Source organism: Colossoma macropomum, unplaced genomic scaffold, assembly GCF_904425465.1.
Source record: "Colossoma macropomum unplaced genomic scaffold, Colossoma_macropomum, whole genome shotgun sequence".
Taxonomy (NCBI): Eukaryota; Metazoa; Chordata; class Actinopteri; order Characiformes; family Serrasalmidae; genus Colossoma; species Colossoma macropomum.
This window is the reverse complement of record NW_023494786.1, coordinates 12545689-12810720: the sequence shown is the minus strand read 5'-3', so window position 1 is coordinate 12810720 and position 265032 is coordinate 12545689. Positions and strand designations below refer to the sequence as shown.

The window sequence follows — 265032 nt, the reverse complement described above, 5'->3', positions numbered from 1 at the left end:
TGTCCACTTCAAAAACAATGGCAAGACATAAAAGAAAACTGAAATTTTATTCACCGCAAGAGCTTTCCTCCTTCATTCCGGTGGGTGTTTTCATCCCACCCCAAGCCAGCATGAATGATGCACTGCAAACCCTAGCCAAAAAAAAAACTGGCCTGGAACAAAAATGTACAGACTGACTCTTTAAGATCCTTAGGGATTTTAACAGAGCAAAATTAAACCACAAACTACCAAAATATAGACATCATATAAATTGTCCCACCAGGGAAAATAATGGACCACTGATAGACTATTCTTAAAGACATGTATCACTCTGTCCCCCAGGCAGCTTTGGGGCACTGCTTGGTTCATCTTATTCCAACCTACAGGCAGAAACTAAAATTTGCAAGTTTTACTGCAAGTAAAAAGAGTGAAGAAATGTTCCTTTTAAATCATGGCAGAGCAGCAACATTGATTTGAATTGTAGCAGAATTCAAAAACCGATGGGAAAAAACAAATATAGGTCAACACATGAGAAGAATAAACAATGAAAACCACTCAGTATGCTCAAAGAACTGTGGCAATACTTCTCATAGAAGAACAGCAAACAAACAGCTTATGAGGGAAACAGACAGGTGACACAAATCAGTAAAAAGTTGAGTCTGAACAGAGAGGTAGTCTGCGATTTGTTGATGGTGTGTTGGTCAGAGTCACATGCTCCCCAGAAGGACTCTGGGACTCTGTCTGGGTTGTGGCCAGTAAGTGGAAAGTTGTGGACTACAGGACTGGAGGTCAGTGTGACAGAGCCATGTTTGAAGTCACTGTAAAATATATGACTATGCTCATCAAGTGAATTCTGCTTAGTGCACCATCATTAAAATTATTTGTGTTGTTCATAAAATAATAACTGACATTTACGTTGTTTGGTGATCATTGCCTACTATTATTAAACTGCATTTTTTTGGTGGAAGAATTATGTTTATTCTGACTATTATTCATAATAAAGTGAATCATTTATTGAGAACTGGTGTATGTTTTCATATTGTATTTTGTTCTTGTTATCTTAATTAACGTGGTGAAACATCACCCCTTACCCAAGGTAGAAATATTGTAATCCAAATCTAAATCCAAACTGCTTTTTGAGTATACTAACTGAATCAGTGTAAATGCATAATATATGTGACCAAATATGTTTGAAAACAAAATGTCATCCAGAGAAATTAGGATCTGACTAGTTCAGTTGTTATTTTTTCCATATCAGTGTTCTGTTATGAATGGTACATGGTACATGTAAATCATGTAAAACAGTGGTTAACAAAAACAGTAAAACACATTGGTAATCCTTCTGTATGAATGAGAAAAAGTGTTTCAGTGATGTTAAGCTAAATCTGGCAGTGCATTTTATGAATCTGGTCCCATGCTTCCCTGCACAATTATATGTTAGATGGTGCAGTTCAATTCTGGAGTCAGCTAGCTAATTAGGCACTATTTTATGCAGCATTTACATGCTCAGTGCACTTTGGGATTGCTCTTTGTTGAAAGGGCTCAAATGCCTAAAAGCGTCTTATGAGGTAAAGACAGGTCACTGTGGATAAATTTGTTATACTTACTGAAAAAAAAAAAATGCATGTCTGGCTGACTCATTTGAAAAGATCAAACAAATCTATGTGACTGCAATACCAACCAGCCTGGTCTCAAGATGAATTAGAACATATTCGACTAAAAGACCATTTCCAGGATTGGTAAAACATGAACGAAACATAATTGGCCGTTCGTGGATATACACATTATTTTCTGACGCCTAGCCCAGCCTCATGGAGGGAAGCAATCATTTCAGTTATACCCAAAGAGGGAAAGGATTTTTTAGATTGCGGGAACTCTAGGCCAGTCAGTGTTCTTAATTTAGATTATAAATTATTCATTTCAATTTTTGCATGAAGAATTGAGCAGGTTTTGCCAAGCCTACAACAAAAGGAGAACCCAACATATGATGAGATACATTAACCAAAACAAACCTGACGCAATGTTAATGAGTTTAGATGCCAAGAATGTGTTTGATTCGGTTAGGTGGTCTTTTTATATAAAGTTCTAAAAAAGGCTTCCACCATACATTCATTAAAATAATTCAAACAATATACAATAAGCCTAGTGCAAGAATTAAAATAAATGGAGACCTCTCAAGCTCATTTGTGTTAGAATGCAGAACTAGACAAGGGAGCCCACTTTCTTCTTTGTTATTCTCTTTATTTATTGAAACTTTAAGTCAAACAATCAGACAGAACAGAGATTGAGGTATTTGGTATTGAACAAAACTTGTATTATTTGCCTAAGATATTTTAGTGTACCTAGGGCAGCCCACTCAGTCTGGGACTGATTAATACATTGGAAGAGTATTAGTCTCTTTCACAATATAAATGCAATATACAAAAGACTCAGATGATTACATTAAATTATGTCCTCTCTAAAAGTCTCAGGGATGCATATAAGCTCAATTGGCAGACAAATAAAATAAAGTATCTGTTTTACCAAAAGAATTGTCAGATTTGTTTCAAGTAAACTATGTTCCCTTAAATGTTAAAATAAAGGCAGATACGCAATGATGGAACCGTATTCCATGCCTCACCTTAATCAAGAGGGTAAAAACAATCAAAATAAATGTACTACCTCAATTACTTTACTTTTTTCCCCCAAACTCTACCAGTAGAGATATGAGATCAGCAATTTAGAGCATGGGGCAAATGGTTTTCCTGGTGTATTTGGCGCAGAACATAGAATTAAGAGGAACCACACAACAGCAGGAAAAAGAAGGAGGAGGAATCACCCTCTGTGTCTGCATGATTACTTTTATGCTTCTCAATTAAGGCCTTTAATATGTTGGAGAAGTGAGCACTATACAGTAAGATGGAAGGAAATTGAAAATGCATTGGCAGTACACAGTAAAATTCATAGTGTTAAAATCACAGTGTAAACATTTTTTGACTCCCTGGGAGTTACCTTAACAATCATGAGTGTTAAAATGTCCATAGAGTTGGAATTATTTCCCAGAGTTAACAAACCAAGAGCAGTTTCAACTCCTCGCAGGGTAATCTGTCTCACAAGCTCCGCCTCCAACTCGTTAGGCGCTAGCTATATTTTTCGCAATTCATCGATTTCAACAGGTATGCGTATTTTGCTCCTACTCTTGAATTTGAAAGGTACTAACATAAAATGTGTATTAAAACGTGTTTCTTTTGTTTATTTCTAAACATATTTCAACTACATTGTAATTTATCCTGTGGTAGCTAACTAGCTATCTTTCATGGCCCCAATTTTTCCACAGCCCGTTCTCCTGCACCCGCCATTTTCATTTTATGCCGTTCTCAAACGAAGGTAAGTTAACTTTAATGTCAAGTTCGGGACCGTTACGAGTAAATGTTAAATGGTGTTGGTGTAATTTTATTTAATGTATTAGTTAATAAAAGGTAGCAGCAGCTAGCTAGCTAAATGTCGTTTCTTAAGGGTGGTGGTAAATGGCTAGCTAGCCAACCTGCTAGCTGAAGAAATTGGTTTTTGGGCGCCATTTGTCGTGGTACGAATTCGCAGATTGCAGTTTGGTTCGGGCTTAGCACAAGGTGAGTTCGCTTATTTATTTGTTTCACATATTTCGTCGCGTTTTAGTGCCTAAAAGTTTTATTAATCTTTTCCCAAACATAGTAAAGCTGTTTGGTCGCTAAGTACGTGCAGCTGAGGGACTGTATTTTTTCTGTATTCCATTGTAAAAGGAGCATTACTATGACTCGGAGAGCGGATCTGGTTACCTGGCTTGGCGTTTCAAGACAATCCAAAGAAAAGCATCTACTGAGAGCCCAATACCAGCAAGCAGTTCATGTGTGGGAGGTCCAGCTTCACAACGATCACCTTCATCCAGCTGTGAGCCTGCTTTGAGTGAAGATCAGATCAGAGAGGCAATATCTCTGATGAAGCATTCCTCTGATGAAGCTGTAGTCAAACAGAAGATGAAACTTACGTTCAGCCATGGAAATCCTCTGATGTGCTCTCTGTTTTCTCTCGCTTTACAGATGTAAAGGGCCTGGTAGGAATTCTTCGCATATTTGGTTGGTAGCATAGCTTTCATAAGAGTACAATGTCTGGCCTTTTAAGTAATGGTTCTTTTTGCTGATTGAGCAAGACTTTGTGTTGCTGTTTGGAGAGAGTACTTCTGCAAAGTTTCTGGAAAAATGGCCAACTTCATTCAAAGATAAAGTCATCCTGAGTCTCTCTCAGTTGAGTGAAGTACAAGAGTTGATTAAAGCTGCAGAGATGCCACTGGGGAAAAAAATGGATGAAATGGATCTGTTCGGTATGCTTCACATTTATATATCTTCATAAAACTAGTGTAGTCAGAGGTGAGAAGCGTGTCCCCGGCCATGCAAAATGTTTCGCTAGTGATTAGTATTATTTGTTATTTACTGGTATCTTCCTCAGTTCTGCCATAATTTCTCATTGCTTAATTGTGTATGTTGCTTAAGGATGGGACAGTGACCTTGCTTCGCTCATACTGCTGCTTCATTTACTTTCACCTTCTGCGCGAGGCCGAAAAAAGCCAGGCAAGATGTCAGCTATCCAAGCCACAGGGTATCTCGTTGTGTTCAGAAAGGTTTGTATTTCTTTTTTGGTTTGTTTGTTTTTTTCTTTCAGTAATTTTATCTTGTGGGGCACTTGCAGCATTGATGAAGTTTATTTATTTACATATTTATCTATTGCTTTAACCAATTTGTTTCAAGGAGAGGTACCTTGCGCAGTTACTGAGGTCCTGGGTGTTGGTATTTATGTATTTATTTATTTGTTTTATTTTTTTTTTTTAGACAGGAACCAGCAACCAAGAACATCTTGACTCCATCAGTGAAAGCTGCCAGCCCTACCTTCTTGCAGTTGGTACAACAAAAAGTCACATTCATGCGTTCTACATCATAGTGGACAAGATTGCAATTCCATGTAAGGCAGCTGGTTCTCTTTGTGCTTTTGATGAATTGTTTAAAGCACATTTGTTTTTGGTACTGCCTACTGTGAGAGCCTGAGTAACAAGTACACATTTATTCAGGCGACAGTTTATAACATAGACATTGGGAAAGTCAAGGAAAGCCCAAGAGTGGCTGAGTTGAGGGCTAGATTTGTACAGTAAATGCAGATTTTGTAAAGGGCATGCTGACATGATTTGTTATATATGTCAGTCAAATCACTCGAATGCCAATTTGCTTGTTAGACACTTCAAGGTAATTCATGGGCTATGCCCTGGTAAAACACTTAGATTGAAATGTGGGGAAGTAGGGTGTTTCCATGTGTCAGGCACATTTTCTGGTTTTAGAAAACATGTAAAAAGAGCACATGAAGATGAAAATGCAAGTGCGTTTAATGAGGAAATGGCTACTGAAGGGGGACACGGTGGTACTGATATTGTGCAGGAGGATTTTGATGACTTGACTCCAAACACTCTTTCTGTTCCAGAAGTGTCTAACATGAATATTCTGGATATGTGTGCCTCAGCTGTTGCGCAGGTTCAGGCTGCAGGAGTTGGACAGGGCATAGTGAACAGTTTGGTTTGTTCTCTGGAAGAAGTTGTGCATGAAATACAAAATCAAGTTAAAGAGACAGCTCTCAAACACTTGCCTTCAGAAGATACAGAATGTATCAGTCAAATCAAGAAGTCTAAGTGAAATTGAAAATCCTTTCACACAATTAAATTCTGAGGCAAAGCGAAGCAATTATTTTTCTCAGAATTGGAGCATTGTTAGTCCTGTGGAGAAAGTACTTGGTGTCAGATTTGATAAAGGAGAAACAAAACCACAGGAACGTATGAACAGGTTATTGTAAGTGACAAGTTTGCCTATATACTTATCTTGGAAACAGTACAGTCTATATTTAAACATCCAAACGTTAGTGATATGTTAAGGCCAACATATTTACCTAGTGATTCCGTATATAGTGATTTTAAAGCATGCATCATACTGGAAGAGCCATCCTCTTTTTTGTAAAGAAAGAAATGCTTTGCAGATTCAGTTGTTTTATGATGATTTTGAAACTGCAAATCCGTTAGGATCTAAAAAAGGCATACATTAATTGGGGGTTATTTATTTTACTTTAAGAAACTTTTCACCAAAGTTTGGTGAACCTGGAGAGAATTCTGCTGGAACAAGGTCCATCGATTCTTTATTACACCTGTGCAGAAATGACACCAAGGTTCAGGATCCAGCTTCTGGAGAATGTGTAACTCAGTCAATGCAAATCATTTCCATATCTTTTGGGAATGTACTGTTCTGTCTGGGTATTGGAAGGCTATCCATCAGGCTCTCTTTCTCTTTCTCTCTCTCTCTCTCTCTCTCTCTCTCTATATATATATATATATATATATATATATATATATTAAAATATGTTTGTTGTCATAAGAAAAGCAAAGATTAGAAAAGGAGGATATATATATATATATATATATATATATATATATATGTGTGTGTGTGTGTGTGTGTGTGTGTGTGTGTATTTATATGCATAAAAGCATTTAAAGTGATGCAGCTGAATATGATCATAATGTAACTGTTTAGATATTAGACACTCATGATTGTGCTGATAATTGAACTACTAATACAATTGTTTGATACAATGTGAAAAGTCTTCCCCCAATAAAAAGAAAATTTTAAAAGATAGTCCATGTTCGAGTCATTGGTGCTAAAAAGTTGAGCCAAAAGTCTTTTATGATTTTGTCAAGTCATCAAATTCGTGACTTGAAATTTAACTTACCTTGGACAATATCTAGACTTTAGAATATTTGCATTGTTTTCTGGGCAGAATTTTTTGGCATAAAATTTGTATTAAACTGTTTTTTTTGATCTTACTTTTGTCATTTTACTTCACTGGTTACAACAACAAAGCAGCACATGAGTTGCTTGAAGTTGACATTTATTTGATCAAATATAGTCTTATTCTGTTCTCTCTTGTGAACAGAAAATGAAACCAGCATACAGAAAATATCAGACTTTTCTGTGTCTCATACTGTGAGGCTGCAGATCTGAGTGCTCACACACAGGGGGAGGAGTACTCTGTCTCAGACTGGTCACCTGAATGAAACAGGTATTTAAATTCAGTAAAAAAAAAGCAATACAATCACAGTAATAGTGTAGGAATCATAAAGCCCAGAAAAATCTTACTTGTTTGGTAGTAATCATAAACTTTGATCACAGCTGGTTTGAGGTTCTTGACTGGAAGCACCTGTTTAAGATGTAGCTGATAATTCATAGGAGTGTCCTTTGGCACCTTTGGAACAAACCAGACACTGTACTGTAAAAATGCTCCATTGTTCCTGTTCAATTTGCTGTGGAAATTAGACTCTTTTTGTTTCTTAAAATGTTTAAACAAGAACTTTCTCTCTCTCTCTCTCTCTCTCTCTATATATATATATATATATATATATATATATTATAATATAATATAATATATAATCAATATATATATAATATATATATATATATATATATATATATATATATATGTGTGTGTGTGTATATATATATATGTGTGTGTGTATATATATATATATATATATATATATATATATATATATATATAATGTATTAAGATGCTGAAACTGACTGCTCAACTGGCTAGTGTTTCAAAATGAACAGTGACTTTTAGATCTATGGAACAACATAAGTCAAAGTTGGAAATTGTGGTGCTGTGGAGCAAAAACCACAAGCTCTGCTCTAAGTGTGAAAAAATCCAGTCAGATTAATAACCCATGACCATCTTCTTATGGTGTACACCAAGAAAATGGTGCAGGCCTGAATGCGTGACCCCAACACTGAGGAGGTCTGGTGGCTCTGTTATGCTCTGGGAGACATTAAGCTGTCATGGTCTTGACCCATTAGAGCAGGGGTGTCCAATCATACCCATAAAGGGCTGGTGTGTCTGCATGTTTTTTAAGTTTCGAATAAGGCAGGGCAAGTTTATTTATATAGCACCTTTCATACACTGCTGTAATTCAAAGTGCTTTACATGAGAGAGCACTAGCACTACTACTACTACTACTACAAAGTAATTTAAGAAGTAATGTAAAGGAGAATTAAAATTAAAAATATGATTAAAACATGATTAAAACAGATTTCAAAAGAAAAGAATCATTAAATTAAAAATCAAATTAAACAAATTAAGATAATCAAAAATGTAATTAAAAAATTAAATTAGGAGAATAAGGTGCCATTACAGGAGAGAAGTGCTGTATAACTAAGTGTTTTAAACTGAGCTGAAAGCACGCTGTAACAGTAAAGTTTTGAGCCTGGGTTTAAAAGTGTGTAGTGTCAGGAGTCTTCTAATGCTCTCTGTCAACTGGTTCCATTTAAGAGCAGCATAGCAGCTAAACGCTGCTGCTCCATGTTTAGTCTTTACCTTCAGCAGGACTAACTGACTAGTTCCTAATGATCTGAGAGTTCTGCTTGGCTCATATCGATGCAACATATCAGATAAATATGCTGGTCCAACACTATTAAGCAATTTATAGACCAGTAATAGCATATTTTAGTCTATTCTGTAATTTATAGACCAGTAATAGCACCTTTTTGTCTATTATGTAACATACTGGCAGCCAGTATAAGGATTTAAGAATCGGGGTGATGTGTTCCCCTTCTTTTACTCCTAGTGAGAACCCTGGTAGCTGCATTTTCAATTAACTGAAGCTGTTTGTTTGCCTTTTTAGGAGTCCAGTTAGGAGATCATTCCAGTAATCAATTCTACTAGAAAAAAAGGCATAGACTGAGTTTCTCTGAATTAGAAAATCTCTAATCTTGTTGATGTTTTTGAGGTAATAAATGGCTGATTTAGTGACTACCATGACATGACTGCAAAAAAGTAAGATCAGAGCCCATTAGTATACCAAGGTTACATGCTAGTTCTTTAGATTTTAGGGCTCTCAAATCCAGATAGGTAACTAGTCTGTGCCTCTCGTTGCTATTCCTGAATAATATAATCTGTTTTATCTTTATTCAACTGCAGAATGTTTTGTCCCATCCAGTTAATGATGTGCTCAAGGCACTTACAAAGTGAGGCAAGGGGACCATGATTGTTTGGGGAGAGGGCCAAGTAAATCTGAGTATCATATGCATAGTTGTGATAAGATATCCTATAGTTTTGTAGTATATGGCTGTCACGCATCCCTCTGGATCGAACTGTCTGGAGAACTCCAATTCTCAGAACTCCCTTGGTGATCTTGTGACTGTCACACAACCAACCACAGCCAATTGTTGTTCCCCTTTGCCTGAATACTAATCTGACACATCTGTTTTGTTTGTCATATGACTTGAGGTATTGCTTCTTTCTCTTGAGCTACTGAGCATTCTTTCATGTATTGCCTTTTTCTGTATTGGACTGTGTTTTTGGGTTTTTGACTCTACTTTTTGCCTTTGCCCTGTTTTGATCGTGTTTGCCTACTTTTGTTATGTTTGTCCTTTTGTATTTTTGGCTTATTTTGGATTTGACCTGTGCTTGTCTTCTGACCATGAGTTTGGATCACATTCTAACCAGTAAAGCCTCCTTTTCTAATTTTATCCGCGGATGTCTGGTCAGTTGTGTCACCAAGCGGCCAATAGGAAGCATGTATAAATTAAGAGCAGCCCAAGAATTTAACCCTGGGGAACCCCACAAGTCACTTGCACTTGCTTTTAGAAATATTATTTTCTATTTTTACAAAGTTGCTCCTTCCTTACAGGTATGAACTAAACCATTTTAGGACAGATCCTGAGAGTCCAACCCAGTTCTCAAGTCCGTCTATAAGAATTTTATGGTTAATGGTAACAAAGGCAGCACTGAGATTGAGTAGTAGTAGAACAGATGTCCTATTTAAGGAAAGAAAGACAGTAAGTTGCTTGAAGATAATTTTCTCAATTATTTTTCCAATGAAAGGTACATTTAAAATTGGTTTGTAATTGCTCAATAGAGTTGCTTCTAGAGAGGCTTCCCAACTGTAGTTTTTAATTTGTTAGAAAAAATGCCTGACAGGAGTGAGGTGTTTACTATATGAAGTATGTCAGATGCTACTGAAACACATTCTGTAAAACGTGGTTGGTAAGGTGTCAAGACTACAAGTGGATGATTTGAGATGACACTATATTAAATAAATTTCATTATTGATAGCACTAAATTGGAGCATTTTAACCATGATATTTATATGTGGTGATGGAGAGAACACAGACTCTTTGGTGGATACAAAAATATTGATGGTTTGTCTGTAGATGACTTATGTTAGTTTTTCAACCATGGTGAAGAGTATTTTACTATTATTATTACTGTTACTATTATTATTCATAATGTTGTAGAAGAAGGATTGTCTAGTTTTGCATATATTGTATTGTACTCATGCAGCCTATCTTTGAAGATTTTTTTGTAAATCTGAAGCTTTATGCCATCTGCGGTCAGCCTTCCTACATTCTCTCTTTCGGAGTTCAATAGCATTCCTCCATGGCGCTTCCTGTTGGCATGACATGGTTTTAACTCAACAGAGTCAGAGCTAATTTGGCTCATGAAAAGTGTAGCTGTGCTGTCAATTATAAACCATTTCTTAAAGCAAACCTGTCTAGTCTTGATGTCTAGTGAGGTCCATATTTAAAAAAAAACACAGTAATGATATGACAAAGCAACATCCTTAACAGTGGCTCATATGTTGAGACCTTTTGAGATAACTACATTCAGAGATCCATAACTACATAAAGAGATCCTGGGCATAATTGTCATTGGAATTGTCAATATATGTTAATCACCAGCAATGACAAAATGATCAAAATCACCAGAAATAAAGCATAACATCTGTAAATTCACCAATAAAATTAGCATTATAACTGCTTGCATTGGAAAGAATCCTCAAATATAGCAGCTACACCTCCACTTTTCTAGCCAGCATGTGAGAGATTTATAAAATTGAAGTTGGAAGTGGTAGAGCCAACTCCATTAATATGGTTTCAGCACTACATTCATGTAACCATGTTTCTGTTAAAAGTGTGAAATCAACCCCATGGGCTGTAATTAAATCATTAATCAAATGATTAACCAAATGATAATCAAATTAATCAAAAAGACTTGTTTGTGAGAGATCTAACATAGACCTAACTTGGTATTCTAACTTGGTCAGGGCATTCTCAGTGGGGAGAGGATATTGTGGCTCTGGAGTGATGACAGTCATTAAATATTAAGGCTAACCACCAATGGGGGTGCACATGAAGAAAATTAGGTTCTCGATCAGATTTGTCTCCCCTCTTGTTGGTGTGCAGTCCATCTTGCCTAAGAAAATTCTCTCTTCCCAAAAAAAACAGGTTACAGTTGTCAATAAAGGTGTTTATTTGTCTTGCAGGTTTTATGTAGCCAGTTCTTTAATCGAAGTAGTCTTGAGAACATCTCGCTTCTCTCTACAGGCAGAGGACCACTGATAAATTGAGGTGGACCTCAATGGCAGAGCACAAGGGCAGGTGGCAGTGAAAAAACAAAATGAATAATCTGACTAAAAGTCTAGAAATGCTGGCCTAGGTGCCAGGGAAAAGCCTTAGCAAAAACTACTCCAAAGAGGAGTGTGGATAATCAAAGGCTCAAGAAAGGGAGGGAAAATGACAGAATAACTTTAATCTTTTTTTACTTTGTTCCCTTTGTCTTCCTTTATTCATTAATTTCTCTCTTTTTTAATTCTTATTCTCTTGTTACACGTGATTTATGACCAAGGCTTAGAGGGATCAGGAGTAAACTCCGAGAGACTTGAGAGCAATTATCCAAATACCAGCTTGATCAAGAGGTGCATGCACATGGCATGCAAACTCATGTCTGAGCACAGAACAAACAACGAGCCACTCTGAAGTACAGGCGAACATGGGTGTGACCGGTTGCCTGACCAGATAAGCAGGTGCTCCTGTAATCAAGTGAGGGGCTGAAGGTGGTACAGTAGGTAAAAAGGGGCTGCATAGGACTGGTTTCAGGCAGGAAACATGAAATGTTGGATTTACCCTTATAGACCTGGGCAAAAGTAGCCAGTATGCAACTGGGTTAACTTCCTGAACTCTAGGTGCAGAGACAAATCCTTGGAGGACAGCCACACTTGTTGCCCTGGGCAGAAGGAGGGCTCCAGTCTCCTACAGTGGTCAACAACTCGCTTATGAGCTCAAGATGTAGTCAGGACTTTGGCATGTGCTTTTTTTCAAGCTTGTTGACCTGCTGCTCAGCAGCACAAACTTCTACTTCCTCCTCTTGCACAAAGAAGAGGGGGGTGGTAACCAAAGTAGCATTCGAAGGATGACATCCCTAATGATGATGCCATAAGGTGGGCATATTCAGCCCATAGGAAGTGCTCAGACCAAGATGCGGGGATGGACAGTGCCAGACAGGGCAAGGTTCTTTCCATGTTATGGTTGCCTCTCTCCCTCTGCCCATTAGACTGAGGCTGGAAACCTGATGGCAGGCTGACTGTGGACTCCAGGAGCTGACAGAAGGCTTTCCAAAAGCAGCTCACAAACTGGGGGCCTCTATTGGACACAAGATCTTGTGGCAGGCCGTGTATTCTAACTATGTGGCTGAAGAGCAGCATAGCAGTTTCCTTGGCTGATGGACATTTTGGTGGTGGGATGAAGTGGCATGCTTTGTAGAAGCAGTCAACCATGACTGACACAACTGTTTTGCCCTGGGAGGCTGGGAGACCTGTTGTAAAGTCCAGGGACAGGTGTGACTGGGGACAAGAAGGAACTTGAAGAGGGTGAAACAAACCTGCTGGATGGGTTCCTGGTTCCTTATTCTTGGTAATTCCTTATTCAGGCTCATGTCAGAGGGCCTTCTGAATAGCAGCATCAAGGTCCCACATTATGGGGCTAGGATCTGTGTGGCTGGGAGGAGGAGTTTGGGACTACAATCTGGGATGGAGGGTTCCCACTGTCTAGAGAGGGCATCAGGCTTAAGGTTCTTGATTTTTGGTCAATAAGAAATAAAAAAAGAAACAGTTGAAAAAATAGGTCCCACCTTGCCTGATGGGGAATCAGATGCGTAGCATTCTAAATGTAGGTCAGGTTTTTGTGATCGGTCCAGACCACAAACTGATGTTTGGCCCCCTCCAGCCAATGCCTCCACTCTTCCAAGGCCAGCTTAACAGCCAGTAGTTCCCCTATTCTCTGCATCAAAATTACGTTCAGCAGTGGTAAGCCTATGGGAATAGAATACACAGGGATGGAGTTTCTGATCAGATCCAGACCTTTGTGAAGGGACGGTGCCCTCCCACCTCAGAGGCATCCAGTTCCACAATAAAAGGTGCTTCAGGGTCTGGTAAGCGGAGGCTGAGGTGAGCCTATGCTTGAGGTCCTTAAAAGCCCTTTGGACCTCATGGGTCCACTGAAACCGGCATTGGGACTTCTTTGTTAGGGTAGTGAGAGAGGAAGCTACACTAGTAAAGTTCCACACAAATTGCCAGAAGAAATTGGTGAAGCCCAAAAATCTTTGGGCCAGCTTAACAGAGGTGGGGCGAGACAACTTCAATTTTTGTGTTTCTGCATTTTTCTTACAAAAAACCTCCTGAAGATCCAGGTATTAAGGGGGAACTTGGGAGATACCAGGAATCTCGAGAGAGTCTTCTGATAATGGGAGAGTGATTTTAGGTTCCCTGATGCAAAAACTTAAACACTGGGGTCCCCATGCCATGACTCATTGTGCCACTCAATCGATTTGAGGATTGTGGTGGAGCAGCGAGGGAAACCCCAGGATAAGTTGCACTCCTGGCATCAGAAGAAGGAGTACAGAAATGCGTTCAGTGTGAGGACCTTCAAGGTCACAGGGAGAGTCTTCTGTCTTACAGTCCCTGACCCCAGAAAATGTTCTAGTTTCTCAAGGGATAAGCTCTGGCTGCCAGAGAGGAATCAATAAAACTTCCTGCAGTGCCCAAATCCAGGAACACTGTGACCGATTTCTTCATGTTTCCAGGAAACTGTTGCAGGGAGATAAATCCCACAGGGAATGGACTAGGGAGGAGTGACAGGCCCTGGCATTTACTGACAGCTTGGGACTAAGGGCTCGAAAGTGATCTGGACTCCCACAGTACAGATACACCTCTCCCTCACACAAGCATCTCACTCTTGTTAAGAGAAGCGGGTGCTCCCTAATTGCATGCACTCTTTGGGGGGTTTAGGGGGCTTTCTAAATGGGGAGTTAGGCAGTTCAGGTTGAATAGAGAGCCCAAGAGGATGTCTGATATGAGAAGCTCTGCATTCTTTACATCTTTCTTGCAGGCGATTGTCCAGTTTGAGGGTAAGCTCATACAAGTCCTCAATGTATGTGGGTGGGCCTCGGGTTGCACATTCATCCGTCAGTTCATCTGCTAATCCCTGCTGGTAAGTGGCCATGAGAGCCTCAGAGTTCCAGCTGCTTTCAGGTGCCAGTGTCCAGAACTCAGTCACATAATCTGCTACAGAGCGACTGCCCTGCCGAATGTGGAGAAGGTGAACGGCTGACTCTATACCCCTAACTAGATTGTTAAATGTGCTAAGCATAGCCTTCATTAATTATTTAATATTACAGCATTCAGCAGGCTGATGCTCCCAGACTGAGGTGGCCCAGGCAAGCGCCCTTCCTGTAAGGAGCTTGGCACATTCAGAAGGGAGGCGAGATGGTTGCTGTTAAAAGGCAAGAGAGCACTGCAGGAGGATGGGAGATGGGGCTCAGAATGACTGACAGTAAGGGGGACTGCCTGGACTAAGGGATCACTCCCCAAAACCTTATCAGATTGGTAAGGCTGGGTAGTGAACTGTGTAGGTTTCACTACTCCTTGTAACTGGATTAACAGAGACTACAGCTGTGACAGAATATCTTGCAGGACATGTACATGTCTAGCAAGTGCAGACTAATCAAGGCTGTTCTTAAATGATCTAGCTCTGATGGGAGTCATGCTGTAACAAGGTTTGCCCAGAGGTGGAATTGAACCAAGGCCTCCAGGTACGGGAAGCCAAAGCATTGCTGGTTGAACCACTGGCTGTGGACAGAGGGGGACCTCAATGGCAGAGCACAAGGGCAGGTGGCAGTAAAAAAAAAACTCAAATGAATAAGGTAACTGGATATCTAGAAATGCTGGTCCATGTTCCAGGGAGAAGCTTTAACTAAAACTAGGAGAGAGGAGAAACCAAGAGACACCATACACTGGGACTTAGCTGAGAGGGTAACCGACCCATGTGCAGCCAAATCAGCTACACAACCACTCAAAAACTAAACTGAAAGTGTGGCTAGTCAAAGGCTCAAGGTCTTGTTTCTCTGGGTCTGACAACAGGATAGGTGACAGGGCTCCTGCCAGTGGCAGGCTGAGACTGACCTGTAACAGGTTCTTTCTGCATTATGTGTGCTGCCTTTAGTAGACTCACTGAGGCCTTGTAGTGGGTCAAATCTGTCCTGCAAATGAAGTGACTGGGACCAATATTCTATGTTGGCTTTGTGCTGTGGCCTCTGAGCAGCAGCTTTAGCATTAGCATGATGGGCTGCCAGCTTTACTCACATTAGCAGCTCTATCCACATGTTCTGCTGGCCCAGCTCTGTGTGTCTCCACTGCCTGTTGCCCTGTTAAGCCCTCTGTCTGCTGTCTGTTTCACACACTCCCACACGCTACTCCTCATGTAACGCAGGAATGCTAGTCCTTAAACTCCAACAACAAGCTCCAAAAACTCGCTTCCAAAACTCATTTTTTGTAGAGTTCTGTAACAGTTCTGACAGCACATGTGTTCTGAAACTTGAGTAGTCATTTTGCAATTTTTTTTTCTTTGTCAGCCAGCAGGAATACTTGTAATTCCTATGTCTATAGCACTATTATAAAAATACAAAAACCAAGAAAAAAATATCCACTTTTGGCTTCATAGAGGTCTTAACCTTTCTATATGTAAAAAGCTCAAACTATAGCTTAAAAAAACCCATGAACATCTGAAAATAAAGAAGAGAAATGAGATATATGCAGAGAAATGTCTAAAAGGCAAAGAAGTAGGACATACAAGCACATCTGAGGTATATATTTGCCTTAAAATAACACCTCCAACCAAACAAGTGGATTCTATTCATTTTTTTGACCTCTAGCGAATAGTTTTATAAACAATCAATGTAATTCTTAGTTTGTTTTTTCAAATATGTAACTCATGGGAATATGCAGGTAAATTCCAGGGTTCTTGCCTGGGTTGGGAACGCCTGGAAAAGTATGTGAAAATTAATTTCCAGGCCAGGATATGTATGGATGATGTATTGCCAAAATAACGTACACTAAATTTCTGACAAGAAAAAGAATATAAAAATAAAAAAGTCAGCTAGATATGCTATATGCTACAGACACTTCTCTGCCCTTCCAGAGTCTCTGTTTACACAAACCACTTCTGCTGCTAAGTTAGCACAGGGAACCGGTTATCTTCCATGACATGGTTACCAGCAGCAAACTGTAAAAAAGCAGCTAATGAAGTATGACATAGCCCTACATAGAATTTACTCAGATGTCTATGATATCTTCACAGTACTGTATATGTGATATAAAGATAGTAAGATGTTTTCACTCACCTCTTTTATATACATGAGCACATGGTCATCTTTTGAATCGACTCGCTCCACAAGTGGGCTGTCTTTTAGCTGAGGAAACAAAATAATTACTTCTCTGCAATTTAATAAATATTTACGTAAAGGAACTGGCAGATCTGAACAGCAATGTGAGGACAAATGAAACAGTCGTGATACAACTTTTTTTTTTTATACAAGCCACATTTTGTAAAATGAAAGTGCAAAAACACTTACTTTTATCACTGAAGTTAAGGTTAGTGTTAGCCCTGTGTGTGCGCGCGCGTGTGTGTGTGTGTGTGTGTGTTACAATAAACACTGCTACTTACATCCCTGGGATCTGCTGTGAATCCTGATAAGATTTTTATATCCACTATGACCATGTTAGTGCTGTTTAGAGCCCCATTATATCTGAAGAAAAAATTGAAAAAGATTAGTCATAAATCATCAAAATTCACATTTACATCAAATGCACCGTCTTTAGGACAGAAAACAGAAACAGACAGTTCCATATTGAAGGTAACTTTAGCAAACTCTTTTATGAGGAAGTCGCTGTGGTATAATGCTTACATGGCAAGCATTATACCACAGCGACTTCCTCATAAAAGAGTTTGCTAAAGTGTATGTATTTAAAAACACTTAAACTGGTAATTTCCTTTAAAAAATCAGAATAACTGCAGAAAAAGTCTCTTTATTATCTAAAGTTGTCAGTCTATAGTTTCCTCCTTATTATCTGAAGTTATCAGTTTCCTCATATCAAATTATATTTTTATCAAAACAACATTCGTACGTGACTGTGAAGTTGATGGCCAGAGGTTGTCCAAATGATTTTGTACAATCTCCTTCAGTTTTAGCCTTGATGTGTAATGTACTGGTTTCAGCTGTTGTGGGGACATTGTAGAAAAGGGCCATCTGCAGGTGGGGATAAGAGAGATCAAACCAGTGAAACAGCAAATAACCAGACAAAGTATCTCTTAAAAAAAGAGACAAAAGCCTGCATAAAGGTTTCTGAATACAGGTATTAGTACTGGTTTTTTCTCAAAGAAATGTTCTGCTACAAATCTGAAGACTTGGAGACATGCATTACCTTGCATTGAGTTTAAACAGACTGCATTTTAATGTAATGTTATGCTTGCTAATCTACATTTTCACTTGCTAGCCCTATAATGACCAGCTTCAGTTGGCATGGTTGGATTCCTGCTATTGCTGATTTCCCCAGACTAGTACCCTTGCTAAAAAATTGACAGCTAGCTTGGCCTGCCGCTGCCAGCACCATTAACCATTTTTACAGATAAGATTAGGTAGGGGCTCTCACCCTTTCAACCCCAAAGTCCACTTGTTTATGACTGCAAAACATAGTGGCTGTGCTGATACTGAAAACCTGAGAATCAGGGACTGACAACAATCAGATCATCCATCCATTTTGGTTCAATCACAGAAAACAAAATTTGCAGTTTGGTTAAAAAATATAACATGGACCGTGATTTGGAGCTGCTGTCAATCACGTTTTCACTGGAAATACTACACTGGCTTTCCTCAAGAGTAATTATTTGGTCTCTTTACTTTAAAGGGGTTTTTGTGATTCATTTGAAAGAGGCAAACCTCACTCCACTCACTGGACTGGATTAGCATCATCATAATCAGCACTAATAATAAACTGTACTTGATATCTTCTTCTTTAGAATAGGTTTATCAGTTTGAATTCAACCACTCAGGTCAAAAATACGATGAGCCAAAATCAAATGCATCTCTTCATTATTATTTTATTTTACTGCAGCTCATGTTGGAGAAACGATATGCAATCAAATAGAGGTCTGTAATGAGTCAAACGTTAAAACAGGCAGATTATGGTGACAGTACTGGCGACATGCTAGAAGATGAGGAAAGCAAGTTCTACTGAAGAATTCCCTATTTTCAATATAGAATTCATTCCCACCAGCAGTGAACTGAACTAGAGTTTGCTTGGAAGCATAATGAGACCCGCATTTTTTGTCGGACAGGTTTAGATGTCTGTTGCAGATCTGAGTACAGGTGGAGAATTCATAGATGTCAAAAGAGCAAACTATAGAAAAAATCTGATTGGCTCGCACCAAACGAGGTGGGTGTAAAAGCACCCTGAGAAACTTCTCCATCTCTGGCACACTAACTGTCTACAACGTGCGGCCATGGCTACGTTGTCTCAAACTGATGACGTTTATTTATGCCTGCTCCTACAGTGTTCTTATTTGTACAAATGTTTGTTATAGTTTGATAAAATGTGGTTCTTCAATTCTTAATTATTTTATCTTTTTAAGTTAATAAGTTAATCTTTTTCCCACTTTTATGACTTAAAGTGACATTACCGGCCCAACTACTGCCTCCCCCTGAGTACAGGCCCACTACAGGGTGCTTCAAGGCACCACAAGCTGAGAAACCTGCTTTAAGGTATTACCTCTGCATTGCTGTCAGAGGATACCTGCATGGATTCTCTGGGGGTTGCCCACATAATATCAACGACACTGAAACATTAGCAAATGCCAGCATTTAAGTCTAGCCAATAGCATGTTTTCAAACAGTCTCTGTACTTGTAGCTTTTATCCCATTTTAAAAATTCATCTCGAAACAAAAATGAATTCTTCTACCTGCTGCTTATGTAGTAACTGTACCTGACCATAAGCAGTACCTTAGGTGTACCTTCCTTTCACTATGGCATCCTTTAGCAGGGCTGCCTAGGCCTTTCTCAGCTACAGAACACTAGTTATGAATATAACTGTGGTACTATGAATTCCAGAAGACTGTCAGAGTTTTTAGTCCATTGGAACGTGCAAGAATATTTTGGACAATGCTGTCCATGTGAACACTCTTAACATATATACTACTCATAAAATGTTTAGAGAGGTGGTTTGAAAATCTTTATGCAAACTCCATGAATGTAGGGCCAGGAAGATCAAGACACACTGACCTGCACGGAAACACAGGTAGAGCCCTTCACCAAAATGCTGTATTTGCCAGGAACATCTTGTAGTGGTCTCTCCTGGTACAATAACTTGTTGTCCTGGTTCACATCAAAGTGGTGACTCTCTTTATCTGACTTCACAGTTACTGTGCTGGAGCCATCTGAGCTGAACACTTTGGTGGAGTACAGAGCCAGAGCCTGGAGGGCCACCACTGTGTCCTGATCCAAACACAAAATCATTGAGGAAGATTCACAAACTTCAGTGTCTATATAGATGCTTACCTGAGTTCTAATACTGAGAAGGACCTCTGTTCCCACAGAACACTCTGTCTTCTTTGTAGCATGGATTTAGGAATGACAACCTTGATATCTCTTTGTATACATTATAATGTTCAGAATACACTTTGAGTACCTGGGTGGAGGAGAAGCCTCCATAAGGATTCTGCTGCCTCACCAGCCAGCTGACAATCCTGTTAGCATAACCCAAATCAGCAGCAGTGACTTCAGCTGTAGTGAGAACAGCTGCCAGAACATAGGAGCTGATCTCCACTGCTAAGGACCCGGAGTCATCTGATGCAGACTGAGACCAGTGAAGGCGACCATCTATATAGAGACACAAGAGATGTGATAAAGTCTAATTAGCTTATGTAGAAATAAAAAGAGATAAACCACAACAGTACTGACACTAACACAGCCCAAAACAGCTTAACATTTGAGCTTAAACGTTTCATGATGTAACTGTTACAGTTATTCTAAACATTTCATACCTCCTGAAATGGCAACACTATCCAACTTCTTCAGCAGCTGCTCTCGAACATCATGCTCTCCAGCCAGACTGAAAGTGTAGGCCAGCAGTGCCGTGGCATAGGTGTTTGTCAGGTTGCCAATAGAGGACTTTAAACATGATAATCCTTTACTCACAACAGGATCCTACAATCAAAAAATGTCAAAAAGTGTAGAAGAAAATGTAATTGTAATTGTAATATTGTGCCCTAAATTATATTTAATCAATTACATGGTAACATCATAAAATCAAAAATCATCCCACAGAGTAAGTCTCTACATTTAAATCTCTGCTTTGACAGGATCTGCTGGATGATGTGTTTAATCCTTTGAAAAAAATAAACAAAAAGAAAAATAAATGTCAGATGACCTTCAGTCTGTATACTACATCTAACAGTCAAGCAATACAGATTGTTCTGCTGAGACAGTGTACAGTGCTGCTTGAATGTTTGTTCTTTACCATGATGTGAATTTCTACAAAACCTAAATAAAGAGCTGATCATATTTTAAGTCATAACAATTGATAAGAGGGGAACTCAGTAAAACAAATAACACAAACAATTACATATTTTTTCATTCATTTATTAAACAAAGTGATTCAACATGTCTTTGTTGGCAAAAGTGTGTGAACACTTGCTCTCAGCAACTGGCATCACCCCCTGCAATATTTATATCTGATTAAGCTCTAGACTTTGACTAAGCCATTCTGAAATGTAACATTATTTCTTCTCCAACCATTCTTTGTAAAGTGACTGGTGTTTTAGGATTGTTGTCTTTCTGTAGGACCGAACTTCTGTTGAGGTTCAGTTCATGGATAGACACCCTAAAAACTTTAGTATTTTTGATAAAATCTAGAATTCATAGCTAAATCAAATGATGACAAGCTGCCTGGTCCCAGTAGCAGCAAAACAGCCTCAAACAAAGATGCTGCCATCACCGTGTTTCTAAGTTGGGATGAGATTTTTATGCTGGATTGATGTTTTTTGTTTTTTGCCAAACATAATATTTCCCAATTAAGACATAAAAATCTATTTTTGCCTTAACAGTCCACATAACATTAGTTGAACATAGTGTTAGTTTAGGCAGGCTACAAAGTCAAGCTCAGGGCCTAATCCCAAATCACCAGCTATCTGCTGATCATGTGATACTCATGATTTGTAAAATTTGTTAGGTCATTTATTTAAACTGCTTTAGCCTGTCCATTCTTGCCACTCCTATGCAATCTATTTTGCAAACCCCTGCTAGCTGGTGGTTTGCTTGATATGGTCGTTTGTCACATGCACATGGAAGAGCAGGGAGGTCCCAGAATAGAGTTATACCGCCAAATATAACTACTGCAAATAAATATTTCAGAAGCAATAGGCCCTGCTTGTGTTTATGGTAGATCCACTACATCAATATGTACGGTAGTCTGCTGCCTTAGGGAATAATAGTCATATGGCTCTGCACAGTAGTTTGTGTTGAGCACAGCCCACACAGCCAGCTCAGCAGGAAAGCAATGTCTTAACAACACTAAATAAAATAGGTAAGGGTTATTTCATTTGGTTGTTTAGTACAGAAACATGTAAAATGAAGTTGGCTGCCTGTAGTGGGTTTTTAAACAATGACAGCATGTGTGCAAGTTGACATTTTACTATCTAGAAGAGCACTGTGGTACCATTTTGCTGGTGGTGATTTTTATCCAGTTGGAATATACTGTGTTTGGCATTCACTGATGCATGCTTGTCTTCAGTCTTTACAAGAACAGGCTTATGTCACTATTTAACTGCTCTAAGGAATCCTTTTAATGTTACATTTTATGTGAAAGTTCTAAGAGTGATTAACATCAGAGTTGTTGCCCAGATATTTCTGTTATTCTGTAAGCTTAAATTTACAGTTTAATAAATTAAAAGCTATTTGAATTTTTTGGATTGCTCTGCATGCCTCTCAGGAGAAACTTGCAGTATATTGCTTTAATCATTACACATACATTGGCTAAATTTGTCTGGGCACTTATTTAAGCTGCTTTAGTCTGCTCATTCTCGCTGCTTCCTCTGTAAGCCTCTTCACTACCTCCTGCTGGCTGGAGGTTTGCCTGGTATGGTCATTTAGGGGCTCTTTCTGCTGCTCTCCCTGTCTTAGGATTTCTACATGGAGGGCAGAGAGGTCCCAGAACAGAGCCATACTGCCAAATATAGCAAAATAACAAATAACCAACAAAATATTCTCTTTGATGAAGTGGTCCTCACTGGAATTGAATGTAGCATTAGTTTATCTGATCTAAATCAGCTGATGGCTCAGCTGATTGCCTGGTATACATACAGGTAATTTATTTAGGCTGCTTTAGGCTGCCCATTCTAGCAACTCCTCTGCAAGCCAGTTTGCAACCTGCCTCCATCCCAACTCCACCTTCACGCTGTGTCTGACTTACTTAATGTCAGGGTTTTGTCATTGATGCCTGCTCAGTTCTGTCTTTCTGCTGCTCTCCCTGCCTTAGGCTTTTCAAGTATGCAGATAAAAGGGCAGGGAGATCCCAGGACAGAGCTATACTGCCAAATATAACTTACTGCAAATGAAAACAAAATATTTTCTTTGATTAAGTGGTCCTAACTGAATTTTAGTCTTCTGGCTCATCCAGGTGGTCTATGGGAAGCTTTGAACAGGCAACAATGTTGTGGATTTATAGTGGATTTCTCTATGCTATTATTCCATGTGTACTTTTACTTCAGTGTTTGCCTGATGGTGTACTCTCACATGAGCACTCACATGAGCCAATGTAAGAGAGGCCTGCAGATCCTTAGACGTTACCCAGGGGTTCTTTGTGATCACACAGATTATTATAAGCTATTCTCATGAAGTCATTTTTGTGGAATGACCACTCTTGGGAATGGTACTGAGTTGACTCTAGTTGTCTGCCTGACAGTGGATCAGTGAAGTCCACATTCATGAGAAACTGTTTTAGAGCCTCCCTCAGCATAATAAGCAATGGCAAACGTTTTTCTGAGATTCTTCGAAATCTCATTTGACTGGACATGGCATGCACTAACAAATGTGTGTGGTAAACATCAGACTTTGATCATGAAGATTCAAGTTGATGTTTTTACATAGGGTAGGATCGGCCACATCTGACTGTCATCCAATTGATTGAATCTCTTGACCCTAATTATCTCCCATACCAAACTGATAATTCTAAAGGTTCACATACTTTATATACATGTTAAATCACTCTGTTCAATACATGAATAGAAAACTGTAGTGTTTATTGGGTTCTCTTTATCTAATGGTTAAAAGATCTGATCTCATTTTAGGTCAAATTTATACAGAAATGCATATAATGCTAAATGGTTTAGAAACTTTTAAGTGACACTGTACATCTGGCCTGTTATTTCATATGGGCATATGAATGTGAAGTATATTTATCTCAAGTGGTGGTAAAGATATTCAACTTAAAACACAATGTGTTATGAATGCCTCGCTGGAAAAGCATTTGTCCTTAAAGGGATAAGGGGATCTCCGAGGCCTGAATATCATTATACATTGATTTATATGTGTGATTCTGGTCATACAGCTGGGATAGGCTCCAGCACCCCACCGCGACCCAGAAGGATAAGTGGTTTAGATGATGGATGGATGGATGGATGCATTCTGGTCTTCATGGGAAAATGAATCTTGTATACTTTTTTTTCCAAAAAAGGGTGGCAGTTTAGAGATCAGTATATTTACAGTATCAGCATTATTGATGACCTCGACAAATCACAGCAGCACTACTGATATTAAGATGAAGATGACTTCTGATCTGCAAATTTGTGCCTGTAAATATGCAGCAGCAGGTGAGGAGACAAGATACATTTGCCAATTCATTTTATTTGAAACCAGGTTTGCGATCTGTGTCTAAACAAGTTGAAACAAATTGTTTGAGGATCCATTTAGACAGCAGCTGGAAGTAAAAAAGTCTAACAACAGGAAAAATAGGAAACAAATCTGCAACACAACTAGAGCAAAACTGAAACTTGTGAACTAGCCAACACAAAAACAGTGTTGACATCAGGTGATTATCACACAATAAGCAACCAAGAAAACAAGTACTTCGAATACTGACAATGCACAGAAACCCCTACGTCATTGTGACAACCCCTACCAATGTGATCTCCCTAGCCATGATAACAAACTCACCATATGTGGAGCCAAATTTGCAGTGGGAGCAGGGATAAAAGAGGGGTGTGGACCAGGGACTTAAACAGGACAGGAGTGAAGCTTAGGGACAAGGGTCTAGAAGGACATGGTATGAGGTGGTGACAGAGTCTAAGGACTGGGTATGTCAGCAGACTAAGGAACTAGCATGGAGACACAGGGACAGGACACTGAAATCTAGCAGATCAGGACACTTAGAAGTCTGCAGAAGGACTCTTCTGACACCCTAAGAGTAAATGCCAACCGAACAGCATTTTTGTCCCAGGTAAAGCTGCATCACTGTCCTTAGCCACAAGGCAAACAAAAATAGTGACGTCCTCAGCTATGATCTATGAGGAAATGGAGCAACAGTGCCTACAACAGCAGGTGGGGACACTAAAGAGGTGGCGTCTTTAGCTGCTAAAACTGGAACAGCAGCTCCTGCAAAGTCTCTATAATTGCAGCATTTACAACTGTGGCACAACTGTAGTCATCGGGGTACACTATGAGCACCCAGGGATGGACCACGTGGTCCACTGATTAAGTCTGCCATGGGTCATGAGGACATCCTGGTCCTCATGAATTACACCACTCACTATGCAAACTGTGGTGCTGTACCAGGCTGTTGCCTGTTGAAATTCATGTTTGAAGTATGCCAGAGCTCCTGTGTGTCCTCCAAGGTGCTGATTCACCACCATATGCCCTGTTTCAGCACCAGTGTTGTGAGCCAAGCTAGCAAGTGCCGGCAAAAGGGGCCCTTATACTGTAAACGTCTTATTTGTTTACTTATGCCATTATATGCTGTTGCCTCAGCAGATTAGCTAACAATAAGCTTTGGTATAGCCTTACTTTCTGTACATTTTTTTACATTCTTGCCATTAACTTAGCTTAGCTTATCTTTAGGCCTTGCTGTTTTTTATTCTGCTTTATTGCTACTCAACCTGTTCTCTGTTATATTTCAGCTTTTATTAAAACCTTTCAGTGGTGTCAAATCTCTGGTCCAGTCTGGTGTTTTACACAGAGCATTGCCAAGACATGAACAGTGGCTTAAATAACTAATGTTTGAAACAGATTATTTCATGTAATTTGGATGTTTACTTCAAATTATGAATCTGTGAAGTACACTAACACAGAGATCATGAGACAGTACAACACTGAACATGATAATAGTTCCAGTACTTAGGACTGCAGGATGTTTGCTAGGACTGCTCAATATATGTAGGTTAACATAGATATATGTTTTACAGTTTACACAGGTTAGTCAGTGTCCTTACCTCAGCTGTATGGCCCAGTTCAAGCAACGACGCAGTGATGTAAGCTGTTATGGTCACATCATCATTTACACCACCCTACAATACATGGGAATGTTACTCAAAATAAAAACTAATTTGTTCATAAATTCATTGTGTAGAATTTGTATTGCCCAAAATATGTAGACACCTGACCATCACACCTATTTGACCTATACGTCACCTTCCAAAACCACGGGCTTTAATATTGAGTATAATACTTGCTGTTATAACACCCTCCACTCATCCACGAAGGCTACCCACAAGATTTCTGAGGGTGTCTTCAAAACCAATTTCATGAAGCTCCTGACACACAGTTCTTGTGTTGATGTTGCTTGCAGAAGCAGTTTGGAATGCTGTAGTGAGTGATACAACAGAGAACAGGTGATTTTTATGAGCTACATGCTTCAGCACTCTGTGGCCCCTCTCTGTGAGTTTGCGTGGTCTACTGTATTGTGGCTGAGCTGTTGTTGCTCCTGGATGCTTCTATTTCACAGTATTAGCACTAACAACACTTGCAGATCTAGCAGTGCAGAAACGTCATGAACTGACTTGTGGCAAAGGTGACAGTTTAAAATCGCTGTTCTCTCCAGTTCACCACAACCCATTCTGTTGCCAGTGTTTGTCTATGAAGATTGCATGGCTATGTGCTTGATTTAGCAATGGGTGTGGCTGAAACACTTTAACCCAATAATAAGGAGGGGTGTCCACATACTTCGGGCCATATAGTATATGTTGTATCTAATTACACACCTTCATTCTGTTGTTGAACAGTTGTCCCTGTCTTGTAAAACAGCCATCTGGTCTCTGCTTATTTATAATCCATTGCTTTGCACTGTCAATGTTTTGTGGATCAATAAAGGTGTACCGCTGTGCTTTGCCAAAGGTCCTCAGTACAAAAGCAGTTAACCTGGTGGTAGAGATATTTGTATCTAGATTCAAAAGTGTCTATTTTACAACATGTTCCAGTATAATACAGTTTATAGCAACTAAAAATTGTTAGATGAAAGTTTGACTATCTAGTCATAATGTCCATGTTCAGTAGTGTTATGCTTAGTGCTGGTATGTAGAATCATTTTTTCAAGAAGTTACCATGTATTTCCCTCTCCTCTGCCAAATGTGCTGTATGCACCATCATGATGCTTGTAGTTCAGTTGCCTCTGATATCCTGTGAAAAGTCAAATTATTCTCAATTAATTGATTAATACATTTTTGTTCAGCTCAGTTTAGCAACTGAGTACTCAGTAGGTCTAGTGATGCTTCTTCATGATCACAAATTCTCTCACCGCTCTTAAGGAAACCTGTAGCTCTCTCACGAATAGCTGCAGTGAGCTGTCCAGTGTTCTCCAGGTACTGAAGAATGTAGATGTTGGGGGAAAGGATAGCAATGTTTTGTTCCCCACAGCCATATGGCATCTTCAGCAGTCCATCAATATTCTTTAGTGCACGGCCCAGTATGTCTCCTACAAAAGAATCCATCAATATTTATTCAAACAAATGTTGTCTTTGCAGCTGGAAAAATAAATCTGCACTCTCCTAATAACCAGACCACACCAAATAATTAAACCATAATACTCAATTCAGTCAAGGAAAAAGAAAATACACCATCCTTCATGTTTTTGATTTTTGGGGGCCTAAATAACAGATTTGTGGTCCTCACCAACTTCTACAAACAAAAAATTACCTCAACAAAAACACAACAGATTTCAGTATATAATTATTTTTTTTAAAACGTTGAAAAACCAGATGGGAAAAAGTAAATACATCGTATAATTTAGTAACGTGTAGACCCACCTTTAGCAACAATAACTTGAAGTGAATGTTTTTTGTAGAGTTTATTAGTCTCTCACATCATTTTGAAGAAACTGGTAGCCCACTCTTCTTTAAAACATTGCTTCAGTTCATTGATGTTTAAGGACATCTGTTTATGCACAGCTCTCTTAAGATCCCACCACATCATTGTAATGGGGTCGAGGTCTGGACTTTGACTTTGCCATTCAACACAATCAGCACCTTGATTTTTTTTTCTTCTTTAGCCATTCAGATATTGAGTTGCTGGTTGCTTGGAATCATTGCCCTGTTGCATGATCCAGTTTTGGCCCAGCTTAAGCTGATGGACAGCTGGTCACATTTGTCTCAAGAATATTCTGGTGTGAGGTAGACTTTATTGTTGTCTCAATGACTGCTAGTTTCTCAGAAAGATTAGCAACTGTCTTGAATGTTATGCATTTGTAAAAAAGTCCTTTTTCACTGTAGCATGGTGAATTTAAAACTTTTTAGAGATGACCTAATAAACCATGGTGTTGGTGATCTGTAATCATACAATATATAATTGATAATTGTGATATTTTTACAAACAGTGACATTCAGAAAACATTGAGTTTTTTGTAGATATCACCCAGGTCTAGTCTACATTACATGATGACCTTTGCCCCCAAATTTTCTAAATTCAAAGTGATTTTCTCGATTGGGGTCTTGATTAGAAGGGATTGATAGTGTGGATAATCTGGTAGTTTGAAAGGGGAGACCTGTAGTGTGAGGTGTTCAGCAATGTAACTAAATGAGCGATTTAAGCAACAGCAAATGGAAAGGAGGTGAAGAGACGTGCATGCACGCTGCTTGTTCAGCACACGACGGAGACAGAGGAGCTGTTTGTTGAACACATGCAAAGAGTCAGTCTCTTTATCCTTTCAAGTCAGTTGCCAGTTTGTAGTAAAATATTTCTCCAGCTCTCACTGTGATATCTGCATTTCTTAAACTTTCTTTGTTTTTGTTTATTTCCAGTGTTTTGGTTACTCAAATCAGATTAGTTACACTACTTAACATAAGGTAGTTCACACCAGAAAGATCCTTGTTGGCTTGTTGGTGGCTCTCTGGAGAAGATGTAGAAATGCACGTGCATATATGAGAAGCTCTGACAGCAGGGATTTCAAACTGTGGTCCTGTCAATTCATCTGGAAAATCTCCACTCCTTGCCTAATAAAATGTACTAGGTGCCTCTCCTCAACAAGACAAACAAAAACTTTGCATGCTTTGCTGCTGTTTGCTTCACTAAGACTTGGCTCAGTAAATCCATCCCAGACAGTGAATTACCTCTGCAAGGCTTTCATCTACACCGACTGCATAACGGAGCTTTCAGGGAAACCGAAAGGCGGTGGAATTTGCTTCCACATTAACGAAGGTTGGTGTACAGATGTCACCATGCTAAATGAATACTGCAGCCCAAACTTGGAGGCATTGTTCCTAAACTGCAAGCCATTTTATTCACCAGCTGATCAGAAAACTGGCTTGAAACAAAAATATATGGAGTCACACTTTAGGGATTTTAACACAGCAAAATTAAACCACAAACTGCCAACATACAAGCAGCATATTAATTATTCCAGCAGGGATAATAACTCACTGGACCACTGCTACACTATTCTTAAAGATGCATATCGCTCTGTCCCCCAGGCAGTTTTGGAGCTGTCTGATCACTGCTTGGTTCATCTTGTTCCAACTTACACGCAGAAACTAAAATCTGCAAAGCCTGTAGTAAAAGCAGTGAAGAAATGGACCAGAGAGGCAAAGCAAGAACTGCAGGACTGTTTTGAATGTACCAATTTAAGTGTTTCTTAAGCTGCAACTGACAACCTGGATGAATTGACTGACACTGTGACATCTTATGTCAGTTTTTGCAGAAAAAAAAAAAAAGTGTTCGTCAACCAAGACCTTTCCAACATGCAACAATTACCATGGTTCACAACCAAACTAAAACACCTTCGTCAGGCCAAGGCAGAGAAGTATACAGAAGTGGAGATAGGGCCTTGTTCGAACAGGCAGAAACTCACTGACAAAAGAGATCAGAGTGGCTAAAAGCAGCTACAGCTACTGAAAAGCTGAAAAACAGGTTTTCAGCCAATAACCATGCATTAGTGTTCTCGTAAAACTTTCTCCATGTTAAAATTGAAGTAACGTATGGCCTCTCTTATGGCCTCGCCGCTTATTTAATCATGTGAGCCATTCAAGTGACTTTTTTAAAACTTCTGTATTGTCGTTTTATAGTGAATCGTAAGTTTTTTAATTAAAGCCTGTGATATTAATGACGGAGTTGTTTAGCATGTTTGCTTTTAACCTGTTAGCTAGCTGACCAACCCAGATCTAGTTATCAGCTCGTCAGTTTAAACAAAAGGGGGTTCTTGATTCATCAGAACACTTGATTATTTATGAGCTGAACTGAGTGTACTGGATAAAGAGAATACCTACAACTGTGCAGGTCAGTTGGGTCCCAGGACTGAGGTTGAAAACCAATGCTCAAGTGTCATCAAACAGATCTTAGCTAGGACCGCACTCTCACTGAACAGACATTCTTTGGGTTAAATCTCCACACTTTATGTTTACTCTTGATATTTTCTGTCCTTACCAAGCACTGAAACAGAAGCTCGGGCTGATCCCTCTATCACATCTTCAGGAAGAACCAGCTCCAGCTCCTCTGAAACACTGTTTCCTGTAAATCAAAGTGTAAACAGGTGGCTCATTCTGTACTGAACAGTACATGAGTGCTGATGCATTGGTGTGAGGAGTAAGTATATAAGTCAATGCATAACCTACCCTGTGGACACAGCAACCAACTATGGCTTGTGGTCTTCTCACTTCCTTCAGCCTATATGAGAAAATTGTATGATCAAAATATCAATAAACATTATGAATATATATGTATAAAAATGCAGGGATGGGTAGTAACAGAATACATGCGATTGCGTTATGTAATCAGGATACCAAAAATGTAAATGCATTAATGAAGAGATCACCAGTAGATTACATTCAAACCAAATACACACAAAAAATACATACAAACATCCACGTTTTGCAAAAAATTGTTGATGTTATGCATGTTTTCTTTTAATGTTTCAGCGGGAAGTTTTTTTTTTTCTCCCAGAAAAGGATAACATTATCTAAAAACATCAAGTATCATAATCTGTGGCCCTGACAACATCAAAACATCCTCTGAATGTTGCAGGTAAAAACATTGTCTTTTTTAACATGTAAATTTACAAGAACATTATCTGAAATGATAAACATCCATAAAACATTCTTTGAACATTATGTTAAAACATTTTCTTAAAACATTATTAGAACTTTCAGGTAATATTTGCCAAAGTTGTGGGAATGTTCCCTGCTTGCTGGGATTCCTTCACTTTGGCTGTTTTCGTGTTTGTCTTGTGTTCAGTTAAAGACTTGTTGAACAAAAAAGCTTGTTAAAATTATTTTAAATTATTTTTTTCTTGTCTTTATTGAATTATGTGACTTTAAAAAGACCAGTAATCCAAAATTAACAGAAAGTAATCAGATAATGTTACTTTAATATAGTGATCCTTTGTATTAGGCTGCAATTAGATTTTTTAATAGGTAATCAGTAAACTGTGACAGAATCAATTTTTAAGGTAACCCTCGCAACTTTGTATAAATGTATGAGTGCATTTTAAGGCTAATTTTTAGTCCTACCTGTACAAGCAGGCTCCGTGTGACTGTGTCAATGCGGCCTCTCTCAGGCACACTCACAATCTCATTGTCACACACAGTCTGTGACTGTTCTGCCTCAGCACTGACTGTCACATTCAAGACCCCTAAAACACACCAAAAGATGCAGAGAGGAGTTTATTAGCACTAAAAACAATTCAACAGAAATGTGAGATTATGTCTGAACTTGAGAGGTTTAGAACTCACCAAGCACAGAGGGAACAAGAGTCCATTTGAAGGTCTTTCTACCATTTGCACACAGACAGGATGAATACTCTCCATCAGAGGAGGCTTTCAGAGTGTAGTGTGAGGAAGGAGCTGGAGTCACTTTAACCTGTCCGTGAAGCACAGGAGATCAGCTTACTGTGGATGTGAAGTGATGAGAGACTGGTGAAGACAGAAAATGTTGACCTTACAGCACCATAATGCACTTGGAGAGATAGTTGAAGACAGTGGCCTTCAGCTCAAACTCCTCTCCCCAGATGATGGAGTAAGGCAGCGAGAGCTCCAGGAAGAAGGGCTGGAAGACACGAAGCTGAGCAGGAGGAGCCACTCCCAGACCTCTAGAGGACAGACAGAAAGCGTCTGTCTCCCAAGTGGTGATAGTGTCTGGAACGGTAACAGGAACTTCTGCTGATCCAGAGTCTCTGTGGAAAAGCAGCACTGACTCGGTTTATTTTTTTATCAATAAAATAACATCATTGTGATAATGATCACAACAAACAGTGTAGGGGGAGCAATATGAGCTTATTTTATCATTATCATTCTGGTTGACTTGTATTCTGGATCTGCATGGTACAAAAATATTTTGTGTTTCACCTTATGAACTTTATTGTTTTTTGTGTGTGTTAGATCACCTTTCCTTTTAACCACACTTTTTTAATCATTTGGGGGACTGAAAACGTTGCCTTTGTTCTGTTACACAGGTCTTCAGCTGGGCCGTTTTGTTGTTTTGAGGTTATATTGTCGTTTTGAGGTTAATAATGTTCCACACATTTTCAATGGGAGACTGGTCTAGACTGCAGGCAGGTCAGCCTAGCACATGCATTCTTGCTGTAGTCACACATGCAGAATGCTTCTTGATATTATGTTGAAATAAGCATGGACGTCCCTGAAAAAGACATTGTCTAGAGGCAGCATATGTTGCTTTAAAATGTGTTCAGTGTTAATGATGCCAGCACAGATATGAAAGTTACCCCTAACGTCCCCTCGTACTATGACAGACGCTAGCTTTGGAACTTTACACTGGTAACAACCTGGAGGTCCTTTTCTTCTTTGGCCTGGAGAAGGCACGTCTAGTGTTTCCATAAACAATCTGAAAGTTTGACTCATCAGACCACAATACATGTTTCTACCGTGCATCAGTCCATTTCAGATGAGCTCAAGCCCAGTAAAGTCTATGGCGATGATGGATGTTGTTGATATATGACTTATAACCAAAGAAATAAATAATGGTTAAGTAGTTCTCTTACATTAAACCAGTGTCGAACTACACTGGCTCTCGTTTGGGCCTTTTGCAGGGGGTGGGGGGTTTGTCTTCTCAACAAATGCAAGTTTAGTCCAATGTAATGTACAGATATGCACATTTAGTCCAATATATGCACAGTCGCATTATAATGTGATATTTTTTGTTGTCAAGTGTATTTGAATTTTTACAGTAGTTAGTAGTGTTGAAGTGGTGGCACTGCTGTGAAGTTTTAGCTCTGGCTTTTCTAATGATGACATGCATGGATACCTAAATATACCGTTTAGTTTGCTGCACGCATTGAAACTAACATGTTATCTAACATGTTTTTGCATTTTTTTAAATCATTTGAGTTCAGCAGTTGCCCTTTACATTGTGTGAAAATTTCACGATGAATGGACCAATAGAAATAATCCATAATTACTTGGAATAAAATCTGTTTACATTAACTTACTTTGAAAGTAAAAAACTATTTTGCCTTGACCTGGAAATCTTCCTTTTTGGAGATACATGTTTTTCTTACTTTATTCTACTGCAAAGAAGAGGGACTTAACTCAAATTGGGCCAGTCTTAACTGCAAATGGGTTTACATTCTGAAATGGCTGCAAACAGGTTTAACGTTAACTCTAGCGGGTCATGTAAGCTTTATGATGTTTTGTGCTCTACTTGTTAAAAAAAAGTACTTATTTCAAAATTTTAATATAAATAGGTTTATATACAGCAAATATAAAACATCGTCAAGCTTAAAATTGCAGTATTTTTCTGATGCAAAAATGAGTCATGCCTGATCTTTTATATGACCAACAAAATTAAAAATATGTCTGGGTAAGAATTAGTGTGCCATGATGAAGCTAAAAAAGCTCTGATCTCGTGAGCCCTTTGTTGACAGAGACTAAAGGATGAATTCAATTAAATAATATGAAAACAGTTGTTTGTTTCTGATAAATGCATGAGAATAGAAGCAAATATCGGCATCACTGTCATTCAATGGCCAAAAAATATGCAGCTCAGACCCCCATCTATAAACAATTAACTTCATATTTATCTAAAAAAGTGAATTTGTGTAAATCCTTTAGGTTATAAAAAGAAATAATTTCAATATTCACACAAACACATATGCACATTTCTAAACATAAAATAAAATCTCAAGAGGAAGGAATTATATTAGACTACGCTATGGATTAAACTCGGACCTAGCCCATCTAACTACTCTATCTTTTAGATTATTAAAAACATGAAATAGACATCGGACATGTATTTAAAGCACAAAACATAAAAAAACCTCAGGAACACAGAACCCAGCACCACAGAAAACCCACCTGACATCCTAGCAACCATTGGCGAAGCACCTTTCGTTTGGAGCTATGGCCTGCCCATTTGGAAATAAGCCCCTCCCATTTGGAGGTTTTCCAGCATGCAGCAATACAATACTCTTCCACTGTAGAATACATGCAGTGCTATAGTGATGTCTGGACAGGTGGGTTTAAAAAAGGATGTCAATATAAAACAATGTCCATTTCAAATGATGTAACCGTCACTGCCCACATATTTCCATGTGCTCTTTACATTGACATGGATGTTAAGCAATAGAGGGCAGTCCAGAGTCAAATGTTTCTGGCAACACCAAATTTGGCAACGGTCGAGGAGGTCGTAGTCATTAGTTATCATTAGTTAATCTAAATAGTTCTGTCCAATGATAAGCTTGTTTCCTTTCTTTTTTTCTACCTTCATTTTAATTGTAAAGTCTTATTGTCAATGTTGCTCTTGTTGTGTTATTGTATTGCTGTAGACCAGAGGAGGATGGATTCCTCTTTGAGTTTTGAGTAGGCTCAAGATTTCTCCCTCCTTCTCTTACAGAGTTTTCCTTGCCACTGTTTCCCCTGGCTTGCTCATTTGGGGCTTAATTGGACCTGGATATTCTGCAAAGCTGCTTTGTGACAAAGCTTGGTGTATTTATTGAAATGCATTGAAACTGAAAATAAATGATAAGCTTATATACTAAATAAACAGATTTTAAAGTGCTGTATTTTCATCTCTCTGCCTCTCTCTCTTTCTGGCTCCTTCTTTTTCTCTCTTTCCTCTTGGTCCTCATGGATTACTAAATGTTTAATTTCCTCATTTGATGCAGACCAATGTCAAAAAGTCATTATCATTAATAAACTGAAACAGGGTTTGTTTGGAGAGCTAGTAAGATTATTATAGAATATATGGTTCGCTTGTTTCATTTAGACCTAAATATGAGTGTGACTGAACTAAAAAAAAAGTTTGATTGGTCCCCACCCAACAAGGTAGGTGTGAAAGGACTAGTCAACTATGGCAACATCAAAAAAACATGGTCTCTACTGTGCCACACCTAATGGGAAGGGTAGGTGTATATAATAACGTGTGATGTTACATGTTGAGGTCTGAATTTTGTATGACTCTGGTTCATCAATACACTAGTTAATGAATTCTAATGCTCAGTATGTTTACACAGTACAGGAACTTACTACTGATCTATAAAGTGTTCATTTGATCGTAATAACCAACTACAGATTCTGTAGCCTAAATTGAGATGAAAATTATAGGGGTTGCCTTTTATAAATGTAAACCACTAACTGCCCTCATAAACATTTAGATTTATAGGTTCTTGCAGAAGATTTATATAGTAAACATAGCCTGTAGTATCTGTAATGCAGAGCCTACTTGTTCGTCTTAAAGAAGCCAAAGTCGCTCTGGGTAGCATTAAGTCTTAGTCATTCAGATTTTAGAACCAATCTACTACACAATGTTCACTAACCCCACTTCAGCAAGTTGCCATATCCAAGTTTCCGGAAAGAATTTACGAACTGTCTCAAAGGGTCCAGAATTCGGTCGAAAGGCAACACCACTCATGCCACCTCTTGAAAAGTACTCAACTGAAAATTCATAAAAACATCAACAATTAGCAGACCTTATGCTTTAGCTGTTAGAAGATGTTTTTAACTCAAGAAAACAAAGTGTGGAGTATACATGTAAAAATGCATCATACTGGTCTCAAAAATTCTCATAGTTTACTGCATTTACTCTTTGGGGTCTTACATTTTCTTGACTAAATATGCTTATGTAACACAATAATAAATATTCAGAAATTTATGAACAATGTGGAAAAAGGTGAGTCTGGACATACCAAAATAGTTGCGATCATATTTTAGGCCTTTGTAGATCAAACAGTGAGGTGCTCTGACGGCCAGATTTGTCACCATCTTGAGCCCCACGCTCTGTCAGAATGTCATAAACCACAAGAAATATGTGTCTGAGACAGCTTGACATTGTGTTAGTTAACTTTTTATATTGTGGTTTGTTCCAAACACAATATAAACTACTTTCAAGAATTTTCTTTTTTTTAATGTTAGAAATGAGCTTATTATGAATAATAATACCTTTATTGGAAAAATTAAATGAGTTTTCCATTATATATCAGCTGTTGTTTTTTTCAAAAATTAATTATGTCCCAAATTACAAATGGATGTAAAGCATTTTGGAATGAAACTCTATATTTAATAATTTTCTTTCATTTTTTAGATTTGATTATTAATGTCTAGGGTAAAAACATTTGTACACATATACTGACATGCCAAAAGTCATAAGATAGCAGTATGTAAATTGATTATGAAGTGACATTATCTCAGGGGATGGCTTCAGAACGCCCACACCTGTGTAAGTTGTAAAGTGTTATCTTGTGAGTGAGTTTGAACACTGGCTAGCGTACTCATGGCAAGGCGACATAATTTATCGGAATTCGAACAAGGCATGATAGTGGGTGCCACACGTATGGAAAATTCCATTTCCGAAATTGTGTGGGGTAACTGGACCCCAGAGGACTGGCAACATATGGCATGGTACGATGAGTCATGGTACAAATTGTTTCGGGTTGTTGGTAGGGTTTGTGTGTGGTGCGATTTGATCCCAATTATCAACAAGGCCCTGTGCAGGCTGGCAGTGGTTCCATACTGGTATGGTGTGTGTTCTAATGTTATGGGTTGAGTCCACTGGTCTGCCTGAACACATCATTGACCACCACATTGAGTTGCTGCACTTCGCTGGACTACGGGGGGTCCTACACAATACTAGTTCCTGTCCCATGACTTTTGGCATGTCAGTGTATTTTCACCCAAAACCAGATCCCTTCTGCCCTGTACGCTCACTTTGCCTGTTGCATAGGGCCCCATAAAAACACAAGGGCCCCACCTCCCCCTCGTGTCAAAGCTCCTGAGAGGATGAAGTGGAACTATCCATTGGGGGTGGTATTTCTCGAGATTTCTCAGTTAACTTAAGCCCAAAGTCAAGCCTGTCCAATAAGAAAAGAGCTGAGGGACATTTCTATTGGGCAGTTTTCATGTTTGAGATCAAATTATCTGTGACTATGCCTGATAAAAGGGAGAGTGAAATAGAAACTACTTACTACATTTCCTAGACACCACCAGGCAATGGTGTTTACAAACTGCACATCAGAAAAATAACTGTGTTGCACATAAACATGTGTTCATATGCACTTTCACACAATTAAGCTCACACTTTGCAGCAGCAACCTCTGTCGAGACCAGTCCAGTCCAGACAATATATGTAAATGTTGGCACATTCCTCACAGGCGCACATATTATAAAATAAGTCAGTGATTATCTAGTCTCTCAGTCAAGGTTTGGTCACATCTCTGGACAAATGCAAAATGGAAAGAAATGGGTTGACAGGTCTGACTGTGTGGCAATGATTTATATCGCTCACAGGTCAGGTAGAAGGGGCCCTTTGCAGAATTTTGCTTAGGGCCCCAGGAAGGTGAGGACCAGCTCTGCACAAAACTATTTGTCCAGTCAACCTGTTACCTTTAGGGTATTGTAAACATGGTCTTCATTTGCACTCCGTCGTGGTCTAACTTGCAGACACTCCAGCTCATCTTCAACTCTATGATCATAATATGACCCGGATGTCATTGGTAACAAGTAGAAAACCTATGAAAAATATAATTAAACTTGCAATTATGGCATTTTATAAAAACATAAATCACGATCTTAACTGTAGTGTTCTCATGTCTCTGTAATATGTGCTTGGAGGTGTCTTTGTATTTTTTCTGTCTGTTTTGTCTGTTGCTGTTAAGTACGTCCTCCAAGTACAAGCTTTAAAACCTGTGTTCCTTTTTTCCTTTCATTTTCATATTTAAAGGTTTTTTTTTTCTCTATTGGTTTCTTGTGATTCGGTCTACCAGTATTTCTACCAGTGTGTAGTGATATGGACAGTAGTATTAGCTTGATTGAACACTGTGTACATGGGGTTGGGTAGTATAATGGTATTTAGGTTTACCTCAGTATGTAAAAATGTTGCCAGTATTAAAAAATGATGACGACAGTATTTCCAAATTATGACGCATCAGATTTCTATTCCACATTGGAATATAAATTAACACACCCCACCCATTTATATTTCAGAGAGGCTCACTGATTAGAGGTTTGGGAGCTCACCGATAGTGGGAGAAAATCAGAGCCAGGAAAATTCTCAGAACTGAGCATGATAGCAGCTCAGACACAGCTAATTTACATGTATCAGAACTACACATTCTCTGCACACACCGTGAAACATTGTAGATTTCAGCTTTCACTCGAACAAAAGTCACCCTGACTTTGTGATCTCCTCTGAACGTGTGTGATACTTTCATTCATTTTCATTTCATTTTCATTTCATGATATTTCATTGTCATTTTAGCATCAGTTAGTTACAACTAATTCTGTGCTGCAAGTCATTTGGCCTTCTAACTAACCTCTTGTTAGCTTTGCCAAAACGCTATAGTCCCAAACACCTCAGTACATGTTTACTTTTGGCTTTCAGTCACCAATCACTCTAGTTTTGCTGTCTCAAATATAAGATTTTGTCATCTAATTTTGTGTCAACACAGCACCAATTTTTCAGAAAGACCTGTACTGTGGTGTGTGTGGCACTGTCTAGCAAACAGGCTATGAATCCAAACATCACGGAACAGGTTTAATTTCTCCTTTCTGCCTAGCCGCCCGCTCTCGCCACCTGTGTCACCTCAAAAATACAGCATACCATGGTAATATTTGGAAATGGTTATTAAAGAAGTGGATACCACCCAACACTATGTGTACAAGTTATATATTTTAATCAAACCTATTGACTATTTCACAAACCTTTAATTTCACTGTTCCAAAACCCCTGGAGGACATTTTAAATGACATTGCTTTTAAAACCAAGCACCAGTGTATGTGTTCAATATTCAATAAATCTGTACTTCACCTCATCAGCATTCAGGCGTTTTCCTGACTCCATGATGAACACACTCTGATCCACAGCACTGAGTCCACACAGTGAACCAGGCAGAGCTGAGAGCTGGACAGAGTTTTCCTCACCAGGAACTGCCTCAGTGGGAGAGAACTGCAGTGAGACCTGAAGATCATGATGGATATAAGTTTAGACTTTTTTCACAGTGACTGTACTGATTGAAAGCCACCACATATCTTAAAATGTGAAAACAAAGACATAAAGAAACAAACATTTTAGCATTACCTTGTTCCTGAAGCATTTTTCAACATTAAAATCCTTGCTAGCAGCGATGACGTTCTCACTGGGCAGCACACAGTACACCAGAACCTGCACTACAGGAGCCAGATCAGCATCAACAGACAGTCTGAATGAGACTTTTCCCTCTATGAGCTTTTTGGATTCTTTCACTTCAACTTTCTCATAACCATGATGGACTATGGCTCCTTTAGACAAGACCTGCACCAAAGAGCCAAAAAATATCTTACTGACAAAGAATCAACAACATTTCATTTAAAACTGTCTAAATAGAGGAAATGTAAATATTTACATTACAAAATTACTGTGTGTCCTTACCATGTATATAATATCAGTGCTGTAATTCTCAGTGGTTTCTCCAACAATGTAGTACTTAATGTTTATGTCTATTTCAGTACCACATGGAATCGGTTCCTCTAAGCTCTCTATTGATAATTCACTGTGCACAGGACTGTAAGGTGTAGCAGGTTGAAGCAGTGGTATGTTTGCCTGATCATTTGTAAAGTAAGGTCTTCCGTATCTGTAAAATGGACCATCTGGATAGACACTTGCCTAGAAAACAGTGAGACAGGATTTTGTTTCAGTAAATAACAGCATCAACACATGTTCTGAAAATATTTGGTCATCATAACATACCATGAGTGGAATCTCTGTTTGAGGGTGATCAGATGTATTAATTGTGAAGCTGGCCAGCCCACTAATATCTGTAGTAAGATTTTGAAGTAGTTCTGGAGATCGATTTTGACCTCCCAGAAGATACACTTTCTTGTCAGGAATTTGTTTTCCACTGAAGGTTGTGACTTTGATCTGTTGATCGGTAAACAAATTAATATCAACTTGTCAATTTCAAAACAGTCAAAAACTCACAAGCATAAAGAATATAAGAAATTAAGGACATCTGAATGTGAAAACACTCACCTTTCCCTCTATAACTGTGTCCCTGTTCAAAGTTTTTTGGTAAATCAAGAAACTCAACTTTACCAACTTGATAAGTGAGCTGTACATGTTCAGATTTTATGATGGAAATGTCTACAAAAAATAAAGTGATACAAATGCATTACTTGGTATTTATGAGAAAATATAATATATATAATATATATATATATATATATATATATATATATATATATATATATATATATATATTATTTCAGTGTGACTCTGTGTTTATTTCAGAGATCTGTTATTAACTCACCTGTTCCTTCCTCTGTCACTGTAACAGTAGCATCAAGATTATGTTGTAAATCATGTTCAAATTCAGGACTAGTGAAAGCTGACATGTTGAAGACAGCAGAGGCACAGCCAGTCTCATTCATCTACAGAGCAAAACCCCAAAAACGAATGCAGTTAATGCACAAATAAAATTGTCTAGCACTTTCTCTCTAGGAGCTCATTAGATAAAGAAGCACTGCAGAAAATTACATTTCTTCAAATGAGCTCTTAGAAAAACCCATGATGGTTAGAGCTATTTAATCTAATGACAAGTGATTATCCTTTGTACTGTAATGTACTAGTGGCTGCACAATGATAAACTTGTACTAGTCGACTAGCCATAACCATAAACAAGACATCCTGTGTATTTGCCAACCAGTACGCTGAGTGTATTTGCATTGTGCTCGTTTTGCTACACATGCTCGGTTTTTTTGCTTATAAGTCAAACAGCCATATCAGAGACAGCAGTTCTCCAAACCTACACAGTCTGGCTTATAAGTCTATATTTCAGCACAGTCTTGTGCATTTCGCAGTGAAACTGGGTTCATTTTGTTTAGTATTTCTGCACTAATAATGTACTCAGGGCTTTGTTTAGCAGAAAAGCTGATTTATGTTCTCTTCTCCATGTTGTTCACAGCAGCTTTTACTAACTCTTGATTTTAGCTTCTCACAGTGCCAACTTGTGAATTTATTAGTCGACTAGTCTATGCAACCCCTATATCATACACACATACACACCTGCACTGTTTCCTCCAGGCATGGTGAGATCTTAGGGACAACCTCCTGATAATGCTGTATAAATTTCCTACACACCTCCACCAGTGCTTTACCAGGTACTGGCTGTCCATAAGTGTACCTTCAAAAATAAGCAGATAAAGAATGGGTTAAAGGCGTGCAATGGCATTTGTATTGCATTTTCTTTATATCACATAGTCTACATGCAGAAATTACACATGTTCTGTTTGGTTGTACGAAAATAGCATTGCATCGTACAGTGACTCACTTTGCACAAAGCTCTATCTTCAGTTCCTCCTCTCCAACACTCTGTTGCTCTGGTGTTTTCACTGTAACCTCAAACCTGGGTAAAACTAAAAGACAGATGGAATCTGTTATTACAGTAAATGGCACTAATTATTATTAACAGAAAAGCTAATGTCCTAGTGCTGTCACTTACCGTACTTCTTCACCTTAAAGTAATGTCTGGTCTCTCTATCCCCAATGTTAGCCTGCAGTTGATACTCGCCCTCAGGAGCCTCAGGATTCAGTTTGTGAGAAAGCTGCACTATCAGGCCTGTTGAGGACACATTGGTCCACTGACCGATCCTGTTACCTTTATTATCCTGTTTGGTTCCACAAAAAGAGGAAGAATTTTTAATGATATTCATTGCAGTGACAATATTATGAGGCACAAAAAGGATTACAGATGTTAATCATTAAGAGTTTTAAAATGAAGATGTGCTTCCATCTCCTTACCTCAACAGCCAATAAGCTGTACTGTGAAAGACAATAGGACCAAATTTGTGTCATTTTGATTAATAAAGTCATTTTGCATAATATAACAGAAATCTCTCAAAGCATTTAACACATCAACAACTAAAAACTGTTCGTTAATTTAAAAGACAGATGGGTTTTTACAAAAATGGCATTAGAGAGGCATTTTGTACAAATAGATGGAAATATATAAGTCAACTAAATCAGCCTTAATCACACTTTCATAATTCATTCATATATTGTATTACCATTTCTTTAACACTGGTTCACAGTGACAGTCAAAGAAAAGCTCTTACCTCTTGTTTAAGGGGGATAAATTTTTTATCCATAGTGACAACTCTGAAATTCACTGTTTGAAAGGACAATAATAAAGAAATATCATATTCTCAGCTGTATGTTCAGTAATAATAACTTTGCCATTAAACCGTGTTCTGGAAAAGGTGAAACATATTGCAGAAATGATGAAGTACCTGTTTGGCCGGGGTTGTAGATTGGTTTATCAGTCTGAATGAATGTCAGTGGGTTGTAGGATTTAAACATAACTTTTCTTTTCTCTGTCATCTTAAAACTTTCACCTTTAACTTCTACTCTGATCTCCTGCACTGATTCACCCTCAACCTGTGGAGCCTGTAGAGATGATTTGTTGAGATATTTTCCATGTTCATCACATCAAACTCTAATAATAATAAGAAGGATAATGTTGGTTTCTGACCTTAAACTGAGAGCAGCGGTAAAATTCTTCCTCCACTCTCTCCTGTAGAAGTGTTCTGTTCTGGTTGTCATGATCCAGATAAACGGTCATTTTCAGAGTCTCATTAGGCTTCAGAAGACTCGCACACAGTGTAGCCTCAGATCCAGACTCTATTACTGCAGGAAACGTCACCATGAAATACCTAAACGCAAAAAGCAGTAATTTTAATATGATGCCTGAATTTAGATGAAGTTTAGAGTTATAAGAAGGTTAATATAAGAAGGTTATTTAAAGGAATATTTCAGTGAAAGCAATAATACTTTTTTATAATTTACTATTTATCACAGACATAGTTGATCAGCTGAAATGTGTTTGGCGTCATAGTAACTGTAGCTATGAGGCTAATGTTGCTAACAAACATTAGAACTCAGTAATCATCCAAATAGCCTAAATTGTTTAAATACACCTACAACTTCTAACTTCTACTGTCCTAAACCGCATCAAGTCTGCATAACCTTAAACTCCTGTCAACATGATTTCAAGTGTTCAAATTGTTGTTTTAATATTAGAGATATGCAGCGAAAAGAGCGTTTAACAGAGTTATATTTAAGAAATATATATAAATTACTAACGTTTTTTTAAATTCAGTGCTCCAGTGGCAGCACGTAGCGGCCTCACCTACACGTTTCCGCCTCTTCTGCAGGAAAACAGACCACTCTTCTCGACCGCTCTCCGAATGGCGAGTAAAAAGTGCAAAACGGAGAACACGCTGTCTAACCGTCTTTTTAGAGAGAATGTTGGTGAACTCATCTAATGGCAGATATATTGTGTGCGATATTTGAACTAACGTTATACTCGTAACCTAGCTAACTGCTAGACTGTGGCTTCTGAAACCGAGTTTCCGGTTACCGGTCAACACTGTCAGTTTTTTGAAATATGGTGGAGAAACGTCTCATGTTCTCACATTCACTGTAAGCCATGATGTTTGGGGGAGCCGCTAATGTATTAGCTTTTTATGGACCCGTTAGCTATCGCACTCAGGTAAATGAAGTTAATCACTTACAGTATGATCCTGCAAGACGTGACTCATGTAAGTAGGAAGCAGTGTGATACAAAGAACGGTCTAATAAACCTTCACAAGAAGCACCTTTAACAATTTAGAGAAGCTTAACCTACTTGCTGGGAGTTTTGTTTTGGACTGGGAGCAAAGGGACAGCAGTCACTTTAGTGATGGACAGTAAGGCATGTAGCCGAAATTCCATTGTTTTTACTCCATGAATCAGGGCACTGTTCAGTTTCTCCGCATGTCACAGTGCGCCACACAGCATTTTACTATTACTACATTAAATTAAAGCCATACTGAGACCGAAGAAAGCTGCAGTTGATCACATCTGGCTTGAAATTAGTGCAGAGGAAGGCACATAGACAGATGGTAATGGTAAGTTACTTTAGCTAACATCACTATTCTAGTCTTTTTTGGCACATATTTTTCAGCTTAAAAACAGTCAGTTTGTGAAGAGGTAGTAAACAGATGTCAAGTGTGATAAGTGCTGTTTAACTTTCGTTGAATGTATACTCTACTAGCAGTGGTGGACAGTAACAAAGTAAATGTAATTCGTTACTGTACTTAAGTAGTTTTTCCGTGTATCTGTACTTTACTGAAGTATTTCCATTTTGGGCAACTTCACTTGACTACATTTCAAATATCTTTCTTTTTACTCCACTACATTATGAGAAATCTGTTGTTCCTTTTGGTTTATGTGTGCATAAAAACATAACGTCAAAACGAAAGAAGCGTGAAGCAAGAACACCAATCAGGGCACAGCGCGCACTTTGTTTTGAGCTTGTTTTGACCTGTTGGACATACCGACACAGTGCAAGCATATGGCACAATGTCAGTGCAGCAGTGTAACATTTTGGGAGTGTCTATTCCACCATAAATGACTGAACTAACCTAACTTTGTGTAAATAAACCACAATATAGAAATATGTACACATATGCAGTTGTGACTGACGTGTCTTTTTTCTGAATTTATACAAACACGATTTCATTTTATAGTAAATTTGTTTTTGCTAGTTTATGTTCATGAACAGAGACCTACAGATGCAGTATAGTAAAGGAAAACACATTTGTGAACCTGAGTTTAAAGCAAGTTTTTATTAAACTTGTAAATTGCAAATAAATCTTACATGGAAACTTTGCTTGTTCACAAAAAGTGATTTCAGAGCCCCTTAGTTCTACCTGATGGAAACTGTTTGCCTTCAGTGTTTTGTGCTTATGATCATTTTAATAGACATCAGCGTCAGACTAATTAATGACATTCTATTAAAAGATTGGTTTACCAAGAGTGACACTGGAGTATTTTCACCTAAAATGAGTTAATGAAGCTAATGAGTTAATGAGTCTCGTTACAAAAATGATAACAGGACATTAGAGCCATAATTAATCTTTTAGTACTTTTAGTACATTTGAGGCAAATACTTTTGTACTTTTACTCAAGTGGAGGTCTAAAGGGAGGAACTTCTACTTTTACTGGAGTAATATTTTACCTTGGACATCTCTACTTTAACTCAAGTACATGATTTGTGTACTTCGTCCACCTCTGGAGTAGAGTGTAAAAGTGAACTTAAAAACATCAGAGCTCCTCGCTGGATCTCTATAGCAGCACAGTATGGCAAGCCAATAGGATTGGAATTTGTTAGGGTTTTGATGGCACATAAGGCACATGACAGCCCATAAGGCTCAGCGTGGTGCTTATGAACTGTTAACATAAGTTCTCCCCGTTGTTTACACTAGGCCAAGGGCAGAGATGTACCATGCAGGGGTCCTCACTGTCTTTTCCCATTGTTCACTTTCCTTTGCCCCAGGACGGACAAAAAATAGAACTTCTGGGAACTGAATGTGCGCATATTGCAAGCTGTAATTTTGTTAATTTATAATATAATAATAAAATTAATTTAATTAACTTTTGATTGTTCATTCTTGTGAAATAATTACACCCTATTACAACCCTATTTCCCAAAAGGTTGGGACGCTGTGCAAAATGTAAATAAAAACAAAAGGCAATGATATGCAAATCATTTAAACCCTATATATAATTGAAAATTAAACAAAAACAAAAGCAACATATCAAATGTCAAAACTGAGAAATGTTATTGTTTTTTGAAAAATATTTGCCCAATTTTGAATTTGATACCAACAACACGTTCCAAAAAAGTTGGTACAGGGGCAACAAAAGGCTAGTAAAGTTGTGTAATGCTGAAAAAAAAAAAACACCTAGTGGTTAACTGGCAACAGGTCAATAACATGATATGGGTATAAAAAAGCATCCCAGAGAGGCTCAGTCTTTCAGAAGTAAAGATGAAGAGGGTTCACCACTCTGTGAAAGACTGCATGATCAAACAGTGCAACAATTCAAGAATAACGTTTCTCAATGTAAAATAGCAAAGAACTGTTGCTTTTCATTATCTATGGTACACAATAACATTAAGAGGAGACATCTGGAGAAATCTCTCTATGCAAGTAACAAGGCTGAAAACCAGTATTTGCTGGCCATGATCTTTGGGCCCTCAGGCAGCACTGCATTAAAAACAGACATGATTCTTTAGTGGAAATCACTGCATGGGCTCAGAAACACTTCTGAAAACCACTGTCTGTGAAAAGAGTTCATTGCTGCATCCACAAATGCAAGTTAAAACTCTAAAATGCAATGTGTGCTATTTCATAATAAAAACACCACAACAGACAGGGGCTTTAATGATGACTAGATGGTAACCTTGTGTTGATTTTTATAATATTAGCATGAGTGGGATGGTGAAGGTATGGATAAGGGGGCGTCTCAAAATGATAAGCTCTAAATGCTTAATATGCCACTTTAAAACACATAGTGGAAAATTGTGTACATTTGATTTTTCACTGAACCTTTTCTTTAAGTGATCAACAGAAAATACTACTGCAAAAGTGAGGACTGAGTGGACCTGAAGGAAAAGAGCCCAAACAATCTATGTGCAATGTGTGATCAATATCATGGTGTAATCTCTCCTAGACTTTGGAGAACCCCAGCTAATACAATAATCTTTTATATATATATATAAAAAAAAGGTTTCAATATCATCCATGAAAGATCTAAAGCTACTACAAGCTGCAGCTTGACAAAAAAGCACAATGTGACTTTTTTTTAATGAAAATGTTCAAACTGGCCACAAACTCCAAGTTCTGAAAGCATTAAAAGGTCTAATGAATGCAAAAGCACCCATCAGAGTCTTCTACTAAAAGTTTGGATATTATCGTCTTAATATATGTCATGTTTTAGAATGCAGCTTGTAAGACATTAAATGATTTTGTTATTTGTTTCTTTGTAATGAACATTTTCACAAATCCAAAATACTCATGTACTTCCTTTGATATAGCCTTGTATGTTATTATACAATGGCTCTGATATCTATGACATATTTAGCTGATGCTACTTAAGGTGAACTGAGCCCTGAACTGGACAACTGTGATTTGACACAAAATAAAGCACATCATCTTTTGGTGTTACTTACGGTCCTGAAGTTTGTCCATAGACACAGACAAAGAGGAAGTAGGCTAACAGTAGCCTTTTACTAAAGTGAATCCTGCTGACAACCATGATGAAGTCTGGTCACCAACAACAGGTCAAGAAGCTCAGCTGCCTTTTTAAAGGGTCATTCAGCCCACAGGAGATTCTCATCAATGATTAACCCTTAAAGCAATATCTATATTTGGCTCGATTGAAAACTGATACCATAAGCAAAAATATATCCATATGTGGGAGGTTGAAATGGGACATATAGGACATATTCACTTAGAAAATCAACAAAATCGTTATTTGACCAGGGCCCCCCAAACATATGATTAATTTCAAAAATTGCTCTTTAACTGTTTTCAGTTACAAGGACACACAATGTTATCCTTGGACTGTTTACTTACAGGAAACGTTGTTTACCTATTTCACATGCACAAACTTTGAGCAAATGTTTTACTAGCGCATTTAAAGGAGGAGGGTTTTCTCATAAGTGATAAAGTATTGTAACTGATACATTGCAACGTCAGTTAAGAGTGTACTACATGGTACATTCCTATTCCTACTGATGATTTTCCTACATGTTGCTCATTGCATGCTGCATTCCTCTTAACACAAAATACATGTATTATATATGTATATGGTTATGCTCTAGTTGATGTGCCACCTAAAGAACCATGAAATTTAGAGATTCATAAAAATACAAGTCAGCGATAGTCCTGTTCATAAAGTCGGCATGGCAGTGATTAACCCCCAGTCTCTCATTCAACACTGTGTTTCTTTTTACTTGTGTCCAAGGTAAAAGCCAACCAAGATCAGAATGTTAATGAGGTAACACAAATAAAGAATGAAGGCCTATCTGGTTGCCTAAATGCACATGCTGCCTCAAAGATCCTAAGAAAAGAAGAAGTACTGTAAAAATACAGCAACAATTAACTGGGAAAAACTCCAACATGGTAAATTCAAAAACTGAAGTGAAAACACAAATTTTGCTCAGAGGAGAGTTGTGGACTACAGGACTGGAGGTCAGTGTGACAGAGCCATGTTTGAAGTCACTGTAAAATATATGACTGTGCTCACCAAGTGAATTCTGCTTAGTGCACCACCTTAGTAAAATTATTTGTGTTGCTCATAGAATAATATCTGACATTTATGTTGTTTGGTGATCATTGCCTACTATTATTAAACTGCATTGTTTGGTGGAAGAATTATTTACATTTATTGTCACTGTTATTCATAATAAAGTGAAACATTTATTGAGAATTGGTGTATGTTCTCATATTGTACTTTGTTTTTGTTACATTAATTAGTGTAGTGAAACATCACCCCTTACCCATGGTGGAAATACTGTTATTCAAATCTAAATCCAACCTGTTTTTGAATATATCAACTGAATCAATGTAAACACGTGTGACCAAACTTGTTTGAAAACAAAATGTCATCCAACCCACATGGTCTTCTTATTAGAGACATTATGATTTGACTGGTTCAGTTGTTATTTTTTCTATATCAGTGTTCTGTTATGAATGGTACATGGTACATGCAAATCATGTAAAACAGTAAAACACGTTGGTAATCCTTCTGTATGAATGAGAAAATGTATTTTAGTAATGTTCAGCTACATCTGGCAGTGTATTTTATGAATCTGGCCCCATAATCTATACTACTGTAATTCATCTGTAACTAGGAGTACATCACTAGTAGTTACATCGCTGAATGCATTGTTACTGTTTAATGACATTGTTATTAGAGACAGCATGAAGTGTATAAAGTGTGCAAAAAATATAGTGTGACTGAATGTCCTAAAGTCAGACAAAATATCAGGATTAAGGACATTAAAAAAAACTGATTAATACAGAATAATTTAATTAATTTTGTGCATCTTAAAGCCATGAATGTTTTTTTTGTACATTTAAATTGTCCAACTTGATTGACAGTCGCAAGAGATGGAAGAGAGCCTAGCTCTGTTCCTTTTGTTTAACTGCCATGAGGAAAATGGCGAGTTAGCCTGGTAAGTTTCTGCAGTAAGACTGGAGTTTAAGTGTTGAAATAGAGCAAACTGATGTTACTGATGCTTTGTTTTTCATACGAAGCTTCAACTCAAAGTCCAAGTCACTGGTGCTAAAAAAGTCAAGTCACAAGCCTTTATGATTTTGTCATCAAATTCATGACCCTTTGTACTTGTGTATAACTGTTACATCAGTGCTCGAGGGTTACCCTTCTCAACTTCAGAGCTCTCTGTAACCCCAGGTTTAAGGGTTGTTATTCAACCAGAATTTTTTGTCTTGTTTTGTGTATTCATTGATTATTTTGGACAACATTTCTGTTTTAGTTACTTTGGACTTTTTGGAATATCTAGAGTTTAGACTATTTGTTTTCTGGGCAGAATTTTTTGGCTTAAAATTTTTATTATTATTGGGTCTTCTGTCATTTTACTTCACAACAACAAAGCAGCACATGAGTTGCTTGAAGCCCACATTTATTTGATTAAAAAAAGTCTTATTCTATTCATGTTCATGCCTTATATATACATACAGATGACAAATTACATGAATGAAGAAACTAATGAGTGCAGATGCTTCCAGACAGGTGTACTGCATGATACTGTTACACAATTAACATCCTACCATGCTCTGTAGTATGTACTAAGATGCTGAGCAGGCCCAGTTCATGATGAAGATGGCAAGAGGAAAAGATCTGACTTTGAAACTTACTAGTACTAGTGTTTTAATAGGAAAAATGACATTTACATCTATGGTAAAGATATCAGTAAATAAAGAAATTGTGGTGCTGTGGTGCAAAAACCACATGCTCTGCTCTAAGGCTACGTTTACACAGCAGGTAAAAGTGGCCCAAATCCGATCTTTTTCCTCATATGTGACACAGAGGTGTCATCTGCGTGTCTGTGTGAACAGCAAAAAACGCATTGAATCTGACATTTTTAATTCCGATTTGAGACGCTTTCATATGTGGTACTGAAATCCGAAACGTATCCGATCTGCGGCAATGCGACTCAGTCTGAACAGCCAGATCGGAATTCATATGACTTTTACGTCAGTCCAACTCGACATTCGTCATAATTTCGCGCTGCTGAGACTCAAAAACATTCAGGCTGATGTTTCTGTACCAAAAATAGAAGAGACTCATCGCAGCCGCTCCGTGTTCAAATAGGTTTCGAACGAAACGGCAGATCGCGGCCGGAGGAGCCCGAGGCTGCAGCGTTTAAAGAATCTGAGCACACGAACCAAAGAAGTGCCCGTGACTGAATAACGCGCCCTTTTTTACGGCGAATCCGAACACACTGTGGGTGATGAGTCCAGCTGTCAACCACTGGAACTTTATACTCGCTCCTGCGATGCTGGCGAAGACGAAACTGAAGTTCCGGGAGCGACTGGCGTTCACTGGCCGTCATGACTGTTTACCTCCGCCTCGTGAGGTATTGTTCTTTTGCGCATGCGGGTCGGTTTAGGAGCTGATCTGTTCAGACTGATGTCGCATACATGTCACATTTAAAAGATAATGTGAACAGCCAAACAAAAACATCGGATTTGGTGAGAAAATCAGATTTGGGCCACTTTTACCTGCTGTGTAAACGTAGCCTAAGTAAGTGTGGAAAAAATGATCTGGTCAGATTAATCATCCATCACCATATCCTTGTGGCATACAAGAAGAGAATGGTGCAGGCCTGAATGCTTGACACCTACACTGAGGGGGTCTGGTGGCTCTGTTGTGCTCTGGGGGACATTATGCTACCATGGTTTACGTTTTCTTGACCCATTAGAGCAGTGGTGTCCAATCATACCCACAAAGGGCCGGCGTGGCTGCATTTTTTTTTTAATTTCAAATAAGGCAAGGCAAGTTTATTTATATAGCACCCTTCTTACACTGCTGTAATTCAAAGTGCTTTACAGAAGAGAAAATACAAAGTAAAGTAATTTAAGACGTAATGTAAAGGAGAATAGAAACTAAAAACAGGATTTAAACAATTAAATCAACAGATTTCAAAAGAACAGAACTGTTAAATTAAAAATCAAATTAAAAATTAATTAGGACAATAATGTGCCATTAAAGGAGAGAGGTGCAGTAAAGCTAACGGTGTTTTAAACTGAGCTGAAAGCACACTTTAACAGGAATGTTTTTAGCCTGAATTTAAAAGTGTCTGGAGTAGCATTCCTCCATGGTGCTTTCTGTTGGCATGACATGGTTTTAACTTTTAACTGGAGCAATCTCATCCATCACACTGACAATTCTTGAGGCAAAGCTATCCAGAAAAGCAACAGAGTCAGAGCTCATTTGGCTTATAAAAACAGTAGCTGTGTTGTCAATTTTAAACATCTTTTTTCTTAAAAGCAAAACCTGTCTAGTTTTTCTTAAAGCAAACCTGTCTAGTCTTGATGTCTACTGAGGTCCACATTTCAAAGAAAACACTGTAATGATCTGACAAAGCGACAGCCTTAACAGTGGCTGATATTTGGACCTTTTGAGAACTCTACATCCAGAGTTGTGACCCTGTGTGCTCTTGATCACATGCTCAGAGAGTCCAAAAGAGTCCAATACAGCACAGTATTCCTCTACATAATCATCATTAGAATTGTCAAACATATGATGTTAAAATCACAAGCAATAGGAAAATGATTAAAATCAGTGGAAATAAACAATAACACATCTGTAAATTCATCAATAAAATTTGTATTGTACTTCAGAGGCCTGTAGACAATCACTATTAATATTCTTGGTGCCCCTTTCAGAACCGCATAAAGATACTGAAAGGATGTGAAACCCAATGATAACCCAAGAATCCTGAAATAGAGCAGCTACACCTCCACCATTCTAGCCAGCATGTAAGTCATTTATAAAATTAAAGCAGGATGGACCTGGAAAATATCAGTTTGAGGGATTACTTGAAAATGGCGTGACTCATTCCCTTTCAGCAGAGGAGCGTGGGTGGAGCTTGTGTTGTAGGAATGTAGGAAGCTTTTCATTCAGTTCAGAGACTGATATTCAACTCATGTTGAACGATATGTTTCGTTTTTTTTTATGCTATTTTTTACACTATTAATGGTTCATTATTAATCCTTTCCTTTATACTGGTTTAGTGAAACTCCATGATGGCAATCCAAAGAGTTGTCTGCATACAAGTGTGTGGATTTTATCTTTGCAAAGAAACCTATAATTAATCTCAAATGCCACAAAACTGCTGCATGTTCCGTAGAGCCAATGTACACATTTGAATTAAGTAGGCATTCTTCTTTCACATTGTGAAAAGTCTCTAACAGCAGTCAGTGACAGTAAAGGCTCATTAACACTCCCTTTATGTACGAAAATAAATATGTCTGTTTCAAACAATGTAGCGGTCACTGCCCACGTACGTCCATTCGTCCTTTGCAGTGGCATGGACGTTAAGCAATACATCCACTAGAGCAGGGTTTCTCAACCTGTGGGCCATGGACCACCAGTGGGCCGTGAAGCACCCTGTAGTGGTCCGTATTATAACCAATATCAATATTAACAAAGATGTACAACTAAAACATCATAGTCGCAGGCTAATTAAATGTCATAAGTTTGAGACAATGTGGCTGCAGGTGCACAGTGCAGGCAGTTTGCTAGAGATGGCGAGGTTCCTCAGGGCACTTTCTCCTACCTTTTGGTACCTAATGGTTTTCCATTACGTCAGCTGTTGTACTTTTCGGAAACTTGCGTCCCAAATTTTTACAAATGGATTTTTTGGACAGAAACTCAACATTTAATGATTTTCTTTCTGTTTAGATTTTATGAATGTCTAGTGTAAAAGCATCCATACACATATATTTACACAATACTAGATCCCTTCTGCCCTCTTCTACACTCACTATGCAGGTTGCATATGGCTCTCCCTTGTGTCAAGGCTCCTTATTGTTCACAACTTATCCAAGTATTCATCTGCGGGGTATTTCACAAGATAAGATTTCTCCGTTTAGCCAGATAATGCCCAAAGTCAAGCCTGTCCAACAGGAAAAGAGCTGAGGGACAGTCTTATTGGACAGTCTTTCTCGTTGGGCTTAAATTATCTGGCAAACTGAGAAATCCTGCTTTGTGAACTGCAGAAACAGCAATCAGGTAAGCTTCTCGCCTCTCCAAGTTTGATGTCAGCAAATAACAGTAATGTTTAACAAATAAATGTTGATATGCTAGCCGGGCAGCACATCTTTCTAGTCTGTCTCACTAACCTGAAGCTGGGTAGTGCATATCTTGGTCTGTTTGTGTTTTGCTTCCTTGCCAGCCAAGGCTGTGTTCTGTTCTGTGACTGAGGGTGAAATACAACTACTTATTACATTTGATGGACACCTCCGGCAACAGTGTTTACAAACTGCAGCTTAGAAAATAACTCTGTTGCGCGTGCACTAAATAAAACTCGTGTTTTGCAGCAACAGCCAGTCCAGTCCAGACACTGTATGGATGTATATAGGCACTCTTCACTTTAAAACAAGACAGTGATTATCTAGTCTGTCAGTCAAGGTTTAGTTACATCTCTGGACAAATGCAAAATGGAAAGTAATGGACTGAAATTGACTATTGACTAAATATTGAATTTAAACTGTTGATTAGCTGAGCATACTGGCCAATATGAATGCAGATCTCCCAGTAAATAATAACCACAAAGTATTCAGCCAAGCTAAAGTATATATAGTATTTTATATGTGAAAGTATACAAAAGGAAATCTGAGCATTTGAATGTTTGAATAGGCCAGATGCAGCTGATAAAATTAATAACAGTATTACATGTCTACTTATTCTTAGACCAACAAGTTGGAGCAAACTGTTTTAGTTAGAGCAAACTGTTTTTTGCTCACAGGTCAGGTAGGAGGGTCCCTTAGCAGAATTTTGTTTAGGGACCCAGAAGGGTCAGGACCAGCTCCGCACAAAAATATTTGTCCAGTCAACCTGTTACCTTTAGGGTATTGTAAACATGGTCTTCATTTGCACTTCATTGTGGTCTAACTTGCAGACACTCCAGCTCATCTGTAACTGCATAGTCATAATCCGTCACTGTTGTCACTGGCGACAAATAAAAAACCTATGGAAGATATAATTAAACTTGTTAAAATCACAATTTTAACTGTAGCGTTCTCATGTGGCTTTGTATTTTTTCAGTCCTGATTGCTTGTGTTGTAGTTGCTTGTAACATTGCACTAAAATTGCAAATGTTTTGAAGAATTAAATAAATTCTGCCTTTCATACTTCAGAAATAATTCTGGAATTGTTCGCCAGGCATCTATTCAACTCGCTGAATCAACAAGTCTTTATCCATCTGGAAAAGGAATAGAGGTGATAAATGACTGCATATGAACTCTTGCTGTCTTTACTGGTTCTGTGTTGATACAACTCATTTCATCTCATCTACATTCTTTCACATCATTCCTTGGACTAATAAGCACTCGTATAACTCCATTGTCTGTTGCTGTTAAGTATGCCCTCCAAGTTCCAAGTTCATTGCTGTTTCCTTTTTTTCTTCTATTTTCACATTTACAGTTTTTTTCTCTACTGGTTTGTTGTAACTCTGCCTACCTGTGTTTTAGTTACTGCTATGTGTAGTAATAGTAGTATTAGCCTGATTAAACACTGGGTGGTATAATGGTAATAAGGTATACCGCGGTATGTAAAAATGTTGCCAATATTTAAAAAATTATGACAGTATTTGTAAATTATTACCTGTCAGATTTCTCTCTCACGTTTGAATATAAATAAACTCATTCCACCCATTTATATTTTAGAGAGGCTCATTGATTAGAAGTTTGGGAGGTCAGCTATAGGTGGCACTGAAAGAGAGAGGGGTAGAATCTAAGCCAGGAAAATACTAAGAAAAACTAAGCATGATAGCAGCTCAGCCATGGCAAAGTGCCACACATGTCAGAACTGCACATTTTCTGTACACATGGTCAATTTCAGCTTTCACTCTAACAAAAGTCACTTAATTTAGTGATATCCTCTAAATGGGTGTCATATCTTCTAAAAGGGGGTCATCTTAGCATCAGTTAGTTAGAACTAAGTCTATGCTGTGGCACATTTGGCCTGATAAGCTTAGTCAAAACACTACAGTCCTAAATACCAGTACAGGTCACCCCAAGATCACAACGTCACTTGACTTTTGCTGTTTCAAATATTAGTTTTTATCATCTAAATTTGTGTCAACAGAGCACCAATTTTCAGAGTCAGCCTGTACTGTGGTGTGTTTTGGTCTGTATCCTGCTAAGCTAACATTAGGGTAGCCGATCATGTTATGGATCCAAACACCATGAAACAGGGTTGATTTCATCTTTCTGTTCCTTCAATGATGGCTTGACTTCACCCCCTCACATATTAATCATAATTTTTAATCATCTAAACTTGGGTTGATGTTTTAGTTACCCAGAACATGTTCTGTGGTGAGCAGAGCTGTTATCATGCTAGCTAAACTAATGCTAACCAGCTCCTCTCATCTCATTAGCAGCACTGTTTAACATTTATCAATTCTTAGATAAATGGTTTGATATTTATTGAATGATACCTTAAAAATTGTGCATTGCATTCATCTATTTATTGACTACGTAAACCTACTCTTTTTTTTATCAATTTTGAATTAATGTAAGATGAGAGCAAAATGCATTATAAGTGCTTTCACATCCATTACTTTCAATACCCAGCATACTACAGTAATATTCAGAGACGGTCTGAAGGTATTAAAGAAGTGGATACCACCCAACACTATGTGTACAAGTTTTGCATTTTAATCAAACCTGTTGACTCAGAAAAAAAAAGAAAAAATCTATTTCACTGTTTAATTCACATTTTAAATAAGCACCCACGTATGTGTTGTATATTAAAAAATGTCAACTTCACCTCATCAGCATTGAGGGGCTTTCCTGGTTCCATAATGAAAACACTCACACAGCACTGAGTCCACACAGTGAACCAGGCAGAGCTGAGAGCTGGAGAGTGTTTTCCTCACCAGGAACTGCCTCAGTGGGAGAGAACTGCGTTCAGGTGAGACCTGAAGATCATAATGGAAACAAGTTTATATTGCTTTTTCCACAGTAATGATGACAGATTGCAAGCCACCAATTATCCTAAAATATAAAAACAAAGATATAAAGATCCAAATGTGTCAGCATTACCTTGTTTCTGAAGCATTTTTCCACATCAAAATCCTTGCTAGCAGCGATGACGTTCTCACTGGGCAGCACACAGTACACCAGAACCTGAACTACAGGAGCCAGATCAGCATCAACAGACAGTCTGAATGAGACTTTTCCCTCTATGAGCTTTTTGGATTCTTTCACTTCAACTTTCTCATATCCGTGATGGACTATGGCTCCTTTAGACAAGACCTGCACCAAAGAGCCAAAAACATCTTACTGACAAAGAATCAACTACATTTCATTTAAAACTGTCTAAATAGAGGAAATGTTAATATTTACATTACAAAATTACTGTGTGTCCTTACCATGTATATAATATCAGTGCTGTAATTCTCAGAGGTTTCCCCAACAATGTTGTACTTAATGTTTATGGAAATTTCAGTACCACATGGAATCGGTTCTTTTAAGCTCTCTTAAGGTGTAGCAGGTTGGAGCAGTGGTATATTTGCTTCATTGTTTGTAAGGTAAGGTCTTCCGTATCTGTGAAATAGACCATCTGGATAGACACTTGCCTTGAAAACAGTGAGACAGGGTTTTGTTTCAGTAAATAACAGCATAGACACATTCTTTGAAAATATTTGGTCATCATACCATACCAGCAGTCAAATCTCTGTTTAAGGGTGATCAGACGTATTAATTTTGAAGTTGGTCAATCCATGTTCAAAGTTTTTTGGTAAATCAAAAAACTCAACTTTACAAATTACATCAGAGAGCTCTATGTGTTTGGATTTTATGATGGAAATGTCTAGAAAATAATAAAGTGATACAAATGCATTACTTGTTATATATGACTGAAATATCCTTATACATTTCTTTTCAATGTGATAACCTGATTAAGTTTAAAAGTAGATAGACTGTTTATTTCAGAGAGATCTGTTCTCATCTCACCTGTTCCTTCCTCTGTCACTGTAACAGCAGCATCAAGATTACTTTGTAAATCATGTTCAAATTCAGGACTAGTGAAAGCTGACATGTTGAAGACAGCAGAGGCACAGCCAGTCTCATTCATCTACAGAGCAAAACCCCAAAAACGAATGCAGTTAATGCACAAATAAAATTATCTAGCACTTTTCTCTCTAGGAGCTCATTAGATAAAGAAGCACTGCAGAAAATTACATTTCTTCAAATGACCTCTTAGAGAAACCCATGATGGTACTTCGAGTTTGTTTACACTGTGCTTGTTTTGTTAACTGTATCAGAGACAGCAGTTCTCTTAACCTACACAGTCTGTCTTATAAGCTTATATTTCAGTGTAGCCTTGTGGGGCTTACAGTGGATTAATTAGCCAACTAGTCTATGCAACCCCTATATCATACACACATACATACTTGCACTGTTTCCTCCAGGCATGGTGAGATCTTAGGGACAACCTCCTGTATAAATTTTCTGCACACCTCCACCAGTGCTTTACCAGGTACTGGCTGTCCATAAGTGTACCTTCAAAAATAAGCAGATAAAGAATGGGTTAAAGGCGTGCAATGGCATTTGTATTGCATTTTCTTTATATCACATAGTCTACATGCAGAAATTACACATGTTCTGTTTGGTTGTACGAAAATAGCATTGCATTGTACAGTGACTCACTTTGCACAAAGCTCTATCTTCAGTTCCTCCTCTCCAACACTCTGTTGCTCTGGTGTTTTCACTGTAACCTCAAACCTGGGTAAAACTAAAAGACAGATGGAATCTGTTATTACAGTAAATTGCGCTGATTATTACCAACAGAAAAGCTAATGTTCTAGCGCTGTCACTTACTGTACTTCTTCACCTTAAAGTAATGTCTGGTCTCTCTATTCCCAATGTGAGCCTCCAGTTTATAATGGCCCTCAGGAGCCTCAGGATTCAGTTCATGAGAAAGCTGCACTATCAGGCCTGTTGAGGACACATTTGTCCACTGACCAATCCTGTTACCTTTATTATCCTGTTTGGTTCCATTTATTGCAGTGACAATATTATGAGGCACAAAAAGGATTACAGATGTTAATCATTAAGAGTTTTAAAATGAAGATGTGCTTCCATCTCCTTACCTCAACAGCCAATAAGCTGTACTGTGAAAGACAATAGGACCAAATTTGTGTCATTTTGATTAATAAAGTCATTTTGCATAATATAACAGAAATCTCTCAAAGCATTTAACACATCAACAACTAAAAACTGTTCGTTAATTTAAAAGACATGGGTTTTTACAAAAACAGCATTAGAGAGGCATCTTGTACAAATAGATGGAAATATATAAGTCAACTAAATCAGCCTTAATCACACTTTCATAATTCATTCATATATTGTATGACTATTTCTTTAACACTGGTTCACAGTGACAGTCAAAGAAAAGCTCTTACCTCTTGTTTAAGGTGGACAAAATTTGTATCCATAGTGACAACTCTGAAATGCACTGTTTGAAAGGACAATAATAAAGAAATATCATATCATATTCTCAGCTGTATGTTCAGTAATAATAACTTTGCCATTAAACCGTGTACTGGAAAAGGTGAAACATATTGCAGTAATGATGAAGTACCTGTTTGGCTGGGGTTGTAGATTGGTTTATCAGTCTGAATGAATGTCAGTGGGTTGTAGGATTTAAACATAACTTTTCTCTGTCATCTTAAAACTTTTACCTCTGACTTCTACTCTGATCTCCTGCACTGATTCACCCTCAACCTGTGGAGCCTGTAGAGGTAATTTGTTGAGATATTTTCCATGTTCATCACATCAAACTCTAATAATAATAAGAATAATAATATTGGTTTCTGACCTTAAACTGAGAGCAGTGGTGAAATTCTTCCTCCACTCTCTCCTGTAGAAGTGTTCTGCTCTGTTTGTTGTGAAGCAGGTAAATGGTCATTAGCAGAGTCTCATTAGGCTTCAGAAGACTCGTACACAGTGTAGCCTCAGATCCAGACTCTATCACTGCAGGAAACGCCACCATGTAATACCTAAAGGCAAAAAGCAGTAATTTTAAGATTAACACCAGTTTTGAGTTATGTATAAGGTTATTTAAAGGAATAGTTTAGTTAAAAAAAAACAAAACAAAACAAAAAAAAAGCAGCCAATTTTCCACTTAGTAGTAGTTTGGAGTCATAGTTATTGGAGCTATGAGGCTAATGTCGCTAACAAATATTAGAACTCAATAACTGCCCAAATTGTTTCTGTTAAAATACATCATTTACAACTTCTAACCTCTACTGTCCTAAACCACATCAAGTCTGTGCAACTTTAAAGTGCCTGTCAATATGGTTTTAAATATTTAAATTGTTGCTGTAATAGTAGAAATATGCTGTGCAAAAGGCATTAGTTATATTTGATATATATGTATTTTAAGAATTTTAGAACATTTATCTACAATAAAATTTGTATTCATTTTCACACACTAATATGTATAGTGTGTGAAAATGAATACAAATTTTATTGTAGATAAATGTTCTAAAATTTCCAGTCTGTTCTAAAAGCTCCAGTCGGAGTGACCTTGCCTACATGTTTCCACCTCCCCTGCAGGATAATAGAGTGCGAGTGCAGAACAAGCTGTTTAATCATGTTCTTGCAGATAATGTTGAACTCAGCAGCACTAACGTTATATCCGTAACTTATAGCTAGTGGAGAAATGTCTTATGTTCACCAAGCCTGTAAAGGACTGTTGCGGCAAAACACTGTGAGCCTTGATGTCAGAGGGTCAGCTAATGTTTTAGCCTTTTATGCACCTGCTAGCTATTGCGCTGTCCTAAATGAAGTTAATGACTTACAGTAGGATCCTACAAGATGGGATTAACATAAGCAGGAAGCGAATAGCAAACTTGTGGGGCGTTCTTAGAAGCCTGATCACTAGCCAATACTGACAGTCAACTACTGATAGCTATGTTTTACATAATGCCATATATTAATGTCGCATTCGAAGACAAAGAGATTCAACTCAGAAATTACATTTTATTATTGGGTCAACAAGAACTTACAATGTGAAATCTATGTTGATTACAATAGTTGACTAACGTTACACTGGCTTGACTGGCTAAGTTACCAAAGCAGTTTTGCCCCCTGGCATCACACACTCAGTAATGTTTGCAAACAGCATACTCATCTATAGCTTTTAGTTACATTTTAGCATTTTTTTTTCTTAAATCTAACTTTGGTTAATGATCATCAAGTCACATACATTGTAGGATTTTTTTAAAAAAATGTAGATATTTACAGTCAAGTTACCAGCACCTTTCACAAGCTGGCTGCAAAAAAACAGGCAGAAAATATTAATGTAGAGTGCATAGTTTTTTGTTTTTGAATAATAAGTGAGAAAAACAACAACAATAATAATCTTTACTAATGAGCTAAATGATACTTGGTTGCCTAAACTGTTTGCATATTACATTGTGACTTCATTTAACAGGATATTTATTAGAATTGCATCTGACACTGAAGTTGACTTAAAATCAGATCTGCCTACACAATACCACATTAGATTACTTTTATCTACACTGATATCTTCAAATACTGAAAAAGTCCTGATGTGCACGGGTATAAATGCCCTTTTGAAACCTTAAACCCCGCCCTCATCGGAGTCTGTACACGCCACTGTTCTGTAAAGCACTTTTACAGAAACTATTTGGGCTCTTTGTTTGACTATTGAGTTCTATAGTTTTCTAGAAATGCCACACTGCTTCAGCTTTAAACTAAAGAAGAAAAATTTGGGATCGACACGTTGTGGCTGATCAACAGTGAATACTATTGCAAAAGTGTGGACTGAGATGACCTGAAAATAAAGAGCCCCAACAATGCAATGTGTGATCAATATCATGGTTGTGTAATCTCTCCTACACTTTGGAAAACCCCAGCTTTTACTATAAAACATCAAAAAGAGGCTTCAACATCATCTGTGAAAGATCTAAAGCTGCAACATGACATCAAAAGCACTATGTTAGACCTTTTTTTAAAGGTCCAACTGGCCATGAACTCCAAGTTCTGAAAGCATTAAAAGGTCTGATGAATGCAAACCAGTCATTTGAATCTCCTACTAAAATTACAGAAATTATCGGTTTAGGTTCTAATATACGTCAGGTTTTAGAATGCAGCTTAAAACACATAAAAAGAAATGATTTTGTTATTTGTCTCAGGGCTTTCTCTGTAATGAACATTTTCACAAATCCAAAATACATACATCCTTTGATATAGCCTTGTAAGTTATCGTACAGCAGCTCTGATGTCCTGAGCCCTGAACTAGACCACTGCGAATAAATGGAGTCTGATGACAATATTAAACACACAATTTGTTTATGTATTTATTTTTGCTACAGCATAAACACCTGATCTGAAGCTGAGTAAATTGTATTGAACAGAAAGCATGTTTTCATAATTACTGAATGATTATATTACAGGTTGACACAAATAAAGCATCATCTTTTGGTGTTACTTACGGTCCTGAAGTTTGTCCATAGACACAGAGAAAGAGGAAGTAGGCTAACAGTAGCCTTTTACTAATGTGAATCCTGCTGACAACCATGATGAAGTCTGGTCACCAGCAACAGGTCAAGAAGCTCAGCTGCCTGTTTGAAAGATCACTCAACCCACAGGAGCTTCTCGTCAATGATTAACCCTTAAAGCAATAACATTTGGCTGGACTGAAAACTGATTCCATAAACAAAAATATATCCATATGTGGGAGGTTGTCATTCAGAGTCCAAAACCATTTTCTCTGTTAAAGATGTGTTATTTTTACTTAGAAGATCAACAGAAACATGTCATTTGACCGGGGGTGCCCAAACTTCTGCATATGACTGTGGGCATTATGAGCAACATATGCATGCATTACAACTGTTTCACAAAGACTTTAAGCAGTCTTTTTCAAATGAAGTGCTGTCACTGACACGCTGCTGTTCTTCCAAGTTGGTTCATTTACCTATTGTGTGAGAAATCTGCAGCAACTGGAAGCCAAAATGCAGCAGAAGCCCAGCTTGCAGATCTACATCAGCTACATTATTTACTATAACTGTTTTTTTAAGTAAGTTACTTTCTAAAAATCAGCTAAATGATGTGACCTTTAGAAGTGCATATATTAATAGTGTATATATCATAACACATGTTAAATGTGTGCGTGAATGAAGGCATATGACCACTGTGATATTTGGAGTTTCAATAATGTAAAAATTACCCTCTAATTCTTTTCAAGTACAAAAACACACAATGTTATCCTCAGACTGTTTACTTACTGGAAATGTTCAGTTGTTTACCTACTTCACATGTACAAACTTTGAGTAAATGGTTTACTAGCACATTTAGAAGAGGAGGGTTTTCTCGGAAGTGACAGAGCACTGTGATGGACACGATGCAAAAATATGGCATTAATACTTGATGGGATGTCAGTTAGAGTCTGCTATAAAGTGCACTAATGTTTCTACTGATGATTTTACTGCACATGTTGCTCACTACGCTCTGCTTTCCTCTTACACACAATACACTTGAGAAGTTATGTGGGCTGGCAAAATATTTCAATCCACACGCTGAAAACAGTAACTGAATATTGTTTAAGATTGTGTGTAGCAGTATTTGTGGTATTGTTTTACAATGTTTTAATCAATGTTTTAACATTGTTTTAATTTTTGATACAAAAAACCCTACTGTAATCACATTACTAGAACAAGACAGCTGATGCCGAGAGTTTATCAAATAAAGTCCAAAATTCCAAAGAGTAGACAAGAAATGAGCAGGGGAAAAAAAACAGTAGCATACAGGCACAAAAGAGCAGTAAAAAAAAATGTCCCAAAAATGATAATAAATTTGGTGACAGAAAACAAGAGAAACGGAACAGAAATAAAGGCTCTGAACAGACAACAGGTAATCAGTGGACCCATATGGAAAAACAATATATTGACATATATTTTTATATATTTGAAATACATTTCAAATGCATTTCAATCCATGCTGAAATATAATATAAACACTAAAATGCATTTCAGAATATATTGCCATATTTACCAAATATATCTTAAAATGCATTTATTATTACACACAGAATTGCACCATAGAAATGTATGTAAATGTATTTATCAAACACATTAGAAAATGTATGAAAATAGCCAAAATACTTTTGAAATGAATTTGTATTCCAATATCTACCTTTGAAGTATTAGAAAATGAACCTTTAACATGGCAAAATCAAGTGTTGTAGGTACTGATACATTGTGAAAATGCATTTATGATTTGATGTCTTGTTTATTTGAAATACATTTAGTGTGAGCACTGACTCACCATATATACACATGTTTAATGCAAAGTACAATATTTTTTGGGGGCCCTTCTTGTGGCAGAGTGACAAACTGAAAGGTTTAAATAGACCATACTCACTGTATAAATGTGTGAGAGAGGCAGGGTTATACACTGTGTATAGTTATGCTATAGTTATATACCACAAAACTAAAGAAAAGGTGGTTAGTGACCACAATGTACTTCATTTTAGAGTTCCATCACACTATCGAAGACATACAGGTATACATCTGGTAGTATGTCTAGTTATGCTCTACATATGACAGGAGAAGACACTGTGAAGATCACCATCACAGAGCAGTAGTGGGCCAGATTCATAGAAATAAGTCAGCAAAAGCAAGTTCTATTCATATGTCCCATTCATTCATTCATTCATTCATTCATTCATTCATTCATTCATTCATTCATCGGCATGGCAGTAATTAGCCTCCCAGTCTCTCCTTTACTGCTGTGGTAGTTTTTATATGTGTGTCTAACATAAAAGCCAATCAAAATTGATATGTTAATGAGGTAACATAAATGAAAGAACAATGTACATGCTACCTCAAAGATTCTAAGAAAAGCAGAAGTAATGCTAGGCAAACAGCAACAATTTAAACGCTGAAAAAATATTTCATAAACAATTGCGGAACATGCCAATATGGTATTAAACATCACTTGTATCCACTTCAAAAGTGAAGGCAAAACAAAAAAACTGAAAGTGAAAGCATCCTGAAATGATAACGAATCCCTACAGAGATTTATAGGGAATCCCAAACTGAGGTTGTGTTTATTTTGATGACTCCAATTTTCTTTGAAATCATGACAGAGCAGTAAAATTGTACCTCTCCTGAGTCAATGAAGAAGAGTGTTTTGGCTGAGCCATGTTTGAAGTCAGTGTGAAATACACGACTGTGCTCACCAAGTGAATTCTGTTTAGTGCGCCAACTTATCAAAACCATTTGTGTTGTTCGTAGAATAATATCCAACCATTACGTTATCATTGCCTACTATTATTGTTTAGTGGAAGAATTGTTTAATGTACCTTTTTTCATAATAAACTGAATTATTTATTGAGGATTGGTGTATGTTCTCATATTGTTTTTTGTTCTTGATATATTAAATAGTGTGGTGAAACATCACCGCTTACCCAGGTTAAAAATATTTAACAGCTACAGAGTTGGACTATGCTGCTGATTTGGACTACGCTAACATTATCGACAGCTGGCTGGTGAGGCAGCAGAATTCATACGGAGGCTTCTCCTAAACCCAGGCGCTCCTCCAGTATTTCCTCTACCTTTTCTCTTGGTCTGTTACATATACATAAAAAATATAATGTAAATTTGCTTTTTTTCTTTTTTTTAATGTTTGGATCAGGACACAGTGGTGGCCCTCCAGGCTCTGGCTCTGTACTCCACCAAAGGTTTCAGCACAGTGACTATGGAGTCAGATAAAGAGAATCACATCTCTGATGTGAAACAAATATAGTTTTTGGAATGCAAGATCTCTGGTTGATGCTTGAGACAGATTTTGCCTCCCTTTTTCACTCAGAGGAAAACAAAATTAATAGATACACGTTTTCAAATGTACTTCATTACTTAACATTTGGCAATGAAGACTACTTTAAGCCAAGACTACTTAAGCGAATATGACAACAATAATGTGTAGTATATGGTCATAAAAAGCACTCCTGATAAAAAACTATTCTAGCATAAAATTAATAAGACCATTAGTGACTACAAACTTGGCAGAAAGTGCAGTTCGCATGGAAAATTAATGACAGATTCATAGGAAACTGTGAGTCTGCCAGTCTGTTTTCTTGTTATAATTATTTAAAAATGCATGCTTTGGCCATTTTCAGCAATTTGAAATATATAAATATATGATGTTATTGCTTGTGTAATATAAAATGCTTTAATATTGGTTTTCTTTGCTATATTAATATATTATACTTTGTATTTGTTTTAAGGTCAATGATTTAGTCACAGTCTGGAGCTGGATTCTGGATTCCCTCATCGGCAGACCTTAGTCTATTAGGAGGGGCGGTCACACTTCTCCCACCCTCACTCTCAGCACAGGTGGTCCACATGGCTGCATCTTATCACTCATGCTCTACCCCCTGTAAACATACAAGTGCACTGCCAAGCACAACTCCAACACAATCATCAAGCTTGCTGACAATACAACAGTATCAGGCCCTACAACAACGAGGAAGCCTACAAAGAAGACATGGAAGTTCTCACAGACTGGTTTGGGTTGGGTTGGCCTCTGAAAATTGCAGCATATATTTTGCACACATGTACACACTTTCTATGCACCAGCACAATTTGGTGTCTAGTTTATTTATTGTTTGTTGTCTGTTGTTGTATCGTCTATTTATTGTTCTTTGTACTTTTTGCGAATACATAGTCTTAATAATGTTACACAATTAATATATAATTCTATAATATAAAAAATATAGAGATGATGTCTTGTGTAATAATGACTATTAATTAATCTTTTAATCTTTTAATTATTAAGGGACGTTTTAACATGCTGCTCATTACAAATGAAGTTTACATGTCATGTCATAAAGATATGGGTAATGGCTGAGGAAAAATCACTCTGAACTGTCTCTTTAATGACAAACACTTATTTGCTCAGGAGACGCTCTTGTCCAGAGTCACTTACAAAATGTGTTATGTGATATAGTTTTTACACTGAGCGCAAAGTTTACTTTCATTTTGTTTTTTTTACCATATGCCACTATCAAAGTCTGTGTAAAGCGTAGTGGGTTTAGTGAGACATGACGATTGGTCAGTAGGGCACTGCCCCACTAAATGACCCCCTGACGCAGAGCCTGATCTGGCTAAATAAATAAACACAAGTATAAACCTTGAGGATGAATTGCTTGCACCTATGATTCAGATGACACTCTAATTTACAAATGAAGTGCAGATCAGAAAAGTGTTAACCTGGATATTGTCTGAAGTGATGAATCTTTAAAAGAACTTAGTGACTCTGTTGCTATGTTGCTGTACAAGCATGTAGTTCTGAACCAAGGTGCAGGTGTGGTGTAAAGCCCGAAAATTGAAAATCAGAGCCTTGTATTTGATTTCTCTTTGCAGGAAGCCAGTGAAATGATCTTAGCAGAGGAGTCACATGGGAGAACTTTGGGAAGTATTGGACCAGATAAGCCTCAGCATTCGGATTCTCTGTAGTGGAAAAGTGGCATGAGAGAAGGTCTCTGAGGAGGGAAATGCATTACTCAAGTGGGGAAATGACTAAAGGTTGAACAAGACGTTGTGTATACTTTGCAGTCAGGAGTATTATACATTCACCTGATGCTGTGAAGTAAGAATCTGTAGGATGTGGCGGTATGTATTATGTGATTGCACATATGAAAAAGTTTTGGAAAAATCGTACTTGTTTTATATTATGTAAGTTGAATATAAGATACTCAGTATATGGTACCAAAACATATACAACGCATATTAAATTAATGTACTGTCAGACATATACAGTCCCCTCTACAATTATTGGCACACCTGGTAAAAATGAGTAAAAAGGGTTATAAGAAATTCCTCTTTAGGCGAATTATCATTCTTTATATCTGGCTTAGATGTAAACAAAATCATTCAGAGTTGTTTGGTGTAAAATGTGCCTTTCTAGAAGAATTTACAGTCAAAAGTGTTTACCATTATAGTACTAGGAACCAGACGTCCATAGGTCCACACAACAAATATCACCATTTAATCTGCTATCTAAAATGACCAGTCAACTTACATGTGTCTTAGAAGTTTTTATATGTCACACTGATAATGGTTAAAAAAAAAATAAATAAATAAATAAAAAAGATCACAGCTGCACCTTGCTGGGTAATTGTTTAGAGTGGTGGTGAACTGCGCTATACCAGGATGCAAAAATAAATGTAGAAAATACAGTACGATGCATTCTTTTCAGTTGCCGTTACAAGTACCAGAAATCCTGAAGTTGTGGCTAATTGTTTTGAAGCTACACACAAATTCTTCCACATATTCTGCCATCTTCCAAAATATGTAAGAAAACTGTAAAAATAAACTAAACAAAAGCTGCTGCTGGTGTTAGCCGTGTGGAACGGCTGTAGCTACAGGCTAGTAACTATAAAAGCATGTTAGCTTGTGCATTGATCTCAACTGAGAATGTGGTTTTGACAGGAAACACAAACTAATCCTGGAGTAATAATTTATATTAAAAATTTGTTTTAAGCCAAAACTTTTTAACAAAACTATTACAAAATAATGTCTCAGGTATCAAGCAACACATTCACAACCATTTTGTATAATAACTTAATGGGATGTAGCTTTTGGAGTGATTAAATGCTTCAGACATTTGGTTCCTAGTACTGTAATGGTGAACAATTCTAACTCAAAATTTCTCTAGAAAGGCGCATTTCACACCGACCTACTCTGAATGATTTTGCTTACATCTAAACCTTTGAATGATTGAGTAATTTTGTAAAATCGGTGGGGTTCCCCTTTAATCTCACACTAAAAATAATGAACTCCAACCTTTAATTGAAGAAAATTTATTCTAAGAAAAAAAAAAATCTCTCATCAAGAAATAATTTTTTTTACAAAACCATGTGCCATAATTATTGGCACCCCTGCATTTTACACTTAGTGCAATCTCCCTTTGCCAATAAAACAGCACTGTAACATCTCCTGTAACATCTCATAAGGTTGAAGAAAACAGAGCTGGGACCTAGGTCCTCTCCTCCTAGGCACTACCCTCTTTAGCTCACCCTACAGGTTTTCTATGGGGGTTAGATCAGGGGACTGAGATGGCAGAAGCTTGATTTTGTGCTCACGAAAACATTTTTATGTTGATCTGGACATACGTTTTGGATCATTGTCCTGCTGGAAGATCCAGTGATGGCCTATTTTTAGTTTCTTGTCAGAGAGTGGCATTTGATTTAAAATGTTCTGGTATTTCATATAGTCCATGATGCCATGAGGTTACCAGGGCCTTTGGAGGAAAAAACAGCCCCACAACATCACAGACCCTCCATCACACCCAACAGTGGGCATCAGGTTCATTTCAGTGTAGTCATCGTTCTTTTTATCCCAAACCCACCAAGTGTTTGTTGCCAAAAAGCGCAATTTTTCATTTCATGTGACCACAGAACATGGTTCCAATCGTAAGTCCCAGAAAACTTTTAGCAAACTCCCAGGCACGCACTTTGTGGTTAGATGACAGGAAAGGCTTTTTCCTGGCATGACTTCCAAATAATCTGTTGCCATGGAGGTGGCGTCTGTTGATAGTTTTGGAGACTTAGTGATCCCAAGATGCTACTTTTTTTGTATCCTTCCAATAGTGAATTTTGCCTCTCATCATCCTCTTTACTGTGCATGGTGGCAAAACAAACTTGGGTCCTCACCCAGGCAAGTTTGTCACAGTTTCAGTTGCCTGGAACTTTTTAATTATCATCCTATCTGTAGATATGGGCATTTTCAGGTGAGTAGCTATTAAGAAGGTCAACAGACTTTTCCCTTATTTGAATTGTGTATTTTCTTGTCTTTCCCATGTTGAAGAATGACTAAGGGAATTTAACCTCTGTGTCACCTCATATATAAATACACTATAATGCCAAAAGTATTCACTCACCCATCCAAATCATTGAATTCAGGTGTTCCAGTCACTTCCATGGCCACAGGTGTATAAAACCAAGCACCTAGGCATGCAGACTGCTTCTACAAACATTTGTGAAAGAACGGGTCGCTCTCAGGAGCTCAGTGAATTCCAGCGTGGTACCATGATAGGATGGCACCTTTGAAACAAGTCCAGACGTGAAATTTCCTCACTACTAAATATTCCACAGTCAACTGTCAGTGGTATTATAACAAAGTGGAAGCGACTGGGAACGACAGCAACTCAGCCACGAAGTGGTTGGGGGTCAGCGGATGCTGAGGCGCATAGTGCGCAGAGGTCGCCAACTTTCTGCAGAGTCAATCGCTACAGACCTCCAAACTTCATGTGGCCTTCAGATTAGCTCAAGAACAGTGCATAGAGAGCTTCATGGAATGGGTTTCCATGGCTGAGCAGCTGCATCCAAGCCTTATATCACCAAGCGCAATTCAAAGCATCGAATGCGGTGGTGTAAAGCGCCGCCACTGGACTCTATAGCAACGGAGACATGTTCTCTGGAGTGACGAATCATACTTCTCCGCCTGGCAACCCAATGGACAAGTCTGGGTTTGGTGGTAGCCAGGAGAACGGTACTTGTCTGACTGCATTGTGCCAAGTGTAAAGTTTGGTGTAGGGGGGATTATGGCGTGGGGTTGTTTTTCAGGAGTTGGGCTCGGCTGCTTAGTTCCAGTGAAAGGAACTTAGTTTCAGTGAAAGGAACTAATGCTTCAGCAGACCAAGAGATTTTGGACAATTTCATGCTCCCAACTTTGTGGGAACAGTTTGAGGATGGCCCCCTCTTGTTCCAACATGACTGCGCACCAGTGCACAAAGCAAGGTCCATAAAGAATGGATGAGCGAGTTTGGTGTAGAAGAACTTGACTGGCCTGCACAGAGTCCTGACCTCAACCTGATAAAACACCTTTGGGATGAATTAGAGTGGAGTCTGCGAGCCAGGCCTTCTCGTCCAACATCAGTGTCTGATCTCACATATGCACTTCTGGAAGAATGGTCAAAAATCCCCATAAACACACTCCTAAACCTTGTGGAAAGCCTTCCCAGAAGAGTTGAATCTGTTATAGCTGCAAAGTGTTTGTAGGAATTTTTGGAGGTGCCAATAATTGTGACACATATGGTTTTGTAAAAATAATATTTCTTGACTGAAAATGATCGATTTTTTTCATCAGTATAAATTTACTTCAATTAATGGTTGGAGTTTTCTACTTTTTGCAGTGTAAAATTAAGCTGAACATCAAAATTTCTTATAATTCTTTTAACTCATCTTTAGCAGGAGTGTACTGTATTATGGAGGACACTGTATGTCCTACGTACATACGATACTGTATAAAGTTACATAAAGGAGCAATATAAGAAAACAAACATACATGTTTAGATCTGAATGTCCAGTGCTGGAGGATCTCAGTGAAGTTTCTTAAAAATGACTATATGGTTGGGTAAACTTTTATAAACATCTCTCAAATTTATAGAATTAGTGGAAAAATGACAACTTTTATGGAAATCGACTAAGCTTACAGCCTGCCATGCAGCTCAGTGGTTTATCTTGGAAAAACACTATTACACATAAGCATTGTAAATAGTAATTTACTGTTGTTCCTATTAAACTATTAATCGAAACACTTCCTCTTTTTATTCACTTCTAATTTTCAGTTTTATATTTGCATGTTTTAGATATTTATCTTTTAAGTCAATTATAAAGTCATATTAGATCTAGATTTAATTACTGATCCTAAGCTCTCTCAGCATAGAAACGCTACATTTTCCCTTAGGTTAGCAGTTTATGCTAACATGCAGGAGGACTAAACCAAACCCCATCACTGTAACTTCCAGAACTGTTTTCAAACAAAACCTAGAAGCAGATAGTTTTCATTGTTGGTTTGAATTACTGGTTTTCTTCTACATCAACATTAAAAGAAATAACAGTGTATTATTTCTAGATAGCAACTACTTTGCTAAACACTTTGAGCTAACGTTACAGTGCTGGTAAAAGCTACTGTATAAGCTACTAAAAGCTACTGTGCTAACCTAGCTGCTAAAAGCAAAAGAGCAGTGCTACTGAAGTCTTTATACACCCACTCACTGTCCACTCAGGCACGCCTACCTTGTTGGTCCACCTTGTAGATGTAAAATCAGAGATGGTAGCTTATCTGTTGCTGCGCAGTTTGTGTTAATCATTTAGTCCTTCTTCAGTGGTCAAAGGACGCTGCCCACAGGTTGGCTGGATATTTTTGGTTGGTGGACTATTCTCCGTCCAGCAGTGACAGTGAGGTGTTTGAAAACACTAGCAGCACTGCTGTGTCTGATCCACTCGCACCACAACACACACTAACACACCACCACGTCAGTGTTACTGCAGTGCTGAGAATGATCCACCACCCAATAATACCTGCTCTGTGGGAGCCCTGTGGAGTTTCTGTGCATTAATATTAATAGTTAATATTTTCCAATTTATTACATTAAATTAAAACAGGTCATTAAGGAAAACATTTCACCAAAATAATTCTAATAGATGACAGCAAAGATGAAAAAAAGAAAAACTGAATTTCTGTCTAAAGTTTATATTCATTTTAATAAAGAACATGCAAAACAAAAAGTAAGTCACAACAAAAACAAACACCCATGTGTTTCCTTTTTTTGAGGCTGCAGATTTGAGAGCTCACTCACAGGGGGAGGAGTACTCTGTCTCAGACTGGTCACCTGAATGAAGGAGATGTTAAAGATAAGTACAAAACAATAACGCAGTTGCAGCTATAGTCTTGGAACAACACAGACTTGGAAAATCCTACTTGTTTGGTAGTAATCATAAACTTTGATCACAGCTGGTTTGAGGTTCTTGACCGGAAGCGCCTGTTTAAGATGTAGCTGATAATTCATAGGAATATTTCTTGGGACCTGTTGAACACAAACCCAACAGTGTAATGTAAAAAATTCCTTATCTATTCTTCTTTTGGACAGTGAGTCCTCTGTGAATTTAGGCTTTTTTATTTACTTATAATTTTCATTTCAGTTTTATATTGTCATGTTTTAGATATTTATCTTTTAAGTCAATTATAGTCATATTAGATCTAGCCAATTACAGATCCTAAGCTCTCTCACAGATTAAATTAATGATTTACATTAATTTAGGCTTTTTGTGTACGCGTAGTGAATGTAGACGACTGCCCAGTCTGCCGTTCTTAAACATAATTACCGCCTTTCTTAAAGCCTATAATTAAAACAAAATGCAAATATATGGCTACACATGTTGATTATTGCATTTGAATGAGCTCAATAATTCATGATTATTAATCTTTTCTCTCACCTCTTTTATATACATGATAATATGGTCATCTTTGGATTCAGCTCGCTCCACAAGTGCCATATATTTCAGCTGACAAAAGAAATGTTATTACTTGTTCTTACATGTGATGATTTTATAACAATCTAAGAAAACATATCTAAATTTATATATGTAACTAAGTGTATATGAAACACTGCTACTTACAGCACTGGGATCTGCTGTGAATCCTGACAAGATTTTTATGTCTACTATGACCATATTGGTGCTGTTTAATGTTCCATTATATCTGAAAATAAAGTTACTTACTTCAGGCATGAGCAATAATACCATTAATGTGTGTTACTAAGCAGCAAAATAATAAAAAAAATGGTTATTATTTATAAGAATTCTGCTGACTTAAAATGTACTATTTTTAATTTTCCTAATATTGGGTTTCTAGCTATGTATTTTTCTCGTGAATCACAAACGAATGCTTACATGACTGTAAAGTTGATGGATAGAAACTGTGCAAGTGATTTTGAGCAACGTCCCTCAGTCTTAGCCTTGATGCTCAGTGTACTGGTTTCAGCAGGTGTGGGGATGTTGTAGAAAAAAGCCATCTGCAGTTGGGGATAAAACAGAGAAAACAACAGAAACAGTAAATGTAAATGGATTCACTAACACATTTCAATCAGGTTTTAGATCCCACTACAGTACTGAGATAGCCCTTATATGATTTGAAATGACAAGTCTGAATATTAATTCTGGCAAAAAATCATTACAGACACTGTAGATCTTAAAAATACTTCTAGCCAGGTTGAAAATCTATGTAGGACTTTCTGGAAATGTCGGTTCATGGTTCATGCCTTACAAAGGTGGTATAACTTTGTTGCAACTGGCAGTTATGAATCTATTCCCCAGTGACCAGTTTCTGGGCCCTTTTTATTCAAAGCCCACAAGACTGTGTGCCATTTGTGTAGATGCTATGCAAATATACTTGTCTTTCTCACCAAATATTATAGATAGAGGTACAATGTATGGAACACATAAATAATTGGTTGGCCTTGGCCATTTAAGGAGTTAAAATATAGCCAGAAGTAAAGGTTTATTATCAACAAAACCTAAAGAAACATATCCATGCTTTTATTTCTAATAGGACTGATACTTTGTGTTCTCCTAACTGAACTTCCTTAAAAGACAATTAAAAAGTTGCAGTTCATTTAAAATGCTCCTAACAAAGACAAGATAGTATAAAGAGAGCACAGCACATTAATCTAGTTCTAGAATCTTTACAACAGCTTCTAGTTAGTTACAGAATTGATTTTAAAGTGTTACTGTTAGCTTAGAAACACAGCAAGGTTATTTCTGTATATTTCCTATATGCTGTTTTGATATGTAGGTCTCTTAAATCTATGGGTAATGTCAAGCAAATCTATGGGTAATGTTAAGCAAACTGAAGCAGCCTTTATTTTTTATGCTTTATGCCAACTCCCAGAGGATCTTATAGGTGCCCAAAATTACCTATTAAAACTGAGGTTAAAACATTTTTGGAAAAATGTTTAAAATAAAACACTAGGGCTCCCAAGTGGCACAACCGTCTAAGCGTTGGCCCTATCATCAGGAGATCGCGAGTTCGATCCCTGGTGATGCTACAGCCATCCGTAGCCGGGAGTCCGAGAGAGCACAATTGGCCTTGCTCTCTCTGGGTGGGTAGGATGGCGCCCCTTCTCCCCCCATCACTCAACGTGATGCTAGTCAGCGCAGGCATCTGTTAGCTGACATAACAGATCTGGCGGTTGGCGCTTTCCTCCGAGTGCGTTCGGCCGTCCAATGACGTTGCGTTAGCGGCAGTTCGAAAAGAAGCTTTGGCGGTCACAGGTCTCGGAGGAAGCCTGCGTTAGCCTTCACCCTCCTAGTGCCGGTAATATCCTGTGATTGGGGGAGTCCCAACTAGCAGGTGGAATTGGAAACGACTAAATTGGAGAGAAAATTGGGTAAAAATCAAAAAAAATAAATAAATTAAACACTGGAAGCCATGCCAAGTGTCCTGATTACCAGTTTAGTGCTACCACAGCCATATGTGAGAATTCATACTCAATCTTGAAGAATGTCTTTATGGACCACAGATGTACCAAGTGCCACGCTGCACAAGGCCCAGCTGGTGTACCTGGCCTTCAAGTGAGACCTAAGAAGTAAACGTACGGTCAGAGGAGATTTAGTTTAGCTGCAGGCAAAGCTTACATAATGGCTCTGGTGATGTACAGAGTGAAAGTAGGAAGGGTGAGCTCAGCAGAGCTACCAGAGGCCACCTCAGCTTTACTCTTTGTTAGTCTCATTTCTGATGTATAGTCTTTGTTGGTGTTTGATATCCAGTGGACACAAACATTGGAACCAGGGGATTCTGGAAACAGCTGCATTTGTCCCACCCGAAAATTATACCGCAGAGAGAAAGAAAAATTATTTTATTATTTTATAAGTGCAACACAGAGGGTAGCACATTTGCCAGCAAATCAGACAAACTTCCCATTTAATGCCATGTCGTGTGTTGGGTGATGATGGGCGTTTGTTAAGGTTTGTTATTGAGGTGCATTTTCAAAATCAAAGAGGTTAGAGTAGCAAATGTGTGCCCCCCAATGCCAAACTCACTCCTACACCCCTGGACACATACAAGGGCTATACACACACTTACCTGCACAGACACGCAGGTGGAGCCCTTCACCAAAATGCTGTATTTGCCTGGAACAACTTGCAGTGGTCTCTCCTGGTACAATAACTTGTTGTCCTCATTCACATCAAAGTGGTGACTCTCTTTATCTGCTGACTGCACAGTTACTTCGCTGGAGCCATCAGAGCTGAACACTTTGGTGGAGTACAGAGCCAGAGCCTGGAGGGCCACCACTGTGTCCTGATCCAGACACAAAAACAATTAGCAATTGCACAACATTAAATATTTTACGTATATGTAGCCAGACCAAGAAAAAAGGTAGCGGAAATGGTGGGCAATTACCTGCGTGGAGGAGAAGCCTCCATAAGGATTCTGCTGCCTCACCAGCCAGCTGACAATCCTGTTAGCATAGCCCAAATCAGTAGCAGTGACTTCAGCTGTAGTGAGAACAGCTAGCAAAACATAGGAGCTGATCTCCACTGCCAAGGAGTCAGAGTCATCTGATGCTGACTGAGACCAGTGAAGGTGGCCGCCTATATATAACAGCACAAGAAATAAAACTAGATCAAAAAGATTACTCTACAAATTATAGTCAAATCAGTAACCTGGAGATTACAAGAGAAAAATCATAACCCTATGAACATCAGTATAAGCTAAAACCATGGTATTATATTAGTACTAAAATATGAGCTTAAAGATCCATGGTATAAAATATATTTCATACCTCCTGAAATGGCTACGCTATCCAATTTCTGTAGCAGGTTCTCTCGCGTGTCATGCTCTTCAGCCAGACTAAAAGTGTAGGCCAGCAGTGCAGTGGTGTAGGTGTTTGTTAGGTTACCAATAGAGGACTTCAAACATGACAACCCTTTACTCACAACAGGATCCTTAAAGTGTTAAAAAGAACACAACAACAACAATAATAATAATGTCATTTCTCAACAAGCAACTGCAAGGAGTTTTGGCTATTTCCATCTCTACAGTGCATCAAAATACACACATTTTTGACCCTCACACAAAAAATCTAACAACGTTTATAAGGTAAAATATCAAACATTGTGTATATGTGGGATTTACAAATCACAGATTTCTATTTTTAATTAGCATTTGACAAACTGGCCCAATTTTTAGGAATTGTACTTTAAGTAAACTGGATTTAAGCAAATTAAGTTATCTTACATTTAAACAGATATATTATACTCTTATTATGATAGCAGTAGAGTTCCTGCCTAAAGAAGTTATCCACTGAAGTTATGCTGCACAACTGGCATGTTGTGTTGAGGATTCTAACAAATGTTTGACATCAGATGTGACAGACATACTGTGTCTACCAGTATAACATGAGAAAATCAATGAAGACAAATAGATTAGTAAGCTTGCTAGGTAAGTCTAAATTACTCTAGGGCTTTTATTAGCATAATACCATACTTTAAGTTGATGTCGACAAATGTCTACAATATAGGGCGTGCAGAATCATCTGTAAAGATCTGAGAGTGTAAAATCATTTGTGTTACAGCTGCTGGCATATATGCTGATAATGCTAGCTTTATAGCTCCCAAGCTAGTTAATATTACATTGGCAAACTCTTTACAAAGTGACCGTTCTAAAATGTGCACTTCTCACAGCAATACTATTCTAGTTTGCATTCTATTTCACTCAGTACTGGTCCTGTACTGGAGTCTGATGACTCTGTCTTGACCTGGATTAGTAAGAAAAGCGCAAAATAATGCTGCTTATACTGCAAGTTGAGAATTCCCCCTGCCAGACAAAGCCCAAACTCAAATAGGCACCCAATACTTTGTTACTGCATGCTTTACTAAGTGCTTCTCTCATTTTTACAAAACCCTTGACATTTCCAATTAATGAGTTTTGTGCTTCATTATTCATATGTTAGCCCTACACTGGAGGGATGAGTTATCAGGAGACAAAAAATGCAAATTCTTTTTTTTGTGTCTCACCAAACATGTAAATGTATTGTTTACAGACAGATACGTCTATTTCTGTGCTCTGCTCAGAGCCTGAATGTTATTTAAAATAGGCTGTTGATTACCGCTGCTCCAGCGTCATTTTTTCATATTTCAGATGCTGTTTAAATTCTTAGCGTTGTGCATAGTCATTGGTTACGTCTTATGCTGACAAGGCGAGTCAAGCATACTGAATAAAAAACAGAGATTTTTGTTCTCTTGTGTGTCATTCATGATGTGGTGGTAGCCTATCCAGCGGTCAGAGATAGCGTGAGTTTATATTCTATATTTAAGCTGTTCATGTAAGTGAGCTGCTGCCATTATGTGTATAATTACAGTATATAACTATTCAAGCACTACTTAAGCATACTTTTTTCCCCACAAGGGAAAGTCAAGATATAATTTTTGGTGTAAAATCTATTAACTTGAATAACACAACACATTACAGAGGAATTCTCTTTGATGCAAGTACATCTCATTGACATGATGTCTTTCTACTGTTAGACCTATATTTGATATAAAAATTCTCTCATAAAATGATCAAATTAACACAAGGAAGATAATTTTTAAGCTGTTTTGAAGTGTATTTATACATTTAGTATTGCCAGATATCATATTTATCACTAATACTGCCAAAAAAGAACACCTCCTGAAGCACACCACACTGAACTCTAGGTTTTAAACAGAAATAATATTGCTTATAAACACTTTGTTTAAGTATAGTTTTAGTATAAAATAAGCACAGTTCATTGTAAGCACATTTTCAACACAAAATATGTCTTTTGAAGTATACTTCACTTAGGCACATTTTTAACACGAAAAATACTCTTTTTTTTAAGTACAGTTTAAGCATAAAAGCACAATTCATTGTAAGTACAATTTGATGAACTCAAAATTAACCCCTTTTTTTTCCACTTTACTAAGGTACGGTTTTTACACAGCAGTAATGCTCCTAGGACACTTTGCAAAAGTATAGTTTAATCATAAATTAAGCACAATATATATTTTTTATAAAGTAAATCAATGCCAAATTAGCACACTTAAATGAAGTATACTTTTTCAAAATACACATAAATAAATGTAGATTCAGTGGGTAAAAAGTTCAGTTTAACGTAAAAAATACACTTGGAGCATCCTGCTTATAGTTTAAGTAGACTAAATGTTACCTTGGATAACTAACATTAGGTAGATTTGCCTGTGAACTGTGTGTACTTAGCACAGAGTTATCTGTGGAGATCAGTATGATTAGTTGACACAGCTTTGGCATAGTGTGACAGTGATAATCAGGAGAGTTCGGAGAATTCCCAGTGGGCCCGTAGCGTTTTGGGCAGGTTACTATGAGCTAATGTACTGATTGTACTAATGTTACATTCAAGTATATATCTGTAGTAATTTAAGGGTTGAACCAGCGGCCCCATATCAAGAGGTGCAGCACCAGTTTGCTGATAGTACAGTGGACAAAGATAAGATAAAGCTGAAGTTAGCTTCTTATTCTTGTTTCTCGTTCCACTTTAATGATGCAGCAGTTATATTCAGACGCCTTTACAGGCATTAGTGTGTAATTGCTGCAGTATTTAAAGGTGAACAGAAAAAAGAACATCAGCTTTGAGAGATTGGCGTATCAAATTCAGCACGACAATGTGAATCTGACATAACAAGCAGTGCTCTACAGAGGTTATTATTTGTTTTGCATTACTGATGTGAAGATGGACTGCAGCAGCAAAAACTGCAAAGAAGGGAGCACCAAGAAAATAAGAATGAAAAAGCTGCTTAGGAAAGATGAGGACATATCTGAGCAGATGGGCAGTGAGAAATGCTGATAGGACCTTAACTTAGATAGCATTAGTTTGCAGCAATGTATTACTAGCTAGCCACCTTGGTTTTCAATGTAGCATATAAGAAATAAAGAAAATGCAGATTTTAGAAATAGTTATTTTGCACAAAGGCAATGCTGTGTGTGTTTGTGGTAGGAGAAATACAACAAGAGTCTGGGGTGGGCAGGTCCACATTATGTAACTCTCACTCTGGACGCTAGTGATATCCTTAATTAAACATCAGTTACACACAGGAACACCTTAAAACTTTTTTTGTTTTGTTTTTCTGATGTCTGCTTTCGCATAAAACTAAAAAGCACACAGAATACTTTGATTGTCCTGGTTGTGAAAAACGGCACGTCATACAGTAATGTCACATGAAACAGATGAATATCGCAACCTGCTGTTTATCGTAGGTGATGCTTGAGAATGTAAGTTTCAACAATGAGTGTGAATGACAGGAGATCAGTCTGTCTCAGTAGGAGATAAATCTCGTAGGCTCCAGCAAAAAAAAAAGTCACTTCCTAGCCTATGGAATTCTCATAGACCCTTCACAAAAGCATGCTATTCTTTGATTATTCATGTGAGCATGACTGTCATTGTTAACCCCTGAGTTACTGACATTGAGATGACTGCAGATGGAAACTTATTAGCTAACTCTCATGCAAACCATCTCTTCTCTTTTGTGCATGGTCCCTGACAAAATAAACATAATAATGGCAACAAGTCCTGAATTTAAATCACTCAGACTGTTGACATGTACTATGTGAGGTTACTTTCTAAATAATGAGGCTATGAGGCACACAGGCCCATAATAAGGCATTACTTTTGCACTCTGTTTAATAATTATGATGTTTTTTGCTTATCCTGAAATTTACACAGGCTCATGAATGTCCTCACCTTCACTGTATGGCCCAGTTCAAGCAACGTCGCAGTGATGTAAGCAGTCATGGTCACATCATCTTTTACACCACCCTATAATACATTAGTACATTACTCAAAATAGAAACCAATTCATTTTATAGTATGCAGAATCTGTTAAGTAGGATGCATAGCCCTAATAACACACCTTCATTCTGTTGTTGAACAGTCTTCCCAGTCTAATAAAACAGCCGTCCGGTATTTGATTACCTAGCAGCCATTTCTTTGCACTGTCAATGTTTTGCGGGTCAATAAAGATGTAACGCTGTGCTTTGCCAAAAGTCTTCAGAAACAAAAGCAGTTAACCTGGTGGTGGAAATGCATTTATATCTATTAACAAAAATGTCTCTGTAGATGCAGCGTTATTCAGTAATTTATACCAACTGAAAGGAATTAAACGTTTAAGTTTTCTAATCATTTGCACATCTGCTAGCTGCACATGTCACGAGTTGCTTTGGGAAGTTCTCACCATGTATTTCCCTCTCCTGTTCCAAATGTGCTGTATGCACCATCAAAATGCTTGTAGTTAAGCTGCCTCTGATATCCTGTGTAAAGGAAAATTTATTTTAACTCGGGTTAGTTGAAGTGCCTACTTAGAACAGTGTCACCATGAAAAGATTGTTCATTAAGAAAAGTTCTCTCACCGCTCTTAAGGAAACCTGTAGCTCTCTCACGGATGGCTGCAGTGAGCTGTCCAGTGTTCTCCAGGTACTGAAGAATGTAGATGTTGGGGGCGAGGAGAGCAATGTTTTGTTCTCCACAGCCATATGGCATCTTCAGCAATCCATCAATATTCTTTAGGGCATGACCCAGGATGTCTCCTACAAAACAACATGGTAATACAACCACACTACAGTAGAGCTATTTTTTTCAAAGTGTTGTAAGTCTGTTATGAATGAAGGCTGCTAACAACATGCTTTAGTAATGAAAATGGGCCTCATTTACCAATATCTTCCTGTCACACCTCCCTCTGGCCCTGCTGACACTTCCCTTGACAATTTTCTCACAGACTCCAACTACCAGAGTCCCTTGGGAGATCATGTGACTTTGGACTCTCAGGTCATCAGCCTATCACAGATATGCCTCCCTGGAATACAAATCCTTTGCATTCATGTTTAGTACTATTTAAACTGCTTGATTTTCTCCTGTTCTTTTTGAAGTATTGCCCCAGTTCACCTGAGCATACAGAGCATGTTTCTCATTTGCCTGTTTTCCATGTTATGACGTGGTTTGCATTTCTTGACTCTGAATTTTGCGTTTGCCTTTTAGCTTTGTCTGCTATTTTTATGATCTCTGTTTTTTGGCTTGACTTGGCTTGTGTTTGGATCACTCTCTGGATGTCCCTGCTTATTTTTGGTCGCTTGCTTTTGGTATTGACCTCGGACTGATTTGTCACTGTGAGTTTGCACTGCCTTTTCACATTAAGTTTGTTTTTCAAATGCAAGTGTCTGACTTATTCGGTCCAATTACATTACCTAAGTGTGAACCTAAGCACTCTTGAGAGTGAATAGATTCTGTTTTTACCTAAGAATAAATCCCAAATAAGAAAACATTGGTGAATGTCAGAATCTTGAAAACTGCATAAGTGAGTTTAAAGAAGAAATTTCTTTTGGTTGGTGAATGAGGCCCAATAAGCTTGTGTACTAAAGAAGTCATTTTCAGCTGTACTTCTTCTGTTGCTTTGTGTCTTGCGGTGGTAAATGACATGCTCAAACTGTCCACAAAATGATTCTTGTTACAATTAAATAAGGAAAATGCACAGTGTGACCTTCACAAATGTATATTTCCAGCAAAGCTGAAAATGATCAATGCCACAGATGGCAATTAGAACTGACTGGAATGGATTGCTGCTCAGTTCTCATTAGATGTAGCTCTTTTACTTTGCCTGACAAACTGTAAAAACGAAACATCTTGAATTTAAACTAGCGTGCAAGAAATATACTTTTTAAAAGTATGATACAGGCTCAGAATGCAAGAACAAGCAGGTGTGGACAAAGTTTATACCATTGCTCAGCAGCACAGTTGTTACTGTGTTTTCAAGACGTCACTCAAATGTCAGCAACTAAACAGAGCTTAATAGGACAGATGAGGAACTGCTAGCCTTCTAGCTAAACTAGCCCTAGCATTACAAACCCATTCCACTGTACTGCCCTAATTAACATTTAGAAATTGTTTTATAAACTTGCTGGTTTAACATTTACTGGGTGATTAATATTATCCTATAAGATGCCATCAGATTAGCTCCTTTTCTGCTAAACATGCTGTGGCCCTGCCCCCAGGGGCTGCCTGACAAGTCAAAGACCGTCAAAACAAAAGGGCAATAAACTCATAAACTGACAAACTGACCCTTACGCACTGTGTTTTCGACCACAAATTCCATACCCATTTACTGATGTCTGTCTCATTGATCTAAAGGTAGATGTCATTCCAATCACTGTTCCTACTGAGAGTTTAGCACAAATTACTAGCAGGACACATAAATATATAAAAATACTACAACAAAACTTGGCCCAGTCTCTACTCTCTACAATTGTCAGCCAGTATGGGGAAATACCTACAAATTCACACCTGTGGAAAGAGCAGAGTCATTTCAAACAGTTTTACAAGAGAGCATGTTTATGTTCCATTTTTTTAATTTATTTTATATTATAAAATTACTTGTAACAAGCTTTGGAATTTAGATATGTAGTCACCCACCTGTAATTACACGCTTCAATAGCATTACTATATTCATATTCTGAACTATGTAACTAGTCCTTATTTTGTAGTTCGTTGATTGTTTTCATTTTCTTCACACTTTAATGTAAAGTGTTCATGCAAAGGCCTCATTTGAATATTACATTTTTCATATTCAGAGGAGAATAGACAGACTTGTTTAAGCCAACAGAAAAGCTATTGTAACTACAGTAACCACTCTTTATAATGGTGGTGTTCAGAATAGTACCTCTGAGTGCTTAACACTTCAAAGCTTGAGGTGGATGGGCTACAACAGCAGAAGACTACATTAAGTCCCCCTGGCAATCAAGAATGGGAATCTCAGGCTGCAGGTTGCACAGGCTTACTAAAACTGCACATTGTTTGGTCTGAAGAACCCAGATCTCTGCAGACACATTCACATAGTAGGGCCAGAATGTGGCATGAGCCAAGATATGAGTCCTTGGACCCAACCTGCCTTGTGTCAAAAGTTCAAGCTGTTGGTGGTGTAACGGTGTGGGGAATGTTTTCTAAGATCACACTGGGACTTCTAATACCAACTTAGCATCCTTTGAATGCCACAGCCTTTCTGAGTAGTTTCTGACCACATGTCTCCCTTTATGACCACAATTCAGCCATGTTCAAATTATGATAATGTGGCTGGTCACAAAGAACAAATCATCTCAGACTGATTCTATGAACATGACAATGAGTTCTGTGTACTTCAATGGGCTACATAGTCACCAAATCTCAATGTAATACAGCACCTTTGAGATGTGGTAGAACAGGAGATTTGCAGCATGAATGTGCACTTGACAAATCTGCAGCAATTATGTTATGCAATTGCGTTAACATGGACAAATCTCTAATAAATGTTTCCAGCACCTTGTTGAGTCCACAACACAAAGAATTCAGGCTGTTCTGATAGTGGTACCAAGTTTAAGTTTCTAACAAACTGGCTGGTAGGTGTATACCAGATTTCCTATGTCAGAAGCCCTAAAAGAGTTATTGCGTTCCAATGAAATTCCATGTTCTACAAGTCAAAAAATACAAGTGTCAGGTAAGTTATCCAAATGCCAGCTGAGAGATGCACATGTAATTTGCCATAGTCAGTAGGACCCTCATCATGTCATAAACATTATATAAATTCTTAAGCATTTTTTATATTTTCTTACCAAGCACTGAAACAGAAGCTCGTGTTGATCCCTCAATCACATCTTCAGGAAGAATCAGCTCCATCTCCTCTGAAACACTGTTTTCTGTGAATTGAACAGGCAGCTCAATCTTCACTGAGCAGTGCAGTATTGTGTATGTCAAGAAGAAAAAAGGCATACATCAGCAGTTAAAATATGTAAGACTGGCTCCCGAGTGGCGCAACCGTCTAAGCGTTGGCCCTATCATCAGGAGATCGCGAGTTCGATCCCTGGTGATGCTACAGCCATCCGTAGCCGGGAGTCCAAGAGAGCACAATTGGCCTCGCTCTCTCTGGGTGGGTAGGATGGCCCCTCCTTCTCCCCCCCATCACCCAACGCGATGCTAGTCAGCGCAGGCGTCTGTTAGCGGACGTAACAGCTCTGGCGGTTGGCGCTTTCCTCCGAGCGCGTTCGGCTGTCCAGTGACGTTGTGTGAGCGGCAGCTCGAAAAGAAGCGGTGGTTGGCTTCACAGGTCTCGGAGGAAGCCTGTGTTAGCCTTCACCCTCCTAGCGTTGATAGCATCGTGTGATTGGGGGAGTCCTAACTAGCGGGTGGAATTGGAGACAATTAAATTTGGGAGAAAATCAGGTAAAATATGTAAGACTTACCCTGTGGACATAGCAACCAACTCTGGCTCTTGGTCTTTTCAGTTCCTTCAGCCTACATGGGAAAATTGTATGATTAGGTCATAATAGCAGTAAGCATAACTATGAATGTATCAAATACTTTCTGGGGCTATTTTAAATAGTCCTACCTGTACAAGCAGGCTTCGTGTGACTGTGTCAATGCGGCCTCTCTCAGGCACACTCACAATCTCATTGTCACACACAGTCTGTGACTGTTCTGCCTCAGCACTGACTGTCACATTCAAGACCCCTAAAACACATCAAAAGATGCAGAGAGGAGTTTATTAGCGCTAAAACAATTCAACAGAAATGTGAGATTATGTCTGAACTTGAGAGGTTTAGAACTCACCAAGCACAGAGGGAACAAGAGTCCATTTGAAGGTCTTTCTAACATTTGCACACAGACAGGATGAATACTCTCCATCAGAGGAGGCTTTCAGAGTGTAGGTTGAGGAAGGAGCTGGAGTCACTTTAACCTGTCCGTGAAGCACAGGAGATCAGCTTACTGTGGATGTTAAGTGATGAGAGACTGGTGAAGACAGAAAATGTTGACCTTGCAGTACCATAATGCACTTGGAGAGATAGTTGAAGACAGTGGCCTTCAGCTCAAACTCCTCTCCCCGGATGATGGAGTAGGGCAGTGAGAGCTCCAGGAAGAAGGGCTGGAAGACACGAAGCTGAGCAGGAGGAGCCAGACCAAGACCTCTAGAGGACAGACAGAAAGCCTCTGTCTCCCAAGTAGTGATAGTGTCAGGAACAGTGACAGGAACCTGTGCTGATCCAGAGTCTCTGTGGAAAAGTAGCATTTTTCAGTCAACATAAATTCTGAAATCCAAAGTATGTTAGCAAAACTGCAGTAAGGTTGGCAATAACAGCAAATGTATTGGTCAATATCACAGCATGACATCATTTAAGGCCATGAAGCACAATGTAAATCTGTCCACTTGAACAATCAATATATTAACCCCTTAACAGGCCATGGGCCCACTAGCAGGCCCAAAGTTTTATTACACACTTCTATAATCTAAGAATAGCTCAACCAGTTAGCACTGAAGTCCCTGTAGTTACTGGATAAAAAGCCTTTGTATCTAATAAACCCGGGATTATTTTTGTGTCATGCTACAAAATTGTAACTGAACAAAGAACACTAAAGAAAAATTACACAATGAAACAATGTTTGCTGATTTACTGACCCCACTTCAGCAAGCTGCCATATCCAAGTTTCTGGAAAGAAGCTGCGAACTGTTTCAGTGGGTTGAGAATCCCAAAATGCGGAACCAACATAATAATCGTAATAATCTGTTGAGTAAGAAACATTAAGGATTAGCATATTTTCTAAGGATTAGCAAGTATTCTAATAAATTACAGCATCCTAATACCCATTACAATATTTGGATTCACCTAAAATAAGTTATTTAAACATATAATACAGCTCTAACACATAATGTATTTCATTGCACTGATCAGAATGAACTTTAACACTATAACTAAACTTCTCTATATTTACCTTTTTTTGCACTTCCCACTGTGCTTCGAGATTCTGGCTGAAATATCCAGTTAGGGAATGGAAGTACCGCTCATTACTGTTCTTAGCCAAGTCAAAATGTGTGTGCTTACGTTTTAAGTTATTATTTGTCTCATTAATGGCATTCTGGAACAATGTGCATTTTGTGGCTGTCACTACAGCTCAGTCAAGAGGAATGTACAGTAAGAACCACAACGTTACATAAACAGCACAGAGCTTCAGCAGACATGAAAATGTGACTTCATAATAACAACTTGCAAAAGCCCAGTTAATAGCACTGAAATCCGGGACTTCCGGTGTGTCGATGTTGCAGTAGGACGTAGAGAAAAGGGGCTTCCGACTTCGTGCTCTTTTATTTCATTAAGCATTTAATTTACGGCAAGTAAACTTTTAGAACAATGAAGTACAAGTCTAGTGTAGCGAACACTGGCTGAAACTTTACCCCCAAGCTGAGTGTTTCTAACGTATCAACAACCCAAAAGTTAAAGGCCTCTTGGCTCCAGTGAGTCTGGAGTTGAAAGTGTAATTCTGTCGACTTAACACTCCCAACCCCAAACTCAGTCAAATTTACGACTGGCCACATGGCCCTCCAAAGTCCTGTGGACAATTTTATCTTAAGTAACAGAAAGTACATTTCTAAGGTATATGTCCACTCCAAACTGCAACCTTTCGTTAGAACTCTTTTTAACTAAACTAGACATACCAAGAACAGAACTGATACGACAATCTGGACTGCAAATTTAAACTTTCTAAATTCCCTGGGGATCTCAAGCATGGACCCACAGCACCCCCAAGGGGTGAAAATGAGAATTACCACATCACCACCGTAAGGACATGTGCTTATAAGGAACCCAAGAAACTTCTTGCTTTGTCTGCTTGATTATCAACATTTATATAATCTGTAAGCAATACTACTTGTTGTATTAATCTTGTTGTTGGGTAGTACCTAAATATTACCTGTATCTTTTTCTACTGTTAAGTGCTAGAAATATGTAGAGTATAACTTTGATAACAGTCAGACCCAACCATTTAATTGCTGAGTTTAGACTATTGACCAATATGTATCCTGAATGTGGTTTTCTTTTCTTCCTTTGTTCCTTTCCTTTTATTGTCGATTTTATTTTTCATGCATTGGGTCATGTTCAGATATTATAGGCAAATATTACCTGTGTTGAGTAGCTAGTAACCTTAGGTGAGGAGAACCTATCAGCACTCTGGCTCCACCTCCAAAGGGTAGGGCCTCCAGCTGAGCAAAACCAGAGTGCACCGCAAAGTTCAGTTCAGAGTTCTGCGTTCTCAACAAGAGGATAGCTAAATTTCTAAGTTTGTGCTGGCCTTGGTCAGAAAGACAGGTCAGAAGTATTAGGATGCTAAATTTTCAGATCTGAAACCTTTGTTTGTTTTGTAACTTGCCTGTTCGTCTACACACCTTAAGTTTAAACCACCCTCAGAGAAGGAAGGTGGATATTTCTTGTCTAGCCAGGGAGAATATATCCATAACTTTCGAGTCTGCTAAAAAGAGGTAGTTAGTTTAATTAGTATCACCAGCCTCAGAACCCTGATTGCAACCTGAACCTCGCCAGCGGAGTGGGAGCAGTTCTGACGGCACGGAGACCCAGCATCGCACCCAGAGCCACGCACTGATCTGTGAACAGATTGACCATCGAAAAGCTGCCCAAGCTCCACCGTCAGACGGCCTCAAGACGCCTCTGCCCAATCACTGACGGAAAGGCGCGTGCCTGCACAGAGATGCAGCATCCACGGCCAGCGAGGAGATGAACCACCACGTGAGCCGCAGCCTTCGATCGAGTCCATCCTGAGGCGACCCCTCCTGAAGTCAGCCCCCCCGACTCCAACGTAAGCTGGTTCCATCAATTTACAGTCAGGGCCCTGACGCCAATTTATTTAATAAAAGAACTTTTAATAGGTACATCCAGCCATATAGTTATTCCCGTCCACACTTAGTTTAATTCTCTAGAGGCTCTCCCAAGCGATATTATATTTAGCCAATAAATTCCCTTTTCTGAAGCATCCTTGGTGCGAGCGTTTCTCTCTCTTGCCCTGGTCTGTAGACTTCAAATAAATCCGGGTTACCCCACACCCTTATATAAGGTTCTAGCAATAATAACAGTAAAAATTGCAAAAACCCGTTACACTAGCACTGTTCGCAAAATGAACAAACAGAAACAATCTGCACCACCGGCAACACGGGCAAACTCTAGCATTGCTAGTAAGCTAGCGGCTATGGCTTCCTCTGCTAACAACGGCAAGAGAACATCTGAGAACACCGAGGGTGTCTCCATGAGCCAGTTGGTTTCTGAGCTAACTAAACAACGCATCAGTCTCAAAGAAGACATCTCTCTCCTAATTCAGGAATCACTTGACCCTTTACAGACATCGGTGAATGCCTTAAGAGAAACCGTCGATAGCTTTCAAAGTCGCCTAGCTACAACCGAATCTCTGGCCTCCGGGAACTTGGAAAAACTCGTAGTAGCTGAAGCAGCCATCGAGGCTCTGCAAAAGCAAAACGCACTCCTCACAGACCGACTCAAAGACATAGAAAATCGCTCGCGCAGATCTAACCTGAGAATTGTGAATGTTCCCGAGGGTAGCGAAAGTGGCCAAGATACGATAACTTTCGTCTTAGACATGCTGATGGAAATTACCGGCAAAGAACTGTTCGACAAGTCACCCAAGTTGGAAAGAGCACATCGCTCCCTCAGTCAGAAACCACACAAAGGACGACCACCTCGACCATTCATGGTGTGCTTCCATCGATTTCAGGAGAAGGAGCGCTTGCTACGATGGGCCAGAAAACATGAGTTGAAATATAAAGGAGCATCTGTGAGGATATACCCTGATCTCAGCACTAACCTGACAAAGAGGCGCACTGCCTTTCGTGAGGTCAAGCAGGCACTGTACCACAAAGGAATACGATTTCAGCTACTCTAGCCAGCCCGTCTGCGAGTCAGTTACGAAGGGGAAACGTTTATATTTCACTTGCCCGAGGAAGCTAAAGTGTTCTACAAACAATGCATGACCACTTAAGTCCAAGTAAGTTAACATGGCCTGGTTAACTTTGCTCTGCTTATTTCTACCACACTACACCTGGTACTCAATGGGCTAACCAAGATGCAATCTACCACCTATAACGGCTGTACTGACTGGTATTCGATTGAGCTAAAGAAGTTCTCCTTATCTTGAACTGTAACCTGACCCAGTCAGCACTGAAATAAAAATGCTATGCCAGACAAAACGTTTTCCAGTCAGTTTCCCAAATGACTGTCTGGGGAAGAGGATTATATTTTTGTTTCAGTGCCAGTTTAGCAGCCATCAAGCTTACATTAATACAGATTACTAATCTGACTTTTCTTTGATGTTGAAGGACCACACGGTAGGCTTACAAATTTCCATGTTCACGTATACGCTTTTCTGATTGTTGATAGATAATTTTCTGAGGTCGAGGGCCCTTCTGACTTCAGCAATCGTAAGGGATGGGCTACCGGGAGACACTCAATTTAAGTTTGGGCCTGCGTTTTGCCTCATCTTAAGAGGCAAGCCTAGGAGATGTTTGGGTTATTTTTGCTGCCTTATGGATCATTTATTTGATTGTTGTTTTTGATTTAATGTGTGAAGACAAAGTGTTATTTATCTGTTATAGGATGTTTCATGAGATGAGTGGGTTTGAACTGGGTGACAGTTATTATAGCCTCTTTAAACTGACTGTCATTAAACTTAAATGGCTAAAGCATCAGAATATACTACAAAGTTAGGAGGGACAGCATTCTGTTTAATTAGCTGGAATGTCAGGGGCCTAAACGGACCAGTTAAAAGAACTAGGATATTTGGCCACATGAAAAGGTTAAACACAGAAATTGCATTCTTGCAGGAAACACACAAGTGTATAGTAGACCAAATTAGACTGAGAAAACCGTGGCTAGGACAGGTGTTTCATTCAACTTATAATACAAAGGCAAGAGGAACAGCAATTTTAATTCATAAAAAGCTACAATTCACTGCATCAAGTCATTCCAGATTCCAATGGACGATTTATTATAGTATCAGGCCATCTTTTTCATGTCAGCGTGTATGCTCCCAACTGGGATGATGCGGGTTTTATGAACAGACTATCCTCCTTGCTACCCGACTTGAATTCATACCGCCTGATTTTGGGTGGAGACTTAAATTGTGTGATAGATTTGGTCTTGGACAGCTCAAACCCTAAACCTTCACCCCCCCCCTCTAAAATATCTCAAGCACTATCCAGCTTCATGACTGAAACTGGTTGTCAAGACCCATAGATAATCCAGATAAAAAGAAATTTTCATATTTTTCTCATGTTCATCATTCTTACTCAAGGATTGACTATTTTTTTTCTAGATAAAACATTTTATTTATTTCCAACGCAACTGATAAATTTTTCATAACTAATAAATCTGAATCTGTGTCCATTCTATAGGAAACGCTTAAGGTTGTAATCAGAGGAGAAATTACATTTTCTATAGCACGTAATAAAGCAAGAAAACAGAAACAACAACAACTTATAGACTCTATATTGAAGCTAGATCAAGAATACTCTATTATCTGTCACCAGAATTATTTAAGGAGAGATTAGCTCTTAAAACACAGTACAATTTATTATCCACTGAAAAAACTGAACAGTACCTGCTTTGGTCGTGAGGAAAGTTCTATGAAGATGGAGAAAAAGCAGGACGTCTTTTGGCTTATCAACTAAAAAAGAAATCTGCATCTCTGATACTTTCAGGAATTCATAATTCAGCCCAAGAAGTGACAGTAGACCCCTATGAAATTAATGAAGCTTTTAAAAAATACTACTGTCATTTATACTTTTCTGAATTCACTGATGATGATTCGGCTATGTCCAGATTCTTAGATATCCCAGTTATCCCTGATCAAAAAGAAAGAATGGATCAACCTTTGCAAATGCAAAATAGCAAAACCCCTGGACCGGATGGCTACCCATCGTCACTCTTTCACCAATATTCGTAGGCTCCTTAATGTTACATACTCTCCTGCAGCCGGGGATTTCCCAGAAGAGGTGGTATCCCTGGACGCAGAAAAGGCATTTGACAGAATTGAATGGAATTACTTGTTTGCGGTATTAAAAAGATTTGATTTTGGCCCAAAAATCATCTCCTGGATAGGTTTGATATATTCCTCGTATAAAGCATCAGTACTAACCAACAAATTACGTTCACTATATCCCGCTCTCAAAAGGAACGAGACAAGGGTGCCCTCTTAGTCCTCTTCTTTTTACTCTAGCAATCAAACCACTGTCCATTAAACTGAGAACATCAAAATTAGTGCAGGGTATTCAACGTACAGGTATTGAACATAGAGTCTCCCTGTATGCAGATGACCTTTCACTATATTTATCAGACCCCGTAATGTGTGCCCCTAATATTGTAAAGATCTTCTACGAGTTAGGTAAATTTTTGATATAAATTAAACCTTTCTAAAAGTGAGTGTTACCCTGTTAATAGTGTAGCCATGCAAATCAAAGAGACAGAGCTGCCTTTTCATGTGTCTAAAAACAGTTTTAAATATTTAGGAATTAAGATCACTCCAACTATTCATGGCTTATTCAGGGAAAATTTTGTACCCCTTAATTCTAAACCTAAATCAGACATTCAGAAATGGAATATGCTACACTTGTCTCTTGTAGGCAGAATTAACTGTATTAAAATGAATATATTATCCAGATATTTATACCAATTTCAATGTCTTCCAATCTTTTTGCCAAAGTCTTTTTTTCTGTCAGTAGATAAGCTGATAATGGCATTCTTATGGAGAGGTAACCACCCTAGAATATGTAAAGAATTTCTAGAAAGAAGTAGGCTACAAGGAGGTTTATCTCTTCCAAATCTAAGGAGCTATTACTGGGCCGCAAATTTACAAAAAATTGTTTATTGGTTCCAATTCCCAGAGACTAATTGGTGTAAAGCGGAGGCAAACTCCTGCAAAGCATCGTCTCTTGCTGTCCTTATTACAAAAAAATTACCTTTCTCCCCATCACAATATACTTCATCCCCAATTGTATGCTCCACACTTAGAATATGGTCGCAATTCAGACAACATTTTAACCTTGCAGATTTTTCAATGTTGGCCCCCATATGTGATAACCACCTTTTTCCAGCAGCTAAACTGGATCATGCTTTCACAGTAGCAGAGATTGGGTATTGCTAAGTGTAGTGATATTTATACTGATGGTACTTTCGGCAGTTTCAATGCTCTCACTGAAAACTTTTTGTTACCATGATCTAGCTTATTTATTATTTAGTTATTTTCAGATTCGCCACTTTATTCAGAATCAAAGTTCAACTTTCCCCTGCTCACCACCAGCTTCAGCTTTAGATAATATCCTGCAAACCCCCATGCATCTTAAAGGCCAGATTTCACGTATACTAAACACAATCTTCTCTCTTAAAAGTGTGTCACTAGATAAGATTAGAACGGACTGGGCAGAAGAACTAGGCATAGAAATATCTGATGAGAACTAGGCATAGTAATATCTGATGAAACTTCGCGAAGTGCTTCATGTTCTCGTTAAATTAAGACTCTCCCTGCAAACTGACTTTCAATTTTTGTATGTTATGCTCATCCATGTCCATCCCACTGCAAAGCCTTACAAGGTCTAGTAATTTTTAAAAAATCTGTGTGTAAATATATATCTTACTTTGTCACCATCCTTGGATTTGTAGACATTATAACATTCCTTTTTTTGTGTGTGTTGTTTTTTTTTTAATTAATTTAATTAATTACATTTTTATTGTGTATGTGTACCTAATAGGCAGCAAGGGTTGGGAGGCACTGTTGTGTGGGGAAATTATGGGGTGGGGGTGGGTGGTAGAAAAAAGAAGAAACTGGATTTGACTGCATTGTGATATGCCATCTTTTTTTGTCTTGTTGAATAAAAAAATATTGGAAAAAAGATTAATTAACTGCAGAAAATAATTATTTTGGGACCAACAGGACTGACAATCTCAAGACCAAAACTAGACATGAGTACTACAACACTACTGCCAAGACAGTTCTCACAGGTGTCTAAGACTCTTGCACTGCAGTGTACTTAATTACAAACTGAGTTACACAATTACATTTGTGTATTTATTCTGTATCGATAGATTCAGGTCTGCACTTCAGATTTTGTTCTGTGATGTCAATAAATGACAAAAATGCATCAAAAATGTAAAAAAAAAAATAAACAAAAAAAAAACAAAGATAACACAAGTAAGACCCTGTAGGTTTGGATTTCTTTTTCCCTTAATAATAAAGACTTTCATTTATAAACTGCATTTTGTGTTTACTTGTGTTATCTTTGTCTAATATTTAAATTTGCTTGGTGATCTGAAATATTTAAGTGTGACAAACATGCAAAAGAATAAGAAATCAGGAAGGGTGCAAACACTTTCACACCACTGTACATGTTTTAAAACTACAGCAGACATCATCGTCCAATATAGCATCAAGCTAACCCCACTACACTGACACTACTACAGTGATCATACAAGGAGTATGATCAAAGCACAGGTTTTTTTTTTGTTTTTAAACATTTGCACTAGATCTTGCTATATAACGCCATTGCTTTATGGTTTTCTGCCTGGACCTGAGTCTCAGTGAGATGAAATTAAATGAGTGTATTAGTGTGATTAATTTGTGTAGGTTGACTAAAGCATTTCTCTCACACAGATTCAAGCTTCTGTTGACAAATTGATTACAGACATTGGCCCATAAATATTTAAATGTCCCAAAAAACAAGATTATTTATATTTAGGGTTCAGGCATGCAATGCATTGAACCCTATTGTAATTGTCAAGATTTTTCTTCCTATTCCTTTTCTTCCCTGAAACGGAACGCACAGCCCAAACCGTAAGTCCTAAAGACTTGAAACTTGGTCAATAGGTAGTAGTTCCCTCCCGCTACTCAGGCGCAAGGAATCAGCCCAGTCGGCCACAAGGGGGTACCATAGCGCAGGTCAACGCGTTTGGGTCTATAACTCCTAAATCAGATTTTTGCCAGAAAAAACATATTTTTTTCCAAGTTCCTTGGGTCCAAACAAACAACTTTGCCATTTGGATTATTTAGCTCCGCCCACTTAGATTTTGAGCTAATTTGCATAATATGCGAAACATACTTTTGCGAACTAGTCCTACAATTTTTGCCCGATCCTCAAGTTTTTGGTGTCAAAAAATTCAGAAGAGCCTGAACCTCAATAGTTTTAAAAAACATTTTGACTTTTCTAAACAACATGGCTGTCATATGCAAATGAACCCTTCTGGATAAATGAAAAATAATTTAGAATTAATTTAAAATTCTGTAACTCTACAACCCTTCAGCCAAAAAATTTCAAACTTGACAGACACATTTGAGAGAAGATTCTGAGGTAGCCATTCGATTTTTGTGCGCATATGTCATTAGGGGCGGAGTTAATGCTACATGGCTGTTTCTCAGCATCTGTACATCCAATCAGGCTGAAACTTTGCAGATACCATCTGTTGGCCAGACTATAGGTGAATCCATAAGGACAATTTGATTCATTGAAGTATATGGTCGCCATCGGCCAATAAGCATTTAGCAGGCTTTTGACAGGCTTACCATTGACCAATCATCATGAAACTTGAATGACCTCTACATATAGCCACTTTCTAACAATCAATATTCAATCAACAATCAATCAGTTTGAAAAAAAACTGACCACTGGGGGGCGGTATTCATAAAAATTAACATATTATTACATATTATTACTATTTTATTACAAGTTTTCTTGAACATCCTTGTGTATCATATGTAGTATGTTATTCCAAACAATTTTGCAAATGCATATTTATTACAAAAGTGCGTAGTTTTTTCATAATCGTTAACTGTTTAAAAAGCCTACTTTTCGAACTAGTCCCTGGATTTTGATCCAATCTTTTTGAACTTGGTCTTGAAAAATTCTTTGGCATGTGTAGGTAAATAATTATCATTTTATAATTATAAAAATATTTTGACTTTTCCACTCAGGGTCGTGTGGATCAATCAATTAATTACTGCGACCATGGCATTGTTAGCTTGATTAGCTATACCTCAACAGCCATCGGTCGCATCATGTCCAAACTTTAAGAACTTTTACATATTTGGACTATAATGGTGTCTGCCAATTTTGGTCCAGATTGGCCTTTAGGGGGTGCTTTAGCACTCAAAAACACTTAAAAATCAATTAAAATGCTATTACAATGTTATTACAAGGTCAACATATAAACACATGGTGCCATATAACTCATTTCACTCACATGAACAACTTTCTAATTACATGTTATGTCAGAAATTGTACTGTTTGTCTGGTATTTTGGCTTATTCATTCAAAGACTACGTTATACAAAGGCTTTTTATACAAAGGTCAAAAGGTCAATCTGACCAAAACTTGGTAAACATCTTTGGATATGGTCCCTGATCAAGAATCACACCATACTGTGGCCTTTTCACTAATTCTGACCCACTTTCACTGAGCTCCTGACACCAATAGGGCCTCTTATGAGTGCACTGGGCCTCATTATGGCCTACATCAAATCAGTGGCTTAAATATAGAACCAATCCACTGTGCAAGTGCAACTTCTTGGATGTTCTACAAAGCAGTGTGGATCAGTACATATGAATGCAAACCTATAATGTGTTTAAAACACCACTGCTTCTTGTTTAAGGCAACTGAAGGCCTTTTGATGAACTGACTTCCTATCAGTTCTATTCACGCTGCCTATGAATAAGACCCACAGCTTGAGGCCTTTTTAGGCCTAATGGGCTAAACCAAAACCTTAAGGTCTTTTTAGGCCTAATGGGCTAAACCTGCAGGAGGGCCCGTACTGCTGTTGCATGCTTGAACCCGCTCATTGCCGCTTGCGGCTATATTTTTATTTATTCCTGCATTTCTGTAATGGCAGGATGTTATAAGCATTCAAAATATCTATTTTCACTTGCCAGAAGTTCCATAAGTGCATCATAAAAGCATACATGCATAAAAGCATCACGGGGTGCAATAATAAGGTAAATAACAGTTGTTCATAAGGAACACGATGTCACTTCTCAAGATGTCACTTATTGGAAAGATGGTGATATTTAAGCATTAATGAACATGACCATTTAATAATAAGATGAAAAAGATGAGACTGGACATACCGTAACGATCAATGTGATCATACTGCTTGCCTTTGTATATCAAACACTGAGGTGGTCTAATAGCCAGATTAGTCACCATCTTCAGACCTACTCTCTGTCAGGCAACCAATGCAAGGAATATATGTTTGACATAGTTAGCTTTAAAAGATGTTAATTCGCTATAACATGAATACACAATGTTATAACATTTGAACACATATTTACTACATGATAAGCAATCAGTCACTTACCTGTATGGTAATATAAACATAGTCTGGCCATGAATTCCGTCGGGTTCTAACATGCAAGCACTCCTGCCTATCTATAACGTTGTAATGATACTGTGACACTGATGTCACTGGCAACAGATTAAAGACCTATGGCAGATAAAAAGGTTACTTATTACTACTGTCTCACCCCCCACACGAAAAAAACCTCTGTGACCTTTACATGTACAGTACTGCACAACATTTTTCACCATCTGGGGAAAAAAGCAGAAAACATACATTACTGTGCAAAAGTCACCTAAGCATATTATTTATGAACAGAAGGTACTGAAGCAAATTATTTATAATAGGGGTTTTAACCTTTTTCAGGGTTAAAATATTTTGTACTCTTCCCCATTTTCACTCCATACACACTATTTTATATATTACAGGTATTACAGGAGTATAATGAAATAGTAACTCTACTCACTTACTGAGAATACCACAAACCTGTAAACTTGAACTAAAGAAGTGTTTTAAGTTTAGCACTCACTCATCTTTTAGTTCAATCAAAACCGTCCCTTAGTAACAAGGTGCTGTATTGCATTGAGATTTGGTGACTAGGTAGCCCATTGGAGTACACAGAACTCATTGTCATGTTCATAGAATCAGTCTGAGATGATTTGTTCTTTGTGACCAGCCACATTATCATAATTTGAACATGGCTGAATTGTGGTCATAAAGGGAGACATGTGGTCAGCAACAATAGTCAGAAAGGCTGTGGCATTCAAGGAAAGTTGGTATTAGAAGGCCCAGTGTGTTCTTAGAAAACATTCCCCACACCGTTACACCACCAACAGCTTGAACTTTTGACACAAGGCAGGTTGGGTCCAAGGACTCATATCTTGGCTGATGCCACATTCTGGCCCTACTATGTGAATGTGTCTGCAGAGATCTGGGTTCTTCAGACCAAACAATGTGCAGTTTTAGTAAGCCTGTGCAACCTGCAGCCTGAGATTCCCATTCTTGATTGCCAGGAGTGGGACTTAATGTAGTCTTCTGCTGTTGTAGCCCATCCATCCCAAGCTTTAAGTGTTAAAGAAATACACTTTATATAACAGAGAAAATCATTTTGATGAATGGCTGGTGGAAGAACATGAGAACATGAAAAACACATTTGTTTCCGGTAGCATTACATTTTACTTCACACCAAGGTAAACTTGGTGTGGAAGTTTCAGCCAGTAGAAAATAAAAGGCTGAGCTGGGGTATCTTCTTAAAAAATACTTAATAGAGGAATTTCCTCAGTCAGTACATTATCACTTTTCACTTACAGTTGCAAAAAACAAACTAGTTAACTGGCAAACGTTAACCATTTACTGAACTATGCATTCCCTCCAAAACCACTGCAAGTCAGGACCATTCGTGCTTGCCTTAAGCATGGAGGCAGTCTGGTGTGACTGTAGCTTCACGTCGATTACGTATTTCTATTGGGTGAGCTTGTTACTGAGGGCTGGTTTTGATTGAACTAAAAGATAAGTGAGTGCTAAACTTAAAGCACTTCTTCAGTTCAAGGTACTCCTTTACAGTACTACTCTTGCGACCCTGTGGAACCACCTCGGGACTCTTAAGACGGAGGGTACTATTGATTAGCCAAAGCAGTTGATGGATAATAACTACAAATAATACTGGACTGTCTCAAGGAGTGGTTTGGAATGGTTAAATAAACACTTTGACATATGCTGGGCTGAGATGTAATGGAATATTAGTACTGGAAATCAGTATTAAGAACACAGAAAATAAGTATCTGCATTCAGTTTAAGTTACGTTTTATAAAGGCAGTTTGCATAATACATTTAAATTCCTTACAAAATTAAAAAAAAAAAATTAAAAAGAAACATCAGTATGTGCTTACAAACTACTTTAAAATTTTGGCACATTTAGCAAACATTTGTTAGCTGGGCACAAAAAGGAACTTAATAAGCGGCTTTTTTACAAACACTAAAGTTCCTGCTGAACCCTGAGTGGACTGATAAATTGTTTTGAAAACGCAGTTATTAATATCAGGGTTGCTAGGCTCTTTTGTGAGATTGAACTGCACAGACTCCTCAGTGGTGTCCTGCTCGGGACCAGTAATGAATTGAAGTGGACAGGTGATGAAAGCAAAAAACAAAAACAGATAAAATTACTTCTTAAGAATTTTGGAACTTCATTCAGATGATAGAAGAATTACATGAAGGAAACTGCCAGTCACTAACAATGAAAAACAGCATAAATTAAATAGAAATGACAACAGCATAGTTTGAGAATGAATTCTAAATATATTCTAAATGTATTCCAAATATGTTACTTTTTCATGTATTGTAATGGGATATGTTACCGAATACATTTAGGACAATGTATTCTATATTTAGTAATTAACACTAAGCCTTTACTACATATTTTGTTCATTTCTGGAAACATGAATAATCATTACTTTTTGTATTAGTGTTACTTATATTTGTTGCAATATGAGTTTTTCTGTGTAAATAGCAGCTTACTGCTCAGATAAACAGCTTTTCAAATTTAATTTCTTTTCCACAGTGTTGTGTATATTGCAGAAAATTACACAGAAGCCTCAATAACTAAATATTTTTGTTTGTAGTTTTTTTCCATCCTTTGTCCTTTTCACTGCTTCCATTCCTATGTGGAGGCTTTTCTGCCTCTTGCAATTGAAGTAATCCCAAACACAGTGACGTTGAAGTCTGGGCAGTGCATTGCTCTGAAAACACTAGGAGCATCTTTGTTTGATTTGCCAATTTTCATCTTTTTTGTCTATTTTCTTTCTTCAGTAATAGCCTCTTCACAGCTACCCATCTTTTCAGACTCACAGGGTTGTCTTCTCACAGTGGAAGGATGGACAGAAACACGTGTGGATTTTCTCAGATCTGAAACAGGAGTGGAGCTTGATTTTCTCCTCTCTCTCAAAGATGAGGGCTTTAAGTGCTGTTTATCTGATGGGAAACAGCTCTAGTGGTCTAACAGGTCTTGCACAGTTGTTCAGAGCCAAATTTTTATTTTCATCTTTTAATCATTTTTTGAACTCCACTTTTGAAAAATGTGTTTTTGCATGTATTTTCCTTTCAATTCTTTTTGACTAGAAATTGGATATATAAAGAGTGGTCTCTGACATTTGTATAGTATTGACACGATAGAAAAAAACATACCAAACACTCTCTCAATGGCTTCAACTAAAACAAAGGAAATAAAGCTTGTATTTAGAAATCAATCATATATCAGAGTCAACAACATAAGCAGATGCATATGTTGTCAAACCTGTTCATCAGGGACCCTGATAGTCCACATTTTCCTTTATCCTGATGTGTTGAGTTGGAGCAATAATATGAACTCTTTGGGGGGGGTACACGTGGACTGGGTTGGAAAAATCAGACTTCTGCAATTTTAATAACTAATAGGACATCAGCATTACACTGCAACATAGGGTATATTCATTTGAGGGCAATTAAGAAAGACAAAAATTAATGTATAAACACAAGTATGACTACTTGGAATTATAATGAGATTTACTTCTAAAACAGCTCAAAATATATAGCGACATTCAACGGTTTTGCCTTATAAATGTAACTTCATAGTACCAAAGTTTTTGAAGGGCATTGCATATTAAAGCACACACTTTTTAAAAACAAAAACCGGTGTTTATTAAATATTCAATAAATCTGAACTTCACCTCGTCAGCATTCAGGCGTTTTCCTGGTTCCATGATGAACACACTCTGATCCACAGCACTGAGTCCACACACTGAACCAGGCAGAGCTGAGAGCTGGAGAGTGTTTTCCTCACCAGGAACTGCCTCAGTGGGAGAGAACTGCAGTGAAACCTGAAGATCATGATGGAAACAAGTTTATACTACTTTATCTTTGTGCATGGTATTCATAAAAAAATACTGTAAATGACTAATTGGAAGCCACCAACTATCTAGAAATATAAAAATAAAAATATAAACACCAACATGTTACAGTATTACCTTGTTTCTGAAGCATTTTTCCACATCAAAATCCTTGCTAGCAGCGATGATGTTCTCACTGGGCAGCACACAGTACACCAGAACCTGCGCTACAGGAGCCAGATCAGCATCAACAGACAGTCTGAATGAGACTTTTCCCTCTATGAGCTTTTTGGATTCTTTTACATCAACTTTCTCATATCCATGATGGACTATGGCTCCTTTAGACAAGACCTGCACCAAAGAGCCAAAATTCATCATACTGACAAACAATTAACTACATTTAATCTAAAGCTGTCTAAATAGAGGAAATGTCCATGTTAATATTAGAATATATAACTGTATGTACTCACTGTGTATATAATATCAGTGCTGTAATTCTCAGTGGTTTCTCCAACAATGTAGTACTTAATATTTAGGGAAATTTCAGTACCACATGGAATCGGTTCCTTTAAGTGCTCTATTGATAATTCACTGTGCACTGGACGGTAAATTGGACTGTTAGGTGGACTAGAAGGTGTAGCAGGTTGGAGGAGTTGTATACTAACTTGATTGGTCGAAAAGAAAGGTTTTGTGTCATCAGCTTGGCCATCTGGATAGACACTTGCCTATATGACAATGGTCAGGAATTAGTTGTAGATATATATAGAAATTCTCAAAAAATTTTGACCATCATACCATACCTTTAGTAAAATCTGTGTACGAGGGTGATCAGCTGCATTAATTGTGAAGTTGGCCAGTCCATTAATATCTGTTGTAAGATTCTGAAGAAGCTTTGCAGACCAAGGTGGACCTTCCAAAAGATATACTTTTTTGTTAGGAATCAGTCTTCCACTAAAGCTTGTAACTTTGATCTGTTAATAAGTGGAAGGAGATCTGTTATCAATTTCAAAGGTGTAATGGCATTTTACCATAATGGCAGGCAATGCAGAACAGCATTGTACAGTTACAAATCCAAACCACTATGGTCGAGTACCTGTGTCTGTTTCCTACCACATAACAGAACCAGGAAAGTAAGCGAGTTCTCTCTAGGTTGTGTGTTAGCATTACCAGTAAACACAAACCACAGCAGCTGCCATGGAGGAGCTTCAAATGGTGAATTAACCTTTACTCTGCATTTGGTCCCAGACAGAGATTCTGGTTTCCTTTTTTATGATGGTCATTTGACTACATTGACATTTTGTGATTCTATGATGACTCCATTTGTCAAATTGCTAGCCCATACAGCAGAAATGCCCTATTATGGATTTGGAGCCATACCATAATGTACTGTTCAGTGAAAAAACACCATAATAGTAAAAGAAAAGTGAATGCAAAAAAAGACTCACCGCTCCCTTTATAACTGTGTCATGTTCAAAGTTTTGTGGTACATCAACAAACACAGTTTTACCAATTTGGTAAACAAGTTGTATCGTTTCAGATTTTACCATGGAAATTTCTTGGAAAATGAAGTGACACAACATGTAAGTTATTTAGTACATACCACTTAAGCTTATTTTAAGTAGATGACCAAGTTTAACAGTTAGTCAATCTGCTACAAATGCTTTTCTGTCTATTTTCTGTCTAATTTGGAGATCTGTTATTGACTCACCCGTTCCTTCCTCTGTCACTGTAATAGTAGCATCAAGATTATCTTTAAAAATATGTTGAAATTCAAGACTAGTGAAAGCTGACATGTTGAAGACAGCAGAGGTACAGCCAGTCTCATTCATCTATAGAACAAAAGCCCAAAAACAAATGCTGTGTTATATATATTATTCAAAGTATATATATATATATATATTCTTTTTTTTATATTTATTTAAAACAAAAAATCAAAGTGCGTTTAAGCAGTTGTAAAAAACTATGCAAGTAACAGATCTGGTACACAAAAAGGTACTGTGCACGTACATTTTCGTTTATCATGGCAGAAACAGTGTAAATATACCCTCAAAGATTAAATGCCCTTAAGGTCCAAATATGTACCTTACATAAGTACAATTTTGTTCCCTGGTGACGTGGGCGGTACCAGCCCAGTGACAGTTTAGCACCTTATTTTCTGAGAGGGAAAGAGCCGTTTCACCACAAGAGACAACCAACTGTTGTATGCTGTTACGGCACATACAGACTTACACACCTGTACTGTGTTATCCAGGCATGGTGAGACATCCTGCTCAATATATGTGAAAAATGGCCGGCATATTTGCACTAATGCTTTACCAGGTACTGGCTGTCCATAAGTGTACCTTCAAAACATAGACAATCTTCAATACGAGCACATAATAAATGGGTCAAAGACAGATGCAGAGCTTGGTATTGTATGTTTCTTTGTAGCACGAATCGTCTACATGTTAAAATCAGTTTGTCTAAAATGATACTGCTTAATTTTAAAGTGAGCAAAAGGATTCAGTGCCTAAAATGATCAAACTGCAGAAACTAAAGCACACTAAAGTTTCTCTACTCTTCAAACAATCACTCACTTTGCACAAAGCTCTATCTTCAGTTCCTCCTCTCCAACATTCTGTTCTTCTGGTGTTTTCACTGTAACCTCAAACCTGGGTAAAACTAAAAGACAAATGGAATCTGTTATTGAAGTAAACGGTGCTGATTATAATCAACAGAAAAGCTAATGTCCTACTTCTGTCACTTACCGTACTTCTTCACCTTAAAGTAATGTCTGGTCTCTCTATTCCCAATGTAAGCCCCCAGTTGATACTCGCCCTCAGGAGCCTCAGGATTCAGTTTGTGAGAAAGCTGCAGTATCAGGCCTGTCGATGACACATTCGTCCACTGACCGATCCTGTTATCATTATTATCCTGTTTGGGTTAACAGATATTATTTTAGTGTAAAAATAATAAGCACTATACATTTCTTACAAATATTAATCAAGGAGTATAATAATAAATGAAATGTATTATATACTGTGGATCCATCTCCTTACCTTAAGAGTCAAAAGGCTGTACTGTAAAGTAGACAGCAAGATAAAAAATTTGATGTTTGAATTTTTTTGATTGATACAAAATCAAAAAACCTTCTAAAATAATTAAACACATTAAAACAAACAGTTAAACTTCTTTATTAGAACCTCTTTAGTACAAAGGGGAGTAGTGTTCAGTAGTTTGATAATACTAGGTTATTAAATGGCATTGGATGGCCTTCTGGTGTACTTCAAAGTCAACGAAAATCAATTAGGGCAGGTTTTCTGGACTTGGATTAGTAGTCGCAAAACAAATGCCACTGAAAATTGATATGCGGCTCCTCAAGGTAGAACAAAGCACCAAAGTATGACTGTATTAAAGTACTGTACATCAAAAGTAATTCATTAATATCTGGACTTTGCTCAAAACCAGAAAAATGTCCAAATTTAGGACTGGCATATACACTGTAAATTTAAATTAGTTGAAAAATCAAGCAACTAATTACCTTGGAAAAAATTAAGTTACTTAACAGGTTCAAGCTTAAATAACTTTATACTTGAGTTATAGTTACTTTCTAATTTTCAGTGATCCACACTTCCACATCAAGTTACCTCATATAGCCCAATTCTTAATAGTTTCAACTGAGCCGGCAGTACTCTACTTTTCAAGTACTGCTTACTCTTGAACTATTTAGATGAACTTCCCATTTAATCACCCCACTCAATAAAACTGTTCAAACTCACTGCCTTAACCTGAACACAAAACACCATCATGGTGAGAACACAAAAACATGTCGAATGCACCTACAACATAAGTTAGCAAAAGAATATGCTCTGACTCGGAAATAACATCACTCATACACTACAAGCCATACACTCATAGGTTTGGGTGCATATTTTTTTTCAGTTTTGGGCAGAGTCATAGTTAATTACACAACTTTTGATGTGAGGTAATTTTTTATACAACTACACATTTAACAACTACAGGTATCCAAAGTATACAAAACAAGTGTGTGCTTTCTTCTCCCTCAGGGAGGGGTATCTCAAAAACGAAGGCCTCTTGGGGAATGTGTTTCTATAAGCCTTGTGAACGACCACTGGTCTTGTGAAAATTATTTTTTCTTTGCTAAAAAAATATTTTTATCTTATTGTTTTTTCTTTTAATCAGAATTTGTAAAACATCCATGCCCACTGAGTTTACAACGATTTTACACTGGTTAATATTGGCAGTTGAGGAAAAAGTCTTACCTCTTGTTTAAGGGGGACAAAATTAGAATCCATAGTGACAACTCTGAAATTCACTGTGTAGGACAAGGGTAAATATATTGGGAACTGTACATTCATTATTAATTTTACTGTACTAATATTAGTATTACTAATACTAACGTACTAATATTAACTAATACTAGTATTGTATTTTAGTGCACTAAAACAAATGGTGACAATGAAGTGGTAAGACAGAAATGATGAAGTACCTGTTTGGCCGGGGTTGTAGATTGGTTTATCAGTCTGAATGAATGTCAGTGGGTTGTAGGATTTAAACATAACTTTTCTTTTCTCTGTCATCTTAAAACTTTCACCTTTGACTTCTACTCTGATCTCCTGCACTGATTCACCCTCAACCTGTGGAGCCTGTAGAGATCACATCATATGTTTTTTCAATGTTCAAACATATCAAACACTAATGATTCCTATAAAAATTATCCTGGTGGTTTCTGACCTTAAACTGAGAGCAGCGGTGAAATTCTTCCTCCACTCTCTCCTGTAGAAGTGCTCTGTTCTGGTTGTCATGATCCAGATAAATGGTCATTCGCAGAGTCTCATTAGGCTTCAGAAAACTCGTACACAGTGTAGCCTCAGATCCAGACTCTATCACTGCAGGAACCGTCACCATGAAACACCTAAAGGCAAAACGCAGTGAGTTATGTAATAGAAACAACTGTAGAAAGATCAGGACAAATCTGAGTGATTGACTGAACCCAGTAACTATCATTACTACAAAACTGTAGACTCAGTTACCCTGAAGATACACATGAAACACCTGTGTGCTATGACATGGTTGTGTTATCTTTCCCACACTTCTGGGTAAAAAAAAAGTCACTTTCAAAAAGAGTAAGGCTCATTCAGTAGTGGCATCAGGACTGCAGTTCTGGAATGGCATGACCAGGCCAATCCAATCTCACAAAGTATAAACTATAACTGTGGTGTTAAGTGTCATTCAAACACTATAGTGGGGAAAAAAGCAATAGAAGCCATGGGCTTGCTAGTCATCCAAAACACCTCAAACTCAAAGCTTATAAAAGAAAAAAAGAAAAAAAAAACACACTTGTATCTTTTTTACTTTCAGGAACAATAATGTCCAACAGAACTTTAATATACTAGCGCTTTCTGGCATTTAAAAGAAAAATGTCCAAAATAAAATGTATTTAGATTCTCTATAGTTTCTGAAACACGATTCATTATTTGAAAAAAAATCTTACTTGTATTACTTTTTTTATGACTTTTTAAGATGTAGACGAGGTAAAACGGCAGTTAGCAGTAGCATCAGTGTTACTGTTGCTTCTTACTCTTTCACTGCAAAAGCAAGAGAAAAAGACTTCGAAAAGAAGTCGGGTTATCGTTAAAACAAATGTGTGCATGAGTGTAACAACTGAATGTGTGTGAGTAAGAGATGGACTGTGTGTGTGTGTGTGTGTGTGTGTACATCGCTCCATCATCAGCTGACCCACATCACAGCACCACAGTGCGGCAGAAAACAAAACAGCACAAGAACTGGCAGACATTTGAACTACCTCACTGTTAATAAGAACACAGGTTATCGGCATAAACAAATTGAAATTTCTCAAAAGTGATTATTTTACAATCAGTCCAAAAAACAAAGATGAGAGAGTAAAGTGAATGAAAGAAAGGACGTTGTCTGATGACATATGCACGCGCAGTCGGGAGCAGAGAGGTGATGATGGGTGTTCTCATTGATGATAAGTCAAGGTGGTGTGAGGTGCAGGAAAAACATGCAATATTACTGATTAGTATAATTCTTCCCTGCCAATTGTTTTGGCACAGGGATGATAGTAGTAGGATGATGGTAGTTGTTTTGAAGCATTTCAGGACAGCTGCCTGGCTCAGAGATGTTGACATCGGTTAGGACATCTGCAAGCTGGTCAGGACTCCCCCTGAGCACCCGGCCAGTATGTTGTTAGGGCCTGCAGCCTCTGGAAAGAGTAGTCCTAATGTCTGCAGTCTGCACTGGCTGGTTGTTCTGTGCTTCAAACTGCACGAAGAAATCGTTCAGTGCATCTGGGAGTGAGGCATCACCATCACAGGCATGTGATGTCACTTTGTAGTCAGAGATAGCCTGAATGCCCTGCTATATAGGCCGTGTGTCTCTGGTGTCTAAAAAGTGTCCATGTGCATAATTGTGCTTTGCTTTTCTGATAGCCCGGGACACATTGGCTCTTGCTGTTCTAAGAGCTGCCTTGTCATCTGACTTGAAGGCAGCAAACGGAGGAATAGAGGATGGTCATGAACAGAAAATCATCATTCAGAAAGGGTAAACACTTTAACCATAGTAATAAAGCTGGAACAGACGCAATAAAAACCAAATAAGATGTAACACATACTATCCAACTTATAAACATCCACATTTAGAACATTAAATTTAAACTAAACAAGGCTGCAGAGAGGCGCATTGCATTCTGGACGTCCTCTACGCGCTCTGCTCTCCAAGTGGCCCAAAGTCCTAAGTCCAGTTGTGGTGCCTCAGTATCATACACATATAAGAGACAATATAGGCTGTAAGACATTTCATTTTGACGGAAAAGACATGTAATTTGGGTCAGATCAGAATATTATACATGCTGTTCCTTTCATACTACCCAGTATCTTTTACACAGCTGCTCCGATATCTGTGACAAACAAGCCTGTGGAACTTGACCCCTGAAACTTCTGAGTAGAATGTACAACATGAACATTCAAAGCCAAAATCTTTCTCTTTGCTAAATCAAAACATAAAACATTCAAAGCTGGTAAACCTGTATTGAAAAAAAGGATGTCTACATAATCATCATATGGTTACATTTCAGTGTAACACAAAACAGGCCACTATTTTTTCCACAAACATCTTTTGGTGCTACTTACGGTCCTGAGGCTCGTCCATAGACACAGACAAAGAAGAACCAGGCTAACAGTAGCCTTTTACTAATGTAAATCCAAGAGACAACCATGATGAATTTGGTAACAAGTTATGAAGTTTCACTGCCTTTTCATAAGGACATTCAGCCCACAGATTCTCTGTAAACATTTACACCCACCATCTGATAAATGGTTAACCTCTTTGAGCAACATATTATTCCTAAAGTTTAAAAAAAATGTGTTCAGATGAAGTATTACCGCAGTTAGTGTGTGATTTGTGCTGCAAAAAAAAACATGATACACAAAGCGAATGCACAAAATAACTGATAACCCAGCTAAAAATGATTGGTCTAAAAACATTTTTAGAATGTTACCCTGCAACCTTTTATTAATCCCGTTTTCAGTGGGAAGGGTTTTTTTGTTCCCAGAATGTTCTTCTTAAAGGTAGAATAACATTTTCTAAAAACATTCTAAGAATGTTTAGTGATAACATTCTTACAACTTTATGCCCTAAAATTATTACAGTGTTTTCAGCATGAAGTTTCTGGCCCCCCAAATGTTAGCTTCCAGGCTAATTCAAGTGACACATTAAGTGTCACATAAACCGCAGACCTGGTATTTTGGCATTAATAGGTATCAGTATTAAGCCTATATCAGCAGAAAGTGCTGGAAGGGATACCAGAGTTTTAAACAACGAATCTGACTTAATCCTGTAACAAATCTATCCTGAAAAAGCACCCGCACTGTGTGATGTCACGTTGTGAGCTGATTCATTTAAGTTATTACACTAAAAAGAGCTTGCTATTTAAGAAAGAATTTGGATCAGTAACGATTAATAGCTTTTTCACCAAAAGTGGTATTTTGCCATCTCTTATCAACAGCAAGTCATATAATGCTGAACATTTTTGTATTTGGGATTCCTCCATGTACTATGATAAGGTAAACAAAACTATGCAGTTTAAAAACAGCTTCTTAATGTAAGAAATAATGCTTAATGTTTACTTAAGGAAAAACTCATTTTTCACCAAGTATTGTATTTACTTCAGCACCTAACAGCAGACTGTACTTTCTGCAATGACATGATTTACCCAAACCATTCAAATAAAATTTTAAACTTGTAAACCTTGCTGCAATTTAAATGCTTCAGTCAAATATTAACATTCAGAACATATCAGCTGCCATGAATGCATTCACTTATCTAAACAGACTGTCTGCCTAAACTTTAGCACAACAAGGATCTAAAGCAGCTGAGTCCAGTAGAGATAGAGGTCAACTTTTCAAACATGTGAACTCACAAGAGTATCATAACTCCTCTTTAGTCCATAAGTCTCTACTGTAAGGGTTTGTACCTTGTCCCCCAGTAGTCACAATAATTTGTTGTACTTTAAAAATGTACCCTAGCTCTTTCGAGTAGTCCACATTGTCAGCATAAAGAAGTCCAATCAGTGTGGCAGAGGCATTTGGCAAGTCATGCGGGTCTTCCATTATCCCCTGTACCTCCATGACCAAGCATACACTGACAATGTCAACAGGAAGCATGAAATTATCTTCATCTTGTGCCATTAATCTGAAGTGCTTTTCTCTCATTGATCTCTTGTCTTAATTTGAAAATGAGAGAGACAGAAACACAGAGAGATGATTTATAAGATCTCAGATGGATTAAACAATTAAATATATAAGCATAAATATACATTCAATTACTAAATTACTAAAATGCACTGGTAAATATCAGTAGCTTTAAAGCAAATGTGGACAGCACAGTGCCATCGAAGACATACCTGACATAACTTAAGGAAACAAGCAGGATCTTCTCAAACGTAAAGCAGGCCCAACAGTGCTACTTTCGTTTGTCACTGATTAGAGTTCTGTTTAAAAAAAGGGGAAAATACATACACACACACACCAAAAAGTGTCAACATCTTTTAAAAACAGATGGTTTTTAAATGATTCTTTTAAGAAACTGTTAAGCTATTTGTAAAACAGCAGTAACAGTGAATAAACCAATCAGCACATCACAGAGGAAAAACCTGAGCAACACTGTCTGAAAACCTGAGCAATTCCAGCTTCATCAATTAGTTGAATAAAGTGGCAAAGAAAGGATAGTAAAAGGAGGGAAAAACAATAAGATGATTATTATTACTATTCCCTCACTTCTTTCTGAGTGATATAACTCAAGGAGCTTGGGAGATGCTGATCCAGGCCTTCATAGATGGACAAACGTATGACATGATCCTGGTGAACTGAAGGTTAAGCTAAACACATGTAAGCCAACATTTTTCAACAGATTTTCCAAAGACAAAATACAAGTTGGCCAACTGTTTTTCTTAGATTTATAGATTAGGAAAACAATGAATTGTTTCTAGAGTGATTGTTTCTAGAGCTTCATTCTCATATATGTACTGTATGGAATGAAGAATGAATGGTCCACCTACCTGTTTCCAATTTGCATGGCCTTAAGCATCGTCTTTTTCTTCGTCCCAACTCAGGCCAACCATTTGCACACCCCGCTGCATTGATCTTCTCAATGTAGAATGGGTTGACCTTTCTTGCTCTGTCCCCCTTGAGGTATCCACATAAATACCTGACCGGCTGGGTGCTTTAATTAACCACACAGATAATTAACTCATTTAAACCAAGTTTATTAGGTACACTTACTATTGGCCATTTTTATCAGAAAACCCTGCCATTTCTGTGCACTCTGTAGGTTTAGTTACAGACTGTAGCTCAACTATTGCTGCAGAATTTATCAGGCCCCTTGTACCAACAGAAAGGGACCTCCACAGGAAAACCAATGACCATGAACACTGACCAGCCACTTCATTAAGTACACTTCATTGTATTTACATTCGTTGGGCCTAATTCACTAATATCATTATAAGCTGTTTCATAAATTAGTTCTTGAGAAAGGTCCTAAGAAAAAGTGTGTAGATTCTGTTCTTACCTAAGAACATGTACCATATAAGAAAACACTGGCGAATTTTAGAATCTTAGTGAAAACTGCCTAAATGGGTTTTAAGACATTTCTTCTTAAGAACAGTTGGTGAATGAGGCCCAGTGTTCTTATCAGTGCCACCGACCATATAGGTGCACTTTGTAGTTCTACAATTACAGACTAGTCCATCTGTTTCTCTGCATACTTTGTTTGCTCCCTTTTAGTTTTAAGGTGTAGGGGTGATTTGTCTATAAAAACCTACAGTATTTACAGGTCCAACTCATTCACTAACAGATCAAAAACCTACAAGAAAAAAAAAAAACAGAAAAAAGGATATAATTTGCACGACAGAAAAATCTATTTTCTAATAGCTTGATTTATGCCGAACAATAGCATGGATTAATAAATATCTTCAGCCAGCAGCAATATATGAAGAGCTTAAACTGCGGTTAATAAAGCATTTACATGCACAGTAGTGATCCTATATCCTGATAAATATGACATTATACACTATCGTTACACACACCGCACCCTAGTGCTGTGAGGACGTCAGTGGAACCAAGGCCTGCAGTGCCTGCCGAGTGAGGAGGTACTAACGTTAGTCAGCTCACAGTAGGTGAAACATATGTACACTCAGAGATTTCTATGTACATGGCTTCAAATTTAAGCACTCTGTTCAAATGCGTTGCGGCTATTATCTGTAAATTATACATAAAGGGCAAAATATTAAGACTGCACAGTCGCTAGCTAACCTAAGTTTATAGCGGGCTAATCTGCTCAAAGTTACAATGCTGCTAGCAAGACTGAGAGTGAAAAATGGACACGATATGCGTAAAAATTATATTACACACAGTTAGGCGCATTAACCAGCACTGCGTGCTTTGCGTGAAACCAAAACTCTTACTTATGAGCAGTCAAAGACACGGTTACCCCTCAGCTTCGCTGACGTTTACAACCGCCATCTCTCTCTCTCTCTCTCTCTCTCTCTCTCTCTCTTCTCCACAGCAAAACAACAGGATAGCATCTGGACTAAGGCAGTGAATAATTCCTCAAAAATTCTTCAGGTTAATACTATACTATTATTTATTTACACTCACAACTTAAAAAAGACAGATAAATTAATCTAAAAGTTGAAACTGGTAACTCCATTCTACTCCAGGTCAAGGCGCCTTTGATGTCAATTTTTCTGACAAGTTTCTTTAGTTTTGACAAAGGAAAAACTTTATTTGAAAACACACATTATCATCTCCAGAGTCACCAAAATGCAAAATTCATTTTTTACCTTGTAACTTCACAGCTGTGTCAGCTGGAATGACATTGCAAACTCACTTAACTGTTAAGATAAGTTTGTTTTTTGCAGTCGTCCATAAATAAATCTGAGCTTCACCATGACCTTGTAAATACAGACATGCCAAACGTCATATGACAGGAACTAGTGACATGTAGGACCCCCTCTAGCCCAGCAACTCAGCGTGTCATTGATTCCACAAGTGGACAGATGACATCTGGAGGGATGTTGAGCCATGCTGTCTGGATAGCCACCCACAGCGCTGTGGTGTTTGTAGGTCCAGGATTTCTAGTGCGAATGGACCTCTCCACCACATCCCATAAATGCTTGATTGGGGCAAACGTGCAGGCCACATAATTCGCCGGAACTCTCCAGAATGCTCCTCAAACTAATTCTGGACAACTTGGGCCCAATGGCACGGTGCATTATCCTGCTGGAATATCCCATCATTGTGGGGGTACATGAAGTCCATGAGGGGCTGCAATTGGTGATCAAGCAGTGAAACGATCAGTGGCGAGTTTAGCCAGACCAGGGGATCCAACCAATGCCATGAGAACACACCCCATATCAGTATGGAACCACCACCAGCTCACACAGTGCCTTGTTGACAACTGGTGTCCATGGCTTCACGGGGTCTGCGCCACACACAAACCCTACCATCAGCCCAAAACAGTGGGTACTGTGACTCATCAGACCACACCACATGTTGCCAGTCCTCTAGGGTCCAGTTAGCAACCTCACAAGCCCAGGCGAGGCACTGTGTCCGGTGTTGCGGTGTTAACAGAGGCACTCTGATGGGTCTGCTCCCGTATCCCATGGAAGCTAAAGAACGCTGCACTGACCTGCAGGATATGCGTGTGAAGCCTCCTGCATTGTACCACAGTGTTACGCTAGCTGTGACTGGTCTAGACAGTTTGTTCTACCTCTAAATATCATAGTCCAATCAGCATCAAGTTATGTTCTGTACAGTACCACCCCTTTTGGGGCGACTTCAGTCTGGTTGAAAATCGGCCAGATTGCTCTAATAGAGTCTCATATTTAGGCAATTTATTTAGAAATGTAGGCACTGCAACGCAATCTGTATGAGTTCCAGGAGATCTAACACTGACATGCTTTCATTATACATAACCTGGGCTGCTTTCAGCCTTGACAAAATGTAACAAACCTTTACTTAAATGGAAATGGTGGTGCATTGAATTGCAACTATAGCTGTGAAAGCCATTTTTCTCATTTTATTTCAAAGAATTTTCAGAGAATGGTGAAATGGGTTTAAATATGCGTTTATCGCTTAAAAATGTGTCTTCCAAAGTCTTCAGTAGTTGTGTACACCAAGCTGCAGTGGCCACATTTATAGAGGACTTTATTAGAAAGCATTGTCACACCTTTTTGATAAAACATTTCATTCAACCCAGGAATCGTAGCACAATGATCTGACATTGAATGTACCCCTGGTGCAGGGATAACTGGGGCAGCTAGTGATCTAGTTCCATCTAGTGGTTAGCATGTAATGTGTAAGTACAACTAGGCTATGCCTACATTCATTTGTTTAATCAGAACACAACTAGCTACAAAATAAATGTTCAAGATTTGCTGCACCTAAAATAGACTGTTATCTGATGAAGACTGAATTAAATTATTGTGACTGAAGACTTTACTCAATTTTATTTGATTAATGGTAAAGCTGGCCTCTACATGTTCAAAAGGTATTTGTGAGGGCAAACTGATAACAATGTTGATGACCACAGTTGATTGTTCAGTCATTGTAGAGCCAAATTCATTTTATTCAAGAAGACCTACAATGAAATCCTGGATACAGCTGTCCACAATTGCTGTACAGTATGTAGCTGAAAGAGAAATCTTTGTTTATATGGTCATTTACTGGTAGCTTGTGGTATGGTGGTGTTGCTACACTTTAATTTAACATCTAACTACACAAATTTATTCCCTTATTTGGGAGGTGATGAATTAATTAATAAATAAAATTAAATCTTAAATTTAATCTGGCACTGTCAACCTTTTTCCTCCTAACTAGGCCGCAACATTTTGTACTTGGGATTATATCTTGTTTTGGGTTACTCTTTCTTCTCATTTAACTACCCCATCAAATCAAGCACCTGAAAAATCAAGGCCAGATTTCTGGTTAATTTCAGACTCTCCATAACATTCTAAAGAGACCTAGACACAATTCTCACTGTGATGTCAGCTCACAACTTTATTTGCTGAAATGAGATACACCTACTATACACCAAAATGAAATTCTCATTGGGCACCTTATTCCTCTTTGTTGGAGGATGAGGAATTAGCTCAGGCACAGGCCCCAAGCACAACAGAAAAATATGTTCAGTGTTTATTGTGAATTGCTTACATTACATGTCCATTTGCTACTGAGAAAAACGGAACAGAAAAGATTACATTTGAAACTACTAAATTAAATGATAAGAACAGCATAAGCTGACATTATCAAGAATATCACTTATCAAGAACATCGCACTCTTCTCAGGCGTCCCATATAAGAATCTATGTAACGATCAGAAAATACATGTGTAAGTTCTAGAAGAAGTAGGTCTGAGCAGGGTGGGCAGAATACAATCTATTTGTTTAATCTGGTAAACAATGAAACTTGCATAATTCTAATAATACACTAGTTTTTAAACTTTCTACACTTCTTAAATAATGATGTACTATTAGCTACATGTTTTAAAGTATTAAAATGTTCTCAGTTTTATTTTTGATGAAACTCAGTCAGGCTTTATGTTGAAAGGCTAATTCCTAACAACATTAGATTAGCGATTGATTTGATAGAGCACGAGTCCTTTGATTTTTACAAAGCATTCGACTGTTTAGAGAATTATTTTTCTGAAGTATTAAAACAGTTAGCAAATGCCATTCAGACATCATATAAGAACAAGTAAGTAACATGTCCAACAAGCTCCAATATGGTACCACTTATAGGTTCAATATTGGCACAGGCATCAACAACAAGGTTGTCCAATGTCTCCATTTCTTTTTCTTTTGCCAACGCTGCATTTAGCCTTAGAGTAATTACACTGGAGTCATATATACTGACAAAAAGGCTGTTTTTATTAGCATGACACAACTTGGTTTTACAAAGTAAGCAACAAATTGTATGTGCATTGTTATTAAGATATTGTCTGATGCATCTGGTCTATGCCTTAATAAGTGTGAGCTAAGTCTGCCACTGAAATTTGCCTAGGTAAACAATACAAGTTGAGCTGAGCAGCACATATGTTGTTTGAAGTTCCTCTTTATTTCAATGAAAAACAAACAAAGAATCTTATTCCATTACCTCTGATTTAAGACAAACAAAACAAACATCTAAGGCTTTTTTCTGTGTCTTGTACTGTGAGGCTGCACAGTGAGTGCTCACACACAGGGGGAGAAGTACTCTGTCTCAGACTGGTCACCTGAATGAAAGAGTTGTTAAAATCAGTAAATAAAAGCAATACAATCACAGTAAAAGTGTAAGAATCATAAAGCCCAGGAAAATCTTACTTGTTTGGTAGTAATCATAAACTTTGATCACAGCTGGTTTGAGGTTCTTGACTGGAAGCACCTGCTTAAGATGTAGCCGATAATTCATAGGAGAATTCCTTGGGACCTGATGAACACACATCACATATTATAATTTAATAACAATAATTACTTTATTTATAGAGCACTTTTCATACTGGTGGCAGCTGAAAGTGCTTTATGGACAGTTGACAAAGGTTAACAGTAATAGAAGAAATTGATGAGTATTAAATTATATACACATGAAGCACAGCACAAATAAAAAAGAGAATAATTTTATTAAATCCTAAATCAAAGAAATTGATTTCCAAATGATTCATAAAAATATGTACTGAACTTGACTGAGTCATAAAAGGTGAAAATGGCAAGAAGTATAATAACAGAAAGAGGCCTCTCCACATTTTCTGTATTTTACAGAAGGTACTTGCAGAAGGCCAGTATCGGCAGATCTGAGATGACATGTTGGAACAGAAACATAAATAGTGTACTGTAAAAGTGCTTCATTATATCTATTCCTTTTGGGCTGTTTCTTGTGAAATGATAGGCTTGTTGTATTCCCAGTGTGGACATGCAAAAGGTTTTCCAATTTTATGAAACACGATTAAACACGATGAAAATCCTTTACTTTCTTAAAGCCTACCAGTAGATCAAAACAACGCACTGAAAGAACATGTTTATGAATGAATGATTTCTGTGTATGATTGTAAACAGTAACTGAGGAGTATTGAAGCCATGTCTTTTCTCTCACCTCTTTCATATACATGATAATATGGTCATCCTTAGAATCGACCCGTTCCACAAGTGGGTGGTGCTTTAGCTGTAGAAACAAGAGGATTACTTCATTAACATTTGAATGTAAGTAAACACTGCTACATACCAAAGAATTAGCATATATATATATATATATATATGTATATATATATATATATATATATATATATATATATATATATATATATATATAGCATACTACTTACATCACTGGCATCTGCTGTGAATCCTGATAAGATCTTTATATCCACTATGACCATGTTAGTGCTGTTTAATTCCCCTTCATAACTGAAATAAACAGACAAACAAACAAGCAAATTTTAGCCACTACTTATTTAGTCAATTTTCAAATACCGTTTTGACCAAACGGTAATGTACTACAATGTAAAATGACACACTGTGTCATTCATCATCAAATTAATGACATTAAATTGGGTGCCAGGTTGCTGCAGGCATTATTGGACATAGTTACCTTGTAGGAATGTTGCAGTCTTTAACTGTAATTATTTAGCAGATTCATTTATGCTGATGCATAATTCTTGTAATATTTACAGTTGGCATTAATTTTACATTATTTTTTTTTTCAGAATGGCATTATAGGCCCCACAAGTACCCAATGTACTTTTGTGCTGGCTTCAAGTACACATTGGATGCATTCTGTCTGTGTGTTATGTACAAAATCAGTGCAGTCATGCATGGAAAAATGCAAAATGCATTTCTCTCCCTCATGCATATGCATTTGAGGGAGAATCGTGCAGAATGTGGGAGGACCACATAGAAAGTGGGTGGAGATATTGGAAGTGCAGTTGACTACATATTTCTGACTAAAGTTTGAGCGATTTTCTCTGTAAATCTGAGTTGGAGTTGTCTTTATATCAAGCAGAGTGACTGATTTGACTATTTATCCATTTGGAAAAAGGATGTCAGTGTAACTTTCACGCTGCACCGCTCTGCAGCTCCATCAATGTATGTGTGAACAGCCAACGCATGCAAGCTGTAGCAGTCATGCAACATGCAAACAATGCAGAGGTTGTGTGTGTGAAACAGGCCTAAGTGTCTCAAAGGTCTGCTGTTAGGAAACTATATTCTGTGATGGCAGTGCACACATGCTGAAAGACCTTTTACGAACAGATTCAAAACTATTTCAACTCTCAAGATCAGATGTGCATGTATGAGACAGAGCACAAAATGCATCTTGATGTGGCCACAATATGCACTCACAGTCCTTGTTATTGTTTCCCAAATTCTATTTTTAAACTGGAATAGAATTTCACCCATGTAGAAGGATTTGGTGTAAAATAACAGTTCAGTTATAAATACTGCTATCTGTTCATCACTGAAGTTTAATTTTCTCTTCTGTCCTGGGCTTATTGATAGCTCCACTATTTCACTGCATCTTTTAAACCTTGCTTTCTCAGGGGCATGATTAGTAAGCAGGTCGGTGCACAGTCTGCATGAATACTTGCATACTGAGGGCCCATATTTTGCACCTGCACCTAAGGATGCACAATAACATTGGAATCATATTGACATCTACAGATAATTGCTTTAAAAAAAATATCAGGACCAGATAGATGTTTAGAGCTCACACATATTTCAAAACGATATATAATATGTATTTACTTCACTAGGGAAAACAGAATATTTAGGTGACTAAATGCTACTATGTCTACATATATTTTGCAATTGTAGTAAATTATATATTTCTGTATAACGCAGATACAATTAGACTTAGTCCCAATATTTTATTAATTTTATAGTTTATGCATCAGCACCAATAGGCATTGTCAGATATGTACACAAAAAAATTCTGGTTTTCAGCATCAGGCCCTCAAGTCCCATGTTGGTCCCTAGCTCATGCCTACATACCTAGCTCATCTGGCCCTAAAGGTTTTCAGAAAATCTAAATTTATCATTCAGTAGATTCCTCACATTAGGTATAAGTTGCTTGTTTTAAAATCACAAAAACATTCTTACGTGACTGTGAATTCAAGGGACAGAGCGTATCCAAATGATTTTGTGCAATTTCCCTCAGCCTTAGCCTTGACGCTCAATGTACTGGGTTCAGTAGGTGTGGGGATATTGTAGAAAAGTGCCACCTGCAGTTGGGGATAGAAGAGATCAAACCATAGAATCAGCAAACAAACATTTTTAATGTCTGAATTGACTGCAAATATACTTCCAAAACATATTTGTTCTGATCTGTTCTGATTTCTGAAATCATTTTCCAGATCTCATGACTTTGTATGGGACTGTATTTTTGATGCCAGACGTTTAAAGAATTTTTTGTCATCAAATGTTAACATTATTGTCTTTTTCATGAGTTGAGTTTCATATATACTAACCACCAGACATGACCTGAAAGTAATATGCCAGAGGTGGTAGGAATAAAAACAGTAAAATGATGATACATGATGCATCTTCTATGGCTTGTAGCTTCTATGGCTTGTAGCCATCATTAAAAGTAGAATGACACACCTGCAGATAAATGCTACCACCAGTATGTTTTAACAACGCTCTTGTTAAAGCTTGGTTGCTATTGTTGCTTACGGTTATCTCTAGGTGCAAATACTTTGATCAAGGTGCTTCTTAAAGGTTCCTATGGGATTTCTGGGTGCTAGACTTTTTGTGTGATTCAGTTTTAGGGCCAGTGGCAGAACTGGATTTCACCAAAGACCACTTCACTACCAATGATTATCTTAGCACATCTGGGAGAGCTGCATAGATCTCTCTGGAGTATTTCTAGATCTTGACCTGGTGAGTTTTCAGCCACTTGATCATTGCCCAGTATATACTCCCAGTTTAACAAAACTGATGTGGCCCATGGACTCCCCTAACAGAGTGCGCTCAGGAGAGCTACTGGTGGCTTAGCTTCACTCTAGGTTAGTCTCATTATTTCTCATGGATTTATTGGCATTTGTGATTCAGTTTGCTTTGCACCACCTCAGGAACATTACCAAACACTAGATGCAAAAAGCCTACTAGACACACTGACCTGCACAGACGCACAGGTGGAACCCTCCACTGAAATGCTGTATTTGCCAGGAACCTCCTGCAGTTGTTTCTCCTGGTACAATAACTTGTTGTTCTGGTTCACATCAAAGTGGTGACTCTCTTTATCTGACTTCACAGTTACTGTGCTGGAGCCATCAGAGCTGAACACTTTGGTGGAGTACAGAGCCAGAGCCTGGAGGGCCACCACTGTGTCCTGATCCAAACATAAAAAATCACTAGTAATTATACATTCACAAGACAACACGGATTTCTATATGCGTGTTTCAAGTGACCAAAACAGAAAGAGGTAGAAAAAGAGCTAAAATATATTTGAGTACCTGGGTGGAGGAGAAGCCTCCATAGGAATTCTGTTGCCTCACCAGCCAGCTGACAATCCTGTTAGCATAGCCCAAATCAGCAGCAGTGACTTCAGCTGTAGTGAGAACAGCTAGCAAAACATAGGAGCTGATCTCCACTGCCAAGGAGTCAGAGTCATCTGATGCAGACTGAGACCAGTGAAGGCGACCATCTACATTTAAAGACACCAGAGATATGATTAGGCCAAATAAGCTCAACAAGAAATGAGAGAGAAGTCATAACACAATGAGCTAAACACCAAAATATCATATTGGTCATGAACTATAAAACTCCATGATATAACCACGTTACCAGTATTCTCATCATTCCATACCTCCTGAAATAGCAACACTATCCAACTTCTTCAGCAGCTGCCCTCGAACATCATGCTCTCCAGCCAGACTGAAAGTGTAGGCCAGCAGTGCAGTGGCGTAGGTGTTTGTCAGGTTGCCAATAGAGGACTTTAGACATGATAACCCTTTACTCACAACAGGATCCTAAAAAAACAAAACAGATATTAGAGCAAAGAAGAAAATACACTGTTTTAGATGTTTCACATTGATACAAATTGCGTGGCATCATAGTATAAAATCACCTCCCCGCTTTGTAATTCACATGGACCTTTTCTAAAGGGTGACCTGGTGTACTGACCAATGCGTGGGCATGGCCGAATTGACACTGAGATAATGTCCTATTTGCGCAAGAATCACTGACAAAAAATGGAAATGGAATGTGTTAGGTCATTTGGACATTTACTTTATAAATTCTGAAGCTATGATGTACAGAGGTCATATGACTGCAGAGCTAGCATCACACTGAACATGCTGTCTAATAATTAAGACTTGATGTCAACCTGAAATCAAAAATGAGTGGTTAGTAATTAGTTTTTTTTCCTGGTCATATTAAGTGTCGTCATATCATATGAACATCATTGAAAAAAACAACAAGAAATGTCTTCTAATTCTTGATTACATCATCATGCTTCCCCCTCCAACCACCCCTACATATCATCAAACTAAATTGCTCAGCTAGCTCAGATACTCAGATAGCCCTAATACTGTGTTCCACCCAGCACATCATGATACAGAAAGAAAATGGATCAACTTTAACATTTTGACGCATTTTGCCCATCTTCCCTATAGAATTTATGTGGACATAACACAGGCTGGATTTAACAGAGGCTGTTCAGTGTCTTTACCTTGGCTGTATGGTCCAATTCAAGCAATGATGCAGTGATGTAAGCTGTTATGGTCACATCATCATTTACACCACCCTACAATACAATGGAATGTTACTCAAAATAGAAACCAGTTCATTTCATTTACTTAATACCTAAAAAGGACTTAGTATCTAATAACTCACCTTCATTCTGTTGTTGAACAGTCGTCCCCGTCTTATAAAACAGCCGTCTGGTCTCTGATTACTTATCAGCCATTTCTTTGCACTGTCAATGTTTTGTGGATCAATAAAGATGTAACGCTGTGCTTTGCCAAAAGTCCTCAGAACAAAAGCAGTTAACCTGGCAGGGGAGAAATCAATTGAGTATTTCATTCAAAATTTGTTTGTATAACAATTGTATAACAAGTTTCAACACAATATTGCTATCTATAACAGCTGACAATTATTAATTTAGTTTAGGTTTTCAAAGAAATTGTCTCTACTAGCTGCATGTGCTCTGAGAAGTTCTTACCATGTATTTCCCTCTCCGCTGCCAAATGTGCTGTATGCACCATCATGATGTTTGTAGTTTAGTTGCCTCTGATATCCTGTGAAAAGGAAAAATTTTTATCCTGGTTAGTTGAGGAAGGTCGTCTCATGATGCCTAGTGTCATCATGAATAGGTTCTTCATGAAGATAAGTTCTCTTACCGCTCTTAAGGAAACCTGTAGCTCTCTCACGGATGGCTGCAGTGAGCTGTCCAGTGTTCTCCAGGTACTGAAGAATGTAGATGTTGGGGGCGAGGAGAGCAATGTTTTGTTCTCCACAGCCATATGGCATCCTCAGCAATCCATCAATATTCTTCAGTGCACGGCCCAGTATGTCTCCTGCAAAAGAACACAATAATATTAGTTATTTATTCAGAAAATATGTTATTGCGCCTGGCCAAACATACATGAAATACAATCTAAACCACAGTACAAATATATTCAAGTAAGGCCCATCATGAATTCATTTAGTAAGTGACTTCTAGTGTGTCTGCTAATGTGTTGAGCTTCACTGCCACTAAATTGCTATGGCTCAAAGTCATCGTTTCCAGCCAATGTCCACTGCTATTGTGCCTTCAAGAACGACATTTGACCCTTTTGGGGGGTTGTCCCTATGGTAGCTTAGCCCCTTAAAATCCTAGGCTTATTACCTATTAAGGCTTATTATTCAGTAACTAAAGGAGTCCAATGCAAACTGGTTGAGCTATTCTTAGGTTTTAGAAGTGTGTAATAAAACTTGGGGCCTACTGGTGGGCCCTGACCTTTTAAAGGGTTAACATAAAATTTCTACAATTTCCCTATATCGAATTTCCTTAGCTTCCCAACTGTAAGCATCTTTGAGCATATTTACTAATATTATTCATGTTACAGACGTGTGAAAAAGTTTGGGCCCACCTGGTCAAATTACATGTTGTTGTTTTTCCATAGTTTAGTATTTGAGCATATTTAATATTTAATATTGTTCTGTAGAGAATGTATTAACTGATTTTCACTTAGAAAATCATATAATTTGACTAAGGGTGTTCAACTTCTGAATATGACTCTATGTATAAACAAATTAAATCAATTTTAGTGTTCTTCAGTGATGTGGAATAACATGATCGATCAGTGCCACCTCTTTATAGGGGACGCTGCTACAGGTTTTGCCCTTCATGCTACTTTTGTAGGCTACTGACACCATATCCACCAGCAAGCTGTAAGAATGACACTAATTAAGGTAAAAATGTTAAACTTTTCTCTTGCTTTGCACTGCTCGTTAATGGATGAAATGAAAGTACAAGCACATAGCATGACTTTCAAAGCTTGATATTTCTGATACCAAGCTTTTCTGAAATTGTTGGCAAAGGAACACCCTTGGCTCACTTCAGTCCCAATCAAATCAAATCAATTCATTTTCAAAATGAAGATGAATCAGTTCTTGGTAACAAGGTTAACCAGCTCATGTCATACATTTGAAATTTGTACATGACCCACATAGTGCTTAATTGTGTAAAAAGTGCAAAATTTTATGTCATTTTTAGTCACTGAAAAAAACATCCCTAATGTTTATCATGTAATCTTACCAAGCACTGAAACAGAAGCTCGTGCTGATCCCTCTATCACATCTGCAGGAAGAACCAGCTCCAGCTCCTCTGAAACACTGTTTCCTATGAATGAAACAGCCATATTTTCTGTGTTAATATCATCATTAATATCATATTAACTGGTTGAGAGAGTGTTCAGTGTGATGCTTGCTTTACAATTTAAGAATAATCTTTTTGCTTTAGGAAAACCCACCCTAGTCCAGTATCATGTGTGCTATAAGAACACTTGACTCATCAGTATGAAGAATAGATGTAACAAAGATATGAGGCAAAAAAATGAACTAGCACTGACCCTGTGGACATAGCAACCAACTCTGGCTCTTGGTCTTTTCAGTTCCTTCAGCCTACATGGGAAAATTGTATGATTAGGTCATAATAAGAACATGAACTACCTTCAGTTTGTATTTTCTGTTTTAAATAGTCCTACCTGTACAATCAGGCTCCGTGTGACTGTGTCAATGCGGCCTCTCTCAGGCACACTCACAATCTCATTGTCACACACAGCCTGTGACTGTTCTGCCTCAGCACTGACTGTCACACTCAAGACCCCTAAAACACATCAAAAGATGCAGAGAGGAGTTTATTAGCGCTAAAAACAATTCAACAGAAATGTGAGATTATGTCTGAACTTGAGAGGTTTAGAACTCACCAAGCACAGAGGGAACAAGAGTCCATTTGAAGGTCTTTCTACCATTTGCACACAGACAGGATGAATACTCTCCATCAGAGGAGGCTTTCAGAGTGTAGGTTGAGGAAGGAGCTGGAGTCACTTTAACCTGTCCGTGAAGCACAGGAGATCAGCTTACTGTGGATGTGAAGTGATGAGAGACTGGTTTAGACAGAAAATGTTGATCTTACAGTACCATAATGCACTTGGAGAGATAGTTGAAGACAGTGGCCTTCAGCTCAAACTCCTCTCCCCGGATGATGGAGTAGGGCAGCGAGAGCTCCAGGAAGAAGGGCTGGAAGACACGAAGCTGAGCAGGAGGAGCCACTCCCAGGCCTCTAGAGGACAGACAGAAAGCATCCGTCTCCCAAGTGGTGATCGTGTCAGGAACGGTGACCGGAACCTGTGCTGATCCAGAGTCTCTGTGGAAAAGCAGCACTGACAATTCCATCATCAACATAAATCCTAAACTTAATACATTTTTCAGTTTATGATATTGACTTTATTTTAAATTACATAAAGCACACCATTATACAAGACAGCAAGAGAGTTAAAATACTTGCACAAGTTAGTAAAAGTGCTTAAAGACAATCTATGACAGTCAATAACATCATAACACCATGGAGATACACCAATCTCACCCCTTAAACCGTAAGCCTATTATTCTGTTACTGTATTGATGTAAAAACATCTTGAAATCTTACTTGATTGGTAAATACAATAAAACTAATGCATTATATAAATAAGAGAGTGAGGAATGACAGTGTGGAACCACATTAGGATCCCGTAGAGCTTAAGAGAACAGGTACATAAACAAAAAGGCGCATTAACCTTCTATATTTTACGGCAGCTGAATTGTTTAATCATCAAATACAATAAAACACACTTAAAAATAAGTCCATGAAGTCATAAAGCTGATTCACTAACCCCACTTCAGCAAGCTGCCATATCCAAGTTTCTGGGAAGAATTTACGAACTGTCTCAATCGGTTCAGAGTCTTCCTTCAATAAACGCTCTCCAAGTGCCATAGGAGAGGCCAGGGCAACTGTGTGCCGCCCTTAAAATGCACAAAAACCTGAACATTTAGCATGTCATGTACAGTAGCTGGCAGAAGTTGTTTTAAGTCAAAGAAATAGCTAGCAGAAGAAATGGATTTACATCCATGACCGCCATAGACATAGCCGCGGCGATACTCTAGGCCTTTGTAGATCAAACAGTGAGGTTCTCTGATAGCCAGGTTCGTTGCCATCTTGAGCCCCACACTCTGTCAGAACATAAAAAGTCATTATTCAATATAATAATAATAATAATAATAATAATAATCATAATAATAATAATACATGATATTTATAAAGCACTTTTCAAGAACCCATTTATGCTTACAATTAAAGCAGTACATAGAACATCAGAAAACAAGACAACACAGAAGAACATCATAAGGAACATGCTTTTGACATGACATTTCCAAATTATGCTAATTCACTTTAACATATACTTCTTCAAATATTAAATGAAATACATAAATTAAATAAATGACCATTTATACTAGAATATTTACACAAGGCTTAACATTACATCTAATAAACAATTAGTTACCTTTAGAGTATTGTAAGCCTTGTCTCCCTGTGTATCCCGTCTCGGTCTAACATGCAAACACGCCTGCTCATCTTCAACTTCATAGGAATAATCTGATGCCGATTTCACTGGCAACAAGTTAAAGACCTAAGACAGACATAAATGAATGTATTATTATTGCATGTCTTTTGCAAAAAGTCTCAACACACATAACAACCGTTTATGTCCTTTGTGTGTATTATATTAACACCACTGAAAAAATGTAGCAAGCAACCACACTCTCAATAGCTTCATTCAATTTTATGTGCAATGAATAGCAATACTAAAAATATGAAAAAGTCTGTTGCTATTGCATTAGTGCAATACTGCACTATTTAAACTAAAACTCTGTGGTATCAAGTGTTCTAATGTCACAGAATTGTCTGCATGCTGGCAGGTATGTTACAAAAAGGCTTAATTCATAAAGAATCCTAGATTGTTCCATTGTTTGTCTATGCAGCTCTGTGACAGTCAAGAAGCCCATTTCAGTGGAGAGGAGCACAGAAAATAATAGGTGTGGAATGAGGGAAAAAAAATGTAAGATATATTTTTGCTAAGCTAAATCGCTTTTTAAAAAAATAAGTAAATGTATCAGAATCACTGGCATTAGCTTCTAAAATACACTAGCGTTCAAAAGTTTGGAATCAGTGTTTTCAATAATACAAACTTAATTTTGTTGCAGATACACATGTAAAATGCTTCTAGTATGATGATAACATTCTACAGTTTTTAAACAACTAGTAGGAAGCTGTATAAATGAGCAATGAACAGAGTTGTATGTGATTCCATAACTGAGAAAGTTGTACAGCGTTTTGAATGCCTTTTATTGAAAACGAAGAAAATAGACCACATCTCGCTGATCAATAGTGCTAACATTTGTGGTATTTTTTTTGTTTTATCATAACTTCTTCTTGTTCCAAATATACTTTAAATCATCAGTTTAAAGTTTCATGACTAGTCTATAATATTCCAATCTACACAGTATAAAATAGTATCGAAGAACAATTATGAAAAGTAATTCCAAATATCCTGTCACATAGTAGTAATACACTGTTAATTCTACCAAAGGGTAAATTAGAGTTTTAAGATGAGGTGTAATAGTATAATTTTATGTCCCATAGAAATTGAAACCCAGATTTAGTACAATCTCAAATAATGAGTCCTAATCTATGTGTACAGTGCAGTGGACTGTGCGAGCAGTTAGTGGCCGTTTTGCAGGTTATTTACAAAGAATAATCGCACAGGTGATACGTGCAAAAAGGCGGAGAAAACTAAATACTAAAATGAGGCTTCGGCCAGTGCCAAACGTTCTTGACAGCTGTGGCATGTTTGATTTGAAGATGTGTTAGCTGAAGTGCGTATGTAAAAGAACTATACCTCCCCAACTCCCCCCCCCCACCCCCCCCCCAAGTAAAAGAATAAGAAAAAGTAAAGAATAAGAGGGTGTGCTAAAGCAATTATTTTATTTTATTATTATTACATATTTAGGAAAAGATGTAAGACATAAGAAGAGCAAAAGAATATATTTAATACACATTTATTCTGCTGCAGAATGGGGGGCACTAAGTTAGGAAGAAAGGTCTTGGATTACATCTAAATACAAAATAAATAAGTGTTGTTATTATTTTTTTATTTTTCCATTTCATAATCTCACTAAATATGTAATAGTGTTGAAAACACAGTATGTAGAGTAAAAGTGGACTGAAGTCTTAGGAGTTTTCTTTATTTCCCATTGTTTAGCAATTACACTTTACTGTTTTCTCAGCTCCACCACTGATACTGTCGGCTGTTCAGTTGCATTCTTTTCATAATTTTTCCTTACTTATTTATTACTGATCATGTTTCAGTGAGGAGAATGTTCATAGGAGTGAGGCATTATATGGACCACATATTTAATTTATGTACATATTTTATATAAAATTATCATTCAAAACTAAAAAGCATTAAAAATTGTAGGTATAACTATGGGTACTAACTTCACCTATACTGCACCATATTTTGCATACTTTGGTAGAAACACCCCAAATTGCATATTCATTAAGGCACACTTGCACAAATGCACAGATAGCGTGTGCTATTTTACTCATTTGAATGACGCAATCTTCCGCAGACCCTGTTAGTAGTTTAGCTTGCACATTTTTTGCAGATGCTATCAAGCTTGCACATGTTTTTGTACACAAACCTTTAGTAAATCACAAAGCTTTTAAAACTAGGCCTACTCAGTAAATCTGAACTTCACCTCATCAGCATTCAGGCGTTTTCCTGGTTCCATGATGAACACACTCTGATCCACAGCACTGAGTCCACACAGTGAACCAGGCAGAGCTGAGAGCTGGAGAGTGTTTTCCTCACCAGGAACTGCCTCAGTGGGAGAGAACTGCAGTGAGACCTGAAGATCATGACGGAAACAAGTTTGGACAGTTATCTTTTTCAGAATAACTAACAGATTACATCTTGCAACTAATAATTATCCAAAAAGTATGAAAACAATGATATAAAGGAACATATGTGCTACATTACTTTGTTTCTGAAGCATTTGTCCACATCAAAATCCTTGCTAGCAGCGATGACGTTCTGACTGGGCAGCACACAGTACACCAGAACCTGAACTACAGGAGCCAGTTCAGCATCAACAGACAGTCTGAATAAGACTTTTCCCTCTATGAGCTTTTTGGATTCTTTCACTTCAACTTTCTCATATCCATGATGGACTATGGCTCCTTTAGACAAGACCTGCACCAAAGAACCAAAAAACATCATACTGACAAACAATTAACTACATTTAATCTAAAGCTGTCTAAATAGAGGAAATGTCAATGTTAATATTTAGAATATATGACTGTATGTACTCACCGTGTATATAATATCAGTGCTATAATTCTCTGTGGTTTCTCCAATAATATAGTACTTGATGTTAATAGAAATTTCCGAATCACATCGAATTGGTTCCTCTAAGCTCTCTATTGATAATTCACTGTACACTGGACTGTAAGGTGTAGCAGGTTCAAGCAGTCGTATTTGTGCATCACTGGTTCTAATGAAAGGTTTTCTGTAATCATGGAATAGGCTGTCCGGATTGACACTTGCCTAGATAATAATGAAAAAATAATTAGTTTCAGATAAACACAGAGTACACGCATTCTCTCAAAGTGTTTGTTCAGAGCATACCAGCAGTGATATCTCTCTTTCAGGCTCATTGGGTGCATTAACTGTGAAGCTGGCCAATCCATTAACATCTGTTGTAAGATTTTGAAGTAGCTCTGGAGACCACCTTTGACCTTTCAAAAGATAGACCTTCTTGTTAGGAATTGGGCTCCCACTGAAGCTTGTAACTTTGATCTGTTGGTCAGTGAAAGAAAATATGTTGTCAGATTACTAGGTTGTTCAAAATGCTTAAATCGTCATAGTATAAGAAAAATAAGTACTGAACAAAGACTGCATGTAAAAAGACGCACCTTTCCCTCTATAACTGTGTTCCTTTCGAAGTTTTTTGGTAAATCAACAAACTCAACTTTACCAATTTCATAAGTAATCTCAGTAGTTCCAGATTTTACCATAGAAATATCTAGAAAAAACACACAATAAGCATGTTACTTACTACGTAATAATGAAACACATTAATTCATTATAAGTGTGCCTTTTCTACGGCGTATGGAAAGACTCACCTGTCCCTTCCTCTGTCACTGTAACAGTAATGTCAAGAAAATTGTCTAAATGTTGTTCAAATTCAGAACCGATGAAATGTGACATGTTGAATACATGAGAGGCACATCCGTTCTCTTTCATCTACAGGAAAAAAAAGAAAATACTTGGTGAGAACAGTTTTATTAGTAAGTAAAAAAATGTCTTCTAATACAGTATTAGATACATACACACCTCCACAGCTTCAACCATGCACGGTGCAACCATGGTGGTCTGATGATAATAATAGCGTTGGAATTTTCGGCACATTTGCATCAGTGCTGTACCAGGTACTGGCTGTCCATAAGTGTACCTTCAAAAAAGAATACATATAGCATGCATATATATATACACACACACATGTATATATATATATATATTGCTGTTGGAACAAAACCTCATATGTCCATTTTTCAGTTTTTGACGTAATTTGAAAATGCCTGTTGCCCATTACATTGTATGTAAATTTCATGACGAATGGACGAAAAGAAATTACCCAAAAAGACTCAGAAAAAGGTCTGGTTCCATTGAATGACATTAAATATATATGGTGATCTAGCAATGGTGTAGCTGAAACATCTGAACTCAATAATTAGGAGGGGTGTTACCATACTTTCAGCCATATATTGCAGTTCTAGGTTAAATATTTCTGATTTTGATGTTTTAGACAAATCAGAGATATTATTTTTAGTCTAAAAATTAATCTGATAAGATGATGTTTGTGAATTATTATCAAAACCAGCACTCACTTTGCACAAACCTCTATCTTCAGGTCTTCATCACCAACACTCTGTTGTTCTGGTGATTTCAGTGTAATCTCAAACCTGGGTAAAACTGAAAGTCCAAATCAAAACTTGTTATTGCAGTAAATTACACTCGTTACTTCATTATCAACAGAAAAAGTGATGTCACTTACCATACTTCTTGACCCTAAAGTTGTGTATGATTGACCTTTCCCCAATGTTAGCCTTCAAATTATAAAGGCCCTCAGGAGCCTCAGGATTCAGTTGGTGAGAAAGCTGCACTATCAGGCCTGTTGAGGACACATTCGTCCACTGACCAATCCTGTTACCATTATTATCCTGTTTGGATCCACAAAAGATACTTAAATTTAATTTATTGCAGTGACAGTTAAGGGAGCACTGACCAATGTTTTCAAATGTTAAAAATCAATAGTTTCATGAAATGTGTAATAATGTGTTAGTCCATCTTACCTCAAGTGTCACTATACTGTACTGTAGAGGAGAGATTAAACATCAATTTTTATTGGGAACATATCAAAACAGCTCTGAAATCATTCAACACATTAAAAACAAGTAGAATGTCTTTGATACAAAGTGGTATGCACAACTTCACTAGGTGTTTATGAAAATGACATTGGAGGGCCCTCATGAGTAATTAAATACATAAGGACAGGACTTACGCAACTAAAATCACATCATCAGCCTTTCTGAATTTATCGTTATGATTTCTTAGCACTAAGAGGCTAAACAGATCACAATAATTTTATTAAGTAAAAAAAATCCCTTACCTCTTGTTTAAGTGGGACAAAATTGGCATCCATAGTGACAACTCTGAAATTCACTGTAATGATAAATAAATATCATATTTTGAACTGTACGTTGTATAACTTTGCCATTTAAGGAATATTCCAGCATGTTTCAACCTAGTCTGCTGTGTGTACTGCACCTGTCAGTTACCCTAGACAATTTCAGCCTGTTTGCCTGTGCTTAGAAAAACCTGTTGACATATAACACAACAGAAATCTCTGGAGAGTAGCTGAATTTAATTAAGAATTGTTTATGCTAAACATATTTAGCATAATCAACATCATGTCACGCTCCATTATGGGATCATTCTGCCATATTGGCAGGGTTTATTCTTTGTTTACAAGATACAAATACTTACACTCACTGCAAGAGCTTAAAGAGATGTTTTATTGTGTTTATTCAGGCTTGTCATGCTTAAAAAGTGAATCAAACGAGAACAGAGTGTATCTTAACCAACTCCAAAAGGATGTCAATCAACATTACACTGATAAAAATTAGTCTTATTGATGGTGCGGATCCATGAGAACTCCCACAATAGAAGGGAGTCATGATCTGAATATGCCAATGTTAAGACCACTTTCATTCACAGACTTTTTTCCTAGCTAATGTGTGGCTCAAGTGCCTGTTTTGAGTAATTCAGAATTTTCAAATCACTGGAAGCCCATGTGGAGTTTACAAATCAATTTTCCACTCAGCCTCTGGCATGTTTACCTCAGTTATTGACATATTTCAGTCAACCACTGGCATGTTTACTTCAGTTACCGGCATATTTCACTCGCCCTCTGGCATTTTCCACTGTAGGTAGTTACACTGCTAGCTTAGATAGTTAGTGACTAAATGAGACTATTAATGTACTATATTAAAATCCATATTAGATCACTCTTAAGGTGCAGTCAGTCTACGAGAAACAGATGTTTGACACCTCAGCTAATGGTACTAGCCTAATCACAGCACGCCTGACCTCAGACTGAAATTCTTGGCTAGAAAAAAACAGCATGTTTGTGAAGTTAGTTAGCTAATACCAAACATGATAAATCCACTATATGACTTTAGAGATGTTATTCCATGAACTCCAGGTATGGAAAGTAATTTACATTTACTCTTTTTACAGTAATTGAGTACATTTATCCCTGTAACAGTAATTTTTTAGTAGAATAAATTATACAACCCTGAGTCCAAAAAAGTTGGGACGTTGTGCAAAATGTTATTAAATGGAAAAAGCAGTGATGTGCAAATCATTTAAACCCTATATGTAATTGAAAATAAAGCAAAGACAACATATCAAATGTTGAAACTTTTTGAAAAATATACCCATTTAGAATTTAAAGCCAGCAACATGCTTCAAAAAAGCTGCGACACTAGTAAAGTTGTGTAAAAAGAGAGTGGTAAAGCTGTGTAATTCACTACTTTACAATAAAATATTGTTGCATTTATAATATTGTTGGGGGGGGGGGCAAAATAGGTATACTGATTTAAGTGAAATTATTATGTGAAAATAGGCAAGGTGTGAAAGCAGGTATAAGAAGAAGATTCTTTACACTATTCAGAAGCAGCCAAGGCTGACTAGATATGCCACAATGGCAAACTGCACATAAGACATTGTGTCATGGCATCACATTCCCAAGCCCTTTTTTCACAATGTCTAGGGAAATGCATCAAAATGACTGCCTGTAGTATTTGACCTTTCTATGCAGCTGCAGCAGAAAGAGATTAGATTGAAAAATGCTACAGTATTCCTTTATGCAGTGTACTGAAAGTGGAGAGACACATTGAAGAAATGATGAATTACCTGTTTGGCCGGGGTTGTAGATTGGTTTATCAGTCTGAATGAATGTCAGTGGGTTGTAGGATTTAAACATAACTTTCCTTTTGTCGGTCATTTGAAAACTTTCACCTTTGACTTCTACTCTGATCTGCTGCACTGACTGACCCTCAACCTGTGGAGCCTGTAGAGATCACATTATATGTTGAGCTATTTTCCATGTTCATCAAACATTAAAAATACCTGACAAATTATCTTTCTGACCTTAAACTTAGAGCAGTTGTGAAATTCCTTCTCCACTCTCTGCTGTAGAAGTGTTCTGCTCTGGTTGTTGTGATCCAGATAGATGGTCATTTGCAGAGTCTCATTGGGCTTCAGAAAACTCGCACAAAATGTAGCCTCAGAGCCCGACTCGATTACTGCAGGAAACGTCACCGTGAAATACCTAAAGAATTGATGAACAATTATGAGAGTTAAATGAAACATTACTAAGACTGTGAGTTATATAACAAAGCGCTGTACAAAGATCAGGGCAAACTTGAGTGATTGATTGAGCAACCGTTACTATTGCAAAACTGTAGACTGAGTGGCTCAAGATATACAAGCCTAAATCCTATGAAGTCAATAGCATGGTTGTGCAATGTAAGCAAGAGCTCCTCCACTTTGGGACATACTAACTCTCTCCTGACTAACTTTGAGCAGTCTCAAAAAATCATCGTCAGAAATAATAAGTCATTTCATCTCACATCAAGCATGTTTCAAGACGATTTGTCACACACGAAGCTGCTACAAGTGTGATATCAATATTTGAACCAAAGCTCTGAAAGTACTAAGGTATGAGAAATACAAAAACAGCAGTGAGAAAAAGGAAAGTTTTACTGACCTATATATTCAATTACACAAAAATTATAGATGGAGATTTTTTTTTATTTTTAGTGTTTGTGTATTATTTCCTATAGATAATTTAGGCTTTGATACTATATGAATCAGAAAGGGGGAGGGGGGTGTCATTTCATCCAAAAAGGGGCCAAAAAATTTAAACAAACAGCACTCTTAGCTTTTAACATACATTAGGTTTTCAGTTTTTAATTAAATTTGGTTGAGGGCTTCAGATCTATCTTAGTACTGAACATTTTCACAAATCCAAATTCTCATATTAGTATCATTTTAACGAGTGGTTCCAAAATGGATAATATTTAATTTGTGTGATTTAAAGGGGAATTCCACTGATTATTCAAAATTAGCAATTTAAACCGTCATGTAAAACAGTTAACAGTCTAGAAATGCACCGACTCTGATTTCCTTATATGATGGTAACAGGAACCAGGGGTCATAATGGCTACAGTGCAAATATAGTCACTTTATTTACCATCCAGATTGTCCAGGGAATCTATATGTGTCTAAAGTTTTATATGAAATGATGATGATGGATGGTAAAATACTGGTAAATTTCTTTAGGTACTATTTTGCCTTACAACATCCTGCATGTTCTTTTTTTGTCATGAATGGCTTTTCAAAAAACACATTTTGGGCCAAAATCATATCTCAGAACTATGATTAAACAATGTTTCAGGAATCAGGCTACATATTTCTAACCTTTTCATGTAATAACGTTCCATGAGGCATTAAACTCTTCAGAAGTCTGGTTACTATCACCACCACTGTGCAAAATTCTGATGCAGTAATTTTCTCAGAACAGAGCATTTCGCATCAAACTACTCAGAATGGCTTTGTATACATCTTGTTGAATTATGCAGGACATTTGAAAAATCTGTGGAATTCCCCTCTAAGATGTAAATACACTGTAAGACATTGACCTCTGAAGTCAAAATCTTTGCCTTTGCTACTGCACAAAACATATCTATTTTCAAATTACATGTTCTGTGGATTTTCTAAGTGAAAGTAAGTTAACACATCCTTCACATCCAACAATCGACATCCAAACAAACACACTTCTGCACATTTTAATGTACAATTACAGTTTATTTGCTGAATTTAACATATTGAAAAAAAAATACATAAAATGTAGCCAGTGCAAAAGTTATGGCATATTTTATATGTCATGTTTTATTTTTTCCAATATTTTACACAGAAAAGAAAAAATATTGCAGATGCCACATTTAAGTGTGTTTAAATTATTTTTACTCAGTGAATCAACAAAAGATGTATTTTGATTGTGGGTATTCAAACTTCTGCATATGACTGTATGTATTATAATATGTCAAAGAACAGACTACAACATTTTTCGCCAGCAGACATCTTTTTGGATTACTTACGGTTCTGAGGTTTGTCCGTACACAGAGAGAAAGAGGAAGCAGGCTAACAGTAGCCCTTCCCGTACGAGGAACCCCCGGACCACCATGATGAAGTCTGATCACCAACACCAGGTTAAGGAGCTTGCCTGCCTTTTTAAAAGGATGTTCAGCCCACAGGAGGTTCTCTGCAAACATTTGGACTCATCATCTCATCAATGATTAACACTTTTGAGCAACACATTTTGGCCACACTGAAAACTGATAGCGTAAGCAAAAAATGTGTCCAAATGTAGTGTTTTACAGGTTTGTTCTCTTGATCCAAAGTGGAAATTTGGAGTGAAAACAACATATAACCTTCTCTCCCTTTTAATAATACACAAATTGATGAATGTTTATTATGTTGACAATTATGTAATCATTACACATGACTATAACCATTCAGTACTATTCACAGTCAGTGAAGCATGAACTGAATCTTATCATTTGGATTTATGACTAATAGGAGCCTATATAGAGTTTAAACATTTAGAATAGAACTGAAGCATTAAAATATAAAGAACTGTGTTACAGTCATGTAAAAAAAAGTAAGCACAAGCCATTAATGTTTCATTTTTTGAGACGTGGATATATCAGTATTTGATCATCAGCTAAACCGTGTGTATAGATAAATGTTACATAATATGTAACATTTAATATGTAATATATACATGATAGTATATTTAAAAATACAATGAGGCGTCTTTTTTCTGTTGAAAAAGTAAGTGCAGCCCTGACTTCGGTAACTGGTATTGCCCTTTTTGACAGAAACAACTTTTTGTAGGCATTTCCTATAACTGTCTACCAGTTTCTGACATCTACTCAGAGAAATTTCTACCCACTGCTTTATGCAGAATTATTTCAACTGCAATGTTTGAGGGGCTTCTCTGAAGTACAGCCCATTTCAAATCCCCCCACAGAATTTTAACAGGATTTAGATCTGGGCTTTGAATAGGCCATTCCACAGCCCTCCATTTCTTCCTTTCCTAGGTGGATTTACTTCTATGTTTGGGATCTTTATCCTGTTAGAAGGTTCACTTCTTCAGCTTCAACTTTTTGGCACATTCTCCTCAAGCATTCTCTGGTCTGAAAGAGAATTCTTAGGATTACAAGTAGGCCAGGCCCTCAGGCAGTAAAGCAAAAAACCATAACATTTCCACCACCACACTTTACAGCTGGTATGAAGTTCTTCTGTTCAACTGCAGTCTTTGGTTTTTGCCAAATATGGCTTCGATACTGTGGCCAAACAACTCTGTCTTTGACCTGGTCCTGATCCGTGCCTAGATACTGATTAGCAAACTCCAGTCTTGCCCCGATGTTTTTTTTAAGCAGCAAATGCTTCCTCCTTATGCACCTCCCATGTACATCAAATTTGTGCAGTCTTGTTCTAATGACAGATGCATGTACTTTGTGGCAAGATCTATTTGCAGATCATGTGATGAAATTACAGACCTCTTTTAGCATCTTACACTCCACTCTTGTGTTAAATTTGCTGGGGAGGCCTGGCCTGGACATGTTGGCAGTGGTTTTAAATCTCTACTTGTAGATGATCTTCTGCACAGTGGAATGATTGATTTCCAATAGTTTGCATATCTTCTTAAAGCCTTTCCCAGACTCAAAGGCATCTACCACCTTCTTTCTAAAGGTCTCAGATAGCACTTTTGATCTAAGCATTCACACTCCAATAACAAAGAACAAACCAGACTAGCATTTTGAGGTTCAAAAAAGGACAAGTTCCTCCAAGATGTTCTCTAAAGGTGTTCTAGTCAGTAGCACCTCTCCACAAATTGCACTTCTGTTTATTTCTATTATAATAAGGTTGACAAATAAGTGTATTTTTGGTGTCAGCTGTTAAATTATATCACTTTTATCTGTATCAACACTCTTTAAATGAAGACCGGATATCTGTATGCCCAAATATGCTGGAAAAGTCTGAACTTTTCACAGGGCTACTTACTTCTTCACGTGACTGTATGTCTGCATTTACTGACAACTGTAAATGTCAACTGTAAATATAGAAGCTTTATGAGAATGACATTTATGCAAGTTTAAAATTGTAAGAGAAATGTGCTGAAGAGTGAACCTCCTTATGGTGGAACCACTGACAAACTATTCACTATTAAAAAAGGCCTGAAATGTTAAGTGTTAATAAAATGCCTTCCGAGAATGTGTAAAAAATAATTGTTCACCTAGAGTGTTTTCATAATATTATCTTTATAAGGGAATCTCTAAAATTGCCATATCATGCAGGGTTTAGAACTAACACATTACTTTTTAAACGTCTGTTAAAAGATGTGATCTTTTGAAACACAGAATTAATATGTACCAGATGACCATGTTAACTGTGTGGGCTGAAATGAGTGCAGGTCACTATTACGATAAACTGTGGATTTTTTTTTCAAGTATGTCAAATTTGCCCTCTTAGACTGTTTACTTACAGAAAAACGTATGGTCACTGACCTGTATCAGTTGTACAAACTTCAAACAAACATCTCCCTCTTGCGCTTTGAGTGAGCAGAGATGAGCCTTCTGCATATTGAAAAAAACTCTAGGAAACACTTTACATGACCCCTGTTACATAACATTAACATAATCATGAAATAAACTTGTCATGGCAGGTGTCATGCACCGTGATGAGTTGTCATGATAGATTATGGCAAGTAATATAACAATGGACTTCCTTTATTAGTATCTAATAAGCCTGGGATTGTAAGGGGTTCTTTAAACCTACTTATGCAGTTTACATGAAGATTCTGACATTAAACAAAGTTTTCTTATTTGGGATTTGTTCTTAGGCAAGAACAGAATTTTTGTGCACTCAAGGGCACAAAGGTGCAAACAATTCTGAACTCGTCATGAATCTGACATAGACATTTGTCAGGACTTTTCTGAAGGACAAATTTAAGAAATAACTGTCATGATATATGAGATAATCTTAACTAGGCCCCTGCCTTCATAACAGTCTTATAAATAAATAAGTGTCCAAATTAATAATTAATTAATAATCAGTTTAAGGGTCCTTAGGTCAATAAAGCGTCACTTATTTAAAAAACAACTGATTTCATCTTACAAATACTGATATAAGCGGTTATTGAATACTTTTATTAAGTATTGATTTTTAAAAACATTATCCAAGCTTTGGCAAGTGTCAAAAAGTAATTTTGTATGTAGCCTTCAAATAACGTGTTACTCCAAATTGATAATGATAACATGACACTGTAATATTAATGGAAATCATCCATCATGACAACTCATGACAGCGTATGACAAATCTGCTATGGCATTGTTATGCCAATGTTATGTAGCAGGGATCAAGGACAGTGTGACCTAATATTGCATACTGTAAGCCTGCAGCATTAATGCTTCAAATCAATGATCGAGTTTCAGTTAAATGTCTATTAAATAATCCATTTTATGCCACTCTCATCACTGGGCGTATCATACGCTGTCATATGAACAAGTTTGAACACTCCCAATCACATAACATGTTTTCTTGATTTTCTGCATGAAGGTAAGTCAACACATCCCATACAATGGATCAAATTTAAATATGACATTTTTCTGCAAATTCTAGCACACAATTTCTATTTATTTGCTGAGTTTAACATATTAACAATATATAACACGTATAAAACTGTGCATTAAACCATACCGAAGGCTTTCTCTGCAAAGGACTTATTTTCACTTAAAAATCATAGGGGGCCCCCAAACCTTTGTATATGACTATAAAACATAACAGCAAATGTCAAAGTTAACATGTGGCGATCAAGTGCATAAGCCTGGGCCGTCCAGTCTTATCTGCCATGGGTCAGTGTTGCTGCAGCTCACCTGACTCTACTTGTTTAATCAAGTGGTCTCAGTTTTCCAACAACTGATTAGGTAAGCTCCTGCTTCATTGGAATGATGAAACTGCAGCCCCACTGGCACTTAGTGCATAAGATCTGTCACCCCTATCGCAGACACCACAGTTTCAACATGATTGCGTCTTCTACTACATGTTGTACAGTTGTTAGTGCATGCTGTTGGTTAGCGCTGTGGAACCTGAACAAAGATTCATGATTCCTGGGCTTTTTCACACCCAGTTTTTTGCTGAAGTCCTCGCTTCAGTTTTTTTTGGCATGGTATCTATTATTTGGTTTGGTTAGCTGTGCTCTGCAGCTGCACCAGTTTACACAGGTAGGCGTGCACTGATTGGTCAGAAACTTGGCAGGTATACAAGCGCTGAACCAACTTACTTCAGTGTTTGTTTTTTATTGGTGCCAAAAGAAAAAATCTATTTATTTTTCTTTTACTAGCCTACTAGTGAATATAATCCAGATCAATCCCCCACCTACGGTTGAATGCAAAAGTTCAGGCACTGCTTGTCAAATGATGTCCTGTTGGTTTTCTAAGTGAAAATAAGTGAACACATCCTCTACAGAGAACACACTTCTGCACATTTTAATGCACAATTACGGTTTATTTGCTGAATTTAACTTATTGGGGAAAAAATCTGGCCTGTACAAAAGTTATGCCCCATTTTGTATTTCAAGTTAAATATGTTACACTTAGTAAGTAAATAGAAACTGTGCAGTACAATTTGTAGAAAATTGTTGTTTTCACATTTGTTCCCTATACAGAGAACAAACAAGGTAATCTGACCAGAGGCATATTCTTGACATAAATGTATTACCTCATCTCTTATGCTGCAAGTAGGGAAGCTTATAACAACTGGGAGGCTGAGGCAGAATACAAACACAAAGTTGCTTAATTGTGGGCAATCCAACACTCATTTGTGATTACAGGGGAGGGTCAAGGGCCAAAGAAGGGTCAGTACACAGGGAGACAACAACAGTGGTGACAAATCCATAATCACAGCCAGGAACAAAGCAGGAATCAGTAACAGAGAATGTTCAGAACAGAAAAAAGGAACATGACTCAGTGCTCAGTTAACACACCAGAGACTTCGCAATCAACTGACACAAACAATGTTTATATATGTGTGACCTAATGAATCCAGGAATAAGTCCAGGGTGGAGGTGGAATTTTCCAGACTAGGTAAGTCCATGTGGACACAATGACAAAGCTACATTTATCACTATCAAGGGAATAAAAATAAACCACATTTAATATCCTTGTGACCATGTTCTTCATGATTTAATTATGCTACTCATATTTTGCAGCCCATGTGCCAAAATCAAATGCTTTGCTTTGTTATCCTTCTTTGCTCACTTGCTGTTATTAGCAGCAGCTCACACTACAAAATGTGTCAAATGTTAAAATAGGGTGGGAGAACGTTAAAACATGTTAAAACAGGCAGATGCTGCAATAAAAGAAAGCATGCTCTGATTTTGCATTCCCTCAGACCCCTGCAAAACTGTACATCCACCACCAGCCAACTGAACCAAGGTTCACTTGGAAAAGGTCCACAATTCAGTTGTTTGGCGCGCACCCATGTGTGAGTGAGGGGTTGCAGGAATGAACCGAACTAAAGAAAAAGCTTGAGAAAGTAGGTGCGAAATGATCCTTAGTCTGATATACATTTGCATTTGCTTATTCAAAATACTGATTTCTTTGTTCCCTGTAGTCAGGTCTCCATAAGTTCTGTGAAAAAAAACATTTATAAAAGAAATATGGGCTACAGAAAAATCCTTCAATCTTGAGCAGCTTCTTATTGTTAAGTTTCATATTATGACTATATTGTATATCTTAAGAGAAGACATAATGCAATGATAAATATAATGACTCATGAAATGTCTATTAATGGGCAGCAGGAACCTGTCAACGACTGCTCATCTTTATTGTCCAATATAACTGATTTTTTTCTTTGATAGGATAAAAGTGTGTTTTAATTTCTTCATCAATTCACTGTATTTGCCTCCTTCTGCCATGTTTTGTAGCTAATGCTGGGCAAAAATGGAAACACATGATAAGTCTCACTGTCACTTATTTCCCCTGTTAGGCCTGCACAAGAGCTCAAACAGCTAGGCCATGTGCTCATTTTTGTTCTGCCCATCAGCTGATTTTCATCAGGAGGTCCACCTAGTTCTAGACCCATATACTATAGCATTATATGGCCAAAAGGATGTGGACACCTGACCATCACACTTACATTAGTTTGCTGGACATCCCATTCCAAAACCAAGGTCTTTCATATAGAGTTGCCCAATGCCCTCCCCTGCCCACCAACCTTCTTTTGCTGTAATAACAGCCTCCACTCTTCTGGGAAGACTCCACACAATAATGTGGAGTGTATCTGTGAGAATCTGTGCCCATTTGTGAGGTCAGACACTGATGTTGGGCGAGAAGGCCTGGCTCACGACAGACATTCCATTTCATCCTAAAAGTGTTTGATGGGCTTGAGGTCAGGGCTCTGTGCAGGCCATTGAAGTTCCTCCAAACCAAACTCATCAAAAAATGTCTTTATGGACCTTACTTTGTGCACAGAGGCACAGTCATGCTAGAACAGGAAAGAACCTTCCCCAAACTGTTGCCTCAAAGTTGGAAGCATGTAATTGTCTTAAATGCTTTTGTGTGCTGTAGCATTTACATTAACCTTCACTGGGACTAAGGGCCCTAAACCCTGAAAAACAGCCCCAGACCATCATCCGCTCCTCCACAAAACTACTGTTGACACTATGCATTCCAGAAAGTACTGTTCTCCTGGCACCCACCAAACCCAGATTTGTCCATCTGATTGCCAAAATGTATTACTCCAGAAAACATGTTTCCACAGCTCCAGATCTAGCAGGGCAGAAATTTCACAAATTGACTTGTGGCATCATATGACAGTGCCACATTTAAAGTCACTGAGCTCTTCAGTACAACTCTTCTTCTGCCATTGTTTGTACATGGAGATTGCATGGGTGTGCGCCTTTAGGAAGGGTGTCCACATACTTTTGGTCATATAAGCATGGTGGTTGCAAAATCTCTGTTGTTTGTTAGTGTGTTAAGATTCTATGTTCTCTAAGTTAGGTATAATCCCAGTCTGCTTTTGTTCTGTGTTTAACTTCTTGTTCAATTTTATCATTATTGTGTAATCTGTTTATTCTTTTACTCTAGACTCACAGAGCTACCTCTCTGATTAAACTGTATGCATGGGTGTATCTGCAAGGTAAAACCATATTGCATTCACATTATTTATTCGCCAAATTGTAATTTTTTGCTTTTTTTTTCATCCTATTTGCTGGATATGCATAAAACACATGGATGGAAACCTACACACTCTTAAAAACATGCTTCCTCAAGGGTTCTTTAGTAAAGAAAAAGGTTCTATTAAGCACCATGAATATTCTTTGCATCATGAAAGAGGTCTTAAGAATTTGCTATAGACGGTACCATATAGAAACTTTTTGAAAAGGGTTTTATCTTGCAAATACACCCAACATACAGTACAGAGACCCATCTTTTTTAAGAGTGAAGATTTTGTCCCAGGCACTTTAATGACGCCATTACCCTTTGCTTATTCTAAATTAATGACAGAAAAACTCTACCTTCCCATGGACTGAAGTTAAGAGGGCTAAACAGATAATGTATGAACCAAAAGCATGAATTATTTTTACATGAGCATTTTCCAACATCTCTTTATCCCTTAGGCTGTGTTTGTTAGTGTGCTTTTAAGGCTGATATATGGCCTCTTTTCTGATTCGCTGTCCTGTATTGTGCCTCATTTGAAAGAGGTCCATTCTGAAACACTCTTTATAACTTCAACTTGAACAGGTGGAGCTAAACTACTGTAGACCTGAATAGGTGGATGTATATAAAAGGACAATTCAGTTTTCCATAAAATGGGCTCTTTAAAGTGCCAACCGGAAAGCTTAACCAATAAATGGGTCAAATCAGGTTAAAGTTCCAGCACACAGTTCTTGCAGACTAAATCAATGCTGCAGTCTGATCTGTGGCTGACAGTGTGGGAGGTATTATACTCCTAGGTGAAGGTCCATGTAAACTTTTCATGCTAATACTAGAGATGCTGTGGCATGACAGTTGAGAGGTTCACTACAGGAAATCTGTAACTAAAACTGGAAAAATTACTTAATCTCTTACAGATAATCAATAATGTGCAATGATTTTACAAAACTCATTCATTGACGTTCATAATGATTTGTTGTTTTTTGCTTCTTTTTCAATCTCAATACCTTAACGTTTGCTACCTCAAATCTGTGACCTTTAAAAAGGGTCAGTGATATAGAAATGAAACCTTGTCCAAAGAAACCTTAACACCGGCCAGATAATGCTGATACCAGGCAATAATCTACACGCACAGAGCTTTAAAGAAACACATGATCAGTGACTTCTTACCTTCTCAGGAGCTCTCACACCACACAAAGTGTCAGGATGTTCACATACAGAAAACTTTTCCTCCAATATCCCAGTGTGTCAAAACTCCTGAACGCCCTTAAAACACATTAAAACATTAGAGTCAGCATCTGGGTTTGCACAAAGAACACGCTCTAACTTTAATTAGCAAGCAAAGTGAGAAGAGACGTGCCATAGACAGCTGAGGACTGCAGGATGTGACAAATATGTGGACACGTCACTCCATGTCACAGTCTCGCTGGGCTGGACGTGATCTTATAAGGAGAACACACGTCTGTGGAAACATTATTAAACTACTGCTGCTGAATTGTGGCAAAATTTAGAGTAAACAGGGATATGCCCCCTTTAAAACCCACCCCAAATTCCTCAAGTGCCAGAGTGCAAATCATAACACAAAAATAAGCTTGCTAACTAAACAAGCTTTGTAACGAAATGCAACCATTAGCTAATGTTTATTCCAAAAAAAATAATGTTTCAGGAACAGAGCTTGATTTTGTTTCTTGAGTGTGAACTGTGAACTGCAGAGACCACATACAGCCTCAACTTTTATTAGTAGACCAGTGACGTCCTGGTTTAATTAAACTGTTTTTCCCTGGCAAAAGATAATGTGTTTTATTATGTGTTCTCTGCAATCACAACACCTCCACATGCATAAGTTTTGGGGGCACTTTTCAGCCATGCTTACTTATGTTACACCCATGCGCTAACAAACAGGCGTGTTATCCGTCTGACAGTGTTATTGAGTGCAGCATTGCCCCCTACTTTGAGTTACGCTTTCACAACTCATTGGATTGGTTTAGAAATTTCACACTCAGTTTCTTCCCACCCCACATTTAGCCCAAAATTTCTTGTGGGTGTCTCCAGACATTCTCTGTGATCACATCTGGTCTCACAAGACTAGCTACGGCACTGTTGTGTGGGCATTTTTCGCATCTTTCATCTTGGCTTGACTGGCACACGCCCTGCTTGGAACTCTCTGCCATGTTTGGGAAAAAAACAAACAAATATATATATGTTCAATATATTTTTATATTATATTTATCTCAAAGCTAGCGTAAAAATCTCTCAGAGGCTCTTATTCATCAAAGCTAAAAATATGGTCAAATCTGGTCATACAAAGACAGCATGCAAATTTCACCCACAGTTTTGTTATTCATCAGTTTCATCTTTGACGTTTCTGTATAATCAAACTCATGTCTGGTTGAAGTGCGTGTTAATTTGAGTGTAATATCTGAACAACCTGAAAAATGCTACTCTTTAAAAAAAAAGACTTCATGTGGTAACAAAGAATTTGAACTAGTTTTATTTAACACAAAAAAATTTAATTGAAAGAGTCAGTCATTCAAAGTATTTGTTTACACTGAATAAAACCGAATAAAACTGAATAACTACTACAAAAAAAAATAAAACCTAATTAGGAAAAAAAAATCACTCTACACAATCACATCACTCAGCCATCTTATATAAAGTTAAGACAACTCACATTTAATTATTTCAGTGTGACTGTAACACTAAGCTGTTTAGGCTATGGCCACTAGGGGGAGGAGTGCACCTATAAAGACAACCACTGGCTCATGAACCTGCTGAATGCTGAATGCTTTCCTTTTACTGGTTCAATGTCGGATTATCTGCATGAAATTAGGCATGTCTAATCTACATGACGTGTATATGCCGACAGATTTAGGGCGTTTCCTTTGCAAATTATAAAATACAAGTGTGCAGACACTTGTTTCTAAGCACTGAAGCTGATTCATCCTCAGTTGCACTCAAATTATTCCTTGTTTTAATGTCGTAGGACAGTTTCATGTATCAGATGCGGAGTACTTCGGGCGTCATTCAGGACAGTCAAGTTTTCGTTCATTTTAATGGTCCTCTGATGAAAAAGGTAGCGTTCATATCCATTTCATAATAGCTTTTTGTAAGGTAGCTTTTAGAGGCATTAAACATTAGGGATGCTGTATCACCAGCATTGTGAACAGTTCTTACTCGACAAGTTTCTCGAGAAGAGCACATTTTACATCAAAACATTCTGCACGACTTACATCTTCACTATGGAGGAATTCTGAAAAATCGATGGACGTCCCCTTTATAGTATATCAATGCAGCTTCTACCACACTACAACAGCTCTCAAAAAGCATATACAGGTAATACTTCAGAGTAATGATGCATAAACCGACAGAAACTATCGCATATCATAACTAACAATTAATCATTGCTGTAAATACGTTAGTTCACTACGATAACGGCAGTTTTCTGCATTCAACATTAGTAACCTAAAGCAAACTCGGACTCGGACTCTCAACATGTTTAACTACTGTTTACTCCACATTAGCTGGGCGATGCCACAAGCCTACTTAAACTGTAACTGGTAAAGTAAACCGGAATATGAAACAATATGTGGAGTTTACGGCAGCTAAGCTGTGTGACACGCCTAATAATGAAGACTGGAACTGGAAAATGTACGTAAGCAACCGGTGGACTCGAGCAGTGTTAGATTAGCTCGAAGTGCTTAAAGCAAAATCTCACCTTCTGCATCCGAGTAGCCTTTAAAGTGAACTGTACCAGACGTCATGCAAAGGCGACCAGCTTGTTCTGCTCACTAGTTATGAAAATTACAGACTTTTGCACCTGCAGTGGACAAAACTGTCTTGGGTCGCTGTTTCGCCCCCGGGATTTTAGAGAGGGCGTCGTGACATCCACAGGGGCTCGTCACGCTCTAAGAGGGACAAACAGAAGCACTTCTCAGCCCGGAGTTATTGTGGGAAACTTCTGGAAATCTTACCCTGAGAGGCACTAAAATGTGGAGTGGACTCATCCGGGGACTCTGAAAAACGTGGGATGGATTTAATTTTGTTTATTGAGAACTTTGCAGCAACAGCCGCCTTCTGCGTTATCATACACATGAAGCCTCTTCATATACAGTCCCTAACTAATACATCCACTCTGTATATGAACAAGGCTTGAGTTCATGTGCTTGACAAAAACCTGCATGTTAACAGTGTTTTTACACACGCACACACACACACACACACACACACACACACACACATACACACACATTCTCTAAGCCACTTATCCTTCTGGGTCGCGGAGGGAGCTGGAGCCTATCCCAGCAGTCAATGGGCGGAAGGCAGGATACACCCTAGACAGGTCGCCAGTCCATCACAGGGCAGACAGACAGACATACACACTCACACGTAGGGGCAATTTAGCAATTGGCCTGACCGCATGTCTCTGGACTGTGAAGAAACCGAAGCACCCGGAGGAAACACACGCAGACATGGAGGGAACATGTAAACTCCACACAGAAAGGACCCTGGCCGGGTGTTTTTACAGTTTTACAGAAGTTTACAGTATACTAACTGAAGCACGCCCTCCTGGGTATACAGGGCCCGACAGCTGTCAGCTCATGCAGGACAATTTAAAGATTGTGTTGGAGAAGTGTATGATAAATCTTACAAGTTAATGCGCAAAGAAAAATAAACTGTCTAATAAATGATTTTACAAAACAAAGATAAATGTATTCCGAGAGGAGTCAACACTTTAAGAATGAGAATTTCAGCATATCACTGCTGTCAGACCAAAACCTTGGATCTCCAAAATGGTGACTTTACAGGAGAAGGAAAAAACACACTTAACTTTTATTGTAAGTCAATGTAACCAGACTTTCTTCCGAGTCATTTTGGGTCGTTTCTTTTGGTCCGTTCATCATGAAATTCACACACAATGTAAAAGGCAACAGGCATTTTTTGAAATTATGTCAAAAACTGAAAAATGACAAAAATGGACATATGAGATTTTGTTCTGATTCCTATATGCTTAAGAAAGGCTTTCCCACAGAATGTAATGGCATTTTTTATTCTACAGTCTATGTTTGCATTGTTTATATAGTTTGTTCGACAGTAGATGCAGGAAAAAATACAGACATGGTTTAACATGGTTTAAGTTTAACATACTGGACTTTTGCATAACACATTTTAAATGTATTTTTTCAAAAAATTTACAAAACAGGTATATTTGACAGCCGTGATGTTATTTCGTGATAACACATTCCCTCTCATGTTCTATTGCTTAAATATACACACATTGAGTGCATATATATGCAGCCATCATTGTTCTCTTTGGATGTTGCTGATGAAAATTAGAAACTGTAATCACTCTATTTTCATGTTGACCCTGCATTCATGTGATTTCCCAACCACACACTAATGCTTGTCCTGATAATGACCAATACATTCTTAACAACCAAGACTCCGCTGGCACTTTAGTATCCCAATAAACTGTTCAATACACACACCACAAAATGTGGTACTCAATACACACATACACCTCTTTCTTATACACATACACATGAGCCTTCGCTGTGAAGATAATTAACGAAGGTGGAAAGGGTGACGTGTTTCTTTTCCACTGTTTACAGGCTTTAACTTCTGTTCAGCGCTGCTGCCATGATAACACTGAATGATGGCGCACGCACAGTGGAAAAAAAAGCACATGAATTCCAATCTGAGCGTTCACATTAAGGTCGCATGGTCACGAATCGGATACGTATCTGATCTAGGACCACATATGAAAGTGGCTCAGGTCGGATTTGAAAAGATCAGATTTACATGTCCACACAGCCCTGAAAACATCAGATCTGAGTCACATTAGGGCAAAAAATCAGATTTGTGCCACTTCAGCCTGGTAATGTGAACGTAGCCATACACGCATACACAGTGCAGTGGTCCCTTTATCATTTTATACATTTCTACATAGATTTGACCAGATCTTCATTTAACTCATAGATAAAGAGAACAGCAAAAGTGTTAAACAAATAACACAAAAAATATAATTTTTTATTTATTTGTTGAACCAAGTAATTCAACATTAAATATCTTTGTTGGCAAAAGTATGTGAACCTCTGCTTTCCATAACTGGTGTGACACCCTTAAGCAGTAATGACTTCAACCAAATGGTTCCTGCAACTGTTGATCAGCCCTGCACATTGACTTGAATGAAACTTGGCTCATTCCTCCTTACAGAACTGCATCAGCTCTGTTATGTTGATGGGCTTTCTTGCATGAATGCCACACCTTAGGTTCTGCCTCAACATTTCCCCTGACTTAAGCTTTGGACTTTTACTAAGCCAATGAAACATTTCTTCTGCTTTAATCATTCTATAGACTAACTGGTGTTTTAAGGGTCATTGTCTTTCTGCAGGACCCACCTTCTGCTGAGGTTCAGTTCATGGATGTATGCCCTAACATTCTCCTGTACAATGTCTTAAACAATCCAGAGTTCATAGCTCCATCAAATGATGGCAAACTGTCCTAGTCCTGTAGCAGCAAAACAGCTCCAATCCATAATACTGCCACCAGCATGTTTCAAGGTTGAGATGAGGTTCTTTTGCTGAAACACAGTGTATTGCTTTGCCAAACATAACACCTGTCATTTAAGCGATAAAGATCCATTTTTGCCTTATCTGTCTACATAACATTATTTCAGTTTCTTCTGGCTCATCCAGGTGATCTTTAGGAAACTTTAAACAGGCAGAAATGTTCTTCTTGGAGAGCAGTTGATTTCTCCATGCTATCATTCCATATACTACAGTATACTTGTTCAGGGTTTGCCTGATTGTGGGCTCATGAACACTGATATTGGCCAGTTTAAGAGATGGCTGCAGATCCTTAGATGTTACCCTGGGGTTCTTTGTGATCTCACAGAATATTCCACACCTTGGAGTCATTCTGCTGTCCGTTTCACTCTTTGTGGTTGATCTTTCTTAGCGAGTTCTGTCAGTGGTGCTGCTCTACTAAAAACATTTGGAATTAAATAACGGTACTACCCCACTCAAAAATGATCATACTCTCTTTGTAGTCACTGGAGCGTGGCATGCTTTCACTGCTTCCACTTTGTCTACCCGAGGTTTAATGACTCCATTTCCCTGCATGTAGCCCAAGTATGAAACCTCACTTTCAGCCATGGTGCACTTTCCAGGATTGATAGTTAGTCCAGCACCTTTAATCCTCTGAAGAACCTTCTTTACAGGCCTCAGATGTTCTTCTCATGTCATGCTGTACATCACAACATCATCGATGTATACTGCTGTGATGTCTTCCAGTCCTTTCATGATGTCATCAATGAGTCTCTGAAAAGTCGTTGCTGCCCCCTGCAGTCCAAATGGGACCAGTAACCTTTACACATATCAATTGTCATTAAAACCTTCCTGATTCCCAGCCTTTCAATGAGCTTTTCAGCTCTTGGCATCAAACAGGGGTTGAAGGCTGACATCCTGTTCAGAATAGAGAAGTCCAGACAAAACCTTATCCCTCTGTCTTTCTTTGGGACCAGGACTAGGGGAATGCGCCATTCACTTATAGACGGTTCAACCACTCCAAGTCTCAGCATCATCTACACTTCTTTTTAAGTCTGGTATGAGATGTGTGAGCAGTCTACAGTTTGTTTGTCAGCCTGCTGTTGTGCTGAATCAAGTCCATGGCTCTTCTGTGAACAGGTCTTTGGGTATGACTCATGCTATTTCTTGCTGCTGCCATGGTGTGAGGTGTGACAAATCCATGCTCGTAGTTTCACCTCCTCTCACTGGAAAGTACTGCTCACAGTTTTCTTCATCTTCAACCACTTGAGCAACATCTGACCAGTGAGGTTTGTTGCTGGTCCTCTCCACAGCGTTAACATATTTATATGAAATGACTGCAATGTCTTCTTTTGGTCTGGCAGTAGCAATTCATATGTGGTCTGCCCCAGCCTTCTCTGGACCACATATGGACCTTGCCACTTTGCCAGGAGGCTTGTATATGAAGTGGCCAATGAGATGAGTGCTTTATCACCTGGCTTCAACTCTCTGTCTTTAGTGGCTGTGTCCTACCACTTTTTGGTTACGCTGCACCTTTTCTATGTTCTCTCTCACCATTCTAGTCAATTGTTCCATCTCTCATCTTTAAGACATAAATAAGAGTGTTCATCTGTTTTTCTGTGTTTTCTCCTTCCCAGGCCTCTTTCAGCACATCCAGAGGGCATCTGACTTCTCTGCCATAAAAAAGATGGTAGGGTGAGAAACCAGTGGAAGCCTGTGGTACTTCTCTATAGGTGAATAGCAGCATCTCTTTCATTGTTTTATTAAATGATCATGCCATCAATCAGGGGGTGGTATAGGGTAGACCTGATACCCCTAATGTCTAATAACGCTAGAACTTCCTTCAGCTGTCTAGATGTAAAATTAATGCCTTGATGGGTTAAAATGTCTTTTAGTACATTAACATAATCTGGCATGTCTTTACTTTTCAAAGTGGAAAAACTTCAGGGTATCAAGTCGCATAACTGCAAATGACCAAGGTATAGCAGTTCTGCTCTGGCGTCTTGGTAAAAGCCCCACTACATCCATAGCCATCAGCAGAAACAGGCAAATTTATAAGAGGCCCTTTTCGTGTTCTTTTTTAAAGTTGATAGCTGGCGTACCTGACACTCCCTGCTGTACTCAGTGACATCTAGGTATTGGTGAGACCAATAAAACCTGCTCGCTATCCTACTTTTTGGTGTTTTGGTGTGCCCTAGATGACCTGCCCATGGACCAGCATGTCCAAGTTTAAGAATTTCCTGTCTCAGTCTTTTCAAGACTACAAACTGTTCATGTTCTGCCTTAACTCCATACAGTTTATCATTCTTTAGAACAAAGTAGATCTCCACAGCACACTGGTTTTAGGGTCTCATTCTCTTTTTGTAGCTGCCCTATATCTGCTGGGAGAGTCAGCGTTGTTAAATCTGGGCTTTTTAATTGTTCTTCAACTACTGTGCCCTACTGTTCAACTTCTTGCCTTCTTTCTTTCTTTCACTTGGGATTTTCTACATAAGACAACTCATTTAGTAGCTGCTTATTTTCATCTGCTGCACTCTCTAACATAGCCTGATTTCTAGTGACTACCACTGCATCTGCATTATTATGGCTAGTTTGTAGAAGATCAATCAGTAGTGGAATATCCCTGACAGTATTACTGTCAGTCACTCCTACGTTTAACAGGTACGCCTGACCTTCAATCTCAATGTTAGTTGCAGAAGTTGGGTATATTTACTCTTCTCCATGAACACACCTCACTTTTAGCTTGCCTGACTGACTAAACTGGCTCCCGGGTAAACATTGTCTTCTCACTCACTTCCCACTTCCTCATGAATTCTTTGCGCCGCTGGAGCCTTCTTTGGTGCCATTCTTTGTCCTTAGGATTCGTTGTCTGTTGGCTATAGCCTTCTACTGCTTTCTTTGTGCAAGCCATTTGTGATGATGGATTTCAGTCATCTGGTTTCCCACTGCCACCATTTGTGATGACTGTTGCGTGTTGAGGTAATAAACCCAAGGTGTACCTCCTTTATAGAGTAACTACACCCTAAGACCTTTTTTTTCCATTAACAGCTGAAATGCACTGCTCTGTAATAATAAAATACACCAGCCTTGCTTAAAATGTCAACACATCTTTCCAAATTGAAAAATCATTTTTATCATTGTCAGTTCCACCTCTGCAGTACCCCTCTGGTTCAACTCTGCTACAGGCGCGGACGACATGTCTTGGTACCAAAGTACCATGACACGTCACAGTATGCATATCAGTCAAATAATGTTACCGCCCCCTAATGACGCCCTACTTACCCCTTATATATATACTAAACACATAAAAACGTTTCAGATGGTTAAGAAAACCTATTTTGGCTTAATTGCTGTTTACTATTATGTACTTGGGAATAAGAACCATATTTAACAACTTAAGTGAATGTGAAATATTTTTACTGTGCAAAATGGCTCAATAGAGAATATATAGAGAAACCTATGGTGCATACACATCAACAACTAGGCTAAATGTTGTTTCGCCCCCAAATTAACTCAGTTATTGGTCTAATATCTGCACCTTGTACACTCACACTTCACAAAATTCACATAAATTTTGCATCAATGTAGTCACATATTTAAATATACAAACGCAAAAAGAGACAGAAATACAGTGATGTGAATGAAATATTTTACTTTCTGAATGTCTTGATTTTTCAGTGTGGCTTAGTGTGGCTGTACCTTTTGGCTAGTTTCTCTCATTGTCATACCATGAACAAGAATGATGCACATATCACACTGTAATATGCTGAATCACTTGTCTTCTTCATCCTCTTCTTTACCAGCTTCTCACCTGCGGTCTTCCTCTGGTCAGTGATACACCAAAATAGCTCACCTGAGTTTTCAAGCAGCATTACTATTGTGTTGTTTGATTGTACCTTTAGGACTATGTGTGATCAAAAAAGCTCATAAGTGGTGAAACCATGCCAAGTGTGTTATTTTTTTTTTTTTATGATTAACATTTTTTATAGATTTTTCTCTTAGATTAATACAAAACTACACATATCAGTATTTGTAACATAACCCCCTTTATCCTCCCCCTTCCCACCCCAGCTGTGTCGGTGCTACATTCATGACCTGGTTTAATCCAGTGCTGTACAAGGCTCTGTATCATTAAAAGAAAGGGAAATAAACAAATAAATAAATAATAATACTAATAATAAAAAATAAAATAAATATACAAATAAGTGAGCAAACACATAAGCCATAGAAACAGATAAATCAATCAATAAATAAGCAAAACGACAAAATAAATTAAGTAAAAATGACAATAACAACAAAGCGGATCACCACGTTACTCCTCTTTAAGAGCTCTCTATAAATCTTAAATATTCGATGCAGAATTTTAAATTGTATAAGGCGTACTCTAAGGTCTCTAAAAATTATTTTAAAATTTTGACATATTCGTGCCCATTCATTCTCTTCCAGTGTCAAGTTTAAGTCTCTTTCCCAGACTTTTTTAAGGCCATAAGACTACTAACTTGTCTCGTTCCTCCACCAAGAGAAAAATACTTAGAGATTAGTCCATTAGTCTGCACAGCTGCTTCAGGTCGGTGATATAATAGCTTAATCCACCTTATAAAGACACTCACAAATCCATACACCTTAAGTATTTTAAATAGATAGTTCCATTCCACCATATCAAATGCCGTTTTGGCATCAAGTGATATAGCAGCAACTGTAGAATAGGAATCAGCTACTGCCCACATAATGTTGATAAAACGCCTAAAGTTATCAGCAGGGGACCGGCCATGAATAAAGCCCACCTGATCGATTTGTACTAAGAAAGTAATCACTCTGCACAAACGGACTGCTAGAATTTTTGACAAAATTTTTACATCTAATGAAATCAAAGAAATTGGACGATAACTTTTGCATTCACAGGGGTCCTTACCTTTCTTAAGAACAAGGATAATCAGTGGTTGTGACAGAGTAGGGGGCAGTTCACCCTTTTCAAAAGCCTCCGTATACATGTCAAGCAAGAGTGGGGCTAGTTCTAAAGCATAGGTTTTAAAAAATTCTCCAGTAAAACTGTCTGGTCCCGGAGCCTTGGCAGAAGGCAAGGCCCTAATAATTTCAATAATCTCTTCTACTGTTATGGGTGAATCCAGACCCTGTTTTTGCTCCTCTGTCAGTCTGGGCAGTCTGAGTGGCTCTAGAAAACTAGATACCTCCTCCTCCGTGGAGACAGAAGTTGGTCGATAAAGATCAACATAAAAATCTTTAAAAAAACCATACTGATATCTGTTGTTGCAGTTAAAATGGTGTCTCCTGGAGACCTAATGGCGGGAATAATGCATGATAGTTCTTTCTGTTTTATATATCTAGCGAGCAATCTCCCTGCCTTATCCACTGACTCAAAGTATGTCTGCTTTGCCCTGAACACAGAGAATAATAATAAACTATTATACTGATATTTTAAATGAGTTAGCTCCCTCAAGCTATTATGTGAAACCTGACGTTTCAACTCTGTTTCAACCTTTTTAATTTTGCTTCCCAAGTCTAACATTTTTGCCATCTATGTGAGGCATACTGAATAATATTAGAACTGCCTTAAGAGCCTTCCAAAACTACCTCCGCAGAAGGCGATGAAGCCAAATTAATCTCAAGATAAGAATTAATTTGTGCTCTTAAAGCCTCTCGAAACTCTGAATTTTGAAGAAGCGACGAGTTTAATCTCCATCTATATGTTCGACATCTGGCATTCTGAGGTATTAATTCCAATCTCACCCAAGCATAATCGGAGACTAAGATATTACCAATAGAGCACCTGGATGCTAAGGCAACCAATGATTTCGAAATTAAGAAAAAATCTATCCGAGAATATATTTTATGGACTGACGAGAAAAAAGAATAGTCACGCCCAGATGGATTCATGATTCGCCAAATATCAGTTAACCCTAGAGTTTTGCACATCCTCTGGACAGTTAATAGGGCTTTAGGAGATCTCAATCCCGTTTTGCTGCTACGGTCCAGGACACCAAGTGTGTTATTTGTGTTTCACTATAGTGACTGGAGTCTTGTTTATTGAATGAAAGTGCTCTCTGCATGACCACTAATTGTACCTTTTATTTAAATTTGTATTTGTTATGCAAAATAAAGTTAGGACAGTGGTCAGCAACACTGGTCCAGGAGATCTAACTTCTTGTGGAGTCTAGTTCCAACCGCACTCTGCAACACCTGCTTCAGCTAAATACCTTTTTAAGAGACACTGATTGGCTGGATCTTTTGCATTAGTGCAGGTAACAGGATGGCAGCAGGTTAAATGCAGGTTGTAAATAAACTCTGCCAGAAAGTAGATCTCCAGTAGGAAGGTTGATGACCCCTGATTTAGAAAATAGGCAAGATGTGTGTAACAGGACATTACTGACTGATGTTTGCTGAGCTTTACTTTTAGTAATTTAAGAAAAGGTTTAAGGAACTGTGTTTGGAGATTTGGTGTGGTAGCAATGGGAAGAAAAAATATAAACATGCTGTGGCATCCTACTCCTGTTCCTGTGCCTTTTCTGGTATAATAACAGAATAGCAGCACACAAGTTGCTTGAAGTTCTAATTTATTTCACCATAAGGGCTTATTCTGATTGAGTAAAGAAACTAACATTAGTATATAGAAAATGTTTGTCCTTTCCAGGTGTCATACTGTGAGGCTGCAGATCTGAGAGCTCACACACAGGGGGAGGAGTACTCTGTCTCAGACTGGTCACCTGAATGATGGAGGTGTTAAATTAATAAATGAAAGCAATACAATTACGTTAATATTGTAAGAATCATTTAGCCTAAAGAAATCTTACTTGTTTGGTAGTAATCATAAACTTTGATCACAGCTGGTTTGAGGTTCTTGACTGGAAGCACTTGTTTAAGATGAAGCTGATAATTCATAGGAGAATTCCTTGGCACCTGTTATACACACAAACACCAAACAAGAGGTATTTTTTTCTATCTGCCATTCTCAAGCATAATAATCATGGTCAATTTCTTAAATCTTTTATTTAGTTATTGAACTTAAGACTTCATCAATGTAACTGCTACATAACTACTTTATATTTACTATGTAACTACTATGAAACTAACATGCAATTTCTGTAAGTTATGAGAGTGAGGAATTGAAGCGTGGACATACAGACCCCTTATAGGGATTAGGCCAGAAACATACTTAATGAAAGTTCGACCAATTCATTCCAAAAACTCGGTCCCTCGGTACAAACTCACCGTGCGATCTCTTGTTATTGTGGCAGTTAAAACACTCAGTACTGAAGAGGGCGATACAGGACAGATCAGAGAGGGATCTACTATTATCCCAAAAGCCTCAACAGCTAAACATGGACAAGTAGAGGAGAGTAAGCCGCTTTACTTCTTCTGTTAGAATGGAAGGGTGATAATGTATCATATTACTTTAAGCACATGTAAGCCATCTTTGTGTGAGACTCAACTGCTCGTCTGCTATGGCAGTTGAGAAAGCACGCTCGCAGTATAAGATTGCTTGGACAGACTTGGCTGTTGCGATAGTGGCCCTTGCTGTGACGCTCAGAATGCAGCTCGCGCTTGCACTGCATTATGAAATGCGTGTGACACATCTTTGAACGCAACTATGCGCAAAATTCCATCTGCATAGCTCAAAGCGTCTGCATTTGCACACTTGCATGAAGTATGTTACTGTGTTGTTTCTCACCTCTTTCATATACATGATAACATGGTCATCTTGGGAATCAACCCGTTCCACAAGGGGACTGTTTTTCAGCTAAAGAAACAATATAATAACCATAATAAGTTGCATATATGTAATGCATATGGAACATACGACCTGACATCCTAACACTGCATAAAAACAAAATGATCTGCCTGCGTTAGAAAAAACAGTACCACTTACAGCATTGGGGTCTGCTGTGAACCCTGATAAGACTTTCATATCCACTATGACCATGTTAGTCCTTTGCAATGCTCCATTATATCTGAAAAAAGTTACGCTCTAAATTTAGTCATTAATTAATAAAATCCACATTTATACCAAATACATCAGGACAGATACCAGATACTACACAGTTTTATTAACAATCAGTAAACCCACCTTGCAGACAGGTTGCAGCTGTATGCCAATAAAAATACATATAGTAATGATTTTATAGTTTCCTCATAATAGATTGATTAATAGATTGATACAATCTTACGTGACTATGAAGTTGATGGACAGAGTTTGGCCAAATGGTTTTGTACAATCTCCTTCAGTTGTAGCCTTGATGCTTAATGTACTGGGTCCAGCAGGTGTGGGGATATTGTAGAAAAGAGCCATCTGCAAGTGAGGATAAAAGAGAACGAACCACAGAAACAGCTTACAAAAAAATAATTTCTTACGCATAGTGGACATTACACAACTTTCAAAATCTCAGTATTACTACACTGCTCACAATACTCCACATTTATCATTTTCAACCTGTTGTTTGTCGATATTTGGCGAGATCCATAACAAAGTAAACTGAATACAAAATCCTGCTGCTTCACAGAAATAAATGTGAAATGTGAATATCACATGCCAAAAGGAGGCTTGAGAAACTCGCTTTAGTTGATGTTTATGCACTAATTTGTGCAGACAAAATAAAGAGGACCAAAAATCTATTTTTAATCATAACAGTATCAAAATCATGATAGCAAGTCAATTTGAACCATGATAGGGGTGTCTAATCTTATCTGCAAAGGGCCACTGTGGCTGCAGGTTTTCATTTCAACAAAGCAGGACTACACATGATCATTTGTTTGACGGCTGAGTCATTGATTCAACTAGTGGAATCAGGTTTGCTCCTGCTTGTTTGGAACGAAAACTTGCAGCCACAGCAGCCCTTTGCGGATAGAATTGGACACCCCTGATGATAGAAATTCAGCCTGAGATAACAACTTGATGTATCTGAATCAAATGTATGTGATACATAGCTCCACTGCTAAACTAAAGAAGCAAACTTCAAACACCACATTAAAGTTTGCTGATTAAACACATGTAAGGGGAAAATTGTGTAAATGTATTGGTCTTCAACTCCTGCGCTGTTTGCTGATATAGGATTCATGTTGTAGTTAGAGTTGTTGTAATTATGTCTTTTGTATAAATTAAGTCTTCATTTATTTACAAAATTATACATAAAATTACATCAGGCAAGCAATTTTACATGCAGTAAGTTCATCTTAAATACTACAGAAATGATACTGTTACCATCTACAAATGATAAGGTACTTTGGTGTTGGAATCAAGTATCCTGTATTATAAATACATGTCTGGCATTTTTAACAAACCAAACTACTTGAAAATTGGTCGAGTTATGATGATTTTAATTGTGTATTTACTGCCTCTATAGACATACATGCATTAGGAGACATGGCTGCCCCATATCAATATTTACAGTTGTAAAATTCTGGTTACAACTGTAAATGTGTTTTATTCTATAAAGTGGTGGAAGTATAGAAAAATGTCTGACACATCCTTTATTTTAGGATTTGCAAAGGACCTACTTACTAGAGGCCACCCACCACTGACATACTTTCTAGCCAGACACAGACACTCCTACTGAGGTCTAATGTGTGATATGCAGTGAACCAGACCACTGTGAGGCATATGAAGAGGGGTGGATGCAATCTTTCAATGCTTAAAAAACAATTGTTTTACATCTATATAATTATATAGTTATGTTTACAATGACATTTTGAGGGGGACAAGTCTATTTTATCTTCTATCTGTCCCCCCTGTAATTGCCATCTATGCACGGCTGGCAATAAAGAAAAATCAGCAATCAACTTATCACTTTTGTTTTGGTCAGTACCTTCAATCAAACTGATGCTGTGTTCAAGCCATAGATAATGCTGAGCAGATGCAGAGTAGAAAGCAAGTAAACAATAGGACACTTTCTGTATGCTTTGCAAATGCTATCTAACATTGGCTAAGTCACATCTTGTCACTGTATGACTTTGTCTGTATAAAATATGCACTGAGCTTCATAGTACCTTGGACATACTGAATGACAGTAACACAGCAACATGAATACTACTCACCAAATGGTACTTTAGAGAGATAGTCTGTTGGAGCAGACAGAGCTATACACACTGACCTGAACAGACACACAGACGGAGCCCTTCACTAAAATTCTGTATTTGCCAGGAACATCCTGCAGTGGTCTCTCCTGGTACAGTAACCTGTTGTTCTCGTTCACATCAAAGTGGTGACTCTCTTTATCTGACTTCACAGTTACTGTGCTGGAGCCATCAGAGCTGAACACTTTAGTGGAGTACAGAGCCAGAGCCTGGAGGGCCACCACTGTGTCCTGATCCAAACACACAAAAATAAGGAATTACACATGCATATGACAACACTGAAGACATGAGAAGGACTGGAATTTGAGTACCTGAGTAGAGGAGAAGCCTCCATAGGGATTCTGCTGCCTCACCAGCCAGCTGACAATCCTGTTCGCATAGCCTAAATCAGCAGCAGTGACTTCAGCTGTAGTCAGAACAGCTAGCAGAACATAGGAGCTGATCTCCACTGCCAAGGAGTCAGAGTCATCTGATGCTGACTGAGACCAGTGAAGGTGGCCATCTGTAATTAAAGAGACACAAAAGTCCAATTAGCCTGTCTAAATATCTTAAGAGATAATAAACAACGCTGCATGACACTAATACAGTCCAAACAGCTTTTAAGGTTAAAAGTTTCACCATGTAACTGTTACAGTTATTCTAAATATTTCATACCTCCTGAAATGGCAACACTATCCAACTTCTTCAGCAGCAGCGCTCGAACATCATGCTCTCCAGCCAGACTGAAAGTGTAGGCCAGCAGTGCAGTGGTGTAGGTGTTTGTCAGGTTGCCAATAGAGGACTTTAAACATGATAACCCTTTACTCACAACAGGATCCTATAAAAATATAAAATAGGTATAGGAAAATGAAACCTTAAGTTACGCGGCAACATCATAAAATCAAAAATCACGTCTCAAAAATATTTCGCATAACCATTCACAAAAATGTTATGATATACACCACCAGCCATTGCTTTAAGACTGCATGTGAATTACAGCTTCCCATGTGTAATCATACCATGACACTGAACTGGTTAACAATGCGCTTATCAATTCAACACTTTTTCATGAATACAGAATACAAAGTGTGAAATATCTACACTATATCACTACACTTTGCCACTGCTTGTTTACTTAATGCCGATAGACAGCAGAGTCTATATCAATCAGTTTGAGGAAACCAGTGGTAGGAAGAAAAAAAAAAGGACCAAGCCCAAAATGGCAGCTTTTAGTAGTGTTAAAATGAAGCATTATTCAGTAAATCAGCAAAAATGAATCAAGGCAAGTATATTTATACAGCATCTTTCATACATTGCTGTCATTCAAAATGCTTTACAAATGAGAAAAGTCATTTAAAAAGTAAAAGAGAATAGAAATTAAAAACGATTAAAATGATTCAAACCTATGATTATGATATGATTTAAAATAGACTTGAAAGAGATGATCATTACATTAAAATCAAATTAGAAATTAAATTGGGATAATTAAAAATTAGTATAATAAGTGCCATTACAGAGGAGAAGGTCTAAAAATGCTAAGAATGTTTTAAACTGAGCTGAAAAGCCTGCTCAAATAGGAACGTTTTAAGCCTGGATTTAAATGCGTCTAATGTTGGGGCTCTTCTTTACCTTCGGCAGGACTAACAATAAAGTGCAGAATAAAATGCTTACAGAAGCTTAATTTGTGTGAAATGCACAACTGAACAGATATGTTTTCAGTCTATTTTTAAAAAACGGTAACAGTCTAAGCACATCTCACATCTTCAGTAGGTTTATTCCAACTGATGGCAATGTACTGGCTGAATGCTGCCTCACCATGTTTAGTTCTGGTTCTAGGCACTGTCAGGTGGTCAGGCTCCACTGATCTGAGGCTTCTTATAGGCCTATATTTTACCAGCATATCAGAAACGTAAGTAGGACCTTGTCCGTGCAATGATTTATAAGCAAGAAGCAGTATTTTAAAATCTATTCTGAAACTGACAGGAAACCAGTGTACTGCTCTGAGTACTGCAGTGGTGTGTTCATATCTCTTTGTCTTTGTTAGCACTCTGGCAGCAGCATTCTGGATGAGCTGCAGCTATCTCACTTATTTTTGAGGAGGCCAGTAAGGAGACCATTACAATAATCTAGCCTGCTGTAGATAAATGAGTGGACGAATTTTTCTAGATCCCTGACATTTGTAAAATGTCTGAATTTTGCTATGTTTCTTAGATGATAAAAAGCTGACTCTGTGATTGATTTGTTATGGCTGTTGAAGCTGAGTTCTGAGTCAATTTGGACTTTGAGATTTCTGGACTTGTGTTTTAGCATTTAAAGCCTTAGAACAGGAAATTAAGACACATCCAGTTATCAATGAGTTTGATGCATTTATACCAACAGTCTACAGAACTGTAGTCGTCAGGTGAACAGGTGATGTAAATCTGGGTGTCATCTGCATAGCCTATGGTAGGCGATTTTGTAGCATTTAATGGTTAAAGAGAAGTGGTGCAAGAGTCGATCCTTATGGGTCTCCATAAGTCAGAGGAATTCACTCTAATTTATTGCTGCCGAGTGCAACAAGGTAATCTCAGCCATATATATATATATATATATAATATATATATATATACACACAATTTGAACCAATTTAGGACTATTCCGGAGAGTCCTACCCAGTTTTCCAGTCTATCTAAAAGAATACTATGGTCAACCGTGTCAAAGGCAGCACTAAGGTCCAAGAGCACCAGAACTGAAATTTTACCTGGGTCGGAGTTTAGATGGATGTCATTTAGGACCTTTACTAGAGCAGTTTCCGTATTGTGATATGGGCGAAACAAGTAAAATAACTTAGTATAAGGTTTGTTTTTCTGTTTGATTTCTTAAAATGTTAAAGTTTTATAGGAAAACTTGCAAACAGACTTTTACAGAAAGAACAGTTAATATTGTTCCACTCAGCAGTGATGGTTACAAACAGTTAAAAAACATTGCCAAGCTAGTTTGTGTTTAATGTGAAACCAAATAATCTCTATAGGAGAGTCCTTGGACTCTAACCAGGCCAAAACCATTAGTAAAAACCATTAGTATTTTGGACATGGCCCATTTTTTTTGCTGAACAGTGCACACAGAATCTTGACAAGACAAAGCTGGAAGCAATGGTTCATGTAAGAGAGATGATGAGAGGGCAGAACTAGGGTGGACAGAGAGAAGGTGTAGCCTTGCTGCTTATCTCGACATAACATGGACTTGCACGCGAATAATGACTGATGAGTTAAGCAGGACCAGGGACTGGAGATGGTCTGGCATTAATAGCCAGACCATGGCTATGGTGGAGTGGAGACGTGACACAGGGACAGGAGACTACCAGAACCGGAACTCATCTGACTCCTCAAAGAAAAGTGGAACAGCAACTTCTGCATGGCCTCTTAGACTGTGGCATCCTTGACTGTGGCGTCCTTGGTGGCTGAGTCTCCTGTGGGAAGCTTGGCGGAAAGTGATCAGCTCTGAGGAGAGTGAGGTATTGTCCTCCAAAGCAAGTTTGTCTGGGAACAGTTTGGCTGGATGAGGCACTATGACAGGAATGGTTGACGTGCAAAATTAGCCATGGTGGTCTAGCTACAAAACAAAAGCTGGAGGTGGAGCACCATTCCCCCTCCTCCCACCTCCCTACAAAGATTTTCTCCTGCGCAGTCTGAAGCCTGGCTTTATTTTCCTGAATCATGTCGCAAAGTTTGAACAAACATAGCATCCAATGGTGGCATAACATTCTGTAATACTCTGCTGCAGCTGAGGAGACAGGATGTATTAGTGAGCTCATTTTATTTGATTCAAGGTGTTTGACAGAAGGAGCAAGTGGATCGATTATGGCAGATTTAGAAACTGGGAGCAAGAAACTCAGACCTGTGACAGAGCATTAAACCCAAAGCCGGGAGACAAGAACAAAACTTAAACTTCAGAACTAGACTACACAAACACAGCGTCACATCACAATAATTCCATGCAACAAACACAAGTGAGACAAGAACTATATACACCAGTAAAATAGTAAGTAATACTTAAGACCTAATATTATGTTGCTTTTTGCTGAGCTTCGATTAGGAAATTCAGCTCTATACAGATACAGACTATAATTTGAACTAGATCATTAATGATCTCACCTTGGCAGTGTTTCCCAGTTCAAGCAATGATGCAGTGATGTAAGCAGTCATGGTCACATCATCATGAACACCACCCTACAAGACATTGGAACATTACATTACTATAACATTAAAAAAAATTCAGAATTCAGTGCTGTGGTATCTAATAACTCACCTTCATTCTGTTGTTGAACAGCCTTCCCTGTCTTATAAAACAGCCGTTCGGTCTCTGCTTACTCAGCAGCCAGTTCTTTGCACTATCAATGTTTTGTGGATCAATAAAGATGTAACGCTGTGCTTTGCCAAAGGTCCTTAGTACAAAAGCAGTTAACCTGGTAGTGGAGATACATTTGCACATGTATGTTAAGTGTCTGTGTACAATAGGTTCAAGCAACACACAGTGATTTACAACAACTTGTAGTATCTTGTCTAATAGCTGAGTGTGTCCTGATTTGCTTTGGGAAGTTCTCACCATGTATTCCCCTCTCCACTGCCAAATGTGCTGTATGCACCATCGCCATGCTTGTAGTTCAGTTGCCTCTGATATCCTGCACAAAAAAATACATTTTATCCTGGTGGCTTCGGCAGAGTCTATTCAGGATTGCTAGTGTCATCATACAATAAATTTTTCATGAAGCTAAGTTCTCTCACCACTCTTAAGGAAAGCAGTAGCTCTCTCACGGATGGCTGCAGTGAGCTGTCCAGTGTTCTCCAGGTACTGAAGAATGTAGATGTTGGGAGAAAGAATAGCAATGTTTTGTTCTCCACAGCCATATGGCATCTTCAGCAGTCCATCAATATTCTTTAGTGCACGGCCCAGTATGTCTCCTACAAAACAACACAGTAATATAGTTTTATTCAGACTATTACACCTGGCAGAATAAATCTGAAAATTATTTGAAATAATCCATACCCAAACCAAATAATTAAACCCTAATATGCATTATGTGAAACTGCAACTGGCTATTTAAACCATTTCAAGCAGCCATAACTCTAAAATACATGTAATGTATATAAAGCTTTGAACCATTTAGCAGGTCAGCAGATGGCAGTTCATGTTGTGCTGTAGTTGTAACGTAGGGGCTGAGGCAGATTGCAAGTACGAAGTGACTTTATTAAGGGCATTCCTATAGTAATTGTCACAGCAGGAAGGTGTCAACCAACAGGCAGGCAGGAAAAGATGCAGAGCCATAATCAGACAACAAAGAGAGCAGCAGGGGTCAAAAATTACTGAAAACTAAACACAAGAAAAAGGCTGAGGACTCAGGTACTGAACACGGGTAGCAGGGTATATGCAGCAGTCTTAGTGAGATCAACACAAGTTGCAGGTGTGTGGGAGGGGAGGAGAGTGGGCGGAGCATGGAAGAGTCAATGTCATTCTCCCCAGAGACTGTCTAGTCATTGAATGTTGATTGTAGTTCCCATTTTTCTGAGATTATTTCGTTCATAGGGGGCATTTAATGTCAATGTGAAGTCTTACCAAGGAGCAGACTTACTAAAAGATGCTATCTACTGATACTTTGCGGTGGTGGGGAGTGGCCAATTTAGTGGCTTATCCACTAAGAATGTCCTTGCAAAAAAACACAGGCACAATTTCATAATGAACATCAGAACAATATAAACCCATTTGGCTTTATGTATGAAAGCCTGTTTCCCAGGCAGGAGAAAAAGAAAACATCATACTTCTATGATTGCGGTTCAAATTGTGACTCATTAGCTCTAAATAATGACTTATTTTCTCATGATTGCACTATAGTGAGTTGACATAATGAAAGCAATGACAGTCATAGTCAAGTAAAAAAATAAAATATTACTCATTGAGGAAAGTACGTGATTACTTTGACTGAGTCCATTTGGAAACTGCGATATTGTAAAATCCCTTTTTAATTTTGGTGAGCACAACCAGGTCGTTTATAAACTGCATGATTTTGAACTTGTAGTGAGAATAACCTCTTAGCTCTGTGCAGCCTATCAATAGCTGTGACATTTCTGCAGCAAAACCACAGTTACAGTAACAAAACAACAAAGTGTTAAAGCAAATTTCAGTAATGCAGGGACTGCACAACCTAAGAGTTCTCAATAAACAGACCCTCTTAAGCAAATCCCTGCATTTTTCATTTCCTCCCAGTATTTTGTCTTACCAAGCACTGAAACAGAAGCTCGTGCTGATCCCTCTATCACATCTTCAGGAAGAACCAGCTCCAGCTCCTCTGAAACACTGTTTCCTGTGAAACAAACAGGCAGCTTTATCTTTATTGCTCCCAGTTACCCAAAAGCTTCTCAGTGTTAAGATCATCTTAACTGATAGAGTTCAGTGTGATGCTCTACTATTCAAGAATTGTCTCTGTGTTAAGATGCTTTTGGAAAACTGTGTGTGCTACAACTATGTGAATACTGACTCATTAATATGAAGGGTACAAGTGTAAAGATTTAAATTAAAAATTCAAATATGTGTAGGACAAACCCTGTGGACATAGCAACCAACTCTGGCTCTTTGTCTTTTCAGTTCCTTCGGCCTACGTGAGAAATTTCTATGATTAGGTCATACTAAGAACAAAAACAACCATCAATTTGTGATTTCTAAGGCTAATTTTTAGTCCTACCTGTACAAGCAGGCTTCGTGTGACTGTGTCAATGCGGCCTCTCTCAGGCACACTCACAATCTCATTGTCACACACAGTCTGTGACTGTTCTGCCTCAGCACTGACTGTCACATTCAAGACCCCTAAAACACATCAAAAGATGCAAACAGGAGTTTATTAGCACTAAAAACAATTCAACAGAAATGTGAGATTATGTCTGAACTTAAGAGGTTTAGAACTCACCAAGCACAGAGGGAACAAGAGTCCATTTGAAGGTCTTTCTACCATTTGCACACAGACAGGATGAATACTCTCCATCAGAGGAGGCTTTCAGAGTGCATTGTGAGGAAGGAGCTGGAGTCACTTTAACCTGTTCGTGAAGCACAGGAGATCAGCTTACTGTGGATGTTAAGTGATGAGACACTGGTGAAGACAGAAAATGTTGATCTTACAGTACCATAATGCACTTGGAGAGATAGTTGAAGACAGTGGCCTTCAGCTCAAACTCCTCTCCCCGGATGATGGAGTAGGGCAGCGAGAGCTCCAGGAAGAACGGCTGGAAGACACGAAGCTGAGCAGGAGGAGCCACTCCCAGACCTCTAGAGGACAGACAGAAAGTGTCCGTCTCCCAAGTGGTGATAGTGTCAGGAACGGTGACAGGAAACTGTGCTGATCCAGAGTCTCTGTGGAAAAGCAGCACTGACTCTGTTTATCTTTAATCAACAAAATAAGTCAATAACTATATATACATAATTCACTCCGTAGCAGTAAAGTTTATTATAAATCAAATATGGCACACCAAAATATCACTCTTAAAAGAAAAGCTTCCTAAATGGTTCTCAGTTTTTAAAAAGCCTTCAATTAGCTGTAGGGAACCCTCCCTGTCTAGGCCTTTAAAGATGGTCTAATGATTTTTGTATGAAAAATTACAAATAAATCTCTGTGATTTTAGTTCATTTGGTGCATAAACTCAAGTATTGTAGTAATTCTCTCATTTTATTGTTAAAATTTGTTTGGAAACAAAAGGGTTAAATTATTAAAAAGTCCACTGGCAAATTTTTCAGTTCAGGATTTTTTTTTCTCCACAGTATCTGGGAGTTACAACCAAGCAAGCTCTCCCATTATTTAGACCTTCAGGAACCAGGAACTGAACTTACATAATCACTAACATAATGAGGAAGTGACAGTGGAATTAACCAATCAGGTTTTGATTTCCAGTGGGTGGGACCAATTTTATGAGAAAAAACAAAAATTTAAATTCTATAAAGATTCTTAAAGATCTATCCATGGCATCACGTCTATGTTATTGCTCCAAATATTTTTTGGAACCTTTATCTTTAAGAATGATATGCTAGTAAAATTTCTTAAGGACTGATATTCACAGCATCATTTAACAACTGAACATAACCACACAACACAATGTATAACATCAAGGCCAAGTGAAAATATGTCTGCATGAGATACATTAGCCCCATCATATTATGCTTTTTCCTCAGTTATTAATCATAATACTGATTCAGAAACTACTATGACACTACAATGCAAGTTTTACAGTTAAGAGAGTGAGGAATTTAAGTAGGAACTTACATACACATTACATTCTTTAGGTTTAGGAAATGAACCTTAATTACTTTATACCACATCAAAGAACACATTAAATTGAAGTACACAAAAAAGTAACCATGAAGTAAAGTCACTAACCCCACTTTTACAAGTTGCCATAACCAAGTTTCTGGAAAGAATTTGCGTACTGTCTCGATGGACTTGATGGTTGAACTATGCGCCGGTAAGGGTTTTTCATCAACAAAGTGCTGCACACTGTCATCTGTTAGGCTGTAGGCTGACTCTAATTCCAGATCTGCAATTAAAGTGAATAGCTGAAAAAGAACATACGTCATATATGATTATACAGTTGTATGATGTATAATCATATATGATTATACATCATACAGCTGTCAACGGTTCTCACTGTTTATTTCATCCCAGTTACTCCCTGTCCAGTCACCACTTATCTTATGTCTCCACTACACCCTGTTTCCTCCCTAGTCCCAGCTTGTCAGTCATGCTTATCACCTGTGCTTTGTTAGTCTCCTGTGTATAAGTAGCCCCTGTTTCTTCATGTGCACCAGGCCTTGTGTGTTTACTACTTAAATATGTCTATTTATCTCTATAGTCAATTTTATAGCCTGCTCTTATGTTTTTTTGCTCTGTTTAGTCTCTTTCACTGTTTATTTATAGTTTATTGTTTGCTTCTCCAGTGTTGTTGCTTATTATAAATAAATTCTATTCTCGTACTTACATCGGCTTGCCATCAGCATTTTTTTTTTTAACTCCTTAAATGGCCAGGGCCCTCCTGTGGGCCCAAAGTTTTATTACACACTTAAATACTCTAAGAATAGCTCAGACAGTTTGTTTTAAAGTCCCTGTAGTTACTGAATAAGAATTAAGGATTTTAAGGGGTTAAAGTTCTTGTTTATTTCTATGAATCCAAAAAAATCAATAAAGAATATTCTAATAGTCTTGATGTTACTCATTAATGAAACAATTCATGAATAAGTTGAAAAAAGTCTGGACATACCGTAGGAATAATAATAGTTATTAACACATTTAGTGTCTTTTACAGCCAAGTTAGTCGCCATCTTCAGCCCCACACTCTGTCAGATGATGAAACGTCATTATTCAGTATAGAATGGCACATGAAATGTGTGACAGTTTCAAATTGCATAGGTTTATTTTCTAGCAGAAACAGTAGATTTTAGATTTGATTAGGACTAGTTAAATAATATTTGTAACACACATATTTACACAATCATTTACACCACATGTGACAAGAAGACATTGTTACCTTTAAGGTATTGTGAACAGGATGTTTCTCTGTCGTCTGGTAGGGATAACACTTGAGTTCATCTTCAACTTCAAAGACATAATCTGATACTAATTTCGCTGGCAACAAATCGAAGACCTATTAGTATGAAAAAAAAATATATTTGCATTATATAGCTACACTATGTCTGAGAAAAACTTTGTGTCAGTTTTGCCTGAAAGAATAGAAATTTGAAAAGAAAGAAAAAAAACAAAAAACCTTCTAGTTTGTTGCTAATGTACTAGTGTAATTCTTAACTGTTACACTTTCACATCTCAGTATCTGCGTGCTGTGGCTTCACATTTGTCCTGTCCTCACTTCTGTTATATCTGATCTAAAGCTACAATGAACTTCTAAATGTTTATTGCAGAGACCACAAACACCATCCAGCAGCAAACCAAGCTCTGTTCACTCCAGTTATGGAAAAGATACTATAAACTGAAACATACACTATATGGAGTGTTGTACTGAGACACAACTCTTAATCATTGAATTCAGGTGTTTCATTCAGTCTCATTGCCACAGTCGTACAAAATCAAGCACCTAACCATGCAGTCTGCCTTTACAAAGATTTGTGAAAGAATGGGATGTTCTACAGACCTCACTGAATTCGAGTGTGGTACTGTAATAGGATGCCACCATTGCAAGTCAGTTCACGAAATTTCCTCCCTCCTAGATATTCTACAATCTTGAATGAAAAGTGGAAGAATTAAGGAACCACAGCAACTCAGCCATGAAGTGGCAGACCACGGAAAGTTACAGAGTGGGGTTGCCAAGTGCTGAGGCGCATAGTGCATAAAAGTCACCAATGCTCCAGACCTCCTCCAGCAATTAACATCAGCACAAAAACTGCCCCGGAAACTTTATGGCATGGGTTTCCATGGTCACGCAGCTGCATGCAAGCCTTACATCACCAAGCACAATGCCAAGCAGCAGATGAAGTGATGTAAAGCACGCTGCCACTGGACTCTGGATCAGTGGAAATGTATTTGGATAGGAGAACGTTGCCTGCCTGACTGCATTGTGCTAACTGTAAAGTTTGGTGGAGGAGGGATAATGCCATGGGGTTGTTTTTCAGGGGTTGCCGTAGGCCCCTTAGATCCAGTGAAGGGAAATCTTAAAGCTTCTGCAAACTAAAACATTTTGGATAATTGTATACTTCCAACTGTGGGAAAAGTGTGGGGAAGGGCCTGTTCTGTTCCAGCATGACTAAGCCCCAGGACATTTTAATACAGCTGATGTAATGACTCAAACATGTTTTTTGTTGCCTGGCTCTGCATTTACATACCTCTTGTCATGCATGTCAATTCCTTGACTAACTATTTATACATTTAGTCACAGTGAAAATTTTTTATTGCTTATAATCGCTCTGTCATGAAGAACTTGCAGAGGTACATTCCCCTCTTCAAACACCTCCAAAACTCAACCACATCTTCAAGTTCTCACACTAACCATTAATCTTAAGGGAACATTTTTCTTACCTTAAATTATCCTAAAGCAAAAGACAGCTAAGTAACTTTATGCACCGCTTGAGGGATTAAATACTGACCAGCCACTTCATTATGTAGACCTCCTTGTTTCTACTCTCACTGTCCATTTTACCAGCTCCACTTACCATTTATGAGCACATTGTAATCTACAATTACAGACTGCAGTTCATCTGTTTCTCTACCTAGTTTAGTCAGGACCAAGACAGGACCACCACAGAGCAGGTATTATTTAGGTGGTGGATCATTCTTAGCACTGCAGTAACACTGATGTGGTGGTGATGTGTTAGTGTGTGTTGTGCTGGTATGAGTGGATCAGACACAGCAGTGCTGCTGAAGCTTTCAAACACCTCACTGTCACTGCTAGACTGAATCCACCAACCAAAAACATCCAGCCAACAGTGTTCTGTAGGCAGCGTCCTGTGACCACTGATGAACAACTAGAGGATGACCAACACAAACTGTGCAGCAACTGATCAGCTACTGTCTCTGACAAGGTTGACCAACAAGGCAGGAACATCTAATAGAGTGGACAGTGAGTGGACAGTGTTTAAAAACTCCAGCAGCACTGCTGTATCTGATCCACTCGTAACAGCGCAACACCACCCAAATAATATCTGTTCTTTGGTGGTCCTGTGAGGGTCCTGACCCCTGGAGAACAGGGAGAAAGAGGAATAATAAAGAAGGCAGAGAAATCGGTGAAGACAGTGTTTAAGTGTAGGACTACAAAGTGCACCTTCACGGTAAGTAGAGCTGATAAAATGGACAATGAGTGCAGAATGAAGGAGGTGGTTTTAATGAAGTGGCTGCTCAGTGTATAAGGGAAATTTGATTGTTAAGGGAAATTGTAAGGATAGGTGACAATTTCACTTAAGGAAACTCTTATGTACCACCTAAGGGTTTTTTTTTGCAGCACACTTAACCTGGTAAAATACTTAAGCTTAAACCTAAGGGAAAGTTCAGCTTGAAGTGTTTTATGCAACTGGGCACAGGGTCTTTCTTTGTAACGTACAGGATTTCCCTGGAGACCAGGGACACAAGGAGACAGGAGGTAAGCACTAGTAATGTGCTTTATTAAAATACTCAGATTATTGTGATGACAAGAAACATCAAGATAAGGTGATGGTTGTGGAATCCATGAAAAGTTAAACAGAAAACAAACAGGAATAATAAAACAATGCTGAAACAAACACAAGAACTACAAAAAGGACTGGAAACTAGAAAACACAGGGAAATTAGAAATGAAGAAAAAACTAACCTCAAAACAAAGGCAATGCTTCAAAAAGAGCTGTATTGAATGGGGAACATTAATCTTTAAAGGAAACAAGAACCAACTGTGGACAACAACAAAAAGGAAGAGCATCGAAGTATGAGGAGGAAGTCGAGGTGGAGGAAGTACCACACCAGGAATTAGGGAGGAGCAAGGGTAAAGAATGGAATATAAACAAAAACACATGGACAAGGCAAAGTAGAATAGCAAAAAAATCAGATACAAAAGGTACAAAAACAAGAACAGACAAGTGGAACATACTGGATGAAATGTTACAGAAGCCCCCTCTTCAACGTGCAACTCCTAATGTGTGAAAACAAATATGAAAATCAAATGCACACTGGGAGCTGGAAAAGAAGAGTAATCCAGAAAAGTACACGAACATAAAGAGAACAACGACTTTTAGGCAGTGACTTAGCAGAGGGTTGGACATGTTTGGACTGGGCCTGGGACTGAACGTAACAGAACGGACAGCTTTGTACAAAATATACTCTGCATGATTAGTAAGCAGTTTCCAAATTACTCAATTTTAATGTGAGTTGGTCCTCAGAGTATCACCCCTTGGTAAATGGCCAAAGTAGTCAAAGTTAGGCTCTTGAATCAACAAAATGAATTTTTTAATCTTTTCAGAATCTTTTCAACAAAACTGAAGCTATTTGTTGCCATAGGTGGTGTATGCACAAAAGTCTGTTTCAGTGTATTTTAAGGTATCAACCACTGTTCTTCCCCTGGTCTGACCAACTACCTGATGTTCTGGCCATGAATGACTGAATAAGAAATAATGAGCAAATATGGGGAAACTACAGCCAGACACACATCATGACTGAGACTAGGCCAAATGTCGTAGCTATCAGCTATCATAACACCTATGCCTTCCTGTGCCCATGCACATTTTGTTGTCCCTTTTTAGATTATGAAACAAGTTAATCATGTCCCTTGTAGACTTCAATTGCACTCTCATTATCTTATCTGGCCTTCAATTCATGTTTTTCTATTGAAACATGTGTCTTCACTGGCATGCAGCTTCAGATGTTGATGTTGCTGTGGATATTGGGCAAGAGAAAAACACCAAAGTTCACAGTCTGAATGGCCTATAACTGAGACACGTCTCTTTTTACTGTTTACTGACAGAAGAACTCTGAAGTCTGAATACCTATATGTACAATGGCCTGCCTTCATGAAACTTCTCAAAGTTGGAGTACTGATCTAGGATCAGATTCCTCTCTTATCTAATATGACTTTACTAACAGGAAAAGATCCTAGATCAACAGTCCTACAACAGCTTTATGTGCCCATGAACCACATCCCAGAAGGTTTAAAACTATGAATGTTCAGCAAATCTGAACTTTACCTTGTCAGCATTCAGGCGTTTTCCTGGTTCCATAATGAAAACACTCTGATCCACAGCACTGAGTCCACACAGTGAACCAGGCAGAGCTGAAAGCTGGAGAGTGTTTTCCTCACCAGGAACTGCCTCAGTGGGAGAGAACTGCAGTGAGACCTGAAGATCATGATGGAAACATGTTTATATTGCTTTTTCCACAGTAATGATGACAGATTGCAAGCCACCAATTATCCTAAAATACAAAAACAAAGATATAAAGATCCAAATGTGTTAGCATTACCTTGTGTCTGAAGCATTTTTCAACATTAAAATTCTTGCTAGCAGCGATGACGTTCTCACTGGGCAGCACACAGTACACCAGAACCTGCACTACAGGAGCCAGTTCAGCATCAACAGACAGTTTGAATGAGACTTTTCCCTCTATGAGCTTTTTGGATTCTTTCACCTCAACTTTCTCATATCCATGATGGACTATGGCTCCTTTAGACAAGACCTGCACCAAAGAACCAAAATTCGTCATACTGACAAATAATCAACTACACTTCATTTCAAGCTGTCTAATTGTAAATATTCACTTACATACAAAATTACTGTGTGTCCTTACCGTGTATATAATATCAGTGCTGTAATTCTCTGTGGTTTCTCCAACAATGTAGTATTTAATATTTATGTAAATTTCTGAACTACATGGAATCGGTTCCTTTAAGCTCTCTATTGATAATTCACTATGCACAGGACTGTAAGGTGTAGCAGGTTGGAGGAGTGGTATTTGTGCTTCACTGAACGTAAAGAAAGGTTTTTTGTCTTCCTGGTATAAGTTGTCTGGATAGACACTTGCCTAAATAACAATGAAACAGGAATTTACTTTAGTGAAAAACAGTGTAACAGAAACTCTCAGAAAATATTTGGTCATCTTACCATACCAGTAGCGAAATCTGTGTTTGAGGATGATCAGACATATTTACTGAGAAGCTGGCCAATCCATTAATATCTGTAGTAAGATGTTCAAGTAGCTTTGGAGACCACCTATGACCTTCCAAAAGGTACACTTTCTTGTTAGGTACTGGCTTTCCACTGAAGGTTGAAACTCTGATCTGTTGATCAGTGAAAAACACACACACACACACATTTTTGAAGCCGCTTATCCTTCTGGGTCGCGGGGGTGCAAAAAATACATCTGTTATCAAATTGTCAATTCCAAAAAAAAAGTGAGAACCACACATGCACAACAAATGAAAGTACTAAAGAAAGACGTATGTAAAAGACTCACCTTTCCCTCTATAATTGTGTCCCGTTCAAAGTTTTTGGGTAAATCAAGAAACTCAGCTTTACCAATTTCATAAGTAATTTCTATAGATTCAGATTTTTCCATGGAAATGTCTAGAACAAAAATAAGCACGTTACTATATACATAATAATGAAATGCACATTGTTTCTTTATAGTGATCTGCTATTAGTGTGTTTCTCCCTCAAGTATACTTTCCCTACAGTATGTGTGAAGACTCACCTGCTCCTTCCTCTGTCACCGTAACAGTAGCGTCAAGAGAATCTTTCAAATATTGTTCAAATTCAGAACTGATGAAATGCGACATGTTGAATACAGGAGAGGCACATCCATTCTCTTTCATCTACAGGAGAAAAAAAAACTTGTGAGAACTGTCTCATTAGTCAGAAAAACTGTATTAGAAACATACACACCTCTACAGTTTCAACCAGGCACGGTGAAATCATGGCACCACTCCGAGGAAAATACTGTGTAACTTTCCGGCACACTTGCACCAGAGCTTTGCCAGGTACTGGCTGTCCATAAGTGTACCTTCAAAAATATACTGTTTTAAGCTAGGCAGAGAGAATATATACAGTACGGCATTTTTCATATCATACATATACATTCATATACACAGTGTACTTTGTTGTTTGAAAATCATTCTGCAAGAATTTAAAGCAGTGGTACCCAAACTGTGACACATATTCAGGTTCTGACTTTAATCTTGATTTAATTTCATTCTGTTATCTGGCCAAATTCTAACATGAGCATATCTTAGGATGCTAACTTTAATCAAAAGTAAACGCCAGATTTTTGCATAGCACTGTGTGTACAGTCAAGTTGTAGTTAAGATCACTAGAGGGGAGTCAGAGTCAAGATCAAGACCTGGACACATGAAGTCTGAGTCAAGACCAAGGCCAGAAGTGGCTGGTCTTAGTCAGAGAGAAAAAGACAGCACTGAGCCCAGGTTTTTTTTTTTCTAGAATATACAAACAAAAAGAGGTAAGGTGGAAAAATTACATTTGTTTGTGGTTAACTGTAAACTCATTATCATTCATTTTACCTATATATATGTATCATAATTTATAATGTATTTTGTAAAATATATAATTCAGTAATATATATCCTACATTAGGATATATATTATTATTCTCTAAAACAAAATTTAGAACCACCACCTAAAGTCAGCTGAAGTTAAGCCATCATGGCAGGGATCATTCAGATTCTCAACCAGCAGCAAAAGATTTTATTTACTTAATTCACCAGAAGTCTCAAATTCAAATAAACTAATCATGTAGTCTTTTCGAAGGAGGGCCTGTAGAAAAATACTTACCTTATATTTTTCATAACCCAAATATGCACTCATTTACCACATCTTTGTCAATGCTCAGCCAGTTTACTTGCTTATTATTCTATTTTTATTCATGACATGTCTAAGGCAGTGTTTTTTTGTTTCTTTTGGCCTACTGAGCATAGGGCAGGCTTCTTTTGTCCTGTTTTTTGTTCTTTGTTGGGGTTCGTGTTCGAGTTTAGATTTTGTTAGTTTTGGTGCCTAATCTGACGAAGTTCGGGTGGCTCATGTGAATGTCTTTATTCCCTAAACTTTAATACAGATTATTTTGTGTAGTTTTTATTCGTCACGGTGTTGAGCCAGTCATGACATCAATATATGGAGTCCAATAAACAGTGTTCAGAAAACTTCACACAGAACAGCAGACTGGCATGGGACTCTTATTATGACAGCAGTGGTGTTTCTGCTCAATGCAGGTGAAGTTTTTGCAAGTGTAGTGCTGCGAATGAGAGCAGTTAATTCTGCATTCTCAGTAGATTTGTTTCATAATTCGGTTCATTTCTTAATTCTGACATGCTGTAATTACCGCTGTGAGATAAATGAATCAGCCAGGTGGAAGACCAGCAGCTTGTACTTTGAGACCCCTGATGCAGAGAAAGGACTGTTTTTTGTTTAAAGGTTTTGTTGATATTCAATAATGTGTAACGAACACTGGCTGAAACTTTACCCCTAGGTTAGTGTTTCTAACGTATCAACAACCCAAAGTTAAGGGCCTTTTGGCTCCAGCAAGTCTGGAGTTGAGGTGTAAATCTGTCGGCTTAACACCCCCCAACCCCAGACTCAGTCAGATTTACAGCCGAATCAAGAACCAGCTCCCCTCTCCCTTGACCTAGAGGGCAACAGGACAACGCCTCCCTGGGATATTGGCCACATGGCCCTCCAAAGTCCTGTGGACAACTTTATCTTAAGTAACAGAAAGTACATTTCTAAGGTATATGTCCACTTCAAACTGCAATCATTCATTAGAACTCTTTTTAACTAAACTAGACATACCAAAAACTGAACTCGTACGACTTTGGGCGGCAAAATTCCAATGTTCTGAATTCCCTAGGGATCTCAAGCATGGACCCACAGCACCCCCAAGGGGTGAAACTGCAAATTACCACATTACCACCGTAAGGACTTGTGCTTATAAGGAACACGAGAAACTTCTTGCTTTGTCTGCTTGATTATCAACATTTATATAATCTGTAAGCAATACTACTTGTTGTATTAATCTTGTTGTTGGGTAGTACCTAAATATTACCGGTATCTTTTTCTACTATTAAGCGCTAGAAATACGTAGAGTATAACTTTGATAACAGTCAGACCCAACCATTGAATTGCTATGAGTTTAGACCATTGACCAATATGTATCCTGAATGTGGTTTTCTTTTCTTTTCTTCCTTTGTTCCTTTCCTTTTATTGTCGATTTTATTTTTCATGCATTGGGTCATGTTCAGATACGATAGTACCTGTGTTCTTTGACATGTTGTGTATCAGGTAACAAGGCTTACACTCTCTCTTAGAAACATGCCTGAATATCCTAGTTGTTCATTCCTTGATTTTGAAAGTTAAACCAATTTGATGATATAGAAATGTTTCTTTTTCTTTGTTTAAACTAGCTGAAACAAAGGAGGCAGTGATTCTGGGGAAGGCATTCCTAAATTATGCACAACCAATCAGAGTTGGAAACAATGAGTAGCTAGTAACCTTAGGTGAGGAGAACCTATCAGCACTCTGGCTCCACCTCCAAAGGGTAGGGCCTCCAGCCGAGCAAAACCAGAGTGCACCGCAAATTTGGGTAGAGATTCCTGCGTTCGGAACAAAGAATAGCTAAGTTTCTAAGTTTGTGCTGGCCTTGGTCAGAAAGGCAGGTCAGAAGTATTAGAACGCTAAATTTTCAGATCTGAAACCTTTGTTTGTTTTGTAACTTGCCTGTTCGTCTACACACCTTAAGTTTAAACCACCCTCAGAGAAGGAAGGTGGATATTTCTTGTCTGGCCCGGGAGAATATATCCATAACTTTCGAGTCTGCTAAAGAGAGGTAGTTAGTTAAATTAGTAACACCAGCCTCAGAACCCTGATTGCAACCTGAACCTCGCCAGCGGAGTGGGAGCAGTTCTGACGCCACAGAGACCCAGCATTGCACCCAGAGCCACGCACTGATCTGTGAACAGATTGACCATCGAAAGGCTGCCCAAGCTCCACCGTCAGACGGCCACGAGACGCCTCCGCCCAATCACTGACGGAAAGGCGCGTGTCTGCACGGAGATGCAGCATCCACGGCCAGTGAGGAGAGGAACCACCGCGTGAGCTCCAGCTTTCGGTCGAGTCTGTCCTGAGACGACCCTGCCTGAAGTCAGCCCCCGACTCCAACGTAAGCTGGCTCCATCAATTTGCAGTCAGGGCCCTGACGCCAATTTATTTAATAAGAGAACTTTTATAGGTACATCCAGCTATCACTTTGTTTTGTTTGGTTTTCTGGTTTTATTTTCTATTGTTTATCATTGAATGTAGTCCAAAAGTAGTTTGATATTTAGCCAATAAATTCCCTTTTCTGAAGCATCCTTGATGCGAGTGTTTTTCTCTCTTGCCCTGATCTGTAGACTTCAAATAAATCCGGGTTACCTCACACCCTCACATAAGGTTCTAGCAATAATAATGTTAAAAATTGCAAAACCCGTTACAAATGCTAAAGCAAAGTTCAGTTTCCAGTTTTCTTAGATGGAGAATTTGCACTTGGCTGGTTTCGACAACAATGTCTGAGTTCACCTTTCCACAAGACAGAGACAAGACAGAGACACAATGTTGTCAAGACCAAGACAAGACTGACTTCATTTACACTCTCAAGACCAGACTTGTGTACCACAACGCTAGTGTAGAGTATCCTACCCTGGCAAATGCTGTTAAATGTCAACATATTAACATGTCATGTCAACAAAGTCATTCTCTACACTGAAATTAGTTTGAAAATTGGGTGGAATTCCCCTTTATTTGATAGAGGTTTCTGCTACATCACTAACACATGCCTAGTAGTATACCATAGTGTGAGAGATAAAGACAAAAGCTGCACATTTCAGTTGCTGAATTGTAATTTGAAAGTTAAAGTTGACTTCTGTTGCATTTTTCAAATCTGCAACATTCAAGTTCATCTTTTCCTTCAAGCCAATGTTTCCCAGCTTCCGTTCTGTTGTCTGTCTGCACTGCACAGTTCATTGTTTTCTCTGCACCTGAGCCACATGACTAGCTAATGATCAAGTCCTTCAGAAGACGAATCTGGAGGGTAAAAGAAGAAAACACTACACTGTGCAGAGCAGAAGGTCTACAGGCCTGGAGATGGAAAGAACTCTTATAAAGCATTCTTGCCAGCCTCTTTGTCAAGTAAATTTTAGCTTATTTACCTTAGTCTTTTGAGCTGGAGAACCACATCTGATGAGAGAAAGCAGGGGCAGTTAAGCAGGTTGGAGGCGGAGGAGTAAGAAGTAAGTGCTGACAAAGGGAGCAACTCATGCACATGGAGAACATCCAGCAGGAAAAGCAGCAGCATGTCCAGAATGTGTGGGAAAACAGGAGCAGCTATACACCCCTAAGGATAAGGTTTAGTTTTGACTGCCCATCCCTTTACTCCCTCTGTGTGGCCCACTTTCCTGTTCTATTCGGTCTCTGCGTAATGGTAAAAAAACGCTCTGTACATTTTATTGTGTGGGGTGTTTTTACAGTGCTCAAAACTGATCTGGTAGTTACAGACATACTTGATCAGGAATTTGTCTGTATGATCATTATAAATGATTATTTGTCATTACTCTGGTTAATTGCATGCTAACTGCATCTTAAATTCTTTATCTTTAATTTTGTATGTGTTTATTTGTTTTTATTTTTTAAGCAAACGCTCCCAATTTAAAAAAAAAACATTTGCATAATTCTGTCACTGAGATGTAATCAGTCATTTAGAGTGGTTTCTTTACAGAGATGAGAAATGCTGGCTTAAAAGAAGAGATGAACTTGAATCATGCAAATTACAAAAAAAAATAAAAAATAAACAGAACCCACTTAAACTCTCAAATTTACAAGTTAGCACCTGAAATATGCAGTTTTCGCATTTATCTCTCACACTATGATATACTACTAGGTCAAAGGTTGGCAACCCAAATCATTTTGTCCTTTCAACAGAAATCAAACCACATGGGGATTTGATGTCCATTTTACCATCTTGGCTGTAAATATGTCTCAGTAAATACTAATGTACTAAAACAAGCAGACTTTGCTCTGCTTTAAGCTTTAGCTCAGCTACAGTTGCTTTTCTCCTGCAGGAACTTCTCCTCAAAAGTGCGATAGTTTCTTGTAAAATGTATCTTAACATTCAATTTTTAACGAGGCTGAAGTCGCTTCTCATTCACCAGCTTCTTGTTCGAATTTTCCTGTTCCACCTTAAATGGTGCCTGAGGTGGCAGAGTGTAACTGCTGCACCATTTAAGGTGGAACAGGAAAATTCGAACAAGACAGTTTGACATTTTTTCAGTGTAACTGCAAAACTGCAGTGTAAACATATCAGGAAACCAGCTGGAGTACTTTTTACTGTCTTTTCGTTAGCTATTAGCTAGGCGAGATTTCTGTCTGCGTTGCTATGTGACCAGCAGTCTGCGTGCCAATTTTCAGGGTTAAAGGTTGGTGAATTAGCATTAACTCCAGCATTTAAGACCATTTATTGTTAAAACTGTGCTAGAATGATCAGCAGAGCTTTATTCTACTACAAACTTACCTAAAAGTATAATCCTGCCACCACAGGCCAGTAAAAGAGCCACATGTTGCCGACCCCTGTATTAGGTGTACAGTGATGCAGCAGCAATCTCTTATAATTAAAGCGTAAATTCACTCAATTTTCAAAAAATCTGTATAATTCAATCTTAGAGATGTAAACAAAGTCATTCAGAGTGTTTTGATGTGAAATAGTTCATTGCAGAAAAACGTACAGACTCAAATTTCTTTATAGTGGTGGTGATGTCACAAAACTTTCTCATAAAATTTTCATAAAACAATGCCTCAAGGCATCAAGCTTTGTGTTTATAATCATTTGGTGTGACTGTAAAAGGGTTGGGACACTAAAACTGATCACCAAATAAAATAAGAGACTAAAATAAAGGGCAGTTATTTCAGTTTCTGTTTTATGTTTGTGATTCACTCTTGAAACCATCACTTACTTTGCACAAACCTCAATCTTCAGTTCCTCCTCACCAACACTCTGTTTTTCAGGCACTTTCGTTGTAATCTCAAACCTGGGTAAAACTAAAAGTCCAAATCGATTTAGTATTGCAGACAATTGCACAGCTTACCTCATTGTCAGTAGAAAAAATAATGTAATGCTGTCACTTACCATACTTGTTCACTTTAAAGTTATGTGTGATTGACCTATCCCCAATGTTAGCCTTCAGTTTATACAGGCCCTCAGGAGCTTCAGGATTCAGCTTGTGTGAAAGCTGCACTATCAGGCCTGTTGAGGACATATTTGTCCACTGACCGATCCTGTTACCATTATTATCCTGTTTGGTTCCATAAAAGATTTAGTTTATTTAATTGCAATGACAGTATGAAAGAAGCACTGAACAAGGGTTAGGAAATTTGTAATACAATGTGTGGATCCATCTTACCTCAAGAGTCAGTATGCTGTACTATAAAGGAGAGTAAGACTGAGCATGAGGTTTTTTTTTTTATCCTTTTGAAAAAGAAACTATCAAAACATCTCTAAAATCCTTAAACATAATAAAAAAGAGCAGAACATCTTCAGCACAAAAGAGTGGGTAAAACTTTACTAAAGTGCTTATGAAAATGACATTGTACGATGCTTATGAGCAATTAAATGGAAATACATAATAAACACACAATCACTCTTTCTAAATGTATTGTTCGATTTAATTAAAGATCACAAAATTTCTTCCCTTACCTCTTGTTCAAGTGGGACAAAATCAGCATCCAGAGTGACAACTCTGAAATTCACTGTAAATGGTAAGTAAATGTCAGATTTTAAACTGCACATTGAGTAACAAACATGTTTCCATTAAAGGAATACTCCAGCACTAAAACTTGGACTCTGTCTCTGGGGTGGAGCACTGCACAGCTCCAGCCCTCAGTTCTGCTGCATCTGTAAAATAGTCAGTTTCTAAAAACAATAATTTCAATGTGTCTACCTGTACTAGAAAAGAAAGCCTGTTAACATTAAATACACTAATAGTAAAAGCAATCTGGCAGTTTCTGAATTTATCAGTACAGGTTTACTCCTTCAGGAAAGCTCTCTGTAAATATGTGTATAATTAGCTTTTCCAGGGATGAGGCTAGGATAATGGAGGGAAGAATTTGTGGCAATACGGTGTTAGTGTAGTGGTGTGGAGGGGATTTTTACAAAATCTCCTGATTGAGCATGCATACCAGAAAGCATTAGGGAAGGTGAATGTGACCTCATTTTGGTTACAGTGTTCAAAAGTCTGAAAAAACAAGTTCATTCCTTTGCCAGAGTTTAATCCTACATTCGTACTTGCAGTGACCTTTCGCCTCTTGTCGCCTAAATAGGCCCTTTTCACATTTCCACATTTTTTCTGCTGGAAGTACTGGTTGCAGGGTTACACTGCTTCCACTAAAACAACATTAATAGTGATGGTCTTTGTGGAAACTGTCTACAGTGGCATTATGGAGCATGACGACGCCCTGTCGGTATGTGTGCATGTTTAGCTTTTTGCCAACTAGTTCAGTGTTAACAAGCTGATTCAACATCTCCAGCTATCATGGCTCAATTTGGTTATAGTTATTTCCAACAATTATTTTTTTTTCACTCTGTAGCGTTAGCTAACGTTATCGTACCCTGATAGCTGTGAAGGAATTATTCTGCAAAGCATTTACGTTCTTTATTCAGCTTGGACTAAGGCTGGCGTACACCACATGACTTTTAAAATCTTAACAGATTAACGAGGTTAGGCTACAAATAAAAATTTAAACTCTCAGATCTCCTCAGAGATCATATGACACAAACAAAGCTAAACTTACGGGAGCTGATTAAAATGAGGTTGAGAAACACTGATATTAATATGAGAGTTGGAGAAATATTTCACTACAAACTGGCAGCTGACTTGAAATTGTAAAGAGAGCGTCTTGACTTCTGGATCCATACATTATAAACATGATAACAACTCTTATCTTCCTGTGTTTTACACGCAGCTGCTCTGTCTCTGCGCTCCGCTGTTCGAACTCATCTCTTTGCCTGTTTCTCCACTCTTCTAGCTCTCTGATTGGCTGCTGTTTAAATCACTCACTTCATCTTTGACCTTCTCACACTAAAAATAATTCGTAAATATCAAACATGTCTGATAACATCGGAGGACCTCCAGTCACTTCGATCAGAGGGCTAAAGATTCACTTGTTCTTCCTCTCACACTACCAGATCATCCGTGCCGTCAGGCGCTTTTGATCAAGCTCCCAACATGGAAAATCGCTTCAGACTGCAAAAATTTGCCGCAAGGGGTAAACTGGGCATAAAATCGGGCAAAAAATAATGTAGTGTAGGCCCAGCCTAACACATTGTTGTATGTTTGGTGCTCCCCAACAATTCTGAATACACTCTCAAATTTCAACCTGGTAAAATGATACACTTTCCATGCTGAGTTCAAGTGACATGAAGGCCAGTATTTCAGTATATTCGGTTAATAATTATCTGTAAGGAAATAACGGAATTTGTTTAAGTGGGTATTTACGCACTTCCTTTCCTTGTAAGGAAGGGACTATCGCTCATCGCTTGTGGGCGTCTCTGAACTCCAGCTGACCGCTGGTTGGCATTATTTCTCTTACAGGAACCAAAAAGGGGACATAACATTTCACAATATTATAATAGAGCTTCTGCTGTTTTCCGTTTCTAACAACCAACTGATTAGGCAGCTGGTTGTTTTCACAGACACATATCTAGGACCCAGCTTGACATTTTTTTCTCACAAAATTGGTCCCTCCTACTGTATATCTGGAACTTAAAACATGATTGGTTGATTCCTCTGTCACTTCCTAATTATGCTGATGGTTAATCTAACACGTTAGGTCCTCTCTTCAGCTCTTAAAGTTCTAATCAATAAGAGAGCTCACTAAGCTTCATCTACCTAGATACCACAAATCAAAACAATTCTTTACTGGCCAATTTTCCACTTAACATTTGAAGAATTCAAACCTTTTGTTTCCATCCAGAACTTAACACTGAAACAAGGGTAGTACTGTAACATTTATAGAGTTTATAAAACAAGCATGATTCTACAGAATGCAAATGAACTAAAAGTTACAGATATGTATTTTTTAGTTCCAGAAAACATACACCCCTCCCTGCAGGCCTGGAAGGCCCTACGGTGTACCCCTCTGAGATATTCACATTTTCAAATGATCATTCACAAAATTCAGCAACTGCCCAAATGAGTTTCAACTAGGGCTGGGCGATAAAACGATAACAATAAGTATCGCGATAAAACTTTTCCTTGATAGAGCGATAAGACAGGTTCAATACATTTTCGATATAATTCACCATTCTCACACTTCCACGTTTTAGCAAAAGCCTTGTGCCGTTTTCTACTGCAAGGAAAGCGACACTACTCTGCTGTCGCCAGGAGAGGGCGCACTTCCGAATTTTTTGACTTGATTAGAGAGGGAGGGGGCCACGAGTAAAAAAAAAGGGTCGCCAAATATACTTTAGCAACGGCTGAAACGCGGAGTTATACATTCCCTGTTTGAGTGGAGCGACCGACGATCTGTTCTCCTGTGACCGAGTGTGAGTGATGAGGTCAGTGGTGTAACTGTACTGTCCTACAGTGAACTCACCTCTTTCCATGCATCCTAACAACTTTAGCGGTGTTAAATCACGTCTACAACGCCGTGTTACAGCGCCAAACCGTCATATTTTAGTATTAGTGCATTCCTAAGCAACGAAAGTGAAAGAAAGAAGTGGGTTCATGTAAATTACAGCCCTGATTTAAACAAAAGTAAACTGAGGAAGCTGTGAGGCATTGGGAAGCGGGAGAGCGCTATCTTTCCAGGCTAGCTGTTTTTAGCTGCTGGCTAATTGAAGCAGTGCTCCATCACCCCACAGCACGGTTAATTGATGATACGGTAGATCAAACATGACACAAAAGCACCGCTTTCAGTTTAAACATACCTAAAAGGAGAACTCTGTGACTGGTGTGAGAGATTCACACGGCAGATAATGCTTCTGCACAGCGTACGTCAGATATACTGCGGTTCACCCCTTAAACTACTACGATAGCATAGAGAAATCCAGTCGTTGCTAGCTGGTGTCTGAATACTGTGATATGCTCTGACATGGATGTGGTGGGAGTGACCGCAGTGACCTACCGAACCGAGTTGACGTTGTTGAGAAACTAAAGAGTTTAGCACTGTTGTTGGCCACTTGTTTAGCATGTGTAACGGGGTAGCCGAGCGCTCGTCACCAGACAGCTAAAAATAATCTGTTTTCTTTCTTAAACAATGACTATTACAAAAATTGCAGCTGTGCTTTTCCAGCTGATAAAAACAGCTCAGAAACTTTCTCCCACTCTTCCATGACAGATTAGTGAAATGTTTGCCGAGTGTTTATCGTGATCCGGCCATAAGTGATAGTTTAAAACCACAATTAACCACCCAGGAGCAAAATCAGCCTTCAAACGTGAAAGAAATAATGATTCGACATTTACCGCGATATGTATCGATATCGAACGATATGAATTTTGTTTATCGTGATAACGTTTTCGGCCATATCGCCCAGCTCTAGTTTCAACTCAACTACAAGTTATGTGTTCTGTTAAGAGGAAACTCTTCAAAATGATAACCATACAATATGATACAGCTGTAGCAGATAGAGATTACATTGAAAAACGATGGAATACTCTTTTACCAGTGTTCTGAAAGTGTTGAGTCACAGTGCAGAAATTATGAATTACCTGTTTGTCCAGGGTTGTAGATTGGTTTATCAGTCTGAATGAATGTCAGTGGGTTGTAGGATTTAAACATAACTTTTCGTTTCTCTGTCATCTCAAAACTTTCACCTTTGACTTCCACTCTAATCTCCTGCACTGACTGACCTCCAACCTGTGGAGCCTGTAGGAATCATGTTACATGTTGAGATATTTTCCATTTTTAGACATATCAAACACTAATAACACCTAAAAGTAAAAGATGTTTTCTGACCTTAAACTGAGAGCAGCGGTGAAATTCTTCCTCCACTCTCTCCTGTAGAATTATTCTGTTCTGGTTGTCATGAACCAGATAAATGCTCATTCGCAGAGTCTCATTAGGCTTCAGAAGACTCGTACACAGTGTAGCCTCAGATCCAGACTCTATCACTGCAGGAAACGTCACCATGAAATACCTAAAGGTAAAAAGCAGTAACTGACAATTCAGAGATTTAAAGTGAAACATTAAAAGACACCACTGTACAAAAATCTGAGTAAAACTGAGTGCTCAACTAAACCTAGCAATCATTATTATTGCAAAACTGTGGACTGCGTGCCTCAGAGTACACAGAACGCCTAAGTAATCAGGACTATAAGAGGCCCAAGGCAAGAATGTATTTTGAAATTCCCCTTCCAGGTGAACTGGACCAACTCATTTCAGTATTTGTTAACTTAATCTGGTAATGCTTAATCCACAAGCGTTCAGCTGTGGTTTTACCTAAAATTTCAACACACAACAAACAATTTCCAAAACACAAGAGCTCGTAGGCTGCTAACATAACCAAAATACTGACAAAATCACTTACATTATAAACCTATAAAGCCTAAACCTCATAAAAGAGTGTGCTTACTTGACTGAAATAAAACATAGGTGAGGTTACCGCACAGACCAATGCAAAGCTGATGTTATTTTTAAATCTGTTTCTGTCTTTGGAAATAAGTAGAAAGCTGTCAGGGTATTGAGTGTCTTTTATAAGACTCCCCTGGCACATCATCTGAAAATATCTTCAAATTTAGAAACTTTAAATATTGAATGTAAGTTTAACAAGATAATGGAAATAGAAAAAAAATGAAAATCAAACAAAATGTGTGTGTGTGTGTGTGCTATGTAATCAAATGAGCCATATATACAAAATCACAGCATATAAATATTACAATATGCCACAGAAAAGGCTACTACATTTTGCACCAACAGACATCTTTTCAAGATTACTCACAGTCCTGACGTTTGTCCATACACAGAGAGAAAAAGGAAGAAGGCTAACAATAATCCCTCCTGTACAAGAAATCCACGGACCACCATGATGAAGTCTGGTCACCAACACCAGGTTAAGAAGCTTGTCTGCCTTTTTAAAAGGTCATTCAGCCCACAGGAGGTTCTGTCTAAATATTAAATATTTGGACTCATCACCTCATTAATGATTAATCCTTTTGAGCAATATATTTTAGTCACACTGAAAACTGATAGCATGAGCAAAAGCAGTGTCCAAATCAACAGAGGTGGAGCCAGCAAGGGGGTGGGAAGAGGGGGGGGGGTTTGCTGCATAACGAGGAAACCAGGTTGTCATGCCACAACACTCAAACAACCTGGCAAGAAATCATCATTGCTAAAGTGAAAGGAAGGAAAATAAACAAAAAAGAGCTCACTTTACCTGTCACTGCTTTCATTAACTCATTCACTTTTTTTCTTTGAGTCAACGAACACTGACCAAAAGAAAAGTGACCATCAAGCAAGGGGCAGAGAGCATTCAACAGATGATAAAATGACCATACATGTGAACCAGGATGAGAAAACAGAAGACAAAAAGAGAGGCAATGTGATCGTAGGTGAAAATGAAAGATTTGACAATATAAATAAAATATGTTACAACAAAATTTATCTGTCCAGCAAAAATACATTAAGATTAGTTTTTGCGCACATAGTGCGTCATGGTTTATGCACCCTATACAGCAGCCTTTCTGTGAAGCATGCTCACTTAAAAAACAATCGACCTGAATAGATAAGAAAACCTCTGGCTGTCTAAACATCTGCTAAAGGACATGATCTATTAATACGTACCAAATGGCCACGCTAACTGTGCTGCACTTAAAATTGGTAATATAAATACCAATATAAAAATCATTCAACCCACCAAAGTCATTTTTTCATGGCGCATTCTTTACACTTTTTAATCTCCAAAAAAAACATTTCCATAAGGTGTTCATAAGCTTTGACATCTCTTTAACTGTAATCTCTCTAACTGACATCTCTCTAACTGTAATCTCTCTAACTGACATCTCTCTAACTGACATCTCTCTAACTGTAATATTTAACCATTTCTGACGTGCAAACGCTGCCAGCTCATTAATGTTCCTTGGTTTCCGTACCGCCACACCCACCAAAGATTTTCACGATTAATAAAGGCTCAAATCTGAACGGGAGACGTCGGGTTAGTAAAGGTTAGCCGGAATGAACCGATCCTCTAGCAGAGCTACTAACTTAGCCTAAGCTTCCGCGTACGTGGGTTAGTTAGTTAGCTTAGCTAGCGTTAGGTTAGCTAGCTAGCTAGCAACTCTAAACAAGTGTACACACCAGTTTATTACACCAGAAATTCGGCACCGTCCCACTTTAAAAAGGCACTAAAAAGTACCTTTCACATAATTTGTGAGACCAAACAGTCATCTAAAAGAGTTCACTCGCTAGCCTGCCAACATTTTATAAAATGGCTAGCTAACTAACTAACTTTACTGTTAACAAATGATGCTTATTTTCGTTTTGACACACGAACAGTTCAACATTCACAAATTATAGGATTACGTTTGAAGAAATATTCGACTAAAAACAATTGAAAAAAACAACAATTTACTCACCAAATGCGTTTTGACACCTTCAGAAATTTCCAGAAGCGGCTCTAAGCGCGAGTTCCCGCCTCCGCGGTGAAACGTTGGGACTCGGACCTCAATACGGGTAGAATCTGCCCTCCTCAGTACGGGTGCGATCTGTCCGTATGTCTTTTTATGAAAATTGTGAACTTGCACAGTTAAATTGTGTATTTTCTTCATAATATAATGATAAAATTAAAGTTATGTACTGTTTCTTGATTTAAAGTATCTATTATGGTAAAATACTATTTTGGATTTTATAGTGTTTTACTGTTGCTATTTGATAGTTTCTCACTGTAATACAAACTTTTTTACAGCATTGTTAAGTATAGTCTCTGCAGAAGGCAGTAGGGAGGTTGACAAATGGAATAAGGCAAGAAGACTTGGAAAAATGGTCCACCACTATTAAAATGGTGAAAAAAAACCCTGACTGAGGTAGGTCTGTTATAAAGTCTATGAATAAATGTGATCAGGGTCTTTGTGGGATGGGCATAAGGTTACCTGCTGGAGCTTGTCTAGGCAACTTGGCAATACACTATATGGACGAAAGTATTGGGACACCTGTACATTACACCTACAGGAGATTTTTGACATCCCATTCTAAATCCATAGGCATTAATATGGAGTTGGTCCCCACTTTGCAGCTATAACAGCTTTCACTCTTCTGGGAAGGCTTTTGAAGTGTGTCAGTGGGAATTTTTGTCCATTCATCCAGAGCAGCATTGATGTTGGATGAAAGGGCCTGGCTTGCAATCTTCACACAGTATCACAGGCCTACCTAACCAAATGGGGACAGAACATTTATTATGCTGCATTCCTGGGATAATGAAATTTGATTTGTTTTTTTGTGAGCACTGTCACTGTATTATGGCCAATCAAAATCTGCCAAGCTACATGCTATTTTCTCAACCCTCCATTCACTGCTCAGCAACCGCTGCTATGCGCAATTGCTTGACTAGCGTTGGGGCATTGAGGTCTGTGGAAGTTTTAGAATTTAGACTCCCAGATAGTGAAGCATGATTTGTCACAGAATACATTTCCACTGCTTCAGTGTCCAGTGGTGGCGTGCTTTACATCACTCCCCCCTATGCTTGGCATTGTGCAGCTGCTCAGCCATAGAAACCCATTTTGTGAAGCTACTAATGTGCACATCTTTTGCTGATGTTGCTTCCAGAGGCAACATGGAACTCTTTATTGAGTGATTCAACAGAGGATAGGCACTGTGCACTTCAGCACTCGGCGGCCCCACTCTGTGAGTTTGCGTGATCTACCGCTTGGCGGCTAAGCTGTTGTTGCTCCTAGGTGCTTCCATTTCACAATAATAGTACTTACAGTTGACGGCGGCAGGACAGAAATTTCGCAAACTGACTTTTGGCAGAGGTGCCATGTTTAAAGTCACCGAGCTCATCAGTACAATCCATTCTACTGCTAGTGTTAACTGTAAGGCTATGTGCTTAATTTTATCCACCTATTAGCAATAGGTGTAGCTGAAACACCAGACCTCAATAACTAGAAGGGGTGTCCACATACTTTTGCCTATATAGTGTATATGTATACACATGATCAGATTAATGATTGAGTAAAGCCTTTTGGCTACACTGCAGCCTATTATCATAACATAAAATGTGCAGAAGTGGGTTTTCTATAGAGGATTTGCAAAGTGAAAATCGGAACATATTTGTAACATATTTTATGTTATAACATGTAACTTATTTTAGCACATAGATTACCCTTTAAAACGGTTTATAACAGCAGCACATATTTTGTTTGAAGGTCATATTTATTTCAATGAAAAAGAAAACAAACATCTGATTAAGATCAAATAAGATCAGGATAAAACAAGCAACCATGTCTTTTCTGTGTCTCGTACTGTGAGGCTGCAGATCTGAGAGCTCACACACAGGGGAAGGAGTACTCTGTCTCAGACTGGTCACCTGAATGAAAGAGGATGTTCAATCAATAAATGAAAGCAATACAATTCCAGAAATAGTGTAAGAATCATGTAACCCAGGGAAATCTTACTTGTTTGGTAGTAATCATAAACTTTGATCACAGCTGGTTTGAGGTTCTTGACTGGAAGCAGCTGTTTAAGATGTAGCTGATAATTCATAGGAGAATTTCTTGGGACCTGTTGAGCACAAAGCACATACCGTCCTGTAAAAGTGCTCCTATATATGTGCACAGTTTGCTGTGAAACTAGTGTTTATATGTTTTTGTGTCGCTCTGGATATGCAAAAGCGTTTTTAATTTGCTGTTCTCAAAGATGATTATCACTTACATTCATAAAGCCTACCAGAAGAATAAAATAGGAAAGTCCTAAATCAAAGTATTTATTAATCAATGATTACTGTGTATAAATGTCCACAATAACTGAGAAGTATTTAACTGTGTTCATCTCTCACCTCTTTCACATACATAATAACATGGTCATCTTTGGAATCGACTCGTTCCACAAGTGGGCGGTATTTTAGCTGAGGAAACAAGATATTTACTTCTTGGCAATGATTTATGAAACATTTGAATAGCAGATTGTTTATTAATCTTTCAAAACTACTTACATCACTGGGATCTGCTGTGAATCCTGATAAGATCTTTATATCCACTATGACCATGTTAGTGCTGCTTAATTCCCCACTATATCTGTATAGAAATGATAATAATAATAAATAAAATTTAGCCACCAGTTAGTTAGTCACCAAGTTAGAATCATATACAGTAATAACTGGTACTACAACTTAAAATAATCACTGGGCAAAGAATTCTGCAGATATCAAATGTAGCTGTGTTTAAATAAACTTACAATATATTGTTATGATTGTAATAATTTTTTCTTTGACTAAAAATGTATTTTTATTATCTGCAGTTATTCCCAGTTTCCTTATATTAGGTGTAAGTTATCATTGTCTTTTAATCAAAAAGACACTCTTACGTGACTGTGAAGTTGATGGACAGAGTGTATCCAAATGATTTTGTACAATTTCCATCAGTTTTAGCCTCGATGCTCAATGTATTGGTTTCAGTAGGAGTGGGAATATTGTAGAAAAGCGCCACCTGTATTTGAGGATAAAAGAAATTAAACCAGAGATACAGTGAATAAACAAAATGTCTCTTAAAGCTGCATTATATAGCTCATTTTTAATATTTAACCACAAAGAGATCTGCAAAAAAAGCATTTGTTCTAAAAACTGTCACTGTAGAAACTGTCACAAGAAACTGGAAATCACAGTTGTACTTTGCCTTTACTTTGTTGCCACATATGCAGCCTTCTACAAAGACTGATGACCTTGCATTGCATTTAAATGGGTCTGTATCTATTTTGCATGCAGCAAACTGATGTTGAAATTAAATAATGAGCTAAGTTTCAGCTTAAATCTGAGGGAATTACATCCAAATTAGATGAACAGTGTAGTAATTACAACCATTTGCATACATAACCCCCTCATTTTTTATTGCCTCATAATTGGATAATTGGCTGCTCAGCTGTTCCATGGCCAGTTGTGTGTTATTCATTATTCCACTTCCAAGTAAGCAGACAGAAGGTGTAGAGTTGATTTCAAGTGTGACATTTGCATTTGGAACATTTACAGTTAACAGATGCTGTTAACTGCTGTTAGGCTGAAAAATCAAAATAAACCCATGACAGCAAAAACCTTAGCTGTGGCCAAATAAATTATTTGGTATAACCACGGAAAACAGCTGTGGTGGATGACAGAAGAATTCATTTCCTAGTAAAGAAAACCCCCTACACAACAGTTGGCCAGATAAAGAACACCCTGCAGGAGGTAGGTGTGTCTGTGTTCAAGTCAATAATCAATAGAAGACTTCACCAGAGTAAATAAAGAGGGTTTACTAAAGAATGAAAATCATTGTTAAGCCTGAAAAACAGAAAGACCAAATTAAAGTTTGCCAAAAAACATTTTAAAAAGCCAGTATAGTTCTGGAAAACATCGTATGGACAGATGAGACCAAGATCATCTTGTTCCGGAATGATGGGCAGATAAGAGTATGGAGAAAGCATACTACTTGTCAAGCATGGTGGAGGTAGTGTTATGGCATGGGCATGAAATCTAAGTGTAAATCATCGATTCTGATGAGCATTTACAAAGTGTTTAAACAATGCTATATTTACAAAGCGGCCAACCTTTAATAGCACCTAATTCTCCTGTTCCCACACCTTTTTACGCTAAAGTTAGTTAATGAAAACGTTATTACATTGTGAAATTAAATTGGCAAAGACTGTTTTCATAGGACGAGCGATAACAGTGAGAGAAATCAGAATAAAGTTACTGGGAGAAATGATATGAAAGAGACCATGCTAGCTCCATGCTATATATGGAGGATATGGAGAAAAACACTACAACGCAGTGGCAGTTGTGCAGAACTTTCTTTTGCTGTGCTCTGCTGGTGCCTGAATCAAACTGCGTGTTACATTGCTGTGAAAAAGTATTTGTCCCCTTCCCAATGTCTAATATTTTTACATATTTGACACAATTTAATTTTTCAGATCATTAAACTACATTTAATATTAGACAAAGATAACCCAAGTAAACACAAAATGCTGTTTTTAAATGATGACTGAATGTCTGCCCATTAGTTTGTGACCTAAAGCTCAAGCACAGCTGGATTATGCAGCAGGACAATAATACGAAGGACACAAGCAAGTCCATCTCTGAGTGGCTCAAAAGAAACAAAATTAAAGTCTGAAATGGTCGAGTCAAATTCCTGACTTGAATCCCATTGAGGTGCTGTGGCAAGACCTTAAAAAGACTCATCATAAGTTATCGCAAATGTTTGATTGTGGCCAATCAGATTCAGGAGTAGCCAGTGGCACACTGACCACACCACTGGCTTCATCACTTCATACTAGACAAACTGACCTGCACAGACACACAGGTGGAACCCTCCACTGAAATGCTGTATTTGCCAGGAATGTCCTGCAGTGGCCTCTCCTGGTACAGTAACTTATTATTCTGGTTCACATCAAAGTGGTGACTCTCTTTATCTGCTGACTGCACAGTTACTGTGCTGGAGCCATCTGAGCTGAACACTTTGGTGGAGTACAGAGCCAGAGCCTGGAGGGCCACCACTGTGTCCTGATCCAAACACAATAACAAAAAGGAATTATATATTGACAACACAACACTGCTTTCTATGTCTATGTATTATGAGACCAGAAAAGAAAGAGTTAGAAAAAGGGCTGAAATTTATTTCAGTACCTGAGTAGAGGAGAAGCCTCCATAGGGATTCTGCTGCCTCACCAGCCAGCTGACAATCCTGTTAGCATAGCCCAAATCAGCAGCAGTGATCTCAGCTGCGGTGAGAACAGCTAGCAGAACATAGGAGCTAATCTCCACTGCCAAGGAGTCAGAGTCATCTGATGCTGACTGAGACCAGTGAAGGCCACCGTCTATACACAAAAACACAAGAAATATAATTCAAATAAGCTTAATCTAGAGATAATAATAAACGATTCATAATCTTATGAGTCCAAGAGCAGAGCATTATAGTTATAGTAAATGTGTCTTCACCTTTTTTAATATTCATAATTGCTTGACTCTAGTTTAAAAAAACAAACAAACAAAAAAAGCTATGATATTTTATGTCACCTTCTTCTTCTTCTGTGAGTTCATTTCTGAGGTGCTGAGCAGAAATCTAATTATTGTCTGACTCCTGTAGACTCAGAGTTTTACCTTTATCTGATTATCAAGTGCATATAAACACATTGAACAAAATCTTCTACACACTCAATAACATTACCAGTTATTCTCATCATTCCATACCTCCTGATATGGCAATACTATCCAACTTCTTTAGCAGCTGCACTCGTGCATCATTCTCTCCTGCCAGACTGAAAGTGTAGGCAAGCAGTGCAGTGCCATAGGTGTTTGTCAGGTTGCCAATAGAGGACTTTAGACACAATAATCCTTTACTCACATCAGGATCCTGAAAAGAAAATATAAATTAGGGTGAAGAAGAAAATACAATAGTTTGGAAGTCTTTCCAGGCTCAGATATATGGTGAAATAAAATAGGGAAAAGTCAACTCCACACTAATTCACAAGGACCATTTACAAAGGAAGTTCTGATTTAATTACCCATGTGCATTCATGACTGAAACGACACAGAGATAATGTCCTATGCTCCCAAAATTTTTGTGTCATGTTTGAGATTGAATGCTTCATGTAATTTGGATGTTTACTTTCCAAATTCTAAAGCTGTGAAGCACAGCAGTCTAACACTGTATCCTAACTGGGTGGCTTCTGCTTGGAGCCAGAAGACCAGACACTCCTTTTTACAACTGTGGTAGGACTGATATAGGAATAGGAACATGGAGGAGATAGGGTGGTGGTGGTGGGATTGCAAAAACTTTGACACAGAAAACAGAGTGTAGGAATGAAAATTTGTAGGGCATTAGACTGGAAGGAGGGGGGTTTCAGACGTGGTCCTCCTCCTAAACTTGCTACGTATCCTCATCAATCAGTGACACAAAATAAAATTCAAGCATTTTGGCAGTTCCTCTCCAAACTGTTTACTGGAAGTGTCGGAGAATTTTCTTTTTCTACTTGATGGAGGAGTTTCTCCTTTTTCATTTCAAGGTGGAATCTTAGAGTGGCTCAAAGCATCCAAAATAGAAACAGGGCATCCATCAAAAATGAGCTCAGCTCATTGAGCTCTGCTACTCGCAGCTGGTGTAGACAGCTTTATTGATAATAATCAATAAATATATCAAAATTGGTTTTATCATTGTCACTCACTGTTAGGACAAAGTGTGAAAGACATAAGATGGTAGAGCAAGTGTCACATTAAACATTCTGGCTTATATTATGATAATTACAACCCCAGTTCCAAAAAAGTTGGGACGCTGTGTAAAATGTAAATAAATGTAAATAAATACAGAATGCAATGATTTGCAAATCTCATAGACCCATATTTTATGCACAATAGAACATAGAACACATATCAGATGTTGAAAGTAAGACATTTTACCATTTCATGAAAATATTAACTCATTTAGAATTTGATGGTCTACCATTGTGTAGCATCCACTCTTCTTTTAACAACAGTCTGTAAACATCTGGGAAGTGAGGAGAACAATTGCTGGAGTTTTGGGAGAGGAATTTTGTCCCATTCTTGTCTGAGGTAGGATTCTAGCTGCTCAACAGTCCTGGGTCTTCTTTGCTGGATTTTTCATTTCATGATGCAGCAAATGTTTTCTATTGGTGAAAGGTCTGGACTGCAGGCAGGCCAATTCAGCACCTGGTTCACTGTTCACTGTGTTCACAGACAATGATTTCTGGAAATGTTCCTGAGCCCATGCAGTGACTTCCAGTTCAGAATCATGCCTGTTATTAATGCTGTGCCATCTGAGAGCCCAAAGATCATGAGCATCCAATATTGACCATCAGCCTTGTCCCTTGTGTACAGGGATTTCTCCAGATTCTCTGAATCTTTTGATGATATTAGGTACTGTAGATGGTGGGATATCCAAAGTCTTTGCAATTTTGTGTTGAAGAACATTTTTCTGAAATTGTTCTACAATTTTTAGACTGTTTTTCGCAGATTGGTGAACCTCTGCTCATCTTTGCTCTGAGAGGCTCTGCCGCTCTAAAGTGCTCTTTTTATACCCAGTCATGTGAGTTAGTTGAAAAGTGGTTATTTAGTTGTTTTTTATTAGTAACACTTACTTTTTCAGCCTTTTGTTGCCCCTCTCCCAACTTTTTTGAGATGCGTTGCTGCTATCAAGTTCTAAATGAGTTAATGTTTTTCATGAAATGGTGAAATGTCTCACTCTCAACATCTGATATGTGTTCTATGTTCTACTGTGAATAAAATATGGTCTAAGAAATTTGCAACTCATTGCATTCTGTTTTTATTTACTTTTATTTACATTTTACACAGCGTCCCAATTTTGGAATTGGGGTTGTATAATAAGCTTTTTGCCTGTCATCTGTATTAAATCTTTTTCAATGCGAACTGAAGAAGAGTTCAGGAGAACAATGGTTTGCAGACCTGACATCTTTATTTAAAGCACAAGAATCTCAAGAAAGAAACTTAAGAAAAGGGAATAACAACTACTACAAGAAAAAAGAACAGAAAATAAGAAAATTAAACAAATTCCAGCACCTCCATAAGGAAAATAATCACGTGGATATAAGGTCATAATTTACACAGATTAGTCAGTGTTCTTACCTCTATTGTATGGCCCAATTCAAGCAATGATGCAGTGATGTAAGCAGTCATGGTCACATCATCATTTACACCACCCTACAATACATTGGAATGGCAGTCAAAATAGAAACCAATTTATTTCATTTACTCAGTACTTAAAAAAAAACATCTAATAACTCACCTTCATTCTGTTGTTGAATAGTCGTCCTTGTCTTATAAAACAGCCGTCTGGTCTCTGCTTACTTATCAGCCATTTCTTTGCACTGTCAATTTTTTGTGGATCAATGAAGATGTAATGCTGTGCTTTGCCAAAGGTCCTCAGAACAAAAGCAGTTAACCTGGTGGTAAAGATAGATCTGTATTGATATTGAACATATCTGAAAATGATTATTTGTGAAGCATTTTTGTTACTATCAGCTGCATAAATTAATTGTCCCACCATGTATTCCCCTCTCCTCTACCAAATGTGCTGTAGGCACCATCACAATGCTTGTAGTTCAGTTGCCTCTGATATCCTGTGTAAAGGCAAATGATTTTTATCTTGGTCAGTTCAGCAGTTCACAGTCTACTCATGATGGCTAAGATTAATCATCAAGATAAGACCTCTCACCGCTCTTAAGGAAACCTGTAGCTCTTTCACGGATGGCTGCAGTGAGCTGTCCAGTGTTCTCGAGGTACTGAAGAATGTAGATGTTGGGGGAAAGAATAGCAATGTTTTGTTCTCCACAGCCATATGGCATCTTCAGCAGTCCATCAATATTCTTTAGTGCACGGCCCAGTATGTCTCCTACAAAGATTATTATAGAAACTATTCATTCAGGTCAATTACAATAATTTTTTGCACAAACAAAAATACACATGCACTTCATGAACAATTCAGACTACACTATAACCATTCCACAGTACACCTGATTAATTTCCTGCTTTGAGGAATCAGTGACACTAAATCTCTCCTCCATGGCTATGGCTTAACGTCAAACGTTCTTTTCCATTAATGGCTACTGCCACTTTAGGTCCTTAATGGTCCAAAATAGGCACACATATGAAGAAGTTGGTTCAGTGTTCTCTCATGTTGTGGATAGCCGCTGTCTACAGCAGACAGAGACAGAGGCACACATACAGGCATTTGTTACTTTGTTAAGTAACAAGCAATTTAACTCAATCACTTTGGATAAAACATTTCTTCAGTCAATGTATTTGTTTACTAAAACCAGTTTAATTGATTGTTATCATGCATGTAGTAGTGTAGCGTGCAGTGTAAAGACTTGAACTGACAACCACTAAAGTTTTGACAGGATTTTGGCTAAAATATTGCTAAGATAAACATTAGGCTTTATTGTAAGTACATCATATGCAGCTTGAAACAGTAAGTAGTTACATAGTAGCTATCTACTATGTTAACTTGTGGCAAATGTAATATAATGTGGTCAATACAGCTAGATATTCAGTTTTAGGCTATAAAGCACTAATGTGCTGATGAGCCAATCATTTTAGCCCAAGCAGGAATTTTAACTCCACATATAGTGAAAGTGTGAACTGGTGAAAGAAGAAAAGAACCTTCCTGACAGCTCTTTTTATTCCTTTTTTTCTCACAATCAATAGTAGCCATAAAGTGTTGTTAACAGTAAGTTAATGTTGGCTAAACGGTCACTTATTGTCAGCCATAACACAATTTTATATCCCTCTACTTGCAGATGGATAAAAGAAATGCCATTAAAAGAGACTGCAGCTTCAGTCAGGTGAGAAGATCACACTCTTTCTGATTGCATCAACTGAAACTGTACCAATCTATACTCTGTGTGTTTGAGAAACACCTTTAGGACCTTATCTAAGAGAAAAGTGATAACATTGCTTGACGAACATACCTTTGCTTGATCTGTGGAGTAAACGGATAGAATTTAAGTCATATTATATCTCTGCTTTGTGTGCCAACGTGAGCAAATAGCCATTATAGATTTTAAATGGACTGCTGCTTTAAAAAGCCATTAAGAACAGACATTTTGGGGCCATTCTTCCTTTTCTGCTGGGGTACCATGCCCTCAGATCATCCTCGAGTTGAGGCTTAGCCCCCCTTCCAAAAAATTCTACTGATACGTCTAATTAACAAGGGAATCCCTTTTTTTAAACCACTTCATTCATCATAGGCTGCAGGTATGTCCAGTGAATAAGCCCCAGCCAGATGTCCAAGGCAGCTGCACGTCCAGCAGCAGTGATCCCGTGCCACTGGCTGTATGGTTGTGGTCATGGCCAGCCCTTAATTCAGTTCTGGCATCACTTCCACTCACACCAGCAATTGTGACATACTTGACTCCTTCATAGCTTTGACTGCAAGACTGCCCACTATATGCTGTTCATGGGCATTGCCATCTTTGTTTACATCTGCACCTGGATTTCCAGCTGACGTTGTGGGAACGGGAAACAGCGCACAATGACATTTCCAAGCTTGGCTTTTCTTTTCTCTGTTTGAGTTCTCACTGCTCTCCTGGCTCTGCTGGGTAGGGCAGTAGGACTCACCCCCAGTTGCTGTGATCCTCATGAGGAATCGCCATCATCTTCCTGAGTTGTCACACAAACAGAGTACTCCATCTCTTCCCTGAGCTCTGTAGCTTAGCTTAGCTGCTAGTGGCTGAATAGTCTGAATCTCTTGTTGTGCTTTATAAAATGGCCATAGATGGCCACAGCCACACCTTACAATAAGTGAGGTGTTTGGCTAACAGCTCACTATACACACAGCTCACGTTGGCACTCTCTCACTTCCAGCTCCGATTGGCACCCACTTCCTGTCTTCTCTGACACACCTCCAAGGTAGATTAGCAAACATTTAGTCTTAAATCTGGTGCAGCAGGTATAAAAGGCTATGCCTGTCAGAAAATTTTAAGTGATTGCTTTTGGGCATTGAAGAGCATAAGCAGACCAGAAGAATGTTAAAACACGATAGGACGATTTGTTAAAACAAGGGATGTTAACTTCATTTTTTTAAAAGAAAACTATAATAAATAAACTATACAATAAGTTAGTAAACACTCAAAATGCTGGGAAAGTCATTAAAAAGGAGAGTAAATGCCTTTTCGAATTAAAAAAGATACATGAACAGTGTTTACATGTGTTTACCCTCCACTACATCCCTGAATATAGGGTTTGAGTTTCTTTCATAAGCTTTTCAGTGATTTGGAGTAACATTATTATATTCCATATTCTTGTGTGCATATCCAACATCATGCTTTGACAATGACAACTTAGCTAGCAATTTTATGTTATCATTTTAATTCTTTCAAATTAAAATCTTTAAAATTAAGCTAACCTTCAAAAATTATATTTCTATTAAAACTGAGCTTTTCTGATATGCATTATCATCAATGTTGACTCTTCAGTCCCAGTAATATCAACAGTTAGCACTAGTTACTAGTTATTCGTAACAAGGTGAACCAGCTCTTACTGTTCAAAAAACAACCATTTGTGTACAATCCATTTAGTGCTTAATCATGTAAAAATGCAAAGGTCTATTCATCTGAAATGAGCTGGAGTGCTATCATAAATCATGGCATCATAGAAATCTACTGTTTAGTAATTCTTCATTTTTAATTCTGTCTGTCTTACCAAGCACTGAAACAGAAGCTCGTGCTGATCCCTCTATCACATCTTCAGGAAGAACCAGCTCCACCTCCTCTGAAACACTGTTTCCTGTGAAACAAACAGGCAGCTTCATCTTTCCTGGGCAGTAACACAGTGTTGTGTATGCTAAGAGTGTCAGTAGTAAGCATGTAATATAATAATACAATAATAAAATATCTTTTTTATAGGACACTTTTCATACCAGTGGCAGCTCAAAGTACGTTAACAGTAACAGGAGAAACTATGAGTATTACTTTAAAATCAAATAAGATATTAACACAGATCAATTTAAAATGATAAATACATAAGTAGAATTTTAATTAAATGCTAAGTTAAAGATATGTTTTCAAATGGTTCTTAAAAATGTTTACTGAGCTTGACTGTCTAATAAAAGGTGGTTCCATAGTAAAGAAGCATAATGACTGAAAAATGCCTCTCCATGTTTTCTGTTTTTTACAGAAGGTATTTGCAGAAGGCCAGTATCTGCAGATCTAAGATCACATGTAAGATTATGTTTCTCATACAAATCAAACTGCTAAAATGTGCAGGACTGACCCTGTGGACACAGCAACCAACTATGGCTCTTGGTCTTTTCAGTTCCTTCGGCCTACGTGAGAAAATTTCATGATTAAGTGATAATAATAATAATAATAATAATAATAATACTTAAACCTGCCAATGTGTTGTCTAAAACTGTCTTTAATAGTCCTACCTGTACAAGCAGGCTCCGTGTGACTGTGTCAATGCGGCCTCTCTCAGGCACACTCACAATCTCATTGTCACACACAGTCTGTGACTGTTCTGCCTCAGCACTGACTGTCACATTCAGGACCCCTAAAACACATCAAAAGATGCAGAGAGGAGTTTATTAGCGCTAAAACAATTCAACAGAAATGTGAGATTATGTCTGAACTTGAGAGGTTTAGAACTCACCAAGCACAGAGGGAACAAGAGTCCATTTGAAGGTCTTTCTACCATTTGCACACAGACAGGATGAATACTCTCCATCAGAGGAGGCTTTCAGAGTGTAGTGTGAGGAAGGAGCTGGAGTCACTTTAACCTGTCCGTGAAGCACAGGAGATCAGCTTACTGTGGATGTGAAGTGATGAGACACTGGTGAAGACAGAAAATGTTGATCTTACAGTACCATAATGCACTTGGAGATATAGTTGAAGACAGTGGCCTTCAGCTCAAACTCCTCTCCCCGGATGATGGAGTAGGGCAGCGAGAGCTCCAGGAAGAAGGGCTGGAAGACACGAAGCTGAGCAGGAGGAGCCAGACCCAGACCTCTAGAGGACAGACAGAAAGCCTCCGTCTCCCAAGTGGTGATAGTGTCAGGAACGGTGACAGGAACCTGTGCTGATCCAGAGTCTCTGTGGAAAAGCAGCACTTGCACTTAGGTTATCAACAGAAATCTTAAGCATCATACATTGTTCAGTTTATAACATTTATAACCTTTTTTTAGAAAATTAAAATTCACAATGAAAATTAACAGGTATCATCACCCTTAAATTTAACCTAATAACACAGCTGGTCACTTGTAGACGAGTTTGATGCAGACAACACAAACAAAACTGACCAGCAGACTGGCACATTACGTTCAGCATTCAGGCCTCAAGTGAGGAAAAGTGGATATGCTTGTCTTAATGGCCACAAAAACAGGCCTGGACCTCAATTAAAAAAAATAATCACAAGTTTAAATCACAATCACAACATTGCTCAGAAAAATTACAACTGTATATTGTGGTGCCATGATTTAAATCACGTTATCACTGCTTGCCACATGTCGGCCACAACATACAGATGGTCATTTAAAAACATGCACACAAATCTGAAGCGTGCTCGCCTGAAACGGTGGATGTATTGAGGGAGTTTTAAACAGGGTGTAATGGTTTTGGTGAAGTATTGTTTATATATTTATATTGATTAATTTTGCTCGTATATTTGTTATTACATGGTTTTTGAACATCAAATTCATTATATTTTTCTCCTGCAGTGTATTGCTTTATTTTTCCTGTTTTTCTTCTGGTCTTGCATTTATTTCCAACATATTATTATTACGCTGTGGTATGTTCCATTTATGGTGGGTGGGGGTGGGAGGGAGTACCTGTATAAGAGGGTCCAGCTCTCACACAGCTTTGTCAGCATTTATCTTGTATTTAGCCCAACTTGACTTTAGACCTTTTTGTTGACCTAAGCTGGTTGTTTATATTTTTCTCATAAATACATAAAGAATATTGTTGTTTTACTGTAAATAATTTTGGGAACTGAATCTATGAAACTTGAAACCATCTGCCCTCTATATGCTCCCTAAAGACCCCTCGACACAGTACTTCCTGATATTTTGTTCAAATCATTCAGCCCTAACACCAACATAACCCAATAAACTCTCAGCGTATTATTCAGTTAGTATTATGCTTACTATTCAGCAACTGCTATAAATATTTGGTATCTTCTACAGAACTAACAGTCTCTCTTGAAGATTAAGGGGTCAAGAAACAGGTACATTAACCTCCGTTATTTTATCACCGTTTAATTGTTTAAATAACAAACGCAATAAAACACAAAACATAAGATCATGAATTAATTTGCTGATTCACTAACCCCACTTCAGCAAGTTGCCATATCCAAGTTTCTGGGAAGAATTTGCGAACTGTCTCAATAGATTCAGATTCACGGGGTGAGTCCATCACACGTGCAAAAGCTACATGGCTGAATCTGAACCGACCTTAAAATTCACAAAAACATGAACAATCAGTATACCTTATTCAGAAACTGCCAAAAGTTGCTGGATATAGCCTGAAAAAGAAATGAATGTACAAGCATGACCTCCAACAGACCTTGACGAGGAACACCAATGTGATGATACCGGCGATGATACTGAAGACGTCTGTAGAACAAGCATTCTGGAATTCTAACAGCCAAATTGGTTGCCATCTTGAGCCCCACACCCTGCCAGATAATGAAGGTCATAAACCACCATCTTTAGTTCCAAATAACATTAACTCACTTTAACATTTACCTCTTCAAGTAATAAATGAATGTTTTCATTGACTTTAGATTTGATTGTGATTATCTAGTGTATTAACATTTGTACAGTTATTTACACAAACATTTACACTACACATGACAAACGGTCAGTTACCTTTATAGTGTTGTAAGCGTGGTCTATCTGTGCGTCCCTTCTGGGTCTAACATGCAAACACTCCTGATCATCTTCAACTTCATAGTTATAACCTGACACTGACTTCACTGGCAACAAGTTAAAGACCTAAGACAGACATATTAATAATTTACTGATTATTATCAAATGTCTTTTGCAAAAAGTCTCAAACACATAAAAATCCTATTTGTGTATATTAACTTGATGTAAAAAGGTATTTTTTCTATCAGCCACTTTCTCTGTTGCTCCAAATGTATGCAGGTTGAATAGCAATGTGAATAAAGTCATACTTTAAGGAACAGCTTAACCTCAAAAATCACATTTACACTGTATGAAGGGTTTCATTGTAAAACGCATTACAGACCATTGTAGCCTTTTAAGACTTTTCATTTTTCATGATGTTATTTTATGCTGTTAGGAGTGAGCTATACACATAAAAGATATCAGTGCTATATTTTGATTAATAGCACCTTTTTTTAGAGAACGGGAAGGGTGTTTTTTTTTTTTATTAAGATTATCTGCACTTCTTTTCAAAAATCAAAATTGTTACAAATAGATACATAACATCTTGGAATGAAACACTTCATACATACATACACAAACACACACATATATATATACACACATACATGCACACTCACCCTGACCGCTGACATCATTAAGTACACCCCCTTGTATCTACACTCTTTGTCAGCTCATCTAGCCATATATGAGCACTATGTAGTTCTACAATTACAGACTGTAGTTCATCTGTTTCTCTGCACACTTTGTTTAGGAGCTGCACAGATTAGTCAACTACTCGACTTGTCGACTTTAGTGCTCACTACCGACGCTGTAAGGTTGATGTTGATTAGTCACTGATCACATGACGACATTATGATTCTATGACACTAACAACATGGATACATCAGAGAAGACAACAAGTAAGGAGCTCGGTGATTTCCAGGGCATGTTGAAAAGGGCTTGTCAAGCCCTACTGACCAGCGCAGTTTGGCTTCATTCTAACACTTCTCTGCTGATCTACAGTGCTTTTAAGATCAGATATTGAATCCCGTTATCTCTTGTTTCCCGAAGACTACAATAAAAATGTCTTGTGATTTTGTAGAGGGGGCATAGTGGCCTATAATCCTGTAAAGTTTGAAGTCAGTTACTTTTATTTTCCCTGAGTTACAGCGCTCTAAATTTCTCTGGCTCTCCAGACCTCCACTGCAATCGACCACCTTGGCAAGGCCACCTAGATTGTGCCTAAGTCAGATAGACATTTGTGAGATTCCAGGGTCCATATCTCTGGTCCCCTGAAGGCTAGCAATGCATGTCACGTTCTACTAACCTGTGGAGTAACTGTCAATTTTAAAAAATCTCAAGTAGTGTGACCCCTAACTTTATTAGGCCCCTTTTACCCTGTTCTTTAATAGTCAGGACCCCCACAGAGCAGGTATAATACTCACTACATGGTGAGGTTGTGTTGGTGTGTGTTAAACACCTCAGTGTCACTGCTGGACTGAGAAGAGTCAACTAACCAAAATTTTCCAGCCCACAACATCCTGTGGACAGTGGGCTGTGTTTACTGATGAAGGACAAACATTTTTGGAATGTGTTGCAGGCATTAATTTCAGAACGGACATGAAAAATACAGCTAATAATTAAAAAAAAATAAATATCTTGTCTCTGTACCAGAGAATTACTCACATACTGTTTCACACTGAGTTACAGAACAAAAAGTAGATAACTGGCATTGCTGGTGGAAAGTGTCATGACTACTTTTGTTTAAATACAGGTATAATGGGGATTATAATTCACTGCTTTCTGTTTTTATTTGCACTGCATACAGTTCTTTTGGATGTCAATAAGGAATATTCTGTTGGAGGCTTGATACTTGGCGACAGCAGCAGATGCTGTGAAATAAATCTGAAGTGAATATGCATTGCAGAGTTTTTGTTGAATTCCAGATTAGTCTCAGACGGTCTGCCTAGAGAGTTAAATTTATAGTTCACATCACCTTATAAAATAAGCTTGAGAAGGAAAATCTTCTAACTAACTCTCCAACCATAAATAGTAGACACACAATAGTAAACACAATCATACCACATAATTACTCACATACCACTGCACACTGAGTTATAACACTAAAGTAGATACCTGGTGTTGTTAGTGGAAGTGTCATGACTGGTTTGTGCAGCAGCACTTAGCCTAGTAGCTAACTCACAAACCAATAAAGCTAACTTAGCCAAATCACTAAAAGCACAAAAGCACAGGTATCCTAACTGACTGCATAATCTTACAGTCTCACTTGTATGTATTTATTTATTCCCCACAGGGGAATAGCTAAAAGGAAATTATTAGACAAAGCCAGAGAAAAAACACTGGAGCAGCTTTACAGATGTGGAGGGAGATTCAAATCCAATGATGATCCACATTTCTGCTTGATTTATGATTTGATTTTTGAAAGTAAAATTAACCACAAGGCTATGAGGGAAACAGTAACACTCCGTAACGCATATGTCATGTTACTATGATGTTACAGCCAGGCTAACGTTAGCTTGTTTTCAGTGCTAAGGCTACTGGTTAGTGTTGTTTTATTTGAATGTTTCTGAAAGTATCTTTGTGAAGTGCCCAGGCAGTCGTATTGGTTTGATGTTTGTCCTGATATTTATGTGTGCCTGTGCTCTCACAGCTAATTGTTCTCATAAGTGGTTTGCTGCTTATTTAGCACTATTCATTTCTGTTATCAAACAAACATTTGAGCACTGAAATAAGTATGTGCTAGTTGCCATGGTTGCTAACCTGTGCATGCATAGCCACCTCCTCTGCGAGGAGGGGCTTTAGAGACAGGGCCTGAAATAGAGGGGCTTTAGAGACAGGGCCTAAAACGGAGGGGCTTTAAGGACAGGGCCTGAGTGCAGCAGAGAGGAAGGGGGAGCAACCACGAAGTCGTACTACTTCAAATATTCGAGCAAAGACCTCTTTCTTCTGAATCCTACCTACTGCAGCTATAAAGAATCATGTTTAGACACTGCTACATTTGATGCTTCCTCCATTTTGGATCTGCAGTGCTGCTCTATGAAACTGCTCACTATGTCATTTATTAAAATTAATGCACTTTTTTTTATGTCTTTGGATGAAAAGGTCTGATGTATACTGTGTGCCAAAAAACACACACTTCAGAATCTTGTATCTATTTGCACTTCCATGCACTGGTCTAAAAGCTAGGGGCATGCAGTTGGCATCTCTGCACACCAATGAGCCTTTCAGATGAACTGAAAAATATTCATGTTACACATTTTTTTCTTAATTATTCAATAATTTTGTTGACAAACAGTGTTTGACAGCCCTGCTTCCAGGGGCCCACTGCCCTGGACATTTTAGTGCTTTCCATGCTTTAATACACCCATGTCAGCTGAGTAAGGGGTTGTTAATGAGCACATTATTTGGATCAAGTGTGTATGGAGCAGCCAAAATGGTAAAACGCAGCATGGGAGGCTCCAGAACCAGGGTTGGATTAGATTTTGACATGTGTTGAACATCTAGTGTTGTACGACTGAATCTGTACTTCACCTCACTAACACTGAGGCGTTTTCCTGGCTCCATGATGAACACGCTCTGATCCACAGCACTGAGTCCACACAGTGAACCAGGCAGAGCTGAGAGCTGGAGAGTGTTTTCCTCACCAGGAACTGCCTCAGTGGGAGAGAACTGCAGTGAGACCTGAAGATCATGACGGTAAAAAAATTTTATTGCTTTTTCCACAGTAATGATGACAGATTGCAAGCCAACAATTATCCTAAAATATAAAAACAGAGAAATAAAGATCCAAACATGTCAGCATTACCTTGTGTCTGAAGCATTTTTCAACATTAAAATTCTTGCTAGCAGCGATGACGTTCTCACTGGGCAGCACACAGTACACCAGAACCTGCACTACAGGAGCCAGATCAGCATCAACAGACAGTCTGAATGAGACTTTTCCCTCTATGAGCTTTTTGGATTCTTTCACCTCAACTTTCTCATAACCATGATGGACTATGGCTCCTTTAGACAAGACCTGCACCAAAGAACCAAACTTAGTGACACACAACAGCCAACTGTGTTTCATTTAGAACTGTCTAAATAGAGGAAATGTAAATATTCACTTTACAAAATTACTGTGTGTCCTTACTGTGTATATAATATCAGTGCTGTAATTCTCAGTAGGTTCTCCAACAATGTAGTACTTAATGTTTATGGAAATTTCAGAACCACATGGAATCGGTTCCTCTAAGCTCTCTATTGATAATTCACTGTAGACTGGACTGTAAGGTGTAGCAGGTTGGAGGAGTGGTATATTTGCATTACTGACTGTAAAGAAGGGTTTTTTGTGTCCACGGTATTGGTTGTCTGGATAGACACTTGCCTAGATGAGAATAAAACATGAATTTCCTTTAGTGAAAAACAGTGTAACAGAAACTCCCAGAAAATATTTGGTCATTATACCATACCAGTAGCGAAATCTGTGTTTTAGAGTGATCAGATGTATTAAATGAGAAGCTGGCCAATCCATTAACATCTGTAGTAAGATTTTGAAGTAGTGTTGGAGACCACCTATGACCTTCCAAAAGATAGACGTTCTTGTTAGGAATTGGTTTTCCATTGAAGGTTGACACTTTGATCTGTTGATCAGTGAAAGAACATTTGTTGTAAAATTGTTGATTTCAAGTGAGAACGACACAAACACAACAAATGAAAGTACTAAAGAAAGACTGCATGTAAAACACTCACCTTTCCCTTTAAAAGTTTGTCCCGTTTAAAGTTTTTGGGTAAATCAAGAAACTCAGCTTTACCAATTTCATAAGTGATCTTTATAGATTGAGATTTTTCCATGGAAATGTCTAGAACAAAAATAAGCATGTTACTATATACATAATAATGAAATGCACATTGTTTCTTTATAGTGATCTGCTATTAGTGTGTTTCTCCCTCAGGTATACTTTCCCTACAGTATGTGTGAAGACTCACCTGTTCCTTCCTCTGTCACCGTAACAATAGCATCAAGAGAATCTTTCAAATGTTCAAATTTAGAACTGATGAAATGCGACATGTTGAATACAGGAGAGGCACATCCATTCTCTTTCATCTACAGGAGAAAAAAACTTGGTGAGAACTGTCTCATTAGTAAGAAAAACTATTGTCATCTAATATAGTATTAGATACATACACACCTCTACAGTTTCAATCAGGCACGGTGAAATCGTGGCAAAACCCCAAACAATAAAGTGTCTAAATTTCCGGCACACTTGCACCAGAGCTTTACCAGGTACTGGCTGTCCATAAGTGTACCTTCAAAAATATACTGTTTTAAACTATGCAGAGAGAATATATACAGTACAGTATTTTTCATATCACACATAGACATTCATATACACAGCGTATATATTCAGTTAAATGATATACTTTGTTGTTGAAACATCATTCAGCATTATTTTTAGAGCAATGGTTACTGATATTACTGATATTAATCCTGATTTACTTTCATCTGTTATCCAGCCATGCAGTTACATACCTCCACTAATAGTGGGACTCCAACTAAACATGAGCAAAATAAGCTGTACAAAATACTAATTATTTACCCTTTTGATCTTTCACTCAGAATATTAGCAAAAATCTAACATTTATTTAGAGTATAATGATTAAAGAACAAAATGAAATCTTGCCATGAAATAAATATTTTAATTAAATCTATATGTGCCCCAATTGTTGGCACCCCTAAAAATGCTTAAGAGTGAAATGTAACTAAAGTAAAGTTCTGTTGATGTTTTAAAGTTCACCTGAGCAATGAGGAACACTTAAATGGTCAGCCATGACTTCACTGATGATTTCACTTGGGGATATATCTGAGATCAAACAGGCCAAATGCCCTTATTCATTGATTACTATAAGAAAGACCAGGGAAAACAGCAATGATGTGTGACAAAATGTTGTTGAGCTGCACAAATCAGGAAATGGCTACAAGAAAATAGCTAAATAGCTAAAAGATGTGAAGAATCTGCCTGGAAGCGGAAGTGAGGAGGGTGGTTCCAGCAGACAAAAATTCTCCAAAGATCACACATGGCGAAGTTCAGAAATTAGTTCGGTCTCGGCATTAGAACATCTCCAAAACTACAATCAAACACCACCGATATAAGTACAAGTTGTTGGGGGAGGGGGGGTTGCCAAACACTGCTGACCTTTCAGGGGGACTGTGTTCTGTGGTCAGGTGAGACCAAAATAGAGGTTTTCGGCAACAAACACCAGAGGTAAGTTTGGCAAAGACAAATACAGAAATACAGCCATACAGAAAAGTACCTCATCCCCACTGGGAAGTATGGTGGTGAATCTGTAATACTGTGGGGGTCTTTTTCTTACAAAGACCCTGGACAATTTATTAAGATACATGGCCTCACAGACTCCATCAAGTACCAGCAGATATTAAATCAAAACCTGACTGCCTCGACCAAGAAGCTTAAATTGGGCCACAGTTTATCCTGGCAAATTGCACTGTTAAAACACTAATGCCCATTGCAGCAGTACATCTAATGATACAGTGATGGCTGTATGTATATCTGTGACTAAAGCTTCACACATGAGTGATGAGTGAGTGCAACATTTGTAAGTAATACTACATGGCAAACCCGAGCTCTAATATTTAGGTATTTTGCTCTATATTTATTATTAATGTATAATAGGCTGTGTTTGAGAAGTATACATTTCGCTCGCTGTTGCATGCATGAAAAAGTCAGTATCTTTTACTAACTGTCATTAAAGGAAAATTCTACAGATATTTAAAAATTGCTGCATAATTAAATAAAATTAAAAGTCATTTAGAGTGGTTTGATGTGAAATGCTCTAGTCTTGCTTTATGAATTTTGCCTATAAAACATACTTTTTGAAAATCTATTCATGGTGGAGTTACATTAGGGTGTTTTAAGGCAAAATAGTCCCTCAAGAAAACATTTTTTTTTAGATTTGCCACTTTTTTTATCAACATTACAAAAATCTCACTGGTGTAAACAGAATGGCAATATTTGTGTTACAGATATTGTGACTCCTGATTCCTGTCACCAGCACTTTAAAGAAATCTGAGTCAGTAAGTTTTTCTACAATATACCATTTCACATCAAACTATACTGACTGTCCTTGTTTACAAGTCAGTGACTGAAATATACAGACATTTAGAAAAAAACTGTAATTGCTCTTTAAGGTATGTATGGATGCCTAATGAGGCATGTATGGGGGGTTGGGTTTCAACTGAGGGTGTTATCTGATGCTAAAATGTGTTAATTATCCAACATTAGTCAGGTACACTTCTAAAGAAGATGGTTCTTCAAGAGCTTTTTAGTAAACACAGCAGTTCTATATAGAACCATGAACACTCAAAGAACCATTTGCATGCTTAAAGGGTTCTTTGCATTGTGAAATTGTTTTTCAGATTGGTGGAGTATGTGTTGTATATGGTTATATGTAGCACCAAAAGAGCTCTTCTTGTAACAATAGAAAAGATTGAGGGATGTAATGATGACGACGAGTCCTATTTTTTATTGTTTTTGACACTGTAGAATTGTCTAGTTGCAGACAGTATTTCAACAGTTATAATCAGTCATAATTTTGAGATAACAGCAATTAATCAGGGAACACTTAAAAAGTAATAATAATTAGTAGTAGTAGGATACAAGATAGAGTGTGTATCATCTTGCTATAAATCGTTGTATGTCTTTAGTGTCATTCTGCAGGAAGTCACAAACAAAATTATGATTCTGAAAATACTACTAAAATACTACAACTTCTACTATTACTACTCCAACTACAACTACTACAGCTAATATTACTACAACTACTACCTCTAATACTACTGCTACTTCTAATACTAATACTACTACTGCTACTACTGCTACTGCTACTACTACTATTACTACTATTAGTACTACTACTGTTACTGCTACTACTACTTCTACTACTATCACTACTCCAACTACAGCTACTACTACTGCTACTAATACTACTACTGCTACTACTACAACCCCATGTCCAAAAAAGTTGCAAAATATAAAGAAAAACAAAAATCAATGATGTGCAAATCCTTTAAACCCAAAAATTCATTGAATGTAGTACAAAGACAACATATCAAATGTTGAAACTGAATATATGCCAATTTTAATTTGATGCCAAAAACACGGTTCAAAAAAGTTGGGACTGGGCATGTTTACCACTGTGTTTCATCACCTCTTCCTTTAACAACACTCTGTAAGTATTTGGGAACTGAGGAGACCAACTGCTGTTGTTTTGAAAGTGAAGTGTTTTCCCTTTCTTGCTTAACATAGGATTTCAGCTGCTCAAAGTTTGGGATTGCCTGTGTCGTATTTTTCATTTTATAATGTGTCAAATGTTTTCAGTGGTGACAGGTCTGGACTGCAGGCTGACCAGTTTAGTGCCCAGACTCTTTTACTACAGAGCCACGCTGTTGTAATACATGCAGAATGTGATTTGGCATTATCTTGCAGAAAAAAGCAAGGCCTTCCCTGAAAAAGACATCGTCTGGATGGAAGCATATGTTGCCAAAACATGTATATATCATTCAGCATTAATGGTGCCTTCACAGATGTGCCAGTCACCCATGCCATGTGCACTAATGCACCCCTATACCATCATGAATACTGGCTTTTAAACTGTGCACTGATAACTAGCTGAGTGGTCTTTAGCCCGGAAGACACAGTGTCCATGATTACCACAAACGATTTCAAATGTTGATTCATCAGACCACAGAACACTTTTCCACTTTTCCAGTCCATCTTAAATGAGCTCAGACCCAGAGAAGGTGGCAGCATTTCTGGGTCCTGTTTATATACGGTTTCTTCTCGGCATCGGACTTTTAACTTGTGTTTGTGGATGCAGCGCTGAACTGTTTTCATAGACCATGGTTTTCAGAAGTGTTCCTGAGCCCATGCAGTGATTTCCACTACAGAATCATGTCTGTTCTTAATGCAGTGCTGTCTGAGGGCCCAAAGATCACAGCCAGCAAATACTGGTTTTTGGTCTTGTCCCTTGCATACAGAGATATCTCTGGATGCTCTGAATCTTTTACTGTTATTATGCACTGTAGATGATGAAAAGCAAAAGTTCTTTGCTATTTTACGTTGAGAAACATTATTCTTGAATTGCTGCACTATTTGCCTGTGCAGTCTTTCACAGAGTGGTGAACCCCTCCTCATCATTACTTCTGAAAGACTCAGCCTCTCTGAGATGCTCTTTTTACACCCAATCATGTTACTGACCAGTTGCCAATTAACCACCAAGTTGTTTTTTTAGCATTACACAACTTTACCAGCCTTTTGTTGTCCCGTTGCAACTTTTTTGGAACGTGTTGTTGGCATCAAATTGAAAATGGGCATATATTTTTCAAAAAACAATAACATTTATCAATTTCAACATTTGATATGTTGTCTTTAAGGCATTTTCAATGAAATATAGGGTTTAAATGATTTGCACATCATTGCATTTAGTTATATTTACATTTTTCACAGTGTCCTAATGGAAATGGGGTAGTGCTACTACTATTACGATTACTACTACTACAATTACTACTACTACTACTACTATTACCACTACTACTATTACTATTTCTACTACTACTACTACTAATAAAAATAATAATAATGATAATGTGTATTTATATAGCACTTGTTTAAATGCCGATGGCAGCTCAAAGTGCTCTACAGACATGTGAATATCAATAACAAGTCAGTGTCACCATGCTACCTAGGAAGTCACTGATTTGAGAGATTAAAACTTTACTTTAAAGACATACTGCTGCTGCTAGAAATAAAGAGTGAGAAAATACACTGTAATTTTCTACTCTGCCTGCCAGGAATGGAGATCTAATGTACTTCTGAGTTAGCATGTCTTGTTCCTATTTAAATGTCACAGGAAAACCTGAGGCATATTTCTGCAGTTGTTTCCACTGGAAGTCAAATTTTAAGTCAAATAAATCATACTGACCACTGCCAGTGCTGCCGCCTTTGGGACAACAAATAAAGAAAGTTATTTCCTCCTCTATATTCCTGTGGTCTGACCAGCTCCTCCAAGTGAACCACTATAAAACCTTATCAGCATCCCAAACATTATTTATTTATTCATCTGGTATGTTGTCATCACATCATAAACATGTATGACATATTAAGGAAAACTGATTTTATAATGCAGCTGGAGGGTTAATGTCAGAGGGGGAACTGGACTGTATAAAGTTTGGGAACTGCTACTTTAAAGCAAAAGGCTTCACTGACACAAAGATAAATTACTAATCTGAAGAGACTAAAATAAAATACGAATTTCTTCTTTCTGTTTTATGTTTATGATTCAGTCTTGAAACCATCACTCACTTTGCACAAACCTCGATCTTCAGTTCCTCCTCACCAACACTCTGTTCTTCTGGTGTTTTCACTGTGATCTCAAATCTGGGTAAAACTAAAAGTCCAAAATGCCTTGTTATTGCATTAAACTGCACAGCTTACCTCATTATCAGTAGAAATACTAACGTAATGCTGGCACTTACCATACTTCTTCACTTTAAAGTTATGTGTGATTGACCTATCCCCAATGTTGGCCTTCACTTTATACTGGCCCTCAGGAGCCTCAGGATTCAGCTTGTGTGAAAGCTGCACTATCAGGCCTGTTGAGGACACATTTGTCCACTGACCGATCCTGTTACCTTTATTATCCTGTTTGGTTCCATCAAAGACACTTAAATTAATTTAACTGCAATGACAGTATGAAGGAAGCACTGCACATTGCTTCAGATGTTAAAAACCAGTAAGATTCAGGAAATATAATGTGCGGATCTGTCTTACCTCAAGTGTCAGTACGCTGTACTGTAAAGGAAAGTTTTAGTGTAAAGGAGAGTAAAATCATTAAACTTAGTAAAAACTAGCAGGATGTCTTCAACAAAATACAAAATGGGGCAACTTTACTAAGTGCTTATGAAAATGGCACTGTATGACGCTTATGAGAAATGAAACAGAAATGCATAAGACAGGATTTAACCAACTAAAAACACACAATCACTCTTTCTGAATTTATCGTTTGATTTAATTAAAAGTCACAAAAATACTTCTTACCTCTTGTTTAAGTGGGACAAAATTAGCATTCACTGTGACAACTCTGAAATTCACTGTGAACAGTAAATAAATATCAGACTTTAGACTGCACACTGAGTAACAAATACTTTTCCACTAAAGGAATATTCCAACATTGTTCAACCAAGTCTCTATATTAGGGTAGAGAACTCAGTTCAGTTTCAGCCCTCAGTTCTCTGCATCTGCTCCATCTGTTGAATCTGTTACATGCAGACAATAATGTCATTGTGTCTACCTGTAGAAAGGCTGCTGACATTAAATACACTTATAACAGAAGCCTTTGGGCAGTTGCTGATTTTTATCAGTAAATGTTTACTCTTTCATGAATTCTTCAGTCAAAAGTATTGTAAATCTGTATAATTTGCTATTTAAAAATGAGACAAGTTGGTCAGAGGTAGGAAATTAGTGTGTTGATGTGAGAGGAGTTTTTATAGGCTCCTGCATGATTTGTCATCAACACCAGAAACATTAGGGAAGGAGAAAATAACCGCAGCTGCTCTTTATTTTGTTGATCCAATGTTCAAAATTTGAACAAATATTCATAAGAACAGCTTCATTCCACTGTTAGAGTTTAACAGTTGTAATTTGAACTCACATTGTACAGTTACAGAGATTAGGCTGAAAGATGCTGGAATATTCAATTAATAGTGTACTGGAAAAGGTGAAACATATTGCAGAAATGATGAAGTACCTGTTTGGCCGGGGTTGTAGATTGGTTTATCAGTCTGAATGAATGTCAGTGGGTTGTAGGATTTAAACATAACTTTTCTTTTCTCTGTCATCTGAAAACTTTCACCTTTGACTTCTACTCTGATCTCCTGCACTGATTGACTCTCAACCTGTGGAGCCTATAGAGATCACATTATATGTTGAGCTATTTTTCCATTTTCAGACACATCAAATGGTAATAATAGCTGAAAAAAAAGCGCTGATTGTTTCTGACCTTAAACTGAGAGCAGAGGTGAAATTCTTCCTCCACTCTCTCCTGTAGAATTATTCTGTTCTGGCTGTCGTGAACCAAATAAATGGTCATTTGCAGAGTCTCATTAGGCTTCAGAAGACTCGTACACAGTGTAGCCTCAGATCCAGACTCTATCACTGCAGGAAACGTCACCATGAAATACCTAAAGGTAAAAAGCAGTAACTGACAATTCAGAGATTTAAAATGAAGCATTACTGAAACAGTGAGTTATATAAAAGAAATCACTGTACACAAATCAGGGCAAAACTGAGTGATCAGCTAAATGCGATTTATTATCTTATGATGTTTTTACTTAGTGTTCATCCAGCTGATATACACCAATCAGCCACAACATCACAACCACCTCCTTGTTTCTACACTTCTAGCAACAGTTTAAGCTCCACTTGCCATATAGCTGCACTTTATAGTTTTACAATTACAGACTGTAGTTTCTCTACACACTTTGTTAACCCCTTTTACCCTGTTCTTCAATAGTCGGGACTCCCACAGGACCACCACAGAGCAGGTAATATTTGGGCATTATTAGCACTGCAGTGTTAGTGTGTGTCGCGCTGATATGAGTGGATCAGACACAGCACTGCTGCACAGTTTCTGCTCTGTTGACACCATCATAACATTAGTAATAATGTTTGCAGTCTGGTTGGAGAGGAGGGGTGTGACCTTGATAGGGCCTATTCCTTCATACTGTCACACCCTGAATCAGTGACATTGGTTTAATGACCAGTGACAACCAACCACTGTATCCATTAAGAAAATCCCAATCACCGTCACTGTCTCTCCCAGGTCCCTGTCTCTTTGCCCTTCCAATCCACTGTCCAGTCCTGTGTCCCATCTCTTGTCCAGTTCCATATCCGGTCCCCTGTATTTAGTCTTTACCTTTTTCCTTTTCCTTGCCCCTCTCTCCCCCAAGTCCTGCTACGAATTTGGTTCCTTCCATTTGTGGTTCATTTTCACACCTCTGGAGCTTCGTTTCTAGTTTCAGTGTTCCTTTGTCAGGTCTTGCACTGATTTGTGTTTATATGCTGCATAGTCATAAGTCTGTCTCCTGTGTTTTCCCAGAGGTTGTTTTGCTTGCATTTTGCTCAGTGTTTTGTTATTCTACTAAATAATACCTAAACCTGTACATAAATACTGCCTCTAATGCCTCTCCTTCGTAATATTTACACTTTAAATGTTAAATGACATGGCTTGATTTATATTGTTAGTTCTTATTGTAAGGAAGTAAATTTTATTTATATAGCATATTTAAAACCATTTATGTATGGGTACACCTGTAATTATGTGCTACGGTAGAACATTTCGATAAGGTAGCGCAGCTCGTCAGAGCGCCGCCTTAGTTTTGTGTACCTTAGTGACATCAAACTGCTGACATCACATAGGCTAAGTTTATATTACAGCAATTATTAATGCTAATAAAGTTATTTCATTTAAACTTTTCAATTGTGTTTACACTCAGATTCAGGTACAGGCAGAGAATCACAGAGCAAAGCCATTTCACGGCAATGTCTAACGGAGAAATCTGTTTTTCCAACCTATGCTTCGATAATGCTCCTTATACTTTCTCCATGTTAGCTAGGTTAGCAATGTTAGCATCAAGCTAGCAGGGTTAGCTCAGCGCTATGTGAGATTTTTAGGTCAGCTCTAGTTTAAATACAGATATTTTAGCTCATAACAGACTTGTAGGTAACATTCTTTATATTATATGTCTCAGTCTTTGAGTAATGCTTCATTTAATAGTTTGAACTTGAAGTCTTTTATTGTTGTAGCGTTAGCCTGTTAGCTGGTTAGTTTTCTGCTACCTGCTCAGCCTACTCTACTAAGGTCATAACCCAGTTATAAAGAGAATATAAAGTGTAAACCAGTTAAACAGAGCCTGTTAAGAGCAAACAGTAATGCTGAGCTGGCAGTTTGTTATCTGGGCCTTTTCAAGGAGTCTTTACAACATTTACATGTTTGCCGAAGCTCTGTACTCTTTAGCTATGCCTGTAGCACTCCTGATCTTGCTGGTTTAATTTCAGCTCTTCAGTCAGTCTCTGTTGCTGCTGCTTGTCCCTCTCTCTCGCTCTGTTCCCTCTTAGTTCTTTTTAAAAGGCACACACACTGCCAGCCTCTCATTAAGGTCAGCGTGAGCACCTGAGCCGAGGACTTGCTCCTCGTGCCTCTCGTTGCCGGCACCGTTGTCCTCCTCCTCTGGCCGTCACTCATGTCCCTCGGAGCTTGGGCTTTAACTCCGACCCCCACCCACTCGCGGCTCTCTCCCCACCATCCTCGCCGGGGTTCGTCGCCACTCGATGTTCGGGCCCCAACTTCCGGCAGACTCTTGCAGCCGCCACAGGGCCCGGGGGGCAGGCGCACGCCACACCCCTACACCAAACTTTACACTTGCCACAATGCAGTCAGACAAGTACCATTCTCCTGGCAACCCCCAAACCCAGACTCATCCATCAGATTGCCAGACAGAGAAGTGTGATTCGTCACTCCAGAGAACGTCTCCACTGCTCTAGAGTCCAGTGGTGGTGCTTTACGCCACCGCATTTGACGCTTTGCATTGCGCTTGGTGATGTAAGCCTTGGATGCAGCTGCTCGGCCATGGAAACCCATTCGATGAAGCTCTCTATGCTGTTCTTGAGCTAATCTGAAGGCCACATGAAGTTCGGAGGTCTGTAGCGATTGGCTCTGCAGAAAGTTGGCGACCTCTGCACATTATGCACCTCAGCATCCGCTGACCCTGCTCTGTCATTTGACTTCGTGGCTGAGTTGCTGTCATTCCCAATCGCTTCCACTTTGTTATAATACCACTGACAGTTGACTGTGGAATATTTAGTAGCGAGGAAATTTCAAGACTGGACTTTTTCAGGTGCCATCCTATCACGGTACCATGCTGGAATTCACTGAGCTCCTGAGAGCGACCCATTCTTTCACAAATGTTTGTAGAAGCAGTCTGCATGCCTAGGTGCTTGGTTTTATACACCTGTGGCCATGGAAGTGAATGAAACACCTAAATTCAATGATTTGGATGGGTGAGTGAATACTTTTGGCAATATAGTGTATTCATGAAAAACAATGATGTTATTAAGGTAAAACATGAAATATCTTTTCTTCGTACTGTTTTGTTTAAATACAGGTCAAAGAGGATTTACATATTACTGCCTTCTGTTTTTCTTTGCATTTCACAGACAGTCCTAACTTTTTTGGAGATTTGCACATAAATTAGAAAACATAAAAGACATATAAACAACATGCACAAACAGGTGTCTTTGTATCAGTGGACATTTCAGTTTTTAGTATTAGCTAAATATAGTGATGAACTCTTACACCCTACATGACCTCCCTGTGCTCACCAGTGCAGAGAACGATCCTGAAACTGACTTTAACATCTATGCTTTAATACAGTATTATATGCATAATGGCCCAATAACATTAAAGTAGTTACATTTAATTAGGGGCTGTATGGTCAGTTTACAGCTAGTTCATGCAAGTGTCCATTTCAGTTAATCAAATGTCTAATTAAATGATGCATTCACAGGTCAGGTCCATTTATCATCTCCTCCATACAATGAGATCACTTTACAAAACTGACATAAATATAAATAATATAAACCTCATATCAAGATTGTACCTGCTTCACTGAAATGAAAGAAAAGTACTCGAATATGACCCGTCAGGAGGTTACGGCACAGATAAATGCAAAGATGACATTATATTTTTTCACTTTTGGCTTTGGAAATGAGTAGAAATCTACTGGGGTATCAGGTTCCTTTAAAAGTCTCCCCAGGCACATCATTTGGTGCTTTAAATTTAAAACATCCTCGCAGAAATTGATGGTATGCTGCTAAAAGACTGAGGGTTCAGCAGGGTGTTGGGGGATAACAACAGTTTCTAAGCAGTAGTTGGAGAGCTGAGGCAGGGCTTGGAATTGATCAATTATACACTGATAACACAAGAAGCGGAGCAGGTTTAAAGCCCCCCCCCCAAAACACAGAGCCTGTATACAAGTGCATACAGAGATGCTATGACACCGCTACCACATAAAGCACAACTATATAATCACAACATATTACAATACATATTACAATATGCAACAGATTAGGCTACTACATTTTTCACCAGCAGACATCTGTTTGGATTACTCACGGTCCTGAGGTTTGTCCGTACACAGAGAGAAAGAGGAAGCAGGCTAACAGTAGCCCTTCCCGTACGAGAAACCCACGGGCCACCATGATGATGTTTGGTCACCAACACCAGGTTCAGAAGCTTCACTGCCTTTTTAAAAGGATGTTCAGCCCACAGGAGGTTCACCTCAAACATTTGGACTCATCATCTCATTAATGATTAATCCTTTTGAGCAACACATTTTGGCTACACTGAAAACAGATCCAACTGTCCAAATCAGAAGCATTTACCCGAGGTCAGCATGGGGGGTGGGGGGAGTGACTGCATAATGAAGAAACTCACACGAAATGGCAAGAAATGGATAAGCATAAATCAGCAGCTCTGCAGAGAAAAGAAAACAAGAAAGATCTCACTTTAGCACTTAAGCTGTTTCTGAAACATTATTCTCATCTGAGTTTCTGTTATTTTCATTTAGCCCCCCAACTCCCACATTCTTAGGTAGTTATTCTGTTTTGCAGGCTGACAATGAATGTCTGAGACAGGAGCAGAAGGAAATTCAGGCCCCTCAGTTATCAGGAGCTGGTAATTCTGCTTGAGCTAATTCTAAATTTTCTGCCCCAACTACTGTACTCTCTACTCCCCATTTATGCATTTTACAGACAGAACTTTTTTGTATATACTTCACAGTATAATATTTAATTGATAAGTAAATCTCCTCCTGGAATGCCATATCCTGCAGGGTTAAGGTGTAAATCTGCTGAAGGACCTGATCTTCCGAAATCCAGGATTAATACGTACCGAGTGAACGTTCTAACTGTGTGGGCTGAAATGAACGCAGGTCATTATTTGAGTTTTTGTTGAAGAATGTCAAATTTGCCCTTTTACTCTCATTATTTACAGGAACTCTCCCTCTTAGACCTTACTTACATGAGGTCACTGACCTGTTTCATCTGTACAAACTTCAAACAAACATCTCTCTCCAGCACCATGAGTGAGCAGAGATCAACTGCCTGCTTGTAAGTGAAATAGAACTGATATTTTGTAGGCCTGCAGCATTAATGCTTCAATTCATATGACTAGGTTTCAGTTAAAAGGCTACTAAATAATGCATACTTTCAATTTCTGTTCATGATCTTGTGGATCGAGTTTATCACTGGCTGCATTTATCCTACAAAACACCAAATCATAAGATCAGATCTTAATATTAGAAGGTTTCATGTGGCAATTATCGAAAATGAGTCTGTATAGTCTTTAATGTGTGTCTCTGCAAACTAGATGACTGTAAAAAAATCATGCAAACTTACTGTAAAGCAGTAAAGTCTCACAGGTTCAGGCTTAAATAACTACATTTGAGTTATAGGTACTTTCTATTTCACAATGCAGTAAGTAAAGTTAACTCAAACACTTCAATAATTTTAAATAGTTTCAATTGAGCTGACAGTGCTCTACTTTTTCGAGTTCGGTTTACTCTTGATTTAGTTAGGTTACCTTGAATCAGCCAAAACTTTAAAACAATTACAATTACAGACTGTAGTTTCCCTCCATCTGTTTCTCTGCCCCTTTTGACCCTGTTCTTAAAGGGTCAGGCCCCCTACAGGACCACCACAGAGCAGGTATTATTTGGGTGGTGGAACATTCTCAGCACTGCAGTTACACTGATATGGTAGTGGTGGTGTGTTAGTGTGTGTTGTGCTGGTACGAGTGGATCAGACACAGAGGTGCTGCTGAAGTTGTTGAACACATCCAGCCATTAAAGAACAGTGTGAAAGGGGGCTAAGAAAGTAGGTAGAGAAACAGATGGACTACAGTCTGTAATTGTACATCTATACTGTAAGTGGAGCTGATAAAATGGACAATGAGTGTAGAAATAAGGAGTAGAAATAAGGTAGTTTCAATGTTGTGGCCGAGTGGTGTACATCCTGCATTCCACTTTTAAAGAACTGCTTCACTATTAAACTTTGTGAATTGTTTACCTGTGTGTGTGTGTGTGTGTGTGTGTGTGTGTGTGTGTGTGTGTGTGTGTGTGTGTGTGCATAACTCATTTCACAGACGTTCTAACAGAAAGAATTTCTCCTCAGAATTTCCCTCAGATAATGAGAAAATTATCACTATTCATATTATTAAAGCAAACACTGAGCATACAGTGAGCTTAAAGTTTATTTGGTTGTCTTGTTAAACACTTTTGCTACTTCTCCTCTGGTTCCAGGCCCTTGATTTGCTCTACCAAACTGTGAAATCATTGTGCACAAATTTGACCTCTGTTGTGTTTACAAGCCTTGAGTTGACTGTCACTCACCTTTTTAGGGAATGTTGAATATTTCAGCACAAAGATTACCCTTTAAACTGTTTGTGTTGCTTCAAGTTCATATTTATTTCAGTGTAAAAGGAAACAAACATCTGATTAATGTTAAAATAAAATCAGGATAAAACAAGGAACCAAGTCTTTTCTGTGTCTCGTACTGTGAAGCTGCAGATCTGAGAGCTCACACACAGGGGGAGGAGTACTCTGTCTCAGACTGGTCACCTGAATAAAAGAGGTGTTAAAATTCAGTAAACAGAAGCAATACAATCACAGTACTAGTGTAGGAATCATGTAACCCAGGGAAATCTTACTTGTTTGGTAGTAATCATAAACTTTGATCACAGCTGGTTTGAGGTTCTTGACTGGAAGCACCTGTTTAAGATGTAGCTGATAATTTATAGGAGAATTCCTTGGGACCTGTTGAACACAAACCAAAAATGCTCCATCATCTGTTGTTGTTTGGACAGTTTTTGGTCCAGTTTGTTGTAAAATTAGCCATTTTGTGTTTTTGTGTCACTGTGAATATGCAAAAAAATTTTTAATCTGCCATTATCAATGATTATGACAGATTTTTAAAGCCTAGAAGGGTCTGTGTTACAGAAATTTCCTATGACAGGACAAGATGAGATTTTTTACAAATTCATATTACAGAAGCAAATCTTACCTTAATTTAGAAATTATATCTTACAGAATCTTATTTCAAGTAAGGAAATTGTAAACTACTAAATCAATACACATACAGCTGAAATGTAAATACATACATACATACATCATCTAAACCGCTTATCCTTCTGGGTCGCGGTGGGGTGCTGGAGCCTATCCCAGCTGTCATTGGGCGGAAGGCAGGATACACCCTGGACAGGTCGCCAGTCCATCGCAGGGCAGACAGACAGACAGACATACACAGTCACAGACAGTCACACACACTCACACCTAGGGGCAATTTAGCGTGTCCAATCAGCCTGACTGCATGTTTTTGGAGTGGGAGGAAACCGGAGTAGCCGGAGGAAACCCACGCAGACACGGGGAGAACATGCAAACTCCACACAGAAATGACCCTGGTCGCCCGAACCCCGGCCATTCTTGTTGTGAGGCGACAGCGCTACCCACTGCGCCACCGTGCCGCCCCAAATGTAAATACATAATCAAACAGCTAGACAGCTACCATTACCGATACAAAAAGTATTAAAACAAAACTAAAGTGTGACAAACTAGAAGTTAGAACACTGTGACAAAGTCCCTATTCTGTTTAACTGTCTCCACTCTGCGGTTTCAGTTTCCATTTCCATGCCAAGGTTTTATCCACCTTGCATAACGTGATTCCTCCTAAAAAACAGCCACATGTTCATCTCTGTCTCCTCATTATTCACCCTCATCACTGTAATATTTTATGTTAATTTTCATGACCATTAACACACTGTGGCATGTGCCCCGAGAGGCGAACATCGACGCACCTGCATGTCCAGGATCATCATTATGCTATCGTATCGTGAACTTGTTATGCTGCCTGTCACAACTACTTAAAAATGATTAAAAATTGAAGGTAAAACAAATGTTAGGGCACTGCTGGGGTTTATCCTAAAATTAAGACCTTATTTCAGAAATGTAGTCTAGCTAGGATGTTGAACCTTGATCCAGTACTTTAGGATTTCTTAACTCGAGATAAAATTGTAAAAGATATAATTCATGAATTCTTCTGCCCAATGACAGCTGGGATAGGCTCCAGCACCCCACCGCGACCCAGAAGGATAAGCGGTTTGGATGTATGTATGTATGTATGTATGTATGTATAATTCATGAATTAAGATAAGATTTTCTTCTGTATTATGAACTTGTGAAAAATCTTAACTTTACCTGTCAGATCTTACCTTAAAACACTGATGGTTGGGGTCTAAGCGTATGTGTATTTGCCCCCAACCATCAGTGTGCAGATGTTACAGTTCAGTCCCCCTGCACGGTATGTATGAAGATTAATATATGTAATGTGTAACCAAATTTCACAAGTGCGAGTTCCACTGAGAAACTTTAAGCTGTAAGCCGTTAGCAAGTTAGCAGCAGCGGTTCAGGTGAAGCTGTCCTCTGCAGCTAACTGTGAGGCTGAATTTGAGGTGTTTGAACTGTAAGTGAAAGGCAGCTTTCGAGGTAAATAAAAAAAGAAAAAAAAATAATAAAAAAGTGATTTTTAAAATAAAAGACAAGTTGAAATTAAATGAATAAAAGATGACTTATCTCTATCCATAGCTTGCAATATATATGCACTTATGAAAAGATTCAGCACGAAACCTTACACATTTTTCTGTCGCTCTGCTCCCAACTACAAAGTCCCAATTGGAGTGGAAATATCAGAGCCAATTTTTGAGGAGCCTGGCCACTTCCTATTTCCCTTGTTATATCAAAAACAGGACTGCAAAACAGCAAAGGGCGCCCGGCAAGCGAGTCCTCAATGAATGGGGTGACTGGAGCTAAATGACTAAAAACGAAAGGTTAAAATAGTTTCTAATCATGTGCCCAGACCTTTTCTTTAATTTTAGAAAGTAGAAGGATGTAATTCACTAAAAAAGCAAAGAAAACCCAGCTGTATGTTTCTTTTTTTCTACAGCAAACAGGGTTTGGGCTTCAGGACTACTGCAGCATTACTACTACTGAGTGCTGATTGGTTGAAGAGCAAAGCAGCTCATTGGCTGTTCATGTTTACTGATGTCATTTACGTAGATGAGGTGCCATTTTAAACTTCTATAACTTGAGTTCAAAAGCATTCAGAAATATAACAGCAGTGTTAAAGTGTTTTATGCCATTCAGTGCTCAGGAAATGGTTGTATTCTTTTACATTATTAATGTTTAAACATTTATAAATTATGATTTTACTCAAATGCTCCACATTAACTCATTCATTTTGGACTCACTTGGGAGTGCCCTCTAGCGTTTGAGAAACCTGGAAGACATTTCAGAGTGGTAATTCTTCTCTCGACAAGCTCTCTGGAAATATCACCGTACACATTAGTTAGCAAATGACCTACACTACAGACTGTGCCTACCTCTGGGTGTGTATACAACACTAGGTGGAACAAACTGTAACTTGCACTAATGTTACTATCTGTTCAAAATAAATGAAAAGGCTTATGCGTCTGGGGGTTGTTGTTGCTTTTTTCATGTTGTACTGAACTCATACCAGACAGTGATGTCCAAACTGTGACGTGAACCAAACCTTGACCTCTGTTTACTGTTACACCCCTGCTGTGTATGAATGTCCACAATAACTGAGGAGTATATAACTGTGTTTATCTCTCACCTCTTTCATATACATGATAACATGGTCATCTTTGGAATCGACCCGTTCCACAAGTGGGCTGTTTTTTAGCTGAAGAAACAAAGTAATTACTTCTCTACAATGATTTATTAAACATTTGAATAGCAGATTTAAAGGAACAATTACAGTATATTTGTTTAATAATCTTCCAGGACTACTTACATCACTGGGATCTGCTGTGAATCCTGATAAGATTTTTATATCCACTATGACCATGTTAGTGCTGTTTAATTCCCCATTATATCTGTAAACAAATAAATTAATAAAACACTGTTAGCTAGTTAGTTATTCACTACATTATTGTCATATATTGTTATTACTGTTTCTACAATATAAACATTATAAGACCATATTTAGTTACTGATCAAAGAATTCTGCAGATATCAAATATAGCTCAGATGCCGGACTGCTACAGGCTGTTACTGGAGATTGGAGCTGCCTTTTAGACCTGTTTTCATGCTCAACTGAACTGTAATTATTTATTATTATAATTGTAATTATTTTGTCTTTGACTAAAAACATTTTCTTTTCATCATCTAAAGTTGTCATCCCCAGTTTCCTCATATTAAGTATAAATCATCTTTGTCTTTTAATAAAAATACACTCTTACGTGACTGTGAAGTTGATGGACAGAATGTATCCAAATGATTTGGTACAATTTCCATCAGTTTTAGCCTCGATGCTCAATGTATTGGTTTCAGTAGGTGTGGGGATATTGTAGAAAAGCGCCACCTGCATTTGAGAACAAAAAGAGATCAAATCATAAAAACAGTGAATAAACAGTGAATAAAGTGTCTCTTAACCTCTTAAATGGCCTGGGCCCACTGGCAGACCCAAAGTTTTATTATACAATTCTATAACCTAAGAATAGCTCGACAAGTTTGCATTGAGATCCCTGTAGTTACTGAATAATAAGCCTTAATATGTAATAAGCCTGAGATTTTAAGGGGTTCAAGCTGCATAATGTAGCTCATGTTTTGTACTTTTAATTAACCACAAAGAGAACTGTTACTTCACACACAACACACACAGCTATAAAATCAAAAAGTAAATATTGTAATCAGCCAGTTACACAAAACCAAGGGTGGCCAACCAGATTTCAGGGGTAGCCAGTCCCACCCTGATCCCCTCTCTTCACCACTGCATACCAGACACACTGACCTGCACAGACACACAGGTGGAGCCTTTCACTGAAATGCTGTATTTGCCAGGAACATCCTGCAGTGGCCTCTCCTGGTACAGTAACTTATTGTCCTGGTTCACATCAAAGTGGTGACTCTCTTCATCTGCTGACTGCACAGTTACTGTGCTGGAGCCATCAGAGCTGAACACTTTGGTGGAGTACAGAGCCAGAGCCTGGAGGGCCACCACTGTGTCCTGATCCAAACACAAAAACAAAAAGGAATTATACATTTACAGCTCTTTTATTATGTTATATATTTACATTTCGATGTCTATGTATTATATGACCAGAAAATGTCAAGAAAAAGAAAGAGTTGGAAAAAGGGCTGAAATTTATTTGAGTACCTGGGTGGAAGAGAAGCCTCCATAGGGATTTTGCTGCCTCACCAGCCAGCTGACAATCCTGTTAGCATAGCCTAAATCAGCAGTAGTGACTTTACTTGTAGTGAGAACAGCTAGCAGAACATAGGAACTGATTTCCACTGACAGGGAGTCAGAGTCATCTGATGCAGACTGAGACCAGTGAAGGTGACCATCTGTATATAACGATATGAGATATAACTCAAATAAGCTTAATCTAGAGATAATAAAAGATGAACCATAACCCTGTGAGATCAAGACCAGACTACTATAGTGACAATGAGTGTGTTTACATGCACACAAATAATATGATCATTATCGGATTCAAGTGGTCGTATAAAAAACATACTCTGATTTCTTAGATCAGATTAAGGCTGAAAAAATCCACTAAAGAAATTTGGGTCCCACTTTATATTAAGTGTCTCTAATAACTGTGTAGATACACATGAATAACATATGCAACAACACTGTAACTACTGATGATTTGATTAATGTTACAGATGGATTACAGAAGCACAGCCTATGTAATTACACATGTTATCAACTTCAGTTTTGCCTGACAAGTGTATCTTTTACTTAGGAACTTCCCTGTAGTGTAGTGTCAAAGTTCCATTCTAAAATAAGTGGACAGTTTGTGTAGTTGTTATGTAGGTACTGTGTGATAATGGAGTGGTAATATAGACATTGCTTTGGGGGTCATCTGCTGTACTGTCACATACAGAATGGTATAAAGCTGAAACTGGATACAATGTCACAGCATTAGCAACATAAATGCTAGCTAAATGTTAGGAAAGCAGATACAGTGTAAGTGATGTCTTAATATAAGTTATCACACAATTCCTTTCACTGCTGGGAGGTTGGGGGGGGGGTAAACTTCTAAAATCGCTGTTCCAGTCTGATTACAAATGTAATTAGATTTGTGTTATTACCCTTGTGCAATTACGTGAGAGAGAACAGGCTGTTACAACTATTAAGATACACTTGTGTAATTACATAAGGTGTATGTCTGTAATCCATCTGTAACAATGACTAATGCATTAGTAATTATATTGTCGTTGCAGATGTTGTTCACATGTAACTATACAGTTATTAGAGACACTTAATATAAAGTGGGACCGAAATTTGGATTTTATCTCAATAGTCTGTTTTTTCAGTGGATGTAAACCCTTACTTAATTTCAATTTTCTTAAGCTGTGCATGTGCGTAAACTGAGGGAAGAGCTTTCCCCACACAGAAACAAAAGCAATGGCAACAAAACACATTTGGAGTCAAGAATTGAAATATTGCTCATATTCTAACTGAATTGTATTCATAAGTAAAACGACTCCATATTTAAAAAAAATTTACATCATGTCCTTCTTCTGTGAGTAATGTTTTAGTCAAGACCTAAAAGTGAGTCTGAGTCAAGACTGAGATCTGAACATATCAAGATCTAGTCAAGATCAAGACAAGACTGAGACCACATTAAGATTTTCTTCAGCCTCATACTGAGCTCTCTGTAACTGCCAAATTCATCTTACGGGGTGAGTCTGAAAAAGACGATATGTTAAATCTTGTGGACCACTGAAGATTTTGTGGTTGCTTGTGTGGGCCACAAGTTGCAAAAGTTTAGGAATCTCTGATACAGAGAAAGTTTTATTGTGTTCAAAGACAATGTTCATATTTAATAGTCATAGAAAAAAGTTCTAGTTTCTAGTTATCTCAGACAGAGGCATCATACTCTGAACAACAATTTCTGAGTCTACCTTCCCCCAAGACTGAGACAAGACTGAGTCCAAATGTAGAAACCGAGACAAGACCGAGACCGTTAGGTTATGGTCTCAAGACTGAGATCGGACTCGAGTACTACAACACTGTCTGTGAGTTTATTGCTGGGACGCAAAGCAGAAATGTGATTATTGCCTGATTCACAGAGTTTTCCTATTATCTGATTACCCAAATGCATTTAAACATGTCAAACGAATTACTGACAAAATCTGACTTTCTGCAGTTATCGGATTAAGTGCATGTGAACACATTCAGTTACTCAATGACATTCTTCTCATCATTTCATACCTCCTGAAATGGCAACACTATCCAACTTCTTCAGCAGCTGCTCTCGAACATCATGCTCTCCAGCCAGACTGAAAGTGTAGGCCAGCAGTGCAGTGGCGTAGGTGTTTGTCAGGTTGCCAATAGAGGACTTTAGACATGATAATCCTTTACTCACAACAGGATCCTACAATCAAAATGTAAATTAGAGTGTTGAAGAAAACACAATGGTTTTGAAAGTCATTCCTTGGCTCAGATGTTAAGACACAATAATAGAATAAGACACAATAATAGAGGAAAAATACCTCCCAACTTTGTAATTCATTTGGACCCTTTAAAGAATGTTCTGATTTATGGACCCATGTGTGCTCTGGTGTTGGGGACTAGCTAAGTATCTTCATCAATTAGAAATCAAAATGTCAAGCACTCCGGCGATTTTTCTGCAATTTATTTACTGGAAAGGTCATAGAGATCCCTCCTTTTGTCCACTTCCGTGGCAGAGATGCATTAAAAATAGAAATGGGGAGGCTGTCAAAGACACCACCACATCATACTCTCCCACTTGCAGCTGGGGTAAACAGCTTTATTGATTATATTGGGAGTGTTTTGGTTTTATTGTTGTCACTTCCGTTGCTCGCTTTGAGGACAAGGGTAAAGATGATTGTAGAGTAAGCATCACATTGAACTAATAATTATGATGCTTTTAGTCTGTCCTCCATACAAAAATTAATCCTGTGCATGTAAGGTCATAATTTACACAGGCTGGTCAGTGTCCTCACCTTCATTTTGTGGCCTAATTCAAGCAACGATGCAGTGATGTAAGCAGTCATGGTGACATCATCATTTACACCACCCTGTAATACATTAGAACATTACTCAAAACAGTTCATTTTATTTACTGGGTATCTTAAAAAACCTAATTTCCAAAAACTCACCTTCATTCTGTTGTTGAACAGTCGTCCTTGTCTTATAAAACAGCCGTCTGGTCTCTGATTACTTATCAGCCATGTCTTTGTAGTCTCAATGTTTTGTGGATCAATAAAGATGTAACGCTGTGCTTTGCCAAAAGTTCTCAGGACAAAAGCAGTTAACCTAGTGGTAAAGATAGATCTGTGTTGATATTCATAATATCTTTGTGTACATAATTAACTTATTGCTGAAAAAAAATGATCATTCTTTGTCACATCTATCAGCTGAATATGTCTTGACTTTCTCACCATGTATTCCCCTCTCCTCTGCCAAAAGTGCTGTATGCACCACTGAAATGCTTGTAGTTCAGTTGCCTTTGATATCCTGACAAGGGAAATGATTTTTAACCTGGTCAGTTCAGCAGTTCACAGTCTACTCATGATGGCTAAAGCCAGAAACATACTCAATGCAAGTATGCAAATGCAATTGACAGCACTCTGCAAACACACTGCAAACACTCTGTCCTTCAGTACAAACACACCATGAGTTCTTACATGCAGTAAGGCGATTACAACTCTCAGTACTGAAGGGGGCAATAGAAGACAAACCTGTGAGGGATGTACTGTCATTCTGACAGCCTCAACAGATAGGTTTGGCTGTCAGTATAGCGCCCTCTGCTGTAATCCTCAGAATGCAGCTCGTGCTTGCGTTACTACGTGTGAAACTCTGCATAGCTTGAAGCATCTGTGTTTGTGCCCTTGCAGGAAGTATGTTTCAAGTCTAAGATTCTTCATGAAGAAAAGTTCTCTCACCGCTCTTAAGGAAACCTGTAGCTTTCTCACGGATGGCTGCAGTGAGCTGTCCAGTGTTCTCCAGGTACTGAAGAATGTAGATGTTGGGGGCGAGGAGAGCAATGTTTTGTTCTCCACAGCCATATGGCATCTTCAGCAATCCATCAATATTCTTTAGTGCACGGCCCAGTATGTCTCCTACAAAAGAGTACAATAACGTTAGTTATGTATTCAGACAAATGATGCACCCAGTAAAATATATATGCTGTTCATGAACAATCCAGACCAAACTATTAAATCCAATTAAGAATTAATCTACATTTCATGTTTGAAGCCTTACTTCCACAAAATATCTCCTCCTTGGCTCAAAGTCAAATTTTCCAACTATTGGACATTGTTACTGTAATTGACACTGGTTCAGTAGTCTCTCATGTTTTGTTTGTTTTTGTGTGCTGTTGCCTGTGACCCAAAGAAGACAATATATAGTGCAGAATTTTTTTTTCAGGCAATTGATGCCAGCAGGCATTGTTCCTGTTTTCTCATTCTCACACAGCTTTTATAACATTTTCATGGAGCAGCCTGTCTGTTCAGCTGAAGGAGGCACACACTGGCGTAGTGCACTGGCATGCTGGTTAATCTCTTGCAGTGGTAGTTCATAAATCCCTCTGCCCAGCGTACACATGACAAATCTTTGTTCACTAGGAAACAGCATGATTGAGCTGTGTTTCACTAAATCTTAGCTCAGTGAATTGTTCTAGACAAAGTTCTCCAACTTTGATGGCAGGGACAGCATGGTGAGACATGGCGGCAGAGAAGGTGGAAGAAAATACGGCGAAAGTGAAAATGAAACTGATGAAAGGGAAAGCGGCGAAGTGGGAGGCAGCATCCATCTGGGGCAAGGGAAGATGCCTGGGAGCCCTATTTCATGCAGATGCGAAAGGCCATTTAGCATTGCAGCTGGATGGAACCAGGTGTACCTGAACCTGGAAGAAAAAGCACTTCAAGTGTTTGTGAACTTTCCAGTGGTGGCCCTCCAGCTCAGCTCCGTTACTGGCAGCCAAGTGAACATGAAAGGGAAAAAGCAGTTTCCAATCATTCTGGAAGGTCTGAGCTGAGTGCATGAATTCTGATTTGAAGCCATACAGGAAGCCTGTATACTCGAACCACGACTTTTTGTGAGTGAAACCACTGGTGTGGTAGGAGCTGAAGATGCAGCACTGGTGGATGGATCCCCAAGGGTTATGGGCAACACAATGGATGAAAGAGGTGACAGATAATGTGGAGGGCAGCAATGGTGAGTACAGTGGAGGTTTGTGTTACAGTGGAAGTGGTGCCTTAGTTATGGCAGCAGAGCGGGTCAAGGTTTGCTGAAGGGCAAACAGAAGCAGTTATGGAAGCTTTTGAGACATTATAGTGACATCTTCATGGCAACAGAGGGAGACTGTATGCAAACCAATTTGGTACAGCATAGCAGTAATGCGACTTTGCCCTCAATGGTTCCCATTAGTAAAGAAAAAGGCCAACGAATAAAATTACAGGATATGGCAGCAGTGGGGATATCAAGCCTTCGAGTAGCCGCTGGGTGGCACCAGTGGTCCTAGCAAAGAAAAAGGATGGAAGTTGCTGGTGAAATACCAGTGGCTCAACATTGTAACCAAACCTTGTAACTCATCTGCTCATGCACATTGATGATGCTTTGGACTGGTGGAATGGGTATTGGGAGATGGCAAAATTGAGAAAAGATGATGTTCGTGCTGGGTGATGGAGTTTGGCAGTTCATGGTAATGGCCTTTGGCCTTCAAAATACATTGGTGCCACGCAACCTGCATAAAACGGTGTTGGGTACAGTGCATGGTGATTTTATTGGCCGGGTTGTCACCTGCACATGGAACTCATTGTGTACTGCTGCAACCTTTGCACAGCCAATAAAGGATGGCCACAGCTATCACATGATCCACTGCAGTCCCTCTGGAGTGCCACAGTGGAAAGAGTAGCCATGGATATTCTGGACCGCTTGCCCACCGCCAAAGCCATTGGCCACCACCAAATCTGTTTCACACCACCGAATGTTCTTGTGACCATGGATCATTTTCCTATATGACCCCAGACCAGAGCAGAGTCATGACGGTGGAGCGGCTGGTAAAGGAGTTTTTTGCTGGTTTGGTATGCCAGAGAAGCCCCACAGTGACCAGGGGCATAATTTGAGTTGGCAGTCATGGCTGAGGTCTGCAACCGGCTGGACATCTAAAAGACACCAATCACACCTCTTCCTCCTCAGAGTGATAGTCTTGTGGAGCATTTTCCTGGAATGCTCACTGCTCAGCTGGCCATCAACACTGATCAGCATTGGCACGACTGGGACCAACATTTGCTCCTGGTCCAAGTCAACCAGTTTACTCTCAGGAGTCTGTCAGGGTCAGAGGAGGAGAGCATTTCTAGAGTGGAGTATGCTGAGGAGTTTCACCTCCATCTCTCTGTGCATCAGCTTGAACAATCTTCAAATCAGGAGACGTTGCAGCTCCCCCAATACCTCTACTTATCGTGTCCGCTGTAGGCCCTATTGTGTCCATGTGTCATGCCTTCTGTAGCGGAGACCGACATCCCTCACTCCGTCCAGCACTCAAACTCCCAGAATTCAATGGGAGGTCACATGATCAGGAACACGCAGCCATCCGCCTACCAACGTTCACGCTCACCTGATTATTAATTGTTTACACCTGTTTCAAGGACTATAAATGTTTGTCTACCATGTTTTGTCTTTGTGAAGTATTGTTACATCCCTGTGCATTACCGAGCCTTGCTTTTGTGTATTGACTTTCCAGTTTTTGATATTCTGCCTGTTTTTGTGTGACTTTTGCCTTACCCTTTTGGATTCTGTTTTGATTTTGTGTGTACCCTCGACTGCTTGTACTTCGATTACGGATTCTCCCTACATTAAAAACATTTTACTATAGCCTGCTCTGCGCTCGTCTGAACGTTCATCAGCTGTCACATAATGCTTAGCCATCATGCAGACGGCAGAAGTGGAGGCTATGCAAAAGGCACTTGCTAACCAGGGCCAGCTTCTTGGTCAGCATCAGCAGCTCTTCGTTGGGTTTAATCAGTCTGTGGATGATTTGGGACGTAGACAAACGGAACAACAAGCCCAGCTGTCACAACTCTTGACGGGCATGAAGGACTTATCTTTACAGCTGCAGTCACTTTGTAATATTCAGCCTGCTACACAACCCACGCAACCTACTGCTGCCTCCGCTGAGACTGTTAATCCTACAACCCATTTTTCCGTAAGTAAACCAGACAAGTTTGATGGCTCGCCGAATAAGTGTAGTGGGTTTTTACTACAGTGCTCGGTTTTCTTTAGTAATTCTCAGCCAAGCTCCGATAAGGCTAAAATAGTATTCGTCGTTTCTAGGCTCACGGATAAAGCGCATGATTGGGCCATGGCAATTTGGCATGATATAGAGAATATCACATACCAACAGTTTGTAACTGAATTCCGGACTGTTTTTGACCATCCACGTGAGGGGAGAGCATGTGGGGAGTCTCTAGCCAAGATACGTCAGGGAAATCGTTCAGCGACCGCTTATGCATTTGAATTTCGGACTCTTGCAGCCGGCAGCAGTTGGAATGAGCCAGCTCTCATCGTAGCGTTTCGTAACGGACTTAATTCGGACATTGTTACAGAATTAGCATGCAGAGATGACGAACTAACTTTAGACAAGCTTATTGCACTTGCCATACGTCTGGACCAACTCCTGACAAAACGAAATCCATGCAAATCATCTCACATCAGCATGCCTGATCAGCGAGAGAACCCACCCGTTTCTGGAGATCCAGCCAGAACCCCAAGGAGTCATTACTCTATGGAACCCTTGCAGTGCGATTTCTCCAGACTGTCTCCTGAGGAAAGACTTCGAAGACGTAAGGGGAGTTCGTGCATGTATTGTGGCGCTGCTGGTCACTTTATACGTGACTGTCGGGCTCGCCCGCACAAACTTCAGGCGCCGACCCCTAATGTGGTGAGTGCTCCCACAGAGGGGTTGGTTAAGAAGTCTTTTGTAATGCCTATAACCATATACTGCCAAGGTATTTCTGCCGTTTTTTCAGCGTTAATCGATTCTGGAGCAGAGGGCAACTTTATCCATGCGGAGCTGTTTCAAGAGTTGCAGATTCCACTTGAGCCCCTGGACAAGCCACTCAAGATTGCCACACTGGATGGGGAACCCGTTGGACTTGGAACAATTTCTCACATTACACTACCCGTCAGAGTAGATGTTAGTTCCATTCATTCTAAACATATACAGTTTTTTGTCATTCTCGGGCTACCGTGGTTAGAAAAACACAATCCACAAATAACATCTTGGTCAGATTACTGTCATTCACATTGTCTTCAATTTCCTACCAATAGCCTTTGTTCTGCATCTGTTGAAAGCCCCAACAGTGATATCCAGGTACATATTCCCACAGAATACTGGTTTTTAGCAAGAAGAAGGCCACTCAGTTACCACCACATCGTAGTTGTGATTGTGCTATTGATCTGACAGAGGGAGCTAATCTCCCAAAAGCACGTATCTATCCACTCACACAGGAAGAAGAGTGGGCTATGGAAAACTACATAGAAGAGGCTTTAGAGCAGGGATTCTTTAGGCACTCTACTTCTCCCATTGCTTTAGGGTTCTTTTTTGTGAAAAAGAAGGATGGGGGTCTTCGTCCCCGTATTGATTGTCGAGGGCTTAATGAGGTAACGAAGAAATTTCTTTATCCTCTGCCTTTAATTCCGGTAGCTGTGGAACAATTGCATGGTGCAAGATTTTTTTTTACCAAACTAGATTTAAGAAGCGCTTATAACTTGATCAGAGTTAGAAAGGGAGATGAATGGAAGATTGCATTCCTGACCACTAGGGGGCACTATGAATACACTGTTATGCCTTTCGGATTATCGATAGCCCCCTCAGTCTTCCAGTCTTTCATTAACGAGGTACTCCGAGACATGATAGTCAAGTTTGTTATCGCCTACATTGATGACATTTTGATTTATTCGGCAGATTTTGAGACGCATGTAAAACAGGTGCGCCAGGTACTTCAACATTTACTCCAAAACCATTTGTATGTGAAGGGAGAGAAATGCGAATTCCACACGAGAAAGGTCTCATTCTTAGGCTATGTTATCTGCGAATCCGGGGTAGTCATGGATGACCATAAGGTGGAGGCAGTTGTGAACTGGCCTATACCCGCATCTGTTAAGGACCTGCAGAAATTTTGGGGGTTTGCAAATTTTTATCATAGATTCATTCGCAATTTTAGTTCCATTGCTGCTCCTCTCACTGCTCTCCTAAAGGGTGCAGCTAAGAAGCTAGTGTGGAATCCCAATGCTGAAAATGCATTTCGAAAAAATCAAATTAGCATTCCCCACAGCCCCCATACTCAAGCATCCAGATCCATCTCTTCCATTCGTGGTAGAGGTGGATGCATCTGAAACTGGGGTAGGCGCTATACTGTCACGGCGTAGTGGAAACCCATCACATTGCTTTTTATTCACACAAGCTCACACCCAGTGAACAGAATTATGGCATTGGTGACAGGGAACTTTTGGCAGTTAAATTGGCTCTTGAAGAATGGAGACATTGGTTGGAGGGTGCTAATCATTCTTTTCTTGTGCTTACAGACCACAAGAATTTGGAATATGTACGTAATGCTAAACGCTTAAACCCTAGACAGGCACGATGGTCACTGTTTTTCTCTCATTTTCGTTTTAGTATCTCTTATCGACCTGGTTCCCGCAACACCAAGGCAGACGCACTTTCCAGACTTCACCAGGGTGAGTTGCAGGCAGAGAGGGGAGAATATGAGCCCAAACCCATCCTCCCTCCTTCAGTTAACATAGCTACCATACGCTGGGAGGTCGATGAAGAAATTGAAAAGGCACTAGAACACATTCAGGTACCACAACATTGTCCAGGTACCAAGACTCATTCCTCTCTGTCATCAGGTCACCCTGGTGAGACATGTACTCAACAACTGCTAACTACCCGGTACTTGTGGGAGACCATTCCCCAGGACGTACACAATTTTGTAGCGTCATGCTCAGTATGCGCACAAAATAAGACTCCTAAAACATTATCTGCTGGTAAACTGATGCCCCTTTTGTTCCCTGAACGTCCATGGTCACACATCGCTTCGACTTTGTAACTGATTTACCACCCTCTGATGGTTTCACTACCATACTCACCATCATAGATCGCTTCTCTAGAGGGGTTAAATTCATACCTTTCGCATCTCTCCCTACCGCTTTTCAGACAGCAGAAGCTGTATACACACACATCTTTAGAAATTTTGGTATTCCTGACAGGGGCTCACAGTTTACATCACGTGTCTGGTCGGGCTTCTTTGAACACATAGGTGTAAACATCAGTCTGACTTCTGGCTATCACCCACAGACCAATGGTCAGTGTGAACGAGTAAATCAAGAATTGGGGAAATTTCTCAGATTGTATTGTCAAAACAACCCATCAGATTGGTCCAAGTACCTCATCTGGGCAGAGTTGGCTCAGAATTCCTTGGTTTGTTCTTCTACCGGTTTAACGCCTTTTCAGTGTATTTTAGGATATCAGCCATCACTTGCACCCTGGACTGCTCAAGCTTCTGACATACCCGCAGTTGATGAATGGATGCGACGGAGTGAGGAGGTATGGGAGCAAACTCATTGTCGCATTGAAACAGCTCTGCAAAGATATAAGGAACAAGCTGATCGTCATCGTGGCGAAACCCCTCTCTATCAGCCTGGAGACCGGGTTTGGTTGTCGACCAGGGACTTCAGCTTGTGGCCAATTTCCACAGTCGGTATCCTGAGAAGCCTGCCCATCGCCCTAGAGGTTGTCCTAGGACCAGGACGTCCAGTTCCTGAGACCCGTTCCAGGATCACTTCCAAAGACTCTGGTACTGTCCAGCACCGCGGTGGCTTTCGGGGTCCACCTTTCCGTGCCTCTGGTCGCATGGGTGGAGGTCGTCACGGGCGGCCTCGTTCATCGGCCGGCCCGGACTCCTTGGGCGGGGTACTGTCATGCCTTCTGTAGCGGAGACCGACATCCCTCACTCCGTCCAGCACTCCAACTCCCAGAATTCACTGGGAGGTCACATGATCAGCAACTCTCAGCCATCCGCCCACCAACGTTCATGCTCACCTGAGTATTGATTGTTTACACCTGTTTCAAAGACTATAAATGTTTGTCTACCATGTTTTGTCTTTGTGAAGTATTGACAACTTGAACAGTTGAACAGAGTTTTTTTAAAGTTGTGTGGGTGGGACAACCCACATCAGCCTTGTGTTTACTGAAGAAACTGCTCATGTATGCACTACCCAACATTGGAACTGCCCAGGTTACGTCAAGAAAGCCCAAACTTTTGCATGTGACTTTAGGCAGATAGATTGTTGCACATGGATAGTAGGGATTTGAAATCATCTGACGATTAGGAATTGGGAGAAAATGTTGCTGTTCTAGATACATTTGGTCTGAAATTGTTTTGAACGTGGCATGTTTAAAAGGCTACAACTATATGTGGTTTCTGCTGGGGAAGCCACAGCATAAGCCTATGGCATAAGTGACAGATGAAATAAAAGCACCATCATCACAGTTTAGCTAGTTTATATATATAAAATATATATATGTGTGTGTGTGTGTGTGTGTGTGTGTGTGTGTGTGTATATATATAGGTTCTATGTAGAAATATTTGATTCTACAGATTCATCATAGAAATACACTTTTATGTTACGAAATTCTTCATCCTTAATGTTTCATTTCTTACCAAGTACTGAAACAGAAGCTCGTGCTGATCCCTTGATCACATCTTCAGGAAGAACCAGCTCCATCTCCTCTGAAACACTGTTACCTGTGAATGAAACAGGCAGCTCCATCTTTCCTGAGCAGTACAGTATTTTGTTCACCATTAGTGTGAAAAGTAAGCATGTAAACCAGGTATAAATGAAAATGTTAAAATGTGTAGCACAAACCCTGTGGACACAGCAACCAGCTCTGGCTCTTGGTCTTTTCAGATCCTTCAGCCTACATGGGAAAATTAAATGTTTAGATAATAATAATAATATTAATAATAATAATAATAATAATAATAACAATAATAATAATAGTGATATTAATAAGAGAAGGAGAAGAGGAAGCAGACTCCATAAACTTGAAAGTTTATTTTCTACCTGTACAATCAGGCTCCGTGTGACTGTGTCAATGCGGCCTCTCTCAGGCACACTCACAATCTCATTGTCACACACAGCCTGTGACTGTTCTGCCTCAGCACTGACTGTCACATTCAGGACCCCTAAAACACACCAAAAGATGCAGAGAGGAGTTTATTAGCACAAAAACAATTCAACAGAAATGTGAGATTATGTCTGAACTTGAGAGGTTTAGAACTCACCAAGCACAGAGGGAACAAGAGTCCATTTGAAGGTCTTTCTACCATTTGCACACAGACAGGATGAATACTCTCCATCAGAGGAGGCTTTCAGAGTGTAGTGTGAGGAAGGAGCTGGAGTCACTTTAACCTGTCCGTGAAGCACAGGAGATCAGCTTACTGTGGATGTGAAGTGATGAGAGACTGGTGAAGACAGAAAATGTTGATCTTACAGTACCATAATGCACTTGGAGAGATAGTTGAAGACAGTGGCCTTCAGCTCAAACTCCTCTCCCCGGATGATGGAGTAGGGCAGCGAGAGCTCCAGGAAGAAGGGCTGGAAGACACGAAGCTGAGCAGGAGAAGCCACTCCCAGACCTCTAGAGGACAGACAGAAAGCGTCCGTCTCCCAAGTGGTGATAGTGTCAGGAACGGTGACAGGAACCTGTGCTGATCCAGATTCCCTGTGGAAAAGCAGCACTTGCACTTAGATTATTAACAGAAATCTAAAGCATCATACATTGTTCAGTTTATAACATGTATAACCTTTTTTTAGATCGAAAAAAAAACTGTAAAAGTGCTTGAAGAAAATTCACAATGAAAATTAACAAGTATCACCACCATAAATTTAACCTAATAACACAGCTGGTCACTTGTAGATGAGTTTGATGCAGTCAAACCTCCATGACAACACAAATAAAACTGACCAGCAGACTGGCACATTACGTTCACCATTCAGGCCTCAAGTGAGGAAAAGTTGATATGCTTGTCTTAATGGCCACAAAAACAGGCCTGGACCTCAATTAAAAAAAAATAAGTTTAAATCACAATCACAACATTGCTCAGAAAAATCACAACTGTATATTGTGGTGCCATGATTTAAATCACGTTATCACTGCTAGCCACATGTCGGCCACAACATGCAGATGGTCATTTAAAAACATGCACACAAACTTGTGTGAAACTGAAAGCGGAATTGGATTTATATTGAGGCGAGGGGGAGATCTATTCAGGTAACACAGTGCTGTAGAGAAGCGTGCTCGCCTGAAACGGTGGATGTATTGAGGGAGTTTTAAACAGGGTGTAATGGTTTTGGTGAAGTATTGTTTATATATTTGTATTGATTAATTTTGCTCGTATATTTGTTTTTTCATGTTCTTTGAACACCAAATTCATTATATTTTTCTCCTGCAGTGTATTGCTTTATTTTTCCTGTTTTTCTTCTGGTCTTGCATTTATTTCCAGCATATTATTATTAAGCTGTGGTATGTTCCATTTATGATGGGTGGGGTGGGAAGGAGTACCTGTATAAGAGGGTCCAGCTCTCATTTTCAGAGCTTCACTCTGTTGACACAGCTTTGTGAGCATGTATCTAGTATTTAGCTCTACTTGACTTTAGACTTATTCCTTTATGTTGCCCTAAGTTGGTTGTTTCAGTTCTTCTTACGTAATACGTAAATAATATTGTTTTTTACTGTAAATAATTTTGGTCAGGTTTATACTGGACTTTGGGAACTGAATCTATAAAAACTGAAACCATCTGCTCTCTATATGCTCCCTAAAGACCCTCGACACAGTACCTCCTGATATTTTGTTCAAATCATTCAGCCCTAACACCAACATAACCCAATAAACTCACGGCTCATTATTCAGTTAGTATTATGCTTACTATTCAGCAACTGCTATAAATATTTGCTATCTTCTACAGAACTAACAGTCTCTCTTGAAGATTAAGGAACCTTTGTTATTTTATCACAGTTTAATTGTTTAAATAACAAACGCAATAAAACACAAAACATAAGATCATGAATTAATTTGCTGATTCACTAACCCCACTTCAGCAAGTTGCCATATCCAAGTTTCTGGAAAGAATTTGCGAACTGTCTCAATAGGTTCAGATTCAGGGGTTGAGTCCATCACACGCCGTGCAAAAACTACAGGAGGGCTGAATCTGAACCGACCTTAAAATTCACAAAAACATGAACAATCAGCATACCTTATTCAGAGACTGCTAAAAGTTGCTGGATATAGCCTTAAAAAGAAATTAATGTATAAGCGTGACCTCCAACAGACCTTGACGACGAACACCAAAGCGGCGATGATACTGAAGACGTCTGTAGAACCAGCATTCTGGATTTCTAACAGCCAAATTGGTTGCCATCTTGAGCCCCACACCCTGCCAGATAATGAAGGTCATAAACCACCATCTTTAGTTCCAAATAACATTAACTCACTTTAACATTTACCTCTTCAAGTAATAAATGAATGTTTTCATTGACTTTAGATTTGATTGTGATTATCTAGTGTATTAAAATTTGTACACAGTTATTTACACAAACATTTACACAACATATGACAAACGGTCAGTTACCTTTATAGTGTTGTAAGCGTGGTCTATCTGTGTGTCCCATCTGGGTCTAACATGCAAACACTCCTGCTCATCTTCAACTTCATAGTTATAACCTGACACTGACTTCACTGGCAACAAGTTAAAGACCTAAGACAGACATATTAATAATTTACTGATTATTATCAAATGTCTTTTGCAAAAAGTCTCAAACACATAAAAATCCTATTTGTGTATATTAACTTGATGTAAAAAGGTATTTTATCTATCAGCCACTTTCTCTGTTGCTCCAAATGTATGCAGGTTGAATAGCAATGTGAATAAAGTCATACTTTAAGGAACAGCTTAACCTCAAAAATCACATTTACACTGTATGAAGGGTTTCATTGTAAAACGCATTACAGACCATTGTAGCCTTTTAAGACTTTTCATTTTTCATGATGTTATTTTATGCTGTTAGGAGTGAGCTATACACATAAAAGATATCAGTGCTATATTATGATTAATAGCACCTTTTTTTTAGAGAACTACAACAAACAGATACACAACATCTTGGAATGAAACACATCATACATGCATACACAAACACACATATATATACACACACACACATATACGCACACTCACCCTGACTGCTGACATCATTAAGTACACCCCCTTGTATCTACACTCTTTGTCAGCTCATCTAGCCATATATGAGCACTATGTAGTTCTCCAATTACAGACTGTAGTTCATCTGTTTCTCTGCACACTTTGTTTAGGAGTTGCACAGATTAGTCAACTAGTCAACTTGTTGACTTTAGTGCTCACTACCGACGCTGTAAAGTTGATGTTGATTAGTCACTGATCACATAATGACATTATGATTCTATGACACTAACAACATGGATACATCAGAGAAGACAAGAGGTCTTGGTGATTCCCAGGGCATGTTGAAAAGGGCTTGTCAAGCCCTACTGACCAGCGTAGTTTGGCTTCATTCTAACACTTCTCTGCTGATCTACAGTGCTTTTAAGATCAGATATTGAATCCCATTATCTCTTGTTTCCCGAAGACTACAATAAAAATGTCTTGTGATTTTGTAGAGGGGGCATAGTGGCCTATAATCCTGTAAAGTTGGAAGTCGGTAACTTTTACTTCCCCGAGTTACAGCGCTCTAAATTTCTCTGGCTCTCCAGACCCCCACTGCAATCGACCACCTCGGCAAGGGTGTTAAAAGTTGGATACAAATTTGCGAGATTCCAGGGTCCATATCTCTGGTCCTCTGAAGGCTAGCAATGCACGTCACATTCTACTGACCTGTGGAGTTTGGCTTAATCACTGATTTTTAAAGTTGGATGTTGGACAATCATGCCAGATAATTACTCACATATTGCTGCACACTGAGTTAGAACACACAAGTAGATAAATGGTGTTAGTGGAAGTGTCATGACTGGTTTGTGCAGCAGCACTTAGCCTAGTAGCTAACTTAGCCCATTCACAAACCAATAAAGATAACTTAATAAATAAATAATAAATAAATGCATAGCTAAAAAGAAAGAATTAGACAAAGTCTGAGAAAAAACAATGGTAAACGTTGGAGCAGCTCTACAGATGTGGAGGGAGCTTCAAATCCAATGATCCACATTTCTGCTTGATTTATGATTTGATTTTTGAAAGTAAAATTAACCACAAGGCTATGAGGGAAACAGTAACACTCCGTAATGCATATGTCATGTCACTATGATGTTACAGCCAGGCTAACGTTAGCTTGTTTTCAGTGCTAAGGCTACTGGTTAGTGTTGTTTTATTTGAATGTTTCTGAAAGTATCTTTGTGAAGTGCCCAGGCAGTCGTACTGGTTTGATGTTTGTCCTGATATTTATGTGTGTCTGTGCTCTCACAGCTAATTGTTCTCATAAGTGGTTTGCTGCTTATTTAGCACTATTCATGAAAGGTTTTGTTATCAAACAAACATCTGAGCACTGAAATAAGTATGTGCTAGTTGCCGTGGTTGCTTGTCTGCACGTGCACAACCACCTCCTCTGCAAGGAGGGGCTTAGCTCTTCTAAATCCTACCTACTGCAGCTATAAAGAATCATGTTTAGACATTGCTACATTTGGCGCTTCCTCCATTTTGGATCTGCAGTGCTGCTCTATGAAACTGCTCACTATGTCATTTATTAAAATTAATGCACTTTCACATACAAATGTATATGTCTTTAGATGAAAAGGTCTGATGTATACTGTTGTATCTATTTGCACTTCCATGCACTGGTCTAAAAGCTAGGGGCATGCAGTTGACATCTGTGCACACCAATGAGCCTTTCAGATGAACTGAAAAATATTCATGTTACACATTTTTTTCTTAATTATTCAATAATTTTGTTGACAAACAGTGTTTGACAGCCCTGCTTCCAGGGGCCCACTGCCCTGGACATTTTAGTGCTTTCCATGCTTTAATACACCCATGTCAGCTGAGTAAGGGGTTGGTAATGAGCACATTATTTGGATCAAGTGTGTATGGATCAGGCAAATGGTAAAACGCAGCATGGGAGGCTCCAGAACCAGGGTTGGATTAGATTTTAACATGTGTTGAACATCTAGCGTTGTACGAGTAAATCTGTACTTCACCTCACTAACACTGAGGCGTTTTCCTGGCTCCATGATGAACACACTCTGATCCACAGCGCTGAGTCCACACAGTGAACCAGGCAGAGCTGAGAGCTGGAGAGTGTTTTCCTCACCAGGAACTGCCTCAGTGGGAGAGAACTGCAGTGAGACCTGAAGATCATGACGGTAAAAAAATTTTATTGCTTTTTCCACAGTAATGATGACAGATTGCAAGCCACCAATTATCCTAAAATATAAAAACAGAGAAATAAAGATCCAAACATGTCAGCATTACCTTGTGTCTGAAGCATTTTTCAACATTAAAATTCTTGCTAGCAGCGATGACGTTCTCACTGGGCAGCACACAGTACACCAGAACCTGCACTACAGGAGCCAGTTCAGCATCAACAGACAGTCTGAATGAGACTTTTCCCTCTATGAGCTTTTTGGATTCTTTCACTTCAACTTTCTCATAACCATGATGGACTATGGCTCCTTTAGACAAGACCTGCACCAAAGAACCAAACTTAGTGACACACAACAGCCAACTGTGTTTCATTTACAACTGTCTAAATAGAGGAAATGTAAATATTCACTTTACAAAATTACTGTGTGTCCTTACTGTGTATATAATATCAGTGCTGTAATTCTCAGTAGTTTCTCCAACAATGTAGTACTTAATGTTTATGGAAATTTCAGAACCACATGGAATCGGTTCCTCTAAGCTCTCTATTGATAATTCACTGTAGACTGGACTGTGAGGTGTAGCAGGTTGGAGGAGTGGTATATTTGCATCACTGACTGTAAAGAAGGGTTTTCTGTATCCACGGTATAAGTTGTCTGGATAGACACTTGCCTAGATGACAATAAAACATGAATTTCTTTTAGTGAAAAACAGTGTAACAGAAACTCCCAGAAAATATTTGGTCATTATACCATACCAGTAGCGAAATCTGTGTTTTAGAGTGATCAGATGTATTAAATGAGAAGCTGGCCAATCCATTAACATCTGTAGTAAGACTTTGAAGTAGTGTTGGAGACCACCTACGACCTTCCAAAAGATAGACGTTCTTGTTAGGAATTGGTTTTCCACTGAAGGTTGACACTTTGATCTGTTGATCAGTGAAAGAACATTTGTTGTAAAATTGTCGATTTCAAGTGAGAACGACACAAACACAACAAATGAAAGTACTAAAGAAAGATGTATGTAAAAGACTCACCTTTCCCTCTATAATTGTGTCCCGTTCAAAGTTTTTGGGTAAATCAAGAAACTCAACTTTACCAATTTCATAAGTGATCTTTATAGATTGAGATTTTTCCATGGAAATGTCTAGAACAAAAATAAGCATGTTACTATATACATAATAATGAAATGCACATTGTTTCTTTATAGTGATCTGCTATTAGTGTGTTTCTCCCTCAGGTATACTTTCCCTACAGTATGTGTGAAGACTCACCTGTTCCTTCCTCTGTCACCGTAACAATAGCATCAAGTGAATCTTTCAAATGGTCAAATTCAGAACTGATGAAATGCGACATGTTGAATACAAGAGAGGCGCATCCGTTCTCTTTCATCTACAGGAGAAAACAAAGCAAAAAATTAGTTTCATTAGTAAGAAAAACTATTGTCATCTAATATAGTATTAGAAACATACACACCTCTACAGTTTCAACCACGCACGGTGAAATCATGGCAACACCCTGATGAAAACGGTGTTTAAATTTCTGGCACACTTCCACCAGAGCTTTACCAGGTACTGGCTGTCCGTAAGTGTACCTTCAAAAATATACTGTTTTAAACTATGCAGAGAGAATATACACAGTATGGTATTTTTTTTATATCACACATATACATTCATGTACACAGCGTATATATTCAGTTAAATGATATACTTTGTTGTTCAAACATCATTCAGCATTATTTTAAAGCAATGGTTCCCAAACTGTGCCACATGGACAGGTTCTGATATTAATCCTGATTTACTTTCATCTGTTATCCAGCCAAGCAGTTACATACAGTGTTCTTCACTAATACTGGGACTTCCACTGAACATGAGCAAAATAAGCTGTAAAAAAATCAGTTACTGATCTTTTTGATCTTTCATTCAGAACATTGTTGGCACCCCTAAAAATGCTTAAGAGTGAAATGTAACTAAAGTTCTGTTCATGTTTTAAAGTTCACCTGAGCAATGAGGAACACTTAAATGGTCAGCCAGGACTTCACTGACGATTTCACTGGGGGATATATCTGAGATCAAACAGGCCAAATGCCCTCATTCATTGATTACTATGAGAAAGACCAGCGAAAACAGCAATGATGTGTGACAAAATGTTGTTGAGCTGCACAAATCAGGAAATGGCTACAAGAAAATATCTAAACAGTTGAAAATACCCATTTCCACTCTCAGGGCAATAATTAAGAAGTTTCAAACAACTGGAGATGTGAAGAATCTGCCTGGAAGCGGAAGTGAGGAGGGTGGTTCCAGCAGACAAAAATTCTCACAGGAATTTTAGAAATTAATTAAGTATATAACCACAAGTTGTTTGGTGGGGGTTGGGGGTGGGGGTGGTCGCCAAACACTACTGACCTTTCAGTGGGACTGTGTTCTGTGGTCAGATGAGACCAAAATAGAGGTTTTCGGCAACAAACACCAGAGGTAAGTTTGGCGTAGACAAATACAGAAATACAGCCATACAGAAAAGTACCCCATCCCCACTGGGAAGTATGGTGGTGAATCTGTGATACTGTGAGGGTCTTTTTCTTACAAAGACCCTGGACAGTTTATTAAGATACATGGTATCACAGACTCCATCAAGTACCAGCAGATATTAAATCAAAACCTGACCTGCCTCGACCAAGAAGTTTAATCTGGGCCACAGTTTATTCTGGGAAATTGCACTGTTAAAACACTAATGCCCATTGCAACAGTACATCTAATGATACAGTGATGGCTGTATGTATATCTGTGACTAAAGCTTCACACATGAGTGATGAGTGAGTGCAACATTTGTAAGTAATACTACATGGCAAACCCGAGCTCTAATATTTAGGTATTTTGCTCAATATTTATTATTAATGTATAATAGTAGAGAAGTAGACATTTCGCTCATTTACACTCTGCTGTTGCATGCGTAAAAAATCTTATATTAACTGTCATTAAAGGAAAATTCCACAGATATTTAAAAATTGCTGCATAATTAAATGGCTAAGATGTAGAAGTCATTTAGAGTGGTTTGATGTGAAATGCTCTAGTTTTGCTTAATGAATTTTGCCTATAAAACATACTTTTTGAAAATCTATTCATGGTGGAGTTACATTAGGGCGTTGTAAGGCAAAATAGTCCCTCAAGCAAACATTTTTTTTTAGATTTGCCACTTTTTAACCATTATCAACATTACAAAAATCTCACTGGTGTAAACAGAATGGCAATATTTGTGTTACAGATATTGTGACTCCTGATTCCTGTCACCAGCACTTTAAAGAAATCTGAGTCAGCAAGTTTTTCTACAATGTACCATTTCACACCAAACTATACTGACTGTCCTTGTTCACATCTCAGTGACTGAAATATACAGACATTTAGAAAAAAAAAAACAATGTAATTGCTCTTTAAGGTATGTCTGGGTGACTAATGAGGTTGGGTTTCAAATGAGGGTGTTATCTGATATCTAATTATCAAACATTAGTCAGGTACACTCCTAAAGAAGATGGTTCTTTTTAGTAAAGACAATAGTTCTATTTAGGACCATGAACACTCCATTTGCATTGTGAAATTGTTCTTCAGATTGATGAAGCATGTGTTGTATATGGGGCTCTTCTTGTAAAAATAGAAAAACCTTTTTGGGGCGAAATAAAACTATGTCTATATTGCATAGAAACCCTTGAAGAACCATCTTCTTTAACAGTGTATAATCTTTCGCCCATGCATGGGTTCAGCGATTGAGGGATGTGACCAGTCATACATTTACTGTTTTTAATACTGTAGAATTGTCCAGTTGCAGACAGTATTTCAACAGTTATAATCAGTCATAATTTTGAGAAATTATCATTCTGAAAATACTACTACTACTTCTACAACTACTACTATTACTACTGCAACTAATAATAATAATAATAATCTTTATTTATACAGCACTTTTCATGTGGGTGACAGCTCAAAGTGCTCTACAGACAGGTGAATATCAATAACAAGTTAGTGTCACCATGCTACCTAGGAAGTCACTGATTAGAGAAATTAAAACTTTACTTTAAAGACATACTGCTGCTGCTAGAAATAAAGAGTGGGAAAATACGCTGTAATTTTCTAGGGTTAGGGTTAGGGTACCTGCCAGGAATGGAGATCTAAATGAATGTACTTCTGAGTTAGCATGCCTTGTTCCTATTTAAATGTCACAGGAAACCCTAGGGCATATTTCTGCAGTTGTTTCAACTGGAAGTCACATTTTAATTCAACCAAATTTGAATTTGACCACTGCCTGTGCTGCTGCCTTTGGGACAACAAATGAAGAACGTAAATTCCTCCATCTCATTCCTGTGGTCTGACCAGCTCCTCCAAGTGAACCAATATAAAATCTATATAACTTGAAACATTATCTATTTATTCATCAGGCTTCACTGACACTAAGACAAATCACTGATCTGATTTTGAGAAAGTTTCTTCTTTCCGTTTAATGTTTATGATTCAGTCTTGAAACCATCACTCACTTTGCACAAACCTCGATCTTCAGTTCCTCCTCACCAACACTCTGTTCTTCTGGTGTTTTCACTGTAATCTCAAACCTGGGTAAAACTAAAAGTCCAAATTGCCTTGTTATTGCATTAAACTGCACAGCTTACCTCATTATCAGTAGAAAAACTAATGTAACACTGTCACTTACCATACTTCTTCACTTTAAAATGATGTGTGATTGACCTATCCCCAATGTTAGCCTTCACTTTATACTGGCCCTCAGGAGCCTCAGGATTCAGCTTGTGTGAAAGCTGCACTATCAGGCCTGGTGAGGACACATTCATCCACTGACCGATCCTGTTACCTTTATTATCCTGTTTGGTTCCATAAAAGATACTTAAATTTGCAGTGACAGTATGAAGGAAGCACTGAAATCACTGAAAAATCAGTAAGGTTCAGGAAATGTGTAATACAGTATGTAGATACGTCTTACCTCAAGAGTCAGTATGCTGTACTGTAAAGAAGAGTCAGGTTTTTCAAAACAAGCCCAAAAGCTTTAAACACAATAAAAATGAACAGAAGGTCTTCAATAAAAATGAGTGGGTTTAACTTTACAAAGTACACTGTATGATCCTTAGAAGCAATTAAATGGAAGTACATAAGAAAGGACTACAATCATATAATCACGCTTTCTGAGTTTATTGCTTGATTTAATTAAAGGTCACATGAATTCTTTCTTACCTCTTGTTTAAGTGGAACAAAATTAGCATCCAGAGTGACGACTCTGAAATTCACTATAAACAGTAAATAAATATCAGATGTTAGACTCAGGAGTGGAGAACTCAGTTCACTTTCAGCCCTCAGTTCCTGACCTCTACTCTATCTGTTGAATCTGTTACGTGTAGTCAGTTACCACAGACAATAATTTCAATGTGTCTGCCTGTAGAGAGCCTGCTGACATTAAATACACTTACAATAGAAGCTTTTGTGCAGTTACTATCTAGTTACTAGTTACTATAGTTCTATCAGTAAATTATAATAGTTTTCTGAATTGTTCAGTCAAAAGTATTTGTAAATTAAGCTGTAAATCTGTATAGTTTGCTTTTTAAAAATGGGACTAATTTTTACAGGGAAGAATTCATGGCAATATGGTGTTAGTGTAGTGATGTGGGAGGAGTTCTCACAGGGTCCTGCATAATTTAGCATCAATACCAGAAAACATTAAGGAAGACAAAAATAACCTCAGCTGCTATTTATTGTGTTGACCATCAGCTTCATTCCACTGTTAGAGTTTAACAGTTGTGGTTTTGGATTCACATTGTAGTCACATACTTTGTGACTAACTGACACTTACCTGTTCTTTTACAGTCATATGCAAAAGTTTAAACAGCCCTGCTCTTTACATGCTTTGTTGATTTTCTAAGTGAAAATAATGTAACACATCTTCTGCAGAGAACAAACTTAAATATGGTATTTCTGTTAATGTTAGTGTACAATTTCTATTTATTTGCAGACTTTATTATACTGATGAAAATATAAAACACACAAATACAAAATGTGTCATCACTTTTCCACAGGCAACATTTTAGATTAATTTTTTCCCCTTAATAAGTTAAATCCAGCAAACAGTATTTGTGCATTAAAATGTGCAGACATGTGTTCTGTGTAGAGGATGTGTGTTTAGTTTTACTTAGAAAATCAACTGAATATGTAATTTGACCAGGGACATGCAAACTTTCACAAAACTCATCACAATGATAAGCATATTATATGTTACCTACAGCCGCAGCAGACAGAGATTAGGCTGAAAGATGCTGGAATATTCATTTAATAGTGTACTAAAAGTAGTGACACACTGTAGAAATCAGAAATGATGAATTACCTGTTTGGCCGGGGTTGTAGATTGGTTTATCAGTCTGAATGAATGTCAGTGGGTTGTAGGATTTAAACATGACTTTTCTTTTCTTTCTCATCTTAAAACTTTCACCTTTAACTTTTACTCTGATCTCCTGCACTGATTCACCCTCAACCTGTGGAGCCTGTAGAGATCACATTATATGTTAAGCAATTTTCCATTTACAGACATATCAAATGGTAATAATAGCTGAAAAAAATACCCAATGCTTTCTGACCTTAAACTGAGAGCAGCGGTGGAATTCTTCCATCACTCTCTCCTGTAGAATTATTCTATTCTGGCTGCCATGAACCAGATAAATGGTCATTTGCAGAGTCTCATTAGGCTTCAGAAGACTCGCACACAGTGTAGCCTCAGATCCAGACTCTATCACTGCAGGAAACGTCACCATGAAATACCTAAAGACAAAAAGCAGTAACTGACAATTCAGAGATTTAAAATGAAGCATTACTGAAACAGTGAGTTACGTATGTAAAAGAAACCACTGTACACAAATCAGGGCAAAACTGAATGATCAGCTAAATGCGTTGATTTATTATCTTATGGTGTTTTTACTTAATGTTCATCCAGCTGATATACACCAATCAGCCACAACATCACAACCACCTCCTTGTTTCTACACTTCTAGTAGAAACAGTAAGTGGAACAGTTTAAGCTCCACTTACCATATAGCTGCACTTAATAATTTTACATTTACAGACTGTAGTCCATCTGTCTCTCTACTGTTTCTCTACACCCCTTTTACCCTGTTCTTCAATAGTCGGGACTCCCACAGGACCACCACAGAGCAGGTATTATTTGGGTAGTGGATCATTCTCAGCACTGCAGTGATAGTGTGTGTTGCACTGTTATGAGTGGATCAGACACAGCGATGCTGCTCGATTTCTGCTCTCATTATATGCTCTCATACAATTTTTTAATTACAATAACTGGTGGTGGACTTTCACGGGGCTAGGCCACTCACACAGCCAATCTCTATTGAGGGGTTTGAATTGGAGAGGGTTATGACCTACAGGTATCCCAGTCTGCAACTGGATATTAGGTTGGACTGGTCAGCCAACACAGAAATCCTGTACAGAAAGGGGCTGTACACAAAGTCGGCTCTATTTCCTGAGGAGGCTGGGGTCCTTCAACATCTGTAGGAAGCTCCTGTAGATGTTCTATCAGACTGTGGTTGCCAGCTGTCTTTTTGTATGCTGTGGTGTGCTAGGGTGGAAGCATGAAAAAGAGAGACGAGATGCGACTGGACAAGCTGGTCAGGCATGCGGCGTCAGTGGTCGGTGTGGAACTAGACTCTGTGGCTAAGGTGGCAGAGAGAAGGACATTGCACAAACTGCTCTCCATTATGGAGGATGATGGCCACCCGCTGCACACCATCATCACAGACAAGAGGAGCATGTTTAGTGGCAGGTTGCTGTCACAGAGCTGCTCAGCCGACAGACTCAGGAGATCCTTTGTCCCTAGAGCCATCAGGCACTTCAACTCTTCCCAGTGGGGCCAGAAGAAGAGAAAAGAGGGAAGAGGAGAGATGAGGACTGAATCTGAATCTCATGCTAAATCATATTTATTAAATCATGTTTATTCTATCCATCTGCACATATGGACGCCTTACTGTACATATTGCACTTTCTGTAACCCCTACCGTGTATCTTGCACATCTGGACACTCCACACCTACATCAGTACCAGTACATGCACATATTTATTCGGTATTGTCATTATATGCTGTTATTGCACTGCCTTTTTCATCGCAGGTTATAGATGTTATTGCAGATTTTTGTGTATTTCTATTTGTATATATGCCTGTAGATAGGTTTTTTGTATTTATTCTTCTTTTTATATTGTTTCACCCTTATTATTTTTATTACTACTGTCCTGTGTTGTGTGACTGCTACTGGCTGCTAAATTTCCTTGAGGATCAATAAAGTATCTATCTATCTATCTATCTATCTATCTATCTATCTATCTATCTATCTATCTATCTATCTATCTATCTGTCTATCTAGCTAGCTAGCTAGCTAGCTATTTAATTAGTTAACCAAAATAGACATTTATATTTAGCAGCTATTTGTCTTTTCTCAGCGCTCATTATAATGAAGTTATGATGAATGTTATTCCTGGAACAGCTAGAAGGCTTTGAACAGATTATCTAAGTGTCTTTATGCTATTGATCAGGGACAACAGCTTGTAAATGTTCTGTAGGGACCCACTACTGGCTTGCACAGCTGTGGGAGGCGTGGCCGTGCAGAGTAGCCATGTGCAGAACATTCACAGTTAATGGAACCTTCACAGATGTATAAGCTACCCATGGCATGGTCACTAATACACCCCTGTAACATGACAGACCTTGAACTTTGAACTTCATGCTGGAAACAATCTGATGATCTTTTTCTTCTTTGGCCTGAAGAACACAAGATCCATTATTTCCACAAACAACAGTCTAGATAGACTCATCAGATCACAGAACACATTTCCACTATGTGTCAGTTCATTTCAGATGAGCTCACACCCAGACACGTTGGTGGCATTACTGAATGCTGTTGACATACGTCTTCCGCTGTGCAGAGCACAGTCTTAACTTGCATTTGTGGACGCAGCAACAAATGATGTTTATTGACAACGGTTTGTTAAAGTTGTTCTGAGCCCATGTAGTGATATTCATCACAGAAGCATGCTGGTTTTTAGTGCAGTGCTGTGTGAATGATTGAAGATCAGTTGTGGTTTTCAGCCTTTTCCTTTATGCAGAGGTTTCTTTGGGTGCTCTGAATCTTTTGATGATAGTATACAACATAGAGGGTGAATTGCTCGTAGAATAACATTGTTCTGAAACTGATTATTCGCTGACACATTTTTGGCAAAGTGGTTAATCTCAACCCTTCCTCATATATAAAAGACTAGGCCTTTCCTCGATGCTCATTTCACAACACTCCTTCTCTTAAACTGAACTATTTCTACTTTTTTGGAACATGTTGCAGGCATTTCAGAAAGACTATACATACACTATATTGAAAAACTATTCGCTCGTCTGCCTTCACATGCATATGAAATTGAGTGAGAACCCATTCTTAATCCATAGGGTTTAATATGATGTCGGCCCACCCATTGCAGCTATAACAGCTTCAACTCTTCTGGGAAGGCTTTCTACAAGGTTTAGGAGTGTGTTTATGGGAATTTTTGACCATTCTTCCAGAAGCGCATTTGTGAGGTCAGGCACTGATGTTGGACGAGAAGGCCTGGCTCACAGACTCCACTCTAATTCATCCCAAAGGTGTTCTATCGGGTTGAGGTCAGGACCCTGTGCAGGCCAGTCAAGTTCTTACACACCAAACTTGCTCGTCCATGTCTTTATGGACCTTGCTTTGTGCACTGAGGGTTCACCGGGGTTCGTCGCCACTCGATGTTCGGGCCCCACCATCCGGCAGACTCTGGCAGCCGCCATCAGGGCCCGGGGGTCGGGCGCACGCCACACCCCCCTACACCAAACTTTACACTTGGCACAATGCAGTCAGACAAGTACCATTCTCCTGGCAACCGCCAAACCCAGACTCGTCCTTCAGAGTGCCAGATGGAGAAGCGTGATTCATCAGTCCAGAGAACACGTCTCCACTGCTCTAGAGTCCAGTGGCGGCGCTTTACACCACCGCATTCAACGCTTTGCATTGCGCTTGGTGATATAAGGCTTGGATGCAGCTGCTCGGCCATGGAAACCCATTCCATGAAGCTCTCTATGCTGTTCTTGAGCTAATCTGAAGGCCACATAATGTTTGGAGGTCTGTAGAGATTGACTCTGCAGAAAGTTGGCAACCTCTGCGCACTATGGGCCTCAGCATCCGCTGACCCTGCTCTGTCATTTGACTTCGTGGCTGAGTTGCTGTCATTCCCAGTCGCTTCCGCTTTGTTATAATACCACTGACAGTTAACTGTGGAATATTTAGTAGCGAGGAAATTTCACGACTGGACTTGTTGCACAGGTGCCATCCTATCATGGTACCACGCTGGAATTCACTGAGCTCCTGAGAGCGACCCGTTCTTTCACAAATGTTTGGAGAAGCAGTCTGCATGCCTAAGTGCTTGGTTTTATACACCTGTAGCCATGGAAGTGATTGGAACACCTGAATTCAATGATTTGGATGGGTGAGTGAATACTTTTGGCAATATAGTGTATTCATGAAAAACAATGATGTTAATAAGGTAAAACATGAAATATCTTTTCTTCGTACTGTTTTGTTTAAATACAGGTCAAAGAGGATTTACATATTACTGCTTACTGTTTTTCTTTGCATTTCACAGACTGTCCTAACTTTTTTGGAGATTTGCACATAAATTAGAAAACATAAAAGACATATAAACAACATGCACAAACAGGTGTCTTTGTATCAGTGGACATTTCAGTTTTTAGTATTAGCTAAATATAGTGATGAACTCTTACACCCTACATGACCTCCCTGTGCTCACCAGTGCAGAGAATGTTCCTGAAACTGACTTTAACATCTATGCTTTAATACAGTATTAGCATAATGGCCCAATAACATTAAAGTAGTTACATTTAATTAGGGGCTGTATGGTCAGTTTAGAGCTAGTTTATGCAAGTGTCCATTTCAGTTAATCAAATGTCTAATTAAATGGTGCATTCACAGGTCAGGTCCATTTATCATCTCCTCCATACAATGAGATCACTTTACAAAACTGACATAAATATAAACAATATAAACCTCATATCAAGATTTTGCCTGCTTCACTGAAATGAAAGAAAGTATTCGAATATGACCCGTCAGGAGGTTACGGCACAGATAAATGCAAAGCTGACATTATAATTTTTTCACTTTTGGCTTTGGAAATGAGTAGAAATCTACTGGGGTATCAGGTTCCTTTAAAAGTCTCCCCAGGCACATCATTTGGTGCTTTAAATTTAAAACATCCTCACAGAAATTGATGGTATGCTGCTAAAAGACTGAGGGTTCAGCAGGGTATTGGGGGGATAACAACAGTTTCTAAGCAGTAGTTGGAGAGCTGAGGCAGGGCTTGGAATTGATCAATTATACACTGATAACACAAGAAGTGGAGCAGGTTTAAACCCCCCCCAAAACACAGAGCCTGTATACAAGTGCATACAGAGATGCTATGACACCGCTACCACATAAAGCACAACTATATAATCACAGCATATTAAAATACATTTTACAATATGCAACAGATTAGGCTACTACATTTTTCACCAGCAGACATCTGCTTGGATTACTCACGGTCCTGAGGTTTGTCCGTACACAGAGAGAAAGAGGAAGCAGGCTAACAGTAGCCCTTCCCGTACGAGAAACCCACGGGCCACCATGATGATGTTTGGTCACCAACACCAGGTTCAGAAGCTTCACTGCCTTTTTAAAAGGTCATTCAGCCCACAGGAGGTTCACCTCAAACATTTGGACTCATCATGGTCATTAATGATTAATCCTTTTGAGCAACACATTTTGGCTACACTGAAAACATAGCGTGAGCGAAATTGTCCAAATCAGAAGCGTTTACCAGAGGCCAGCATGGGGGGTGGGGGGAGTGACTGCATAATGAGGAAACTCACATGAAATGGCAAGAAATGGATAAGCATAAATCAGCAGCTCTGCAGAGAAAAGAAAACAAAAAAGATCTCACTTTAGCACTTAAGCTGTTTCTGAAACATTATTCTCATCTGAGTTTCTGTTAGTTTCATTAAAGCCCCCCAAACCCCACCTTCAGTGGGGCCCACTACTAAAGTTTGCCCCACCCCTGTGTACAAGTGTAGCTCTGCCACTGGTCCAAATCTACTATTTTTTTCAGGCATTGTTTACCTCTTTGATACAAAGTGGACTTTTGAAGTGAAAACAAAGTGTAACCAAAGTCCTTATAGGAAAATTTGTCCACTCAACGGCCATCTAAGCAACTCTGCCAGGCAGGAATTTCCAGTCATACAAGAGCAGACTCGTATCCCTTTGAATAGGAAAATCCTATAAACCGCAAACTAAAAGCCCAATTAATGTTTAAAAAACACATTTGAAACCACTGGTGAAAGCTGACAAAAACAGCATAAATAGTGTGTAGAGTTTGGCTGAAATAACACACAAAAGCATTTTCTCAGTTTGTTCTGGCTACTGCGAATGCACATATCTCCACAACAAAGGAGAGCTTTTCCCCTTTGCAACTTAACCAGCAAGCCAATTCACTCTTTTGGTTGGAGGGCGGGACTTTCCCCATAAACAGACGTGATGTTGAACGTTACAAGCTTTCTACCAGTAACCTGTGTCCTCCTTTTTAATGTCTCTAATACTCTAATATAACCTTCTCCCTCTATTAATAATGATCAAATTGATGAATGTTACTGACCATTCCATAAACAATATACATACTGTAAGTTTAAGGCATTCAATACTATTCATAGTCAGTGAAGCATGAACAGACTCTTAAGCTATGGATCATGACTGAGACCCAAAATAATGTGTAAACATAACAGAATTAAATCAGTATGTGGCATGCGCCCATCCCCCGGGCCCCAATGGCAGCCGCGAGAGCCTGTGGGAAGGCGGGGCCTGAACACCAAGTGGTGATGAACCCCAGCGAGGACGGCGGGGAGAGAGCCACGAGTAAGTGGGGGACGGCGCACAAATCCCGACCACCGCCGAGGGATGCAAGTGACGGCGGGAGAAGGCAGGAAAGAGGGAAGCGAGTCCCGAACTCTGTTGCCCGGCCCCGCCCCCTATTCCACAGCGAGGCTACTCCTCTCCACCTCACGTCAATCCAGGTGGACAAGCTGTTGCGCGGGGACCGTGACAAGGAGGCGAAGCAACGAGCTCTCGTTCCCTCTCGGCTCAGGTGCTCACTGAGGCTGATCTGGCTGGCAGCATGAGCACCTTTTAAAAAGAGCTGAGGGGGAACAGAGAGAGAGAGAACAAGAGCTTGTTGTTTTGCCTCCTCGTCACCGCCCCCAAGAAACAGGGGGTGAGGCCCGGGCAATGGAGTTTGGAATCGCTTCCCGTTTTTGTGTCTCTCGTTGCAGTCTTTGTCATCCCATCTCTTGCGGCTGACATTCTCCTCCCGCCGTCACTCACGTCCCTCGATGGTGGTCGGGATTTGTGCGCCATCCCCCGCTCTCTGACAGCTCTCTCCCTGTTACTACTCAGTGTTTGGGCTCCGCCTTCCCACAGGCTCTCGCGGCCATCATCGGGGCCATTCTAACTGTGTGGGCTGAAATGAACACAGGTAATTATTTGCCCTTTTACTCTCACCATTTACAGGAACTCTCCCTCTTAGACTGATTACTTACATAATGTTACTGACATGTTTTATTTGTACAAACTTCAAACAAGCATCTCTCTCTGGCACTTTGAGTGAGCAGAGGTCAACTGCCTGCTTGTAAGTGGAGGAGAACTGGTATATTGTATTAAAGCTTCAATTCATATGACTAGGTTTCAGTTTAATTGCCACTAAATAATGCACACTTTCAATTTCTATTCTAATCTTGTGGATTGAGATCATCACTGCATTTATCTTATTAAACACCTGTCACACATCAATCCGTGTCACTAGAGAACCTGGACTTCAGTTACCAGAATCCTCACGAGGATCATGTGACAATGCAACTTCCCTCCAATTCGGAAAACTCGATGGACTGCATTACCCACAATGCGGTGGGGAATCACATGACCTCTGAGGAGATCACACGCTTCTATCAGAGGTCGCACTCACCTGAATACTAAATATTTGCACCTGTGTTTTCAGTCATATGATCTAGCTAGAATAGCTTTTAAGCCCGGGCTGTAGTTTAGCTCTTTGCGAGGTATTGTTTCTTCCAGAGCATACTGAGCGTTTTGTCCGAGAGTTATTTGCTGTACGTTTTTGACCTTTGTTCCATTATTTGACTTTGCCTTTAGCCTTTGCCCTTTTGTACCATTGCCTGTTTTTGCTGATTTGTGTTTTTGGACCTTTGCCTGTTTTCTGACTTCGTTTTTGCCTTTCCCTTTTGACTTTGTCTGCTCGGTGATATGATCACCGCTTTATTTTGGATTTGTCTTTTGGGATTGACCCACACCTGCCTTTTGACCACGCATCTGCCTAGCCCTATTAAAACACCTTTTGCCCTTTTAATCCGCGAGCGTCTGGTTTCTGACGAACGGTTACAGAATACCTCGCCTAACATGCAGACGGCGGAACAAGAAGCCTTTCATAAGGCTCTCACGGAGCAAGGACAACTTCTGGGTCGTCACCAACAAGTACTATCCGGCGTGACGCATTCCTTGGAGTCACTCGCTCAACAGCAGGCTGAACAACAGGCTCAGTTGGCACAGTTGGCCGCTAGTGTGAAGGGTCTAACAGGACAACTACAGAATATGACCCTCACAGACACAGCGGTAAGCCCAGTTCCTTCTCCAGCTATTGTGGAAAATCCGGGGGCATGTTTTCCGGTTAGCAAACCCGATAAGTACGAGGGTGATCCAGATAAATTTCGGGGCTTTTTGCTACAATGCTCTGTGTTTTTTGAAAATTCCCCGTATAGCTCAGATAAAGCACGTATTTCGTTTGTTGTCTCATTTAGCGGGTAAGGCACTGGAATGGGCTACCGCCAGCTGGACTGAGATTCATCATCTGTCCCATGCTCAGTTCGTTACACAATTCAAAACAGTTTTCGATCATCCCTATGAAGGGAAGGTTAGTGGAGAACTCCTGTGCAAGTTACGTCAAGGAAATCGCTCGGTGGTTGATTACTCGCTAGAGTTTAGAACTCTCGCTGCCAGTAGCGGTTGGAATGAGGCAGCACTCCTGGTTATATTTCGTCAAGGGTTAAATCCAGAGATTCTCAATGAACTGGCCAGTAAAGATGACGATTTAACCCTCGATCAGCTCATCTCTTTAGTGATTAAAATAGATCAGTTATTACATCACCGTTCACGACCCGGACGTAGTAGAGAATATAAAGGAGCTCTCCCGCGAGGAAAAATTTCTCCGGTCAACAACGATTCATCGGAACCCATGCAATGTGACTCCTCACGGTTATCACAGGAAGAAAGACAACACAGAATAAAGAACCATCTCTGCTTGTACTGTGGCAAGAAAGGACATCGGCTTTGTGAATGCCGATCGCGGCCACAAAATCCGAAGGCGCCGACCCCTGGACAGCACGTGGAGTTCACTCCACGTGCTAATGTGGTGAGTGTGCCCACAAAGGGGTTGGTCTCTAAATCAGTGTTGTTACCTGTGACTCTGTACTGTCATCCCATTTCTCTTGTCCTTTCAGCATTGATCGACTCGGGAGCCGAAGGAAACTTTATCCACGTGAGACTGGTAAAACAACTCCAGATCCCAGTGGAGCCTCTCAAGACAAAACTGAAAGTAGCGGCTCTGGATGGCGGACCAGTCGGCATGGGTAATATCTCCCACATCACAACGCCTGTGGAGCTACAGACAAGTGCGCTACACAAAGAGACTCTGTCCCTCCTCGTCTTGGAACAATCTGAATTTGATATCATTTTAGGACTCCCTTGGTTAGAAAAGCACAACCCTATAATCTCCTGGCCTGAACATACCATTACCAAATGGTCTGAGTTTTGTGTAAAGACATGTCTCGCCCCTCCTGCCCTATCCCTGTTGTCTACATCTGTAGAAAGCCCTCACGCAGAAACTGACTTTGTGATTCCCCTTGAGTATCTCGACCTTAAAGAGGTCTTCAGTAAGAAGAACGCCACCAAGCTACCACCTCATCGTCCTTATGACTGTGCTATAGACCTAGCAGAAAACCCTGTATTTCCCAAGTCTAGAGTATACCCACTCACACAGGAAGAACAAAAAGCTCTTGATGTTTACATTCAAGAGGCCCTAGATCAGGGATTCATCAGACCTTCTACGTCCCCTATAGCATCTAGTTTTTTCTTCATAAAGAAGAAGGATGGAGGATTGTGTCCCTGTATTGATTACCGGTCCCTTAATCAAATTTCTAAATCCTATCCATATCCCCTTCCACTAGTACCCGTGGCACTAGAACAGCTAAAAGGCGCTAAGTTTTTCACTAAATTAGATCTCCGTAGTGCTTATAACTTGGTTAGAGTGAGAGAAGGAGATGAGTGGAAGACAGCATTTTTGACCACCATGGGGCACTATGAATACCTGGTGAAGACCTTTGGGCTCTCTATCGCCCCCTCTGTGTTCCAAGCTTTCATTAATGACGTACTCAGAGACATGTTAGGACACTATGTGATAGCATACTTGGACGATATCTTGGTTTACTCTCCTGACTTTGAGACCCATGTAAAGCATGTTCGTTTAGTTCTACAAAGGCTGCTAGACAAAAATTTGTTTTTAAAAGCCAAAAAATGTGAATTTCACATACAGTCCGTGTCCTTTTTGGGCTACATAATAAGTCACCAGGGAGTCATCATGGATGACCAAAAGGTCAACGCCGTAGTTCAGTGGTCTACTCCTAGTTCTGTCAAAGAACTTCAGAGATTTTTGGGTTTTGCCAATTTTTATAGACGTTTTATCAGGAACTTCAGTAGCATTGCCGCTCCTCTGACATCCCTGCTTGAAGGAAATCCCAAGAAGATAAAATGGACCGAAGCAGCTGAACAGGCATTCCATGGTCTCAAAGTAGCCTTTACTACTGCACCTATTCTGAAACACCCTGATCCAGAACAGCCTTTCATAGTAGAAGTAGATGCCTACGAAACCGGAGTTGGGGCAGTTCTCTCACAGAGAACTGGAGTTCCTCCTAAACTACACCCGGTTGCTTTTTATTCTCATAAGTTGTCTCCGGCAGAACAGAATTACGGGATAGGGGATCGTGAGCTATTGGCAGTTAAGTTAGCCCTCGAAGAGTGGCATCATTGGCTGGAAGGTGCCAACCATCCCTTTACCGTACTTACCGACCATAAAAACCTTGAATATCTTCGTACTGCGCAGCGAATTAATGCACGACAGGCCTGGTGGTCCCTTTTTTTTGCCAGGTTCCGTTTTAATATCACTTATAGACCAGGTTCCCGAAATACGAAGGCAGACGCTTTGTCTCGAATTCATGAAGGAGAAAAGGGTGTGGCCGATGATAAAACTCCTAAACCCATTCTGCCCCCCGACGTAACCATCTCTTCCGTACGATGGCAGATAGATGAAGACATCGAAAAGGCCCTTAGAAACCGAACTGTACCCAGCCAGTGCCCACCGGACAAAATGTATGTTCCGGAAGCCTTTCGCACCCAGCTTATTACTTGGGCACATTCCTCCCTCACAGCCGGGCATCCGGGAGAGACACGCACTTATAAGTTATTAGCCCAGCGGTATTGGTGGGAGTCGATGATGAAAGACATTCATTTCTTTGTTTCGTCCTGTTCGCTGTGTTTGCAGTGTAAAACCCCTAAGACTCTCCCCGCAGGGAAAGTTAATGCCTTTGCCAGTACCCAACAGGCCTTGGTCCCACATAGCAGTAGATGTTGTTACAGATTTACCTGAATCACAGGGATTTACGACCATATTGACAGTGGTGGATAGGTTTTCCCGGGCGGTGAGGTTTATACCTTTTGCAACTCTCCCTAGTGCCTTTCAGACTGCTCAAGCTTTGTTCCAACATGTGTTTCGTATTTTTGGTATTCCTGAAGATATCCTCTCGGATAGAGGCCCGCAGTTCACGTCCCAAGTGTGGGCGGCTTTCTTCGAGCACCTCAGAGTTTCTATCAGTCTGTCATCTGGTTACCATCCCCAGACAAATGGACAATGTGAACGTGTAAACCAGGAACTGGGAAAATTTCTAAGGATATATTGTCACGACAATCCATCTGATTGGCAAAATATCTGGTATGGGCAGAAATCGCACAGAACTCACTGTTAAGTTCTACTACTGGTTTGACTCCTTTCCAGTGTGTCCTAGGCTACCAGCCACCCTTAGAGCCATGGACGGGATCCCACACGGACGTGCCTGCCGTGGACCATTGGATGAGAAGAAGCGAACAAGTGTGGGAAGAAACACACCAACGCATAAAATGTTCTCCAGCATCACAAAGAACAAGCGGATCGACATAGAGGGCCTACCCCGATATTCCAACCCGGGGACCGAGTCTGGCTGGCCACAAGGGACTTCCGCAGCCCAGAGGGTAAGTTGCAAAAAACAACAACCCAAGTATATGGGACCATTTAAAATAGTGAAAAGAATTAATGATGTGACATATAAATTAGATTTGCCCCCTCGATTTCGTCTCTCACGCTCTTTTCATGTTTCTCTCCTGAAACCCATTGTTGCAGGGCCATTAGATGAGGCGACTCCGGACGGCACGCCTCCTCCACCAGAGCTGATAGATGGGGCCCTGGTCTACGCTGTCCGTAGGCTGCTGGACTCTCGACGACGGGGTGGAGTGCTGCAGTATCTGGTAGACTGGGAGGGTTATGGCCCGGAGGAGCAATGCTGGGTTCCCTGCCAAGGACGTGTTGGACCCCGCTCTTGTGGCCGACTTCCATAGTCGGCATCCTGACAAGCCAGCTCCTTGTCCCAGGGGTCGTCCAAGAGGACGGCTCTCCAGTTCTCTGCCTCCCCATTTGCGGGACTCCCAGGATAAGGCACCGCGAGTTCAGCGCCTCGGCAGCTCTGGGTCTGCCTCTGTTCCTAGATCTGGTGGTGTGCGTGGTGGTCGTCCGGGTCGTCCTCGTTCCGAGGCCCACCTGGACTCTTTGGGGGGGGAGGGTACTGTCACACATCAATCCGTGTCACTAGAGAACCTGGACTTCAGTTCCCAGAATCCTCACGAGGATCACGTGACAATGCAACTTCCCTCCAATTCGGAAAACTCGATGGACTGCATTACCCACAATGCGGTGGGGAATCACATGACCTCTGAGGAGATCACACGCTTCTATCAGAGGTCGCACTCACCTGAATACTAAATATTTGCACCTGTGTTTTCAGTCATATGATCTAGCTAGAATAGCTTTTAAGCCCGGGCTGTAGTTTAGCTCTTTGCGAGGTATTGTTTCTTCCAGAGCATACTGAGCGTTTTGTCCGAGAGTTATTTGCTGTATGTTTTTGACCTTTGTTCCATTATTTGACTTTGCCTTTAGCCTTTGCCCTTTTGTACCGTTGCCTGTTTTTGCTGATCTGTGTTTTTGGACCTTTGCCTGTTTTCTGACTTCGTTTTTGCCTTTCCCTTTTGACTTTGTCTGCTCGGTGATATGATCACCGCTTTATTTTGGATTTGTCTTTTGGGATTGACCCACACCTGCCTTTTGACCACGCATCTGCCTAGCCCTATTAAAACACCTTTTGCTCTTTTAATCCGCAAGCGTCTGGTTTCTGACTAACGGTTACAACACCAAATCATTAGATTAGACCTTAATATTAGAAGGTTCCATGTGGCAGTTTTGCCAAAAATGAGTTATATACACATAGTCTGTATTTTTTTTTGTTGTTGTTTTGTGTTGTTTTTTTTTGTTTGTTTGTTTGTTTGTTTGTATTTTTGAATGAAAGCTTCCTGCTTGAAAACCACATGCTAAGTTAGTGTTTTATCTGGTAATTTTTTAACTGGTTATGTCCACAGTGCAGTCAGTGAAGCTAATGAATTTCAGAAAACCAATCAAAACTCTCTTTCACCCATGTCATCAAGCTTAGCTGTTTGGAGGGCAGGAAGTGGCCAGGTAAAATTGGCTAAACAGATTAACGTACAACCCCATTTCCCAAAAAGTAGGGATGCTGTGCAGAATGTAAATACAAATTGAATGCAGTGATATGCACATCAAGTAAACCATATTTTAAAGGACAGTACTACAAAGACAACATATGATATGTTGAAAATGTTATTGTTTTTATATATATGCCCATTTTAAATTTGATGCCAACAACACATTCCAAAAATAATTGGATGGGGGATGTTTACCACTGTGTTGCATCACATATTCTTTTAACAACACTCTGAGCATTTGGGAACTGAGGAGTCCAGTTGCTGTAGTTTTGAAAGTGAAATGTTTTCTTGTTCTTGTATGAAACAGGATTTCAGCTGCTCAACAGTTCGGGGTCTCCTTGGCCGTATTTTCATTTCATAATGCGCAAAATGTTCTCAGTGGGTGACAGGTCTGGACTGCAGGCAGGCCAGTTTAGTGCCCGAACGCTTTTAATATGGAGCCATGCTGCTGTAATACATGCAGAATGTGGTTTGACATTGTCTTGATGAAATAAGCAAGACCTTTCCTAAAAAAGACGTCATCTGGATGGCAGCATAAATTGCCAAAACATGTATCTATTGTTCAGTATTGATGGTGACTTCATAGATCACCCATGCCATGTGCACTAATGCACCTATACCATCATGAATACTGGCTTTTGAACTGTGCACTGATAACAAGCTGAGTGGTCTTTAGCCCAGATGATTTCCAAAAACCATTTCAAATTTTAATTTGTCGGACACTTTATCGCTTCACCTCAGTCCATTTAAAATGAGCTTGGGCCCAGAGACGGCAGCAGGGTTTCTGGATCCTGTTTATATGTGGATTCATCTCTGCATTTTAGAGTTTTAACTTGCATTTGTGGATGCAGTGACGAACTGTGTTCACAGGCAGTGGTTTGCAGAAGTGTTCCTGAGGCCATGCAGTGATTTCCACTGCAGAATCATGTCTGTTTTTAATGCAGTGCAGCTTGAGGGCCCAAAGATCATGGTAAGCAAATACTGTTTTTTGTCCCTTGCATACAGAGATTTCTCCAGATTCACTGAATCTTTTAATGACATTATGTACTGTAGATGACGAAATCCCCAAGTTCTTTGCTATTTTACATTGAGAAACGTTATTCTTGAATTGTTGCATTTTTTAATTACTTCTGAAAGACTCTCTGAGATGCTCTTTTTGTACTCAATCATGTTACTGACTTGTTGCCAATTAACCACCAGTTACTTACAGGTTCAGACTTACATAAATACATTTGAGTTAAAGGTAGTTTCTATTTTTCAGTGATGCAGCTAGCAAATTTAACTCAAACAGCTCAATAATTTTAAATAGTTTCAATTGAGCTGACAGTGCTCTACTTTTTCGAGTTCTGTTTACTCTTGATTTACTTAGGTTAACTTGAATCAGCCAAAACTTTAAAATAAAAAAAATCCTTATTTCTACACTCTCTCTCCATTTTATCATCTCTACTTACTATATAGGTGCACTTTGTAGTTCTACAATTACAGACTGTAGTCTATCTGTTCTCTGCATACTTTGTTAGCCCCCTTTAACCCTGTTCTTAAATGGTCAGGACCCCTACAAGACCACTCACAGCAGATCATTCTCAGCACTGCAGTGACACTGATGTGGTGGTGGTGTGTTAGTGTGTGTTGCGCTGGTCTGAGTGGATCAGACACAGCAGTACTGCTGGAGTTTTTAAACACCTCAGTGTCACTGCTGGACTGAGAATAGTCCACCAACCAAAAATATCCAGCCACTGAAAAACTGGATGAAAGGGGGCTAACAAAGTATGTAGAGAAACAGATGGACTACAGTCTGTAACTGTACACCTATACAGTAAGTAGAGCTGATAAAATGGACAATGAGTGAGAAACAATGAGGTAGTTTTAATGTTGTGGCTGATCGGTGTACAGCCTTCATTCCACATTTTAACAACAGCTTTACTATTAAACTTTGTAAATGGTTTACCGGTACCACTTTATATTAAGGGTCTCTAATAAGTATGTAGTTACATGTGAACAAGATATGCAACAACAATGTAACTATTAATGATTTAGTCACTGTTACAGATGGATTACAAAAGTACACCTTATGTAGTTACACACGTGTATCAACTTCAGTTTTGCCTCATGTAACTATGTGTATCTTAATATTTGTAACAGGCTATTCTCTCTCATGTAATTACACAAGATTAATAACAAAAATGTAATTACATTAAGTAAATAGACTGGAACAGCAAGTTTTCTTTTTCCAGCTGAAAAAGGAAGTATGTAATAACTTACATTAAGACATTACTTACACTGTATCTGCCAACTTTCCTAGCATATAGCTGGCATTTATGTTGCTAGTTCTATGACATTGTTACCAGCTCCAACTTTAAATTGTTCTGTTTGTGTATGTGACAGTACAGCAGACGTCCCCGTATCTTAAAATCTAACTTTTATGGCATTAATTAAATGTGTTGCATTTCCACAAAAAAAATCTATATTACCACTCCATTATAACTCAGTACCTATATAACAACTACATAGGAACTGTCCACTTATTTTAAAGTGTAGCTTTAACACTGCACTACAGGAAAGTTCTGGTGTAGAAGATACACTTATGTAATTACTTGAGGCAAAACTGAAGTTGATACACATGTGTAAT

At 38.6% G+C, this 265032-nt stretch overlaps 5 protein-coding genes, 1 long non-coding RNA gene and 1 pseudogene across 8 annotated transcripts; all 7 read right to left on the bottom strand.

Annotated features, from left to right (window-relative positions):
- Positions 1–6892: 6892 nt before the first annotated feature.
- On the bottom strand, positions 6893–47988 carry LOC118826966 (annotated as a pseudogene).
- Positions 47989–56592: 8604 nt separating this feature from the next.
- Positions 56593–65596, bottom strand: LOC118825942 (ovostatin homolog 2). Its single transcript, XM_036596813.1, has 8 exons — positions 65532–65596; positions 59039–59219; positions 58902–58953; positions 58039–58236; positions 57868–57952; positions 57612–57720; positions 57172–57292; positions 56593–57028 (listed from the first exon to the last, which is right to left on the bottom strand). Exons 1-8 carry the CDS (start codon positions 65594–65596, stop codon positions 56898–56900), a joined length of 942 nt encoding a protein of 313 aa, XP_036452706.1. The 3' UTR covers positions 56593–56897.
- Positions 65597–71721: 6125 nt separating this feature from the next.
- Positions 71722–144939, bottom strand: LOC118826899 (alpha-2-macroglobulin-like protein 1). 2 transcript variants are annotated; one of them, XM_036597971.1, is made up of 36 exons: positions 144773–144939; positions 142228–142323; positions 133933–134096; positions 131921–132101; positions 131684–131840; positions 129876–129928; positions 129559–129579; positions 129261–129426; positions 129094–129178; positions 128540–128657; positions 128329–128449; positions 128119–128228; positions 127832–128002; positions 127517–127750; positions 127184–127396; positions 126903–127052; positions 124646–124771; positions 124208–124313; positions 123977–124106; positions 123246–123471; positions 123032–123158; positions 122810–122931; positions 122675–122726; positions 122362–122445; positions 120962–121138; positions 120784–120859; positions 120456–120612; positions 120292–120366; positions 119428–119590; positions 119075–119265; positions 118738–118950; positions 117720–117841; positions 115949–116030; positions 115720–115788; positions 114954–115059; positions 71722–71868 (listed from the first exon to the last, which is right to left on the bottom strand). In XM_036597971.1, the coding sequence occupies exons 3-36, from the start codon at positions 134016–134018 to the stop codon at positions 71828–71830; spliced, it is 4311 nt and encodes a 1436-aa protein (XP_036453864.1). In that variant the 5' UTR covers positions 134019–134096; positions 142228–142323; positions 144773–144939; the 3' UTR covers positions 71722–71827. The 2 variants fall into 2 exon arrangements, with proteins under 2 accessions (XP_036453864.1, XP_036453856.1); XM_036597963.1 differs by lacking the exon at positions 71722–71868 and adding an exon at positions 114501–114865 and having other exon boundaries at positions 144773–144791.
- LOC118827016 lies at positions 72504–74101 on the bottom strand. The gene is made up of 3 exons (XR_005008837.1): positions 72929–74101; positions 72656–72737; positions 72504–72541 (listed from the first exon to the last, which is right to left on the bottom strand). It is a non-coding gene; the product is annotated as an uncharacterized LOC118827016 (long non-coding RNA).
- Positions 144940–154157: 9218 nt separating the features above from the next.
- Positions 154158–185903, bottom strand: LOC118826946 (alpha-2-macroglobulin-like). Its single transcript, XM_036598050.1, has 34 exons — positions 185106–185903; positions 184124–184304; positions 183877–184033; positions 179865–179917; positions 179572–179592; positions 179298–179463; positions 179125–179209; positions 173025–173142; positions 172834–172954; positions 172597–172706; positions 172250–172420; positions 171931–172164; positions 171607–171819; positions 171333–171482; positions 167207–167323; positions 166940–167015; positions 166063–166219; positions 164819–165044; positions 164605–164731; positions 164383–164504; positions 164244–164295; positions 163921–164004; positions 162431–162607; positions 162252–162327; positions 161955–162111; positions 161801–161875; positions 158343–158505; positions 158000–158190; positions 157706–157918; positions 155786–155907; positions 155488–155569; positions 155290–155358; positions 154412–154517; positions 154158–154324 (listed from the first exon to the last, which is right to left on the bottom strand). Exons 1-34 carry the CDS (start codon positions 185189–185191, stop codon positions 154284–154286), a joined length of 4299 nt encoding a protein of 1432 aa, XP_036453943.1. The 5' UTR covers positions 185192–185903; the 3' UTR covers positions 154158–154283.
- Positions 185904–188508: 2605 nt separating this feature from the next.
- On the bottom strand, positions 188509–218182 carry LOC118826889 (alpha-2-macroglobulin-like). 2 transcript variants are annotated; one of them, XM_036597950.1, is made up of 34 exons: positions 217948–218182; positions 213775–213955; positions 213523–213679; positions 212814–212866; positions 212547–212567; positions 212252–212417; positions 212079–212163; positions 206889–207006; positions 206686–206803; positions 206449–206558; positions 206169–206339; positions 205850–206083; positions 205523–205735; positions 205249–205398; positions 201676–201801; positions 201371–201482; positions 201135–201258; positions 199678–199903; positions 199464–199590; positions 199243–199364; positions 199086–199137; positions 198516–198599; positions 195529–195705; positions 195358–195433; positions 195100–195256; positions 194940–195014; positions 192531–192693; positions 191967–192157; positions 191628–191843; positions 189680–189801; positions 189309–189390; positions 189153–189221; positions 188773–188878; positions 188509–188684 (listed from the first exon to the last, which is right to left on the bottom strand). In XM_036597950.1, the coding sequence occupies exons 1-34, from the start codon at positions 218031–218033 to the stop codon at positions 188644–188646; spliced, it is 4311 nt and encodes a 1436-aa protein (XP_036453843.1). In that variant the 5' UTR covers positions 218034–218182; the 3' UTR covers positions 188509–188643. The 2 variants fall into 2 exon arrangements, with proteins under 2 accessions (XP_036453843.1, XP_036453833.1); XM_036597940.1 differs by having other exon boundaries at positions 189153–189390.
- Positions 218183–220272: 2090 nt separating this feature from the next.
- LOC118826915 (alpha-2-macroglobulin-like) lies at positions 220273–254145 on the bottom strand. Its single transcript, XM_036597980.1, has 34 exons — positions 253977–254145; positions 248952–249132; positions 248702–248858; positions 247561–247613; positions 247313–247333; positions 247028–247193; positions 246855–246939; positions 243809–243926; positions 243607–243724; positions 243370–243479; positions 243091–243261; positions 242772–243005; positions 242445–242657; positions 242171–242320; positions 239583–239708; positions 239285–239387; positions 239043–239172; positions 237450–237675; positions 237236–237362; positions 237015–237136; positions 236817–236868; positions 236612–236695; positions 228830–229006; positions 228326–228401; positions 228044–228200; positions 227888–227962; positions 227133–227295; positions 225063–225253; positions 224697–224912; positions 224146–224267; positions 223698–223779; positions 223518–223586; positions 220540–220645; positions 220273–220450 (listed from the first exon to the last, which is right to left on the bottom strand). The coding sequence occupies exons 1-34, from the start codon at positions 254060–254062 to the stop codon at positions 220410–220412; spliced, it is 4308 nt and encodes a 1435-aa protein (XP_036453873.1). The 5' UTR covers positions 254063–254145; the 3' UTR covers positions 220273–220409.
- Between the last annotated feature and the right edge of the window lie 10887 nt (positions 254146–265032).

What these genes read in the sequence shown, in the direction of transcription:
- LOC118825942 (XM_036596813.1), bottom strand. Translation starts at nt 65,596, where the DNA reads ATGTGGACCACCTGTGCTGAGAGTGAGGGTGGGAGAAGTGTGACCGCC. An exon ending in CTTTAAGGTGAAGAAGTACA is followed by an intron (nt 57,953 to 58,038) that starts GTAAGTGACAGC and finishes TCTGTCTTTTAG; the next exon opens with TTTTACCCAGGTTTGAGGTT. An exon ending in GCCTGGAGGAAACAGTGCAA is followed by an intron (nt 57,293 to 57,611) that starts GTATGTATGTGT and finishes TTTGCTCTGTAG; the next exon opens with ATGAATGAGACTGGCTGTGC.
- LOC118826899 (XM_036597971.1), bottom strand. Translation starts at nt 134,018, where the DNA reads ATGGTGGTCCGGGGGTTCCTCGTACGGGAAGGGCTACTGTTAGCCTGC. An exon ending in TACGGACAAACCTCAGAACC is followed by an intron (nt 132,102 to 133,932) that starts GTAAGTAATCCA and finishes TCAATTCTTTAG; the next exon opens with GTATTTCACGGTGACGTTTC. An exon ending in GAGGCTTCTCCTCCACCCAG is followed by an intron (nt 118,951 to 119,074) that starts GTACTCAAATAT and finishes TGTTTGGATCAG; the next exon opens with GACACAGTGGTGGCCCTCCA.
- LOC118826946 (XM_036598050.1), bottom strand. Translation starts at nt 185,191, where the DNA reads ATGGTGGTCCGTGGATTTCTTGTACAGGAGGGATTATTGTTAGCCTTC. An exon ending in CTACAACCCTGGACAAACAG is followed by an intron (nt 179,918 to 183,876) that starts GTAATTCATAAT and finishes TACCATTTACAG; the next exon opens with TGAATTTCAGAGTTGTCACT. An exon ending in TCACAGCAGACCCCAATGCT is followed by an intron (nt 155,359 to 155,487) that starts GTAAGTGGTACT and finishes TTGTTTCTTTAG; the next exon opens with CTGAAAAACAGTCCCCTTGT.
- LOC118826889 (XM_036597940.1), bottom strand. Translation starts at nt 218,033, where the DNA reads ATGGTGGCCCGTGGGTTTCTCGTACGGGAAGGGCTACTGTTAGCCTGC. An exon ending in AAGATCGAGGTTTGTGCAAA is followed by an intron (nt 207,007 to 212,078) that starts GTGAGTGATGGT and finishes ATATTTTTGAAG; the next exon opens with GTACACTTATGGACAGCCAG. An exon ending in ATATCTCCAAGTGCATTATG is followed by an intron (nt 199,591 to 199,677) that starts GTACTGTAAGAT and finishes CTTCACGGACAG; the next exon opens with GTTAAAGTGACTCCAGCTCC.
- LOC118826915 (XM_036597980.1), bottom strand. Translation starts at nt 254,062, where the DNA reads ATGGTGGCCCGTGGGTTTCTCGTACGGGAAGGGCTACTGTTAGCCTGC. An exon ending in GCGTGGTTGAAACTGTAGAG is followed by an intron (nt 243,725 to 243,808) that starts GTGTGTATGTTT and finishes TTTCTCCTGTAG; the next exon opens with ATGAAAGAGAACGGATGCGC. An exon ending in CCACCTGTGTGTCTGTGCAG is followed by an intron (nt 224,268 to 224,696) that starts GTCAGTGTGTCT and finishes TCTCAAATGCAG; the next exon opens with GTGGCGCTTTTCTACAATAT.